Source organism: Salmo salar, chromosome 18, assembly GCF_965601325.2.
Source record: "Salmo salar chromosome 18, fSalSal1, whole genome shotgun sequence".
NCBI lineage: Eukaryota > Metazoa > Chordata > Actinopteri > Salmoniformes > Salmonidae > Salmo > Salmo salar.
This window is the reverse complement of record NC_138308.1, coordinates 21,439,194-21,688,213: the sequence shown is the minus strand read 5'-3', so window position 1 is coordinate 21,688,213 and position 249,020 is coordinate 21,439,194. Positions and strand designations below refer to the sequence as shown.

General features: G+C 42.0%; 4 protein-coding genes across 13 annotated transcripts; 3 read left to right on the top strand and 1 right to left on the bottom strand.

Annotated features, from left to right (window-relative positions):
• Positions 1-528: 528 nt before the first annotated feature.
• gnrh3 (gonadotropin-releasing hormone 3) lies at positions 529-2,005 on the top strand. 2 transcript variants are annotated; one of them, XM_014154459.3, is made up of 4 exons: positions 529-776; positions 966-1,108; positions 1,386-1,466; positions 1,774-2,005. In XM_014154459.3, exons 2-4 carry the CDS (start codon positions 971-973, stop codon positions 1,801-1,803), a joined length of 249 nt encoding a protein of 82 aa, XP_014009934.2. In that variant the 5' UTR covers positions 529-776; positions 966-970; the 3' UTR covers positions 1,804-2,005. The 2 variants fall into 2 exon arrangements, with proteins under 2 accessions (XP_014009934.2, NP_001117139.1); NM_001123667.1 differs by having other exon boundaries at positions 741-780; positions 1,774-1,995.
• Positions 2,006-95,873: 93,868 nt separating this feature from the next.
• mgmt (O-6-methylguanine-DNA methyltransferase) lies at positions 95,874-114,375 on the top strand. 3 transcript variants are annotated; one of them, XM_014154462.3, is made up of 6 exons: positions 95,874-96,075; positions 97,748-97,887; positions 105,436-105,602; positions 110,753-110,892; positions 113,195-113,342; positions 113,540-114,375. In XM_014154462.3, exons 1-5 carry the CDS (start codon positions 96,067-96,069, stop codon positions 113,321-113,323), a joined length of 585 nt encoding a protein of 194 aa, XP_014009937.2. In that variant the 5' UTR covers positions 95,874-96,066; the 3' UTR covers positions 113,324-113,342; positions 113,540-114,375.
• Positions 114,376-130,240: 15,865 nt separating this feature from the next.
• Positions 130,241-203,741, bottom strand: LOC106577027 (transcription factor COE3). Of its 6 annotated transcripts, none has more exons than XM_014154676.3 (16): positions 203,020-203,741; positions 202,608-202,764; positions 202,269-202,332; positions 201,946-202,001; positions 200,188-200,261; positions 198,452-198,520; positions 160,380-160,461; positions 158,246-158,387; positions 153,316-153,449; positions 152,988-153,114; positions 139,405-139,493; positions 134,469-134,534; positions 134,185-134,356; positions 133,876-134,061; positions 133,441-133,608; positions 130,241-131,981 (listed from the first exon to the last, which is right to left on the bottom strand). In XM_014154676.3, exons 1-16 carry the CDS (start codon positions 203,148-203,150, stop codon positions 131,950-131,952), a joined length of 1,749 nt encoding a protein of 582 aa, XP_014010151.1. In that variant the 5' UTR covers positions 203,151-203,741; the 3' UTR covers positions 130,241-131,949. The 6 variants fall into 6 exon arrangements, with proteins under 6 accessions (XP_014010151.1, XP_014010159.1, XP_045556812.1 ...); XM_014154684.3 differs by having other exon boundaries at positions 133,519-133,608; positions 203,020-203,740; XM_045700856.2 differs by having other exon boundaries at positions 153,316-153,446; positions 158,270-158,387; positions 203,020-203,740.
• A 39,220-nt stretch (positions 203,742-242,961) lies between these two features.
• LOC106577025 (serine/threonine-protein phosphatase 2A 55 kDa regulatory subunit B delta isoform) lies at positions 242,962-247,968 on the top strand. Of its 2 annotated transcripts, XM_014154673.3 has the most exons (10): positions 242,962-243,216; positions 243,367-243,441; positions 244,233-244,330; positions 244,502-244,667; positions 244,744-244,856; positions 244,974-245,151; positions 245,449-245,613; positions 245,744-245,913; positions 246,060-246,151; positions 246,293-247,968. In XM_014154673.3, the coding sequence occupies exons 1-10, from the start codon at positions 243,210-243,212 to the stop codon at positions 246,570-246,572; spliced, it is 1,344 nt and encodes a 447-aa protein (XP_014010148.1). In that variant the 5' UTR covers positions 242,962-243,209; the 3' UTR covers positions 246,573-247,968. The 2 variants fall into 2 exon arrangements, with proteins under 2 accessions (XP_014010148.1, XP_014010149.1); XM_014154674.3 differs by lacking the exons at positions 244,233-244,330; positions 244,502-244,667.
• Positions 247,969-249,020: the final 1,052 nt, after the last annotated feature.

Sequence of the window (249,020 nt, the reverse complement as noted above, 5' to 3'; positions counted from 1 at the left end):
TTCTTTTTATTGGCCAATTCTGAGATATGGCTTTTTCTTTGCAACTCTGTGTAGAAGGCCAGCATCCCGGAGTCGCCTCTTCACTGTTGACATTGAGACTGGTGTTTCTGGCCATTTTGAGCCTGTAATCGAACCCAGAAATACTGATGCTCCAGATACTCAACTAGTCTAAAGAAGGACAGTTTTATTGCTTTTTTCACTAGGACAACAGTTCTCAGCTGTGCTAACATAATTGCAAAAGGGTTTTCTAATGATCAATTAGCCTTTTAAAATGAAAAACTTGGATTAGCTAACACAATGTGCCATTGGAACACAGGTGTGATGGTTGCTGATAATGGGCCTTTTAACGCCTAAGTATGTAGATATTCCATAAAAAATGTGCAGTTTCCAGCTACGATAGTCATGTACAACATTAACAATGTCTACACTGTATTTCTGATCAATTTGATGTTATTTTAATGGACAAAAATGTGCTTTTCTTTCAAAAACTAGGACATTTCTAAGTGACCCCAAACTGTTGAACGGTAGTGTTCACTGACTTCACCTCTTAACACATTACAAATATGTTTGTTTCCATCAAATGCAGTTTGAAGCTTATGCACTAAGCAGGTGCCGTTAGTGACATTTAGTGTCCATTAGGCACTTAGTGTGTCACACCTGTGGAGAAGGGATTCTAATCCTGATGACACAGACTGTTCCATGTCTAACGACCCCTATAAAAGGGACTCATGATTATTCCCACCACAGTGTATGAAGGAATATACAGAACGGAGAAAGTATGTGATTCATATAACTATATTTAAAATTGTTAACTAATGTGCATTTGTGGGTAGTTCATATATACTGTACACTGTGCATATTCAATAGGTAATCATTGCAAGATGATCCCAAACTTATCTTTGATGTAAAAAATAAATATTTTTGACTATCACATGTAGCTTGTATTTCACTAGCTTTCTTTCCAGCTCCCATGGATCTTAGCAACAGAACGGTTGTGCAGGTGGTGGTGTTGGCGTTGGTAGCTCAGGTCACTCTCTCTCAGCACTGGTCGTATGGCTGGCTACCTGGAGGGAAGAGAAGTGTAGGGGAGCTGGAGGCCACCATCAAGGCAAGTACTATTTACCTCTACCTGTAACTACTGTAAGTAACTATGTCTACATGTACATACTGTGCATGTAATTGTCCTTTAAGGAAATCTACTGTGTCTTGAAAACCTGTGAACATTTAAATGTAGCATTTATAGGGATAGTTTGTGTGGAATATTTGTTCAAGAGGCCTTTTCAAGAGTACATAGGCAATGTATATTAATTAAACTCTGTAAGGGTGTTGCATAAAGGGTATATGGGTAATATTATTGCACATTCCTCCTACATATTGCTATCCAGATGATGGACACAGGAGGTGTAGTGGCTCTTCCTGAGGAGACAAGTGCCCATGTCTCAGAGAGGCTGAGACCATATGATGTAGTAAGTAGTCATATTCATTTATTAGGTTAGATATTGTATTCATTGTATTCCTAATGGTCAATTATTTATGTTTCATCTGAAGATGCTAAATTGTCTCCTTGTAAAATATGTTGTAAACGATATACCAAAGTATCTGAAATAAATGTTTAGATGAGAGTATTGGCTGACAAATGGAAATCTTCCCTGAATTTAGAGAAGTGATAGCTATAAATGTAGGGAGATAATGTTGCTCATGCCTGACACATCAGTATAATATAGATATACAACATAAAGCAGACTTCTGAAGTTAACACTTTGATTTCCCTAGATATTGAAGAAATGGATGCCCCATAAATAAAGAACTGTGAGACCATTATTCACAAAAGAAGCAAGAAGACAACATCAAGCAGACATTCAGCATCACTATCAACATCAATGATGGAGCAACTACAGTTCTGTCCATTTCCAACAAACATCACATTTAGATTGATGTTATTTACTTGAAGTATAACACTTTAACCTTCTGTAAAATTGTAATAAAGAGTGATTCAAAAAGAGAAGTATCTTTGTGTGTCTATTGAACGTCCTTACAATACAGGAGCTTAAGTGTCATTTCCAATCTTGGATTAATCAATTCGTGATCCGTCCACATTTTTAGGTGCAGTTGACAGACCATGAATTGATTATTACCATGCATTTCTTTTCTATGACCGACAAGCATGATCAACTTGTGATACAACAATCTTAGCATAACAACAGCTGGTAATTAAGTCAATTTATAGAACATCTATGGTGTTATTAGATTGAAACAGGGGTTTATGTCCCTTTTGTAATTAGATTATAGATTATTGCTTGTCAGTCATGCATCATTTCAAAGAGAAAATCCACAATACCAGGACATTTGTTTCACCTCAAATTTCTGTAAGAGTATATGTCACTTGTTGAATAATTTAATTTTGCATAGTTAAAAATAATTCTGAAATGTCATGAGGGTTGACATGTTTCTCATAGTTTTGCCAGGACCATAGGCATCACAAAAAGAAAATGTGTTAAAACGTTCATGTCGTTCAATAAATTGCTGTTAATTATAAAAATTGGAATTGCATATCAGGCAAGGAAAGGAATTAGCAGGGGCATATGTTTTAAAGAGAACTAATTTCTGGCAAAGCCCCACAGACAGGGTACCGTACTAATCACGTAGTGTATTAGGGGCCCATGATTCATGAACTGTACTGACACGAGGGACACCCTACACTGTTAGCGCGTGGTTGTGATGCACACCAATGAACCCAGACCACTGGTACTTTTGGGAAAAGGTGAACCGTAAAAGCATATAGAATTAGAAAGAAATGAAACCACTTTCCATTGCACTTTCAGAACAATGGTTCCTCATTTGTGATAGCTCACACTGTTAGTTTAATATTCATGGTTCAATTTGCATAATGCAATACTTTTCTTTGATGGGGAAAGACATGTATTTTACTTTAAAAGCGTACTTTACTCATTTTTGTTGCTGGAGAACATGCTCCAACTATTGCAACTAAACACATCTATGATTTTGATGGTTATAGTGTAGTTATGCCTCTTTTGCTAGTGTGATTCTTGGGTTATGTTTCTCCAGCTCATGTATTTTTGTTTTTTTCATACTTTTTCACTCAAGTAACACAGAATTGGTTCATGAGGCAGGTTAGTGGTATATATATATTTGGTTAAAATATGTTTGTCTACCCACACATTCATTGTATATTGTTCCAGTTGTAGCCACCAGCTTCTTAAATCCCCCTTGCAATCTCTTGTTTAAAAATATAACTTTCTTTTCCAGTTTAATTGCACATCTTTTAATGCATTTTTATTTCATTTTTTTAGCTGGTATCTATGTTTCCAAATTTGATTTAACCTCACTTTCTCCTTCCCAGACCCCCTGGTGGATATTCACTTTGTTTACCTCAAATTAAACTTCATATTGTTTACAACCTCTTAGTCCCTGAACATTTTACAGCATTTTGGATTTATTTATTAATTTATTTGTGGTAATGATTGGAGTGTTGGGATTCATTTCAATGTTGCCCTCATCTGCATGAAAATTATATAATTAACTTTTGATTAACCAGCTCGGCAGAGTTTGCTCCCCTATGCACACTGGTGAATGGTACCCACCGCATTCTAATGACTGTTTTCCAATTGAGTGGTGACCTTTTCATCAAAGACCTGCAACCGGAGTTAAACAACATTGGCAAATAATCATAGTGGAGACAATGGTAGAGGCCGGCAGGCTAGGATGTCATCTTTAAATATAACAACAGAGATGAAAGCAACCTTATTGGGCTTTAGTGATGGTGGCGGAAAGCCAAGTGCTTGTTGGTTGGCCATTGTTCAAGCTTTGGAGGTCACATCCATTGGCGCATTGAGAGGGAAAGGACAGGAAGGTAGAATGGTGCATTGTTACTTGTCCTCGCTCGGAGGGAATACTATTATGAAGGGCAATACATTTTGATTCTTTGTGCCATTTATTAATCTTCAAAACAATACTTTTTTTTGATAATAGCTTCAGGAAAAAAAGAGTCTGAAAACCCGTCCATCCAAGGCTAAAGCATTTCATTGAAGTGTATCCGTCAATCAAGTACATCCAACAAACATCCATAATTTCATAATCAGTTTAGATGATTATCTACAGTATAACATATTGTCTCAATATGCTATTTTCATACATTCATCATTTAGACCAGTTAAGATTGAGTGTATGATAAAGTTGTATTCCATAGTAAGTGACTTATTATTATGTCTCTTATTATTAACAGCTTGGTGAATTTCCCATGAGGTAACTGTGAGACGGAATATGAATTGAAGTTTCATGTGGGTAGTAGGCTACTATGTTCCCGCAGGCTATAGAGAGAAGCAAAGTCAGTCTTCAGAAAGAGTTTAAATGCCAGGGAGGTCTCGATACTTCAGAGGGTACTTAAAGGGATTTTAGCATCTCATAGTCAGGATATCCATCAAGGAACTTGGGATGACAAGGTTATGTGGGGGTATGAGGACTTTGTGAAATCATTAGCCTATTTAATGAGACAGTCTATATTATTTGGCATTTCAACTACGGTGCTGAAAAAATTAGAATAATGATTATGTTATTGTTATACTTTGGACTGTGAACAACGAAGCACCATTGCAATAACGTAGTTACTATGCCCCCCCAAAAAATTACTCACTGAATGAAAATGGTTTCATAATATGCCACATATTTATGTTAACGTTTTGTCATATCCACATTTCCCCACATGGTGACACTCTTGAGCTGTCCGATTATGAATCTGGTCTATACCTCATCCAGCACTTCAATCATACAAGTTGAACATTCCTCAAAATCAAACAAAGAATTAAATCAAACTGCTGTCACTTCAACCAATTGCAACATGCATGTTGTATATGTTGTTGAAAACATGAAGAATACACACTATATATACAAAAGTATGTGGGCACCACATCAAATTAGTGGATTCAGCCACTCCCATTGCTGACAGGTTTATAAAATCGAGCACAAAGCCAAAAATTGGCAGTAGAATGGCCTTACAGAAGAGCTTAGTGACTTTAAACATGGCAACGTCATAGGATACCACCTTTCCAATAAGTCATTTCGTCAAATTTCTGCCCTGCTAGAGCTGTCCCGGTCAACTGTAAGTGCTGTTATTGTGAAGTGAAAATGTCTGGGAGCAACAACTGCTCCGCTGCATAGTGGTAGACCACACAAGCTCACAGAACTGGACCGCCTAGTGCTGAAGCGCATAAAAAGTGTCTGTCCTCGGTAGCAACACTCACTACTGAGTTCCAAACTGCCTCTGGAAGCAACGTCAGTACAAGAACTATTCGTCAGGAGCTTCATGAAATGTGTTTCCATGGCCGAGCAGCCGCGGTTGGAGCGGTGTAAAGCTCTCCACCATTGGACTCTGGAGCAGTGGAAATGCGTTCTCTGGAGTGATGAATCACACTTCACCATCTGTCAGTCCGATGGACGATTCTGGGTTTGACAGATGCCACTAGAACGCTACCTGCCCCAATGCATAATGCCAACTGTAAAGTTTGGTGGAGGAGGAATGATGGTCTGGGGGCTGTTTCTCATGGTTCGGGCTAGGCCCCTTAGTTCCAGTGAAGGGAAATCTTAACGCTATTCTAGACGATTCTGTGCTTCCAACTTAGTGGCAACAGTTTGGGGAAGGCCCTTTCCTGTTTCAGCATGAAAATGCCCCCATGCACAAAGCGAGGTCCATACAGAAATGGTTTGTCGAGATCGGTATAGAAGAACTTGACTGGCCTGCACAGAGCCCTGACCTCAACCCCATCGAACACCTTTGGGATGAATTGGAACGCTGACTGCGAGCCATGCCTAATCACCCAACATCAGTGCCCGACCTCACTAATGCTCTTGTGGCTGAATGGAAACAAGTCCCCGCAGTAATGTTTCAACATCTAATGGAAAGCCTCCTTAGAAGGTGGAGGCTGTTAAGGCAGCAAAGGGGGGAGCAATTCCATATTAATGCCCATGATTTTGGAATGAGATGTTAAATGAGTAGCTGTCCACATACTTCTGGTTGTGTAGTGTATTTTTAATTGTTGAGGTAGGGTTGCGCTCCGCTTGCAATCCATTTGAGCGGCACATGCTGCTGTTTTCACAGAAGGATTTGCTAGGCTGAACAAAAGTACATAAAATACGTACTGTAAATACACATTTTCCTTTCTTAGTTACTGTAACGACAGACATTTGCTACAAGAGGAATTTGCTACGGTATGCGGCAGTTATTACACTAGACTAGGCTCCTTTATCCTTCTATGCTGGCAGGGAACCTTCCTGTTGAGAACCGAGTTCTATCCTTTGATCACAGAACAGTGTTAAAGCACTGGGAGAAGGAGTAGGTATGAAATATGAATGAATACAGCTGTGTTCTGATGGATATGTCTCAAAGTACCCCAGCAAGGCACTGCTAAAGGCAATGAAATCTGTGTTTTGGAAATATTATTTTACCAGTGAGATTCTTTCAACCATCCTAATGTGTGGTAGTTTTTCAATGTATGTTAGCATTGTTTTGTTTGCACATACAGTGCATTTGAAAAGTATTTAGACCCCTTGACTTTTTCCACATTTTGTTGTATTACAGCCTTATTCTAAAATTGATCAAATATTTTTTACCCCTCATCAACCTACACACAATACCCCATAATGACAACGTGAAAGAAGTTTTTAGAAATGTTTGCAAATGTATTACAAATAAAAAAACAAAAGTACCTTTCTCAGACCCTTTCCTACGAGACTTGAAATTGAGCTCAGGTGCATCCTGTTTCCATTAATAATCCTTGAGATTTTTCTTTGACTTGATTGGAGTCCACCTGTGGTAAATTCAATTGATTGGACATGATTTGGAAAGGCCCACACCTGTCTATATAAGGTCCCACAGCTGACAGTGCATGTCATGAGGTACAAATCTGGGGGAGGGTACCAAAACATTTATGCAGCACTGAAGAACACAGTGGCCCCAATATCACATTCTTAAATGGAAAAAGTTTGGAACCACCAAGACTCTTCCTAGATCTGGCCGCCCACCCAAACTGAGCAGTCAGTGGAGAAGGGCCTTGGTCAGGGAGGTGACCAAGAAACCCAATGGTCACGCTGATAGAGCAGGAGAACCTTCCAGAAGGACAACCATCTTTTTTTAACCTTAATTTAACTAGGCAAGTCAGTTGAGAACAAATTCTTATTTACAATGACAGCCTAGTGGGTTAACTGCCTTGTTCAGAAAGTCTGATTTTTACCTTGTCAGCTCAGGGATTCAATCTAGCAACCTTTCGGTTACTGGCCCAACGATCTAACCACTAGGCTACCTGCCGCCCCTGAAGCACTCCACCAACCAGACGGAAGCCACTCCTCAGTAAAAGGCACGCAAGCCCGCTTGCAAAAAGGCATGAAAAGGACTCTCAGACCATGAAAAACAAGATTCTCTGGTCTGATGAAACCAAGATGGAACTCTTTGGCCTGAATGCCAAGCGTCATGTCTGGAGGAAACCTAGCACCGTCCCTACAGTGAAGCATGGTGGTGGCAGCATCATTCTGTGGGGTTGTTTTTCAGTGGCAGTGACTGGGAGACTAGTCAGGATCGAGGGAAAGATGAACGAAGCAAAGTACAGAGAGATCCTTGATGAAAACCTGCTCCAGAGGGCTCAGGACCTCAGATTGGGGCAAAGTTTCACCTTACAAAAGGACAACGACCCTAAGCACACAGCCAAGACAACGCAGGAGTGGCTTCGGGACAAGTCTTTGAATGTCCTTGAGTGGTTTCAGCCAGAGCCCGGACTTGAACCCGATCGAACATCTCTGGAGAGACCTGAAAATAGCTGTGCAGCGAACGCTCCCCATCAAACCTGACAGAGCTTGAGAAGATCTGCATAGAAGAATGGGAGAAACTCCCCAAATACAGGTGTGCCAAGCTTCTAGCGTCATACCCAAGAAGACTCGAGGCTGTAATCGATGCCGAAGGTGCTTCAACAAATTACTGAGTAAAGGGTCTGAATACTTATATGTGATACATTTGCATATATTTTAAAAAACCTGTTTTTTGGGGTATTGTGTGTAGATTGATGAGATGTTTTTTTTAAATACATTTTAGAATAAGGCTGTAACAACAAAATGTGGAAAAAGTCAAGAGGTCTGAATACTTTCCAAATGCACTGTAGATCAGACATGAAACATGCAGAATGTGGAAGGAATTGACCCAAAACGATTGTGATGTACTGTATACTGTAAATAACAATACAATTCATTTTGTTTGATTTTGAAATCTCTTTTAGACAAATGGAATATGAGGTTTAAGAACAAGCTGTAGTGCCAGAGTTCCTATATATGGTATGAGATCACTTAACAGCGGATGAGGTGTTTGAGGTGTTTGAGGCATTGTTACCACCGTGTGCAGCTTTTCATTTCCTAATGCCCATTATAAGCTGTGACTCATTGGAGGGTATAAGTTAATAATGTACTGTAGAACTGATGATGTAATCTGAATTAAGGGGGATATCATCATCACATGAACTTTTTTGAATGAAACATTAGTATATTCTGGTGACCTCGTACTTTTGAGACATATCCTTCTCTTGTTGCCCACTCTTTCATCTTTTCATCTTGAAATGCCAGCCTTTGGACCAGAGATTAGATAATGTCCCTGTACTGTTAGAGGGAAGCTCTGTGCCTGGCTTGATTACCCTTACTGACTGTGTGGCTGCCCCCATGCCAGGGCCAAACCACGCTTAGATCCTTTCAGAGATGGGTCATAACAGTAACAGTACTTACGTGATAATTTGGGTACACCAATTCCCATGACCCACCACATCTAACACTGGGCCCATGCCATAAACCTTCCTCCCAAGACTCTTCCACCTACGCTGGCCTCTATGGCATGTCCCCTAAGTATGTTTTAGCCCGTCGCTACACAGCAATTAGCAGTATATTGCAAGCTGTGAGGGAAGACAGAATCCCTGTCCACGTTTCAACTCCAGATCACGAGTCTCCAACCCGACTTCAAGGCAAGCCATGCAATTAGCCACACAATGATAATGTGTTATAGTGGAACAAAGATGGGGGGGGGGAACCGTGCTGGGGTGAGGGCGAGGGGGATGCTAATAGGGGAGGGGGATATGGAGACAAAATGAATGGGATTATCAAACATACAGTATGCAGTGATGAATTACATTCTGGCCTCTAATTATCCATTCCTTTTATGTGTGGACCAACAGTGTGTTTTTTGTATACTAGCCATCTGTGGCCATTGGTCTTCAGATAGCACACTGGGGTTCTAGCTTTTATTTCTTGTAAGAAAGGAGTTCTAGAGGTAGCTCATGCAGCTAGGCTGCTGAGAAGAAAAGGCGAGATCCACTGACACGTTTCTCAGTTGACCTTGCACAGCTAATGAAACCCATTTGAATATATTTTGTATTAGTACAGAAATATGAGAGATGTGAACCATTTTTTTATTAATATTTCACCATTAGAGATGTTGTATGTTGATTCTATGTCCCAACGTGTTTCAAATTACCCAAACTGTTACCACTATACCAGAGGTTGCAACTTCAGCTTGCCAATAGAAAGAAAAACAGAATGCCTTGCTCAGAACACTAAACACAGCTCTATTCGCTGTGCTCTGAGAACAGACCATTCTTCCAGTCTAGCATTGGACTTTATGGATGATATTATTTCACTGGGTGTTGTGCAAAACGAGCCCATTCCCCAGAGTGGCTGCAACTTCACCTTGGTGGGTTAATGCTGTGATATTCTGTGTATTCTTCACTCACTTCATTTTACTCAGAGCAAAGCCCCTGGAGATGGCTTATCTTGGAGCTGGAACAGGTGCACTCCAATTTACTCCTATTGCTTGGGGAGCCCAGGGGCCCCTGTAAAGAAAAAAGTAGCGATGTAGCTAGTGCACTCCACTGTATGCCACAAACAGCCAGAGAAAGAGCATTTAATGGAAAACGAGCAAACTGCTGCTTTTAGAAAAGCTTTATCCTTAGAATGAGTAAGATTTTTTCAAAATGTTCTATCTAATCATTTTAGTGAGATACATTCACACAACACAGTCTGATTGTGTCCCCGTCCACCCATTTTTAAACAAATATCAACTCCCAGAACAACATAGAGAAAGTTCAGAGGAAACCATACATGGATATGTATATTTTGTATATATGTATATTTTACATTTTATCCTACATGAGCACATCTTGCATCAGCAAAACAAATTGGTGTGGTTTTGTTTCCCAGAAACCAAACTATTCCCAATATTTTGATCTGCTAAATTGTCTTGATGTGACATGTGACATTAGGAAGGCGACTTACAGTAATAGTGGAGCTTTCTATCCTATTGGCTTGTATCACAGTGTTGATCCTATTAGGCAACAGACAGTCTGGGTTATGGCCTATATGCTTTTCAGAGGGGGGGAAAGTTTGGATCACGTGATTATTCTCCAGTGCTTTCAGAATGAGCAAAGCTTTCAAGTTAGAATTTAGTTTCCAATTCCTTCTCTTTAGGAACCATGGATTCGAAGAGTAGAGCTGGTTTGTTATTTGTTCGGTATATTATAGGTCTGAATTCAGTCAGTATTTTTGTTTTGTGTTGTTCTTCTCTGGGGAATTATGCAATCAAAGCAGACGCTTCAAGCAGTCTGGAAAGTGCCCCTTGTGAATAAGAGAAAAGCTTGTACACAGCATTTTTTTGTGTGTGTGTGGGGGGGGGGGGGGGGGGGCAACAAAGCAAACATATATGTTATTGTTCCATGTACAATATAAGCCTACCTGTATACTGCTTGTTTTTCAAAGAGATACGCTATGCCAACTCACTACAATATGTGGAACAATCCATAACTGTTTGAGTATAAAAGGAATACACATTCATCAAATAAAAAAACACAATTTGCTTTTTAATTATTTGTATTAGAGTGCTTGTTTTCTCAAGGTTCTCACAGATGGCAAATGTAACTTCTTCAAGGATAGCTTGGTAACCTAGGATGTCAGTGTGAAAAAGTAGAGGACGTTCATTTTAAACAAGACAAATTAATTCAGGACAGAGAGAATGTGTATGGTGTGTGCGTACGTACGTGTTTGTGTGTGTGTGTGTATGTGATAGATGAAAGATTATATGCACTTTTAATGAGTGTATGTACTCTAAGCTCTTGTTTTTAATTACCTTGCATGACATAATTTGCTGGGAGTTTATATATGCCTGAAAGGTTTTCACTTTCGCTGTTGTCAACTCAAGAGCATTTGAACCAATCAATACCTGTCTGTCCTGTGGCACACTCATAGTTGGCCATTAGGAGAGAGCTGCTTATAGTAAGCTCAGCCAATACCATTAGCCCTAGCCTGAGGGCAGTTCCATGCCTTAGTCAGGGTAGGCACCTGCCTCGTCACCCCCACCGCACCCCCTTATCCACCCCTCACCCCTCCACCACCATTAAGCAGCTCCCACTGGACATCATTTGGACACATCGGCCAAAGAGCACTTCTTTATTCCCTCTCTTTTCTTTCCCTGGCTCCACCAAAAATCAATACATCTCCCCTTTTTCTTAGTTTCACAATTTTGCCTCAATATGATTCACCTCTCAGCTGAATACAGGATCAGCTTATTTTATCTACTACTTCCTGTGAGTAATAGGTCCACAGCTCTCAGTTAAAGAAAAATAAATAGAGAAATTAATACAAAACAGATCCTATAATCATTATTTTATAAAGCTACTAGGTAGTTCATTTTCTTCTTACTGGCACCTTGTGGACCGGTATCTCTGAACATTTGATGTTACCATTGGAAATACACAAATGACTGCCATTGTAACAATAATAATTCAAATCATCATGAAAAAATAATAATCTCCAATGATAATTTTACAAACACTTTGTTCATGGCATATGAAATCCATATATTCCCAGGGATTATTAGACTACTGTCCTGGGCACTCTCACTAGGGCCAGGATTCAATCCATATAACCCTGTCGACATGCATGGTAAACACTGCATATTTCAGCTCAATCGGAAATTACCTTTAATTGGCGCATTGTCCACAATGTGCGAACACATTAAATCTCAGCCTAGTTTTCTCTTTTCCTAACGATGTGACATACCAAGCCCATAAACAAGACAGGAGACCAGTACACCTACTTATTACTTCCATCTTTTATTGCAGGGTGCCAATACACTTTTGCAGACCATAACACACAAGAGTAGTGTATATATTCTCATTAAGGTAGCTACAGTCATTCACTTACTCAAGTCAACCTTCCTCATTTACAGCCCTAAGTCTTGGACACTCCTGTTTACAATAATAACTCTGAACAGTGATATAGCTGGCTGGTGGTTTCGCAGCGGTGGCGATCTCTTTGGTCGCCTCTATCGATCGGGGTCCTAATGAGCAGCAGTAGGGTTGTGGCTAATGGTGTTGTGTCTGGCGCCCGTAGTAAACGCCCACACTGAGATGATCATTCCCAGGGGGCTGTGGGAAAGGTTGGGCTGAGCCAAACCCTCAGGGTGGTGGCGACACACTTCATGGGTCAAGGTAAAGGATCAAAATGAACAGTCAGGGCTTCCCTCGCTGTCTTGAGGGGGAAAAAAGATCTGAGTACTGTGTACGCAGTTGTCTATCTCAATCCTAAAGTCCATATTCCCAGGATATAACTATGCTATTTGGTTTCACAGTAATAACAACAAAGCTTGGATTTTAGATTAATTCCCTCTATCACACAATTATGATGGTCACATTTTCTCCCTCTAAGCAGTTGAAACAAGTCTAATCTTTTATTAAACCATCATTTTCTTAGCATTGTGGTATTGTTTCGTGCACGCCAAAAACGACTTATCCACTGTTGCATTCCAGTTTTTGAAACTAGTACTGCACTAAAGTCAACGGGATTCCGCTAAACTTTCTAACTGGTATTAAGAGACCCTGAAAGAGACCTGTCTTGACAGACTGCTAATGGCTTATATGACTTCAGAGATTGTCCTGGCACAAACACAGTCATCCCCTTCAGATAGCAGGGGAGTCTTTGTGCTTTTCGATACATGGACATTCTGTCTTTGTTGTGAGACAGCCAAAAAGTTCAGTACAATCATTAATAAGTACACATTATACAACGGGTGGGTCTAATCCTGAATGCTGATTGGTTAAAACCATATTCCAGCATGTGTCGATTCCACAAGTTACCACCGGCTAAATCTATGATGTTAAAATGCCAAGAATAAAATATATTCTGTGTTTTTTCAATCAAACCTGCACTTTATAAGTAAAATAAGTTTTTATGTTTCTGGGCCCTGTCAAATAATTGTTATCATAATCAAAGTAACCTTTATTTTTTGTATTACTCTTCCTATGGTAACAACAACCTTTCCCCAGTGCAAGTTTGATTGAATTCAGCCCCATAGAGTATTAGTATGCCTCCATTGTAATGAAGTCAGTCTACCCCGTGCCCTGATGGAGCCAGTCATGCCCCATTCGGAGTCACACTGCCATGTCCTAGCAAATGCTGAGCATGTAAAACAGATCTGTCAATTATTCAACATGAACAGGAGGATGTGTGGAGTGACATGGGGGATGGACTGTGCCTCGGGCAGATGGGGGTACCGCTTTGATGTGAGCGTGAGCAAGGTGTGCTGGGTAATCTGGTTGCCCCCTCTGTTTCTCCAACAACTCTCTTGCTCACTCTTTATAATTTCTCCCCCCTCTCCCTCTCTCTCTCTTTCTCTCTCTCGCTCTTTCTGTCTCTCTCTCTCTCTCTCTCTCTCTCTCTCTCTCTCTATCAATTCAATTCAATTTGCTTTATTGGCATGACGTAACAATGTACATAGTATTGCCAAAGCTTACTTTGGATATTTACAATATTAAAATAATAAGAATGAAAATTGTCAACGGGAAAACAGTAACAACAATAACCAAGGGTCAAAATAACCATACATTGAACAATGAGCATAGAGGACATGTGCAGGTTGGTTGGTCTGTCAGACACTGTCCCTCATTTTATGGCAGGCAGCAATGCAGTGCGCTGCCAACACACAACTCTCTGCGTCCTCCCCCAACAGGACGGATAGCCTATTCTCATCAGAGAGGTCTTTGAAACCTTGAATAAGGGTTTCAAATTTGGGGAAAAGACACTCTCTAATTGTTTTATATTTTTGACATTTTGGCAGGAAATGCAGCTCTGTCTCAGGTGCTGCTGTTGTGCAGTGGTTGCACAGCCTTTCCTCTACAGGGAGCCAGGTTTTCCTGTGTCTACCCTTCTCAATGGCAAGGCTGTGCTCACTGAGCCTGTACTTTGTCAAGGTTTTTCTAAGGTTTTGATCAGTAATCATGGTCAAATAGTTTGCCACGGTGTACTGTCGATTTAGGGCCGGATAGCACTGCATTTTGCCTTGTGCTTGTGCTTGTGCTTGTGTTTCCCAATAAGTAATGTAGTTTTGTTTTGACTGTGTTGTAATTTGGTTTATTCTAATTGATTGGATGTTCTGGTCCTGAGGCTTCAGTGTGTTAGTAGAACAGGTTGGTGAACTCAGCCCCAGGACCAGCTGGATGAGGGGACTCTTTTCTTTGCTCAGCTTGGTAATGAAATGAGGGCATTACTGTATTTTAGATGTTTCCAAAACTTTATTGGTCTTTTTTGAGTTTTTATTGTTAGTGGATATTGGCCTAATTCTGTCCTGCATGCATTGTTTGTAGTTTTTCTCTGGAAATGTAAGAGAATCTTACAGAACTCTGCATGCAGGGTTTCAATGGGTGTTTGTCCCATTTGGTGAAATCTTGCTTTGCAAGTGGACCCCACACCTCGCTGCCATGAAGTGCAATTGGTTCAATGACACATTTAATTCATTTTAGCCAAATTTTAATAGGTATTTCAATTTGAATTAGTTTTTTAATGGCATAGAATGCCCTGCATGCTTTCTCTCTCAGTTCATTCACTGCCTCATTAAGGTGTCCAGTTGAGCTTATTTTTAAACCTAAGTAATTGTAGTGTGTGCAGTACTCTATATATTTTGTACCAGTTGAGAACTTTGGTCTAATTCCCTGAGATCTGGATCTTCTGGTCTTTCTAATTCCCTGAGATCTGAATTTTCTCTGGAAAATCATTATTTTAGTCATTTTGGGGTTTACTGCAAGGGCCCAGGTCTGGCAGTACTGCTCTAGCAGGTCCAGGCTCTTCTCGCTCCTCTCTCTCTCTCTCTCTCTCTCTCTCTCTCTCTCTCTCTCTCTCTCTCTCCTCTCTCTCTCTCTCTCTCTCTCTCTCTCTCTCTCTCTCTCTCTCTCTCTCTCTCTCCCACACACACACACTCTGACTCTCTCAATTTCAATTTAAGGGCTTTATTGGCATGGGAAACATATGTTAACATTGTCAAAGCAAGTGAACTAGATAATAAAAAAAGTGAAATAAACAATATAAATGATCATTAAACATTACACTCACAAAAGTTCCAAAAGAATAAAGACATTACAAATGTCATATTATGTGCAAATAGTAGGAGTACAAAAGGGAAAATAAATAAACATAAATATGGGTTGTATTTACAATGGTGTTTGTTTTTCACTGGTTGCCCTTTTCTTGTGGTATCAGGTCACAAATCTTGCTGCTGTGATGGCACACTGTGGTATTTCACCCAACAGATAAGAGAGTTTATCAAAAAAAATAATTAAATTCTGTGTCGATCTGTGTAATCTGAGGGAAATATGTGTCTCTAATATGGTCATACATTTGGCAGGAGGTTAGGAAGTGCAGCTCAATTTCCACCTCATTTTGTGGGCAGAGTGCACATAGCCTGTCTTCTCTTGAGAGCCAGGTCTGCCTACGGCGGCCTTTCTCAATAGTGAGGCTATACTCACTGAGTCTGTACATAGTCAAAGCTTTCCTTAAGTTTGGGTCAGTCATAGGGGTCAGGTATTCTGCCAGTGTGTACTTTCTGTTTAGGGCCAAATAGCCTTCTAGTTTGCGCAGTTTTTTTTGTTAATTCTTTCCAATTTGTCAAGTAATTATCTTCTGGTTTTCTCATGATTTGGTTGGGTCTAATTGTGTTGCTGTCCTGGGGCTCTGTAGGGTCTGTTTGTGTTTGTGAACAGAGCCCCATGACCAGCTTGCTTAGCAAACTCTTCTACAGGTTCATCTCTCTGTAGGTGGTGGCTTTTGTTATGGAAGGTTATTGTTTCCTTTTAGGTGGTTGTAGAATTTAACGTCTCTTTTCTAGATTTTGATAATTAGCTGGTATCGGCCTAATTCTGCTCTGCGTGCATTATTTGGTGTTTTACGTTGTACACAGAGAATATTTTTTGTAGAATTCTGTAGGTGCACAATTGGCCCAGCGTCGTCCGGGTTTAGCCGGGGTAGGCCGTCATGGTCAATAAGAATTTGTTCTTAACTGACTTGCCTAGTTACATAAACGTTATATAAAAAAGGAAAAAAAATTAATGCGGAGTCAAGTTGGTGTTTGTCCCATTTTGTGAATTATTGTTTGGTGAGTGGACCCCAGACCTCACAACCATAAAGGGCAATGGGTTCTCAAATCAAATCAAATTTTATTTGTCACATGCGGCGAATACAACAGGTGTAGACCCAACTGTAGACCTTACAGTGAAATGCTTACTTGCAAGCCCTTAACCAACAATGCAGTTTTAAGAAAAATAAGTGTTGAGTAAAATATAGTTAAGAATAAAAATACAAATAAAAGTAACAAATAATTCATTAAAGAGCAGCAGTAAAATAAAAATGCCGAGGCTGTATACAGGGGGTACCGGTACAGAGTCAATGTGTGGGGGCACCGGTTAGTCGAGGTAATTGAGGTAATATGTATATGTAGGTAGAATTAAAGTGACTATGCATAGATAATAAACAGAGAGTAGCAGCAGCGTGGTGGGGGGGTGCAAAAGTCTGGGTAGCCATTTGATTAGCTGTTCAGGAGTCATATGGTTTGGGGGTAGAAGCTGTTTAGAAGCCTCTTGTACATAGACTTGGCTCTCAGGTACCGCTTGCCGTGGTAGCGGAGAGAACAGTCTATGTGGCTGGAGTCTTTGCCAATTTTAGGAGCTTCCTCTGACACCGCCTGGTATAGAGGTCCTGGATGGATGGGAGCTTTGCCCCAGGCCAGACGCACCACCCTCTGTAGTGCCTTGTGGTCGGAGGCCAAGCAGTTGCCATACCAGGCAGTGATGCAACCAGTCAAGATTCGTTTTTTTGTTTTTTTTCACCTTTATTTAACCAGGTAGGCCAGTTGAGAACAAGTTCTCATTTACAACTGCGACCTGGCCAAGATAAAGCAAAGCAGTGCGACAAAAACAACAACACATAGTTACACATGGGATAAACAAATGTACAGTCAATAACACAATAGAAAAATCTGTATACAGTGTATGCAAATGAAGTAAGGAGGTAAGGCAATAAATAGGCCATAGTGGCAAAGTAATTACAATTTAGCAATTAGCACTGGAGTGATAGATGTGCAGGTAAAAATACTGGTGTGCAAAAGAGCAGAAAAACAAAAACAAATATGGGGATGAGGTAGGTTGTTGGTTGGATGAACTATTTACAGGTGGGCTGTGTACATCTGCAGCGATCGGTTAGCTGCTCTGACAGCTGATGCTTAAAGTTAGTGAGGGAGATATAAGTCTCCAACTTCAGTGATTTTTGCAATTCGTTACAGTCAATGGCAGCAGAGAACTGGAAGGAAAGGCGGCCAAAGGAAGTGTTGGCTTTGGGGATGACCAGTGAAATATACCTGCTGGAGTGTGTGCTACGGGTGGGTGTTGCTATGGTGACCAGTGAACTGAGATAAGGCGGAGCTTTACCTAGCAAAGACTTATAGATGACCTGGAGCCACTGGGTTTGGCAACAAATATGTAGTGAGGACCAGACAACAAAAGCATACAGGTTGCAGTGGTGGGTAGTGTATGGGGCTTTGGTGACAAAACAGATGGCACTGTGATAGACTGCATCCACGTTGCTGAGTAGAGTGTTGGAGGCTATTTTGTAAATGACATCGCCGAAGTCAAGGATCGGATGGATAGTCAGTTTTATGAGGGTATGTTTGGCAGCATGAGTGAAAGAGGCTTTGTTGTGAATTTGGATTAGAGATGCTTAATATGAGTCTGGAAGGAGAGTTTACAGTCTAACCAGACACCTAGGTATTTATAGTTGTCCACATATTCTAAGTCAGAACTGAAGGATGCTCTCGATGATGCAGCTGTTGAACATTTTGAGGATCTGAGAACCCATGCCAAATCTTTTCAGTCTCCTGAGTGGGAATAGGCTTTGTCGTGTCCTCTTCACAACTGTCTTGGTGTGTTTGGACCATGATAGTTTGTTGTTGATGTGGACACCAAGGAACTTGAATCTCTCAACCTGCTCCACTACAGCCCAGTCAATGAGAATGGGGGCGTGCTCGGTCCACAATCATCTCCTATTTCTTGATCACATTGAGGGAGAGGTTGTTGTCTTGGCACCACACGGCCAGGTCTCCTCCCTAGAGGCTGTCTCATCGTTGTCGGCCTACCAATGTTGTGTCATCGACAAACTTAATGATGGTGTTGGAGTCATGCCTGGCCATGCGGTCATGAGTGAACAGGGAGTACAGGAGGATCCAGTTGCGGAGGGAGGTGTTTTGTCCCAGTGTCCTTAGCTTAGTGATGAGCTTTGAGGTCACTATGATGTTGAACGCTGAGCTGTAGTCAATGAATAGCATTCTCACATAGGTGTTCCTTTTGTCCAGGTGGGAAAGGGCAGTGTGGAGTGCTGTCTATGGTTTATGGGATTATGGTGTTGATGTGAGCCATGACCAGCCTTTCAAAGCACTTCATGGCTACAGACATGAGTCGTACAGGTCAGTTTAGGCTGGTTACTTTTACTTTAATGTTCTTGGACACAGGGACTATGGCGGTCTGCTTGAAACATGTCGGTATCACAGACTCAGTCAGGGACAGGTTGAAAATATCAGTGAAGACACTTGCCAGTTGGTCAGTGCATGCTCGGAGTACACGTCCTGGTAATCCGTCTGGCCCTGCGACCTTGTGAATGTTGACCTGTTTAAAGGTCTTACTCTCATCTGCTACGGAGAGCGTGATCACACAGTCGTCCAAAACAGCTGATGCTCTCATGCATGTTTCAGTGTTGCTTGCCTCGAAGCGAGCATAGAAGTAATTTAGCTTGTCTGGTAGGCTTGTATAACTGATTCAAGTATTTTTAGCCAGATCCTAATTGGTATGTAAACTTTTATTTTCCTTTTGATGGCATAGAAGGCCCTTTTTGCCTTTTCTCTCAGCTCGTTCACAGCTTTGTGGAAGTTACCTGTGGCACTTACGGTATGTTTAGGCCGAGGTATGTATTGTTTTTTGTGTGCTCTGGGGCAGTGGTTCGCAAACTTTTTATAGTCCCGTACACCTTCAAACATTCAACTTACAGCTGCGTACCCCCTCTCAAATGTCGTTTTTTGCCATCATTGTAAGCCTGCCACACACACACTATATGATACATTTATTAAACAGAAGAATGAGTGTGAGTTTTTGTCACAACCCGGCTCGTGGTAAGTGACAAAGAGCTTTTATAGGACCAGGGCACAAGTAATAATATAATAATAATCAATAATTTTGCTCTTTATTTAACCATCTTACGTATAAAAAGCTCCGGTACCGCACAGCAAGCGGTACCGGAGCTCCAAATCTAGGTCCAACAGGCTTCTAAACAGCTTCTACCCCAAGCCATATGACTCCTGAACAGCTAATCAAATGGCTACCCAGACGTTTGCATTGCCCCCCCCCCCCCCCACACTGCTGCTACTCTCTGTTATTATCTATGCATAGCCACTTTAATAACTCTACCTACATGTACATAATTACCTCAATTACCTCGACACTGGTGACCCCCCGCACATTGACACATTGACTCTGTACCGGTACCCCCAGTATATAGCCCCACCATTTACTGCTGCTCTTTAATTATTTGTTATTCTTATCTCTTACTTTTTTTGTATTTTCTTAAAACTGCATTGTTGGTTAAGGGCTTGTAAGTAACAATTTCACTGTAAGGTCTACACCTGTTGTATTCGGGGCATATGACAAATACAATTTGATTTGATCTGATTTGATTTATTGGAGAGAGTCTCAGTCTTAAATCATTTTCCACACACAGTCTGTGCCTGTATTTAGTTGTCATGCTAGTGAGGGCTGAGAATTCACTCTCACATAGGTACGTGGTTGCAAAGGGCATCAGTGTCTTAACAGCGCGATTTGCCAAGGCAGGATACTCTGAGTGCAGCCCAATCCAGAAATCTGGTAGTGGCTTCTGATTTAATTCAATTTTCATAGAACATCTTGTTGCAATTTTGATGAAGCGCTCTTGTTCAAATATATTGGTAAGTGGACTGGAGACAGGGCATGAAAGGGATAACGAATCCAGTTGTTTGTGTCATCCATTTTGGGAAGTACCTGCGTAATTGCGCACCTAACTCACTCAGGTGCTTCACTATATCATATTTGACATTGTCCGTAAGCACACAAAAAAAATCATACAATGATGGAAAGACCTGTGTGTTGTCCATGTTAATGCAGACAGAGAAGAGCTCCAACTTCTTAATCATAGCCTCAATTTTGTACCGCACATTGAAAATAGTTGCGGAGAGTCCCTGTAATCCAAGGTTCAGATCATTCAGGCGAGAAGAAACATCACCCAGATAGGCCAGTCATGTGAGAAACTCGTCATCATGCAAGCAGTCAGACAAGTGAAAATTATGGTCAGTAAAGAAAACTTTAAACTCGTCTCTCAATTTAAAAAAACGTGCCCCTTGATAACCAGCGCACTTCTGTATGTTGTAAAAGCGTTACATGGTCGCCGCCCATATCATTGCATAGTGCAGAAAATACACGAGAGTTCAGGGGCCTTGCTTTAACAAAGTTAACCATTCTCACTGTGGTGTCCAAACGTCTTTCAAGCGGTCAGGCATTCCCTTGGCAGCAAGAGCCTCTCGGTGGATGCTGCAGTGTACCCAAGTGGCGTCGGGAGCAACTGCTTGCATGCGTGTTACCACTCCACTATGTCTCCCTGTCATGGCTTTTGTGCCATCAGTACAGATACCAACATGAGCAGTAGCTACATTTGGCTACATACGGACCGTTAGTGGAATTCCTGTGAGAGAGTAATGGTTAATGTGTTTGGATGTTAATTATTTGACTAGGCTACCTGTATTTGTGTTGTTGTTTTGCTGAACACTAGATGGTTTAATTTTATTTTTGGCAGTGAAACGAGGCTACTCAGGTGAGAAGAAAACCTCACCCAAATGTATAGCCCCGTTGGAAAATATAAATGAACTGTTTGAACATGTGAAGAAAAAAAAGCCAAAAGAAACATTATTTGCCGTGCCCCCGACGGCATTGCACGTACCCCAGTTTGGGAATACCTGCTCTAGAGCAACGGTGTCTAGATGGAATTAGTTTTTGTCGTCCTGGCAACTGGACCTTTTTTGGAACACCATTATTTTTGTCTTGCTGAGATTTACTGTCAGGGCCCAGGTCTGACAGAATCTGTGCATAAGATCTAGGTGCTGCTGTAGGCCCTCCTTGGTTGTGGACAGAAGCACCAGATCATCAGTAAACAGTAGACATTTGACTTCAGGTTCTAGTAGGGTGAGGCCGGGTGCTGCAGACTGTTCTAGTGCCCTCACCAATTCGTTGATATATATGTTGAAGAGGGTGGGGCTTAAGCTGCCTCCCTGTCTCACCCCACAGACCCGTGGAAAGAAATGTGTGTTTTTTTTATAAATTTGTATAGCAGACCCTCATACCAAATTGAGTCAAAAGCTTTTTAAAATCAACAAAGCATGAGAAGAATTTGTCTTTGTTTTGGTTCGTTTGTTTGTCAATTAGGGTGTGCAGGGTGAATATGTGGTCTGTCGTACGGTAATTTGATAAAAAGGCAATTTTTGATTTCCTCAGTGCATTGTTTTCAGTAAGGAAATGTACGATTCTGCTGTTAATTTTAATGCACAGGATTTTCCCAAGGTTGCTGCTGATGCATATCCCACGGTAGTTATTGGGGTCAAATTTGTCTCCACTTTTGTGGATTGGGTTGATCAGTCCTTGGTTCCAAATATTGGGGAAGATGCCAGAGCCAAGGATGATGTTAAAGAGTTTAAGTATAGCCAATTGGAATTTGTGGTCTGTATATTTTATCGTTTTACTCTCTCTCTCATTCTCTCTTTCCCTCTCTCTCATCTACTTCCTCTCACTCCGGGCCCCTCTCCCTCATACATAATGTTCTAGCTAGGCTTATATCGAAAATTTGACAGAAAAATTGCCAGCAGAGACATCAGAAGCAGAATTGTCAGAAGTTGACGTCTTGTTAAGTACATTAAAGTTGATTTGGAAGGGAAGCTGGCAGTTTTACAATAACAGGCTTAATTACATTAAGTTCATAGCAGAGAAAAAGTTGATGGTTGACATTTAGCTCCACCAAGAGTGCTCCTTTCAATAACAATAGAAACCCAAATAAGACTTAATTAATATGCATAACGGTGCCCATGAACTTAATTGTCAAGTTGCTTTTATCAACCTGTCAAAGGATTGACAATTAAAACAGCCCCCTTTAAAACTTTAATGAGAAGCAAGTAGGAGAGAGGGAGGATGGAGGACTAAAAAAACGCGAGCTTCATCCGTCATGAAAGACGCTACAAGACAACCACCCATTATTATTTCCTACCAGGAGTAAAACTATGCAAATCATATTATGCATTTTTAAATAGTGAGTCAATGAATAATATTTAATTTATTACCTATACTCTTAGAATTAATATTTAATGCTGTTTTTAAGTTGATGAATTCATTAGATAGTAAAGCTTTATCAGCAAGTTTCTTGTTTCGCTTCCATGTCCTTAACGTCTGCCCCACTTGCTACAATCCAGTTGTCGATAATAAAGTTAAACTGGCAAACTTCTGAACTCTATAGCATAGAGAAGGAATATCTCCCGCCAACACATACTGAAAGCTAGAAGAATGGTAAAATCTTACACCCTACGAGGAAGACAGAGGCACCATTTTGATTTAACTTCTTCCCACATTGACTCCAGCATGTCTCTTTTCCAGTGGGGAGTTGGAAGTGCTGACTCACTCCCAGTGTGCTGGTTGTTGTGCTCCCTTACAGATGTGACCGTTAATAGGCTTGCATCCATAATCATTAGTGTGTCTCAGTGCACAGGTAACGGATGGGGCCCAGTGCGTCTGCCATTTTGTCTCGGTTCACTGTGCTCCCCTGCAGATGTGAGCGAGACACACACCTGCTCAGGGGCTCTCAAACGGACCGGCGCCATCCGTCACAGCTCACGCAATGCTTGCTCTGTCAGAACAAGGCTCTGGTTCCAGTCCAACAGCCCTCAGACTGTAGGTCAATGGACGTCTCTGGTGGTAACCCTCCCACACCATGAATCAAATCCTATCCCTACACAAGCATACAGTCTCACACACGCACACAAGCACTCACACACACACACACACAAACACACAAAACATACACTAACACACACACACAGTCTTGAACAAATGACCTTGTGGGGACACACAATTCACTCCCATTCAAATTCCTATTTTCTCTAAACCCTAACGTAACCGTAACCGTAACCCTTACCATAACCTTAACCCTAACCCTAAACCTAGCTCCTAACCCTAAACCTAAAACTAACCCTAGCTCCTTAACCTAATTCTAACCCTAACACTAATTATAACCTTAACCCTAAACCCCATAGAAATAGCATCTGAAATTGTGGGGACTAACAAAATGTTCCCACATTTTGTTTGTTTACTATTCTTGTGGGGACATCTGGTCCCCTCTAGTAACAAACACACACACAAACATCTCTTTCCCCAACCAAGCTCTCAGGTGAAGCAGGGAAGACAGAATATAATCAAATTAATTCACAGAGTCAAGGATGTTCTCCTCCCTGCTTGAGTAACTCAAACTTTTCTTCAGGTCTTTCATGGACATGAATGACTTGCATTCACATTTGCTTACACACACATATGAATGCAGCATATCTCAAGCCCGCTAGCTCAGAACCCTAACCAAACCAAACTGGTGACAGCACAGGACTGGCCTGCTCCTCACTTCCAGATATCTTGGTGAACCATGTGTAACCGATGTGAAATGGCTAGTTAGTTAGCGGTGGTGCGCGCTAATAGCGTTTCAATCATTGACGTCACTCGCTCTGAGACCTGAAGTGGTTGTTTCCCCTTGCGTTGCAAGGGCCGTGGCTTTTGTGGCGCGATGGGTAACGATGCTTCGTGGGTGTCAGTTGTTGATGTGTGCAAGGGTCCCAGGTTGGGGCGAAGAGAGGGACGGAACCTACACTGTTACACATGGACCATTTGGAAATAGGCAGTGTTTGTCTAAATGTTTGTCTCCAGCTCTCACAGCCAACTATAAGAATGTCCAGAAAGACATAATATACTTTGCAGCCCATAGGTTACTGCCGCTCCAGGAGCAACTTATCAGGTTGGAAAGTGTTGTTGAACAGCAACAAGGGGAGAAATACCCTAAGGCGTAGCCAAGGGAATAGCTGTCTGTGAAGTCACAGAAGCACTATCAAAGGATGCTACTGTACAGTACATGCTTAGACCAACAAACAGAAATCAGTCAATGATGTGCCATGCTTTATTAGAAATACATTCATATCAAAATCCTGATAAAGGCATCAATGTCCTTTGAAAGGTCTTTTGTATCACTGTTTCAACAATAAGATAGATCTAAGAGAGAGTTTATAGAGCCTGTGAATTTAGTCACCGGTAATCATCGTTAGCTTTAATACACTTTAGCTCTCCATTTGACTCAACAGTAGGTTGGGGGGGGGGGGGGGGGGGGGGGGGGGTAGCACGCCTGGAGCAGGTAGACATCTTCAAATTCCTCGGTGTCCAAATTACTAAAGACTTAAAATGGTCCAAACACACACACACACAGTTGTGAAGAAGGTGCAGCAGTGCCTCTTTTTATAAAATGTTTTTATTTCACCTTTATTTAACCAGGTAGGCCAGTTGAAAACAAGTTCTCATTTACAACTGCGACCTGGCCAAGATAAAGCAAAGCAATGCTACAAAAACAACAACACAGAGTTACACATAAACAAACGTACAGTCAATAACACAATAGAAAAGAAAAATAGAAAAATCTATGTACAGTGTATGCAAATATAGAAGAGTGGGGAGGTATGCAATAAATAGGCCATAGAGGCGAAATAATTACAATTTAGCATTAATACTGGAGTGATATATGTGCAGATGATGATGTGCAATTAGCGATACTGGGGTGCAAAAGAGCAAGAGGGTAAGTAATAATATGGGGATGAGGTAGTCGGGTGTGCTATTTAAAGATTGGCTGTGTACAGGTACAGTGATCAGTAAGCTACTCTGACAGCTGATGCTTAAAGTTAGAGAGGGAGATATAAGACTCCAGCTTCAGTGATTTTTGCAATTCGTTCCAGTCAATGGCAGCGGAGAACTGTAAGGAAAGGCGGCCAAAGGAAGTGTTGGCTTTGGGGGTGACCAGTGAAATATACCTGCTGGAGTGCGTGCTACGGGTGGGTGTTGCTATGGTGACCAGTGAGCTGAGATAAGGTGAGGATTTACCTAGCATAGACTTGTCGATGACCTGGAGCCAGTTGGTTTGGCGACGAATATGAAGCGAGGGCCAGCCATATGGGGCAACAAAACGGATAGCACTGTGATAGACACCATCCAGTTTGCTGAGTAGTGTGTTGGGGGCTATTTTGTAAATGACAACGCCGAAGACAAGGATCGGTAGGATAGACAGTTTTACGAGGGTATGTTTGGCGGCATGAGTGAAAGAGGCTTTGTTGCGAAATAGGAAGCCGATTCTAGATTTAATTTTGGAATGGAGATGCTTAATGTGAGTCTGGAGGGAGAGTTTACAGTCTAACCAGACACCTAGGTACAGTTGAAGTCAGAAGTTTACATACACTTAGGTTGGAGTCATTAAAATTTGTTTTTCAACCACTTCACAAATTTCTTGTTAACAAACTATTGATTTGGCAAGTCGGTTAGGACATCTACTTTGTGCATGACACAAGTAAGGATACTGGAGGAAACAGGTAAAAAAAAGTATCTATATCAACAGTAAAACGAGTCCTATGTCGACATATCCTGAAAGGCCGCTCAGCAAGGAAGAAGCCACTGCTCCAAAATCGCCATAAAAATGCCAGACTACGGTTTGCAACTGCACATGGGGGCAAAGATTGTACTTTTTTGAAAAAATGTCCTCTGGTCTGATGAAACAAAACTAGAACTGTTTGGCCATAATGACCATCGTAATGTTTGGAGGAAAAAGGGGGAGGCTTGCACGCCGAAGAACACCATCCCAACCATGAAGCATGGGAGTGGCAGCATCATGTTGTGCGGTACTTTGCTGTAGGAGGGACTGGTGCACTTCACAAAATAGATGGCATCATGAGGACGGAAAATTATGTGGCTATATTGAAGCAACATCTCAAGACATCAGTCAGGAAGTAAAAGCTTGGTCGCAAATGGGTCTTCCAAATGGACAATGACCCCAAGCATACTTCCGAAGTTGTAGCAAAAATACTTAAGGACAACAAAGTCAAGGTATTGGAGTGGCCATCAGAAAGCCCTGACCTCAATCCTATACAAAATCTGTGGGTAGAACTGAAAAGGTGTGTGCGAGCAAGGAGGCCTACAAACCTGACTGTCAGGAGGAATGGGCCAAAATTCACCCAACTTATTTTGTGAAGCTTGTGGAATGCTACCCAAAACATTTGACCCAAGTTAAACAATTTAACGGCAATGCTACCAAATTCTAATTGAGTGTATGTATACTTCTGACCCACTGGGAATGTGATGAAAGAAATTAAAGCTGAAATAAATAATTTTCTCTGCTATTATTCTGACATTTCACATTCTTAAAATAAAGTGGTGATCCTAACTGACTTAAGACAGGGAATTTTTACTAACAGTAAATGTCAGGAATTGTGAAAAACTGAGTTTAAATGTATTTTGCTAAGGTGTATGTAAACTTCCGACTTCAACTGTATTTGTAGTTGTCCACATATTCTAGGTCAGAACCATCCAGAGTAGTGATGCTAGTCGGGCGGGAGGGTGCGGGCAGCAATTGGTTGAAGAGCATGCACTTAGTTTTACTAGCACTTAAAAGCAGTTGGAGGCAACGGAAGGAGTGTTGTATGGTGTTGAAGCTCATTTGAAGGTTTGTTAGCACAGTGTCAAAAGAAGGGCCAGATGTACACAGAATGGTGTCGTCTGTGTAGAGGTGGATCAGAGAATCACCAGCAGCAAGAGCGACATCATTGATATATATACAAAGAAAAGAGAGAATTGAACCCTGTGGCACCCCCATAGAGACTTCCAAAGGTCCGGACAACCGGCCCTCCGATTTGACACACTGAACTCTGTCTGAGAAATAGTTGGTGAACAGGCGAGACAGTCATTTGAGAAGCCAAGGCTGTTGAGTCTGCCAATAAGAATGTGGTGATTGACAGAGTCGAAAGCCTTGGCCAGGTCAATGAAGATGGCTGCACAGTACTGTCTTTTATCGATGGTGGTTATGATATAATTTATGACCTTGAGTGTGGCTGAGGTGCACCCATGACCAGCTTGGAAACCAGAGTTCATAGTTGGAAGGTACAGTGGGCTTCGAAATGGTCAGAGATCTGTTTATTAACTTGGCTTTCAAAGATTTTAGAAAGGCAGAGCAGGATGGATGTAGGTCTATAACAGTTTGGGTCTAGAGTGTCTCCCCCTTTGAAGAAGGGGATGACCGCGGCAGATTTCCAATCTTTGGGGATCTCAGACGATACAAAAGAGAGGTTGAATAAGGTAGTAATAGGGGTTGCAACAATTTCAGCAGATAATTTTAGAAAGAGAGGGTCCAGATTGTCTAGCCCAGCTGATTTGTAGGGATCCAGATTTTGCAGCTCTTTCAGAACATCAGCTGTCTGGATTTGGGTGAAGGAGAAGCGGGTGGTGCTGCAGGGGGTGCTGAGATGCTGGCCAGGGTAGGGGTAGCCAGGTGGAAAGCATGGCCAGTCCTAGAAAAATGTTTATTGAAATGATCGATTATCGTAGATTTATCGGTGATGACAGCGTTTCCGATCCTCAGTGCAGTGGGCAGCTGGGAGGAGGTGCTCTTATTCTCCATGGACTTTACAGTGTCCCAAAACGTTTTGGCATTAAAGCTACAGGAAGCACATTTCTGTTTGAAAAAGCTAGCCTTAGCTTTCCTAACTGACTGAGTATATTGGTTCCTGACTTCCCTGAAAAGTTGCATATCGCGGGGGCTATTCGATGCTAATGCAGAACGCCACAGAATGTTTTTGTGCTGGTCAAGGGCAATCAAGTCTGGGGTGAACCAAGGGCTATATTTGGTCTTAGTTCTACATTTTTTGAATGGGGCCTGCTTATTTAAGATGGAGAGGAAAGTACTTTTGAAGAGCAACCAGGCATCCTCTACTGACGGGATGAGGACAGTATCCTTCCAGGATACTCGGGAAGGGCGATTAGAAAGGCCTGCTCGCTGAAGTGTTTTAGGGAGAGTTTGACAGTGATGAGGGGTGGTCGTTTGACCGCGGACCCATTTCGCACACAGCCAATGAGGCAGTGATCGCTGAGATCCTGGTTGAAGACAGCAGAGGTGTATTTAGAGGGAAAGTTGGTCAGGATGATATATAAGAGGGTGCCCATGGTTACGGATATAAGGTTGTACCTGGTACGTTCCTTGATTATTTGTGTGAGATTGAGGGCATCTATCTTAGATTGTAGGACGGCCGGGGTGTTAAACATGTCCCAGTTTTTGGTCGCCAAACCGTACGAACTCTGAAGATAGATGGGGGGGCAATCAATTCACATATGGTGTCCAGGGCACAGCTGGGGGCTGTAGAGGGTCTATAACAAGCGGCAACTGTGAGAGACTTGTTTCTGGAAAGGTGGATTTTTAAAAGTAGAAGCTTGAATTGTTTGGGCACAGACCTGGATAGTATGACAGAACTCTGTAGGCTATCTCTGCAGTAAATTGCAACTGTGCCCCCTTTGGCAGTTCTATCTTGTCGGAAAATGTTATAGTTAGGGATGGACATTTCTGGATTTTTGGTGGCCTTCCTAAGCTAGGATTCAGACATGGCTAGCACATCCAGGTTGGTGGAGGGTACTAAAGCAGTGAATAAAACAAACTTAGGCTTCTTATATTAACATGCATGAAACCAATGCTTTTACGGTTACAGAAGTCAACAACTGAGAGCGCCTGGGGAATGGGAGTGATGCTGGGGGCTGCAGGGCCTGGGTTAACCTCTACATCACCAGAGGAACAGAGGAGGAGTAGGAGAAGAGTACGGCTAAAGGATAAAAGATCTGGTCGTCTAGTGCGTTCAGAACAGAGAGTAAAAGGAGCAGAGCCTAGGCATTGAGTGACGATGAGAGAGGTTTTGTCTCTAGAGGCACCATTTAAGCCAGGTGAAGTCACCGCATGTGTGGGGGTGGAACAAAAGGGCTAGCTAAGGAATATTGAGCAGGGCTGGAGGCTCTACAGTGAAATAAGACAAAAATCACTCACCAAAATAGCAATAGACAAGGCATATTGACATTAGGGAGAGGCATGTGTAGCCGAGTGATGATAGGGTCCAGTGAGTAGGTAGGCGAGCTGGAGGCACGGCGATTCAGACAGCTAGCAGGCCGAGGCTAGCAGGCCAGCAGATGGGCCTCAAGGGGACGTCGCAATGGGAGAGCCTGTTGAAACCCCTCGGACGGTTACGTCGGCAGACCAGTCGTGATGGATCGGCAGGGCTCCGTGTCGGCAGCAAAGTGTCCAGGCCAATTGGCAAAAGAGGTATTGAAGCCCAGAAATTGTCTGATGGATCTCTTCTTCAAGCCGGGAGATGGGCCTAGCTCGAGGCTAGCTCCAGGCTAACTGGTGCTTGCTTCGGGACAGAAACCCCCTCTGATGGTTACGTCGGCAGACCAATCGTGATGGATTGGCCGGGCTCCGTGTCGCCAGCAAAGTTTCCAGGCCAATTGGCAAAATATGTATTGATGCCCAGGAATTGTCTGATGGATCTCTTCGGCTAGCCTGGAGATGGGCCTAGTTCGAGGCTAGCTCCAGGCTAACTGGTGCTTGCTTCGGGACAGAGACGTTAGCCAGGAGTAGCCACTCAGATAGCAGCTAGCTAGCTGTGATGATCCGGAGTAAAGGTTCAGAGCTTGCTGTAGGAATCCGGAGATGTGGCAGAGAAAAGCAGTCCAATATGCTCTGGGTTGATATCGCGCTTTGCAGACTGGCAGGAATTGACCGGGCTGAGGCTGGCAGATGTCCGAGTTAACGGTGATGACAGCTAGCAGTGGCTAACTGACTACTAGCTAGTAGCTAGTTAGCTGGCTAGCTACTGAAGGGTGTTCCTGTTCTAAAGTATAAAAAATAGCAGATCCATACCACTTTGGGTGAGGCGGGTTGCAGGAGAGTATGTTCAGTCCGTAGATGGAAATTGAGATTAAAAATATAAAAAATATATACAAAATATATACAAAGAAAAACGATATATACACAGGATGGGACAAGACAAACAAAACAGACATCCGACTGCTATGCCATCTTGGATCTTCCCCCTTAGGAGGTTGAAACAGTTTGGCATGGGCCCTCAAATCCTGTAAAGGTTCTACAGCTGTACCATTGAGAGCATATTGACTGGCTGCATCGCTGTTCGGTATGGCAATAGCACCGACCTCGATCACATGGCGCTACAGAGGGTTTTGCGGACAGCCCAGTACATCACTTGGGCCGAGCTTCATGCCATCCAGGACCTCTATATTAGGCGGTGTGAAAAGAAGGTCCGGAAAATTGTCTAAGACCCCAACCACCCAAGCCATAGACTATGTTGTCTGCTGCCGCACGGCAAGGGGTACCAGTGCATCAAGTCTGACACCAACAGGCTCTTGAACAGCTTCTATCCCCAAACAATATAACTGATAAATAGCTAACAAAATAGCTACACGGACAGAGTTTATCTTGTGTATTTATTGACCTTTATTTCAGTATTTTGCACCGTCTGTGTGCACACTCACAGGGCCCTACACACTCACACACACACACACACACACACACACACACACACACACACACACACACACACACACACACACACACACACACACACACACACACACACACACACACACACACACACACACACACCCTCCATCATCTGCCCACTCACACATAATATGAACATACATTTATACTGACTCTACACACCGGCACACCCACTCACATATAAGCTGCTGCTACTCCGTTTATCTAATATCCTGTTGCCTAGTCCCCTTACCCCTATACATATCTACCTCCATCACTTCAGTATCCCTGCATATTGTAAATATGGTATTGGAACTGGCATTCTAAAATATTTCCTGTATATAGTATGCTTACTTACTTACTTTCTTACTTTATTGTGTATTTCATATTTCTTATTCTTATTTCTTGTGTTTTTTTCTAGTGATACATTGTTACTGATTATTGCATTGTTGAGTTTTGAGTTTGCAAGAAAGGCATTTCACTGTACTTGTGCATGAAACATTAAAACTTGAAACTTGAAACATCTCATCAACATCCAGGTCTCATTCAACACGCTCTGGAGACACCTGACGACATGTGAGGTTCTCGCCCAGAAAGAAAGACCAGACCAGGGGATCACCTTAAGAGGTAGCCTTGGGGTAATGACTGGGTCTGGGGCAGCCGGGGGAGAGAGGCTGTACAACTGTACCACCACGCTGACTGTGTTTGTCTGTGTGTCTCTGTGTCTGTGTGTCTGTCCAGTGATAATGAACAGGTCCCAGATGGGTGCCTTCAGGAACCCCCCAGGCTACTCACAGCCACCCTCTCCTCTGCTACGCAATCTGTCTAGGGATTTGACTGAAGTATGGAACGTAAAGAAGTGTATTGGAGACAGACGCAGAATTCTAAACAGGTAGCAACAGATGCAGGATCTTAATTTGAGACAGTTTGCTACAGCAGGAAAACAACAGGAAATGTGAAAAATTATGTGGATTAAAATTCATAGATTTTGTTTGTGGGGGTTGATACATTTTTGAGTAAGGCAAATGAAGTCTGATGTTTTAAAGTGGAAATTACAAACTTTAGAAGCCTTTTTAAACCTTCAATATACTACAAGTTTGCAAGTCAGCAATAAAAGAGTGATCAACTTAAGATCCTACATCTGTATATCAATACTTTTCTAGTCTTTTAGATAAATTCTTGATTATACATTAATAATATACATGAATATACATTATACATGAATCCCTATCTCCAATTCAGTAAATGTGCTATTTGTAATGTTTCGATTTTAAACAACAGTTGGACAACAATAACCCTTCACAGACTGGTAACATATCCAGCCTCACAGAGCCCTCTGGCTTAACAGTAGCATGCTCTATTTATTATAGAGTGTGAAAATCCAAGAAATCATAAGTAATGAGTCCATTTAGTGCCCAGCACCTGACTCTGGCCAGCGATCTGCAGGGGACATCACATGCAATTTTCCACAGACTTCAGGGCTCTGCTCCCAAACGTTATCAATGAGCTTGTCAGGTAAAGGCCTAACCTCCTTTTCTTCCCTCCACCTCTCCCCTGTCTTCCCCAGTCCCCGTGCCTGTTCCCCTGGCCCCCGAAGAGGAACCAGCGGCATGATGTCACACACCTGTTTGGCTGGAGGCAGGGGCCTGGAGACTCCAGGAGCTGTGGGGTGTCAAGTTGGCACCCCCGCTATGCCCTATGGATGTGTCAAAATGGCAGATGATGGTCGGGGTGTGTGCAGCTGCTGGGGAACAGGAGTGCCAAGAGCGCACGTTTCCTGCGGTGAGTTTTAATTTGCTCTACCCACGCCTTCTGAAGAGCCCTTCCACACACACACATGCATTACGCTCGCATACACCTTGCTGCCACCACTGAAGCTCTGGTGGGGGCCACCACCCAAGGACGCAGTTGTTCCATATGAACACATACAGCAGAGGATAACTTAGCAAATCTAAGATGAATCAAACTCAAAACAAACTTGCTGGCCCAAATCCATGTTCTTGTTTGTAAGATACTTTTTGTGTCATTCAGCTGAAGCAAAAAAAGAAAAAACATCCCGAAACTTGCTCATGGAATTTGTGGCTGGCGTTGCTGTTATACCAGTGGTGCATCTTTCCTGACTCCACTTATGCAGTTGTCGCTGGTAACTTAAATCCCCATTGATCAGACAGTGTGAGTGCATTTGTGTTGGTGTTTTTTTTCTAACTCCCACTTTGCGAACAAACCCATTTTCACACGGGACACACACAGATACCTGACAGTTACACCCAAACAAGCCGTGCTGTTTACTCGAGAACAAACATAGATGCCAACCAGCAAATCTATTCTCAATACACACATCACCCTAGACGTAAAGAGATTCCATTTCTGCCTTACTGGGAGTGTTCCATATTTGTATTTTTTTTAGACAGCTACCTTTGATGCTAGCATCTAATATACAGGGCTAAAAAACTATAGTTTCCTGTGAGCTGACAGATAAAACAGAGCAAGACGCCATTACCCTGCAAAGCTGAATGATGAGGAGACCTGAACACGCAGAAGACAGAAGCCCAGTTGAATTACCGTGGTCTCTCATCCAAGGTGGGAGCTTTTTGACAGCTTTCCAGGCAGCACAACACATTTCCATACTGACTCTGCTCTGAAGTGCCAAAGAAAAGCTTTGATGAAAACATAACTGGGAAACTGGGAAATCTTTTTTTCTTCCTGCGTGGAACAACAAAGACCGAACGACAATGGAAAACCAAGCAGTGTCAAGCTGCAGCTTTCTGTTCTCTAATTACAGTGTCGATATACACGTACACTTGAATGTTTTCCTAGTATTGTACTCACACACATAGTATACTGTTTAGCAATGTCTGACGTTTTTATGTATTAAAGTGTTTTTACACATCAGTTACATGAATAGAGACGCACCTAACAACCCATCTCTAGGCCTGTTTATACCTGGTGTTAACATGGGTCCTTTGTCCTGATTTTGTCTACATTCTGATTGTGCCCACATTTCCAGATATGTGTCTACACATGGTATTAAAATGTGTCTATCCATCCACTGTGTCTGCATTGTGACCAGATTTCCTGGTCCCTTCCTTTATGCAAATTATTTCACAGCTATTCTTTGAAAATAATATTGATTTATTCATTGTAAGATATGTATTGATGTAATCAGTCAATGGTGCCAAATGTCAATGATTTTAGAGGGGAGAATAAATGTGATTTAAATGGTTTCTCTGTCCAGATCTGTCTACACATATCCAGACACAATGTGTGTCCGACTACCTCCGGAGGTGGGCAGGATGATCTGATCACAATCAGATCACAATGTGTCTTTTGATTGTCCACACCTGTCTAAAAATGTGGGCACAATCAGAATGGGGACAAGATCAGGACAAAGGACGCAAGTTACAACTAGGTATAAACGGGGCTTATAAATCGTTGATTTCACTCCAATAGGAGACAGATATTAAACACTTAGTACATCACCATCGTATAGTGTAGTTAGCACCTATATTCTGTCTAACAGAATAGGTTAGGATATTCGATTTTTGGCAAGGACGTGGTGTACTGTCTTGTTGGCAGGGTGCTGTGCCGCAGTATGTTGCTGACTCTGGGTCTTAACGACAGGCTAAACGAAGCAGGCGTTACGGCCCCCTGGATAGGTCATTACCCGTCCGTGGCCAAGAGCTAAACTGGAGCAGGGCTCTTTAAAGAGGGGAGCAGGTGTGTTTCACCATAGGGGCTGGACCCGGCCCAAGACCAAACAGCCTTAACAGTCTTTATCTCCTTCATAATGAGGCAATGGTCTCCAGTCTCCACAAACCCACCCTAACTCAGCCCACATGGGCTAAGGAAGGAGGTGTGGACACCCCAACCCTCTCCCTGGTTAAATGGTGACGGCATCAAATTATCTGCCTCCCATGCAACTAAATGACAATAGAATGACATGAATACTATTATGCATGCTTACATAGAATGGCATGCACCAGTCAGTTAGAGTTGTTCAGCATATGAGTCATTATTCAAGGAAGGTTTCAGAAAAATGTCTATGGAGTATAACATCTCAACATGTTATCAGAAGGTAAAATCCAATAAACCAAGATTTTATGTTAAATAGCATCTGGGCAGTGGGGAGAATTTTCCAGTTTACCAGTGTGTGTGTGTGTGTGTGTGTGTGTGTGTGTGTGTGTGTGTGTGTGTGTGTGTGTGTGTGTGTGTGTGTGTGTGTGTGTGTGTGTGTGTGTGTGTGTGTGTGTGTGTGTGTGTGTGTGTGTGTGTGTGTGTGTGTGTGTGAGAGAGAGAGAGAGAGTGTGTTATTGTCGCTCTCTTCTTTCACCTGTCTGAGTGTGCTCTCTGGTATGGTCTCTCAGCTCCCCACAGTCTTCTCAGCCCTGTCAACCAAGTTGAACTTGATCAACATCAAACGGCATAGCATTCAAAAGTATTAGTGTTCCCTGTTGATGGGCGCTCTTGCTATCACAAATCAGTCCCTGAGCTACTTCATAATTTATGTCTAATTCATCAGTGCTGTCTACTTGTACGCATGCAGGAACACACGTACTGTACACACAGCCACACGCACACACATCCACCAATGCAACACAAACAAGCACCCCTACAATCTTAGACTTTGTTTCCATTTAGTATGATCTTGTTTTTTTTAAATTGTCAATGTGTTTAATTTACAAAAATATAACATGACTTCTGAATGCCTGAGATCCGTTACAGTACAAAGAGAAATATATTGAGGTCAATTGGGCCTATACACAATAGATCTAGATTAATTCATAGATCCAGCAGCTCTTGTGTTTTCCGAGTTTCCTGTGGTGTGAGTCCTTGGGTATGAGTCCTGGGGTATCCCCATGGTGCCTTGACCCCTGACCTAGTGTGGGCGATCCCACCAGATGTGGAGTGTGTGTTGGGACAGAGGAGAGGGGCCTCTCAGTCTCACACGGGGAGGCCCTGTCTCCCCATTCTGCCACAGAGAGCATGGCCAGAGGGCCTCTGTCAGCACCGTTATCAATCATACCTTCTCCCTCTCTCTTTCTCCCGCGTTCCCTCTCTCACTTTCTGTCCTTCTCTCTTTCTCACTCTCTTTCTTGCTTTCTCTCTGTTCCTATCTCGCTCTCTCTCTCTCGCTCTCTCTCGCTTTCATTCTCTCTATAATTCTCTCTATCATCTCTTTCTCTGGCTTACACACTCTTCCTTTTTCCTTTAACTGTCATTATTGTACTAGTATATGTTAAAGTGTCATAGTATATGCTGATGAAGCATACAATTATCAACCTCATTAGGAGATTTATAGAACATCTGAATAAAGTGCATCACTTGCAGAGGACTCTCTGTAACTGTGTGTGGAGGTCATGTGGGTTGAGGGACAGGTGCCAGTTGTCCCAGCCTACCAGTCTGGTGTGGTATGTTCTCTGACACATGGCTCTTTGAAGGCCCGGGGCCCCTCCTCACAAAAACCCCTCACATCTGCAATCAGAGCAAATGGGTTACAGCCAGAGGAACAGACAACAACAAAATAAACAACATACCTGGGGTGGATCCCCTCCAATTCCGGCCTGCCAGTCTGGCTTTGGTGCATTTTTAAAACATCACTAGGTAATTGAAGCCGAACACTCCGACTGACACATTTGCATGGGGGTGTAGGCCGCAAAGCAGCTGGTACGTACCAGTACGACTCCGGCTCAACCAGTCCCTCTGACTTCATGTGTAGCACTTAATTGGTTCCCAAGGCAAGAATGAAATATTTAGCTCGCACGTCCTTTAAAATGCGATTGATTTTGATCTGACAGCTGTGCCTGTCCCAAGCGAGGGGGAGAGCGAGAGAAGGCAAGGAGCTGTCTGGGCTCATTGCCTGCCTATAGCACGACGTTGTCGCCCGCTCAACGACACACAAACAACACCATGGCCGTAGCGTGTAAAGGATCATTCATAGATGCCATATGTTTTCAACTCAAACCTTTGTCTAATAGACTCTAAGGTGTAGACATGACCCATGCCCTTAGCTTAATACATAGTAAAGTATGCAATCAATCTACGTTAATCTATACATAAATTAATGCTTTCTCCAGATATTTGTTACCTTTTGTTACTGCCATGAATGTGCGCACTGAGCCAGAGCATGCAGACAAGAAAGTAAGATGTTACGTGAACTGCACATCACTTTAGCAGCACTTATCCAATGTGCACTTATCATGAATCCACTATGCTCACAGAACATACTATTTACAGTGAACCAGACATCTAGTCAAATTGGATTAATCCAATTAATTCTATGTGAGAAGTGAGCTACGCAAAGCAATGGCATGGCATGACATAATAGAAGTGCATTAAATAGGATCCCATGCACGGAATCCAAACCTGAGACCCTCCCCCCTGTCAAATGTACTAAGCTGCAAATGACTTAGAAACGGATATATCCTTAGTTTAACCGCAGCGATTTCCTCCACTTTATCCTACCTGTCAAGCTCCAAACATCACAGGCTAATTCTTTATTAAGTGAAAGGGCATTAGGGAGCGGATGATCCAATTTAAGTACATTGGGCAGAATAGAAGACTAATTAAAACCCATATTTTTACATTATTAATTTTGGAGCTTCACTTTTAATGAATGTGAAATGACAGGCCTTCCATTTTTACACACACACTGTTTGGGCTGTCCAACAAGGGAATAGAGGCCAGGGTAAAAAGATTTTCAAACTGCTTTATGTTTTTGGGGTAATTGTTTATTTTCTACCATGAATTGAATTACGCCCTAAATGAAATTGAGAGGATCGTCAGAATGATGCATGCTTATATCAGAGTGGTATAAAGACCATTGGTAGAGTGGTATAAAGACCATGGGTAGGCTACTGAGGTGATTGTGAGACAAAGTAATCAGGACATGTGTAGCCGCGAGTGCGACCTTGTCATCGGCACTCATTCTTCCTGTGTACCTGGAGAGGCACCTGCATAGTGTTTAATGATGTGCCCCATTTCCACTCACCTCCGTACAAACCCTCTGCTATTTTAGCAGCGTCATCCATAATGGTCCATCCTGCCCTCTAATGTGACCATTAGGAACATGACCCCATTTTAATGTTCTGCTTCATTATATGGCTGGTCGAGCATTGGAAAATCTGCATTGGATTTCAGCACATTTTCTTCTAATTCCTGTAGAGCTTACTGTATGCTAAAGTCAATTAAAAAGGGTGAAAGTAAGTAGTTATATGCTCACTGTAGGCATTCAAAGCCTTCAGTGTTAGTACTTATTGTTTAATGTCTAGACTAGAAACTGGAGGTAAAATTGTGAGCCGGAGTTGTTTTGAATGGGCGGCTGAAGCATTATTTCTGAATTGTATTGAACAGGAGGTGGGTGGATCTTGTAAACGCCCAATGTAGGAATAGTTCTTCTTGTGCAACTATGGTCCCTAAGGTTCCCGCATCCTCGTTTCCACAAATAGGAACGAGTCAGAGCGTAGTACTGTACAGCGTACATTTGTAACGTGTGTAAAACATTTTTAATGGTATTTCTTTTTTAACATAAGCTGACCCCTGAATGGAAACAGATATTTTTTTCTCGAGTTTCAGGAAACTCTTGGAAGGCAAAAGCAACATCCTGAGTTGGTGAGGAGACAGGAGAGGTGCTGACACGTCGACAGGCAGGGGATCCTGGGAAAAGCCACAGACAGGAAGAGCCTGACTGACTTTGACCCCTGGGGTCAAGGCTGGGGGTTCGGCAAATGAAAGATGTTTCCAAGCCACACTCTAACTATCGTATAGTTTTACAGGAGAGAGGCTGGGAATATGGGAGATATTTTATTGCTTGTTTCTTTTGTTTTGCTCTGTGCATCATAAAACATGTTTTGCCACAGAGCTGTATTTAATATAGCTGTGTATTGAATGTCCACTGGTGTATATTTGAGCAAATAGTATTAAGGTCAACTACACTTCTGTCCATTCACCAATGGGAATAAATACTGTAATACTTGATTATGCAAACTTTGATAAAAGACAAGAGACAATGTCAAAAGAAACGGCAAGGCACACTGTACCTTGCAATAACTACTTAGATAGACAAAAGCACATTGTGTTACCTTCTTGCTGTTGTTCACGTGTTTTGAATGGAGAAAGTGTCTCTACTTTTTCAGGGCTGTTGGATAATTCTCTATAGGCCTTTCACATTGAAACCAAATTGGGTGGGAACTTGTCCTTACCCCAGTCTGGCAGGGGAACCCATAAATCAAGGTCTGTCACCTCTCCGTCTCTCCGCTTCTCAGCTGAGGTCCACCACGATCCAACCCAGAGTTTTTTGGGGTACAAACGTATCCATCAAAACCAGTGAGTGGCCGCCAGGCTGCTACAGCCCCAGCGATCGATGGGTGTGATGTTCTCTCCCTCTCGGCTGGTGTGTGTGCTTGCGTGTGTGTGCGCCTCCCTCCATATGGGACGGGCACCTCATTTTAGCTGGTTTTAGCCCGGGGCCACTACAGTGATTTTACCCTGGCCTGACGTCATTAAAGATGCATGATGATGGATACCATGAAGTCAACCACTCCGAGGGGGTTGGAGGTGGGGAAAAACACATTTTTTCCCTTCTTGTTGTTTTTAAGATCACACTAATAATATATCAAGACTGTTTAGATGTAGAAATGGCAATGGAATACATGTGAGTAATCTTTAAGTGAATAGCATAAGAGGTAAAAGTCAGTTTGTTTGTAACTGTGAGACATCATTTGGCCAGTTGGTGGGGCTGCAGTTACAGTCATTGCATGGGTTGTTTTCAGAATCAGTGGAAGCTTGGCTGTAGAGAACTGCCTGACAAGATATGGAGTAACCATGCAAATTTAGATTTGAATTTGAAGGATTAAGAAGTTATTTCAAAGCAATGTTTTCCATGTACAATCCGAATATGTTTTGAAATCACCAACACAGGGCTTGTATGTCTAACATCTAATGTCCTCCTTCCCTTGTTCTCCTCCTCCAACTTTTTGAGTTGTGGGGTTATTCATGAAACTACATCCAATGTTTTCAAATAATTGTTGCTATCCACAGTATTCTGGGTTTTGTGGTCTAGTTTGGGGACTGTGTGTGCACGCTTGCCTGCGTCCGTGCATCTGGCATACGTGCGGGGATGCGTGTGTGTTTGGGTTGAGTGTGTGGGGGCCTGTGAGGAATCAGTGTGTCTCTGAAGGGAAAGGCGGGGGGAACAATTTGACAGCTGTGCTCCTCGGGTTCAAAGGTCATGTCAGATCCTCGATGAGCCCAAGGTAAAATGTTTCACAGGGGCAGAACCAGTCTGTGACTTTCAGTTGTCTCAATAGCTAACAGGGTGGCAGTAATAGGACCTCAGTCATGTGTCAGCACCTAAAAGGTAAGTATAAAACCATGAGACAAACCATACCCCTCGAAAACAAGAAGAAAAGTGAAATAAATTAAATGGTAAACTACCAATCTAATGTGTCATATGCATTGCAAACTCTCTCTCTCTCTGACCCCTTCTCTCACCCTCTCACACACTCTCTCTCGCCCTCTTTCTCGCTCTTTCTCTCTCTCTCTCTCTATCTGCCCTCTCTCCCGTTTCTAGTGTCAGCCTGCCTTAATGTCTGTCCGTGTCCCTTATGGGGAATGGGATACAGACTGACTGGAAGGCCCTGCAATAAGCCTTTATCAGCCAAGGCCACACAGTACCAGGGGGCCGCGGTCTCCTCCAGCAGCCCCTGATGTGGAAGGGAGATGGACAGAGCTCCGTGGTCCTCTGGTAGGGCAGCCCATTGTGCCATTCAAATTAAGCAGGCATCAAAAGGGAGAGCGGAAGCTGTTGTGCCTGTATTGTCTTGTGTTATTTTAACCAGCTTAACTCAAGCCTCTTCATGGTCGAGTGTGCATGGTGTTGGATGCCGACGATGATAACTGGTGGATTGTGTGTTAAGACTGCTAAGCTGTCGGATTGGCTGAACTGGGTTGCTGGCTCAAGTAGCTGTTGTTGTGCCTGATTTTGGCTGTAGTTGAACCGTTTCAGTAGGTTACCGTGGATTTTCCACTGGAAATCATTGACTTGGCTTTCCATGTATACTGTCCCTTCATGTGACCTTGGGGACTTCTGTTTATTTCATGATGAAGACATGTTTTATTTAATATCTGGTGAACAAAACAAAACAGATTTTCCCAGTAATTTCAAAATAAGCCCATGGCATGGATGCCTATAATGTCCTTTTTATTTTAAGACTAGTTAAACAATGAGTCAGAATGCTAAGATGGATATCTACAATGCCTGTTTTATTTTAAGTGTTCCATTAAATACAGTCTGCTCTGTTGGTAAAATATAAAAAAAATGAAAGCTGTCCCCACTTTAATACTGATACCAATAACATCTTAATACAATAAACATACACACAAAGATGAAATATGTTTCTTATTGTCCTGGTACAGAAAACGTGTTATCTCAGCTCAGGAAATAATCACCGTGTTAAACGAAACAGCTCTGTCACTGCAGAGTACTTGCGATAGCTCTCTCCATTTCCCTCTGAAAGCTGTCTATTTAATTTTACTCCTCAGTCCTCGGCGCTGTAGCTATTAACTGCCTTCATATGTCAAGTCAGTGACACCTCCTCCATTCTCCTCTGCTTGTTTAAGTGTAGCCCTGCATTGTTTGCTTCCGTACTTGACGTGTTAATAGCTTAATAACCTAATCTGGCGAATAATGGCACCTCGTCACAAAGGCTGGGGCCAAATGTTTACTAGGGAAGCGGCAATGTATGATGACAGTAATCGAAATAAAAAGGAATTTACTGGCGTCGTCTCATTTGCAGTAAATGTTCACTTCTCCTACAGACAACTGGTGTTCTGTGGACAGTCAGTCAGGCATCCTCCTTCCCTCACACAGCCTTCTCATTACACTGACTTTCAAGTAGAACAGAGAGGAGGGAGAGAAGGAGAGTGTGAAGAGGACGAAGTGGAGAGAAAGAAAGAGGGAAAGAAAGACATTGACAGGGGACAGATAAGCATTGATAACGCTTGCAACTTTCAAAGCCATTTCCTCCTCTGTTGTTCATGGAAAGAGAGGAGTAAGTAAGCAAGGGAAGTTGAGGTTCACACCGTTTTCAAAAAGTCTCACATCCTTTTTGACAGATGTGGTGTCAGCTTTGCTGTTTAATTAAAAGGAAATGGAGGTGATGATTGCGACACAGACGTGATCTGATATGATAATGTATTTACTATCATCAAGATGACTGTCATTAAGGATGTGTCAGGGACATATTCATTGTGGGATTCGAGGTCCTGAGCTGTCAAGTGTGTTTTGCTGCGGCTGTCAGAAAGGAGAATGTTGTGAGGATGATTTGACTATGCCAGTCACAATTAATAATTTGTTTTCCGAAAAGGAGAACGAGCCACAAATAGAGTTTTGTTGTTTCTTTGACAAAAGCACAGAGCAGTTAAGCCTTACACCAATGATGCTAACAAATAATGACTAGTTCATCTGAAGACCAGAGTACAATTCCAAAGAAGACAAAACATTGTGTATTTTCCATGGTTTTGTTAGAAATATCTCTGTGTCTATTACTAAGCCGCTGAAGTTAAGGAGAGACTAAAACATTATGAACAGTAATACAATATGAATATTTGAATACTGGAAATAACAAGTACATAACATTTTCAGCTCAAATGTAAGACATTTTGAAGAAATCCCACTCTCCTTTTTGCTGTACCTTTCTGAAAATGAATAATTTGTAGTCATTTTAATTGCTTATGTGACAGCTAATCATCAAGGCATTAATTTATTAATTTATTATTCATTTGAACAGCCTCTGTGATAACATATCCAGCCTTACTCTCTAGGGTCACAAGATACTGACTAAATCATAGTAGCCTCCTTCACTATCATAGAGACGGAGAGGAGCGCACATCAGGGCCAACCATAACATCCATTGGAAGCATTATCAACACAGCACTGAAAAGAAACAGACACAAATGGGTACTCAAAATATGACTTCTAATTCCTATCCACATTAGTAAGAAAGTTCTGGCTATTAAGATTACAATAACTTTATTTTTCTCACGAGGGAACGTCTTGTCCATGACACCTTTCAATATCAATCAAAGTATATTGTTGTTTTACATTAAATCAAACCATTCAAACAACACCAACACCAAAAGACATTTGGAGAAGCCATGGAGAAGACAGTGCAGTGAGCAACATCTGCCCTCAGCTCCTCTGAGAAGTGGAGCATTAGCTGGAATGGTCTAGCTGTTGGTGGCTCATCTGGAGAGGGTGGTGAGCTGGGATTGGTGTGCTGGCTTTAGGGAAATCAGCCACTGTTCTCTCTCTGCCTCCCAAGCTTGGCCATTAACTCACTGCCAGCAGCTCAGCTCTGGGATGAGGAACAACAGATGCCAGCCACTGAAAGGCCTCCAGCGCTCCAGCTAACCAATCCCAACTGAGTCGGGACGAGCCTCTGTAGATTTTTGGACATCCAGCGAACAAATGTGGACATGAAAAGGGGAAGAGGAGGGCTGTTCTGGAGGTAAAGATTTGTTAACCCTCTTGAACTTGACAAGAGACGAGGCTGGAGCTCAGATTAGCCCCTCAAAGCCCAGCTTTCACAAAAGGTTAGTGTGTGTGTGCGCATGCACGCATGCCTGTGTGTGTGACTGTGTCCAAGTAAGTTGGAATTGTCGAAACAATTCAAGGATATGTAATTGCAGGTAAGCAATGTAGTTACCTTGTACATTGGAAAGCCACAACTCCCACCTTGCCAATGACAAGTGTTTGATTTTTAGCCCCTGTTTTAGTCCCCTCATGTCCAGAGAGCTGAGGTGAATGGTGATGTATTTGGCTGATACGTCAAAATGGGGACACATATGAGATGATGACTACGCCAAGCAACACAAAAAAGTGAGGACGAGTGAACGGAGAAAGGGAAAGGGAGGAGGTGGGAGGCAATGCGAAATGCACAAAGGCTGGGTAAACACAGCTAGGCCTGCATCTGGAATCAACTAAAAAGATGCTTAATAATGCAGAGCCGAGCAGGCGGGCCCTCTACAGCTGTTCTGTGCGCAGGACCATGAAAGACTCTCCATCTGACAGCTGGCTCCATCTCCTCTATCGTCTCTTTCCATCTCTCTCTCTCTCTCTCTCTCTCTCTCTCTCTCTCTCTCTCTCTCTCTCTCTCTCTCTCCCCTCTTTCCCGCTCTCTTTTAGTGGTCCAGAGTGGCAAGGAGACAGCAGAATAGGGATTAGCCAATCCCTGCTATCCTCATCTGCCCCATCTGCCTGCTAGGCTGCGCGTACAAGCGGGAGGAGGGAGGAGGAGAAGAGGAGAAGTAAGGAAGGAAACAGGGATGGAGTTGGGTCGAGTGGTGTTAGTCTGTTCAGTGTATGTGACCTCATGGACAGAACGTGATGGTTCTTTAATCGGTCCGCGGTCGTCCACACAACTCAAGAACATGTTAGTCTGTAAGGCCTGCACTCTGCAGTTTTAGTGCTTGGCAGTTTGTTGTTTAATGATTCTTTGCTCCACTGACAACTGGTTCATTGGTTTTAAAGGGATTTAGGCATTTACAGCAGGCATTTTTATTCAGTCTGTAAAACTGAACTTCCGCGATGTGGATTGAATGGTAGCATATCGTTAGCTTAGAGCAATTTCTGGACGTCTCCAGGAACTACTAGCCAGCTCCTCTCAAAAACAGGGAAATAGACCTTCTAACCTTCTACTGCAAAGATGGGTGGTTGGTCATTTTTAGTATTACAAAGCTAGTAATCAATATTTTATATATCCATTCATTTTGACTGATAATTGAAAGAATCACGATTCCATCCACTTCCTCATTCTGTCCCGTTGTCGCCTAGAGATGTATAGAGATCGCAATGTTGTATCTGTCCCATTATGGCGTCTGTAAGCGAATGGGCAACGCTATTGAGACATATACAACATTGCAATCTATACTGAGTGTACAAAACATCAGGAACACCTGCTCTTTCGATGACATAGACTGACCAGGTGATTGTTAAATCAACTTCAATCAGTGTAGAGGAGGAGGAGACCGGGTAAGAAGGATTTTTAAGCCTTGAGACAGTTGAGACATAGATTGTGTATGTGTGCCATTCAGAGAGTGAATGGGCAAGACAATACATGTAAGTGCCTCTGAACGGGGTATGGTAGTAGGTGCCATGCGCACCGGTTTATGTCAAGAACTGCAATGCTGCTGGGTTTTTTATACTCAACAGATCCCTGTGTGTATAAAGTATGGTCCACCACCCAAAGGACATCCAGTCAACTTGACACAACTGCGGGAAGCATTGGAGTCAACATGGGCAAACATCCCTTTGGAACGCTTTTGACACTTTATAGAGTCCATTCCCCTATGAACTGAGGCTATTCTGAGGGCAAACTAAATATTAGGAAGGTGTTCCTGTCTCAATGGTGCTGCCCGTGCGCTCACAGACGCCATAATGGGACAGATACAACGTTGCAATCCCTATACATCTTTAGCCAACAACGGGATAGAATGAGGAAGTGGATAGAATCTTGTTTCTTATGATTATCAGTCAAATGAACACAGTTATAAAATATTGATTACTGTATAGCTTTGTAAGACTATAAATGACCAACCACCCAGCTTTAGAGTAGTTAGGTCTATTTCCCTGCTTCAACTTCCTTCAAACTGCACACAGAGACATAAAAATGTTATCCATGAGTTCATCTGATTCTGGCTAAGTAGGAAAAAAGGTTTCATATCCTAAATCCCGAAGTGCCCCTTTAACTTTCACATATGTAGCCATTTTAAAAAAAATCCATACAAAGGTAATTGTTTACAGTTTAAATTACAGTTCATCATTTGATATACTCTGTGTATTCAGTTTTAATTGAAATATTCAACCTGAACAAAGCTGGCAACTTATTATAGTTTATTAAAAAAATTCTCCCTTATATTTTGTCTGTGTATCAAAGAGAATTACTTGTCTTTTTGTAAACTGCCAACTTGCATTTGGCAGATTTACAACACACACTCACTGAAAAGAATCGCCGTTATCTGTTAAAGCTAGTAAAAGCCTCTAAAACATAGCCATTTGAATAAAAGAATATGCAGTCCACCATGTGTGACATTTACATAAGATGTGTTGGTTGTAAGCTCTTGATCAATCAAGCTACACAGAGTGTAAGTATTAGGTATTTTGTACATGTATTTTAAAATTCCACTAAACACACATTAGTATTGGAACTTAAGTCAATGACGTGTTACTTTGGCTAACCCTTGTAGGATTTCCAATACAGGGGTGTGGAATAAGTTCACTTCCTCCGAATTCCTTTCCTGACACAAGCCCAGTACCATACCGAGCCCACAGCTATAGCTTCAGTACCTAGCTAGCTCCCTGTGTGCACACCTTCAATCACTCAGTGGATAGTTTCCCTCTCAAAGCTCCCTGAGTGAGGCAAGAATCTGAAGAACATTAAAACACTTCCTCATGGAAGCCAGGCTCCCACAGGGCAGTAGCGAGCAGGAGCAAATCCACACTCTCCTTGGCCGTGTGCCGCCGAGGATACTGCACTGTACCAGGAGGAAAAGGCTCAGCTCGGACAGACAGCGGTGGTTAATATTTTAATAGCCTACGGCAGACATATTTCTCAATCCCAGTGTATCTTGTTGGTGGATGTAAAACACCACTCTTCTCACAGTTAAGATCCAGATTTGAGTTTTTAATTATTCTTTTTTTGAATTCCCCAACCAGCTCCCTCTGTTCTTTTCCATTTGTGCTGTACAGTTTTTCTGAGACTCGAGCCCTGGGAGCGTCTGACAGTGTCCTACTTAACTTTTCACTTTCTTTCCTGTGATTTTTCTTTTTCCAGTGTGAGGGACGATTACTGATCAATCCACAGCTTCTTTCCAAACAGCCACATTTATATTGATCAATGATCTCCTCTCTCCCTTTGTGCTGAAAGAAGGAACTTTTCAGAGCAGGTAAAACTGATCAAATCCCCTCATGACATTACTGCTCTGTAAAGTGAGATGTTTCACAGGGAAAACATGTTTGCCTGCCAGTAAGAACTCTTTGGAGTTCAATGAAAGCCACTTGTTTTTTTAGAGCTGAAGTGGTCTCTCAACGCAACTTTGCCACAACAACAACTTTGCCACTTTCAGTAATCAGTGTTTTAAACTCCTAAAACCTCTGAAAAGTGCCTCCTGCATTTCTCTGGTGACTAATTCCTGTATTCATCCGGTGAGTAACAGTAACTTGACTGAAAACAGAGTGAGAAGGAGAAATGGAGAGAATGAAAGTGTGTGTACACACACACACACACACACACACACACACACACACACACACACACACACACACACACACACACACACACACCTGGACATCACCACTGGCTCCATGGTAGAGAGTGGCTACCGGCCACTGTGGAACACTTTTATCTGGCTCCTCTTGGTTCTTGATTCTTGTAAGAAGCACTGTAACCGAGGCCTCATCCCTTGGGGGTGGTGTGTGTGTGTGTGTGTGTGTGTGTGTGTGTGTGTGTGTGTGTGTGTGTGTGTGTGTGGTGTGTGTGTGTGTGTGTGTGTGTGTGTGTGTGTGTGTGTGTGTGTGTGTGTGTGTGTGTGTGTGTGTGTGTGTGTGCGTGTGCGTGTGCGTGTGCCTGGTCCTAGTCTAAGCTAGCCTTCAGCACTGCCTGCAGGAAAGGAGCTGTGGTTAGAGCATCAGCTGCAATCAGGAATGAGAATGGGTGAGAGTCAGACAGACACTGCCCTGGGTTATTATGATGGAGTTAGACCACGCACTCAGGGGATCACTGCAAATATTTCTGTTACATTTATAACATTACCACAATTGGAAAAAGGGAGGGGGACACCCCAGGATAAAGTGAAAACAAGAATTCAAAACAAATCTGAAATGCGTAATTAGGCCTACAGATGTAGGATCTTAATTTGATCACTCTTTTGTTGCTGAGAATTTTCCTGCCCTACTTGAAATGCAGATGAGCTTCGTGATTTACTGAAATTCACAGTAAACCCACACTAACACATGGTTATATTAACAGTATTGTACTTCTCATTTAGACTACTTTTGATCAGCTAATAGCCTAACCACAGATCAAGCAACATATTGGACTAAATATAAAAATCCTGTTGCGGCAGGGTTATTTTTCTGTGACAATACAGGTCAAATTAAGATCCTACATTTGTTTATCAATTTCCACACACTAGCAAATACATTGGATGGCGCTAACAATGCTACATAACGAAGTAACTATGGTAATGCAAGCCTTCCTTTTGTTTTGAGAATGGGACAATCAGGACCCTCCCCACCATGACAAATTGACAAAGTAACACACAGAACCTCAAGCAATTAGAGGGTCTAAATTGTGGTGAACAAGCTGTGGCCTCCGCTACACTCCTGACCCCCAAAGCCCTGGTGCCCCATGGGAAATAAGGCCTTATTAAAAATGGAAGAATATTGTCATCCCAACTGAGGCCATGCTATCGTAAATCAGTTCTTTCCAGAAATGTATCATTCCAACAGTTTTGCCTGATTCTAGTGTTCTACTTGTATCATCATGTCATGTGTGCAAAAATGACTTAATTTGCTGACCAAGATTGAGAAATAACATTATGGATATTATCTAAATTAGATCTTTTTATGTTTTAAGTAGATATCTTCAGCTAAATCTGATTTAGTCAGTTTACCAAAAAAAATGAAATAATTCATAAAGTTGCTCTTTAAGGGATTATCCTCCTCATTAAGCAAAGACAGGCAAAAAAAATAAAATGTACTTTACTGCTCAATTTGATCCCTCCTTTCATAAAAGTCCTGGGAATATTGGTTGCACACTTTTTGAGAATAACTGAAATCCCTTGGCATAGATGCTCTTTCTTTGTGCTGTGTTGCATCACTGAGAATAAACATTCTGTCTTTGATTGTTTTCCCCATAGAACCCCAGAGTTTAAAAAGTATTTTATAATGTTTTTTTTACTTCAAAATGAAATGCAGGTCAGTGTCCTATATACTGTAGGTATGCTGTTTTGGATTAGTTCTCTTCCCTATGGCATTTCAGATGTGTTATACAGCACTTTACAAGCTAAATTCTGATTTGAGATCAGCGCTTGGAACTTACATTTTTGTGTAAATAGTAGACTGTATAAAAGCACATACTGCCCATCCATAAATATATGCCAGATGATTAAGCTGTTTGAATATGATTGTCTTAAACAGAGACATATGTGCTGGGGAGGAATATTTGGAACGTCTAATTTCCACCCTGAGTGTTGAGATGAAGAAACCTCTCCTCCTTGAGCATGCATGTGTGGTTGTGTTTGGTAGAGGGGCCATGCCCTGTGGACAGATAAAGGAGTGATAGGACACCAGGGGATAGGCCAAGGACACGTGGCAGCCCGCCCCTGGTCGTTGGTGACAAGAGCAGGGGGACAATAAACACACAGCGGGCTGACTCCACACTTTGATTTAGCGCCTTGCGTAATGTTGCAGAGGGGGGCTACAGAGGAGGGCTACAGAAGAGGGCTACAGAGGCCCACTAGAGATGGGATCAGCAGATCTCACTTGTCTGCTCCTCATCATGAAGAGGGGAGTCCTCATTTCTCGCCTCCCATCTGATCAACACAGGTCTGAGAGAGAGAGAGAGAGAGAGAGAGAGAGAGAATGAGAACGAGAGAAAGAAATTACACTCTTGTACATTAAATATAGAAAGTGGTACCATATCTACCAAAGAAACTATTTTTCATCTAATTGATATTCGTATATTCCATCATTGTCTTGATGAAATTGAAAAGGCAGACACAATAGCAGTAGATTGTCTCACTAAGAAGACTTAAAACATAAAATTAATATAGTCAAACAAACTCATGGTACAGTATATTCAATAAAATATGTATCTTCAAAATATCACATAAGTAAATATTCTAATGTATGCCTAACAGGAACAGGTAAATAGCATTTTATTTTTTCTCAGCCATGCTGTTCCCCTTGCTGTGGGCCGACGGCTGATCACTCCAGCAGACACTTTCAAGTCGACTTAATGTAGCCTACACGGCCTCTCAGGGTATTTCATGCTCTTATGGAAAACAGCCCTTTGAAATCCCTGAGCAGCCTAATCTTAATCTCATTTGTGAATATGAGCGAAGCTCCGACAGGACCAGGGACTAGTAGGAACATCCTCCTCCTCCTAAAGCACCGTTTCATTTGTCAGGAGACTTTTTCGGTTGACACCAGAGGAGTGATGTAATTGATTTTAATCACACACCTGAGATGAGGAGAATGAGGGGGCCCTAATGATTATTCAGAGCCCGTCAAAGATCATGTCTCTCTTTTTGGGGCCTCTGTTTTCATGTATTGGCGTCTAAAAGAATGATTCTTGCATTGCTAGTTTGGAAAGATCTGAGATGAAAAAGGTGGCCTTGAACTTGATGTTCCATTGTTATTTCACCACTGGAATCAAACTGTTTCACACAAGAAAAACCAGTATTATGAATTAACCTCCTAATACCGATAAGCAAAATATTGATTTTCACTTTTCAAATGGTGCTTCAGGGCTCTTGTCAAAAATGACTTTTCCGCAGTTGATTGTCTACTCAATGTTTAACGGACACACACTGTGAAAATGTTCCATCAGCAATGCTCGACTTTGTACCGCTTAAAGGGATACTTCGGGATTTTGTCAATGAAGCCCTTTATCTACTTCCCCAGAGTCAAATGAACTTGTGGACACCATTTTTATGTCTCTGCGTGCAGTTTGAAGGAAATTGCTAACTAACATTAACGCAATTGCTAACTAGCATTAGCGCAATGACTAGAAGTCTATAGTATCTGCTAGCATGCTAGTAGATACCATAGACTTCCAGTCATTGCACTAACGCTAGTTAGCATTGGCTCATGAAACTACCTCTAACTTCCTTCATACTGGCTGCAGAGAAATAAAAATGGTATCCATAAGTTCATCTGCCAAAATCCTGAAGTATCCCTTTAAAGACAGATTTTTCCCTCTTGCCTCTTCAGGAAGTCTGAGTATTCTCCCTCCCCTCAGAGTACCAGGGTAATTTGTTATGAAAATCTAGACCAAAATCAAGGGGAAAAGCAGGACCACGTTGTTGCAAGCCATTAGCTGGGAAACTGTTTGGTGAACATTATAATGCAAAAACCCAGAAAGAGAGGGAAAAACTGCCTGGGGAGAGAGATTTAAATATGTAATAAACTAATATTTCATTTATTTGGCTCACATGGGAACCTGACCATTTAGCAGCAGCATTCTCAGATCACAACTACACTGTAATGAGTAATACTAGAAAATATCAATGTCTTTTGGATCTAAAACTGCAATCAGTAACACAAGGAAATATTGCAATAAAAATGTAATATATTCACTTTATTATGGGCAACTAATATTGCTACTTATCTACCAGTATGTAATTGGTCCTTATATTTGTAAAATATGGATTTTGGAAAATGAGTTTTGGAACAACGATACCCATTTAATTGTTTATGTCTATCACTGAAAAGATATGAAGAAAAATATAAATTGTTTTTGTTATTCTGTTTTCAAGGATTTGTATGTGTCCTCAACGTTTCACTCAGATTGCCAAAGTATGTATTTCATTTCCTGATTTCCCCCATCATTATTGCTCTACGTAGAATACAATGGCATTCATTCTTGATGAGGCTGCTGTCACTTTTCATTTCTGTTAGTCCGGGCAAATTGATAGACAGCCAGCCTTGTAATAAATATAACATGCGCTGCATATATTTTTTACAGAACAAGAATGAAAAGGTCCCTTTACTAATTCCTTTTCAAATGTTTACATTTATAGCTTTCTCAATGGGCACATATTTTTCTAAGCTTGGGCCACAACAGAAATATATTTCCATCTCATTAATGAGCAAATTAGGGAAAGGTCTTTCATGAAAAAAAATAAGTAAATAACCATAATCTCCATACTAAAGGACCAGTCTTTGGTTGGTAAATCTCTCAGGTGTGTGTGTGTGTGTGTGTGTGTGTGTGTGTGTGTGTGTGTGTGTGTGTGTGTGTGTGTGTGTGTGTGTGTGTGTGTGTGTGTGTGTGTGTGTGTGTGTGTGTGTGTGTGTGTGTGTGTGTGTGTGTGTGCGTGTGTGTGTGCATGTGTGCGTGTGTGCGTATGTGTGTGTATATGTGCGTGTGTGTGTATATGTGCGTGTGTGTGTATGTTTGAAACTGGCACACTTTCCCATCCCCATATACAGTATAGGATAATTACTGATGACCCTCAGGACTGAAGTCCGAAATCCTTCCACACAGATATGATCAAATGTCAGGTTGACATAACATGATAGATTGAGCTCTAGCATTGCCTAATCACATATGACATTATAGTTTTAGATCTGTTATATTGGCTATGTTGTCAGTATCATGTTTATTGTATTCTGTATTACAGATGAATCATACAGAAAGACAGTTGAATAACACCTTAAACTCTTTTATCAACAATTTATATGGTGAATTTACCAACAACTTTTGTTGTGCATCAGAAGATTATCCTTGGTACATTATATTAGATTATGTTGAATTGGTCCATATATCAGATGGGAAAAGAAACATTTGGATATGCTCAAAAGAAACCCTCTCTCAAAAGAAGCGCATCATCAAAGAAGTCTGGGGAATCTGAAATTCTTTTTCATGTCTGGATATCCAGTGAAGTGATGAGCTATATGTCCTTATAGCAGCCTCCTCAGCATGCTAACAAATTACCTGGATCCACGTTAACGATTTGGTAATGCTGGCATCATCGAGACATAATGATTGGACTATACTGGGCTATACTGTAGATTGTGTTAGCAGGTCTCCGTTAACTGTTTTGTGCACGGTAGAAGGCTAAACATTGTACTCTAACCAGTTTTGCCAAATGCTGTAAATATGTGGGTCAGTCGAGTCAAGCCTATAAAATCTGAATGGTTTATATTAGTATGATGATCTGTGGATTAGCAGATCCAGATTTCCATCCATTAGATCTTCAGCTAGTGTCCATGGAGTCAGATTGGGATACTGGGATCATTAAGGAATTAATGACAGACCTTAGCGGCTGCCACACTGTGCAGTAACATGACAGTTGGCATAATTGAATGATATTGACAAGTAATGAGTGTGACGAAAACCATGACAAGCCAATCTCCTCTTACAACAAATGTCATTCATATGTTAGCCACATTACATTAGTACTGCATGTCTGTTTCCCGGCTTCGTAATGAAATCCCAAGATTTCTGGTCATCTTTAAAAACAAAACTCATTAGAATTCTAACGACGGGAGACATTGACAGGAGAGAGTGAGGAATGGGAAAAAAATCGAGAGATATTTCTTTTTCTTGTGGGATTGTTTTAATGAGCTAAAATCCCCTCGTCTTGCCATTTCCCCTACCTTAATTGATGATTATCATGTTACACAGTAGAAGCGCTTCACCTCCCAGTCATTACGCTATAGACAGGGAGCTCTTGAAGCTTCAAAGGCAGGATACTGTGATTTAAGGTGAATTCAGCGATCCTTTGGCCCACAGGTGAAACCCCTGCAAACAGGGCATTCTAACTGCTAATTAGCCCTCAGGCCAAATCAGGATATCTCTGTTTGAGCTGACCACTGTGATGGTCCTGCTTATGGCCATATTGTTTATCTACTGACTGCCCTATTAGAAATTCAGCTGTACACTCATAAGGCAACCCCATCATGAATATTTTAAAATGACTGACACCGAAAAAGCACGAAAGGGGCCATGAACTGTATGTCATGGACGGGATATCAATAATCTCTTGATCTTTTCTGTTTTAGCGTGATGCCTACTTTCTTACCTCTGCAATGTAGGGAGACTGAGGTTGGGGTGATGGTGAGGCTAAAGTAATAAGGGGTGGTGTAGTCTTACTCTTGTGAATTTCCAAATGATGTCCCAGGTGGGAATAATACAGTAACTGACTCATACCGGACTGACTCACACTCTAAGGTTCACTTCAGTCTGAAGGACTAGCATGTCTACGCTACTGCTGGTGGGCTGGTCGAAATCCACACCAAAAAATATTTGAATTAAAAATGAAAGATATATTGTGCGTAGGAATCCGAAGAGGGTGGCCAGTAGAGATGGGTGGGATGGGCTGAGGTAAGCTGAGGGTTGGGATGTGGAATTGGAGACAAGTGGGAGTGGAGTTGATGGGCACTGTGGGGCAACGTTGTTAAAGGCTAATGCCTGTTTGCCTGAGGCTGATGCCGAGCAGGTGTTTGTACACATGCATATACACACACTCTCATTCAAATGTACACACGTGCACATACATGGACACACACACATGTAAATAGTGCCATACATGCACTCAAACATATTCAGTTGGCCTTGTTGTTATGATTGTTGTTGTCCTTGAAGTCTTTGGTTTTTTGCATTGTTGTTTTCTTTCTCTTTTTTCTCTTTTGTTCATATACATTTTATGATTTCACCTTTATTTAACCAGGTAGGCGAGTTGAGAACAAGTTCTCATTTACATCTGTGACCTGGCCTAGATAAAGCAAAGCAGTGCAACAAAAACAACAACACAGAGTTACACATAAACAAACGTACAGTCAATAACACAATAGAAAAATACAGTGTGTGTACAGTGTGTGCAAATATAGAAGAGTAGGGAGGTTAGGCAATAAATAGGCCACAGAGGAGAAATAATTACAATTTAGCATTAACACTGGAGTGATAGATGTGCAGATGATGTGCAAGTAGAGATACTGGGGTGCAAAAGAGCAAGAGGATAAGTATCGATGGGGATGAGGTAGTTGGGTGTGGTATTTGCAGATTGGCTGTGTACAGGTACAGTGATCGGTAAGCTGCTCTGACAGCTGATGCGTAACGTTAGAGAGGGAGATATAAGACTCCAGCTTTAGTGATTTTTGCAATTCGTTCCAGTCAATGGCAGTGGAAAACTGGAAGGAAAGGCGGCCAAAGGAAGTGTTGGCTTTGGGGGTGACCAGTGAAATATACATGCTGGAGCGTGTGCTACGGGTGGGTGTTGCAATGGTGACCAGTGAGCTGAGATAAGGCAGGGCTTTACCTAGCATAGACTTGTAGATGACCTGGAGTCAGTGGGTTTGGCAACGAACTACAGGTCGTAGTGGTGGGTAGTATATGGGGCTTTGGTGACAAAATGGATGGCACTGTGATAGACTACATCCAATTGGCTGAGTAGAGTGTTGGAGGCTATTTTGTAATTGACATCGCCGAAGTCAAGGATCGGTAGGATAGTCAGTCAGATGTTTGCCAGCATGAGTGAAGGAGGCTTTGTTGCAAATCAAAATAGGAAGCCAATTCTAGATTTTATTTTAGATTGGAGATGCTTAATGTGAGTCTGGAAGGAGAGTTTACAGTCTAACCAGACACCTAGGTATTTGTAGTTGTCCACATATTCTAAGTCAGAACCGTCCAGAGTAGTGATGCTAGTCGGGCGGGAGGGTGTGGGCAGCAATCGGTTGAAGAGCATGCACTTAGTTTTACTTACATTTAAAAGCAGTTGGGGGCCTCGGAAGGAGTGTTGTATGGCATTGAAGCTCGATTGGAGGGGCCAGATGTGTACAGACTGGTGTCGTCTTTGTAGAGGTGGATCAGAGAATCACCAGCAGCAAGAGCGACATCATTGATATATACAGAGAAAAGAGTTAGCCCAAGAATTTAACCCTGTGGCACCCCCATAGAGACTTCCAGAGGTCCGGACAACAGGCCCTCCGATTTGACACACTGAACTCTATCTGAGAAGTAGTTGGTGAACCAGGCGAGGCAGTCATTTGAGAAGGCAAGGTTACTGAGTCTGCCAATAAGAATGCGGTGATTGACAGAGTCGAAAGCCTTGTCCTGGTCGATGAAGACAGCTGCACAGTACTGTCTTTTATTGATGGTGGTTCTGATATCGTTTATGACCTTGAGTGTGGCTGAGGTGCACCCATGACCAGCTCGAAAACCAGATTGCATAGTGGAGAAGGTACGGTGGGATTCGAAATGGTCGGGAATCTGTTTGTTAACTTGGCTTTCGAAGATTTTAGAAAGGCAGGGCAGGATGGATGTAGGTCTATAACAGTTTGGGTCTAGAGTGTCTCCCCCTTTGAAGAGGGGGACCAGTCTTTGGGGATCTCAGACGATACGAAAGAGAGGTTGAAAAGGCTGGTAACAGTGTTGCAACAATTTCGGCTGAACATTTTAGAAAGAGAGGGTCCAGATTATCTAGCCCAATTGATTTGTAGGGATCCAGATTTTACAGCTCTTTCAGAACATCAGCTCTCTGGATTTGGGTGAAGGAGAAGCGGAGGGGGGGGGGGGGGGGTGGAGTTGCTGCAGGGGGTGCTGAGATGTTGGCCGGGCAGCAAGGTGGAAAGCATGGCCAGTCCTAGAAAAATGCTTATTGAAATTATCGATTATCATAGATTTATTGGGGTTGACAATATTTCCTCTCCTCAGTGCAGTGGGCAGCTGGGAGGAGGTGCTCTTATTGTCCATGGACGTTACAGTGTCCCAAAACGTTTTGGAATTAGGGCTACAGGAAGCAAATTTCTGTTTGAAAAAGCTAGCCTTAGCTTTCCTAACTGACTGAGTATATTGGTTCCTGACTTCCCTGAAAAGTTGCATATCACAGGGGCTATTCGATGCTAATGCAGAATGCCACAGGATGGTTTTGAGCTGGTCAAGGGCAGTCAAGTCTGGGGTGAACCAAGGGCTATATCTGGTCTTAGTTCTATATTTTTTGAATGGGGCAGGCTTATTTAAGATGGAGAGGAAAGCACTTTTGAAGAGCAACCAGGCATCCTCTACTGACGGGATGAGGTCAGTATCCTTCCAGGATACCCGGGCCAGGTCGATTAAAAAGGCCTGCTCGCTGAAGTGTTTTAGGGAGCGTTTGACAGTGATGTGTGGTGGAGGACCCAATATGCATGCAGGCAATGAGGCAGTGATCGCTGAGTTGCTGGTTGAAGACAACAGAGGTGTATTTAGAGGGCAAGTTGGTCAGGATGATATCTAAGAGGGTGCCCATGGTTACGGATTTAGGGTTGTACCTGGTAGGTTCCTTGATAATTTGTGTGAGATTGAGGGCATCTATCTTAGATTGTAGGACGGCCGGGGTGTTAAACATGTCCCAGTTTTGGTCACCAAACAGTAAGAACTCTGAAGATAGATGGGGGGGCAATCAATTCACATATGGTGTCCAGGGCACAGCTGGGGGCTGAAGGGGGTCTATAACAAGCGGCAACGGTGAGAGACTTGTTTCTGGAAAGGTGGATTTTTAAAAGTAGAAGCTTGAATTGTTTGGGCACAGACCTGGATAGTATGACAGAACTCTGCAGGCTATCTCTGCAGGAGATTGCAACTCCGCCCCCTTTGGCAGTTCTACCTTGTCGGAAAATATTAAAGTTAGGGATGGAAATTTCTGGATTTTTGGTGGCCTTCCTAAGCCAGGATTCAGACATGGCTAGCACATCCAGGTTGGTGGAGGGTACTAAAGCAGTGAATAAAACAAACTTAGGCTTCTTATATTAACATGCATGAAACCAATGCTTTTACAGTTACAGAAGTCAACAAAGGAGAGTGCCTGGGGAATGGGAGTAGAGCTAGGCACTGCAGAGCCTGGGTTAACCTCTACATCCCAGAGGAACAGAGGAGGAGTAGGACAAGGGTACGGTTAAAGGCTATAAGAAATGGTCGTCTAGTGCGTTCGGAACAGAGAGTAAAAGGAGCAGATTTCTGGATGCGGAAGAATAGAGTCAAGCCATAATGTACAGACAAAGGTATGGTAGGATATGAATACAGTGGAGGTAAACCTAGGCATTGAGTGACGATGAGAGGGGTTTTGTCTCTAGAGGCACCATTTAAGCCAGATGAGGTCACCGCATGAGTGGGAGGTGGAACAAAAGGGCTAGCTAAGGCATATTGAGCAGGGCTGGAGGCTCTACAGTGAAATAAGACAATAATCACTAACCAAAACAGCAATGGACAAGGCCTATTGACATTAGAGAGAGGCATGTGTAGCCAAGTGATCATAGGGTCCAGTGAGTAGCTAGGCGAGCTGGAGGCACGGCGATTTAGACAGCTAGCGGGCCAGGGCTAGCAGGCTAGCAGAAGAGCCTTCGGGGGACGTCGCAACGGAGGAGCCTGTTGAAACCTCCTCAGACGGTTACGTCGGCAGACCAGTCATGATGGATCGGCGGCACTCCGTGTCGACAGTAAAATGGTCCAGGCCAATTGGCAAAATAGGTATTGTAGCCCAATAATTGGCTGATGGACATCTTCAGCTAGCCGGGAGATGGGCCTTGCTCGAGGCTAGCTTCAGGCTAACCGGTGCTTGCTTCGGGACAGAGATGTTAGCCAGGAGTAGCCACTCAGATAGCAGCTAGCTAGCTGCGATGATCCGGTGTAAAGGTTCAAAGCTTGTGGTAGGAATCCGGAGATGTGGTAGAGAAAAAGCAGTCCAATATGCTCTGGGTTGATATCCCACCTTGCAAACTGGAAGGAATTGACCGGGCTGAGGCTGGCTTATGTCCGAGTTAACGGTGATGACCGCTAGCAGTGGCTAACTGACTACTAGCAAGTAGCTAGTTAGCTGGCTTGTTATTGATGGGGGGGGATCCGGTTCTAAAGTGTAAAAAAAAATAGCAGATCCGTACCACATTAGGTGAGGCGGGTTGCAGGAGAGTATGTTCAGTCCGTAGATGGGAATTGAGATTTAAAAAAATAATAAAAAAATATATGCGAAGAAAAAGATACATACATGGGACGGGACAAGACAACAGACTGCTATGCCATCTTGGATTTTGTTGGTTGTTGGTGCATCGGGGGACGGGGCCTTGGGGTGACGGGGACAGGGCCTTGGGGGGGGATGGAATTATTTTATTATGATTATTTTTATTGAGGGAGACTGTGGGGGGGGGTCTCGGATGGTTGAGCAGCAGCTCTTGGGGAACTGTGAGGGAGATCTTGGAGGGCTGGTAGCCTGGCGTTTGGGAGCATGGGCCGTTGGCTGATAGTTAGCCGGTTCAGTTTCCCATTTTTGACCTTGTGGGAAATCTGTCGACATGCTCTTGAGCAGGGCATTGACCCTGGTTGCTTCTGTGGGTCACTCTGGATGGGAGTCTCTTAGATGACTGAATGTAATGCAAATGTTGAGCGGCTTCACTGCAGTTGCCATCGAAGGTGAGTATTTGCTCAGTGAAGTCGGTTACGACGCCGAACTGCAGTCAGGTCAAGACCCTCGTGAGGACGACGAGCACGCAGATGAGCTTCCCTGAGATGGTTTCTGACAGTTTGTGAAGAAATTTTTCGGTTGTGCAAACCCACAATTTCATCAGCTGTCTTCGTAGCTGGTCTCATTCATTAATTTCTCTGGCACCAGCTCTGGTCAACATTCCTGCAGTCAGCATGCCAATTGCACGCTCCCTCAAAACATCTGTGGCATTGTGTTGTGTGACAGAAGTGCACATTTTACAGCGCCTTGTTTTGTTGTTTTCCCCAGCACAAGGTGCACCTGTGGAATGATCATGCTGTTTAATCAGCTTCTTGATATGCCACACCTGTCAATTGGATGGATTATCCTGGCAAACGAGAAATGCTCACTAACCGAGATATAACCAAATTTGTGCATTTGGAAAATTTCTGGGATCTTTTATTTCAGCTCATGAAACATGGGACCAACACTTTGCATGTTGCGTTTATATTTTTGTTCAGTGTATAATGATCCTTTGCCTCCATCCCAAGATGGGCCAGCCCAGTTTTCTGATAACCTGATCTGAGGTCACAAAAACTCACATTCATTGACGGCGTGCACAGTAATATGAGCCTTTTATGGTGTGGATAAAATGCTAAGGCCAAATTCTTGTCCTAGTCTGCCCCTGTCTCACTACACTATAGTGCTGTATGGAACTCATCTACTCAGGTCAGGAAGGGATGAATATACTTTTAGCATGTTTTCAATATTGAATAAATCAATTGCGAGGTAAATGCATAGTTCCAGTACCAGTAAGTGTGTGATAAATGTGTGACATACAGTACATGTGTGGTGCTATATGCTAATGAATATTTTAATACTTAAACCCTTATCACCTTAAGTCAACTCTTCGTATCTAAGAATGCAGCATGCGATGTCATATACAGTAGTTATGCCAATGAAGATGACAAGTGTGTGTTTTAACCTTATCATCTATTCTTTACATTCCTGTTAAAGATCTCTTCCAGTAGGCTGTGAAGCTCCGGGGAATAATCCAGAGGAATTCTGAAATGATGTGAAATGTGACACCTTAGGCCATGTCACTATACCAGAGGGAGGTTTATATAAAATTCGAAAAAAATATATACAATTAAACAAGAATGTTATTTTGTCTTTTCCTTTTTTGACTGTTTATTCAATCCATTCATATTTAGTATAGCTAGTTTTCAGTCATCATCAGTCTGTTCAAAATTAATTTAGGGTCGACCTCTACATTTGGCTTCCGGTATCGAGGGGAATAATTGGGCGATTGAATGAAATATTTCCACACAAAAAAACAGGTTAATAGATGCAACTTCCAATAACTGGTCTCAAGATTGTCATTAATGCTCCTTATGAAGTCAACGTGTCCACTTATAACACCTTGATCAAAACTCACTGCATGTCTTTCTGCTTGTCGTTGAGGAGGAGGATCTGACGGACAGCCAGTGTACGCCCCTCACCCTCCACTCACTTACCCATATCACTCCAGGCAAATTGTTTTTCCTCTGAACCCCCTCAATAGCTACTAAGGACCCACCTGCTCATCCAAAACCATCAACACATACCACAGAGGCTTGCCTTGTTGCCTTGGGTTTCAAAGGGACATTCTCCAAGTTGATTCTTTTCATTTAATTTGTGTAAAGAGGATAGAATCCCCTTCCCCCTCACACATGGACACACACATATGCACACAGGCAAATGCATGCACGCGCACAGGCAACACGCACACACACAAACACACACACACACACACACACACACACACACACACACACACACACACACACACACACACACACACACACACACACACACACACACACACACACACACACCAGCCTGCCCTTTATCTGGTCGTGAAAGTGTGGGGACTGAAACAGCGGATTATCGATTTGCACTCCAACAGAGGGCCAACCTAAAAAGCCCCAATGAATTGTCACTCATTATTGAAATTATCAGGCTCTAATTAAACTGGCAACCCTAAGCCCCCTGGGCTGTGCTCATCTCCAACTGAATTTCAGCTCTTCACACGGTAATAGGAAGGCAGCTTTAGCCGCTACAGGATGCTAATGAGCCCTGGAAGCTGTCTCTCCCTCTTAGGGTTTTACAGGAGCAACCACAGTTGCTTGTGAACCACAGCTCGGCCTATAGAGTATAGTATGAGAAGCCTGAGTGGTAGGGATGGTGTTGTGCTTCGCTGTTTTTTGTGGACAACACTAAACATATACAGAACGTTGAAAGATGTGTCTTTTTCCCCTTTTCAAAGTATTTATTTTTCTTGATGTACGTACTTTGGTTCTATGTTTTTCATCCTCTCTTTCTGATGCGTTCACTCTGGCTGTTCTCTTTGTCTCTCGCTCTTTCTCTCTCTCTCTCTCTGACTCTCTCTCTCTCTCGATCTCTCCCCCCCACCCCCACCCCTTTTTCTCCCTTTCTCCATTTTTCCCTTTCTCCCGTTCGCTACCGTCTTGAAGTTGTTGACTTACACAGCGCTCTCCACTTCTCCTCTATGAAAATCAGCAGACACGGTACCAGTGAGAGTCTGACTGACTTTATCACATGGTACACAGCTTGTTAATAACTTCCTCTGACAATTCCTCCTCGTCTTTGCTGATGACCAGAGGGACAGCCATGATTGTCATGTTTGTAGGGGAAGAAAGACTCTAAACAATGATGTCACGTCAGCCCCTCTATTAAAAGACTTCATATTTTGAGCGGCATAATTAATACTCTTGGGCACGCCGCTTCCAAGTTGGCACTCCAGGCAAAGGGCTGCCACTCACCTGATAATTATTTTTGGAAACGAAGCCCAAATTACAGTGATTGACAAATGCAACAAAGCAGAGACTGCCTCGAGCGCTCATGGAGAAAGAAATGAGAAAATAGTTAACTAGATAATGTACTGGCAGAGTAGTGTTAAAGTTTGAGGTGGCTGGATTTATGTGTCCCTTTTATGACTCGATATTTAACTGTGGCTCGGTCAGACAAATTATCCACTGCTATCTTCTAATGGACAAGCAACTAAACCTACAGTATCTGCACTTAACACTCCTTACTGTCAGTCAACAATGGCACTTAAAGACGTCCTCCAGCAATTTTGGAACTTATACTTATGAAAAGCGATATCCCAAGTATTAATACAGTAAAGTACACACACTAAAGGGTAAAAAACATATGTTTTGAGCAAAATAGCATTTTTTAGACACAACCTCAAACTTTATGTAGTAGGACATTTAAGGAGTTGGTCTGATGGGAATATTTGATGTCATTGGCCTCTCTCTTGCTGGAGGAACAATAGAGGAGCAATAGAGAACAAAAGAGGAACCCCACCCCCTTGTGTGATGTTGTCATGACTTACCTGGACCACCTATTGAAATGTGCCTTTTGTTAAATAAATGAGGTGTTAAATAATGTGAAAGGAGACTGGAGTGTCACTTTAAACATAACTTTGGCCCTATACTGCAAATGCTAAAAATGAGAAAACATTTTAGGGGGGGTCATAGACTCCTTATGGACTATGTCCTGTGACTTTCAATATGCTCATAGACAGTCAATCAGCCAACTGTCAGTGTTTGTTATTGTGTGGTGCTTTAGAAGTCCCTCATCACTGTAAACAAAACTAAAGAATTGAAGAACATGTCTTTCCCTGTAGCTCCCCATAGTACAGTGTCAGACTCACTGGTTGTAGCTGCTAGCTAGCAGGTGAGTCTAGCTCATGTTACAAGTGTTGAATTTGATGTTGTAGAATTACACAAAATCGAGTAGTTCCATGCAATGTATTACTGTGCATTCATTTTGTTGTTGTGAGTGCCCTTTTTAATGCTGCACACTTCCTTCCCTTCCTGTATTCCCCCTCATAAACATCTCCTGCCCCCCTTACCTCTTCCCTGTCAACTGTACCCTTGTGGAAGAGGTAGGATACTGTAAAATCATCCCATGAAAATCAAGCCTAAAGCACAGTATGAGTTTATATGGTCACTGACCGTGTACTCTAATGGTCTCCCACGATTATGTTATGATATGTATGCATTTCAGTCATTTATTAACTTTTTATCTTGTAATGTGTAACTTACAAGTAGCTAGCATGTAACTTTACATGCCAGCTAGCTACTGTACATTTTATTGTACATGTCGTCATTGGGCTAGCATTGAGCCCTTTTGTTGTTAATTTGTACTTTGCAGAGGAACTGGCGGATAAGGTCAGGACAACATTTGTTTTATTGACGTTTTCCCTGTTATTATCAGATATGTTGTGTTTTTAATAAGATATTTTGATGATATTTTACTGCTCGCAGTTTGAAAGTGTACTTCACCTACTGTGCTGTACGTAATGCAATTGCATTTGCATTGTTATGTGAAACAACATTATTGTTAATGGCCCTGTCTGATGTAGCCATGTGGAAGGAAGGAGTTGGCATATACAGCAGAGCATTTGTTTATGGATGTTTTTCCTGTCATTATCAGAGAATAAAAGATCTACACCAACCCGGATCCTATGGTTATAGGTACGCCGATCAAAACACAATGCAGAGGCAATCTATACCAGTCACACTTGGTGCCGTGACCCAGATGCGCGGTTGGGCTCAGCTCGATGGCTGGGGTCGCTGTGTAGCGAATTTAAAGGGGGTGCTTGAAATGGAGTTAAGAACATACCGTAAGTTCAAATGTCGCGGTTGGACACTTCTAATTGCTACAATGTGAGGTGGCTCAACCCATTGGAATGTTGTCAAGGTGGTCGGTCAAGTGTGTTGCGAAGCAAAGGATCACTGGTTCGAGCCTAGTACGAGGCAGTTGACAGTGGAGTAAGCTAAGCTGTTAGCAGCACGCTGACCTCAGTGACATGCCTCTCCGCTTTTACACCTCTCCTCCCGTGTAAATCAGACACTCCGCCATTCCACACAGAAGAGAGAGGGATGAATTACAGTATGTCAAGTTATTTGTTTTGTACCAAAATGAAATATTTATCAGGAGTGAACACCTACCAGGAACAGACGATAGGCCAAGGTGCTTCATCTTCCGAGCCTCATATTTGTCTTCCACCTCTGCAAAGGCCAAGCCATGTCCTGAGGGTTTTCAGTGATTCAAGGAAGTCCACTAGCTTTGAATCCAGATTTCAAAGCCAGCGTTGAACTGGAGGACAGTGTTGGAACTGGAGAGAAGTACACACTGCAGCCAATTATTATGGTGATCTTCTAGACTTCTGCATATGTCCAAAGGGGTTAGAATACATATCTTCATGCTTCCTTATTTCTCCTGTTTCCATATTCATTCTGAAATGTTTCAATAAAACACGATCAGGAGTTGGGTCTTTGTGGTTAAAAAGTTTTCCACATTACTGTTTTGTTTTGAGGGAGATGTCACGTTACCATAAAGTCACCAGTTGTAATTTTTTTTTTTTTACAGAGCACCCTGAGCATACATCACATATTATAATTTAAGCCTAAAATATTAGTTTTTGAAGGAAAGATTGATGGAAATTGTGGGAGGAAAACATGGCAGAGGAAACATTAAATCCTATAAGTAAAGATATATTTTGGACCATTACACAGAGACAAACGCCGACCGGAAAACCATAACATAGTTTACCATTGAAATGGAATATTTCTACAGGGAGGCTTGCAGAAGGAAATGCATTCCATAGTAAGGGGCAGTTTGGTGGTAAATGTGAATGTATTATTACTTTATTCCTAGTGGACTACTAAACATTTACATTATTGGTTAGTAGAGATGCCTTGAACCTCTGCTCTGCGTCCTTTGGTACATCGTTAACCGTGTATCAACAACAGCTTCCATTCCTCTTCACTGGGAAAACCATTACCATATTTGAATGCTAAACACATTAGCAGAACGAGAGGGAAAGCAAAAACAATAGAATCATTGTACCTCTGTCCAAACCCACTACAACACTGACCCCTCTGACTTCAAAGTAATAATGATTGAGACAGCCATCCAGACTTCCCTGCCAGTAGGCCTACCTGGAAAAGTCCTTTCGGAGCGAGCTCTCGTTTGATCATGTGCGCAGGCGACGTATGTCACGCTGGGTTATTCCCACAGTTAATATTCTTTCATGGCCTGCCATGCGGGCTGAACCTGATTATTTTGGCACCTGGGCAAACAGCTATGGATTTCAGGTGCTGCATACTGTATCACAGGCCCTGGTCACCAGGGTGATCCTATTCGCTGAAAAGTCAGGCTTCTGGCAAAAGACTCAGCACCTTGGAGTAATGAACCAAGGCTTTCTCTGTGAGCATAGGCAGACCAGGTTACATTAGAAATGCATGAAGGGCAATAGGTGGTTACCCTAGGTCTGCTCAAACCCATTTATATTCCATCAAGTGATATCAAAGAAGGAAAACATTTGTTGAAGGGGGAAAAGGAGAGGTGTGAGGAGAGATGCGGTGGGATTTTCACTACATTTCCATAACATGCAAAAATGGTTTTGTCAAATGTTGTTTGTCGCATAAAAAGATGCAATGGACTTCAAGTAAAATTATCACCACATAGCACCACGAGTATTTGAAAGCCTCACCAGGCTTGGAAAAAGTACGTTTAATTTATTACTTTCCTGTCTCAACGCACGAGTCCAGTTGGCAGATGAGAGAAAGAGGGGGTGGGCCAACCAGTGCTGGCCAAAATGAAGACCTGGTTCTGGGCAACTTTCCTGCTGTCCACCGCCTCTCTCAAAGTATTGGTGCTTACTTAATCATGATTAATCGCTGCCTGGATAATCAGATACAACATCAAAAGGTTGGAGATGACAGTCCAAGGACGCTAGGGAGGAAACAAGGTATAGTACGCATTCATTAGCTGTGGCATGGCAGTCATACATTAGCCCATAACCCTTTATTGTCCTAATTAGGCTGGAGTTGAGACACTAGCATTAGCACTACCTATATTATGCACATACAATCAAAGGGATATTAGTTTACCTGAACCTTCAACCAATAAACACACTCCACTCTGAAAAATCCATGCAGCCTTCTGTATTCTAGCATATTCAGGATATGTTGGGTCCTGTTTTCATCAATTGAGACGTAGCGGTAGGCCTACTATTTTCTCCATACGGTATGTTGTGTTTGTTATTTTTTTGCTCAAAGTCGGTATCTTATATTGGCAGCCTTTTTGATTGACTACACCTACGTTGTTTGGGAAACACAAGACTCTTCCTTTCTTTCTCTCTGAAATGTTTACTCATCTCACCACAATGTGAGAGGTAAGAGTGACTGTATATTTCCTTTTCTCCTCCCTGCTTGTAAATCTCTGCGGATGAAGCCTGGCTTTCTGTGCGCCATTTTCCAGCTACAGTAGCATTGGTGCTGGCTGCTGGATCCTGTTCAAACCCATTATTTCTGGGAGCCAAATTCCCATGGTCCCATGAACAGGCGGGCCAGCTCTGCCTTCTTGGCCCTCTTCCCTGGTATTGTTTCCTTTGTTACATCCAAAGCTGCATTTCAGACCGTTAATGTTTTCACTGGGAGGTCCAAAATTCCCAACGTTCAACCCCAGAAAAGGTAACTCGAAGTTCAGAACGTAATCACTTTTTGATGTTGAGTTGCTTTTTTTTCTCACACAACCAGAAATTGTGTATTTTTGGCAAAAGCTATTGCTAGAATTCTACATTGTATGTAGCAGATACCATAACCAATCATAGGTACAGTTCAGTTGTGCACGTGGTTTGGAAACCAGTACCTAGAAACATCAAATTATTGTTTGATTTCATCGATGTACAATACTATCATTATAACATTCATCTAATCACTTTTTAGGTACCCTTTTGTCCTGTCATTTGCTCTGGCACACAAGCCACAACAGCCACTACAGCTACATCTCCACTCATTTTATTCTGACAATCCTAAGATTACTCCAGGGTGATCACATAAGACCTCAGACTGCCATCAAGGAATAACGTCTGAGCGTTCCTCCCCATTCAAATAGGATGGCATTTCCCCGTCATTAATCCACATTATCTCCAATCATACCACCCTTACCACCATAACTCCCTTTCTCTGATGTCAACTCATGTAACCATGGTGGCGGCTCACACAGGGGACTTAATGTAAGGTTTGCTGGCTCTGCGCAGCGTGGGGGGGGGGGGGGGGGGGTCGTCTCCGACTGATGTTGCTGTTCCACTCTGAGCCAGAGCACTTGTTTCCCAGAGCAGAGACAGGGAGACGCGGCGGTGTCAGGTAATTCTCAGAGGAAGATCCACACACTCCTGCAGAGAGCGGTGGGGGAGCCTGTATCACATCTCAGGAGTTGTAATAGCAGCTTTGAAGACGCCAGTCCATTAATCCCATCATGTGATCTGGTGTCTAATAGACCTGCATGTAATTCACAGCATTGTGGGGGTGTTTGCTGTCAGTCACACCAGGAGAGGCGGTGTACAGTGTTCTGTAGAATAAATAGAATGCGAGCAGTTGGGTGGCACAACTCTTTCACAAACACACACACAGAAACGCATGCACACACACCTGGAATAGAATGATCACGGATGACTGCCTGTGTGTGCATACAGTATAGCCACAACTCAGGCAAATGATTGTTTTGTACAGCATGCTTAAGAAACATCCAGACAAAGAAAAAAATACATTTACATACATTTATACAAATAAAAGCCTCTCCTTCATACCCAGAAAACACCAAATCATAGCAAAAGGAATGTGTAGCACAACATGGAGTCCCTCAGTATTGAGTGAATGAATCCCTCAGTAAATGTGTGTGATCATTCACAGGAAAGCTGCTCTGTCAAAAGTTGAATGGCAGATTCTTCTTCTGTCATGAGATTATCTAAAGTAGAAGTGTACACGTTAAAGGGCTGGCGTTAACTTTAACACATGTAAAACCATTACCGCTATTGCGGACATTAGGACATAATCCTGCTTTAAATTCAGATATTGACACACAATCAAAAGCTAAGCTCTGATAGCAGCTAGGTTGTTTCTCTCTAGGGGGCTGAAAGACAGACAAATGAAATAGCTCCAGATTGATTGAAGAGAAATACGCACCGTAATAACATTGTACGTGTGTGTGTGTGTGTGTGTGTGTGTGTGTGTGTGTGTGGTGTGTGTGTGTGTGTGTGTGTGTGTGTGTGTGTGTGTGTGTGTGTGTGTGTGTGTGTGTGTGTGTATTCTTTCTCATGTAAGAGGTGATTAAACTTACTCTCTTGCAAAGACAATCAATTAATTCTTAAGGTGGAACCAATTAATAGTGTTTCACTTCAGAACCTAGTGCTGGCTTTAGCCATTCATTTTAATAACCATGCCTGCATTTCTAATTATGAACCATGCAAATGGATTTTTAAACCATGCCAAATTAAATCTAAGTTCATTAGATATAAACTGTTGAAAGATTGAAGGGCAATATTATAATTTTTTTTAAATGTTTCAACGTTCATGTCCCATTTTTAATGAGGACGTTGCAATGTAGGCGGGGGGAAAGGAAGCGCGGATGAATAATCTTACCAATATGAAATATTAAGTCACTGTTTTACCCTGTGTTTCTTCTCAAGCTCGTATGTAAGGGTGGATAATAGAAGATTTTCCTTTTGTGAGGCTGCAGTTTTGAATAATACACTGAAGTGGATGAAGGGAAAGCTCAATTGTCTAGAGGCAACTGTGGCTCTGAATCACTTGTGAATATATTCATTATTCCTTAAAAAAGGCATTGTTGACAGACGTCAGTTTCATCATTAGTAGATAAGTATGGCAGACAGTAAATAAGTAAACTTTGTTTCCTCTGATTTTGTTTTCTAAGGAAAAGGGTTGAGGTTAGAAAACTTCAGCTTTCAATTTTTAACCATGTTTGTTTGCTAGATAAATCCGAGCTTTCGCTGTGCTTTCTAATCATAGTTATCACAGTGTAACTATTCTAGACTGTCACAACATGAGACATGATGTAGCTTTGCCCTTGAGATGAGAAGTCTGGTAATAAATGTTGCAGTGTGTTACAGTGAAGGTTATTGCTCGTAGTGCATCCTCCTCTTTTACCGCTAACAGAAAGAACATATGTTTGACATGGCACCAACCCTCCAAACTATCCTCCCTCTCTCTCATGCCACAGAACACATACAATTAATGGTGAATGTTCTAAAGATTAAAAAAAATAAAAAATAGTCTGAAGGTTTAAACATGAAGATGAGAAACTTTATTCACGGCTATGGTGGAAATGATTGACCTTGGCAACACCAGCAGACAATCAAGTGGCTGGATCTGAGTTCAACACCTAGCAAGTCTCCTCTATTAACTTCGGTGCCATCCTTCTCGTGCTCATCTGTCATAGCGGGACTCCGAGACAGATCTGGGTCTACAACAACAACCTCTAAGGCCTCCGCGTTGTGTGGGGTTAGCACTGTGTTCAATGTGTAGCATCTGTAAACCGCAGACCAGATTATTATTTACTCTGCATGAAGTTCGGCCTCCTCGGCTGGTGAAGTAGAATGCCAGAACAACCTTTGGATTTTGGCCATTAACCTTGGAGAGAGAGGTGGGGATTGAAAACTGGAGTATGAATCCAGGTCAGTCATTACGCCTTCAATTCTGAAACAATGAGACAAAATTAATCTGACTGCACTGAAGCAAATGTTCTGTTTTGAATGGAGTAATGACGGCAGGGAGCAAAAATGAATTTACAGGATTTAATCTTTATTACTGGAGGCAAGAAACTGATAATAACCAATTGAATAAACAGATGGATTAATGACAAGAGGAAGAATCTTCCTTTAGATTTTAGATCCTTTGACTAATTTGATAATTGCTTAGTTTTCCATTATAGCCCAGGGAGGTTTTTCCTTTACCTGTTGGAAAAATGAAAGTGTTGAACATAGCATCTTTCAGCCTGATGTGACACCCAAAACCCTAGAGTGATTGTGTCTCTTACCCTGCAGGAGAGACAGAGAAGACGATTTGTTGAGGGGCCCTAGGGATTGAGTTTCCTTTGAAAACAGGTAGTACCACAGCGTGCCTGGAGGGAATATTTGTAGATACTCAGGAAATGCACAAAAACAAAACATTTCCCTCCAACAAAACAAATGATACAGCACAGCATTACATTATGCAAGTGATTTAATCTGTGCCACACACTGTCAGATTTCACTTGATATATTAACCATATCTACAGACCTACTATTTAAAAAAAGCATTTCCAGGTATGTTCGTGATTGTTTTGTTATGACTTTTCGTATCGCCCATTCAACATGAGCTACAGAAGCTATATGTTGCTCTTGTTGTCAAGACTGGGCAATTGAGTCACTCGTGCCTCAGTGAGATGGGTCAGCAAGCACAATTTCCTCATTTTTGACAAATCACTCCAAAATATATTAGCAGAGAGGCCAGCTGTCAATCCAGTCGCCCAGTGGTCATTACAGGGCTTTTGGAGGTGCTGAAAAATGATGTAATCAGCCTGTCCTTCCCTCCTTCCCCGGCTCCATCCATCCTCTCTGTGGTCCCTCTCCCCTTGGCCTCGCTCTGGATCAAGTCCCCATGCAGCCTCCTGACCCCGTTAGAGTAGCATGATGGGCGGTCCTGTCACTACAAATGGCTGCCCAGGTCCGGTCTGCGGATCACCCCTCACTGTGAGTAAACCTCCGCGTTATTTCTGTTTTATAGGTTACGCTCGGATAACTGCTCTGGATGGATGTGGCCAACTTAGTCATTGTCACTCAGAGCGGGGGAGTGGACGTGTTTACTGGCTGGCAATAGAGTTGGCGTGAGAGCTATGAGAAGTTATGTGCTGTAGTTTCTCTCAGTGTGATAAAGAAAACCACATTTCTTATACCATGTTTAAAATGAAAAGAAGTGAAGGGGAGGGCTGCTATGTCTTTAAACATGCTGACATATACCGGGTAGTATGGTACCAAAGACGATGTTCAAAGAAGTTATTTACATTTCATGGAAGAGGTGTATTTTCACTTCTGGAGAGCTCTGTGCCTTTGATGGAAAGGAGGACAGACGTGGGTTTGTTATTGAAGTAAAGAATAATAAGGCCACTGCTAGTTGGCGGTCTCTGCCTGTACAAAGACCTTGAGATATGAATCCAATGCACTATGTATGGCCCTTAGAACAAGCAGGCATGCAGGAACGCATGTGGCTTTTGATCCTGCTTCCCCTCTCCGGTCTTTCATCTGACCCATCCTCCCAAAGTATTGTCACTGAGACCTGGTGCATAGGATGGAGCAGGAGTGTACCTCTGTAATCCTCAAGGACTGCAGTGTCTCCTTGTTTTCATGCCCAATTTCAATGAATGGGTTGCTAATGTCATTATTTGGCCAGTAAACATAGCTGCTTTCCCCATGCTCTATATACTGTAGGTCTAGAGTTACAGGCTACCCTAAAACTGCTCATGTCTGGCCCAAAACATAAAATAAGAGGTCATTTCACTTTACTTGTGTTTCAATATTTCACTTGATTTAAAGTATATGAACTTGGACTGGACAAAGATGCGATGTTAAGTATTGGTCAAAAAACATTTTTCTTTCATAAAGCAATGTGTTTTGTTAGAAGCTTCACCTCGAAGTCTCCAATATGTGTGAACATGCCAGAAAATGACACCCTGTGAACAACACATCAGAGCTATGAAGAGGAGGGCTTTAGGAAAGATAATATGTTTGGTTTGGAGCTGTTCTGCTGAGCATGTACATTTTTCTCCCACATACATTTCCCCGGTCCACCCTTCCACAGCAGTATATCCCCCAACACTGAAACAGCCCACTTTAATTCACTGGATTCAGCATTTAGAATATATTGACTTCATCCCCCTGACCTAAGGGTAGCATTTATAGTTGGAACTGTACATTTATATATACAGTAAATAACATATCTGAAAGTTTAAGTGTTGTTAAAGCACGACCCATGGTGAGTAGTTTAGATACATGGTTGGGGAGTAGTGACCTTAGGTTAGTTACAGCATAAGACCTAGCCTGGATGCCTCCATCGCTCCATTGAGAGGTGAAAAAAAGCATAAACTTTGTGAAATTGAACAACAATCATAAATGTCCCTAAGATGAATTGCAGGGGCGGGAAACATGTAATGCAAAAGTTTTGATACTTTTGATAAAAATGTTGCCCTCAACATGTCGACATCAAAAGTACTCACGTGATAACAATGTATCAAGCAAGTCAGAAAGCTTAGTCCCAGGTTAATGAAACAGGGTACCTGAAGACGATCCTAGACGTGTGTGTGGTACAAGCCCACAATTCTCATCTAGTGTGGGAGGTTAGGTTCTGGATTACTAATCACAGGGGAGAGCTGAGAGGTGGGAGAGGAAATCTGCTTCATTCATCACAACCGTCCTCTAGTGAGGAAACATGGCAAATGGCCAAATGAATGCACTTCATAAAGCCCCACTGACTCCTTTGATATGTATCTCAGTGAGTTTCTGTACAAGGGAAAGATATCTGCCGATATTACTGTCAGAGGACTGCTAAACTCAGCTTCCCCCCACCCAAGCCCAAGCGTTATGGACGACTTAGTGCACGAGATACAAGAAGAACAGTACAGTGGGACATACAATACGGCAGGAAGGTGGTATGGGCCTGCCTGCCCTGAGACGTACAGTACCTGTCCAAGGAGAAGGCAGTGACAACAAGAATGAACTCTCTCCATTACTCTCCACTCTAGTGCTTTCTTGCAGTATTGTGTTCCATTGCATGCTCCTTCGCCTTTTTTGATAACACGAGTGTTGGTATTATGGGGGAAGTCAGCACAGAAGAGTGGTTTTCATAACCGCAGATGACAAGCCATATAACACCATCTCAAAGCACAAAGAAATTCATTTAAATATTTTACTGAAATATCTCAACATTCAGAACAGTGTTGATACATGCTATAACACTACTATGACAACGTCATTACAATGGGAATGGTCAATATTGTCACCAGTAGTACCTTATTCTGTAGGAAATAGAGTCAAGAAGTTTGGCTTGTATAATTACACCTCTCAAGATGGCATATTTACTGAGACTGCCCTTGAGGTCATGCCTCCGTCCTGGTAATTGTAGGGAGGTGTGAAAGAACCAATTACAGCTCAACAGGGCAACCTTTTAACAACCATTACCACATCCTATCCACACATTATCGTTATAGGGCCGTAATTCCTAAGAATTACAACATTAGGGTGAGATGCATTCAACTCATGTGAGCATGTGTCTGAAGATAAAGCCAGCATATCCCTGAGAATCCGCACAATGAAAAAAGACAAGTGAAAGAATAGAAAGCGAGGGGAAAAGATGAGGGGGGGGTGCAACAATAGACCATACAGTACATTAGCTGAGGATGTCAAGCACTCCAGTCGTTCCCAATGAAAAGCACAACAAATAAGACGTTGCCCTGTTTGTATTCATTATCAGTCAGCACACGCCCCGGCTCCTGCATTAAACATTAGACAGCCTGTGATGTCTGCTTAACAGTTTAATTCCCTCCCCGCCGCTCAGCCTGTCATAATAAACCCGGCGAAGCACACAAAGTCAAATAAGAGTGTGAGGGGGCCGCCTCTGTGTGTGAGGGGGCTGTGTGTGCGTGTGTGTGTGTGTGTGTGTGTGTGTGTGTGTGTGTGTGTGTGTGTGTGTGTGTGTGTGTGTGTGTGTGTGTGTGTGTGTGTGTGTGTGTGTGTGTGTGTGTGTGTGTGTGTGTGTGTGAGAGAGAGAGAAAGAGAGAAAGAGAAGAGTCATTAAGCCACTCTCCTCAGTAGCCTCTTCTTTCATTACTGCAGCAGGGATCTTTACATAGAGTAAGACCCGCAGTGACACCCGATGTTTGTCTATACCCCATCCTGTATGTGCGTGTGGGTGGTTGGGTGCGTGTGAGTGTGTGCCTGCGTGAATGCTTTTTTTGTGTGAGCTCGCTATCTCCCTGGTACAGGGAGAGGTTGGCGCACACGCCACATGGCGATAGCAGGTCCTTGAGAAGGGGACCAGCCTCTTAGGTTGGCAGGCTGGCACCAAAAAGCCCAATCCTGTCAAGAAGGAGGAGATCAAATGGGCATAAAATCTCCATTCCAGAGCGATGATTAGATACATTATATAAATCCACTGTATCTCTTGTAATTCTGTGTGCTCAAGAAATATGACAATGGTATTGGTAAAGGTACAACCTTCCGCACAGTGACCCTGATAAAAGGACGACTATCTGGGACATAATCAGAGAGGGATGGCAATATGACATCTTTCACTTCTGACATCAAAATTGTTCGGATATATTTAGCCTTCATTGTCTGTTAGTCCCAGAAATGTGAGAAACGTACAGAAAATGCACTGCGTCAAAAGAAAATCCACAACCAAAACACTGACATGGTATAGAGATAACATTAGACATCCAAACTCATGAAGAAGAAAAAAGAACAGCCTATAGACATAACATTAGACATCCAAACTCATGAAGAAGAAAAAAGAACAGCCTACAGACATAACATTAGACATCCAAACTCATGAAGAAGAAAAAAGAACAGCCTATAGACATAACATTAGACATCCAAACCCATGAAGAAGAAAAAAGGACAGCCTATAGATTTTTACCCCTCCCTTCCCTGTCTTGTACATCCCCAACATAAGTACTCTGAATGTTTTACACATCCACTTTACAGTATGTTCCTGTGAGTAACAGTATGTTACTGTATGTTACAGTATTGTCTTCATCAATGTTTTCATTTATTTGGTTGTTGTCGTTTTAGTTCATGACTGACCATGGTGAGAAGATTAAGAAACAGGCAGCTGTCAAAGTGATAACGTCTCCTAGATTAATAAACCAAATTGTTGACCTAAACATATTTTTTTATAGATATCAATATCTGACTTGAAATATATATATATATACAGTACCAGTCAAAAGTTTGGACACACCTACTCATTCAAGGGGTTTTCTTTATTTTTTACTATTTTCTACATTGTAGAATAATAGTGAAGATATCAAAACTATGAAATAACACATGAAATCATTTAGTAACCAAAAAAGTGTTAAACAAATACAAATATATTTTATATTTGAAATTCTTCAAAGTAGCCACCCTTTGCCTTGATGACAGCTTTGCACACTCTTGGCATTCTCACAACCAGCTTCATGAGGTAGTCACCTGGAATGTATTTCAATTAATAGGTGTGCCTTGTTAAAAGATAATTTGTGGAATTTCTTTCCTTTTTAATGCATTTGAGCCAATCAGTTGTGTTGTGACATGGTAGGGGTAGTATACAGAAGACAGCCCTATTTTGTAAGACCAAGTCCATATTATGGCAAGAACAGCTCAAATAAGCAAAGAGAAACGACAGTCCATCATTACTTTAAGACATGAAGGTCAGTCAAAACGGAACATTTCAAGAACTTTGAACATTTCTTCAAGTGCAGTCGCAAAAACCCTCAAGCGCTAAAATGAAACTGGCTCTCATGAGGACCACCACAGGAAAGGAAGACCCAGAGTTACCTCTGCTGCAGAGGATACGTTCATTAGAGTTAACTGCACCTCAGATTGCAGCCCAAATAAATGCTTCACAGAGTTCAAGTAATAGACACATCTCAACATCAACTGTTCAGAGGAGACTGCGTGAATCAGGCCTTCATAGTCGAATCGCTGCAAAGAAACCACTACTAAAGGACACCAATAAGAAGAAGAGACTTTCTTGGGACAATAAACACGAACAATGGACATTAGACTGGTGGAAATCTGTCCTTTGGTCTGAGATTTTTGGTTGCAACCGCCGTGTCTTTGTGAGACGCAGAGTAGGTGAACGGATGATCTCCGCATGCGTGGTTCTCACCGTGAAGCATGGAGGAGGAGGTGTGATGTTGTGGGGGTGCTTTGCTGGTGACACTCTCAGTGATTTATTTAGAATTCAAGGCACACTTAACCAGCATGGCTACCACAGCATTCTGCAGCAATACACCATGCTTTCTGGTTTGCGCTTAGTGGGACTATCATTTGTATTTTAACAGGACAATCACCCAACACACCTCCAGGCTGTGTAAGGGCTATTTGACCAAGAAGGAGAATGATAGAGTGCTGCATCAAATGACATGGCCTCCACAATCACCTGACCTCAACCCAATTGAAATGGTTTGGGATGAGTTGGACAGCAGAGTGAAGGAAAAGCAGCCAACAAGTGCTCAGCATATGTGGGAACTCCTTCAAGACTGTTGAAAAAGCATTCCAGGTGAAGCTGGTTGAGAGAATGACAAGAGTGTGCAAAGATGTCATCAAGGCAAAGGATGGCTACTTTGAAGAATCTCAAATATAAAATATATTTTGATTTGTTTAACACTTTTTTATTTTTATTCCATAGGTTTGAAGTCTTCACTATTATTTTACAATGTAGAAAATAGTACAGTTAAGAAAAACCCATGAATGAGTAGGTGTGTCCAAACTTTTGATATACAGTATGTATACAGTATGTACTCACTTTCCCTTGCAGGAAAACACATACCACTCGGCACTGTAAGAAAACATTGCATTTACAGATATTCTTTCACAACATGCGAAAGGAGAGAAAAGTTCACATTTTCAATAATATAGATTATTAATCATGTACATGCACCATGAATAAAGACTCACATTAGTAATTTGATGTGCCTTTTCTGGGGAAAAATATGTATTTGTATTGAACAAGGAGAAAAATGGGGCCCAAAGAGAACTGCTATAGTGATACAATGTGTGTCTTTTAAAAGGCATGTTTAGCCAGCAGAATGTTAACTAAGGTAAGCAGTGTTGTTTTAGCCCCAGCAGTAACCACACCAATTATCTGTAAACTTATTTTTTCGACTTCCATGCATACTTAATGCATCCCCTGTTCCCCCCTCGCCATCTGCCCCCTCCCCTCCTTCTTCTCCTCCTCCTCCTCCCCCTCTCCAACATTCTGGAATTTTACGAGATAGGACAAAAATGGGCACTTCCCTTATTACCATCTCACAGTGGAAATCAAATATGCAAGGAAAGTAGTGTATCTACTAATTAGTGCTGAATTCATAATTACTGTGCTCATTGATGGAGATACATTTGAATACGTTCATTTCCTTTGGGAGAGGGGCAGGCTGTCCTGGATAGTCTGGGAGAAAAAAATCCCCTAGCCCCCCTTTTCTTTTGGAAATTAGGGATCCGTGGCACATGGCGATACTACCAGACTAAGATCCGAAATGCCCACAATTTTCTTCAGATATAATTAATCAAGTGAAGCTTGTAACCTAATGAATGTGTTTGATATGACACTCCTATTCAAATATGGGCTTTATCGCGATGTGCTCCAGAATTGCTTAGAGCGATGCATAGGCATTGACATTGCTTGGAAATGTTCTTCAACAGTTTCTCTTTGCATGTACACAATATCCATGCTTGTCAAAGCATGAAAACAAAACTGACAGTGAAACACATTTTAATTCCTCTAGATTAATAGCAATTAAACCGGAGAATGGTGGCGAGCTGACAGTACTGTGTCGTCGCCGTGGAGGTAAACTCATTGACTGTATCTTCATTCTGAAAAGCAGCTGAAAAGGCAATTTTTTAAAACTTGTTCCTAGTGATTATACAGTCACAAAAATATACATTGTACACAGCCATGATTTGCCAGACAGATAGATAAATAACAATCAGATGGACCGAGTCCAATACAGTAGCCAGACAAACAGATAAATAGACAGATGGGTGAACGAGCGAATGGACAGACAAACGGACACACCGCCAGATCTTTACGTCCTTACCCTGACCGCAGGTCGTCAGACCACTGAAGTCACATGGCACACGAAACGCTCTAATGAACAGAGAGGACTCTGGGAAGTCTGGTGTATAATGAGGCACCATGCCGGACGGGCTTCCAGTGCAGTGGGGGACTCTGGCCATATGCAGGCCCAGCATTGCATGCAGGAATTTACATAGTGTAGGTCAATGGAGCATATGCACACTCCAAACTGACTAATGACTTCCTGTAGCTCCTCTCTCTGGATGAGTATGTTAACCTAATGAGAGAAATGTATAGGAAGTTACTACTGTAATATATTTACTAATACATTAGGCAGATCTCTAACTACATCTTTGGAGTACAGAAAGAGAGAGAAGCTGCTATAGCACTGAGGTAGAGCAGCGGGGGGCTAAAGCCAAAATGTGGTGCAATTAGGGTTGAAAGATTCCTGGAACTTTTAATAAATTCCCTGGTTTTCCAGAATTCCTGGCTGGAGGATTCCGGATTTCCTGCTCATTCCAGGAACTCTCCAACTGGGATTTCAGGGAAACCAGGGAATTTATTGAACATTCCAGGAATTTGGCAACCCTAAGTATAGTTGCCATCCTTGTCCCACACATTGACACCCACGAACAGCAGATGCTACAGTACCCACACCAGTCTGAAAGTCTGCCACCAGCAGCCCACAGCATGCATGCATGTGTGTGCGTTCGTTTGTGCGTGTGTGTGTGCGTGCATTCGTACGTGTGTGTACATGCATGTGTGGTGGGGGTTGTATTGGAGGGGAGAATGGTGTTAAAAGTAGGGGCGGCATGGGGGGTGGCTCTTATTTGGCTGGGTGAGAGAAGAAATGCCCCCAGGTCTCCTGATGGAAGAGACAGGTATTAGCTCTGAGACCTCCGCAGTCCCAGCTTGCCATTAGTTTCCTCTCCAGCTGCACCAGGATCCGGACTATGAATCTGCCACGGCTGGTCATTCATCAGTGTCACAGTCCGCACCAGCACACACACACATTCCAATAACAACACAGTGAAATAGTGAGTGAGTGAGTGAGAAAAGGAGAGAGAAAAAGAAGAAGTGTGAGAAAAAAACATTGTCATAGAGACTTTACTTTAACGAGTGGTCTATGGCCACTATATAACTAGATGGCAGTTATCGGTCAATGAGAGACTGCGGTGTCGGTGTGTAAATGCGGGTGTTTGTGGCCGGTGATTTTAATGCAGGAAAACTGAAATCCATTCTACGTCATTTCTAAAAGCATGTCACCTGTGCAACTAGAGGTGAAAAAACTCTAGATCACCTTTAATCCACACAGAGATGCATACAAAGCTCTTCCTCGCCCTCCATTTGGTAAATCTGACCATAACTCTAAACTCCTGATTCCTGCTTACAAGCAAAAACTCAAAAAGGAAGTACCAGTGACGCGCTCAATACGTAAGTGGTCTGAATAATGTTAAGCTACAGGACTGTTTCGTAAGCACAGACTGGAATATGTTCCGGGATTCATCCGATGGCATTGAAGAGTTTACCACATCAGTCACGGGTTCATTAATAATAGCGCCAAAGACGTCGTCCCCACAGTGACCGTACGTACATACTGTATCCCAACCAAAAACCATGGATTACAGACAACATCTGCACTGAGCTAAAGGCTAGAGCTGCCGCTTTCAAGGAACGGGACACTAATCCGGACACTTATAAAATATTGCGGTACGGCCACCGACGAACCATCAAACAGACAAAACATCAATACAGGACCAAGATCGAATCCTACTACACTGGCTCTGATGCTCGTAGCATGTGGCAGGGCTTGCACACTATAACAGATAACAAAAAGGAATCCCAGCTGCAAACTGCCCAGTGAAGCGAGCCTACCAGAGGAGCTAAATGCTGTAGCCTTATATGCTCGCTTCGAGGCAAGCAACACTGAACCATGCATGAGAGCACCAGTTGTTCCGGACGAGTGTGAGTAAGATCTTTAAACAGGTTAACATTCACAAGGCCACAGGGCCAGACGGATTACCAGGATGCGAACTCAGAGCATGCACTGACCAGCTGGCAAGTGTTTTCACTGACATTTTCAACCTCTCCCTGACCCAGTCTGTAATACCTACATATTTCAAGCAGACCACCATAGTCCCTGTGACCAAGAACGCCAAGGTAACCTGTCTAAATGTCTATTGCCCAGTAGCACTCACATCTGTAGCAATGAAATGCTTTGAAAGGCTGGTCATGGCTCATCAAAACCATCAAAATAGACACCCTGGACCCACTCCAACTTGCATACCGCTCCAACAGATCCACAGATGACGCAATCTCAATTGCACTCCACACTGCCCTTTCCCACCTGAACAAAAGGTACACCTACGTATGTGAGAATGCTGTTCATTGACCAGAGCTAAGAGTTCAACACCATAGTGACCTCCAAGCTCGTCACTAAGCAAAGGATCCTGGGACTGAACACCTTCCTCTGCAACTGGATCCTGGACTTCCTGACAGAACGCCCCCAGGTGGTGATGGTGGGCAACAACCCGTCTGCCCCGCTGACCCTCAACATGGGGGCTCTTTAGGGGTGCGTGCTTAGTTCCCTGCTGTACTCACTGTTCACCCACGACTGCGTGACCATGCACGACTCCAACACCATTATTAAGATTGCTGACAACACCACGGTGATAGGCCTGACCACCGACGATGAAGGAGGTCAGGTGCCAGGAGAACAACCTCTCCCTCAATGTCAGCAAGACAAAGGAGATGATTGTAGACTACATGAAATGGAGGGCCGAGCACACCCCCATTCACATCGATGGGGCTGTAGTGGAGCGGGTCGAGAGCTTCACGTTTCTAGGTGTCCACATCACTAAGGAACTATCATTGTCCAAACACACCAACAAAATTGTGAAGAGGGATCGGCAATGCAAAAGTTCCACAGCTCCACCCTCAAAAAGTTCCACAGCTGCACCACTGAGATCATCTTGACTGGCTGCATCACCACTTGGTATGGCAACTGCTTGGCATCTGACCCTAAAGCGCTAAAGACGGTAGTGCGTACGGCCCAGTACATTCCTGGGGCCGAGCTCCCTGCCATCCAGGACCTATATCCTAGGCGGTGTCAGAGGTAAGGCCCTAAGCACTGACAAAGACTCCAGCACCCAAGTCATAGACTGTTCTCTCTGCTACCGCACAGCACAAAGTACCAGAGCACCAAGTCTGGGACCAAAAGGCTCAAGAACAGCTTCTACCCCCAAGCCATAAGAATGCTGAACAGTTAATCAAATGGCTATCCCAGACTATTTGCATTGACCCCCTTTTTTTCTCGCACTGACTCTCTTGCACTGGCTCTATGCACACTCACTGGACTCACACATACTACACTGACACTTCAACACAAACACACACACACATGGTGGTCGGTGCCATTTAAGATGAGGGAGGACGATTCTTTATTACACCAAATTGGATGACTGTCAATCATATTCCATTCACCCAGCTCAATGTAACATTGATAGGTTTAGGATACTACATGATACTCAAATGTTCCATATACCCATCATGAGGTTGCTACCACCTAGCCTATGAATGAAAGTTTACAACGTAGTCGAGAGAAATGTGAGTAATCAAGGTGACAGACATTGACATATTCAATACCGCCTTGCACACTCTTGCCTGCATCTAGCTGATCTAGTGTGTAATCATTAGTCCAACAGTTGCAAAGGAAAGTTTCTATTGGACAAATTCGTGTATGTTTATCCCCATTTCATTCCGTTTCCTTCCCTTTAAGAAACTTTTTTCAACAGAATCGGTGGAATGAATACACCCATGATTACACACAAACACAGTTCACTTTCATACCAGCCACATACAAACAGCATGATCCCTTTGATCGTTGTATAATTACTTCTCTCATCTACGCACTCTCCTCTCACCTTTTTCCTTCCCTTGTGGACTTCAGTGCACAACACATCAGCTGTCTGTGTCCAAGCCAAAAAAACTTTCCAAGCCAAACCTATCATAACCGCTAAATACAGCTTACATCGTTGTCACCATATTAGCTAACATCATAGTCAACATAACTACTAGAACTAACACATTAGTAAACACGCTACAATCATGCAGTACAGTGTACAGTCAGCAAGCAGTTTAGCAGTTACACTGGCGGGCCCCGGAGGCAACAATTTAATAAAACCAAAAGCTTACGTTGACTTGAAAGAAATCCAGTGTTGGATAGCCATAGCCAGCTAGCTTACATAGCATCCCTCTCTGTTTGAGCCAGGTGTTTGAGAAGACTAAACTAGCTAGCTGCATTTGCTAGCTAAGTGAAAGTGCTACCCTACAGAGTGCTGTTGAGGGTACTGTAGACCATTGCAAAACAATGGGTTTAAATAAATGATTTGGTGATGTGAATATATTTACTATCGTTTTATATAAAATGGATAACTTTAATGTTTCACTATTTTTATTGTTATGAAATTCACTGAGGAGGATGATCCTCCTCTTCCTCCTCCGAGGAGCCGCCACTGACACACACACACACACACACACCCACACACACACACACACACACACACACACACACACACACACACACACACACACACACACACACACACACACACACACACACACACACACACACACACACACAGCTACCATGTTTATTGTGTATCCTGATTGCTAAGTCATTTTTACCCCTACCTACATGTACTTAAACTCAGCAAAAAAAGAAACGTCTCTTTTTCAGGACCCTGTCTTTCCAAATAACTTCACAGATCCTCATTGTAACGGGTTTAAACACTGTTTCCCATGCTTGTTCAATGAACCATAAACAATTAATGAACATGCAGCGGTCGTTAAGACACTAACAGCTTACAGACGGTTGGCAATTAAGGTCACAGTTATGGAAACTTAGGACACTAAAGAGGCATTTCTACTGACCCTGAAGAACACCAAAAGAAAGATGCCCAGGGTCCCTGCTCATCTGTGTGAACGTGCCTTAGGCATGCTGCAAGCTGGCATGAGGACTGCAGATGTGGCCAGGGCAATAAATTGCAATGTCCGTACTGTGAGATGCCTAAGACAGCACTACAGGGAGACAGGACGGACAGCTGATCGTCCACACAGTGGCAGACCACGTGTAACAACACCTGCACAGGATCGATACATCCGAACATCACACCTGCGGGACAGGTACAGGATGGCAACAACAACTGCCCAAGTTACACCAGGAATGCACAATCACTCCATCAGTGATCAGACTGTCCGCAATAGGCTGGGAGAGGCTGGACTGAGGGCTTGTAGGCCTGTTGTAAGGCAGGTCCTCACCAGACATCACCGGCAACAACGTCACCTATGGGCACAAACCCACCGTTGCTGGACCAGACAGGACTGGCAAAAAGTGCTCTTCACTGACGAGTCGCGGTTTTGTCTCACCAAGGGTGATGGTCAGATTCGCGTTTATCGTCGAAGGAATGAGCGTTACACCGAGGCCTGTACTCTGGAGCGGGATAGATTTGGAGGTGGAGGATCCGTCATGGTCTGGGGCTTGTTGTCATTGCAGGCAATCTCAATGCAGTGCATTACAGGGAAGACATCCTCCTCCCTCATGTGGTACCCTTCCTGCAGGCTCATCCTGACATGACCCTCCAGCATAACAATGCCACCAGCCATACTGTTCGTTCTGTGCATGATTTCCTGCAAGACAGGAATGTCAGTGCTCTGCGATGGCCAGCGAAGAGCCCGGATCTCAATCCCATTGAGCACCTCTGGGACCTGTTTGTTCAGAGGGTGAGGGCTAGGGCCATTCCCCCAGAAATGTCTGGGAACTTGCAGGTGCTTTGGTGGAAGAGTGGGGTAACATCTCACAGCAAGAACTGGCAAATCTGGTGCAGTCCATGAGGAGGAGATGCACTACAGTACTTAATGCATCTGGTGGCCACACCAGATACTGACTATTACTTTTGATTTTGACCCCACCTTTGTTCAGGGACACATTATTCCATTTCTGTTAGTCACATATCTGTGGAACTTGTTCAGTTTATGTCAGTTGTTGAATCTTCTTATGTTAATACAAATATTTACACATGTTAAGTTTGCTGAAAATAAACGCAGTTGACAGTGAGAGGACGTTTCTTTTTTTGCTGAGTTTATTACCTCACCTCAACTACCTTATACCACTGCACATTTAAACGGTACCGTTACTCCTTGTATAGAGTAGGGCGTACGGGATGGCAGGTAGTCTAGTGGTTAGAGCATTGGGCCTGTAACCGAAAGGTTGCTAGATCGAATCCCTGAGTTGAAAAGTTAAAAAGCTGTCGTTCTGTCCCTGAACAAGGAAGTTAAACCCACTGTTTCTAGGCCGTCATTGTAAATAAGAATTTGTTCTTAACTGACTTGCCTAGTTAAATAAAAATGTAGCATTGTTATTGTGTTACTATTTATTTTTTATATTTAGCAAATTATACTTACTTTTTAGCTCTGCATTGTGGGGAAAGGGCTCGTAAGTAAGCATTTCATGGTAAAGTCTACACCTGTTGTATTTTGCACATATGACAAATACAAGTTCATTTTATTTGTGCGTTCATACATGTGTACGTATTTGTGAGCACATTTGTATGCACATGTGGACATGTTCGTGAGTGTATCCACATGGTATGTGAGAGATGAGGTGATGAGACGTGGTATAAATTATATCAGGTTCCTGCATACTGCCATTTGTTTCGCGCTGTTGAGCGCAGCTCCTGGTCCCACAGAGTGATGGGGAACTTCCTGTTAAACAGGAAGCCTTTAAATGTTGGCTGGAGAATTACGGAATTGCCTGTGGAAACATATTGGAGGAGGTCAGACAGAAAGGTCAGTCCCTAAGACTTTACATGTCAAAGTCCTCTTGAGTCAGGTCCTTTGAGTCATCCTTAGACTATTTGAATTTACATGTGCTTCTTGATATTTAGCATTTCCAAATGATGCAGCCTTTAAGCTACCATATTCATCCATAATATGAAATAAATGTAAGTATTTGGAGAACCAATAATGTCGCTATGGATCAATGTTGTAACAAGTACGAGCTACTCCAGTAAAACAATTCTATTGTGTCATTCTGCTGTTGAACTCGAAATGGACAATGCCTAGCGATTCAGTTGCTGGGTTGATAGGAACAGGACATGGGCACGGCAGTGAAAGTCCGGTTAGGCAACAGTGACACGTCGTCACCATCCATCTTCAGCCTGAAACATTTTAGGATGACTGACAGAGCGTGGAGCTTGCTTACACTCTTCCCAGAGGAAACAGTCCAGACTGGTGGCATCTTGACATGCACTAAACAGTGAGCCGTCCAGAGGTCCTAAGGGCCATTGTTTTCCAGCCACAGACTTAAGGTTATATCCTATGAAAATGCATAAATAGGAATACAAGAGAGAGATTTTTTTATTGAAGGACTGCTGTTGAAGTTCATAATAGGATTGATTGGATATTCAAATCAATTATCTTTTTCAAACTTTGTAATGCCATTGTTTGCTGATTTTTTCTGGATCCTACGCCTGTCTGTTATTCCTGTTACTAAGAGGACAAACCTGGTTAAATAAGTCAAATGAATGAATACTTAGAGTGTATAATTTACTTCATATCAAATGTAATATGTTACCACGAAGACAATGGGTGAAACAATTTACTTTCTCCTCCATTCATATATTTGCAATCTCTTTCACATTTTATAGAAAATCTACAGAATATGAATGTATACAAATGTATTACGTCTATATTCTATTGTCTTAATTTTTACTAAAATCATGCATCTTGGTCAGACACCCCAAAAAAATAAAACTGGGGATAGAAAGAGAATTGAGCAGTGGTTGTAGTAATAAATCACTGGATCGCTGGTGACATTCATACAACACAGATACAGTGTTAACTCAATGAGTCGGACAGCCCTAGCCTGTTCCTCCATCCTGACCTTGCCTCCCTGTCGTAATCAATCATGTTGGCACGGCACACACGTTCCTTATTTATTATTACTCTAGACCCACATGTACTGTAAACAATGAGTAGAATACATTGGAAAGAGTGAGAGGCTGGGGGGGAGGGTATTATAAGGAGGAGGTGAGGGTCCAGTGGAATAACCGCAGGGCATATGTGTCCGGCTGGATGGTTAAAGAGTGCTGAGTAGCTTGGTGAGCTGAGCACCCACCATGGCATTATGGGCTATAAGATGGAAGAATGAGCTATAGATGCTCCTGCTTGTGTCAAAGGTCACATCCCTGTATTGTCACTATGAGGTTTACTAGCATTGCAGGTGTGATGCTCTGCGTGTATTTGCTTCAATGTATTGCGTGATTATATGAAATCTCACTGCACTGACTCCTACAGAAAGGAGATTTCGAGAGAGGGTGTTTGGTAAAGGAGTGGAATTTATTGGAATTTGTTTCTGAAAATGGATTTAAGCACTGGGGTGTGTATAACTATGTTTTTTTGTCCTCCTGGAACAGAAGGTTGACCAGAGTGACTTGTTTACAATGTAGGGCTGACACCACCGTACACATAAATAGCAAAATAATGCAGCAATGGTAAATTGCCACAGTGTAACCCCTGATATTGCCTGTCGTAAAGCCAAAACAAAGACTGCCATAACGATCTATGAAAAGCAGCCAACCTGCACACACAGAGATCCATATGGAGCCTATGCAGGGGGCCTGGTCTGGCAACAAAGGGGGCCCCACGTAAGGCAGAATTCCCCTCAACTCTCCATGAAGGATGGCTTGCTACGAGGAGCGGCCAAGGGGGAGACAGTTTAAAACACATACCATATGGAGTTAGGGAGAGACTCATTTATCAGCCCCTCGTACCCCTCCATCCCCCTATCACTCCCCCAGAAGGAACTCACCTCCTCACCGGTCGGTGCAGATGACAGGTTGCCGAGGCCCTGGTTCTCACTGCTCTCTTTGTAAATGACATGAGAGAGGAGTGGATGTGAGAAATAGAGCTACTGTTTGATGATTTAATTAGATCAAAAAGTAGAAGTATGACATACAATGAAAAAATGTTATGTTTCCATATGTATTTTGAACAATTACCATTTTATGAATCTCTCCTACTTCTTTTGACTTGATGGTTTAACTCTTTCTGTTTTATTTGAACCTCGTAAAAGGCTATCTAAAATACCTCTCTTTTGCCCTTCTCTTAACCTTCCTGTCCCAGCTCTTCTTCACAGTAGGATATCATCTGGCCCGTGAAAGGCACATTGTTAAGCTCACTCTACAGCGGAGGTTAGAGCACATAAGACATGTGCAGTCGCCACACTCAGCGCAAGGTTGGAAGTTATAGCATTCAACACAAGGCTGTAAATTACATCTAGTGAACACACAAACACACTCTTCACTCAACTGCACTCCAGCAATTTAAAGCACCATTTGGAGAGCATGGCATATCCCATTTCTTTTTTTTTTACTTCAGTCTCAAGCAGCGGGGAAGTAGCCCCATGGTGAACGACCATGGCATATACGAGGAGATCACGGACAGACAGCTGGGCTTTGAACTTGTTACCCCGACGTTGCTGGGGTCAACAGCTTGGTGGCCGCAAAGGTCGACCTGCTGTAAGAGGCGGTCTTCAAGTGAACTGCTGGACTGTTTTCACAAAGTCCCTATAGCACAATTACCTCCTAGGGGCTGGATGTGAAGTATTGAGGAGGTATCTGGTGTAGTGGGATTTAGGAATAGATGCATAGATATAGCCAAGGCACACATACTGTAAAGGGCCCAATGAATGGTGCATGTAAGCTTGGATTTGAAACATATTGTACATGAAGATTGTTATCGTAACAATGTTTATTACTTAATTATTTTTTTACTTAATATTTTATGGTTTCCACATGCACCTTCAGGATAGAACTCTGATTTGAAGTTGAGACACAGTTGTAAATGGTTTGTAAATGTCTTAGGAGATATTTCATTCCAAATCAAACATTTCATCTGTCTGTTTGAAGAACAAGCATCCTTGTTGCTCCTCATTACAACCAATATTTACACGCTCAAATCCCACGTCTAGTCAAGGCAAGGAGCTCACTAAGATATATGGGTCACTTTATTCATAGCACTTCAATTACAAAATCATGCATTGAGGGAAGGAATAAATTAATAATAAACCCCCTATGTGAACTTCTAATATTTTGCTTGGCGAAGGGAAACGAATTACCCTTTTCAGAACTGATGATATATTACTAGCGTTAGATCCTTGGAGGTTTCACCGTGCTCACATTCATTACTTTCAAGTGCTGAGGTGTATCTGCAATTAGAAGCACCTTGCAGTGGATTCCTGACACTCCTGCAGACTTGAAACACCAGATCATAGAATTATCACAACATTATACTGCAGGAGTGAGGACGCTGAAGGTCTCCACCCCCTTATACGATGGGGGAGGGCTTAATTCAGCCATGTGCCCATAAGTGAGGGGAGCCGGTAAGCAAATGAGGACCTTTCATTAAATCAAAGGTGATTTTTGTTCTGCTAATGGGCGCCCCAAACTCTGATGCAGCAGCGAGACATGTGATCAGTCTCGGCGGAGCCTACTGTACCTCTGCAGAGCGGTCAGGGCTATTCTTATTACTGTATGCATAATGTAATGAGTGTGCTTGTTTAATTTAATCACACTGAGTGCATTCTGTATTAATGTGTCATTTACCGACCCAGTCGTATCGCCATGTGGTCTGATAAAGGGAAATAAATAATACAATTACTAAATCGGATGTGCATACGAATGATGTTAGTAGTTTAAGAATGGCAGTCCCATAGACCTATGCTGTTACTGGAAGTTATTTTTTACTGTGGAATGTTCTCTTATTCTGACTTTAGTCCCACTGGTTCCTTTAGATCTACTCCTAAAAGTTTTCAGAAAACTGTAGTTGTAGTATTGTCCTCAAGTTCCATGTCAATTGGTCAGGATGGGACAAAATGGATGTCATGTTGATGCATCTAAGAGAGGCAAAGTAGCTTCGGCCAAAGAACACACTGAGCCATTATGTTAAAGTAAACGACAGCACTTCCTAATGTCGTTTGGCAGTGGTAGCACTGGGCAATTAGACTCTCTCTTAATGTGACGCTGGGAACATTTCTCCTCAAGGTTAGCGCCTCATTTCCCCACGATGGGTCTGCCGGGCAGCAGCTGATGCATTCTGGGAGCTGGGGGGCGCAAGTTAGGACAGGTGTCTGCCACCTTGGAAACCTCCCCACGCAGCTGGCACCAGCTGGCACCCCTGATGCCCTATCCGGACGGTCTGCTCTCTCCTCTCTGCCGAAGGGGGGGGGGCATGTCAAGGGCAGCCCCGGTACAAGCTCACTCACAGGGCACCCATGCCATGACATGACCTGGCCACTAGGGGACCATGCAGGCCAACAGTGATGGGGAGGAGTAATGTGGTGCAGCAGAAGCATGCCCGTTTGGAGACCTACTCTAGCATCCCTAATGGACCGGCAATGATGAGACCCAGCAGTGCCAGAGGGTCAAAGGCAGCTTCAGCGGAGGACACTACACAGCACACGCTGGGATACAGACTATGCATTGTGTGAAGATGGTCTCTTTGGATGTAGAAGATATTTTGCCACTATTAGGGGTGAATGGAAGATGAATTAAAAGTGAACCATTATCAAAACATGGTATACCTGTACAATACTAGCTTAATGTAAAGAGAACGCTCTATTCCAAAATGAATACAATATAATAAACATAAGCATTGTGAATGCAAACAGTGTGTTTTCAGTCTGGAGAAATCACCTGACATTATAACCACATTACCTACCAGGCACTGCACCATAGTGATTCCCATTTCAGAATGTGGTCATTTTCTTAATACGTCTTTAATGGGGAAAGGGGTACAACTATTTAAAAGGGTTTCTATGCTGACCATTATCTGAAATCAACCGTAATGATTGCAAAGTTTTATGTTAATGACCGTTATCAAAGTGACTACCCTATCTGCCAAATTACCATGCATTTCTTACTTGCTACTATGTGACTTAATTTTTAGTCATGTGGTTGTGATGTTATCTAGATTTCTATGTTATCACTATTCAAACCTATAATACTGAACCTATGTTGGGTCTTTTGAAGTTGTTAGCACCATACAGTGTACAATCATTAGCCTCATAATGGATAATATCCATGCAGAGATTTCATAGTCTACATATTAAACAAAGTGTTCACCCTCAGCACAAAGGTAATTGTGAATCTGTAATAATAATTTGTTATAACACACGCTGACTCGCTGTGTCGGATGCCACATGGATCCTTTGAGGTGCAGACTGTTGATTACTGTAAATGAGAGCTGTTTCAGGGTGGATTGTGGGTAATTATATGCAGTGCACCCTGGGGACCGGTGGTAGGACTCAGGGGACAGTGACTCCACACAAGAGAGCGACTACGAAGAGAGCAACACATGCTAGGCTATCGACTCACACAGTGCATGTACAACTGTTCAACAGGGCTATCTTTTAATTGGAATATCAATGATGTCAAAGAATCCCTATAACACATTCACAAGAAAAGTGTGCATATTTTTATGTGATTGAACAGCATTATGTCTTAATGAACCTAAGATGCTTAAAGAAAACAGATGCAGCTGTAGTTTTCTTCCAAACTATTATTATAGCTGCTAAATCAAAGAAACATATAATCAAAGTTAGATATAAAATCAAAATGAGAATCAAAATTGACAACTGAATAGGCTTTAGAACAATATTCATGACAATAAGTAAACAAGGAATTGGGGTGATAGCACAATCAGGCCGACATTGTAATTGCAGGGATACAATTAAAATTGGTCACGTTAGCAACTGCAACACAAATTCATGGAGAACATGAACAGGGCTGTCAAGAGTTCAATATTACTGGCAAGGATAATAAAGACAATAAAAAATAGCATTGTATAGGCCTAAATATATGTTTCTATAATTGTCTTTATGACACACACATACTGTACATTGGGAATTAAATTCGAATTAGAATGCACTGTATGGTAAAGTTTCAAACCACGCTGGGAGCCCAGCAATCTCGTTCTCTTCACTTGAGCTCATTTCGCCACTAATGACTTTGCCCCCTGATGCAAGCCAAGGGATCGGCAAAGGTCCTTGAAACAAAAAAGGGAAATATAGCAATTACTGGGACTTTCAACGGCAAGAAAAGAGATTAAAAACCCTTGTGGTTGTATAAGCACCAGAGTTGCAAACCATGACTTTTTCCGTAATACGCATATATTCAAACTGCAGTTCTGTTTTCAATACATAAAATGTATTATTTCCACAACCGTAATTCATTCTCCTTAACATGATAATGGCATCAGATGTGTTATGTATTACTAATCACAATTATAGCCTTTGGTGGTAGCAATGCATGTTGATTTCAAAATGCTGTGCATGTACGGAAAGGAAAGCTATTGCTTTTTAACACGGGCCTAAGGGACTGAAATTGTCCCCTAGTCTCTATATACCCATTGACACAAAGGGTCTCTTAACAATTTCAAATTATTACTTTATTTTCTCTAATATAATCCACCCCCTTTATTAAATCTTTCACCTTCTGGGACTTTAGCGATATAATCATATTACAGTGCTAAGATGTTTACATTTGAGAGACAGGCAGCTTTACTTGTTATGAACATGTAGCCTATACCCTAAGGACTGTTAAAATACGTGTGCATGCTATTTGGTCTAAATGAGGCTCGGGTCACCCATTACCTCAGGGCATCAGTCTAAGGCTGACTGAGCAGAAAATGGCCCCTGATATCCATAGATGAAATCTATTATACATTAAACATGCTTGTAAATATTCACTAGTCAAACCATTTGAATGGAAAATATTGTTTTGTTCAGAGGTCGGTGGGAACGTTGTCTCTAGTGGAAGTCCCATTAGAATAGGACCAACAATGACAACAGGAAATACCTATGGGGGACTGGAGAGAACATTAAGACTTGTTTAACATGTTTGACTGCAGGACAGCAATGATACCAGAGCGATACATGATGGGTACTTATCATACTGGACTAATCCGGGTTTAGACACCACGACCATTGGAAAATGATAGTTATAAATTGACGCTCAAGTGAATTGGAACTGCATTGCTGCAGCATATTATACTGTTACTTGTGGTTAACTAAAAACAATGATGCATTGGACCCTCAAAGTAGCCAAACCTACAAAAATGTATAAGATTTGTTGGATTAGTGGTTTGTCTCTGTGACAGGCCTACATGGCCTAAAATGATTGTATCATGTTGAAGTCCAACTATGGTGTTACTGATTGTTTTTGTTTCTAGCCTCATATACAATTTGAAGAGCCAGGAACAATGTGCTCTGACAGATATATTCTTTATAAGAGAGTCGTGGTCTCTCTAATTTGACACAGTTGTCAGATATAAAGCTCCTTAGAGAGTGTGGCCATGCTCTGGGTAAGAATGGGGATTCCATTAACACCCCCACCTCTTGTGATCCCAATAGCGCAGAATAAAACATACACCATGACTGAATCAAAGACTACTTCATGCTTCAGACCTCATTTTATGGACTTGGTCTTCTAAAAAGATGGGGTTTTGTTTTGTTTTCTACATGTTGTAATATTTTTCTTTTATTTAACTAGGCAAGTCAGTTAAGAACAAATTCTTATTGAATGATACTAAACAATATCGTATAATATAACCGACTTATACTATGGCATTGTTGAATACTTGTTTCTGATTGAAGGGCATTCTAGAACGTGCGATATTTCCCTATCTGACATATTTGGATATGTCATCTTCAGACACATTTGAAACTTTACTGCAAAAAAACACCATGAAACAGTTGATATAACCATTCATTATGTACCACTCATAATGTTGTAAAATCAACACACATCTTTCATATAGGTACTGTAAATTAGTGGTAAAGTACACCCACTGCCACAAACTTTACATAATGCAGCAGTACTATTTAAAGGGACATTTCTAAAATCTTCATATTCTGCAGCCCAAACCCAACATCAATATATGTGAACATTGTGTTTCTATGTTTTATAGAAAAAAAGATAGGAAGATAAGTGTTTCCATTGATATCATCGGTGTGCATCGTGTGATTTTAACTAATTATGAGTAGGTATTACCTAATAACGGTCTACTAAGTGGTTAATGATGTCATTGGAAACACTTATCTTCCTATATATTTTTTACTACAAAACATAGAAACGCACCATTTTCACATATGTTGATGTTGACGGTGGTGCTGGAGATGTTGAACATTTTGGAAATGTCCTTTAAATTTCATATCAAATGGCCTGACACAGAAAATCTAATCAATTCAACAGTAAAATAGATCATATCACATTCTAATGAAAACATAACATTCTCTTAAAATGTCTGTTCCCCTGTGCAGCCAGTCAGTCTTCTCCAGATGACGTGATGAATAGGGAACACTGATGGAATATGCATCAAAGTCGAGCTCATGATTTATGTAATAGCAGTCACTTGGACAATGATTAGCTGCTCTGTCAAGCGTGTAATATGAGAGGTACAACCCCTGGTTTATCAGTCATTTATCTGAAGTGTCCTGATATTATCACTGGATCCTAATGCCATCATTATGCCGCGCAGCATGTGCGGACCAGTGTATCACAGCGCCGGCGACAGAGCCTGTCAGGAGTTCAAGCCTCTTCATTTGCAAAGTGCTCAGACATTGTTAACACTGTCAACAGTAAAATAGGAAAACCCACATCATACCAGAAAAAGGGGATAGCAGTACAGAGGCACTGAATATGTGTACACCAGTGGGTATGAAGAATTGTGTGTGTGTGTGTGTGGGGGGGGGGGGGGGGGGGGGGGGGTGTAATGTAGTTGTCAAGCTTATTTGGTAGAAGGATGTAAACAATAAATTAGAAATAAGCATACAACTAACAAAAAAATATATGTCTCTCATACAGTACTTCAACTATAATGGGTTTAATACAAACAGTTCACACGTACTGTAAATTACGAACAATACAGAGCCCAGGAACTCCAGTGTGAGGCCCGGGAAGCATTTCTTCCTGATGAAAATTCACTCACATACCTGTGAAAGAATGATGGTGTTCATATCTCCCAGGACTTTCCTCTACTCCTCAAGCATGCTGGGTATTATAAACGGCAGCTCCTCCCACGTCAATATCAGGAGAAGTCTGCGAACAAAGGAAAAGGGCGAGACAGAGACAGACAGTATAGGACGGAGCCATGACAATCATACGTACAGGAGTGGATGGAAGAAATTGCTCATAAACAATTTCTGTGTTCATGAAGAAGGTCCTGTTATTCTCACAAACATCTGGTGCCATAGGCTACACTAAAAGGAAGCTGTACTTTAAGTCCATCAACACCTCACACAAACAAATATAGTGAGGGAAACTGAACAGGAAAAGGAGCTCTTTGAGTTTCAAACAAAAGAGATCAGCCTTGCTGCCAACACAGACAGGGCACCACACCTTTACTCTGATGCTGCTCACAATCAAAGGAACAGCCGTCACCAGTGGAACTGTGTTTTTAAAGGATATCTTAAAAAGATTAAATTGTGTGCCACTGATGGAAAACAATTGGGACTGGAAGCTTTACTGTACAGGTCATTCACACACACACACACACACACACACACACACACACACACACACACACACACACACACACACACACACACACACACACACACACACACACACACACACACACACACACACACACACACACACACACACACATTATTCATTTGGTCCCACCATGGTCAGAGTTTTTCCTGTTTTGTTAAATATTTCCACTCATTTGACTTGAATGAATACCACTGCGGTGATGCTTAAACCAATACATAATGTATGTGACTTGGATGTTTCAATACAGCATTGAGCCAATACAATGGGTGAGGGCAAAAGCAGGAGTAAATATAACAGATAAAAAACAAAACTTCTTAAAGCTAATTTTAGTTACTACAACATCTTTGTTTGCTAAAAGTGGAAAACTCCAATGTAAACTACTGAAAGAGCAAGGTAGGCCTATATATTTGTTGGCACATTATCATTAAACCAGAAGTCATGGCATCATGGCCCAGCATTTCCAGCAGAGGGGGCTGCTTACTGCAATCATATGGTGATTAATTGAGCTTGATTCTCACCATGCTGTGAACATAAGCTGTCCTACATGAAGTTATGTGAATAAAGGTCGCAATGCCTCTAATAATCCCTAACTCACTTACTTATAGCCTACATCAGAATCACATGCAAAATTAAGAAAAGTGTAATTTATATTATCACTCATGCAAGCTAATATCAAACCAGGTTATGTTCATTTTTATTAGGTCTAATTGTGCATGTTCCTCTAATTAGCTAACGAGAGACAAAAAGCAGGTTTAGAGCAGCAAAATGCAAATGACTTAGAAATTGCACAAAAAAGTAAATGGCAAGGCTGAGAATCATCTTTCATTGAAATGTCAGAGATAAATGGCTCAAATGTCACATCAATTAAAACGGGGGACAGTTAGTAGTTCATTAGAGAGAGCCATATTGCACCGTCGGGTAGCGCTGCCAACCCTTGCTATCTGGGGCAGACTGGCAGAGGGTCCAGATGGCACGGAAATCCTCAAAGATTTGAAAATGTTCTCTGCAGGGGTGGCGTTTTCTCCCCGCTCCCACCCTTACCACTGAGTGGGGTGTGGGCCTTGCCTGGCTTGCCACCCACAGAAGCTCAATTGGAAACTTGCATGGAAATGTAGTACAGAGAAAGTGTAGAGAGTAGGCTACCTAGCTGCTGCAAGCTCATGAAGATACATGATTTATGAGTGGATCAAAGAAGCACCAGGAAAGTTGTGGGTGTTACAAATATTGTCATTGAAGTATTCTAGTGGGTGAGATTTGTTTAACTATATTTTTTCCTACCTGCTTTTAAAAGTTTGATTAGGCATACAGCCTTCATAAGGATGACAAATGGTATATTAACTGAATACTATAGTGCATGTGTGACTTTATAAGTATAGCTGCATTATTTGCTGTGGGGCATAGGGGGAAGCATGTCTGTCCAGATACGGAGTAAAGATAAAGTAGATGCAGCCGTTTGCCTCTTTTGATTGGCTGCCTCATACACGTTGTGGAAGAAACCAGGAAAAGAAACAACTACACATTGTTACATGGAGCAGGCAAGTATTTGGAAGCAGTTGGGCATTATATAAAGTTGTAGGCTACGTTCTTGTTTGTTATTTTCCTGACAATATTAGGCTACTGTCAATATTACTACACCAACACATGCCATACATGTTTGCAAATGTTTTTGTTGTTAGAAGATATCAACGTGTGCTGCGCGCCTCATTTACTCGCTAATATCTGCATGGTCCTTGTGACTTCCCTATCACATTGACGTTGAGATTTAAAATGGTTAGGGTCATGTTCTGGTTTGGGGCAGTATGCGCGCGAATTCATGAGTAGTTTGCGCATTATTTAGTCTCGCGAGGCCATCTATATCACGTCTCGCTGACCACTGACAGACTGTTAGAATAGTTGTATCGCTTTGTCTGTTCATTATGTGTACAAATAGGCTAAATAAACATAGTATACTGTAAGCTATACTTAAATGCATACACGGTTATTTGCACCAAATGTATAAAATGTCTATTAGGCCTAATCAGCACATCAAACAGCTGAACTCTATACTCCTCCTTATCGTTTGCATTTTTTGGTTACGATACCCTTATCTAGTTTGTTTAGGATTAAAATAGTGTACGTGTGTCATATGTGTAAAGTACCCCAGTGTCAAAGCTGTTTTATTGCTTGGTTTGCCATTGTAGGCGCTGCTCTGCAACATTGCAGCTTGATTGTCTTAGTTCATAGCCCACCCCACCCCTTCCCCCCACCACCCTCTCTCCTCCACCCCTTCCCCCCACCCCCCTCTCCCCTCCCCCCAACCTGGGAGTTGCTGGAATAGTTAGGGAGGAGTTTACGAGCTCTCCTTTTTCCTGGAAGCTATTATGTGGTTACTGTAGATAGAGAGGAAGGGAATTGAACTATAGGTCCAGTTAAACAGATCTAAATCACTTAAATTATTATGACAGCAACAAATTATTGTATCATGGTTGTGTTTTTGTCTGTACCTCCTGTTTACTTTAACAAGTGCATGATGATAATGGGGAAATGTAAACCCATTGTTATTTCTAGACTTTATAACTGATGTGCAGGCCTGTATAGAAAATAGAGATTTCTTGGAATCAATGTGACCTTTATGTATTATAACCCCCATACCTCAAAAAGTCGCAATATAACATAGTCAATCATCTCTCCTTCCCTCAAAGTAAAAATAAAGTGCTGTCTGGTTATTGCCAAAATCCATCTCAGTCGTCAGAAAAGCTGCACGTTTTCACTGTTGTTAAGGGCTGGAAACCGGAATCCCCTTGGAGTTGCACCCTAAGGAACACATTTAATGCTAGGAAAACATCCCGGCCATCAACCAAAAATGATGGATTGAAAATAATGTTGAGCTATCTAGGGAATCCCTCACCAGACAAGGGAACATACTGCATTGTTTTTCTCATTTATATGATATATAGAAAAGAAATGCGGGGGAAAAAACGAGCGATTTATTGGTTAGATGGGCAGATCGTTTTTTTTTCCTTCTCCATAAACAAAGAAATACAGGATTTTAATGTAAGGATCATGTCACATCATGACATTGTTTCAAGGGTAGGTGTACAAATCATTAACATTTGACTCTTACGTGGCTTGCTTGCTTTTCAACAATTCCTTCAATATAGAATGTGTGAAAAATTCTGAAATTTAGCCACCTACATGAATACAACATTGCATATGTTTCCCTACCAGGGCAATGACATGAAGAGTCCGAGTCAGTGCAGACAGAGGACCATCTCGTTGCAAAGTCCCCTGGGAAAGATCCAAGTCAGCGGATGTGAAAATGGTGTGCACACCATCCAGATCCTAATGGATGTTCCACCTGCAGTAAGGTACTGTACTGTACAGCCACCGACATTCTAAACAAAGGTGTGCAATTTACAGGCAGACAGCATCCACCCGTGTGATCGAGTGCTCCCTATTCCTCATTGGAAGCAGGGGCATTTTTGTTGATCCCCAAAGAAATATCCCAAAGAAAGTTGGGCAAAATATAGGAGACACTAGAAATATGAGGGGCACTAGAATACAGTTGAGCTTGAAATTTGATTTCTGATGGCACATTATTCCTGCAGTATATTTGAGATCTTCTGAAATCGAACTGTTTATTACCAACAGGGGTGAGTATTAGAGTGGAAGGCTAGGCTCCGCTAAGGGCATAGGGAACATGGCCTTTTCTGTACTGTATACCGGTATGTATTTTGCTTCCTAGTTAGAACTGATATTGGTCAGTTCTAGAAAACCATTTTACACTCCTCAAACAGGTACAGTGGGATTTCAGAGCAATCATTGCTCAATAATATTGACTATTTGCAATCTTGAATGATTGGAACTGATTAAAATCTTCATAAATAAGTATGTACTCTTTCATTTTCAAGAAATTCCAATTTTCAGGTCCATGCCCTACATTTCAAATTGGTTTTGATTAGATGGAAATTAAATATCCCTGTATCACAGATTCAAATTTGATCAACTTGATTGGTTTGGGAAATTAAAGCTTTTTCACATTCACCAAAAAGGGAGTCACCCTTTTAGTAATGTATGGAAAACTGTAATTTATGGAAACATTAATGCTCTAGTATATTTTAAAGCAATATGTCTGCTACCTAGCTGTCTCCCATCCCCTAAAATTCATCAAGCAGTAAAAACATTCTACTTTTTAATCAGCAGAAGTGTAGAAATTAATAATATGGAATGTGATTATCGAATTTGTCCTGTAACCATGCACAAGCACCTTTTCTGCCCCTCGTTCTGGATGTGGTTTAATTTGTGTGTTCAGGTTCAGTGAGAATATGCAAATGAATTTAATGATTTGCATCAGTAGATGCTGCGTTTAATATAATTTGCTATGTCGGTCATCAGAGTAGTTTCTATTAGGCTGCAATGTATCTTCCCAAATGTAAGAACAAGTAAGGATTTAATTTGGATAATGTTTGAATGTTATCACGATCAGTTAGATACTGGCATTGATCAATTATCTGAGTATGTCAGCAACAACTTCATTGTAAAGTAGCCTATACAATTAGCATCAAAATGGCAAAACAAAGCAACAAGAATCCAATTGCCTAAGCCAGTCTTCCTCAAGATTTATAATTCTCCAAAAAGTGTATCATTTTTTGGTTTTGGTCCAGGAGTGTTTTGCACTAGAACAGTTGGCAGCCAATGATGTGTGCTTGGTTGAAGCCTAGGGTAGCATTGTTCAGTGCAAAACAACAGCAGTGGTAACAAAGCATTTGCCATATTGAAAAAGTGTGATTGATAAATGACATTATAGTTACACAAATGCACTTGAAGCATTGCTTACACACCATGACCGTCAGCTTTTCTAATAGAAACGTCTCAAGCCCCTTTTGCTTCCTAACTGATATGGCTAGGCAACATTTGCTGAAATAAACCTCCACCAGTCTAACGACAGCCCTGAAGGCAGCGTCAGATGTACAAATTCATTATATCTCAACAACCCCTGTTGGGGACTAAGCCACCCAACACACTGTTAACCAGCATTGCCTTTTTAACATGGCCATAACATTGTTCACTGAAAAATGATACACATTTTGTTTACAGGAGATTACTATTATCTGAAATATGATGCTTCTCACCCCAAACAGAGACATGTTATACAGAGGAAAAACACAAACTACTTTTTTTATTAGGGTGAAAAATGGAAAAAGGCTGGACTTTTGGCCCCAAGACATTTTGTGGGCATATTATTTTACAATGCTTTGATCAATTTTTCTGTCAACCTTACTGAGATGTGGGAGAGCTGGAAAAAGCAATTTAGCTTGTGAGGTCCTCAATAGAAATGTAGTGCAGATGCCTGTGTGTGACATGTTGCATTAGTTCTTGAGTAGTCTTTATTGCCTGATAATGTTGCAAGGCGATACTGATATCAATCATTCTTTAACAGCTACCAGTATGCTGCAATTTTGTAACAAAAATAATGCATACAATAATTGATTTAATTCAAAGGTAAAGTATTAAAGTGATATATTCCTGCTTTAACAAAAAAAAAACATACAGTAGGACAAACAGAAAATGTGGTGCTCTAACAGAAACTGTTAGAAATACTGTCAGCCGGCCCGCGTATGGTTCCATAGATATTCTCATTAATAGTACACGGATAAACAATGAACACTCGGTCTCATTTGCATATAGATATAAACAATATATTTGTGCATCTGAATTCCCATCACACATGGATCATGTGATGCGCCGGAAATCCTAAGTGGCTCAAACCAAAATTGTCATTATACTTCCCTATGCCATAAATCCAGCTTTTTTTCCTCTCTCACAAAGCTGTATAAATCTTTGTCTGATTTTTCAACAGTGCACATTGTTTTTAGTTAATTGTTTTCATCTGTTTGTGTTGCCTCTGATAGCAGGGAAATCTACCATATGCTCTTCCAAAAGACAAATGATTAGCAAATGAAATTCTGGACAGCTGTCTGACTGAAAGCATTTGGTTGATAGCATTCTGCTACCATAATTAGCTTAAGCTTTGGGTTAATTAACTTTCTACCTGGATATGCATAATAATAGCAGCACTCTGCAAAAAACCAAGGAGCTTGTGGTATATCAGCAGGAAAGGCTGTCTAGATTTTATATTTCAACAGCATATTTCAATTTCAAGAGGCAATATAACTCGGGAATATCATCAAAAAAATTTGATTTTCCTTTCCGAGCCAGATAATTCTGAAACAATAGGGGTGTATTATGTGGCAGAAATGCCATTTCTGAATGTAATTAAAATGGATGAAAGCAATCACTGATTTTTAAATGCTTTTGTTCAGCATCAGGCCTGCTTGTAAAAGAAATACCCATTGAGAGGAGAAAGAGACAAGAAAACCTTACAGTACACGAGTAATTAGTATTTTGTACGAATGTGCTCACCATACTTGTTATAGTAAGGCATAAGAGAGGAAGACTGTGTTACACACAAGAGGAATGGATATTGTCAGTGTTTTAGTCTATTTAGCCCCAGTTAGTATAACCTATACTCTCCATTGTCATTGACCACATGAGGCCGAGTGTTTGATTCGTAACTGTTCTCCCTCAATTTTCACTGTCAAACTGTCTAAGCATGCCTGCTATATTCTGTCTAATACCCCAGCTGTCACAGCAGTTTTAACACACTACTAACACTAGTTCCCAAACTCGGTCCTCGGGACCTCAAGGGGTGCATGTTTTGGTTTTTGCCCTAGCGCTACACAGCTGATTTAAATAATCAACTAATCATCAAGCTTTTGAATCAGCTGTGTAGTGTTAGGGCAAAAAACAAAACTTCCACCCCTTGGGGTCCCGAGGACCGAGTTTGGGAAACGCTGGTTAAACTATGTCATCATTTTGCATTTAGATTTTATAATGGCCTTAGGTACTGTAGATGTATTTTGTTTATCTGGCCTAGTGCTCAGCTGCAGGTTCATTAAGGTGCAGTTCCCCGTGGCCCTTGGACCCATCTGTGCTCTGTGCCTATAGCTCTGTCTCCTGGGACTCTTTCCCCAATCAGGCTGCCTGTGTCATTTCCTGTGGAAACCAACACCTGTGTTGACACACTACCTGTAAACAACCCAATACAGCCATTCATTTGTGAATGTAGATTCACCCAGGGCTGAATCCTAACTTGAGATCTGTGTGAAAATGGGAGCAGAGATCTCAAGTTAGGCCGGTTTGGATTCATATTGGATTTATTTCACCCAGGGAGTCAGTATTTTTTTAAAGCGTTCTAGATCAGAATGTTGTATTATTATCTGAAAACTTTTGATGGTAGCATGATGCCATGTGGCTTGTTTTTGAGACTGAACGTATTCTACATTTGTGCTATTTAACAGTGTATGGTGTACTGAGGCAGGAAGATGGTTGTGTTCTGACATCTTGAAGAGAAGTACGAGTCAATTATGGCCAAGTGTTGTTCTTGCTTATCTTACTGCGGCACCAAACAAGGATTTAGTCAAGGATTTAGGGGTGAGGGGGGCGGTGGTGGGGATCATGGTAAGCGGTTCACAACAAAACACTCAAAACTCCTGGGAACGGGCACTGATTTAAAAATAAATTACAGAAGACGAAGCGCTAACACTCAAGGGCCCTCAGCAGGGCTGGCATACACAGGTGAAGATTACCCTCCTCACTAATCAGAGGAACAAGGCAGTCATTTGCTCTGAACACAGACGGCAATTAGGACTTGGTGACACTGGATTCCCATAATGCCTTTGTGCTTGACATGGTCAAATTTCGACAGAGGCTATCCATGCAGGGTCACTGTCCCTCTCTCTCAGCCCAGGATAGACAGTTGTGGCTCCAGAGGTCCTCATTCCAGGGGATCCTTAATACATTTACTCCCTCACTGCCTTGTTACTGTACCACTCTGGTAATTAGAATCTCCTTGGAAGACACTGGAGACTAGAGCCTGAAAACACTATTTAAAACTGCTCACTAGTCCCATGTAGATACATATTGCTGAGTGGGTTGTATATGGATGATAGAGTAAGAAATAAGCCACTGGTAATGTGTGTCTACTTAGAGTCCATGGTTACTAAGCCGTGTGCTACAGCCAGCTTGAAGTACCTCACTGTCTCTGTGGCTATTGTAGCTAGATACTGTAGTGGGCTACCAGCGGAATTTCAACTGCTTGAGTAAGCTTCATTGAGCAAGTGGCATACAATTGTAACACACCCTTTGCCTTGAAGCCTATCAAGATCTTCCTATTTTAGATAGTCATTTCAGGCTGTTTTCATGCTCTATCGAGTCCTAACATCTCAAGAGTTAAGTATCTGCTACTGTAAGGCTAAGGAAAATATGGACCGGTCTTGCCCTTTTCTGTTTCATCCTCTGGCCCGCCATGTTAGCCATGATTGGTGAAGGAGAACTCTGGTAAGTGGTGCCAAACGTGGCTGCCAATCGAGACAGGATGAGCAAGATCACACTTCACAGGATGGAGGAATGAAAGCTGAAGGTTTTTCCTCCTTCTAAAATACTCTGACAACAATGTCGACAATTAGATGAAAGCAATTCCTTTTAATGACGGTAGATACTCCCACCAAAGTATGTCCCTGATACACACTGTGCAGTAGATGGCATAAGTCATACTGTAGAAGACCTATAACAAGTTTTGACAAAACATGGCAACAATATTTCTGTTGATGCGGTATCGCTCCCTGATTTATTTTTTTAACGTTCATCCTAGGGTAAATTAAATAGCCATCCTAATAACTATATACATGCTCAATTCATTATTTGTATTAGCTCAAATAAAATAGGTAGAGTGCTAAACGACTCTCACACTGCACAGCAATGATTTATGGTAATTGCAAATCGATTGTGACAGGAGCACAATATTAGAAATTCTTTCAACTCACAATCCACTATCAAGGGAAATATGTTGTCCTCTGACGGAAACCCTGGAAACGAATAACCGATGGAAAACACAGGTCACAGGATGTAAAAAATATTCCGTTCTAAACTATGGAAAAGTAACATTAAAATTGTGCGATTTCTAAAGGGCCTTCAGGAATTGAACACTTCATTTGTGGGTTGGTCGGTATACAAAAGCTGTATGCAATTTGGCTTTCTTTTTGTTTATCTCAAGACACAAGTATTTCTCCTGGGAGAGTGTTATTGTAATTGGAAGAACATTGAAGACATTGATTGGATATCTCTGATCTCACATTTCAAGGTCATGGTTTCTAATCTTCCTCTCATAAAGTTTCTAAAAAATAAATGATTTGCTTTTTTTCTGGTGAAAGAGATGCTCTCGTGCTTAATCTGAGTTTACAAATTGCATATGACGATAGAGTACAAACGCCCAGCCTCTCTCAATATGTCTTCAGCTAAACTAACTTTGTAACATTTACACAATAACATGTATGTTTGCTGACTGTATTATATTGACTTGTACTAAATGTAAATTTCAATGTAGGATCACTCATACACCCTCATTGTGAGGGTCTATAGCAGAGACCTGTGGGATAACAGCCATAGTGACAGGTCTAAAGTGTGAGTGGAGGTTAAAGGTCCCATGCCTTAAGCAAAGGTGCTCTAGCCTCTGTCCAGTAGATTGTAAGGCCTGCGGGTCCAACAGGAACATTTCCACAAACAATATCCCTGAGCTGTCAGTGTGCAGTGGCTGGAACATCCTCACTGAGAGAAAGAGAGGGATGGGGATGGGGGGGATCTGGAGAGGGAATAGAGAAATTCAGAGAAGGGAGAAATGAGGAGAGAAGGAGGGAGCGGCGATTGGGGAGGGGGAGAAGGGGGTGAGGGAGAGACAATGAAAAGTAGGGGCTGGCTGGGCGCTCACCCATGCCGAAAGAGATTGCTATGAGCCAGAGCCATTGTTTGACTGGGTTTCGGCTTGGGCTAGGTGTCTGAGTTGTCAGCACTTGACTATAAACTCAACTGTGGTTTGGTGTATTTTGATATGAGTATTTACACCTTTTACAGTGTTCACACCTACTGTAAAATAGCGCCCCTGAGAGTTTCATTACAACCACAAACACCTAGGCTATGCTGCTTTCTGAAAACTGAACTGCACCATAACACACTACCTAGTAAACCTCAGCCAAGAATGTTGAAATTGTTTTTTTTTTTTTTTTTTTTTTTTTTTTGCACAAACTGTTTCCTGCAGCAGTGTTAAAAAGTACACCATGTTGACTTACGTATTGTGGGTTCAAAAAAATATGCTCTTTGTGTTTAACAAACTAAATGTGTATTATTAATACTATACAGGATAAACCAATCTTCCAAAAAGGCACTTAAATGGTGTCATTATTTATTTACACGTCCGTACACCAGTTAATGGAATTGGCGGTGTTGAGCTGCAACACAGCTTGGGGTCTACTTTACCGAAATGCACATGTTAAGAAATGGCTATCCCAGTAGGGTCTTTACATGTCCAATATGGGTCAGTCCACTTGCACGGACCTAGAGGCTGGTCAGCATCACAGAGCAACCTCATCTTCGTTAAGTGATGCTAGCTCAACCATAGGCAAAGTGCTTTCCCAGATGCAAGTCCAAGTTTTGTCTGTTGCTTGTAGGCACCCCTTTATATTGATATGTTGCCTTTTTTTTACTGGGACTAAACTAGTTTTAGAGCCTTGCTGCCATAAGAATAATTGTAAATCCTGTTATTTTCGACAACTGACATGCAATAACACTGTTGCATGAAATACTTAGCTTTTGATGTAATGCCAAACTATTCAGCTGTTTCCTTCACATCAACAACCTCTGTCAGTTTGCATACAATGAAACACTTTTGTCATTACTCTATCATTCATGCCCTTTCATTCAGGACTTTTATTACACAGATGACATGCTATGCTATGATACTGTCTAACCGAGAATGGTCTCTTATTAATCTTCTTTGTTTTTGCTTTTCATATCTCTCACAGAAGTGACGACGCCTCCCTAAGCTGTGTGGTCACTGCTAGCAATAGCCAAGAGGAAATGGGCCCAGAGTTGCAGCACTGCGTGGAATGGCTTCGGGCCTACTTCAGCGAGCCGTGGGCCGTGGGGAGGCTCCCACTCCCAGTCTTTCACCACCCCACCCTGCATGGAGGTCTGTCGCCATGGATAAATACTTTTTCAGAGCCATGACTGGAATCAGGCTTTCACTCTTAATTGTCAGTTACCTCACTTACACTCTCTGGCTCACTGTGTTATAATGAAGTATTTTATGGCAGAGAGAGAGAACAGAACCCGGAGCTGTAACTTGGTTCAGTAATCTGTGGCAGCCCTTACCATGCGTGTTAGTCTTGGCCGCTGTTCCCATGATTCTTGGCACATTCTTGAAAACTGATCAAATTCCACTCTTGACATGTTCAGACAGGAAGCTTTTTTTAATGAGAACATGTGAATGTTAGTAAAGTTTCAATGAGGGCATTGTTGGCTTGACCAGTCACCCACAGCAGGAGACAAGAGAGCCTTCACAATGGACAGTTAGTGTGCTTTCAAGAAATCGCTGTGATTTCATAGTTTATAGGCAGCAGTACATTTCACCGAAGATAGGTAGGCAATTATTAGAGCATTTTCTGCAAGAATAAATGAGTGTCATAATGTCATAATTGTTAAAATGATACACTTTGGAGGCGAAAATCATTACCAAGAAAATTTAAATCTAAGTCAGTTATACTTTCAAGTCTGAATGCTTATTGTATTGAAGCTGATAATTTTCCAAAGAGGTTTAATTTAGGAGGAAATAAAGCGCACCTACACCCAAAAAATATGACAGCACTCAAATCCACTCCATTGCATGTACTCAACAACCGTGCTACTCTTCCCCTGCTATTAGGTTTTAGTTGCAGTCTAATTTCATGCAGATCCACACAGTGCTTGAGTGATGGCATTTTCAATGAGTAGGTACTCCATTGAGACTCTGTACACTGCAACGAGTCCCACGCTCCCGCAAAGGCAATGCAGAAATACATCAGGAGCAATTACGATATCAACTTCCAGCGTGATTCCCTCCACCACCAAGTGCTTGTGTACCCGCCCCGGGCTCTTTCAAATCGCATCTCATCTGAAGTCTTTGGGGTTTTAATTAAATTTCTGGATAGATGGAATTCTTCATTAGTACCTGATCTGAATAAATGATTGTGCTCTGTTAACCCCCCCCCCCCCCACACACACACACACATCTCTGTTGTTCTGAGGTTGGGTAAATAGATGGTAGCCTAGGAGTGAATTGCTCTCAGTGGTCCAATAGCTGTAACGGTTGTCAGTGAAGACATGTTAAATGCAGGCAGCATGAGTATTTGTCTATTGAGGGAAGAAAATGCACTTTCTATATTTTTGATGATCATCAGAATTTTTACATTTTCTTCTGGTTATGAGGATGTGTTTACAGTTTGAATGAATTGCTAGTTATACTAACCTGTTAAGTGCCCTCCAGGAGATTAATGAAATGCATAGAGTAATTAGAACAATTCATGTCCAACATAAAGGCTTTGTTTTTTTGGGGTGAGAAAAGCTGAATGTCACAGAACTTACAGCTTCACATAGGAATCATTGCCTCTACTTTTTCAATGTTGTCACATTCATTTGCTCTGTTCGTATAAAATGGAACCACTTTTAATATTAAGCTTCTTTGCGTAAAGTAGCAACCCGGTTGAGGTGACATGAAACAAGATGTGGAACTTGTTTTCCTTCACTCGCTGTCATGTACCACATCACACACAAACTTTGGTTGGTCGAGAAGAGATGGAGAAAGTGAGTGTGTCTCCTCAAACACAGACACCACAGGTTCTCAGAATGATGCATATTCTTTCATTAATTATACATCCATATGTAAAAGACGAGAGGATCTTAGTCTGGGTAAGCGGCACGGGGAACGTGTGGGGAGGGGGGAAGGGCGCTCTTCAAAGCCCATATGACTGGGTTCCTGCAGGAGTCTGAACCTCCCTCTGTGCACAGCGCAGTGCGAGATGAGACTCTCCAGGACCCGCCCCTGTGATGTGGAGAGGAATTAGGGAAATGAACGTTTTCAGAATATCGAATAATCAGAGAATCATGAACACCCCGTCAGCCTTCAAAAGTATGGATCCCCTAAGACTCAGGAGACACTTTGACTAGGAGCCAAATTCTCTCCTCCCTGCCATTAGACACAAAGGATAATGAGGGGGCCGCATTTCCACTATTATACTTTATTCTCACAACTACAGAGGGTTGGGTAGCAACTGGAAAATGATCTCTCCAAATCTCATTGTTAGTTAGCTAGGCTCATGTAGTGTGCAAATGTTCCACACAGCCACCTACACAACATTATGAACGGCTAATAAACTACTGGATTTATTATTTTATGTACAGTATTACATCTAAAAAGAACAATTACGTCAATAGATTTAAAATCATTTAATCCATTCCTACCCATCGATTTTAGTCCCAGCCAATCTGGCCTCTCCAATGTCCCTGTCACCTGTGCTTATGGTAGGTAATGACCTGTGACATCATTATGGGAAGTCTGTAAAGGTGTAAGTGGTGCCCCTCAACTTTTATTTAAACAATTGACATCGGTGTGACCCTATCTAAACAGGGTCTTGACCCCAGACACACCATATTAAGCCCTTTATGAAGTATGGGGCTAAGGGACCGCTCTCAAATCATTGCTGGTCACCTGAGGTGACCCTCATGAAACTCTCTCTCCAACACTGTTGAGGCCGGAGTTGTTTAACCTCTAGATGTGTAGGTTTATGTCTGTGGAACCAGTATAAACCTTTTCTTGTTTGACCAAGAAACTGGGGGGTAGACTCACTTAAGACATATAGTGCAAGTTAACATAGCCTTGGTCATGATGTAGTCTGTCAATTTGACATTGATTAGTTGTTTGTCGATAATGTGTACATAAACACTGATTTGTATCTGTAGTCAGGAAGTAGTGCTGTTTAGCCACCAGAGTCACAGCGGTATCAATATGTAACACACACGCCATGCACGCGAATCCATAATTTACAAGCAAGAGTAATCTATTTAAAAATTGAGGATAAAGCTTCCTCTCTCCTCTTTACATGAAGTCTGCCTTCGTAAGAACCCATCAGCTCGTTGACAGCGTGATTATTACCTGAAAAATTATTAAACAGTACCTACGGGCCTCGTTGAAGACAAAGAACTCACATGGGTACGCATCAATCAAATATATCCCCTTCAGGTGTTACACTTATTCCCCCCAGTTTAGGCAAATTGCCTTGTTGGCGTGGCTTTGTGTAGCGGAGAGTGACTATAAGGTGAGAGCCTAGGGAGTGAAGGATGTTCGCTCTGTAGAAGAGATACTGGGGGGTTACATGTTTTCACACAATGCCAATTTAGAGTGATTTCACATACTGTAGATCACTTGTCATGTGCTCTCTTAGACCAGAATGAGATGGAATGCTAGATGGCTAATTGACTGTGTAGGATGCATGAATTAAAAGACCAACAAGCTTAAGCTGTTCACTATTTCACTTTACAAAGGTACGGTTCAATTGTACATAGCTAGTCAATGTTCAGAGTAAAAATAGATCAGATTTGAATATATTGCATTTCTACTGTAAGTAATCAGAGTAGTCTGGTAGTACAGCTAAAGATAATGCTACCGCTAAAGCGTTAATGAAATCAAAGCTGTTAATGTGGCTTCTTAAACTGCAAATAATTTCTGAATTCCACCATTTAAGAGAGCCTGATATAATGAATCTACTCTCAATAGAAAGCAATTAAAAGGACAAATTAGTCTTATTAACCTCGAAGTCATCCCACTGCCACAAATGGTGTGCAACATTCAAATTATTTTTATTCCAAAAATTAGAACAGATTTGGTGTCTATTTGGCCTCTCTTAATCCTTTTAAATGGAAGAGCGACCTTATAATTGTAGCTGTGACCTTATCTAATATAACCTAGATTGTCCTTCTTCAGAAATAATTTCCTTCATGTAAAACTCTTTCTCTATTGTAGCTGTTATTGGCAGAGAGGTTTGGAAAGCTCTTTCTTAGCTGTCTATTAAAGATGCACCATTCAGAAATCGCTCTGCCATTTGCTGGTTGCTAAAATCTATTAGTTTGCATAATTCAGTTTGTTACAAAACAAGCAAAAATAGTGTAGAGAATCATTGTACCATCTAAACCTCTGAAGTATTTTTTTCCATACCCCAAAATAAAGTAATTTTAGCTGTTTGAAGCTGGTGTACAAAACTGAAAGTAAAAGACACAAAAACAAAACTTAAGCACAGGAAGCATAGACATTGAGCACATGGAACAGATCTACTGCTTAGACTTGCTTTCATTGAGAATGACAGATCTGTAAATCACATTTCTGGTTGAATTTGGTCAGGTCACCCAAAAAGTTGCATAAAACCACATTTTATTTGTCACATGTGTGGAATACAACATGCGTAGACCTTACAGTGACTTGTGTACCTACAAGCCCTTAACCAACAACACTTATTTTAAGAAAAATAAGTGTTAAGAAAGTATTTACTAAAATAAACTGAAGTAAAAAATAAATAAATCAAGTAGAAAAAAAATACAAAAATTAAGAGCAAAAATAAAATAACAGTAGTGAGGCTATATATAAGGGGTATCGGAACAGAGTCAATGTGCGGGGCCACAGGTTAGTCGAGGGAATTGAGGTAATATGTACGTGTAGGTAGAGGTAAAGTGACTATGCATAGATAATAAACAGAGAGTACCAGCAGCTTAAAAGGGAGGGGCGATGCAAATAGTCTGGGTAGCCATTTGATTAGCTGTTCAGGAGTCACATGGCTTGTGGATAGACGCTGTTAAGAAGTCTTTTGGACACAGACATGGCGCTCCGGTACCGCTTGCCGTGCGGTAGCAGAGAGAACAGTCTATGACTAGGGTGGATGGAGTCTTTTTGACACATTTTAGGGCCTTCCTCTGACACCACCTGGTATAGATGTCCTGGATGGCAGGAAGCTTGGCCCCAGTGATGGACTGGGCTGTACTCACTACCATATTGCAGTTTTAACTAATTTACTGCTTGGTGATGTCACCAAAACAGGCTGAAATTTCAGGTGTTCTTTTCAATCAGCTAAAAGGGCATTATTATAATTTTCACAATTTCACTGTATTATTCCAACATCATAGTGTGAAATATTCTGTATATAAAATACAGGAAAATCACTTTATTTTACTGCACTGTGACTGATTAGGCGTCAGTCTCTACCTTTATGCCTCCGACTCACTCCCTCTATTTTTCTCTCTTTCTCTTTTATCTTGCAGATGCCTTCACCAGCCGGGTTCTGCAGACTCTTGTGCGGGACGTGAAGGTGGGAGAGACGGTGTCGTATAAGCGGCTGGCTGAGATGGCAGGAAACCCCAGGGCCGTGAGAGCTGTGGGAGGGGCCATGAGGAGGAACCCGGTCAGTTGGGCTCTCTTTGATTGACACGTACACTCCTCTGAGATTAGCCATACGTAGTCAGGACACCACAGTTGGCTTTAGTTTTACCAAAGGTATACCTCTTTTAGTAGTGGGTATCAAGTGCATGGGTATGAAGTACAAGTACATACCTGTTACAACTTCAGTAAGGCACAGACAGCTTTAGCATCCGGCCGTGATTGGGAGTCCCATGGGGCGGCTCACAATTGGCCCAGCGTCGTTTGGCCGGTGTAGGCCGTCATTGTAAATAAGAATTTGTTATTTTTGTTCTTAACGGACTTGCCTAGTTAAATAAAGGTTACATTAAAAAATATATATGATTTATTCAAAATAATAATTTAACTCAATCATGCATTATTGTAAAGGCTATGTTCAAATGTATGGCTCTTGTAGGAAACCAGTCATATCCTCTATCTTTTTTACTGGTGATTTTATTCAGTCTGTACAAAATGAAAAGCTGGAGGGAAAACGCTGTGTCTGCTTTTGATCAGAACCTTTGATCAAAGCCCGTTTAGCTCTGCCCATGTAGTGCTGTGGGCTAGTCGACTAAACTAAACTCCACAATTTGCGATGGAGTTGGGCGGAGACTAGTGTAGGCCGACTGGTGCTCCGACTTCACATAAGATAACTTTTTTTAATCAAAAACTACTGATTTCAACACCCAAAGAATAGCCGCAATTACACAGAACAATGTCGTTCATTTTATGTGACATCGGAGCTCCAGTCGGCCCACACTAGTCGCCAGTCAACTCCATCGTAAATCGTGGAGTTGAGTTTAATCGGCTAGCTGTGGGCATGTGTTGGAGGCACTGCACAGCAGTCGTAGTAATAGTAGTTTTGTGAAGACACACACATTGTGTTTTTACAAAGTAACCAATGTATGTTTTAAAGTCTAAATGTATGGAAAAATAAGTACAATATTATGTGTTATGTCACTCTGTAATATGCACTAAAAGTACTCTTACTCACGATTACATTCTAGAGTAATACCTTCCAGTTAAACAATAAAGAGTCTAGCCTTTTGGCTCATGATCTAGAATCAGATCCTCTCAATGTCAATTACTTGTCAGTACTGCTGATACACTTGGGCTTCAGCTGTGAAAAGCTCTGCAAAGTATTGATTTTTGCCTCTCTGTGGCACTTCTTTACCAGGATTTGAGTATTGATAAGCTTTAGTGTTCTTTCCCCGAGTGAAGAGGCTGATATCCAAAGGCCTTGAGAGTACCCTACCTAGACTGCTCTTCAAACCTGGGGAACCCAGTATCGATCCACATAGCGTTGAAGCTTCCCTCTGTCAGTAAGGTTAATCTGGGGTCTGAAAGTTTTATTGCTGTTGACATAAGAGTGGTTTTAATGATCGATTTAAAACACATAGGATTTCCTACAGTAAGAGAAGGGCTGAAGGTACAGCCATCAAACCGTGACAACCAACCCTGAACTAGTGAAATCTAGTTAAATTACAGGGCTATGCCAGCTAATATGTAATTACTAATAACATGCTTTTAATATTTGATCATGACAGCAAAATCCAGATAATATGCAGGCAATATACAGGCGGAGTAAGAGCAACTCGATGTAAGCTAGGCTAACGTTTGAAAATGCAAACAACTGTTATAAAGTTCCCGCCCTATTGCCACTATTCTTGTTGGGATTCCACAATGAATGAACTTGTGTAATCTCGCTTGTTTTATCCTTCACCAGTCATTTAGTTTACAAAGAACTCCAGACCCCCTGGCAGTCATCTGCAACAAGAGTAAACGCACCATCGACTTCCTCTTTTTAATGATCACAGGGTTATCAGATCTTAATGTTGACACCCTCTCCATTGAATATTCATCCTGCTGGTGTTTTTGCCCATTAATTTTTGATTGCTGCTTTGCTTTATACTATTAAAGAGTCAAAAATCATTTATAACCAAAGACGGAGAGTTCACGTTCAATGTGGATCCGTTCAGGATCAAACCAGACACTTTTGACGTGGCTTTTTTACATGATCAAATGAAGGGAAAATGATGTAGATTCATGTTTTCATATATAGCAAATCAGGGATGCTTCAGTGGTTCTGTGTTATCAAAGCATCAACAATTATGCTACATTCACAGTGTCTGTCTGTGTCAACATGAGAATGCAGTCCCTGAATTGTCACGTCACTTGACTAAACATTGTTATGACGTGGATATATTATCTTCATAACTAGTGGTGTGAAACATAAGGAGAGGCTTGTTCAACCAATTGTACCCCCAATATTGCCAAAACATGCAATTTTATTCATCTCTCCACCTCAGGTGCCTCTTCTCATCCCCTGCCACCGCGTCATCTCCAGCAGTGGTCAGAGTGGGATGTACATGGGCGGCAAAGGTAACCATCTCAAACAATGGCTGCTCACCCACGAGAAGGTCAAAGAGGAAGACTGAAGCACAATGAAGTGATATAGTAAGACCAGTGTGGGATTATATTTTACAAAGCAGGGTTGACGTGTTATCCAGACAACTTCTATAACCATTCTGAAACCACTGTACTTCCTGAAACAGCTTTCTTTGTGTTATATGAGAGAACACCAACTGTTATTTCTGACTGTTTATCACCGTAAGCAAGCTAACTCCTTTATCCTGCTTTGTGAAATACAACAGGAAGCGAGATGCGATGTCAACAATGAACCACAGCTGAGGAAACCTGTGCATAGTTGCGTGACATGTGCACATGGGGCGGCTTCACAATTGAAATGTGTGTCAGCTGTGCCTTATTTAGAAAATGCTGTCTATAACCCAAGGGAGAGCTTTCATGTTTTCATTTTATATCTGCTTCTGTTCTGCTTTGTCCGACTGTCCAGTCTGTGTTCTAATTGAATTCATGTGAAAGAATAAAGTGGAGGTTTAAGGGAGTGGCGGTGTTCGGGGGGTTAGTTTAGAGGCCTCAGTCTACCCCCCCTAGTGGGCCCTCAGTTTTAGAACGGCGGTAACAACGCTTTCTGCATTCCGGCAGCACAGTGAAATAGATTCTAACTATACTGCAGCGGGACAAGATAAGACAATCACACCCATAAAGAACAACTATGTTTATGCCAATACTACTGCTCTTATGTTCTACTAATCATACTGTATAGTTAATGTTGGTCTGAAATTAGAAGGCACTAAAATAACTTTAACATTGAACATTAGGAATTACAAACATATGTTCCCATGGGTGCCAGTTTGGGTTGCCAGTTATTGTTGGAATGGTTTCTCTAAATAATTATTTCCCCAAAAATATGTCACTTGAATCGTTTTCCTCCCTATGCTAAATCACTCTTTGTACCTTTTCATTGGTTATTGTATTTCCTGCCAAGCGAATGCTTTGTTCAACATCCAGGAAAAAGGCTTGAAATTGTTTGTGATTCATTAGTTTTTCTTTATTTAAGATTCACCTACAACGACAGTGTTGAAATTTATTTTTATTTTTCATAAATACATTTGTTTCAAAAGCTTCATCTTGCATAACCAATTATTTGAAATGTTGTAGTTATACCGGAACAAACTGGAGATAGAGTTTGCAATAGATGTTATTGTGTTCAGTTAGCCATCTCAAATATGGCTGAAATTTGAAGCACCATTCAGAGAATAATATTAGAGCTTCTTTCTTGTAAAAATGATGATTTCCATTAGAGGGCAGTGTAGAACGGGAAACAGGCATACAAATTCAGCTTTCAATTCTTCAGTTGAACAATGGGATCAATTTCCAATTTGATGCCATTGAGATAAATTATATATTTTTCCTGACAGCGAGGTATATGAAAGCAGCCTGGTAAAGAGTGCATGGACATTTTTCTGTGAGGATTAGATTGACAGTCATTTTAGTCTATGCATAATATCATTTCTGCTTTTCTATTTTTGAAAACCAGTATCTCACTGACTTTTACTGATTAATCAATGTCTACTGAACTGTAGTACATTTTGAAGTAGCTTTGAATGCATCTCTGCCGTACTGTTGGACTCACTTACAGCACTCTGCCATCAGAGCACAATTCCAGCCTCGATGTTGAAGCAGGCAGGCAGAAGGCTGTAGACCGGCAGATGAAGAATGAGTTTCAGTGTGTGGTTTCACACAGGACTAATGATGCCTGTGGTGGCTACAGGCTACAGTCAGCCCGTAACCAAGGCTGCTGTGACACAGCCACCAGGGGATCATATTTAAAAGGAGCACACTCTGAAGTGCACTGTAAGCGCCCTCTTTGCTTGTGGCTAAGTCAAGTCTATGTAACAGGCTACACCACACAACAGAGGGGAGTAAAAGGTAAACGATACGTTCTATGTATTTAGTCAGAGAGACAGGCTGACAGATTAGCAGATGTGTGAGTAGTTTGGCCGATACAGTTCAGGGATCAGAGAAAAATGCAGTATGCACTTTGATAACTTATTAGTATCATGCATGTGCTAGTACTCTGTTTTAGTATCATCCTAGCCATGTGATTCAATGGAATTATAATGGAATTATGGACACCATTAAAAGCGTTTGAGACTAGTATTTTATTATCCGATCTGTTAATCTCTGTGAAACCGCACATTTTGTCCTAATATTTGCTTGTGTGTGTGTGTGTGCGTGTGTGCAGGCATGTGTGTGGGGGTAAAGTGGATGATATTGAGTCTGACTTCATAAATCACCCAGACACTGATAAACTCCCCATACACCCACACACCGCTAATGGGCAACCCTTAAGGAGTGTGGGTGTCTCGTGCAGCGTTTGATTCAACATTTATTAACGCCCTCACACACACACGTGCACACACACACACACTCAAAAGAGCTTCTGGAGGACCGAGGAAAGGGTCGGTGGCATTCACATCGTTATTACAAGGATGTGACCAAGTCAGGCTGAATTAATCATTGCTGATACTGTTAAGATGTATTTTGGCTTCTGTAACAATATTTCGCACCATTTCCATTTCATAAGTTATATGCTGTCTCTAATGTAACTCCCTACTTCCCATCTCATATCCTGCCATCCCTCCTCATAACACAGTAATTGTCTGCCCCCACATCAAATACAGACACTCTGTGCTCCAACCTCACACAGTCGACCATAGTTACTCCCTATACTAATCCATCACATACCAGTGCAGTCACAACTCACGTCGGCAATTTCTATTAAAGTCCTTCTCTGCTTACCTATCATGCAATATGTACATCAGTCCAGCAGCCTCATTTTATACGGTAATGTAGGCTTACACATATCGTTTGGTTGTGTATTCTAGTGCCTCAACATGTTAGTAGAACTAGAACCCAGCACCCAGCAAGAGGCAGTATAATGCCTTTGTGATTCCAGAGTATTACACATGCAGATAAGCATTGACCAACAGACCGATATTATACTGGGCTCCACTGCCCTATCATGTTCCCTCCCCCTCTGTCATAATGCTTCTCTGAGGCCCTGACACCAAGGCACCATGCAGCCAGACCAGCTTCCACAGCTGCTGCTACAGCAGTCTAATACACTGCGGACGTAGCTAGGCTGGGGCAAGGCCATGCAGATGTGGTCTGAGTTTGGCAGTGGGCACATTGTATCATCTGCAATGTCACACATAATGTTAACCCTTACGGAACAACCACATGATTTCACATGTGAAAATGTCCATGTTTTGCACATGTAAAGTTTTACTTCGCATGTGAAATCATGTGGTTTTGGAACACTTAACATGTGATGATATTTCACGAGATTTCACAGGTGATGCCCTCTTCATCTGTATTCCTACACTGTACACTGTTAAAGTAAATCTCAGCTTTGTTAAAAAATACACTCAAGAAAAACAATTATATTTATCATAGTGATTCAGGAGTAACATTAAAACAAAACAATATGCCCCACCAACATTAGACAACTTTACAGAAAACCCTCACATTACTGAAATAAGTAAATTAAAGCAATGATGGGAGAATAGTTAGATTAGCTGATAACTGAAATTGCAGTGCAGAGGGCAACCTGTTGCTAAGGGCAGATATGTATTATAGGTATTGAATCTGTAGGGGACTTCAGTGAGCGCTACATACTTTGTGGCGCAGCAGAAAGATCAGCATACCTTAAATCCAGAGGTTGTGAGTTCAAGTCCCAGGTCGGATCATATTGAAAAGTCAGCACTAAGTGATCATGTTGAATAAAGATATTTACACTATTTTAGCTTAACAGTGTACCACTTACCTTAAAACACCCGTACCATTTACTTACTTCCCTTACAAAAGTTTCATGAGAACAACTGACCTCACGTGTCTCTTGTTTGTGAAAACAGCTATTTCACATGTGAAAATGTGATTTTCGCATTTTCACATATTATGTGAAATAGCTGTTTTCACATGTTGTGCTGAAATGTTCATGTGAAAACAAGAGACACATGTGAGGTCAGTTGTTCTCATGTGAAACCATATGTTCACATGTATGAAATGTTGAGCTCACAACCTGTTCACATGTGAGTAGGATAAAAGGTTTTTACCTCTCATGTGAATTGCAGATTTACATGTGAAAAACTTTCATGTGAAAACCTAACTCACGTGGAATTGCAGTTTCACATGTGAAAACACTCAAATATTGTCACGTGTAGTATATGGACACCTGCTCGTCGAACATCTCATTCCAAAATCATGGATATTAAAATGGAGTTGGTCCGCCTTTGCTGCTATAACAGCCTCCACTCTTCTGGGAAGGCTTTCCATTAGATGTTGGAACATTGCTGTGGTGACATGCTTCCTTTCAGCCGCAAGAGCATTAGTAAGGTTGGGCGATTAGGCCTGGTTCGCAGTCGGTGTTACAATTAGGGCTGTGGCGGTCACGAAATTTCGTCAGCCGGTGATTGTGAAGCAAATAACTGCCGTTCTCACGGTATTTGACCGTTAATTAACATAAACACATTTAGCATGTCCTGGCTTCCACAGCCTACAAGCCACTGATGCAGACCTTTGTAACATCTACATTTTAAAAAGTCTAATATATCTATGTTGTATAGCCTACACATTCACAATAAATCCATTATTTATTTTAGACAAGTCTAAAGAAGCATGATATGAAGAAAATGTAGTCTATTTCAGAAGAAATATGTTAGCTCCTGAAGTGGCTATATCAAATGGCTGTGGGCTACACTAGTTCATTTAGCAGACAAGATTTGCTTAGTATTCCGTGGCATTATTCTATATTATTTTATAGTATGAAGAAAACAATTGAACAAAGCTGAATAAAATATAAACATTTTCTCCAAACGATTTGCACATTCTATTCTGTGTTGAGCGGTTAACAAAGACATAGGTACCCCCTATAAAGTTAATTTAGAGTTATTAATGTAACTTTAGTTGTTCTACAAACTTTGGACTATGTTTTGTTTTGATTTTTAATAGATTGTAAGGCTGCATGATGAGACTCTGATGATGATTTTAAAATAGTTGCTTAAAAGGCATGAGCTCTGCTTTGTTTTTTTTGCGCAGGCTGTACACATTTCAATAGTCTCTCATTCACAATTTGACAAGCACTTGATAATTGCTCGAATTTCACAGCAGCATCCCATTTGTGTCGATAATGCACCCTAAAAAAATGCATGCCTTTTGCGGCCCGAAGCGCCTCTCACTCACCTGGCTCTCCATCACATGATCGGGTCTTTCTCACAGGCTACAAGTGAAGACAGACACATCAGGGAAACAACTGCATGCGTCCTTATCCAATTTTGAGGTGCATATCGAAGATATTGGAAGAGCTGTCCACATTTACTTTTTGTCAGCCAACAAGATGAGTAGGCCTAACGAACAGCAAAAGCACTAGCCTATGTAAATCTATTATCACCATAGTACAAAGGTCTATCTATTCTATTCTCTGCAGTAAATAAATATTCCAAACATAGTCTGGGACAGTTGTGGGATGCAATAGATCCCAAGTTAATACAGCCACTAGCATCAAAAAAACACTTTTTTGCACAATGTGGCTGACAACCTATCTGAACGTTTAGCTTAAAATGTTGACAAACTGTTAGGCTATTTCTTCACATTATAAGCGCAGCAATACACACATGGCAGTAGGCTATAATCGCAAATGTTGCATTAGCTGGAAAACACCATTATCAAAAGTGACCGCAAATGTGATTACTCATGTAATGCTTTTATTATAAAGGTGCATTTTATGGTGAAAGTTATCTTCCCCAAACTTGAACCTCACATGCTGCTTATGTATGTCAGTTAGGCTCTACACCCGTTATAAAGTGGATTAATGTCCTTAATTTTAAGTAGTTATTTGGCCACTTTAGTTGTGATACAAACCTTATCAAAACCTATAGGCCCATGGGCTAGACTACATGAGGTGTGCCACTATGATTTGAAAAAGTCGAAGGGAAAAAAAGCAGTTTCTTAAGCTGGACATTATTCACAAGTAATAATACATCATTCACAAGTGATAGGCTACTATTGTCACCCATCAGACTATTCTTGATTTAATCTTGTCTTTACATATACTAAATAATATATGTGTGACATTTGTTTTGATTTAGAATGGACCATTATCATGCACCTGTCTCGATACGAGGCAGCGGAAAACATACATGTCATCTATGTACTTAAGTAACGAATGGAGGACGCTTTTCCTGTCATGCCAGCCAGGTAGGCTATACTCCTGTTGTAAAGATAAACAATGTACTTAATATTATGAAAGTTGAGAAATAAATATAGTAGGCCTAGTCTATAGAAAGCTGATGGGATCCTCTTTTTAGTGGAGACCATCACTCTGTTTTCTCGCGCAATTCCATAGCCTATAGAAATGTTGCGCAACATGAGCTCCTGGGCACTCATGAAGTGTTTGATTAGATATTCGAAACATTTGCATTGATGTCAGAGTGATTAGAGGGACAATAGAGTGCTGAGTACCAGGCAGTTAGCAAGTTTGGTAGGCCACTAATGACCATCTGCATCATCAGAACTTGGAGAAGCGTAATTACATGACTAAACGGTCACGTGGAATTTGACTGCCTTCATGACTCGTAACCACCGGTGTGGTGGTAATACGCAGCAGACCTAGTTCCAATTCATCCCAAAGGTGTTCGATGGGGTTGAGGTCAGGGCTCTGTGCAGGCCAGTCAAGTTCTTCCACACTGATCTCGGCCATTGAAACCCATTTAATGACACTCCCGACAAACAGTTCTTGTGCGGACGTTGCTTGCAGAGGCAGTTTGGAACTCGGTAATGAGTATTGCGACCGAGGACAGACAATTTTTACGCGCTTCAGCACTCGGTTGTTCCGATCTGTGAGCTTGCGTGACCTACCACTTCGCGGCTGAGCCGTTGTTGCTCCTAAACTTTTGCCACTTCACAATAACAGCACTTACAGTTGACCGGGGCAGCTCTAGCAGGGCCAGAATTTTACGAACTGAGTTGTTGGAAAGGTGGCATCCAATGACGGTGCCACGTTGAAAATCACTGACTTCTTCAATAAGGCTATTCTACTGCCAATGTATGTCTATGGAGATTACATGGCTGTGTGCTGCCAGCAACGGGTGTGGCTGAAATAGCCAAATCCACTAATTTGAAGGGGTGTCCACATACTTTTGTATATATAGTGTATCACATGCTGAAATGTTGCATCCCCATGTTGTCACATTTATTTCACAGGAGATCATGTTGTCACATGGGCTCAAATGTTTTCACGTGTAGTTTCATGTTATCATTAACTTCACATAAGATCACAAAAAAATGTCCATAAGGGAATCTCCAAAAGGTAGCATATAGTCCAGAACACTCAGACTTGTGTTTGTGTGTGAGTGTCCGTGTGAACTTGTGAACGTGTGTGGTGCTGTATGCACTGCAGGGAGAGACATGGGCTGAGTGTGACTGAGTGTGTGTATTCCTTCACGTATTATTAACCTATGACTACAGCCTAGTTTTTAGAGAGTGGGAACCAGAGTGTCTTAGAAAGTGCAGGTCTAGCCTTGTTCTGTTGACGAAGGGGCGCACTTCAGAGGCTCCAGGACCCCCTGGCACCAGTCTCCCCAGTCCCCCAGACAGACTGGGAGCATCTGGGCTCCGTCAGCACCTCTGGCCCCCGCAGACTTTCGATCTATATGACGAGTCTGGGACAGGAGTGGACTGGATCAGGGGGAGGGAAAATAAGAGCCTTGGTGCCAAATACTGTCTGCAGTCTTGTGAGAAATACACTTTACCTATTAGAAGTTCTGTATGACTCAAGAAGATGCACTGTAGATATTGACCAATGTCTAGTGTCTTGTTTTTCTGTAATTCTATCAGTTTAATTATATTTTAAATTGGAGTGGGGGTATCTATGGCGTCTGGATGTAGTATACACGTCTGTCTGAATGTAGAGGTAGTCAATAACATTAGTGTATACAGTATTTATACTGTGTTGTAAAGTGTGTTACAAATTGGATTCCATGTTCATACAAATACTCATGCAGGTCTACTGTATGTCTCAAGCTCTGGACTCATCCAGAGATAATTGTTGATCAGTTATATGTGTTTGATTGGTGGAGCTGGTGTTTCCTCTTCCAGGAAAGCTTTCACTGACTAGTCATGATTAATTATTATCCATTGATAAGAAATACACCGGGCCCAATCAAACATGACAGCATGTGACAACTCAGTATCTTGAAAATGTTTGAGATATTTTATTTAAAATAATATAGATGTGATTATTTTATTATGATTGATGATTTATAATTAAGTCAACCTGCCATGGCACTACAAAAGCCTGTGGGTTGGAATTGGATCTGACACATACACAGCTCTGCGTGTTAGGTCATTTGTTGACGAAGGGCCAAATTCATTTATGGAACAGCAGTATTGGCAGGCCTGGACACTCTGCTAAAAAGCAACGATAATCACAGAGGTTTGGCGCGGTGTTGACGTTTATTGTCATGAATCTTGTCCTGGAGGCAAAACTGAGGAATTTCTCCTTAGATAGGCCAGCTGCGAAGGGAAAATTGGCTATAGTGTAAAAATGTATGGATTTTTTTTGTTGCTGCTTTTTTCAGGTTAGGTTTAAAATCAGATTTTACGCTAGCTGGTGACCACGAAAGCCTCCAGAACAAGATTCATGATGAAAAACGCTAACCTGCATGTGACAAGGACTCTTCAGGAAAGGCCCTTACAACGCAGGCTTTTGTTGGCCATCGCTCCGTTAGGTGGAGGCTAGAGGGAGACGTCTTCATAAGGCCATGAAGGATCGTTTTTTCTGTAGCGTGTAGACAATTTATGAGACATGTTCTTTTAGAGGATGTAAATTATAATGTTTTTACAGTGCCCTAGTTTTCTTGGGTGAATGGGGGGGGGGGGGGGGGGGGATTACATACTGGGTGCTGAGAAAGGTTTTAAGGCTGAACAGTACGATACAGGTAAGGGTCCAGGCACATCCTCTGGGGAGTTCAGGGATATAGGGTAAGAGTATTTTAACAATTTTGGAACTTCATATCGGTTGATAGAGGACCCTGTCTCAAGCTTCCTAATCACTGTTCAGGTTTCTTTAAAACACACTGTTAATGATCCTCATTGACAGTCAAACTGGTGCTGTCACCCCCCTAGGATGTACAGCTCTCAGACCCTGCCTGTTTATCACAGTGTCTCCCACTCAGTGTCGACTGTAAGACCATGGCTGGCAGACAGTTAGTGGTTTGTACAGCGGTTCTGACTGAAAATGGCACGCTTCCTGTTGCTTTGCAGCTGCCAGTTCTGCTACTTCCATTACTTTCTATAATATGCAGATGTTGTAACAACATTCCCAGACAAGGGGACTACAAGAACTGTGTGATTCATACAATGTTTCAGAGGCACGTCAATTTCTGAAGTGGCACAATTAAAGGGAGAAATACTGTACCAGGTTTTTCACAGGCGCTGAAATGTGGTTTTTTTTTTCTATGAGTGCTGTTTCATAAGGGTTCAGAAATCCACCCAATTTTTACAGCTCTTTTCCTGAGTTGAGCTGTTCTGTGAGTCTTTGTGTGGCAAACCTGTCGCGACCCTCAGCGGATATGGAAATGGGGGTAAGGTTTTATGGGCCAAAAGGAATGGACACAGTCAAGCTCAGGGGGCATGAATATTGGATGTTATTTCTGGTCTCTTTTTATGTAATCCATTGCCAATACATTATTAATAGATGATATCATATCCAGAACTAGTGGACAAAGCACTACTGAGGGGTACTATGAAGGGAGTTCTATGTGTCAGAGTATGGCATAAAAATGCAGTTGAAGTGATATTATTTTATCACTGTCGTCTCTCACTTTCTGACCTGGGTTTCTGTACTATGACTGTTCTTGGTTGAGTGTGCTTTATGGAAGACAAATATAGTAAATCCTGCATATGTGGGTCTGTAATACACTAGATCATTAATATAGTATCAAATGACACCCAAATACAAGTTTAATGGATTTTTTACCATTAGGATACTTTGCTATTCCACACTGAATTAAGTAGATATATTTCTGCTGACCTAACTTTATCTATTTTTTCAAGTAGACTGGATTGCAGATAGACAGACCAATGGTCACCCATGTGAACACATGATTTTATGTAAAGTTAATGTGATAACATGACAACATGTGAAGCAACATGTAAAAACAACATGTGAAAACATGATCTTGTGAATTTTTTTACACCATGGGGATGCAACATTTCAACGTTTCTCAGAATGTTGTGCCATGGTACACTGGAGGTTTGTGTCTAGTTGCGGTGAAAATACAATAAATCTACAACCAGTTACTGTGTTTTAACACCTAAATGAAGGTGTTAATGTTAAAGGAGAGTATGCTGCTGTATGTTGATTAGTCGCGACTCAGCCTCACTTAGGATTTTAACTCACAATCTCTTGGTTGTTAGCTACCTGAAGTTCCTCCTGCGCCCCCATGTCTGTACATTTATTGCCAAGAATATGTTTCTGCACTTTGCCCGAAAGCTACAGTAAAAATAAAGTAAATATATACGATAACTTGAAGGTGTTATTTTTATAGAATGACAGTATGCTGCTGTATTCTGATTTCAATTACTGTACAATCTTCTAAAATGTTGCGCTGTGACCACACTTGGGACTCAGCCTTACCTGGGATTTGAACTCACAACCTCTTATCAACCTGAAATTCCCTGCTATAGTAACAGATTGTAAAAGAGATATGGCCACAGAGTTATTGGCAAGAATGCATTTCTGCACTATGCTGAAAGCTGCCCAGAATCAAGTAAATAATTGTACAATTATCACCACCAGCGTAACACCAACGTAAAACTAACAGTGCTCAAAGACACTTGATGAGCAGTGGTATTCAAACTTTTTCAGCGGGGACCTGTCACGTCTACTCCCACTCCCGCTCTCCGGCTCTCGACATCGCCGGTCTACTAACCACCGGTCCTGGCAACCCATCATTACGCATACCTGGCAAACTTCACAGAGAGCTCCAAGGTTGCCACGGTCATTTCCCTGCTGACCGGACGGGCATCGGAGTGGGGTACAACCACCTGGGAGAGAAGAGAAGAGGAGCTGGGTTTGTATGAGAGGTTCCTGGCATTGTTCAGGACAGTCTTCGATCATCCTCCAGAGGGTAGAAAGGGAGGAGAGCTACTTTTCCAGCTCCGGCAGGATGGCCAAACTGCTGCTCAGTGCGCCCTCACCTTTCACACTGGCAGCCTGAGGTGGATGGATTGAGCCGGCGCTCTGTACTCTATTCCACAGTGGTGTGCGCGAGGAGGTCCAGATGGAGTTGGCATGACGGGATGACAACGTATCCTTGGAGGCTCTCATCTCGATGACCATCCATCTGGATAACCTTCTTTGGGAGCGCCGGTGTCCACCTCGCCACTCGCCTCCCTCCTTTGGCTGTCCCGAGGCAGAGCCTGAACCCATGGAGGTAGGGGCCACACACCTCTCCGTGACAGAGCAACGTCGCCAGAGACAGCTGGGGCTCTGTCTCTATTGCGGCCAGGAGGAGCACCAGCTTCAGCGGTGTCCGGTGCGCCCTAACCCAGGGTCCACTAGAGCAGAGGGACAGCCCAGTGACCTTACATCTCCAAGGGTAGGCGTGAGTATTCCATTATCATCGTTTTCCGCCAAACCCTTTATGGTTCCTATTTCACTGGCTGGCTGTCCCTCAAGTGTGGTCTCTACAGCTCTAGTGGACTCTGGTGCCGCTGGGAACTTAATCGACCAGGCCCTCGCCTCCTCCTTGAACTTAACTTCATACCCTGCTCTTCTCTCCTTTTCCTGTCCATGACTTAGATATGCGACCATTGGCACAATTACGAGCATCACCGCACCACTCACCCTCACTGTGGGACCCATACACCAGGAAAGCCTCCCCTTCATCACCACCATACCCGTACACAAGGTAATCCTCCAACTTCCATGGCTCCAGCGTCACAACGCCACCATATCATGGTCGAGCATGAAAATCACCACCTGGAACTGGGCTTTCGGAGGACCTGCTTCCCCATACCCTGTGGTTCCACGCCGGTTGAGAGTCCTGTAAGTGCCCACCAGCCCATCAATCGGTCCTCCCGTATCGTTGGCCCCGTGTTTTGGGACATAGATATGGACATCCACCAGGCTCTGGAGATTGAACCCGCTCCTGCCACCTGCCCTCCAGAACGCATCTACGTCCCCACGGGGGTGAGAGATCGGCTGTTGACCTGGGCACATACATCCCTTGCCGCTGGACACCCAGGTATCACCCGCACCATCCAATCCCTCTCCAAGAATTACTGGTGGCCCAGCTTGGCGCAGCACGTCGCCCACTATGTCAACTCATGCTCCATATGTACCTAATCCAAATCTCCCCGGCATGCTCCAGCAGGGAAACTCCTTCCCGTGCCTCAGCAGCCTCGGTCCCATCTGTCCATAGATTTTGTTACTGATCTTCCCCTGTCTGATGGTTTCACCACTGTTATGGTTGTTGTGGACAGATTTTCCGAATTTTATCCCCCTCTCTGGTCTCCCTACCGTTCTCCAGGTCGCTGAGGCACTGTTACAGCAGGTCTTCCGACAGTGACTAGACAACAGAATCGATAATAGACAGAAGCAGCAGCCTATGTGGCATTGTGGTGTGTGCGTAGGTGTGTGTTGGGATGTCAGTGAAAGTACTGCATGTGTGTATGCAGGGTCAGTGGAAGAGACTTAATGCAAAAAAGGGTCAACTCAGGTAGTAATTTGATTAGCTATTTAGCAGTCTTGTTTAGTAGTCATGGCTTGAGGGTAGAAGCTGTTCAGGGTTCTGTTGGTTCCAGACTTGGTGCACTGGTACCGCTTGCCTTGCGGTAGCAGAGAGAATAGTCTATGGCTTGGGTAGCTGGAGTCTTTGACAATATCGTCTGACACTGCCTGGTATAGAGGTCTTGGATGGCAGGGAGCTTGGCTCCAGTGATGTACTGGGCCGTACTCACCGCCCTCTGTAACACCTTGCAGTCGCATGCTTTGCAGTTGCTGTACCAAGTGGTGATGCAACCAGTCAATATGCTCTCAATGGTGCAGCTGTACAACTTTTTGAGGCTCTGAGGGCCAATGCCAAATCTTTTCAGCCTCCTGAGGGGGAAGAGGCACTGATGTGCCCTCTTCACAACTGTATGTGTGGGCCATGTTAATCCCTTAGTGATGTGGACACCGACGAACTTGAAGCTCTCAATCCGCTCCGCTGTGGCCCCATCGACGTGGATGGGAGGCGTGCTCGCCACACTCTGTTTCCTGTAGTCCACAATCAGCTCCTTTGAATACCACTGACATAGGGTATAGAGTACCAGTCCACACACACCAACACAGTCATGAAAAAGGTACGACAATGCCTTAGGAGGCTGAAAATATTTGGCTGCACCATTGAGAGCATCTTGACTGGCTGCATCAATGGTTGGTATGGCAACTGCTTGGCATCTGACCACAAGACGCTACAGAGGGTAGTGCGTATGGCCCGGTACATCACTGGGGCCGAGCTCCCTGCCATCCAAGACCTCTATACCAGGCGGTGTAAAAGAAAAATTGTCTAAAGACTCCAGCCACCCAAGTCATAGACTGTTCTCTCTGCTGTTGAATGGCAAGCAGTACCGATGCACCAAGTCTGGAACCAACAGGACCTTTAACAGCTTCTACCCTCAAGCCATAAACTGCTAAATAGTTAACCAAATAGCTACCCAGACTATCTGCATTGACCCTTTTTGCTCATTACATACGCTGCTGCTGTTTATTATCTATCATGTTGCCTAGTCACTTTACCCCGACCTAAATGTACATATCTACCTCAATTACCTAGTACCCCTGCACATGGACTCGGTACTGGTACCCTGTGTATATAGCCAAGGTACTGTTACTCATTGTGTATTTATTCCTCATGTTATTATCTTTCAAGAATTTTTCAATTGTTCTCTGCGTTTTTGGGAAGAGCCTGTAAGTAAGCATTTCACTGTTAGTCTACACCTGTTGTTTACGAAGCATGTGACAAATACAATTTAATTGATTGATTGATAGAATAATACTGTGAACTTGTGAAAATGATGATAATGCCCTTTTAGTGTAAGAGCTGTTTGAAAAGACCGCCTGAAATTTCAGCCTGTTTTGGTATGATGGAGTTTTTTGGCCTGCCTGGTGACATCACCAGGTGGTAAATTAATGAATAGACCAATAACAGTTTTCCCCGCCCAACTCCAACCACTCCCAGGAAAATTCTTGCTTGAGAAATGTATCTTTGCTAAGAAGCTGTTTTTGTTTCTTTTTGACCATATTAATTGAAAACAATCACAGTAAGATAAAAACAGCTGCATTGGACCTTTTAATTTTACTTCTGAATCACAATGATAAATACTAGTTTTTCTTGAGTGTATTTTTTTTACAAAACTGAGATTTAGTTTGAAATCAAAGTGTAGGAATACAGGTGAAATCAGTCATTGACATATACATGGTGGCGTAGCAGGAAGAATGCTGGAATTCCGTGAACCAAGAGGTTGTGAGTTCAAATCCCAGGTTGAATAATAATTACTGTATAAATGAACATCTTGATATTGTACACATGAGGCTACAAAGCCATTACATCAGTACCCCTGAAAGTGAACATATAAGCACCTGAATATGTGTAAGGTAATATTCTCTTTTAAGGTCAGTTTGAATTGTTTTTCCTCATGGGAAACTGTGGATTGATAAAGACCGAACAAAACCCCTTTTCTGAATGCTTGTCCTCCATGGCCTCAATGAAGGTTTCATTCCTTTATATCATCCAGCCCAATTCCCAGCATGCACAGCCATTGTGACTCTTTCAACTGGATCTCTCCATTGACTGGCTCATTGTCCAGGCAGGCTTTTGTGTGGCACTATCACTGGAGTGCAATCTTTCACCTGAACACTATAGGAACATTGCAGTGATATGGCCAGGTATAGCATCTGAGGCAACCGCATCTGAGAGGAATGGTAGAGACAAAATATCTTGAACAACAGGAGCTGTGTCAGTAGTAGCAAATAAAATAGTCAGTTCATAAACATTGGATAGATATATTCAACGTTACCTTCTTATTTGTGTAATGAAGAGGGGGTATTTTAAAAGGTAACAATATGTGAGCTGTTAAGATTTCTCTCCTTTGACAGATAACCACTACTGAGGAAAGTCTTGATAAGAGTAGCAACATACTGTATGGATGTGGTGAGCCTTGGCCTCCTTTGATTGCATGACCTCTTGACCCCAGCCTGTGTTGGAGAGTGTGGGTGTCTGTCAGGCCCTGGTTATAGGGCGTTATTGACTCAGGATTTATAAATATTGAATGCACACATTAAGAGCATGGTGGAGGGCGGCCAGGCCATTAGAGTTCTCCAATAAAAAGGCTCTCACTATGATTGAGTGTTGTGGCTATGGACTGGCTTTTGGTACAGAGAGAGCCTGGTTTAATTTCCAAGCATTAGTATATTCCTGCTTGGCATTACTGGGCATGCACCAAAATGCTTGCTTACTATGTTTGTTATCCTACTATTAAAGGTCTCAGATGCACATTAAATCAATGTTCATTGATAGACATAGGTAAGGGATGGGCAACTGGCAGCCCGCGGCCCCCCTTTTGTAGGCCAGTCGGGGTCTCAACTTACTGTTGAGACTTAGAATAATAGAATACACAAGGTGCAATTTTGACCCATGAGCTACTGCGGCCCCTATGATGAGTTCCGTTTTTTTGAGGCCCCACCCCCATCAAAGTTGCCCATCCCAGACATACTGTAAATATAACACTTAATGTATGCTAAGACTAGAAATGAAAGCAAATGTTTATATGGAATAGATGGATTCAGTTTTTCCTTTAACTAGGTTTTTACATTTTTGAAGGGAAAAAAAAGGCCAGAAACAGATAATACTACATCAGGAAGCAGGTATGTGACTATTGTTATCAGACACGTCAGATTAACAAGGGAATCTTTTGACGCACACAGCGATTGCAGTTGAAAATTGTATCATTCTCTGGCGTATCTGACCTCATACTATCAGCATCACCTGCATTATCTTATGTGCCATGACATCTATGCATTCCGCTGGCATAATAAGCTGTGATTCGCTGATTCCTGCTCAACTTGCATTCACTTAAACGTGATTATAGGGTGAGATGGTCATGGACACTGTTGCCTTGATGAGAAATTGACATTTTGTGACCTGGTCTCCAGGACCACTCAGAAAACCAGATAAGATGTTTAGTTGTTTTACAGGAGAGGCGCTATTCTTCCCCGTCGCTTCTCTATCTCTGTTTGACCCACTTGATGAGTATAGATTTCACAGGGCCCCCTTTCAGCGTTCAAACTATGAGTTTCAAAACAATACCAACCCCTTATAGACAAAGGATAACCTTGCTCTTTCAATGTATTGATTCTTTATTAACTAGGCGGCCTAATGCAATGAAATGAGGGATTTTAATGGAGCTCTTTAGGGTGCTTTGAATAAAAAAGCTCACGCCATTTATGAAAGGCTACAATGCATTTAACAGGCTATTTTAAAGCATGGCAGTAGAGAGCGATGCCGATATAAAGATCAATATGAATGTGCCTCAAAGTCAAATTGCTGTGTCAATAGAATAAAACAGAACTGCACAGAGATTTGTTGTTGACTATTTAGGGAAGATTAGAAATACGTTTTAAGTTTCTTATAAAACGTATTTCTAATCTTTCCCAAAAATGGTCAAAACAAATCTGTGTGCAGTTCTGTTCTATTGGCCCAGCTTCCTGTTACAACCTGTTTCTGAATCTAAAAGGCTAGAAACTACCATGGAGAGAGTGGACATCCCTGGTTCTTACAGGGGCAATCCAAGCTTTCATGTACAAAAGTGTTCTGTATTATTTTATCATTGTCTTTTGCTGTCGTATTTCAGGTAAAGATAACAACTGAAGAAATCCACAGGCATTAGCAATTTTTTTTTTTTTACTGAAAATTTTAATAAAACATGACTTGTTCATTTCTGTTTCCATTCCAAATTTTGACATTTTGAATTTTTGTTCCCTGTAAACACATTTAAGCTATGTGGCAGAGTCATAAGTGGTGAGTAAAAGTGACTTGTATACATTCTACAAAACAGAAAGAAAATACTACCACAAATGGAGTCCCTTCCTCCAAGGTTGTCCCTCATGCACATTGTTTCTATTGTATCTTAACAACTATCATATGGGTCACAAACTATTTATTTGACAATACAACCAACAAAGTTTTCTCCAAAAATGGTCTGTATAGATAATTTAAAATCAATATAAAAATAAACAATGAAGTTTGACTTCCCTTTTAAAAAATGGACAGAGAGTCTTGACAGAGTAACAAAACTTTGAAGATACATGTGAAATATATGGACATTGCATTTTATCAAATACAAAAAAAACATGAAGGCAACAGTTCTTGGCTGAAATTCTGTGCTGCATCACTATTAAGGGCATGACAATTAATACATACATAATGAAAAGCAATATACAAAATATCAGAGATAAATACAATATTTATAGTTGATATGTTACAAAATTTCCCTCAAGTGAGCGCAAGTGTGTATTGGAACGGAAATATGACAATGAACTACTTTCCATTTTAGATGGAGTTTAATGTTGCTTTAAATGTTGTTGATCTAAAATAACATGGAAAAAAAGACAGATGCATAAATATTTAGCACAATTTTGGCAATATCACAATAGTCTACAAGTTTATAACCACATATAAAACACATAAGGGGATTTGGAGCTAGAAGGAAGAGGATGGCCCTCTTCAACAAGAAACAGACTTCACAGTAGCCTAGGAATGCATTAATATACAGTGCTAGCAAAAAGTCAAAATAAACGTGGCAAAACACACTTGCTTAAAAGGAAGCTCTAGCCAGGCGTTCTACGTACGCCAGTGTACTTGTTGAATCCAAGATCATTTTCACTTTCGAAGATGAATTTCTAGCTACAATAAATTACTCATTTAATTTAAGATGTATGAATGAAACATGACACAATCTTACCCACCCACCCAGCCCCACCCATTTACTTGCATTTGCTGTATTTTATGATTGATTTCTACATTATATATCTCATATATTTTCCAGTTGAAAATCTTAAACCTTCTTGGCCCCACTGTATTTTTTCACACATAAAAATACAAAAAAGTCACATTATAAAGACACACAATTGTGAATCTATTGAAAGAGAGTTAAAACAAAAAAACATTTTCTGAGGCAAACAAGTTCATAGGTAAATGTACATCAGTGTTTACATTAAAACCAAATGATGAGTCCACAGAGTTTCTTCCAGTATATGGTTCACTGGACAAAGCCCAAGTTCAACGCGATAGGTATGCAAAACGTACACTCCATCGTCCTTCGTCTTCTTCCAGGTTGATCAAATGGAAAAGAAATGAGCAAAAAAAAAGCTACAATTGTTGAGTTCCTAATGAAATGCTTTGTCCAAATGTCCAAATCTTAACTCTTGAAATAGTCTTTTAAAAGAAAATCCTGTTTTTATCTTCATTAAAAACAGAATAAGATGTTGACTATATCCTCAGTATTTTAGATTACGCCAGTGTCTTTGCTGTGTGATAAAGGTGTGTCCTGTATCGTGGTGAGAAGATTGGTGTTTGAGACGATGAAAGTGCATTTACATTGGAGGTACAACCAGACCGGACATAGCTGGAAAAGAGAGAGAGAGAAATTGTATTTAGCAAATTCACCCTTTCCAATGTATTCAATTGGATAAGCAAAACATTTAGCTATTTACATCTTGGAACTTTAAAACAGATGTTAATTTATGATGTTGTAAGTGAGACTGTGTGTATGTGTGCCTGTGTGATGCGTGCGTATGTCTGAGTGCACACCTCTCTAACAGGACAGTTTTAAAAGCCTCCCTCTTGCTCTGACATTTCAGGCCCCAGCAGGGCAGCGTGGCTACGTGTGATATTCCTCCTGGTGTTGAGGTAATGGCAAACAGTGAACCAGACTCCTAGGAGAGACGGCCCTGCCGACCATGGAATAACAACACGGCCACTACCCACAATGCTGTGCTACAACCCCCACCCTCGTCACTTAAGGACTCAACTGACTCCCCTCAGGCTGATCTGACTCCCCTCAGACTCAGCTGACTCCCCTCAAATTCAGCTGACTCCCCTCAGACAGATCTGACTCCCCTCAGACTCAGCTGACTCCCCTCAGACTCAGCTGACTCCCCTCAGACTGATCTGACTCAGGTGACTCCCCTCAGACTGATCTCTCCCCTCAGACTCAGCTGACTCCGCTCAAATTCAGCTGACTCCCCTCAGACTGATCTGACTCCCCTCAGACTCAGCTGACTCCCCTCAGATTCAACTGACTCCCCTCAGACTCAGCTGACTCCCCTCAGACTGATCTGACTCCCCTAAGACTGATCTGACTCCCCTCAGACTCAACCATTCTCCATACTGAAGATGGAGCCACTGCATTACACTCCTATTTCCACAGTCTCTACACTACTCCTATTTCAAAATCATTATCCACAAGCTTAGACAGAGATCAAAGGTAGTTTCCATTATTTTACCCAGACCATCTGCTAGGATATCATTAGCAACTCTAGCTTATACAGAGAGTTAATATACTCAGTATTTCACACATTTTGAACAATTAGGGGGCTAGTAAAGTGCCAGGATGAAAAATCATTGAGTATTTGTAGTGTCATGGTTGGAATGCTTTTAAGTTTGCCAGCACAGATGATGGCAAGGCATTGCTCATTAATTTCTGCACAACATGTATTAATAAGTATGATCGTGTAGCAAGATGAACTTTAATTTCCCACTTCATTAAGCTCAATGTTATTCATCTTGGGGCGCACACTACGGCTAAGCTTGTTTTCAAAGCAATCATGTTGGTCATGACACACACAAAACCTAATAAACATAATTACTAAAACAATTCTGGGAAGGTGTTGTCCTTAGACCTTGGAATATATAATTTGCTATACTGGATGGGTTGTGTGTGTGGTGTGTTTGCATGTCTGCTTATGTGCGTGTGTGTGTGTGTGTGCCCTCATGCTTGCTTGTGTATTTGAATGTAACCTCAAAGGTGTAAATAATAAATTGTAGCCTGTTAAAATGCATATTTGTAATGATTAGTCCCTCACCAAACCGGACAGAGGCATGAGCCGCGGTATCTGCCCAGTAGTCCGAAGGGAAGGGATGAGGGGGTGAGGGGGGCTCACCTTGCAGTCCGTTGCCATTTGCGCTGGTGCAGGAAGGGGGTGGGGAGGCCTGGGGTCGGACCACAGGGGCGAAGGCGCTCTTTTGTTTAACTGCACACAAGATATGGGGGGCGGGGTGTGTGGGGAGGGGGGGGGGGGGGGGGGGGGTAAGAACATGCTATCGGACTAAACTGGGCTGTATTCAGTGAGGTGAAACGTTCAGAACATTGCCTATAGAAATGTAAACAATAGAGTCTAACATGATTCTGATTCGCTACCTGACAGACAAGTATAACTGCCCTACACAATACATTTCCATCTGAACATTGTGTAACTTTGCTCCCTCCTGAACAGGTCTGAGATGGCAGCTCTACTCACTTCCATATGGAGAGTTGGCAGAGGATCCGTTGAGGAACCCAGGGGAGCTGGAAACTCCCAGGTTGGACATGCCAGAGTTCCCGTAGCCATTCATACTGTTACTGACGGTGTTGTAGCTGGACTGCTGTGGGGTGCTGCTGGTGATGTACCCTCGTGGAGACACACTGCTAGTGTTCCGGCTGTAGCCTACCGACGAAGAAGAGGAGGATGGGGTGGTTCGAGGTCTATAGGATTCATTTATTCTTTAATTCATTACTTACTTCGCTGACTGTGAAGGATTCTTGACCACTAAGCATAAGTTCCACTTACCCTGGTCGTTTCCCTGGGACTCGGACACGTTGACGGCTAGCTGGCTGCTGAAGGAGTTGACTCCCATCATGCCGTGGGAGGCTGTGTTGGCGAGGGAGGGGATCTGGTTGTGGTTACGGGGAACGCTGTACAGGGCCTCCGCTATGTCTGCTGCCCTCTTCAGAATGATCTCCTGTGAAACATGGAGGGAGAAGTTAAGAGTTATTGAGCTGCTCTCCCTCAGTCATCCATTATGGTAGCTTTGTTTGTTTGTAAGACGTGTGTGTCTCTGTCAGTCTGCATACCTGGTTATTGTGGGGCATCCCATACAATGCTTCAACAAGGTCAGCTGCTCTCTTCAGCAATACCTCCTGATTAAAAAAATAGGAAAGACAGATATTATTGAAATGCTGATGGCAGACTATGTTCAATGGCACTGTTCAACAAACACCATGACATGGAATGTAACAATAAGAGTCATTTTTTTTACACATACAATAGGAGGTATTTGTTAGGTGGGTAAATAAAAGTGACCCTGTATTGAGAGGCACCAACACTGCATTAGGCCACCAACTCTTCATAGAACCACTGGGAACAATGAATAATGTCCCATCTCTTAATTAAACCAGCGTAGGCCTTAAAAACAACACCTCACCCTCAAATTCTGGGCTCGCGTTTGCACAAGAGTTCAGCACTGGAGTCTCCTTTCTTCAGAACAATAAAGTGAATTAGCTTGGGTTAATCTAGTTCTGCCGTAATGACATTAAGACATTTTTCAATTAACCTCTTTGACTGGCTGTTGTAAAGGACTTCACAAATGACTTCCCATCCAGCGAGAGTCTGGGTGCTTGTGCCTCGGGGACATGGATGCATGGGATGTATTCTTATCCATGTCTGCATGCTTGTCCCTGCTTCACCAATAAGGATTAGCCATGTTGCTTTGGGTCTTAACACTGAGAAGGAGTTGGCCCTGGATCCTGTTCCCTGCTCTACTTCAGAATAGAGCGTGTTAGTGTGCTTTTATCTGCTCTTTGAATTGAGCACTTAATGAAATCATTCATGGAGCACGGCACTGCTTTGTTTAGTGTGATGCTCCAAGCAATATGTTAGGAAAAGCATCTCCTCCACTTAGGAGCATTTATTCTCACAAAGACACGCTTGAGCTATTGCTGTGGTGTTTTATTTGAATGCTTCTTTACTGTCACCTGCTGTATTGCAGCAGTGTGTTGACTTTCCGTCAGAACCCCGGTTAAAAGCGATGCAAATCTGTCACTAGAAACATCTCAGATGGCGCTTGTTTTCTTCCCACATTGCGTGTTTTCCTTCACGGGCCTCAGTAATTTGTGTGAAGTGTTCCATCACTTGGCAATAGAAATCTGGGATTAAGACGGCAGCTGCCATAAATGAATGTAAACACAGCCATCGCGCCTTCAAACAGCGGCCTCCAAGACTTGGCCTGCGTTTCCAAGGAAGCGCGTATGGAGCGTGTATGGAGTGTGTATGGGCCTCCTTTCATCCTGAAGAGCCATATCTTCCTAAATTCCTTGATTTATCAAGATGAAATGCTGTAGAAGCCACTTTTAGCATGTGCCATGCTCTTATAGAAACATAGAGCTTAATCCACCAAGTTACCGGATGGGTGGCTCTCTTTAAAATGAGCATTTACCTCTGAAATTGGTGTGTATGCTCAACGTTGCATGCATCTAGTTTGCATACAAATAAAGAATTATGGTTGTCATGAAGCAGGTTCACTAAATGAGAGGACCAGCTGTCTTGCTGTGTTCTCATCAGGCAGAACAGATTCCTCTCTTGCTCGATGAGTGAGACAAAGTGTTTTTTCTTTCCTTTTTCCTGCAGTTAATAATTACCAATAATCTATTCTATCATATTTGAAGATCTTCTACATGCCTCTCAATTTCAAACAACAATTATAGCAATTAAGACTGTCACGTTCGCAAGCCATGTTTCATTCTCTGAAAACCTCCTCTCCATCCTTGTCCATATGGTACTTTGCAGCAGCAACATAAGGACAGCTTGGAAAAAAGAGAGAAAACGATATTGCCTCTCATCCTTAATCTGTCGTTTACCGCGTGGCGTCTTAACTAACCAAGCTCACTCGCAGGGCTATGCTTAAGTGGTAGCCTAGTCATATCCGAGGATGATGGGAAGTGTGATACCCAATCAACCAAGGAGTTTGTTTTGTTTCCGACGAGACACTTTCACGCGTATCGGCTCACGCTGTGAATACGATTAGCACCGAATGGCGTTCTGAGGGCATTTCCATGTAAATCTGGATACTGCTTCAGCATAAAATGTAATTGGCTTTCTTGTCATGGAGACAGACATATCAGAACACCATGTTAAATTGAAAACAATTAAAGCCGTAGATGATCTCTTGTTTTGTGACAAAGGCATGACAGCTTTTCTGGTATTCCTTGTTCTACACGTTTTACACATGCTCAACAACTGATCACAGATCAGCCAAGAACTAGACACCATTAAAACCACCAAATGAACTCTGTTGTTAACTGACAAAGGCTTGAGAAATGTTGAGGTATTGCATGTTTTACACGGTAGCCTAAAACCCGTCTAAATGTGATTCTCCACATGGTAGATTAGCTAGGATTGTGTATTTATGTTATCACAGTTAATAAAAGGGGGCCCAGGTTATGTAGCTTGGAGTGGTAATGCCATTATAAAACTGTAAGGCAATTACTGTGTTAGCTCTAGCCTGAGGTAATGAATACATTCAGAAGGATAGGGCCATTAGATGTAGGTACTTCAAAGAGCACAAGAATAGACATTCATTTAAATACATGGATAATTGCTTGACATGAACACATTTGTAATATTTATTTTCTCCTTGTGGATTTCACAAAGAATTGGAAAAGAATAGGTTTGTGTTCATTTTGGGAAAAAAAGAGAGAAGCGAATGCAATCAATGTAATAATAAAACAATATTGGGTTTCTGCTTTTAATTTTGTAATGAATCTAATTTGTTACAGAAGAAAGGAGAAATTGAGTGTGTTATAATGCGATATCCAGTCTATTTGTCCATTACTGCCACAGGGCACAAAATGGTATTATAAATTGTATTTTTTTATGGGAGGAATCTAAAATTGTTTTATAACAAGATCTTAAAAAGGAGGGTGAATTCCTAAGTCGCTGTTCACTTAACGCCATGCCCACAAACTAATCTCCTTTCACATCGCTTGACTGTTCACACTTGTTACTTTCATATTCACTCTGGACTCTGCATTGGATTTTTATATCGCTGCTTGTCCCTTAGGGTCAGTCTGTCATCTGCAATGTTGTCTTAAAATTACAAGGTAAACTTCAATCAGAGCACACTTCCCCCCTTTTTTCTCGGTGTAGCAACAATATTAGCGTGCATCCCTTGCAATCCATGAGCACTCCCATATTGGCTTTCTGTCTCCTCACAATTACCACGTGTCTTACTGGTCCTGGGGAAAAGGCTGGTGGAAATCAATAGCGCCATAATATTATCAACTGGAGGGTGAAGTCATTGAGGGAGGGGGGCCGGTGTCGATTTGCCTTTCTGCTAATGCATACTTCACCTCCTCCAGCTTTATCTCCTTTTTATAGAGTCTCTTCGCTTCACCTGCAGCCCATAATGGCTGTTCTCTTCATGCCGTATCTCTTCTCGTTCACAATGTACATGCTAGCTAGCCTGAGGCTCTTATATTGAGAATTTGCTGTTGAACCCGAGAGGCGACCCTCAGATGGCAAGCTTAACAATGATGAATCACTCTGTAGGATCATTTACTTGGCCCCCTGAACCCCATACTTGGGTCCATTAGAGAGCAAATCAAATATGTATATTGTTTATTAGAAGTGCAGGGTTTCATTTCACTCTGAGCTTGGGCCATGTGAGGGCTGGGGGGAGACCCTGCTATATTAAGTAAGTAAGCACACTGAGGAAACTCATCTCAGATTCAGAGTGAAAGATTGTTTTATCGCCAAAAGGCATTTTGTTCTCCAAGAAGAAAAAATGGATGCTGTAAAACAAGTATACATCACTGTATTCCTTGTTATATTCAAATTGTAGATTATACAGAAATGTACTGACTAAATTGAGTGTGCAGACAGATACCCAGGGCAGGGAGACTTGGAGAGAAACTCACAGCCATAAAAACTAAGTGAACCTTTCCTTTGGTCTTACAAATGTTCTGTTGAAATTAGAGTTGCATTTCATGTCCAGGTGTTGTTTTTCCACGGGGACCAAAGTCTAATTGAAACACTTCATATTGTGCACCAGAGACTGCTGGCTGCGATGTCGTATATCTTCCCATTGACTTAGCCCAGTGTCCATACTACACCACACAGCCTGGTCTTTATTAAATTGTCTGTTGGACGTTAATGATATTGCAGTGTTGCATGCTGGGCTTTAATAGATAAGGTCTTAAAAGGCTTTATGGTAATATTAAAACTCTGAGGTGGTCACCACTTTACTACATGCCAAGGGAGTCTGTGCAAACTAATCAGTCATAATATTACACTTGACGCAACTGGAATGCCAGTTATACCCAATGGGAATTAGAAGGGTCACAATCAGATGAGCCCAGTAATAGATTTATCAGAGTAAATCGAAATGCTAAGGAATCAAAGAATGTCTGAAATATGTAGTTTTGTTTTCATTTTGAAATATGCCAAAAAGTGTCACGAGCGTTTGGAAATAAAGAGTCTTTCAACACCTTTACTGAGTTCTAAAGAAAGCAGTGAGACCTAACGCATTATAATGTGTCCCTGGCCTTATTAGCCACACTAAGACGGGGACGGGGGACGGGACGGGGGACGGGGGGGGGGGGGGGTTTACGAGCGTAGTCATGTAAACAACAGATTAAACCAAATGGAGCTGTGTAGAATGAAAGGAAAACATGAGTGGGGTAATGATGGCCCAGACGACCAGTTGATTATCATCTCCACAGACTACTGGAGAGGAAAGATGTCTGATTGAGCTATTTTACCACACGCATGCCTCCCTCTCTCGCTTCTCACTAAACCAATACGATCCCAAATCAATGCTAGATGGAGGCACCAGAGTGTTTGTGTATTGTATTTCTATTTGGTTAAAAGGTTTGAACTTCTTTTGATGTTGTTTTGTTTCTTGGTCTTTGATGATGTTGTTGGGTTAGCAGCTTTGGTGTGTGTATGGTGTGGTTTGTTGTGTCTGTGGTGTTGTTTTGTCTGTTTTTTGTGAAGATGAGATGTAACACTGACCTTTGGTAACCTCTCAGGGTCACCCGGGTGCCTGGGGATGACCTTCTGCAGCCTCTGGAATCCATAGTCGATGGTTGGCTCATTGAGGGCTAAAAAAAAAATTACATCCAATGGTTAGACAATGTGTAGTGAAGTAAATAACTACTCTGTAAACCAATGTCTGCAATGCACAGCAACTAGTAGGAATACTCTGTCACAAGTGTCACAAATCCCCTGCATCCAGTTACATTTTAATTTAGCAAAATAGCCATGATGACATGATGCAGTACATCAGTCTAGAGCAGGTCTCATATCTCTCACAGGGCGCTCTTCTTTTTATCTTCTAGGGAATATTGAGTGCAAACGACATAGTGGGGTGTGTTAATCAAACCAAGCTTTAATAATCTGTGAAAGGCATGTCCACAAATTGATCTAGCGTGAGTTGCTGTCACTCCAACGCTGCACCTACTGTACCACCCCGCTGCTCTACTGAAATACTACAGCAGATCACACAGAGCGATCAATCTCACCCACCTCTCAAATAGTAATCTGGAGCAGCGAGCCGTATTGGGCTATGAATCAGAGGCACAAAGTAAATGAATCATAAGCCAGACTTTGGTAAGACTAAGGCGTTTTATGTCTGACAGTCATAATGGGAAATTTAAGGCTTCCTTACAGCGCTCGCTGATTCTAAACAATCATGTACACCCGTAGGCCAGGGGGGAGGAAGGAGAGAGGAGGGAGAGAGGGAAGGGGGAGGAGGGGTAACGGGGGAAGGAACAACTTAATAGAGAACATCACTTCTCAATGTAGATATAATTTTCGGCAGAGTAACTCAGACGAGTGCGGCGGTGCATCATAAATCAATGGCTTTCTGTGGAGACTAATAAGAGCTGCCTGCCTCTATTCATTGTTCAGCCTGTAATTTGGCCCATCACTCATTACTCAGCATGTAATTTCAGCATTAACGGAATAATGCTCGCAGAACCTGCTGAACACGAGAGAACATAAACGCAAACGCCAAGCGTACAGCCAGGGCCACTGACACACAGACCAGGGAGCCACACACACACACGCACACACAACCTACCAAATCGTTGCTAGACAGGTACAGGGCTGTTCACCACATAAAGTGAGCTCCCAACAACCAAACGCACCACACACCGCACGTCACAACATACACTCCTGGAAATCTGATTTGACATCTCATCATGCAGATGAACAACAAAGGTCCGCTTTAGAACGTGAGGGAACGCCATTTTCTCCCTGATAAAGGATTGATCCGTGGTATTGATCTCACATGACAAGGCCCTAGCTGGGATTTTGCCCTCTTTCTTTTGTTATTTTTCTACACACCGCAAGGCGCATGCATGTGTGTGTGTGTGTGTGTGTGTTGTAGCCCTGCCAGACCCCGCTGCCCAGTGTGATGTAAATTGTGTATCTGTAAAAAACACTCCATAATCAGGCCATCAATCATCCCCGGCTGTCAGTAGGCTCTCGCTGGGTGATGCATCATGCTCTCCTGTCCTCTGCCTCAGCTGGGGCCTACACTGCACAACACACTACACTCAACACTGCAGCCGGGCATGCTGGGTACAGATACAGTAGCTAGCTACACCACAAGACCTGGGTAATAAAGGAGAAGTATGCGTATTTTGGAAGTATTTACAATTACAGTAATCCTGAAGTAATGCAGCCTGATGTAGTTTGAAAAACCTTTTTGAACATCTTGATATGTCATACACATTTAAACATAGTTAACGTTTAATTCTCTATCATTTCTGTTTGAAAACACTAAATTACTTGAACTACTATGGCGTCTAGGGGGAAAGGGGGCCTAGAACATGAGCATCACGTACCACAGATAGTAAACAAGATGTCTCTTCTCTCTTGCTCTTTAAGATATGGATTAAAGCATGTCTCAAGGTTCTGTGATTGGGGTGCAACTCTGGGCCATGAGCAGCGCATGTCGACGTGTCGCAATCTCATCTATCATGGAGATGATCTTTGTAACAACCCCGCGTAATGAAATTGGTGACACAGACCCCCATCTGCTATCGATTTCATGCAAATGACGTTGACAGCTGATGGAGACTTGCATTAGCGCTAAACGGTGCTGTCAGTTGATGAGTTGACAGTTCTGTAGTCGACCGTGTACACACAGAGACAAAAACTGTCAATAATCCTATAAGGACTGATGACGACATATACTGAGCACTTGTATTCATTCTGTACATTAAATATATTGTATTATAGTATGTATCATATTTGAGCTGAATAAATTCCATCTAATTTAGGTTGATTTCTTAACAATCAAACTTGAGTTCCATTTTACTATACATACACCACTATACTCTCTCAAACACCCCCAACTTACCTACTTCCTACCACCTTCTTCTAACCCTTTTGTATATTGTAGCTCTGAACTCTAGGATGCCCTTGGACCGCCAGCATGCATGCCAGCATGAGCTTCATCTCCATCATTCTACCAGCCCAGTGCAGTGTTGTGAGAGGTAAGCTAAGGAGGCGAAGAGCGCTGGAGTAGACTAGGGAGGGGAGCAGGCCCCCCTGCGAGGGTTCTCAGCCATGGTGAGGAAACATGAAACCCTCCACACACATCCCATAAATCCTGCTCTGGGTGGAAGTCTGGCTGGGGAGTGTGTGGTGGTGGTGGGGGTGGGGGGGCTGGCACGTTCCAGTCACGACCGCTTCCCGGCCCGCGGCCAATCAATACCACTTTCCTGTTTTAGAGGCGGGTAATTATGAGGTGGAGAGATTGTCTGACCTCTCACCCCTGCTGCATTACTCGGCTGATATTAAGATAAATTGCCTGATTTTGGGTAAACATATGCTGCAATTCAAACTGTCAGCACTGGTTTGCTCAGGGATAATTTGTATTGATCTCCTGGCTTCTTCCCCATTTTGCCTACTGACCTCACGGATAATTAGAGAGAAAGAGACACAGCGAGGTAAGGCAAGGGCTGCATTTCAATACTTTGCCAGTTATAAAGAGCGAGAATAAAGAAAGAGTGTGAAAAAAAGAGTGAATGAAATAGACTGATAAAATGTTCTCGTCTTCTGTACTAGCAATTCAGCTTGAAACACCTTGTTTAGTTCAACTTAATCTTTTCCTCATCACTTATGAGAAGCTATAATTGTTTTGTGTTCATAATAAAATGTTTAGCACTTAACAATAAAGTCATGCCAATCATTTTAGCGTTTTATTTGATTACAGCTGAAGAAGCAAAATTACTGTCACTTTTGAATAGGATGCACATGATTAAAAAGAGAAATGCCCAGCAGAGTTCATTCTTTGGATGCGAAAGCTGAGTGGAAACTTTATGAATATTTCAGTCATTTCCTCACTCTAGTGAGTGAATGGTCATGTTTCAGAATGAAAAAAATGGAATGCATGAGTTGGTGTGCAGCTGTGACCATATCAAATCTAATTTCAAGCACTACACACACACACACATACACAATCTATGGCAGGATTTCAATGGAATTCCTCTCCCTGGCATGTGTACTTCCCGATCTTATTTTGATCTAATGCCCTTAATCTACTCTGTCATCCGTTCATGCTCCTAACACATTCACTCCAGAAGGCTCCGAGCCCAGTGTCTTTGCTTAAAATGCAGAGTGGATGGCCAAACATGCGTCTGAGCACGGTCTACTGCTCCTTCTCCATGTACTCTAGAAATAGGACATGAGTAACCGCTCTAGAGGAGCAATGTAACATGGCCGTCGTTGGCAGATGAAAATGCTTATATGGCAATACGCCTGCATGCTCTCAGTATGTGGCAGTGTACTGAAGTCATGTACTGTATTGGCTTGCAGTAACAGTCAGTAACAGGGGAAAATGTTTGAGCAAAGCAGTACATTTAATGGAAATGGTTCCTTGTTAAGTCTGTGCTCTTGGAATGGAAGTTTGCAAAGAGCGCTAGCATTCTTGCCAGCCATTATTGGTTATTACGACAACTCTATCTTTCCCGGAGATAAATACTAGCCTTGTTGCCATTTGCCAGCTATTACTAATTATACTTAACTGCTTGGAGCCTATCTCCACTCGTCCTACACGTCTTTATTTTCTTTCCCTCTATCACAGATTATACTGAGGTGGAGAGAGAGTTGGAAGGGGAGCAGATAAACAGAACGAGGTGAACGAAGTGTTAGTGAGTTTGTAACTTGTGATAGTGTCCACCTGAAGCCTCATGGGCACCTGAGATCATCTTAAAGCTGCAACACAGATATGGGTCACAGATAGTATCACAATCACAACAGGAAATTACCTAATTTTACTGACATGAATAGGATCAAACAGGGATGAAAAAGGCCAATATCACTCAGTGTTATTGAAGGTAAATAGGTGAACTTAAACAGGTGATACAGCTGCAGGGATAACATGAGACATTTAGAGGTCATGCTGTTCAGAATTATACTGTAGATTTCCACTGTGGAGAGAGATCTAAAAGAAGCATACAGTCAGAACCCAACTTCAAACCAAACCAACCAATCTTAACTCATGGCAAACCCAAGCAAACCAAACCAGTGCATTTAACACTGACCATTATGCTCTCCATCCAAGCCAAGCTAACAGGGAGTTATTCCATCTCCAGGAGTCTCAGGTTGAGCAGGAAATTAACATTTCAAAGATCTGCCGGTAAGATGAATCAATAGAGAGAAATCAATGTTCATTGAAATTTCATGAACTTTGAGCTGATACATACAGCGAGATAAAACGACAGTTACAATTCCACCAGATATTGCTTCTGCAACAGATCAAATGTAATTAACACAGGTTAAATGGAGGGGATGTACTGTATCAGTTCACAATTCCATACTCTCAAAATTCCCTTAATCTCTGTATTGGAAATTAGTGGAGACACCTGATGGCTCCCCTTCGATGACATCTAAAGTGAGTGGTACCCTCCTCAAAGGACATAGAGGGGGACTTTCACACATTCCCGTCCAACAGAAATCAAATGGCCTCCCTTCACAGCTGATTGCAGCCGCAAATTAATATTGTAAAATGAAGATCAATACATGGACGGGGCCAAATCGATGACGGCTAAATTACCGCTGCGTTTTCCCCCTCATTCAAGATGAGTTGTGTTTTCCTCTCAAAGTCAATACCGTGCAGCATCTCTCATTCATTTCTCAATAAACTTGAGATGAATTTCAATCAAAGGCAGTGGTGGAGGTGGGTGTGGGGGGGATGGGGAATAGGGGGATGGGGATGGAGTTCTTTTAAAGCCCGTTGGGTGTGGAACATAGTGAAAATGGACACAGAGGGGAGAGAGGAGAGAAACCTCATCTATCTTGCTGCACAGGACTAATACTGTGCATTGAGGAATATCAAAATGGAGAACAGTTACCAAACAGACATCATCTAAGATTAACATCACTTTATTCATCAATTGTACACAAGGTCCAACTGGTGTTTGACTTCTGCTTTTATTCCAACCCCCTCTACATATACAGGCTGGAGCAGAGGGTTGCCACACTGGGCACGCGTGGAGTAGTTGTTCTGTAGAGTAAAGTGCCTTGCTCAAGGACACGCAATGGCATCTAGGATTTGATACCAGCTCACTTCCCACCAGATTTTTCCCGTCAGACCCAGGATTGGAACTGGTAACCCTCCAGTTACTGGCTCGCCTCTCTGACCGCTAATCTACCTGCCAACCTTGTATCTAACAATGCAGTACAATTTATAGAGGTGCCAATTAAATCCAAATCAATGAATAGGCCTATCATCCTTATAGAGAAACACCCCTGTACCGATACTATCCTTTAAACTGTAAAGCCACTCCTTGCAATACACTCTACAGAGGGATGCAATGCGGTAAAAGACATGCTCATCTGCCGCCACTTATTTCGATACATTTTCCAGCGCAGGATTTCCCAGGACTGTTAATGATTCCACTGTGTGAAATAATGTCACAGTGTGCTCCTCAAAGTCTACCTGACAAACTGCTTGAAAACGAAGGAGTGGGAGAGTATGTGTCAAGTCAGCCCTCTAATTGGACGAAAGGACCTTCCTCTCCTGAAACATTGCACACGTTCACAAAGGCTCTCTGGCTGAGACTGTGTAACTAGGTGACGAGTGTCTCAGTCACTCACGAGGAGCTACAGCTAAATACCAGGCTTGTAATGAGACAGACAGGGAAACTGAGTAACAGTGATGGCAACATCAGCTATCTATACATTGCTCATATTACTACACTACACTCGTAGGTTAAAAGAGATGCCATTGAAAGCCCCTCTTACACAGATCTGTTTACATTGTTTACATACCTCTGTGAATGCCTTTGATTACAGTGTATCTTACAGTGTGTCTAGGCCACACCCCATCCCTGACTAGCTGCTACCAAACCCTGCCCTGCAGGGGAGGAAACCGTGAGGAGGCTCTGTATCTGATCTGCTCCAAATCCGGGACTTCAAAGAGAGTCTGGGCTGAAGGGCGGAGGGGAGCTGTAGGGTTAGACCCGATACACAGACTGAACAGCACAAGGCCCGGACTGATGTGCTTTGATAAAGGAGTCCATGTTTACTGAACTGCAGTTTTTTTGTCAAGAGCCAACCATTTCTGCTTGGAGTGCGGCAAAGGGCTTAATTTTAGATTTGAAGACTATATCACTTTGGATCTCTGTCCAACTGAGTGAGGATAAAGAGGTCAGTCAAGGTACACATCAATATTCATTGCATTACATGTGCAATGCATAGCATCTTGATCTGCATTGCTTTCTGTGTGGGGTTTTAGGCTGGGTTTCTGTACAGCACTTTGTGACATCGGCTGATGTAAAAAGGGCTTTATAAATACATTTGATTGATTGACGAGCAGTACAGTAAATATGAACACAACATAAATGTTCATAATTGTGAGTTTTGCGGTGTAGGATAGCATTACTTTTAACAATATACAGTGCCTTCAGAAAGTATTCACACCCCTTGATTTTTTCCACATATAGTTGTGTTACAGCCTGGATTTAACATGGATTACATAAATTATTTTGGTCAGTTGCCTACACACAATACCCCATAATGTCAAAGTGGAATTACGTTTTTAGACATTTTTACAAATTAATAAAAAATGAAAAGCTGAAAGGTTGAGTCAATAAGTATTCAACCCCATTTTAATGGCAAGCCTAAATAAGTTCAGGAGTAAAACTTGTTTAACAAGTAACATAATAAGTTTCATGGACTCACTCTGTGCGCAATAATAGTGTTTAACGTCATTTTTCTATGACTACCACATCTTTGTACCCCACACATACAATTATCTGTAAAGTAAACACAGATTCAACCACAAAGACCATATCCCTTTGAGCATGGTGAAGTTATTAATTACACTTTGGATGGTGTATCAATACACCCAGTCACTACAAAGATACAGGCGTCCTTCCTAACTCAGTTGCCGAAGTGGAAGGAAACTGCTCAGGGATTTAACCATGAGGCCAATGGTGACTTTAAAACAGTTACAAAGTTTAATGGCTGTGATAGGAGAAAACTGAGGCTGGAGCAACAACACTGTGGTTACTCCACAAAACCTAATTGACAGAGTGAAAAGAAAGAAGCCTTTACAGAATAACAATATTCCAACACATGCATCCTGCAACAAGGCACTAAAGTAATACTGCAAAAAATGTGGCAAAGCAATTAACTTTTTGTCTTGAATACAAAGTGTTATGTTTGGGACAAATCCAATACAACACATTACTGAGTACCATTCTCCATATTTTCAAGCATAGTGGTGGCTGCATCATGTTATGGGTATGCTTGAAATCATTAAGGACTGGGGAGTTTTTCAGGATAAAAAAATAAACGGAATGGAGCTAAGCATAGGCAAAATTCTAGAAGAAAACCTGGTTCAGTCTGCTTTCCACTAGACACTGGGAGATGAATTCACCTTTCAGCAGGACAATAACCTAAAACACAAGACCCTACACTGGAGTTGGTCACCAAGAAAACAGTGAATGTTCCTGAGTGGCTGAGTTACAGATCTACTTGGAAATCTATTGCAAGACCTGAAAATGGTTGTCTAGCAATGCTCAACCAATCAACCAATTTAACAGAGCTTGAAGAATTTTGAAAAGAATAAAGGGCAAATGTTGCACAATCCAGATGTGGAAAGCTCTTAGAGACGTACCCAGAAAGACTCACAGCTGTAATTGCTGCCAAAGGTGCTTCTGCAAAGTATTGACTCAGGAGTGTGAATACTTATGTAAATTAGATATTTCTGTATTTCATTTTCAATAAATTAGCAGAAATGTCTAAAAACATGTTTTCACATTGTCATGATGGGGTATTACAGTGGCAAGAACAAGTATGTGAACCCTTTGGAATTACCTGGATTTCTGCATACATTTGACATAATATTTGATCTGATCTTCATCTAAGTCACAACAATAAACAAACACAATGTGCATAAACTAATAACATAAATTATTGTATTTTTCTTGTCTATATTGAATACATCATTTAAACATTCACAGTGTAGGTTGGAAAAAGTATGTGAACCCCTAGGCTGATGACTTCTCCAAAAGCTAATTAGAGTCAGGAGTCAACTAACCTGGAGTCGAATCAATGAGACGAGATTGGAGATTTGGGTTAGAGCTGTCCTGCCCCATAAAAAAACTCACAAAATTTGAGTTTGCTATTCACAAGAAGCATTGCCTGATGTGAACCATGCCTTGAACAAAAGAGATCTCAGAAAGACCTAAGATTAAGAGTTGTTGCCTTGCATAAAGCTGGAAAGGGTTACAAAAGTATCTCTAAAAGTCCTTTCTTGGTAAGACAATTTGTCTATAAATGTAGACATTTCAGCACTGTTGCTACTCTCCCTAGGAGTGGCCATTCTGCAAAGATGACTGCAAGAGCACAGCACAGAATGCTCAATGAGGTTAAGAAGAAACCTCTGTCAGCTAAAGATGCTAACATCTCTGTCGACGAGTCTACAATACGTAAAACACTAAACAAGAATGGTGTTCATGGGAGGACACCATTGAAGAAGCCAATGCTGTCCAAAAAAACATTCCTGCACATCTGGAGTTCCCTTAAAAAGCACCTGGATGTTCCACAGCGCTTCTGGCAAAATATTCTGTGGACAGATTAAACTTAAGTTGTGTTGTTTGGAAGGAACATACAACACTATGTGTGGAGAAAAAAAGGCACAGCACACCAACATCAAAACCTCATCCCAACTGTAAACTATGGTGGAGGGAGCATCATGGTTTGGGGCTGCTTTGTTGCCTCAGGGCCTGGACAGCTTGCTATCATCGCCGGAAAAATTAATTCCCAAGTTTATCAAGACATTTTGCTGGAGAATGTAGGGCTATCTGTCCTCCAATTGAAGCTCAACAGAAGTTAGGTGATGCAACAGGACAACAACCCAAAAGACAGAAGTAAATCAACAACAGAATGACTTTAACAGAAGAAAATATGCCTTCTGGAGTGGCCCAGTCAGTCCTGACCTCAACATGATTGAGATGCTGTGGCATGATCTCAAGAGAGCGGTTCACACCAGACATCACAAGAATACTGTGGAACTGAAACTGTTTTGTATAGAGGAATGGTCCAAAATTCCTCCTGACCGTTGTGCAGGTCTGATCCGCAACTACAGAAAACGTTTGGTTGAGGTTATTGCTGCCAAAGGAGGGTCAACCAGTTATTAAATACAAGGGTACACATACTTTTTCCAACCTGCACTGTGAATGTTTACATGGTGTGTTCAATAAAGACATGAACAATTATAATTGTTTGTGTGTTATTAGTTTAAGCAGGCAGTGTTTGTCTATTGTTGTGACTGAGATTAAGATCAGATAACATTTTATGACCAAGTTATGCAGAAATCTAGGTAATTCTAAAGGGTTCACATACTTTTTCTTCCCACTGTATGTGTAGTTGGTGAGAATTATATATGTTTTTATTAATTTTGTGTTCAGGCTATAACACAACAAAATGTGGAAAAAGTCAAGGGGTATGAATACTTTTTGAAGGTACATACAGTATTAACGCCTTTATTTTCCATCCCCTACCAGACTGACATGTCTTGATCTCCAACAGTATTCAGTGAATCACCCATGACCCCTTTGTCCTTATGTTGATGAATGACTGCCGTATAGCCATTTTGTCAGATTCTGGTGCAGTGGAGTCGATACTGTCACCTTGACAAGAAAACTTTGTGATTCATCAGCCTTCAAGGCTGTCTAGCCTCAACTCATACCTGGCAAGAGATGCTCACTGTATGGGGCATCATCAGCATCATCCAAAACCCTTCACCCAGACCCAGTGTGTTGCATAGCAGCCTTCTGTGAGATCAGATAAATGGCACTCGTTACAGTCAGCCTTATAGGGAGAAAAAAATAAAACACTTGACTTGTACTAATAACACAGAAACCAAACTGCTCACCAAAGGTCTGAAAACGAAGCACTCTGTCATATCCCAGCTTGGGAAATTAGCAAATAATGTTCCTTTCCCGCTGACAAATGTATGACAGCTACCCTTCATCTATCATTCTCTCCTAACGTTATGATGCATGTCCCGGATCCCCAATAGAATATACAGGCGACGTTTACTGACCCTCAATTTACCCATGACAAATGGGGTCTCGGTTAATGTGCTATTTCTGGGGCGAGCTAGGGGTTCATTTGAACACAATTCCCGGGTATAGGGATGTCACTGATTAGGATAAATAGTAGCTGAGTGTGTTAGCAGCAGTGCCAGCACTTCATATTACTAAGGGTCTCCATAGGGAGTGGTCCTGGGAGGGTAGCTCTTATAGAAATCAAGTCTAGCTAGAAACCAAAAGCTCTCATGCAATTAGGGTTTCAAAGTCAATGTTTTTACTGATAGTTTACTCTTTTGCACTGGTGTCGGCCTATAGTAACTTTATGGTAAAAAGCAATCACATAAGTTTTACCCAATTGAAGTCACATATGGCCCTTTATAAAAGCCCTTTAAGAACAAACACAGATCCTCTATGCAGTAGTTAATAAAGTGTGAAGTATTGACTAGAGGACAGCTGGACCTGTCCCTTTTTGCTAACCTTGCTAACCTAGTTTGATCCTCCAGTCACCCTGATCAATTGATAACCAATACATGGATCAGATACAGGACAAACCACAACAACCCACTGGGAACAGATGGCACTTCAACGTCTAGTTTTGATTTACATTTGGTTCAGTTGTCAACTAATGTGAATTCAACGTGAAATCAACAAAAACTGTCACCGTGTCATTCGAGTTCAGTTAAAGGTTGGGTGCAACAAAAAAACCCCGAAATGCCATTATGTTGATGACTTTTTGCAAATCCAATCAGTTTTCCGCGTTGATTCATCCTCATCACATAGATTTTTGGGGTTGAAATTTTGTGGAAACAACATTGATTAAACCCGTTTTTGGGGTACACTATGTACTTTTCCTAAAGTAGAACAATTCGGTAAACATTGATACAATAATTAAGCATGTGTGGATTATGAAGCAATTGTTGTATTACTGATAATAAGCCTGTGGCCACAGTGAAATATACATTGCTAACTAGAGTACATAGCTTAATAAAGCACACTCTCAAATTTTGCAGAATTATGTGTCTCTGTAGCTGGTGTTTCCATGATTGAACATACTCAATGCATACAGGATTATTGATGTACATTACAGGGTGCTCACATCCTCTGACTGAATTGTTAGTTTTGGAGGTGGTCCAGAATACTAATCCAACAAGACACCACTCTCTGCCGTTAGAATTGACTGCAGTCTACTCTATGTTGACTCTTGGTAATTTGTGATCATTTATTAAATTGAGCGAGCTAAATCTCCACAATTAGGGCCTGTCGGGCGAGAAGAGTCAACATGAAAAGGTCTAAAAGTGCTTCTCTCAACGACATGATGCAAAGTCACGCTTGAAGGGTAGCTTTGATAAATGGACCTTTGATATGCACACGTTGCCTGGCCACTGAAATGACAAGAGAATGTCCTCTTTTTGTTGCCAGTCCACGTTGTACTTAACTGTCCGAGAGGTAATGTCCCCCTATCAACTCACAATTACTGTACATCTGGAGTCCGTGTTAATTCTGTCGTTAAGTTCCCGGAGCTCGTTAACAGTTTCATGTCGACCCTGGTACAATCAGGGTGATCCAATCTGGGAATAGCAGTAGTCTGAGGAGCTAGACTTGTCTTATTGGTGGGCCCTCTCTTTTAATTCACCACACTAATCAATTGTACTGCCGTTGCCTCCCAGGTTAATTGTATCTTTCTACTAACTGGAACAGAGCAGGAACCAGAGAAGGAAAAAGGAACGAAATCAACATAGATCGAGAAGGGGACAGGTTCCCCCAGTAAAACCTGATGGTAATCATCCCAATCCGCTTAGTCCGTGTGACTAATGGGGTCTGTTCTTAAGAGACCTGGCACATTTACCGGGGTGCTATAGAAGCCAATAATGTCTCTTAACTTATACACCTTCCCAGGCTTCACACATATGCACATACGCTCACACACTCAGCACACTGCACTTTTGTTTCATTATCCCAGTGCCTTGTTGGCCTCTGCTCTGCTTCTGCTAGGGAGGTTAAACGCAGGAGTGCTAGGCCAGACTGCACGGTTGGAGGGGAAGGGAACGGGTGGCTTGGGGGGGGGGGGCTTGATGAGAAACAGCTGCCCAGGATGGAAGGGGTCTGGGTAGGGGGGGGGGGGGGGGGGGTTAAGGGGGTCCACCCCCCCCCCCTTCACCCACACCCTCCACTTTTTTGAGGGAGAGTGCTTTGACGCGCCTCGTCTCATTCTAGCCATCGGTGTTAGAACAGACGGAGGCTTCCAGGTCAGACAGCCCCTGACCCTCATGACCTCTGCCTCCTCACCAATGATGACAGATAAGACCACCACATCCCTCTGTTAGCCAAGATAATCCACCTATACTTATGGTGTGACACTCACACAAGACTCACACACACACACACACACACACACACACACACACACACACACACACACACACACACATACGCTCACAAATACCCTTAACTGCATCCTTCTATTTCTCTCTAGTTCAGTCACTACTTTCATTAAAATTACAATATATTGAAAAAATCTGCAAATTATTAGATGCATATCTGACAAGCGAGGAGAGAAATATAATTGGCAGAGTGAATTATCCTGACAGATTGAATTTAACAGAGCTTGGCAGCGCCGACTTCTAATGGCAGTTCAGGGAGAGATCAGGTTGCACTCATAGAAGTCCTTCCACCAAACACCTTTAGCTAGCGGTGCAGTTCTCACACATTGAACATTCCAGACCCAGAAAGCAGGGGTCTGGTTAGTCCATCATTACTGCCTTGATACTGGGACCCTGTTCCAATACTGTGAAAATGCATCCTCACTTCCAGTCTAACCATAGATGCAAAATGACTGGAGGGGTAAAAGTTATGTATGTCAGGGAACCCTTGTTTTTTTTATCCAAATGTATCAGATCAGTGACTACTTTAAGGGAGTGAGGAAGTAAGTGTGCACGATTTTGAACAGAGTTTGTGTTTCATCCAGAGAGGATGCATAGTCAGGGCACTAAACCCAGGGATGTGAGACTGAAAGAAGCATTAAGCATCCTGACTCACCGGTGTAGACAAATCTTCCAGGAGCCCCTTTGCAGAACTGCTTGGACTTGTAGGACAGCGTGACCTCCACCACACCAGGAATGTGCCTGGGAGGGGTCTGGACGCGGATGGCGTGGGGGGTGATGAGCTGGATGACAGGGCACAGGAACCATTGAGTCTGACCATACCTACTAAGGTCTCGTACAAACATACAAAAGAATGGCTATCGTTACTAGTTTTTATAGTAAAGGCTTCAGTTTCTAATAGGATATGTTTAGTAAAAACGGTAAGATACTTAAACCTAGGCTGGAATTCAATCAAATCAATGGTGTGACAAAAAATACTGTACCTCACTCCAGACAAGCATGGTCCCGAAGACGACCTGCAGGCCGTCAAAGAAGTTGTCCCCAATGATGATGACAGTGGCCCCTCCTGTGGTCCATCCCTCACTGGGGCTGATGGCCTTGATGCAAGGGGTGGCTGCTTAACATAGAGGAAAGAAGAGCCTATTCAGTACCTACACTTCGACATAGCCTGATGTCTTTATCCCAATAGAAAGACATATCATGGAAATAAGCCTGGAGAGAGAAAGAATGATGGATTTGTCCTTTTAGGCACGAGAATAAAAATCATTCATCAGCATGTTGGAGTGATGTAAGCAGACCCTTCAAATGGTCCGCTTCACAAAGGCTAAGCGCTGGGCTCGTGAGGGGAAATGATTTGGTGTTGCAAATTATGTGTCACTGCATATGTAGCTATCAAAATTGATTAGGCGTAGCCCTGCATGTACAGTAGAATTTGAAAGTTAAACACATATGAGACATGAAACCAACAACATATGAGTCCAGAATAAAGCTGTAGAATGTAAATGACAAGCCAAAGCTATGTTGTTGGTTTCATGTCATTCCATTGTCTTTGTTCCCTGCGTTCTGGCATGTTGTTCAGAATGCAGTTTCACAACATGAATAAATTCATGAATTATTCAGGCTCAGTTTTGCTTTTTGTGATCGATTCAATCCATTTCACATTGTTTATTACAATGCTTTTCATCTGCCATGACTTTTGCTACATAGCTTTGCCATTCATCAGAGGGCTGTGAGTTATTATAATCTAATCAAACTCTTCCTGTCATTTGATGCATTACCTTAATATGGTGCTCCCTCTGACACCACGTTTACATCAGGCATAGCATGAAAGCTAACCATAAAACAGCAATATTACATGCAATCTTTTTACATCTATATTTTGAGAATACAATGTGACCTGCACACATTCTTGTTCTTTTAACGTGTTCAACTATTTATATGAGCACATTGCTGAACTTCTATTATCACTCCAGTTCAGTAAGTAAATCCCCATCTGCCTTTGTTGTATGGATCACTACAGACAAGACATCTCCCTTTGTTTGCTTTGCTGTTGGGGCTGTGCAGGTTATGTTTGCTTTCTCCCCATGAAGCGCACATGCACACACGCATAAGCGCGCACACACACACACACACAAACACTACGGGAAATCGGACTTTAACAGGCGCTGTTGACTTCATGCTAATCACCCCTTACAGAATTTCATCTCTGAGGTCTGGACGAGTGACATTTGCTTTGCTTAATTGCTAAGCAGAGCATCTGAAAGAAGACCATCTCTCTGTGGGATCGCCGTGTCCCCTCAAAGGAGGTGACCTTCATCAGTGCCGATTACGGCAAATAATTCCCCCTTCAAAATGACTGTACACAAATTGACTTTGGACCTGGGAGAGAGGGAGAGGGCGAGAGAGAGAGAGAGAGAGAGAGAGAGAGAGAGAGAGAGAGAGAGAGAGAGAGAGGGGGATTGTTTATGGTGGTTGTTGGGGGGCAGCTGCAGCCAGAAACCTACACACACACACACACACCACCTCGGAAATCCCAACGCCCCCCTCCCACACACAGAAAGGACCCATGGAGAGGGAGCGACCGGGGCCCTAAGCCGTCCACCCTTCTGCCTGAAAATTTGCATATGTCTCAATGCACAGACAGAGAGGGGAGCATGTGCTGAATGGGAACCGTGGCCAAGTGGATTACACAGGCAGCGCAGGCGATCTGATGATAGACACTCACAATTCCCCGCAGCAGATGATAGACATTGCAGGGAGGGAATGAGGATGGCTAAAACAAGGCCTGTCTGTGCATCACTAAACTTTGTACTTTTAAAGCTGCAATATGTAACTTTTTGGGTGACCTGACCACATTCACATAGAAATGTGTGTTATAGATCTGTCATTGTCATTGAAAGCAAGTCTAAGAAGCGGTAGATCTGTTCTATGTGCACTATTTCGATACTTCCCGTTCTTTAGTCAAATTTTTGCTTATTTTACTTTTGGTTTATTACACCAGCTTCAAACAGCTAAAAATACAATATTTTTGGTTATGGAAAATATTTTTCACAGCGGTTTTTATATGGTACAATAATTCTCTACACTATACTTTCTTGTTTTGTCACATAAACTGAAATTAGGCGAACTGTTAGAACTTTAGCAATCAGGAAATGGCAGAGCGATTTCTACATAATGCATCTTTAAGTAGTTTAAAACAATATTGGTTTATCTGTGAGCATTCTTTTAAATAATGTTACTGTTGTCAAATGGCTTTAAGTGCAGATTCAACATACATTTCGGTTCCTTTACTTCCTAATGGTTCAAGTTAGCACTGGAGTACAGAAAACTGATCTTAGATCTGAGCTAAAAGCCAACTTCCGTCTGAAGCTCTAGTAGGCCTACTGAGCCACTCAAACAGGTCTGATGTGTCCGTCGATGTTGCGTCCTTTGTTCTGCCTGCTGAAATGCGTTGTAATTGTGCTGTGGGATGTCCAGATGGTCGGATGATAGTGCAGCTGATGGGATTATACCTTTTAACTCTCCCTGGGCCATCTGTTACCCCTCTCTCTCTCTCTCTCTCCCTCTTTCTCTCTCTCTCTCTCCCTCTTTCTCTCTCTCCCTCTCCCTCCATCTCTCTCTCTCTCCCTCTCCCTCCATCTCTCTCCCTCTTTCTCTCTCTCCCTCTCCCTCTTTCTCTCTCTCCCTCCATCTCTCTCCATCTCTTTCCTCTCTCTCCTCTCTCTCTCTCTCTCTCTCTCTCTCTCTCTCTCTCTCTCTCTCTCTCTCTCTCTCTCTCTCTCTCTCTCTCTCTCACACTCTCTCACACTCTCTCCCACTCAATCTTTCAGATGGAGCAGACTGGATTCACTTGTCTTTATTGCATAAACCATAACAGCATTACAGCCACGTACAGCATGCAAATGACTGGGGCGTTGCAGGCTCTATGTTGAGTCTTCCATATTCTCCAAGTCTCTATGGTGGAGGTGGAACATGGCTAAGGAACAGATGGAGTGAGTGTGTATGGGGGAGTGTGTGTGAGTCTGAAAGTGTGTGTGTATTAGTGAAGGATTTTCTTTATATTCATGTCTAAATGCATATGCTTGTTTGACTGTTCAAACATGCACAGTTCAGTTGTGTCAGTAAAATAAATTCCCATTCAGCACCAATAGGGGGCAGCACCTGTTGAGCAGCCTGACACTGTCACCCCAGCGTTGAGACAATGAACTGAGCGTATGCCTTGCTTTCGCAGACACAGACAGACAGTCAAGCCATGTCTGAGGCTCTCACCCAGTGAACACCTATTGAAGAATGTGTTTCTAATTTAAAGCGTGCTGTCAGTCTGCCTGCCTGGTGTCAGAACTCTATGGAAGACATGGATGCGAATACGTTTTACGACCAAGTATCCTGTTCTCATGTGTCACGTGTATGAGTGTCGGGGGTGGGGAAGGCAAACAAGCAACATTTTAGCTAAAGAGCTACGGTACATTGCTAATACACACAAAGTGTTTGTTTTCTACACTCAAGTACAATAGGTTGGGATGAAAAATAGATTGAGATATATTGGAAAGTGAAATTTGGTGTATTATAGTTAGGTGCCATTTCCTCAAACTCCATAATTAGAAGTTATCTGGTGATTTGGGCACTCAAAAGATACTAAGATAGATTGTGTTATTGAAAGAAGATGGCTATGCGAGGCAAGCCTACTGCTCTTGCGCTTTGAAGAATGAGTAGGAGAAGAAAGGGGTGGGCAGGGGAAATCTGTGTGGAACCCTCATAACACACGCACATACACACACACACACACACACACACACACACACACACACACACACACACACACACACACACACACACACACACACACACACACACACACTATCCCGTGGGATGGGGGGAACATGGAGGAGAGGGCTCAACCTCTTTAATTGCTCGCCTCATTAAGACGCAGGTTGCTAGGCGATCCACACCTACCGTGTCATAAACGTGAGACACAGACACCAACACAACAGAACGTCACTGAGCATAATGACTTCGATGCTTGAGGCAGGACTTTAATTATTTGATTTTGTCCTCTAGTAGAGGAGTCATTAATAAAGACTAAAACAAATAGATTAGCTTATCCCCCACTAGGACTGGACTACATAAGATATATTAATTGTCTTGTCAGTTTTTTTTTTAGAACTGTTGTTGTGTTAAACGTTACATTTGCTTTTGGTGATAGGACCATTAATGGTTATTAAAGTGGAGAGAAGGCCGTTTCAGGCAGTGGTGTGTGTATATAGACTGTTTGCCTAGCCATAATTGCCTCTTGAAATCTGAAGATAAGCAATTTGCACAATTGGTCTGCTCTGTTTTTTCCATAATCTCTGAGCTGTGTGTGCTCTCATCTGCGAGAGGAGGCCAGGAGGGGTCAGAAGGTTATGTTCAGTGCATTTTACTTTTTGGATTTCCCATGGTTTGGAGGTCCTGCTTGCCTCTCTTTTGGCCGAGCAGGCAATCAGTCTATCATATGGAATCAGTTGGAAGAAAAACAGTAAGTTCCTTTTTTCTCCTAGTTCCCCCCCCCTCCCTCCTCCTGCCCTCTTCTTCATCCCCTCATTTCTCCTCTCAGCTGAAACTGTAGTGCCCAGCAACAGGAAATCGACCTCACTGTGACTTATTTGCCAATTTGATCCTGTTTCGCATAGGTTAAAAACTTTTATGTGCAATTAAACACTTGGACAAGATTGGAAATAGTATATCGTTTTAAAATCATTCAAATTACCAGAATTACTAGCATTCTTAGAATGATTATTGTATACTATTTCCAATCCACTTCAAATAGTATGCATGAGAGAGGCAAATAGTGACTTACAGCACAGACTTAGAAGAGTGTATGAACAGAGGGCAAATGGAAGGAATGACAAAGAACAGGATGTAAAATGTGCCTACCATTCTCCAGATAAGGAGGCGTACCTTCTGAAGGGTCGAGTCTGCGAGCCCTTCGCCCATGCTTGGAGTTGTTGTGGACAAACATGTTGTCTGAGACAGCCAAGACATGGCCATCCACATTGACGGTCGTCGAGACAACAACCTGCAACAAGAGTGAAGGTAGAGCGTGTCATTTAGCAATCTGTAAGAAAGGGGCACAATCACGTACAAAACATCAGCGTAATCACACTTGGCTATTTTCAGATTTCCACATCAACATTTAGCTCTCTCTGTAATCACTTTTGTTGACTCCACTCTGACGATTGTTGTCTTGACTTCATCGATTCACAGAACACATTGATCGACTCATCTATCTAGTTCCGCATGGTGGACAAACTAGACGAACTCACAAACAACTGGAACGAACCTCTTCTTTGTTCAACAAACATTTCCCCTGGATCAAAGTCTAACTCAGGCCGAGATTCAATCCGATTGTGGGTTGAAGGCATTGCGGCTCTTAAAGCCTCAATATATCATAGAGCTTGTTTTTGTTGTTCTGCTTTCTCTTGGCCACATCTCCAAACAGTGGACTAGGCCATGAATGGAGAAAGTGTTTCCGAGCAGGAAATAGAGAGCCCCTCTCAGGTTCTCTTTGCCGGTGAGTGACCTCGGTGTAGCTGTGGAATTTGGGGGGTGCTTTTTTGGTTCGTTTTGGGGGGAAAGAGGGGGAGTTGGGAAAGAGGTAGGGGGGCAGAGTAGGGAGGTGAAAGAGCTCCATTCTTGCTCACAGGTTCAGAGCTGGGCCAAGCTGCACATGATGGATGTGGCCCTCTCTGGCCTCAAGCTGGTTTTGGGAGGGGGGGCGGGGTAATAAGAGTGAAAGGCAGAATACACAACCTTGGCTGGAGAAACACCTACAGTGGAGCATCTGGTAAATCTATCTGGGAAAAACGGCATTTTGGCCACCAGAACGGAGACCAGAAAAGATAGCCAAAATATTGTAAGCCTTGGCCTACAATACCCATTTCCCATCCCAAAATACTCCAACAATAATTGCCAGTTGATTCCCTATAAATACAGTGAATCTAGATTTGTTTAAAGATACAAATGGGGTAGAAGTTTTATATAACACTAACTCATACACCTCCTGTTACATATGCCTGGGGGAGATGGTTTTTAAAGATAGCTCAGTAGCTGTCATAGCTGGGGCAGTATGTCCCAGTCTCTTGTGAATCTAGGAGTAATGCAATGGTAGAGTGAACACCTGAGCTGTTTGTGAAGACATTGACTCTGTTAAGTCCAGTTACCCCCCTGAGGGAAAAGGAGAACAGGGAGGTCTAGTGGTGACATCAGAAACAGTCTGTCTGTTTCATGTCTGAGGGTTGCTGGAGGAAGCTAGGTTGGTGTGTCTGTCATGGCCCATGATTGGCAGTGACTGATGGCCCCTGGAGTTTGTGGCAAGGCAGATAGGATACCTCCACTTTATTCAGGCCTGACCTCCTTCCTGAGGTATATGGGTCTGTGGTTGGTGGATATGTCGATCACTAACTTCAATGGCACTCCTCCACATTTAATAGAGCATGTATTTTAGCTTTAGTAGCCTCTTAGACATGGGAGTATTCCAGACCTCCAGATAGACGTTTCTTTGCTCATACTGGCCGCAGTGTAATGGAAAACACCTCTCAGCTGGTTCTTGTTGGCTGCACAGTGAATAATCGTGGTATCGTGACAACCCTAGTGTGTGTGTGTGTGTGTGTGGTGTGTGTGGTGTGTGTGTGTGTGTGTGTGTGTGTGTGTGTGTGTGTGTGTGTGTGTGTGTGTGTGTGTGTGTGTGTGTGTGTGTGTGTGTGTGTGTGTGTGTGTGTGTGTGTGTGTGTGCATGTGTGTGTGTGGGCTAACCCTGAGTTAACAGTGTTGTTACATGTGGTGGGATCATCCTCCCTTCTGTGCTGTGGTTCAGAAAGCTGTCAGGTCTGAAATCCCATATCCTTATTTGTATCAGATGGTGTTCTCCAATAAATATTCCTTACATGTGTTCAGCAGCACACTGACACCCTCTGCAAGGGTATGTGCGTGTAAATGTGCATGAAACCTGGGAGTGTGTGTGTGTGCGTGTGTGTGCGCGTGTGTGTCATTTTGTGTAAATTTCAGTTACCTGGAACCTGCGCATGTCTCTTGGATTCCCTGCATTCTTCAGGCAGTTCTGATTGCACTTCAAGAAAAACTTCAGGAAAAATCTGAAAAAGAGCACAAAATAAAAATTGAATTTAAGTACACAGTACTAGAATGGAACGGAATAGAATTAAATAGACTAGAACGGAACAGAAGTATTGCCAGTCTTGCATGGGGGACAGTACAATCAGTCGGTAAGTAAAGTCAGTCAGTCAGTGTAGTCAGTCAGTCAGTCAGTCAGTCAGTCAGTCAGTACAGTCAGTCAGTCACTACAGCCAGTCAGTCACTACAGTCAGTCAGTACAGTCAGTCAGTCACTACAGTCAGTCAGTACAGTCAGTCAGTCACTACAGTCAGTCAGTCAGTCAGTCAGTCAGTACAGTCAGTCAGTCAGTGTAGTCAGTCAGTGTAGTCAGTACAGTCAGTCAGTCAGTCAGTCAGTACAGTCAGTCAGTCAGTACAGTCAGTCAGTCAGTCAGTACAGTACATTCAACACCATAGACAGAAAAGGAGGAAAGAGAAAGGAAGATTTAGAGGAAGTGAGCAGGAGAGATGTGACGAGAAATGGCAAGCGGAGGTAGAAAGGTGTGATTTTATGTTTTACAAAATAGTAAAACAAATAATAATACTTGAAGCATAGTGCCATTCAAGAATTCATATGGAATGTAATTCCAAAAAAGCCAATACAGGTCCATGCCATTCAACCTGTTAACTACAACTCTATTACACCAGTATCAAACCAATAGATATTACTCATCTGTTTCAAATAATGTAGATATCTTCTGTTGCTTCTAATATCCCTTATCCCTTAGCAACATACCATCCTCTCACCTGAGTTCACAGCCTGTTCCTACTCCCATCTGCTACTAGAATACAGGAAGTCACTTGATATTCCACCCACCTATTTAATCCCAGAACACCCCCTGTGCAATTAAAGTTGTGCTGTTCAATAGGGAGGCAAATGAGGCCCACCTGTGACCAGGTCTTGTTTGATGAGCATCAGGGATAAAGGACCTAACAAGGTGAGAGCGTGCCACAAAACTTATAGTCCTGTCAGACAATTAGGCGGCCACTCCTGGGACCTTCGCTTCACGCCACACACACAAGCACACACACGCGCATGCACACATGCACACACACATTCATGGGTGGGTGAGGCAATTATGCCACAAATTACAACCTGGCTAATTGTCTCCGAACAAATGTCATGTGTGAGAGAGAGATCTAGGGTTGTTCAGTCTTTGAGTCTCTGTCTCTCTCTCTCTTTCTCTGTCTGTCTCTCTCTCTCTCGCTCTCTCTCTCTCTCTCTCTCTCTCTCTCTCTCGCTGCGCTTCAGCTGCCAAGTGTTTGCCTGTGAACGTCAAATGAACGTCAGGTCCCTGTGATTTTATTGAAAAAGCCTCCTATCGTGAGCTCTCCTTTTAAACATAACCTTTCCGTGTTCCAGTAGATAACATGACAAAGGAGACAGGTGGAGGACGCTTAACGGTCCCTGACTTGGTTTACTGTCTCCTACTACAAATGTCTTCCCTATTACCACTGCAAGTGATGACAACAACATGTCCTAAACCTGACAGTGGGATCAATGATTATATCAGCAGAATGTACTGCAACACACCTTAATTGACTTCCTTATCATGTACAGTATATACATAATCATACAGATTCCTGCTACTGGGCTCCCGCCAAGTTTGATGTTAACAGTAATGCTAATATGTCACCACCATTCATTGGTTTTATGTACAACTTCATGGTTTCCATTGAAAAGCAAAATTGGCACTTTTGCCAGTTATTTTATTACCATGTATTGAATGCTTCGTGTAGAGCTTGCTGCTTAAGAGGGTCCTTTCTCAACACTTAGCCTCCTCCTTCTCACTCCACAGTGGGATCTGGGCCAATGCAATAAATCAGTGGCTTGAAACGCCCCCCCTAACCCTGGCCACATTAATACATGCACTGGTCATTTAGAAGCGTTCTCCAATAGACTCCAATAACCCTCAGCACCACTGCCAGCCCCAAAGAACATGAGAGGTGAGAAAATATTTTCACTCACCATCCAAGGAGCTTTGGCCCCGACATCAATAAACAAAACGTTTTAAGCCACGCCAAAATGCTGATTGCCTGTTGGTGTGCGGCGAGACCATTAAAAACCTGACTTGTCGTTAGTGCATTTTGCCTGATTGTGTTCAGTGTGTTTTTGGTTGCATCTGTTGGCCAATCATCAAAATGACCATTATCTACTCTAATTCCCTGACCCTGTTTTTATTTCCCCAAAGAGTCGTAATGTAGAGCAGTAGACATCTGCGGAAAGCAGACCTGAAATACGACTTTTATTTGTCTGTCGCCTCTCATATAGATTGGGTTAGACTAGTGAGTGTGTGAGTGTGTATGTGGGTAAGCGCCTGTGTGTGTGTGTGTGTGTGTGTGTGTGTGTGTGTGTGTGTGTGTGTGTGTGTGTGTGTGTGTGTGTGTGTGTGTGTGTGTGTGTGTGTGTGTGTGTGTGGTGTGTGTGTGTGTGTGTGTGTGTGTGTGTGTGTGTCCAAGATTGATGTGCTCTGAATGTTTAGCACCTTGTGCGAAAAAAAATAAATATATAAATATACATTTTCTTGCCCAAAACGTAGAAGTTATTGAAGCCACATGTTATTTTTAACATGGGGGCTTTCCTGTACTTTCTTCTGTTGTGTTGTAGTACAATTACAAACTGTAAAACTGCAGTAAAACAAAAAGTAAGCAATAAACAGAAAAGGGTACTTGGGAATAGATATCAGCCGTACTATCGTGAACTACCTATGTTTACTGTTATGAAGACGATTAACCACAATTTCCCAGCTAACAGATAAGCTTCATTTTAACAGTAGTCCATGTTAGTGGCAACAGTATAGCATCATTACATTAGAGTTGGTTAACATTCTACATGAGCACACTGTAAATTGGTCCTTGGTGAAAAGGCAAGCAATTAAGACCAGCCTCTCTCTTTTACTTCTTAAATATCTACAGAACTTTGTGCTGGTGTTTTGGCACGCTCAGAGACCAAAACGAGGTTGTTTAATTGTTTTTTAATGGGAAATCAAGGCGACGACGCCATTAGATGTTGGCAACGGAGGGCAAAGGGGGGATCGAGAGAAAGAATGAACTGCAATTAGGTTTGATTAAAGCTATCCTTCTCAATAATCAGAGCTAGAGACAGGACAGGAGGACCCTGGTGGCCGTGGAGATGGAGGAAGGTGTAGAGTGATATTAAGGCCAATGAAGGGGATATTAACGTGGCTAATTAAAGCAACTCCTCCAAAGCCGAGAGACGAGCGAGGCTCTCAGCGGACCGCCATGGAGGAAATCATTGGCCCAGCCAGCTATCAGTTGGAGGAGGGAGAGAGAGAGAAAAGAGAGAGAGTGGTGGTGGGAGAGGGAGAGAAAAGAGAGAGAGTGGTGGTGGGAGAGGGAGAGAAAAGAGAGAAAGTGGTGGTGGGAGAGGGAGAGAAAAGAGAGAGAGTGGTGGTGGGAGAGAGAGAAAAGAGAGAGAGTGGTGGTGGGAGAGGGAGAAAAGAGAGAGAGTGGTGGTGGGAGAGGGAGAGAAAAGAGAGAGAGTGGTGGTGGGAGAGAGAGAAAAGAGAGAGAGTGGTGGTGGGAGAGAGAGAAAAGAGAGAGAGTGGTGGTGGGAGAGGGAGAAAAGAGAGAGAGTGGTGGTGGGAGAGGGAGAGAAAAGAGAGAGAGTGGCAGTGGGAGAGGGAGAGAAAAGAGAGAGAGTGGAGGAGGGAGAGGGAGAGAAATGGGCTGTAGTTCATCAGAGAAAGGGAGAGAGAGAAAAGAGAGAGAGTGGCGGTGGGAGAGGGAGAGAAAAGAGAGAGAGTGGTGGTGGGAGAGGGAGAGAAAGGGGCTGTAGTTCATCAGAGAGAGGGAGAGAGAGAAAAGAGAGAGAGTGGTGGTGGGAGAGGGAGAGAAAGGGGCTGTAGTTCATCAGAGAAAGGGAGAGAGAGAAAAGAGAGAGAGTGGCGGTGGGAGAGGGAGAGAAAGGGGCTGTAGTTCATCAGAGAGAGGGAGAGAGAGAAAAGAGAGAGAGTGGTGGTGGGAGAGGGAGAGAAAGGGGCTGTAGTTCATCAGAGAACGGGAGAGAGAGAAAAGAGAGAGAGTGGTGGTGGGAGAGGGAGAGAAAAGAGTAGGAGAGAGGAAGGGAGGAGAAAACTATGAAGTGGGAAGAAAGCCTAAAGAGATAGACTGGAGAGAAATGCTCATTTTGACACAACCCTCTCCCTGTCTGATTTCTGCCAGTATAACCACGACCTGACATCAGCTTTAATCTTCCGACACCCCGAGTTGGAGCCCACAAATCAACGTTAAAACAATCCCCTTCTAACAGAGACTAGGGCAATTAATAGGATTCTTCTGTAGCCTGTACCTCCATGCTCGCCACACTGCCGAGGCTAGCTACTAATCATGCCATAATGGCTTCTCTCCCTCTGGTCAAATAGGAAATAGATTGTCTCTTTAGTAATGCAGCGGGCTCGGCAGGTTTCCACTCTGTGTGCTTCACATGCCTGGTAATTGAAGAGAAAAAGGCAGACTTTGGTACTTTGACTGTGATCATTTTAGGATGACACTCAAAGGGAGACCTAATTCGGCCTAATTCTAGCTCGCCCCTCTCCCACCATCAAATAGAGGAGAAATGGAGAAAACAAGCAGACGAAGTGAGGAGAGGCTTCCTGATTTAAGGAGCTAAGCTTATTGGGAGGGGGGAGATGTCACCCACTCCTTGACATCTCTGCCTTTGATTCAGGGACAAATGGGAAGTATTGACTCCATTGTATTATTACAGCACTTTTACAATATTAACAGGGTATCATACAGTATTTATTTCACAGTGTTTTATACACCACCTATTTCAGAAATTCACCACTGAGAGATAGACTGAAACATCCATGTGTGTCAGGTATTGACAGTCCGTAGATCCCGATTGGCGCCCCAGCAATAATGACTACCAAGGAGTGTCCACGGCCGGCGGCCATGACAGTGAAGTCATTGTTGCAGGGAGGTGCGTATCGACCACCACCCAGCCACAGCCAATCAGACCCCAGTATGAGCCTCGCGATGGGCCTCAGTGAGGACGGAGGAGACCTGGAACCAGCATCTCACAATGCCCCACAACGATCTGCTGACAGCTGCTCCTCACTGAGATGGTAGTACACAGGTCAATAACGTATTGGCTTTCCAAAACGCCAGGCTCTTAATGTCAAGCCTTCTGCATCCCTTCCAGCTCCAGTATGTAAGGCACTCTACTATGAAGTGTACTCACTCAAGTCCCTGTTCGGACAGGCCAGGCTCCATTACACTGGCTTGTTATTATACAAATATTCCTGTATAAAAAGGGAGAAAGCTTTTTGGTCTACCTGTGGGTTGTTCTGTACTGACACATCTTCATTTACCCTGCTGATGAGAGAGACTCTAAAATTCCAGAGTGATTTTGAGTAATCTGTACATTGCTGTCGTACGCTGGTTGCTTGCTGTCTTCTCTCATCAGCTACAGCTGTTTATCCTCCCCTTCCCCACATGAACAATATTTGCCCTACCCCTGTACAACAATAAGTGCCCAGGGACCAGCTCCACATATCCTATCACTTCTTTATCATGGAACAAGTTCCTTACGATCTAATGTTATGGGGTTGGCGAAAATTAACCCTTTCCACTCTCGGGGCTGTTCCTCCGAGACTGCTATTGCTGCAACATTTCACAATCATTGTTTTCCTGTTCAACATATACAATTCCCCATAACTGGGGAGGTGGGCTGTTGAGACATACAAACAATAAAACCACCCCATTCATCCCTTTATCAACTAGACCATTTCCTCCACCATCCCCCTGTTCTCTAATGGCCAGAGTGGCATTGACAATATTTTACTTGAGGATCCCCAGATCTGTCAATCCCTCTTCATTTAGTTCATGGCTGCAGGACTCATTACAGAAGAGAACTCTTTCTCTTTCTCTCGCTCTCCCTCTTCTTTCCTACCTCTCCGTCTATCCCTCTCTGAACTCTGTCAGTTTCTTGTTCAAGCAAGAGAAATGCTTGTCTCACAAATGGTTCACATCAAACACACCCCTAACCATCTTCAGCTGATTCCCTTCAGGTTCCAGTCCCGGGTCTACTGTAACAAGTTAGATAGAGATTCAGTGGCCCTGCTAACTATCCATCACTGGGTATCGGTGGACTAGGGCTATTCTTTAGGTCTAACTCAGCAAACACTACATGATTAGCCCAAAGCTCTCTGCCGTCACCACACAACAAGCTATTGAAGCTGTATAGTGGGTCTGCTACTCTTTGTTTTACAGTGAATCTGGGAAATCTGTATAAACGGATAAAAGAAAAAGTACAAATAATAATCATTTCTGTCAAGTGTGGCTTTACTTTTAAAATGAATCAACAGCAAGTTTGAGTGATACAACCAGTACTATTTCTACACTTACTGGGATTTCGATACATTCCAGTTCTATTGATCTATATGTATAACTATTATGAATAGATTACTGTTACTTACACCTTTTCCACAATAGAGGTGAGGATGGTGCTGACATTATAAAATAATCACGCACATCAACAATAGAGTTTCTATTTATCCTAAATGTGTAAACTGCTAGCCAGCTGGTCTAGCAGCGTGAAAAGGGGTATTTCTAGGGGGAATATTGTGCTTTGATTACTGCTTAGCATTCAGGGCTTGGGGCCTGAGGAAATACCAGTCAACACCTCCCTGCACTGGCGAGATGGAAGATAAGCAGATGCTGGAGTGAATAGCAGTATTTAGGGTGTTGGACGTACTGTTGGGGTGCCTGGAAGGGCCTGGAAGGCTCCCCCTGCCCTCTCCTCCACAGGCACCTTGGAGTGATCAGGCTGCAGAAAGACGCAGTAGAACCCAGAAGCTGTACAGAGGGGCCAAGCGTGGGCAGCTTTGACCGTGTGTGTGTGTGTGTGTGTGTGTGTGTGTGTGTGTGTGTGTGTGTGTGTGTGTGTGTGTGTGTGTGTGTGTGTGTCTTCGTGCACGCATTGCCTTTGTTCTGTTCGTATGCATATTTCTGTGTGTATACTTCTACATGGTATTATTACTAATGTATAATACATGTATCTAAAGTGACTGTCAGGACTGGTCAGTCATCATAAAGCATGAGGCAGACACTCTGCTACTGCTGCCACATTAAGTCTGTCTCAAAACACAGCCACAGTGGACTGTCATGTAGGCAAGGCACAGAGAGAGAGAGAGAGAGAGAGAGAGAGAGAGAGAGAGAGAGAGAGAGAGAGAGAGAGAGAGAGAGAGAGAGAGAGAGAGAGAGAGAGAGAGATGGAGGAAGAGAGGGAGCAGGTTGGTGTGCTTAAAGTTAACAGGTAACCTTTCTGTGCTCCGAGGAAAAAAGCAGGGGGGAAAGAAAATGTCAAATTAAGACGGGCCAGGCTGAGAGACGTAGCTGCCATATTTGTGTGCAAGCCTAGTGCTGTTGGCAGCAGAGATGACTGCTTTCTGATTCATCTGGGGCCGTATGGCAAAGCTTTGTCAGTCTGTGCGAGGTATAAATAATTCAGGGTGAGAGATGGCAATTACAGGGCCCTGCACAACCAAAATGAATATTTTATAAGGACTAAAACCGCCCTGGAATGAATCACACACATGGAGTCACACACACACAGTTAGTACATAAGAACACTTCACACAGCTGTTGTACTGTTGACAATATGACTATAAACCCAGAAAATAATAAAGGGAAAATATTTGCTCCTACTTACATGTGTGATTTATAATATTCTTTGGTTAAATCTGGAATCCTTAATGGTGAAACAGCCACGTCCGTTTGCGATATTACAACAACAAAGCAGTCACTGAAAACAACCAACCCGGTTTTTCCCCTCAGACATCATGGCACACGCAATAGAAGAGCACAATATGTACTGCAATTTTTTTGACCATGCAGCTCATCATCTCAACAACAAAAGCAATATCAACGGTGGTGGGGCGGCCAGTGGCGCTGTTCCCCCCACCGCGTACTCCATATTTAAGGGTGTTTCAGGTCATGCTTGAAATATGTTCATTTTCTACCATTCTGCACAATAGAAGCTTCTATAGAACAACATTAAAAGATCTGTAGGCGTTTGTGATTGTCCTCTTTTCACATCTCCCAGTGTACATTTCATAGTATCAAATCTGGATATTGAGGAGTCAACTATGGGAAATAAAATAATTAGCCTCTATACCAATTCACATAGTCAATGGCTCCTGAGACACAAAGTCTTTACTTTGAACCAAAGTCTTTACTTTTGAACATGTATTATGGTCTTTGTGTCCAAGAGAAAGAAGCTAATACTAATGGAACGAGATTAAACCCCACAAGCCGCCCGAAGCATTTACCTCTAAAGGGTTTTGCCTGTCGGGTTTCCTGCAAAACCCTGTCTTTATAATTCTGAGACAAATAATAACATTGTTCAGGGGTCCTGAGGAGTGCAGTGAGCTGCTTGAATGGCCATTGTATGGAGCAAGCTAATGATACCTTAACCTTTGTGAGAGAGAGGCCAGCTAGCTCTGCGACATCAGTGCTACACAAGTGCTTCTCTGTCGGGATGTTTAGGAGAGGATTTTGTCCGTGGTGGGAAAATAGTATAGAGGATAAACAAACCTTTTTCATTTATTTTCTTTTTTACATCCATTTGTCCTCAGTGCATGGTGAGAGGGCTAATCATAAAATCTGGATTCCTTTTATGGATGTTTCTACATTATTAATTTAGCTCCCATTTGGAGTATGATTTCTTGGGGGAGTTTATGTCGTTGTAAGATTCTGATTCCTTCAGTCCAAAGGGGGATGAGAAGTCTCTGAGGGAGGAGAGATGCCTCCCAGAGTAGTAGGCTAGCTGAGCCCAGCATGAACAAGACGCATCGTGTGTGTTGGGAAAGTGACAGCGAGGCAAATGCTAAGAGAAAGCTGCTTCCTACTGAACCGCACACTGTTAGCGATCACTAGCTGTTGTGAAGGCAGCTGACAAACTCCTAGCGTTCCACGTCTAACCCGTTTGTGTGAGTTTCAAAAGAGTGTGATTTGCAAATAACATGAAGCTGGGCATAGAGTGGGCATGTAAGTGTGCAGAAGCCCCCCTCCCACCTTCTCCACAGAGGGAAACCCTGACTTGTCAGCTCAGTTCTTTGTCAGGAACACTGACAGATAAACAGATCATGTTTTGCCTCTCACTCTTCCTGGCTTGTGTACTAGTCTGCTTCCCTATACAGGTTGACTTGCTTAAGGGGAGGAATCGGTTGAAAGACACCCTGCTGCTTCTAGGGGCAATGACTGAAAACATCTCAGGGCGCTTCAGACAGCCGAGACAACCAACAATGGGGGTTGATGTGGAACTAAAACACTGTTCTGGCCTCCGTCTAGAAGCACCAATACAGCGCTTATTTCTCATGCAAATTACTACTAATGAGCTTCCTGAAACCTGACTAATTATATCGAAGTGATTTCTTTAATTAGTTTGTAATAATGTATCATATAAACATCATAGTTAACAGATTAAGCCATATAAAAATATCAATTTGTCACACTTTAGAAGAGATGTTGAGAGAGTTTGAGTTAATCTTGCTTACACCGAGTGCCAGGGCAAGTATTGAATAAACTAAAACTAAATATGTATTTAGAAGCTGTTTAGTAGCATTTAGAGAGAGAGTCATGCATGACTAGAAATGATGTCAAGTCCAAATGCCTATTTGAGAAATAACAGACACCCTTAGAAACGATAAGAAATTACACTTATCTGCCACATGGCACTTCTAGCTATGCCAAGACATTCCAAAAGCCCCTAAAGAGCTGAAATGTCAAAAAAAAAATATCTAATGTACCAGCAGTCACTGGAAAACTCACAGCAGCTACGCACCAGTCTGTTGAGATCCTCAATCTGCCCTGAGATGGATTAAACATTCAATTTGTTACTTGCTAGACCACCACAAGGTTCACCACTTACCATGCAAATGGAAAATGCCAGTAATCTATTAGGATGCTTGATCTGACTCTGTGTTATGTTGTATTTGTATTATATTTACTTCAGGGAAATTACAATTCAAGTCATATTTATCTTCATGAGGAAATGTGCGTCTAAATGGAAATCACCTTTAGAACGCGGGTGGATGTACTGTAGCGCCATACTAATGTGCTCCCTGAACCGTGAGATTTAGTCACCCTGTATGGATGCACAATGGGCTGCCTCTACACATCAAACATGCTTTCCCACTGTTAAGCCCATACTCTGAGCCCCCGATGCTGTTTGATAATTATTACGCCTACATTACAGTACAAGTCTCTGCCCGCGGAGCTGACACACACACACACCGCCTTACATAGCAGACAGCGTCCCAGTAAGCTGTTTGCACTTCAGTGGCCACTCTAGGAAATAAAAACAAGGAGCAAATTGGAAGGTTTTGCGTAAATATGGCTGTTTTACACCAGGACCCCATTCTTTTTTCAAACATAATGCTTCTCACGCTTTGAGCATTTCAACTAAAGCTGTAAATAATGGACAAAGGAAGAAACTTTGAGATAGTGGTATATTATTTAAATGAAGGTTACATGGTAGGTTGCATTACTTATAATCCCCATGCTTTAATTCTACAAACCATTTTAAATGTGCCAATAAGCCCAGATGAAACCAGGTAAGATTATTTATTTATACAGCACACTTCAATTATGCTATTAGATTAATTTATAGTGATACAGCTGTTGACTAATCCCAAGATTCAATTAATCTCTCTCAGTGCCATTTACATCCAGATGTTTAGAGTTTGGGGTAATCAATAAAGAGGGAATAAAGATTGGCATTCACAATAATCCCCTTGACAAGCTCCAGCCCAATGTTTGTCAAGCAAATTAAACACACTTAGACTTTTCACCTGCTCCTACAACGACACCACATATGGCCGTGAAGTTAAAAATAAGAAACTGTGCATACATTACCATACATAATGCACTACTCCCTCCATTTAATATGCAAATTTTGTAAAATATTACTGAATACCTTCTGTTCGGAATGAATAAATTTGAATTGCAATTAGAATAATCTTGTATAATTAATGAAAACTGTCAATTTTGGTTCCGAAGTAATTTGATTAGCATGTTGACAGGACACTTATCAAATTCAGTAAACTGTTAGATTAGGAAGATGAAAAAGGAAAAAAGAAAAGAGTCTAAGAATATTTTTTCAACATCTCTGACATTTTCCCTTGGCATTGTAAACAAAGACACTTGCTGGCAAACTTCCTGAATAGAGGGGTGAGAAAGAGAGGGAAGAGAAAAGGAGAGAGAGACGACAGAGATAGAGAGGGGTGAGAGAGGGAGGGAAGAGAAAAGGAGAGAGAGAGGACAGAGATAGAGAGCCTCTTGAGATTCTCTGTGAATTCCAGTCGACAGATGAAAAGAAGTGTATCGTCCAAGCTCTTGAGTGAGCCACTCAACTCTGCTCTGTGCACTTCAACTAAGCCAGAGTTTAAGGACCTTATTTCTCAAAGCGTTTGTAGCTTTAAGATCACATGGCCATAATGATCTAACAACAATCTAGCTGTACCTCTTTCAACTGATCAGGTTCAAGAAACCACTGTTGTTTGTGTCAGTGTTGAAAATATATTTAGAATTAATATATTTCATTGTTGCATTGTATGAAAAAGTACCATCTGTACAATCTACAGATGAACAGAGCCTGTGACCTCCTTTTCCCCTCTCTTTCTCTGCTCATTAGCTACCCTGAACCTTCCCTTCTCCCCTTCTCAGTTTTGAAACCCCCAAACGAGACCTAAATTGCTTGTGATACAGGTTAGCTTGGGGGGGGGGGGGGGGGGGGGGGGGGGGGGGCAAACATCTGTCGCACTAGGTACCCACACTCATCCCCGGGTATCTCCAGCGAGGAACTTTGGGATGTTTAATTCATAAACGCTATCATCCATGTAAACCTCCTGATTTCATAATGACTAACTCTTGGTACTTTAATTAATTTAATAATGCCTTTCAGAAGCCATAAATGAAAGGGGCTCTGGAGTGGTGCATTAATTAGCTAATGCCGATGCTACCACTGTCAGGCTGCTGGTGGCTGTCAGACACAGGGCACGGAGGAGGATGGACACAGCTGAGAGGGGTCAAAGGTCATGCCAATCATGCTCGTCCCCACACTTAACGAGTCCTAATTTGTCTCCGGTATACACATGTTCTAGGGTCATTCTTCGGTCATGTAGAGATTCTATGTGATTCTCTACTTGCTAGATTATACTAGGCAGGTGGTTGATCGGTAGGCAATTTGTTTCTCTATTGTTTTCATGTTGAAACTATTATCTGATTTTGGCAGTTTCCTGTAAAATGTGCTTTACCCACCCAACCCAAATCACTCTACCAGTTAGATTATATTCCCAAATCACTGCATCTCTTCCAGAAGATGTTTTCCTTTCCATATTGAGTAAACATGAACTAGGGGAGGCTTGTGTCTGTGTCTGTCCATTTATTACCATCAAATCAGCTGACTGAAGTTTCTCAGTATCTGTGGAGGCAATTATCTGTTTTGAGAGAATGCGTAATATGGGACTTTGTAATGGTATCATTTGGAGTCAAGGCACAGATGTGCCGTGCGGAGCCATACTGTAATTAGAGAGAAACGCTGTACAGGTTTTCCACTAATTAGCAAATTATGCTGAAAATAGCATCAAGCTAATTAACAGTTATTATGGCATTTTTGAAAGTATGACTTTAATTAGCAAAGTCCTGACGCAGGCAATTTCCAACTCATCTCCAAGAAGATGGGGGGATAAAAGAATAAAAAATACCGGGCATGATCAAGAAGATACCCAGATTATTATGATGCTGTCAAAACTGAAAGAGAAAAAGAAACTGAGGGAGACAGGGAGTGAGGGGTGCAGGGGGCAAGGGGGGGATGGAGCAAAGCTTTTGTGTGCTGTGCGTCTGAATCTTCATCCAAATGAGGGGACATGTGTGCTGTGCCACGTTGCCAAGAGGAGCCCTGAGCGGGGTGCCCAGTGTCAGGTGGCAGCAGTTCGCCCCACTGCGACCAGGCAGAGACGAGGCTGAGCTCAGCTGGTGCCCACAACCACTCACTTATTCTACTCCGCTGCACATTAAAGTAGTCTGTGAGTGGAGCCAAGCAGCGGCAGCCAACCTGACAACACTGTGCCTCCTTGAACAAGTCCACCCCCTGCCAGCCTGCCTGCCTCTCTGCCTGCCTGCGCTCACTGAGAATATGCCCTATAGGGGATAGCAGACCAAGCTGAAGAGTTCAGCTCCTTGGTGATTGACAGAATTATATGGGGGGGGGGGGGGACTAGGTTATGTTATGGGGGTTGGGGGTTGTGGAAAGGAGAGCAGTGCTCGTCAATACCCCCACACATCATCGTGGCAATACCATGTAGGTGTTTGTGGGTATTTTAAAATAGGTGTGTGTTCAAGGAACCAACATGGGATCTTTGGGGTGCATCACCTGAGGAGAGGAGAGGAGAGGAGAGGAGAGGAGAGGAGAGGAGAGGAGAGGAGAGGAGAGGAGAGGAGAGGAGAGGAGAGGAGAGGAGAGGAGAGGAGAGGAGGAGAGGAGTAGACTTGGGGGTGTTTGAAGGCCTGATGTGGTGTGGGAGAGAGAACAGAAGTGTGCCTCGCCCCAGGCAGCCTACAGCTCAGGCCCATTAGCTGGGCTGACCTTGCCTGCGCCTTTGTCTTTGTGCTCTCCTCCCGCTGCTTCCCCCTTCTCAAGCATTCTCTTTTTGTTGTCTCCGAGCCAGACTGGGAAGGAGGCCATGGCTTTCGGCTCTCTCCACTTCTCCACCACCAACCCCACTCCCCCCTCTAGCCTGCAGCTCGCACACCAGAGGGGTCGTCCAGTGACAGTGACACCCCCAACCAGTTTCCACCTCTGGCCCTTACTGGAACTTGGCCGGACAGTACAGCGGCCATTAGGCCAACAGAGAAAGGCCCCAGAGAGGGGGCCCACATCACGGCGCTGTCGGCCCACATACGTGCAGCATCCCTGGGCAGCCTGCCTCTTTATTGCCAGCCTCTCATTTGGGAGGATGGAGCCTGGCTGCCAAGTTTTGACTCTACCACATATGGCCTCCTCCATCAATCGGACTAATCAAGCATCAAGGGGAGGCAGGGCCAGCTTAATTGCCAGCCAGATATAGCTGCTCTCACTTGACACGCCACCTGAAATAAATACAGGTCTGAAATAGATACACGTCTGAAATAGATACACGTCTGAAATAGATACAGGTCTGAAATAGATACACGTCTGAAATAAATACAGGTCTGAAATAGATACAGGTCTGAAATAGATACACGTCTGAAAGAGATACAGGTATGAAATAGATACACGTCTGAAATAGATACAGGTCTGAAAGAGATACAGGTCTGAAAGAGATACAGATCTGAAAGAGATACAGGTCTGAAAGAGATACAGATCTGAAAGAGATACAGATCTGAAAGAGATACAGATCTGAAAGAGATACAGGTCTGAAAGAGATACAGGTCTGAAATAGATACAGATCTGAAAGAGATACAGGTCTGAAAGAGATACAGATCTGAAAGAGATACAGGTCTGAAAGAGATACAGATCTGAAATAGATACAGATCTGAAAGAGATACAGATCTGAAAGAGATACAGGTCTGAAAGAGATACAGATATGAAAGAGATACAGGTCTGAAAGAGATACAGATCTGAAAGAGATACAGATCTGAAATAGATACAGATCTGAAAGAGATACAGGTCTGAAAGAGATACAGATCTGAAAGAGATACAGGTCTGAAAGAGATACAGATCTGAAAGAGATACAGGTCTGAAAGAGATACAGATCTGAAATAGATACAGATCTGAAAGAGATACAGGTCTGAAAGAGATACAGATCTGAAAGAGATACAGGTCTGAAAGAGATACAGATCTGAAATAGATACAGATCTGAAAGAGATACAGGTCTGAAAGAGATACAGGTCTGAAAGAGATACAGATCTGAAAGAGATACAGGTCTGAAATAGATACAGGTCTGAAATAGATACAGGTCTGAGGAGCGCTGACAGAAGATACATGACTATGGCCACTCCTCTGACAATGATATCAAAATACACTGTTAAACAACCACCGCTACAGTGTAACTCCTATCCTTACTATTGCTGCCACTGCTATACTACTAAACAACTACAGAGAATCATAATTACTGGCAATCACTGTTAATGTTGTCATCCACTCATTTGCATGATATTACTTCACGCTGCTACATACAGGCAGAAGTTATGTATAGGCGGGGACAAGCCCAAATTCTCTGTGCATACTATAGTGTTCATATGGAGTCTATCAGGGGCTGTCTGTCTGCTGCCTGGATAGCACTTCCTGATCCCCTGCACCCCACTGGGGGAGCAGCTAAGGAATAACTTAACACACAGGATGAGGACTGGAGATCAACCCCAGTCATCCATTCATCTCTGGTTTCTGCTGTCACTCTCTCTTCCGTTTGTAAACACCTGAGACGTCGTGGACTGAATGGGCTGGTGTCCAGTGTGTTTTTCAGCGGCCGACTCACATTCACTTCAAACACAACAAGTGACAGATGTCTGTCTGCCTTCTCTGTGTTCTTAAATACTAAAGCTACGTGATAGCATCTGCGCTGAATGTCAAAGTGGGGATATTCGCCCCCCATTTTACCACAAATGCACTCAACGTAGAGAGAGATAAGACAGAAAGAAAAAGAGACAGAATGTTAATTCAATTTCCCTTTACTCATTTCTTCTCCTACAGATACATCTCAGATCTCCTGGTGAGCTCCAACTCTGCGTGCATCAACCCTGCCACAGTAGGAGTCCATAATTAACCAATCATGTTTCAAAGACCTAACAACAACAACAAAAAGATGACAATGTCAACAGGATTGTGATTCTCATTCATGATTTAAAGTTTTTCATCGAGGGAGGTCTGTTCCAGTAGGAGACTGTTAGTTCTGCCCTGAAACAATAATCTGTTTCATTACCTTAAGGATGGGGAACTAAGGCTGGGTTAAGGATGGGGAACTAAGTCTGGGTTAAGGATGGGAACTAAGGCTGGGTTAAGGATGGGGAACTAAGGCTGGGTTAAGGATGGGGAACTAAGGCTGGGTTAAGGATGGGGAACTAAGGCTGGGTTAAGGATGGATAACTAAGGCTGGGTTAAGGATGGATAACTAAGGCTGGGTTAAGGATGGGAACTAAGGCTGGGTTAAGGATGGATAACTAAGGCTGGGTTAAGGATGGATAACTAAGGCTGGGTTAAGGATGGATAACTAAGGCTGGGTTAAGGATGGGGAACTAAGGCTGGGTTAAGGATGGATAACTAAGGCTGGGTTAAGGATGGATAACTAAGGCTGGGTTAAGGATGGATAACTAAGGCTGGGTTAAGGATGGATAACTAAGGCTGGGTTAAGGATGGATAACTAAGGCTGGGTTAAGGATGGATAACTAAGGCTGGGTAACTAAGGCTGGGTTAAGGATGGATAACTAAGGCTGGGTTAAGGATGGATAACTAAGGCTGGGTTAAAGATGGATAACTAAGGCTGGGTTAAGGATGGGGAACTAAGGCTGGGTTAAGGATGGATAACTAAGGCTGGGTTAAGGATGGATAACTAAGGCTGGGTTAAGGATGGGTAACTAAGGCTGGGTTAAGGATGGGGAACTAAGGCTGGGTTAAGGATGGATAACTAAGGCTGGGTTAAGGATGGATAACTAAGGCTGGGTTAAGGATGGGGAACTAAGGCTGGGTTAAGGATGGGGAACTAAGGCTAGGTTAAGGATGGGGAACTAAGGCTGGGTTAAGGATGGATAACTAAGGCTGGGTTAAGGATGGATAACTAAGGCTGGGTTAAGGATGGGGAACTAAGGCTGGGTTAAGGATGGATAACTAAGGCTAGGTTAAGGATGGATAACTAAGGCTGGGTTAAGGATGGGGAACTAAGGCTGGGTTAAGGATGGATAACTAAGGCTGGGTTAAGGATGGATAACTAAGGCTGGGTTAAGGATGGATAACTAAGGCTGGGTTAAGGATGGATAACTAGGGCTGGGTTAAGGATGGATAACTAAGGCTGGGTTAACTAAACAAGCCTTTAGGCCAAGTCCAATGGCTTCATCTTGAAGGCATAGAGAGAGGAGACAGTTTAAAATGGTGGCGTTTTCAGAGTGTACCGTAATTCCAGTGTGGTGTAATGTTTATTTAACTGTCTCTGTCTCTGCCTGCTTTCGCTGTTTACATGTTTAATTGATAAGTGTGCTCCCGGTTTCTTCTGCCCATCTGCCAAGTCGTTCCCTTCCTCTTATCCTACTCATTCCTCAAACTGACAGCTCTCTCTTTCTCTCTCTCTCTTTCTCTCTCTCTCTCTCTCTCTCTCTCTCTCTCTCTCTCTCTCTCTCTGAGACACTGCTCTCAGTCCTCTCTATCCCTCTTCGTCTCCTCCTCATCTTGCTTATACTACATTGTACAGCACAGTAGGTACATATGACAAGCATTTTTTTGTTTGAGCCCAGAGTTTAATGCCCAAATATATATCTGTAGAATCTACATATACACGTAGCTTCGTTGATACTATGGCGATGCTATGCTATTGCGCTAAATGGGGGCTCGTAGAGAAACTGTGTTCCCGGCCCAGCTATTCCCCCACGTCTAAATCACCGGCTGTCAGACGCAACATGTGTGTCATTGTATTCCCATCACCCCATCGTCTTTCATTGTAACCGCCATCACCTCTGAAGAGCTGCCTCTTATCAGCAGAGTGTCAGAAAGCCCCCCCCCCAGCCCCCCTCCCCTCTCCCTGTTAAATGCTTTTCTATTAAGAGCAGTGTTGTGTTCCTCTGATAGTGGCTGGCCCTGCACTTCATCATTCATAAATCCCTATGGGCATCAATGGACCTGCCTCTCCAGCGCAACCAAAGGCTCTGTCATTCACCGCCACTGAAAACATCCTAAACGAGAATGTTAATCTGAGGAGGCATTCATTCAAAGGGACTAGGAAGTGGTCTATTGGTCGAAAGCACTCTCCTCCAGAATGGTCCACTGGAAGGCAGTAGCCAAGACACCTGCAGATGGTTTGGTTATAAGGTTTTAGGGGCTTATAGATTTCAGGATTTCTGCCCTACAGCAAGCTGAACAAATACAATAAGCTGCTGTGTATCAGGAAATCTCCAGATATCTCAGGAGGATTGTCAAATTGGGTTTTCATTTTCCACAAGCAGCATATGTAAGATGGTGGAAGTGAAACACATTTCCTCCTCTGTTTTTCCTTGTAAACATCCCTTCATATGTTGCATACTGTTGGAAGGTGTCAGAATAATTCCCCTGAGGTATACAAGCACCTTGTCTGCACTCAATGCCTTGTAGGGTACATAGGATAAACAGAGAAAAAACAAACCTCTCTTCCATGTGATGGTTACTGTAGAAGCTAACTGTCAGTAGCCCAAAAAGTCCAAAACGGAGTTCCCTCCCCAGAGTGGTGAGATCCCGCTGTGGGCCTCGGTGTGATCAGCAGCATCCTCACCACGTCTCCTCTTTATTCAGTAAATAGGTCTGGGCATGTCCTCAGTAAACAAAGCACTGACTGACAGTTGAGGGAGAGAGGGAAGTGGGAGCCTGCCTCGTTCCCAATTAGAGTCGCCTCAGGCCAAACTTTAAAGAGGAGATCAATCCAACACATCGCTAAACTGATCCTGTCACAGTGCTGGGGATATTTAAACCGCCGTGAAGAGTGGGGCAGGGCAGTTCCCAGTACAGTTTGGCAGCGCTGGCTAATGACTGGCGCTAGGCTATCTCACCAGGATACACACCCCACAGCGAGGCTGCGGTGATTGACGGCTGAAACCAGACCTCAGCTGCTGCTCCCTGCACACTAGGGGCCAGATGGAGAAATAGTACTCAGTGTGTTTTAGTATGCAGCTCCTTCTCTGGCGGAAATGCACTAATTGTCTTTCTCTTGCTCACCTGTGAGGCTGTTTTCAATCACGGATGCAAGAGTACATTTTAAATTAGCCCTGGATGTGTTTTTCTTCTTAACCCAAACTTCTGAAGCTAGCAGACTGATTAAAACATGCGGGTGAATCTCATCCCTGTCCACTTGAGGTAAAAAGTTAGTAATGCTAAAAAGTTACTAATGCTCAGCCAAAAGGATTAACATAAGGACGGTGAAAGTGGAGAGAGGGGTAAGAAGTAACTATAACTGCATTGTCAATTTATGACATCCTGCAACTCCAGCAGATATCTTTGTCTCCAAGTGAGTAACATACTCTTCCAAACACGCAGAGGTAAAGAGTAATGAGAAACTACTACAAAAACAGAGGAACTGAACATTTAAATGAGCGTGTGATGCATTATGTATATCAATGAGGTTCCTGTGTAGGAATTAATTATGAGCATAAAAGACAAAACATCATGCTGGATTTGTTGCTAAAATGCCATTATCTAATGCAAAGCCAATTCCTTTTCCATGCTCTGGAAGACAATGAAAATCTCTAAAAGGTTTGGTTTTGCTTGTCTGTGTCTCTTATTGAGAGTCTTTCACTTTCAACTTTATTTGGGGATTATTGTCAATCCCCGGTACAAATCATATCATGAAATCATGTAGCTGGGACATTGGATGTGTTCTGCTAATGCTCAAGGAAGATCCCCTGAGGGAACCATTGAGTGGAGAGAGAGAGCGAGAGAGCAAGAAAGAGAGAGATAGTGAGGGAGTGGGAGAGAGGTACGGGCGGAGAGAGGGAGCGAGACAGAGTGGAGGAGGGGTGGAAGAGAGACAGAGAGGGAGGGTGGCAGCAGTCAAGCTGCACTTCATCCTGACAGATCTCCTTTACACACTAAGTTCCTTGTTAAAGAAGAGAAAATGGCACTCAATCTGGAGAAATCCTTTTCTCCTGCTGCAGGCCTGTCAGCTAGAGGATGAGTTGATACAAGCAGAGCTCTGTCTCTCCCAGCTCTGCCTGGCACACAGCTACACTGCTGAACACAAACCTCTCTATCTTCAATTAACACACCGTACTCTACACATACTGTAAAATGAACCATACCATGGCATGCTGATTTCACTATCTGTCACTTACAATGTTAATTTATCTGGCCATTGAACATTTAATATGATATCAGTTGAATTTGATCATGGCATCTCCATCACTGATATGACGCAAATGGTAAACAAACTGTGACACAACCGTTTCATGTTCTGTTGTTGTTGGTATTGTTGTTGCGTATGAACAATTCCAATGATGGAGGGCATGGCTTCCTTCTGTCTAACAGCAAGCAAGGGTTAAACTTGACACCTTATTAGCAGTGCTGTTGATATACTTTATATGTATATCCTGTAGTACAACACATTAATCAATGAAATGTGCAATCCTACAAAGTGCATTAAGTTAGATTTGAAAGGCGAGAAGAAAAGCCCTTTTATTTGAAGGCTGAAGTGTTAGCTGTTCAGTCTGCATGTTCTCATCTCCCAAGATTACCATTTGCACGGTGTGTGTCAAGACTACTTTTCAGAAATCTCAGTAACAATTCAGATGCAATCGATAAGGAGTGACAGTTTATTTTAAAGGCTTAAGACAGGCCAAGAAAGGAACGACTCAAGCATCAAGTGGAGAGGAATGAATTTGTTTTGTATTTGATTTTTCCATTAAATTTATCACCACTTTAACCCACCCCTTCTCTCTCTCTCTCTCTCTCTCTCTCTCGCGCCCCCCTCCCGCTCTCTCTCTCTCTCTCTCACGCCCCCCCACGCTCTCTCTCCTCTCTCTCCCCTCTCGCTCTCCTCTCCCCACTCTCTCTCTCACTCTCTCTCTCACTCCCCCACTCTCTCGTCCTCTCTCTCTCTCTCTCTCTCTCTCTCTCTCTGTCGCTCGAATCAACAACAAGGCTGTAAACTAGCTGTCGATTTCTCCTCGCTGCTTTCCATGTCATCACTTTCATCCATTTTGGATCGTTTCACATCTTATACCCATAGTGCTTTTAGTGCTCATATGTGACCTCATGAAACAATTGGGTAAAGATGTCAAGAGGCAGAGTCCTGGTGCCCTTTAAAACACTTCCTCATATCTGGAGATTTTTGCGAAACATCCTCTTACGAAATCATTCAATATGTTTAGTTTAAAATCAGATGGTTAAACCATTACCACATTGTCAGGGGAAACCACCAGAGGTTCCCAGCAGTAGCGCACTTAACACACTACTAGAGAATTGCACTGAGACTACCGACCCATCTCTCTTATTACAACAGATCTCAGAATCCTCCCCTTCTTAAATCCAGGGGTCACTGAGGCAGCCAGTCAGCAGGACAGACCAGTCAGGGAGCCAGTGGCGTGAACGGGACAGAAACCAGCTGATGAAATTCATCCATACTTCTCACTTATGATGACATGATTGATTTTCCTTCAGAGTGCTCAAATGTAGGATTGTCTTCCAGCCCTGTGTCCTCCATCCCACCTCAATCTGTCCAGTCGTCCGCCCTGCTACCATCTAATGGATAAAGCCTCTGTCTGTCTCAGACACGGAGGAGAGAGTTGATGTGTGGAAGAACAACTGCAGCGAATGAAGGGTGAAATTTGAAAGAGCAATTTTTCTTCTGTCAATCTACCGTCAAGAGAGCAACTTGACCACCAATCAGTGGAGTCGATTCAGGGTTCATAGTTCTTGAGGGAGTTTTGAGAGACAGCGCCATATCATAGCATTAAACAGCCAAAAGGGGTGTTTGAAGCGGGTGAGATAATAGTTGTTTTTTTTCTTATGATTTTTAGGCAATGACATACCTTCTCTGCCTTACTGAATAAATAAATTCACACACTAATGCATAACATATCATCATCTATAATTAATGATTCTGAATATGGAAAGTGCTATCATCTAGGTGCTTCAAAATACAACCAATTAAACTTGACTTAATTATTAAAGGTAGAAAGTGAGGGAATGAAACATGCTTTATAAACTCCTGCTTCCAGTCAATTACGATAAAAATTTAATGAGCCTGGATAGAGAGCCATAAAAACTGATAGCCCCTCTGTCATGAATTATATATCCACATCGATTTTTTTTGTTTCTTTGCCATACGAATCACAGGTAATCGTATGTTACCACATGTAAAGTGCACTTCCCTAGCGAGGATAAATATTAACTATCAAATATATATGAGGTGTATGTGCATTTACGACCGGGCTCCCGTGGAAAATGAAGCAGAAGATATGTGGAGGCGAGGCCCTTGGGAAATGGAATAGAGGGTACCATATCAGACAGAGAGAGACCATTAGCAGCAGCAGCCGCTTGATATGTTGCCTAGTTAGCGTCACATATAGAGGAATAAATATGTATTTTATTATTTGTGGTTGCCATCATGTCTCTCCTAATAGACAGGCGACGTGGAGTTTAAACCACATTATCCTCCAGTAGACCATCGCAATTACTCATGAGAGAAAGGGCTGATGTGTGTATAAGGCAGGTCACTGCTGTCTAAATGAACACAAGCAATGTGGAATGGAGGAAGTAACAGTGGGGGGGATGGGACGTAGTTGCGGGTGGGGGGGTGGGGGGGGGCACCCCTAAGTTGTGTGTTATGATGTACACTGTGCATGTGTGCTGATTCTATAGATGAACAACCACATAGGCAGTTTTTTTCATCTCCTTTCATGATCCTCTTTCCAATTCAGTCAACGTCCTTCCTCTTCTATCTGCTTCTTTTATAGGATTACAACAATGCCCACCGATCCTGTTTAGTGGATCTCCCGTTGGAAGCTTGTGTGTCCCGCTGTCGTTGTCAAAGTCGCTGTCTCGTTGGACACTCGCTGGAGGTGAAAGGGGCACCATCCTGATCACTGTGACGCCTGGTAAAAGGGTTCCCCCCCCCGACACAAGCGGCTCACCTCTGGGTGAATTGATAAACTGCTGCTCCACTTCATTAGGCCGACAGAGCAGGCTTAACGAACAACACAGAGTGACTGTCACTCTGAATATGTTAATCACGCCTGGGCATGAAGGACCACTGCAGCATTCCTCGCTGTTTCTGCTTCCTAGCCTACTTTATCACACGTCCAACCATTACACCACAGTAAAACTACAGTAAAACTACAGTTAAAATGCTTTCTCTTTGTATCAATGTCTAGAGGAAGGAGAGACAGAGTGGTCTTGGGTGTTACTGAATATAAATATATCATGACAAGTGTAAAGAAAATCCACCATTTGGCCTATTCATAAAGGCAGCGTTGTAATGCAGCGCTAGGTGAGCGCTGTCCTTGACGTACACACTGGAGGTGGAGGTGTCAGGGGAGAGCTCACTGGAGCAAGAGGAGGTTTTTATTGTTGCCCAGCCCTTCCGCTTAAGTGCACATGACTGGGAGGAAGCGGGGACCTGCAGATCTGACCCCTGCCCATGTATATTTAATAGGCCATCGGTTGGCCATGGTAGCGCTCTGATCAGGATTCAGGAAGAAGCTTTGAACCCCGCTGTGTATACCTGTGCGTAGAGCCTCAAGCTGCTCTCCCCAGCTGTGTCAATCCCACTGCACTGTTAATACAGGCTTACAGACAAACCAACGGCTACTACACTACTACCGTCTAATGACTACAGAAAAAAACACAACAATAACAGATGGTCCAAGGTGAACTGTCTATGACCATGCAATGAGTGAAACAAGAACAATAAAATGATACATACTGTAACCCTTGCTTTGTGAAGTAAAATCACACCAACCTAATTGTACACTACGTTTTCTTTATGAATTACAAAAAAGCCATCTCACGGTCACTGGACTGTGCACAGCTACAAAAATGGTGAAAATAAAAACAAGGTGTCAAACAGAAGAGTATCTCTTGTCCTCTAACAAGGTGCGCTTAGAGTCAAAGTGTGTGTGGGCAGCTTTGGGCATGGTTAATTTAACAGGCAATTAGTTTGCGGAGGTGCTATTGACAGGCTGGGCTGGTGTTTGTTCAACAGCTCTGGGTGAGTTCCACGCAACTCTGCTACGTGACAAAGCACCGCTGAGGAAGAGCGCTCTGTGAGGGGGTGAATGTGTGACAGCCTTGTGGAGAGAGGAAAGGGAGAGAAAGAGATATGGAAGCCAAAAGGATCTATAAGGCCGTCGTTATCAGACAATGTTGTTACCACCAGTTTTGTATGCCTTCATCTGAATAGTTTGAGGAAGATGTCGCTGTTTGATTGTGGGAAGAGGTGTGTAATCTCATGAGACCCATACATTTCACGTACACATATATGGACAGATAAAGTTCTTCTATACAGACCAGTTTGACTACTCGGAAACGCACACATACTCCGATAGCCCCTAACTATATTATTACTGTATCAACAAGTAATCCTTCCTTTGTGGAAGCCATTGCCAAAACCAACCCAATCCATATCATTATTTCCAAGCGCCTTCACGGAGTTAACGGAGGATTGAGGCGGTAAACGTTTACCCTCTCCCTGTCAGCAGAGCACTGGTCCGTGTTGCAGCCCAGACGACTGAGCATGTCCCCCCACTGTGGACACACTGTATGAAAGGTGGCATGCAGGTAGATGGACAGGCATTGTCTCAACCTGCCAGCCATGGTCCTAGCCTTAACATTAGCCATTCAGATTCAGATCCAGAGATTCAGATTCAGTGTTGATTAGTCACATGTACAGGGTTGCAGGAGTGATTGCAGGGTACAGTGAAATAAATAATAAAAATTGTATTGTTTAATTTATTTTTATATATATATTTAAAAAAATCTATGGAGTTATTACAAAGTCGAATAGGATGTGTTTTCTTCTAAAGCAACAAAGATACAAAAATTGTTATTCACGTAGCCAACTTTGGATTGTACTGCATCTATCAGAGTTTCCATGGGGCTTTAGGAAATAAGCACTAATCTATGACTGGCAATGTGGAAGCACATTCTCCGGTATAGCAGCATATGCTAAATATCTCTTCAGCCACACAGATGCCTAGCTGTAAAATAGCTCCTCTGTCTGGGTATCTGCACCACCCAGATGGGTCCCAAGCTGTGCCAAACCGCTCCTCGTCAACAGCTATGAACTATAGTGTCACATGACCAACGGAGAGAGATACTGGGTCCTTTTCTGTATCGCCTTGGCACAATGGAGCCTCGCTGCCCCATGCATCATCTGAACCTTGTCTGCCTAATCTGCTCCCAGTGTTGAGAGTTCCATTCAGCCAAGGGAATACTGAACAAGGCTTTTCTCTGGTTTAGTTTGAAAAGCTCTAATCTGAGAGAGCTGATTTGGACGTGCATGTGGGTGTGACTGAGTGAGGCAGACTTCATGGGACAAATGGTCATGATTCATTGAGTTATTGGTTTCCACCCTGTTTTAATCGCTCCGGGCCCGAGCCAAAAAATCGTGGAGGTTTCCCGAAAAAGCTATTTTCCTCCACCGTTCAGCAGATTGGAATTTGTGTGTGAGTGCCTCACGTCATTCGAGGCGTCCTTCACAGCTTCAGGGGCCCTAATTCAAACCACATGGAGGGCAGTGTCCGGTTACGGACCTCTGCAGGAGGGCCACGCTCCCATAGGCTGATGCAGGATGGGAAATGGTGTGTCTCGATAGAGGAGACAACAAACAGATCTAAGCAGGAGTCACAACATGGCCTGCACACACTCATTCACATGAAGATAAATATACATACATTTGTACACATTCAAATACATTATGCACATACACACACAAACACACACCGCTACACAAGTTTACACTATGGGCCTGCAATGGCTGATTGCTTGACATGATGGAAGAGGAAGCGTTAGTCTCTTTAATATTGCTCCTATTCTTCATTGACGCACATATATATATATTTTGCTGTTCCCTACTGACTTCAGAGTGCTGAACTCCATTTATGAATGATCTGACATATTTTTTGCAATTTTTCTGACAGGAGTACTCAGAGGAAATTTCAAGGCACCTTTCTCCTGACAAGTAGAAATATCAATATTTGAATAAATTGCAGATTTGGATCTCTTCACATGGATGCACTCAAGCAAGTGTGTGTGTGTGTGTGTGTGTGTGTGTGTGTGTGTGTGTGTGTGTGTGTGTGTGTGTGTGTGTGTGTGTGTGTGTGTGTGTGTGTGTGTGTGTGTGTGTGTGTGTGTGTGTGTGTGTGTGTGTGTGTGTGTGTGTGTGTGTGTGTGTGAGTGAGTGAGTGAGTGAGAATGTGGAAAGGGGCTCTTTTCATTCTGTTTCCACGGTCTTATCCCCCTGAGCCCGCAGGCAAAAATCTGTATGCAGCATTTCATTAGGGGAAAGCTCCACTGAGTGACATGAGAAGCACACCTCAATGTCGACCTGATGAAGTTTACTTCCCTCAAACGACAAAAAGCCACTTTGTAAACAGGAAGAGAGGGTGATGGCAGAGCAACAATAAAACATCAGGAATGTTGTTTCACAAAGTGACAGGCCAATCTGTACACAAATAGACTATCTTTGAGAAAAAATGCAGCTTTAGAGACATTGGGGGACTACGTTATGTTTGGTAGAACTGACACAAGAAAAATAATAGCCAATTGTTATGTATGACAAGAAGAAAACACTTTGGTTAGAAAAAAGCATTTTCATTGGATGATTATACAGTTGTTCTACATACTCTTTATTTGTATGAGAGGTCAAAGTTCAACAACCACTGTACTCAGTCTTTCTGACTCCTTCTACTCCTGGTGTTATGCATCTTAACTGAGAAAGTCCTGTCAATCTGTCTTACGCTGATTAGCTGCAGTAGCTGCCATCCTATCTGTGTTTCTGCTGCTGATGATAGATCACTGCGGAACCTACCCTTCAACCAAACACACACACACACAAACACACACCCACACACATCTTTCAACCCCGTTTTAGAGGAGCCTGAGAAAAGGCTAAGCCATATGAGGTTGCTCAGGTACCAAAGAGGTTGCGACCTCTTAACCCCAACACTGACCTTCCTGAACTGCATGTCATACTTTCCCCTTTCCCAACAGAAAACAAAAACAAATCTTGTCATGCACCTCTGTGACTGAAAAAAAGAGCCCTTTTTGCAATGCTGTTCTTTGACTATTGTAGACCACGTGACCTGAGACTTTCCCGACAGTGTCTATTTGGCACTTGCACAAGAGAGGTGAAGCCATGTGGATTGTCCATTTCACTCCACATAATCTCCTCTACCCCTATCTCTCTCTCTCTCTCTCTCTCTCTCTCTCTCTGCTCATTCCACGTTGTTTGCACAACTGAATAGGCGAGCCTGGGTAGATTCCTATTATGGAATCTCTGGAAAAGGGTTGTTATCCTGGATCTCCATCTGGAGGAGCCATTCACTCTGCCCCCCTCCTTCAATCTCACTGTGTGTTCTGGTGAAACTACACTACTGCTATGTCTTTCACTCTCCACTGGATACAATGAGATTGTATTGTCAGGCCAGGTTGACCCTATTCGAATCGGCAAGCCATTTCAATAACAAAACACAACAGTGGCATTTGAATAAAACATTCTCGGTAGCAGACGTGGCACAACAGGTCTCAGAGTGGTGTGGCGGGAAAACAATTCGGAGTCCCATAGTTTTTCCTGATCTGGTAACCTAACCAGGTAAAACTTTGTACCTAATAGAGTATTACGTGGTTCATCTGTTGTAAAAAAAAGTTATAACATAGGCTGTGATGGGACCAGAGTTTTTCTAATCATGGTCACATCCTTTAAAAACAAATATTGGAAAAACTCCTGAACTTGGGATGAAAAGCCTGTCAAACTGCAGCAACCTTGTACTTGTTCATATGAATTCTATTTTAATAAAGAAGGACTAGGGGGGTTCCTATACACAGACACAGAGAAAGCAACATGATTGGACAATGAAACTCACAGGGCTGAGCTTGCTTTATCCAGGTTTACATTGTGTAGTCCTTCCCTATGCAACTGTAGGTCTAATAAAACATTTCCTCACAGTCTGTCAGCTATTGTGTTTATTGATTAATTCCAGTTAATCATTTTGGATTGAAAAAGTCTAAGTTGCCTAGTCAGCCCAAGTTTGAATTTAAACCAAATGTGATCCCATTCACATTTTCTCACAATCAAATGGACTATAAATACACAGCGTTACCGCTTCGTTTACCCTGGCCAGAGGGACAGGGCGCATAGTAGGCTAGACTATGCAGCTGCTGTTGATAGCAGCCTACAGATGATCAGAATTAAATATTTGTCTCATTTCCATGCAATACAGCATGTCAGATCTCTAGTGTTTAGATGTATAGGCTGCTACATTTATGGAAGAGTTCTTGCTTGTGTCTGTCGGGAGTGATGTGTTATCACGCTTGCTAAATAAATACTGGAGGAAAGTGGAGAGCGGGGTGCCCGGCATGCACGATCTGTGATTTCCATTAATCTGATTGGTCAAGACATGCAAAGAGCCTGCAGCAGCACTCCGATGTGAAGAACAGAGAACGTGTGTATGAGTTGACAAATCATGAGGCCAATTGGTCTAAGAAACAGCACTTTGCCCCTCTTTTTAATGCTTTGTCTCAATATATTTTATTTTATGTAGATATATGTTATTAAACTAAATCAAAAGTGGTGTGGCACTGCCACACCTGGTTGAAAAGTGCTGTGGCAAATGCCGTCTCACCACACGTTTTCCGGCGGCCCCGCTCGGTAGTCTAAAACAATAGGGAGGTCTCAAGAACACTTGTTCTTATATTGAATAGGTTTAGATCTTACAAGTATCATCTGAAAATGGTCAGGTTTCCTCTGTCTGTCAGGGTCTATCAGTTCACGTATGAAGGCGCCAAAAGCGGAGGAAATGGTCATTTAGACTGATAAAGATTACACTCAGGTCAGCCAGTCAGTAATCCCCACAATGATTTGTGAAGACAAAGCCCACAGGTCTATAGCATATACCTCATCCCATCAGAGTGATCTGCACGTGCATAAGGGCCGAACATAATACGATGTGACTTAAACCATACAATGAGCAGAGAAAATAAATATGCTAAGAGCACGACGGTGGACTGGCAATGCCTCTTGGACTATGTCATCACTCCCTCCGGTCTGTGCAACGCTCCCCATCCAAAGGAAGGGCCAGTGATTATGAGGGCTCAGCTTCCCTCTAAGAAAGCAAACCGGAGCTGCAGTCCAAACAAGGCCAGCGGTGAGGGAGCCGAGCAATGCCAAGCAGCTCGGGTTTAGCGTCGCCTCCAACCTGGCTGGCCCGGTCCCTGCATTAACCCTCAGGCAGCCTCTCCAGGACAAACAAACAACCAGCACATACACAGGGACAACCAGACGAGAGACGGTGCCACAATCACTGAGGAGGGAACTCTATTGAATTTGCTTTATCACACAATGTAATGAGTTCCAGACTGGCTGGACCAGGGCTGGTAAAATGTGCCATGCTGTCCTGTTGGTCCGGCCTGAGTTTAGACCCAAACAGATGGGGAGGTATCCCAAAAATGTGCGTTCCCTCCAGGGACATGTGGTTTTCCCCGTCATTATAAAACTGTAAACTCCTGGATGTCAGAGATTGGGGATAATTTATTTCAGATGTCCATGGGCCTGCGCCGGGACGCGGAGCCGCTGGATGGGAACAGTTATTTTACAGAGGGTCGAGGGTCGCGGGGAGGACTAAGACATGATCAGGAGCTACTGAGGCTGCTCTATACTCAACACTGGGCTCTAATAGTGAGGGTGTGGGAGGGAGCATGTCTGTGTGTGAGGGTGGGATAACGAGAGGCCAATTCATATCAAGCCACAGGAAGTCTTGTCATTGTATTAACATGTAGAAATCAATCTGAAGTGCACATGGCTGAACCCACGTTTAAAGCCTTCCATTTCAATTTCACACAGATTTGACATGACAGTTATACTTCCCCACTGCAATAGAGATGTATGCTAATTCAGAAACAGGGCAGGACTTCTTCAATACATGACTCCTAATAGAAGTGTTGTCCCATTAAACAATTGTTATTGGTTTGTTTCACATGACTAGAGTGGATCGTCGTTTCACATGACTGGAATGGATTGTCGTTTCACATGACTGGAGTGAAACATTGTTTCTGTTGTAGCACTTGATGGTGTACACTAACCATGTTGTCATGGTTTCAAACCAAGAATACATTTTCCTCACATATTTATATTGCTCTGGTCCCTGCATGGTAAAGGCACAATGCTGTTTTTTCTTCCACCGCATCGAATGTGGTGCTGAACAAGCATAGGAGTGTTTTTTATTGTAAATCAATAGTGATTGATCGGCAGCTTGGGTGTTGAATATGGATCAATATTACACCGGGCTGTAGAGGAGATCTGATTTCAATTGGCAAGAGGAGCCAGCAGCAGGTTTCCATCAAGCGGTAATTCAAGACATGGGGACATAAGACAGATGGATTGATATAGACTAGCCAGGACCTTTCTTGCCACTGAACCAGCACAAGGAAATTTCTGTCATATATCATTAACGCAGTTGGGGCCGGCTGTAATGGGGGAGGGGGAGGGGGTCAAAAGGACCACACCACTCCACAGAGGAAAGGAGGCTCATTGTAGCATACAATAATATCGTTTAAGAAAATCTAATGTTACGCTTTACAGTAATATAAGAATGATGAGAATCTGACGACGCCACCAAAATAGATGTGGAAGTGGATTGTTTTAAACGCAACAAGATGGTTTACATTTACAAAGACAAACGTTTTACAACAAACTTTTGAACGCACATTGAAATGTTTTCATAGCTGTGGTCAAATCATTCCTGGATTGTTTCCTTTCAAACAATAAGAACTAGCTCCTTAAACAGAATACAAATGTTCCCAGACTGAATGGAAGATGTGTATATGTAAAAAGAGGGGGTCATCCTTACATTTATCATATCTACGTGATTTGTGGACAGAGGGCAAAAGAAAAAGAGCCATACTTAGAAATAACTTGTCACTTTTAATAAATGACACTGGTTCAGGACTTTCTCTGGGGCTTTCCCTCGGATCCATCCCAGGCACCCCTGGGGGCCATCGGAGCGACCAGAAGACCCGCTCGTTTCCTCGAGGTAACTGATGACCCCATCCCACAATTCCCCATCTTTGTCATGTGACCCCACGCCATGGGAGCAGGACCATGTCCAATGCAATCCTCCTCTGACTGCATCCCATCCTAATCTCAGCCATGTCACACTACAAAATTGCTACATTCAGAAAATGGAAATAGATTGAGGTGGAGATGGAGGGAGGGATGGAGAGAGAGAGAGAGAGAGAGAGAGATGGATGGGAGGGGTGGGTGGAATGAGTGTGCATCGACAACCGGTCCCATAAGAAAAGTAGTGGAGGAAAGAACGACTCGGGAGATCCCGGCGAGGAATCACATCACGGCAAACATATTGATCTGATTTACAAAACCTCCAGCCTAATGCGGAACAAATGGCGTGGGCGTGAACTGGTACTTAACCATAAAACCCCAGCATTACTCCGTCTCCGATGAAATACCACATATATCCCTCACCAGGGCCTAATGTGCTGTTTTACAGCCAGATACGACTGAGGTTGACCCAACAGTTAGTTTGACAATTAGGGGGAACCTAATAAGGATTTAATGGGAGTGAGAACATGCCAAAAGAAAGAAAGGAAATATTTTTTCAAAAGGGAAAAAAGCATGTAAAAACAGAGCGACGGGTGACCTAAATTTGATTCATAGGATCCGAGGATATTTGAAAAAGCATTAACGCATTAAGAAACCAAACAAATACTAAACAGCTACAGAGTCTAATTATAAAGGACGGCTGTTACATATTGGAGCTAGAGCGACATTTTATTTAGGTTTGATTTCATTTTCAATAAAGTACAATTTTCATTGTGTACTGTATTACACTTAGAAATTATATTTCTACAGCATCACAATATTTAGTCATTTCCAAATATTATGCTTGATTGTAATCGTCTTTTAGGGCAATTTAATGTGCAGTGTTACCACGATACACAGAGTTATTGGATGTAATAGGAGATAATGAAACTTGACCGAAGCTGGAAAATATAAACTATCAAAATTGTTACAAAACATATCACTCATTTTATAAATCAAAAATATGTGTGTGCGTGCACAGGGGTGCATATGTACACATGCATGTGTGTGTGTGAGTGAGGTCCAGTGTTGCTCTTTGCCCATGTCTTCATCCCATCGTCCCAGCTCTGGCCTTTTTTTCTGTCAACGCAGTGAACCAAGGGAGTAAAATGGGGGAAGAGAGGGGGAGAGAAGGAGAGGGGGAGAGGGCTTGTCTCCATGGACAGATGGACTGCTCTTTCTCAACACATGTGGAACCATGTTTCGTCTTTCAGTGCAGTCAAGCTGGAGCCGAATCCCTCATTTTGTTGGTCCAGACTTATTTCTTGTATAGCACACACCTCTCTCTCTCTCTCTCTCGCTCTCTCTTTAACAAACACACACATCTCCTGCTCTCTCTGCACACATGTTAAAGTCATCACCCCTGCTCAGCACTAGTAAAACACAACATCCCCATCTTCTGTGCTGATGTCAAGTCTTGCCATTAGCTGATGCCCCTGGGGAATCCTACACAAGTGAGGTGGGTCTCCCCCGTGTACACCAGGCACCATGTTACCTTCAGACGCCACTCATGTGAACCCAAACATGAGAGCGTCATTTGGAAAATATAATTTATACTGTGCGTCTTTGTACATGTCTTGACATTTACAAACTGTGATAAAACCGACATGAGGGAGGAGGGAATAAAAAACAGAACAGAATAATTTGAGGTCATGTTTTGCTTAGTGAACAGTATTACCCAATCCTGGATGTTGGAACAGTGGGAAGGAGTTTCTGGCTCCAAGGCAGCAAAGAGGGTCTGGGTTTCATTTTTCGGCAAGTGCAAGCCAACAGAGAGCTGCCAAGTACAGGTTTCACTCTCAACACTTCCTGCATTTCCTAATCTGGCTCAAGAGGAGACACTTTCACTCAAGCATCACTCCAGTCCAGGGTGCAGTGGCCAGTTTCTTCTCTCCTTTCTCACAGGGTGTGAAAAAACTCACATCTGTCAAATAAATTAAACTGAAAACAGCCGTAAATAAAACATGGAGATGGAAATATTGTTGAGGCATGAACATGAAAAGTTTGTGTGTGTGTGTGTGTGTGTGTGTGTGTGTGTGTGTGTGTGTGTGTGTGTGTGTGTGTGTGTGCGTGCGTGCGTGCGTGCGTGCGTGCGTGCGTGCGTGTGTTTCCCCAAAGGCAGCTACTTTAATCGACTGCACTGTTTAGTAAGTCTAAACTGTATGTTCACCATCCCCGAATCAAATCCAATTCCTGTACTGAATTATACAAAGAGTCCATGAGAAACACCTCCAGTATTGAACACAACAACACAACCTGTGCATTGCTCTGCACCTCTGCATTGCATAATTCTCACTTGTGGATGGATGGTGAATTAACACTACATACAGTTTATGGTGCAATAAACTTTGGCAGATGCAGTGAAGACATGTAATTTACTGTAGGTGGTTCATCAATCAATCAATCAATCATAAACAGACCTCTCTTTACAGGTTATCAAAACACTGCCTCTATGAGAACACCCCCCTTTTTTTCATGTGTAATTAAAATGGTCTCTGAAATCCTCTTTGACAGTCCAGGGCTTAGCCAAAAATTTAAATGACATTAAAGGAGACAATGAATTTAATTTTGCTTAATGTCCCCTTTCGCTGATTCTCATTTACATAGCATTTCCAACGCAAAAAGCTGACCTTATAAATACTGGCATTTGTTCAGCTTGGGAGTTAATCACGGTTTTGCAAAACCCAGATGGGAACACACCACCACACCAATTTTCGTATTTGTTGGTAGAGAGAAGAGAAACCACATATGAGATGGTCCGACCCGGGAGTCTTTTGTTGCTGACAAACAACTCCACAAAAGTGCACTGCACTCTGGGATATGACCTCGTAGGTGTTCCACAAATGAACAATAACGCACAGTAATTTAGAAAATACAGCGCACTAATGAGCGACATAGTGCAAAATTTGCATTAGGCCAAAAAAGTAATTGCATTAACATGTGAACAGGTGTGGAGGCCTTTATAAATGAGCTAAATTAATAAAACCCTTCCACAGCACAACCATGTGTGCTGATGACTGAAAAAATAAAAATAATAAGTCAATGTCATGAATTATTCAGTGGCTGAGCGGCCTCCAGAGGTCAGCGCTCTTTGACCTTTGTGACAGGAAGTGAAAGGGAGTGCGGTTGAAGCTGGAATAAGCGGAGCTGACATGATTTGGTCTGGTCCACAGTCCTCCTTTCTGGATGGGAGCGTAAATTGACACGGATGTTAAGCTGTGTGAACATACATTAGATTCAAAATTCATGTATGGGCAGCCAGAGCTCTGAAAACACACTCCCTCCTCTGCTATCCTCACCTAATCTGCTGCATCTCCTCTGTGATACACACAACCTTTGAACTTTGACAGAGAGAATGAGTCATTTTCTCTCTTTTTTTCCAACAGCATGTTCCTCTTTCTTATTACAAAATCCGCGCGTAAGCCTGGACCATGTACATAATCTTTCACACAGGAGAAGACAAAGTCAATATGCAGGAGAGTGAAGACCGATACCAGGGCAGGAGAGTCATCACAAATTGAGTTATGTTTGGCACACGCAGCTCTACACATACTTTAAATGGGGAAACCAGCTAATCAGATATTGGGCACCTCATCACTATAACTCTCGATACTCAAATTACTGCCTGGATGAGCCCACCCCCTCACTCACTTTAAGGCGCCACTAGCTTATAGATGTGACATCCGTTCCACCACTGACTTCCTAACGGGAAGATATGGATTATCACCAACTGCGAAGTACTGTAGTCATAGCAATAGTGATACAATTATTGACCAAATTCAGTCAGCGTCTTTTTGTTTCTGCAAGGGCCAACATAGTTTGCAACATTCTCATTTCCTGATTAGAAGAGAGAAAAATTATGTATGCAAAGACACACAGAACACAATAGACTTTGAATGTACAGTCTGAGCAGAAAACGGCCAGCCTTTACCCAGCAGTTTAGAGTTTCCCTTCACACACACACAATAGTTACTTTCTTTCCCCATAAAACAAATATGAATAATGCAATGACATCAAAAGTCACTTGAAATATATTTTCCAAAACCAAAAATATTGTATTTTCAGCTGTTTGAAGCTGGTGTAAAAACCGAAACAAAAAAAACGGGATGCATTGAAACAGCGCACATAGAACCGATCTACTGCTTCTTAGACTTGCTTTCAATGAAAATGACAGATCTATACCACACATTTCTATGTGAATTTGGTCAGGTCGCCCAAAAAGTTACATATTGCAGCTTTAAAGATCCACCAGCATTGAAACTCTGTGACAGCTGTTAGGCTTAAATCTAACAAACTTTTTTTAAAGAATTCTTTCCTTTCAAAAAAATTACTGAAAATCTGCATCGAACTGGGAGAGAAAATGGGGTAAACAGATGTCTGGCTTGACCACAGGAAAATAGGACACATTTGGAATGATAAGTTTCCCAAACTCAGTCGGATATGCCAGATCCATGGGAACGCCAGTTAATATCTTGCTACATGCCAGCTAGCTGTGTATGCTTTCCCCTCTTACCATCTGGGAAAATGTAACAGCAAGGCAACACCGTCCATGATTCACTCCAAATCTGTTTCTTAACGGTTGGGCAATGCTACTGTTTCTCTAGGAAATGTGTCTGAGCTGAACTAGATGTTTTATACTGTAACGTAGGCAGACACCTAAGACATGACTGATTTAACAATCAGACCTCTCTCCTGATTTTCACACACTAAACTCTCAGGTCTCTTCAATTGAAAGTAATCACTTTTAGCCAGAAGCAACTGCAGCACAGGTGCTACTCACAATTTGCATGAGAAACTAAGAGATGTAACAAGAGAGTTTAACACAATGAGGCGTCATAAAATCTCACTTATATGTTCACTGAAAATTACTATGTCAGGATGGTAAACTGGGTGACGTGCATGCAGCACAGTACACTTCAGTAATTTTGTGTAAACATCCAAAACTCCAGAACTAGCCTTTCTGCCTCCCCCCTTTAGTCAGTGTGAAGTCAATGGGAAGTAGTGTGGGTCCGGGAGGGTGAACTGATCTGCTCATAGTTATGGAATGGAGACAATGGGAGGGTCTAATGAGGAACATATGCTTTTGTGATTCAACAGACCGGCTCATTGTGTGAGGAAAAGGATACTCTAGTCCCATTCACTCCTGCCACAATGAAAATCTGAGCCTTTTTTCTGAGCTGGTTGAGTTTACAATATCCATCCGCTTCTCCTTTTTTCCTCTTTGACGGTAATTCTCCATGCTTTCATTTTGGCTATTGTACTTATGTTACATGTTTTATTGCACAGAATTAAGAATAATAGAGTGTGAAACTCAACGCAATGAAAGTGGCGAGCAGGGTTGGAAAGGTTTCTTTCGAAATGTAATCCGTTACAGGTACTAGTTACTTGTCCAAAATTTTCATGCGTAACATAACTTTTGGATTAGCCAAACTCAGTAACGTAATCTGATTACTTTCAGTTACTTTTGGATTACATTCTCCTTAAGAGGCATTAGAAGAAGACAAAAAGGATCCATCAGACGCATTTGGTGTGTCATCATAGTGGTCTCTGACTTGTGGTCAGACTCAATCAGGGAGAATAAACTTAAACTTGTACCTTGTTTCAGTGCTAAATTGAATGTCGTTAAAAAAACAAAAAGTTGTTTTAATGTATTTTGTTCAGCAAACATCCTTTCTGAATTTAAAATGAATCCTAGAAGTAATCATCTAGTTTTTCAAAAGTATCTGTAATCTGATTACAATATTTTTGATGGTAACGTAACTGATTACAGTCAACAAAGAAATTGTAATCAGACTACATGTAACTGGTTTCATCTAATCAGTTACTCGCCAACCCTGGCGGCGAGGCAGTACTACAAAGCAAACTTAAAAGAAGTGGAAATAAGTGAGATGTTTATCTGTCATACTTTAGGTTTTTGTGTGAATATTTCATCCAATAAATACTAATAGATTACACAATCAGCTTCATAAAGGACATGATGAGAGCCCTTTATATATTTATTTGAATTATAAGTGTTGCCTTGAGCTGCTCGATATAAATCACATACATAATGGCCGCAACGTAATGTTACATCCAGTCCTACATAATAGAGGAACACCAGCTCTCCTAGTAGAGAGAGAGAGGTGTCTAGAGAAGCAGTAGCTGTGGTAATCCAGCCAGGCAGGCATCCTGGGCAGCCCCTACTTCCTGATACATGAGAAGCTTCTGGAGTGGCGGCAACAGCTGCTCAGCCCTATTTGATTACTAATAAGAGAGTTGTCCCCTCTGTCAGATACCAGGCATTCTCCGCTAAACAAACAGTGATTCCGGCTAGTCAAACATTAGCATTGCTGTCTCTCCGCACTCCATGGTGAGAGTTACACGGGCTCAATGCTGAGGACATTCCCTCCTAAAGACACCGGGGCACGCACATACGCACGCATATTCCTTTTTCAGCCGTGAGATAGAGGATTCTGAATAACAGAAATACTTGATGGAAGGAATGTAAGTAGCCAACATGCAGTTTATGTTCACTGAATATGTTATCTGAATATCCAAAATCGGTAATATATTTTGACATACTGTAAACCTAAAGGTTACGATAAAAATCACTGCCACAAACTCCTATTATATCACAACAGAGCCATAACCACCTTTACTCACAACTGTAGCACTGGATAATGGCCACTTCAATAGACAAGAAAATGGATGAGATTCAAAAATTATGATAAACCCCTCGCTAATTAGACGAATACCAGGCGTGATGCACCTGTGATTGAACGCCCCTCTCCAGGTGGTGACCGCCCCTCTGAACGCAAAGGAAAGACCTCCCTCACCTGCTCACAGAGCAATCAGCCACAGTTCCCGTAGAGTTGACCAGAAGGTTAGAGTCAACCCACCTGGGCACCCAAACACTGGGGAGTTCTCACTCACTTCCCAACAGAGCTGAATCTAACACAGATCACAATCACAGCAGTATGAAGGAGACATGGAGCAGGGCCTACCTGTCGATGATCACAGGGTCTGACGGAGTCTCGTTCCTGTTGCCACAGCTCTTCTTATCACAACACCGACTAGGGGAAGAAAGAGTGTGTTTGAGATCACCACAGTGGTTGTTACTGTTTATAAGACCATAGAGTAAATATTAGATCCTTCAAAATGTATGCCGCCTTCTGAGGCAAAACGTCATTGTGTTAAATTCAAACACAAAAAAAAGAATAGAGGAGTAGAGTACACTAAATCTATCCTGTCATGGATTCTGATGGATAATTAAAATGGCAAAAAAACACATTTTGTGGTACAGCGTTTGACTTAGCGCTGGAAAAGAGGGAAAGGAAAGTAGAAGGGGGATTGGGCCAGGAGGCAGGGGAGTCACTTTTCACAGCTTCAGCTTTTGTTTACCTCTAATTGCCAAGCTGCTATTTCTGGGGGAGATGCAAGATGCCACCCTCAACCAATATTTCTGCGGGGCATTTATCAATTATGGACTCAAAAGCACTAATCTATCCTCCACCACATGTTTCCACCATCTTTTCTCTAAACCTATAGTATACCTCCAGTTCTTTGATTGGAGATTTAATTAAACCTGAAATCAAACACAAATATACTGCTGCTTACCATTTGAAATGAAAATGTATACTTGCATAATGGCCACAGGTCTAAATGAGATTGATTAACACCATATGGCAAGGGAAGAAAGATAATGCATTTTAAAAGCTACTGTGAGTCCATTGAGTCCATTCTATCATTCAAATCACATGATGTGTATTTTCCACAACATGCAGACAGGGATGGGTTGAGTGTATTTCACTCTAATACTGCATATTAGTGCAACAATCTACTTAATGTTTTACCAGAGCAAAAAAGATCAGAAGAATAGTCTCATGGAGCAGGCCTATAGGCTACTTATAACCTCATGGCCTCTTTAATGATGATAGCCTTCAGTAAGTCTTATTACGTTTTACAGACACACTTATGCACAGCGAATTACAGGAGCAATTAGGGTTAAGTGCCTTGCTCAAGGGCACATCCACAGATGTTTCACCTAGTCGTCTCCGGGATTTGAACCAGCGACCTTTCGGTTATTGGCTCAACGCTGTGGGCTACCTGCGTCCCACTACAGAATGCACTTTCTCTTTGACACTGACAGTAAAATGATATCTAGAGCGCACCACGCGTCACAAATAAGTGATAGATGCGTGTATAAAATGTTGTATGAGTGACGAGTTTAAAAAAGTAAAATGTTTTAAGGATAACCATTCTCAGTTCTCGGTCCGTGCACTTGCTGTCAAAAAAATTTAACAATGCGCCGGTGCAACAAAAGAAAGGTTAACCGAGAGTATCCGAATTCAGTAACTTCTCACAAAGCTCACGCTGAGCTCAACAATAACAACAAAATACGTTTTTCCTTTTAGTATCAATGACACCGTTGAATAGCAGAGGAACATGACACGTGAGACCTTGAGATTTGCGTGGTTAAATGACGCTAAAAAGCTCGCTGGTCACTGATGATAGGTGGGATCAACCAAGATTTGACTCCATGTTTTGAGGCGCAGACTCACTGGCATCAGACTAATAGATTCACTAAGAGGCCCTGTAGGCTACAACTAGCCGGGTACCAGTCTGTTTGTATTCCACTCCTTGTAGGCCTACTCCGTGTCATATGCCAATACAATAAACAAGTATGGGAATAAAATATATAAATGTATAACTGTTTGTGGAGAACAAAAGCAACACTTACCTGCACATAATTTCGTGTGTAAGAAGACATCTGCACATTTCAGGGTTTTTGTCTTGACCCTCATATATAATCGCCTTTGGAAAAAAATTAAGACACAAATGTGTAGTCTACATTAAATATCTGAATACATGAGCCACTGTATATAATCAACTTTACAGTAGCCTAAATATAAACGGCATTATGTTTAATAAAACGGAATAATAATAAAAAATGGAGTCCAAAAAACAACTAGGCTATATTGTTATTGGTGGGAAAAAAACAAGTGTAATGTTGCAAAGGCACGAAAATGATAACATGTTACAATGTCTGTCAAATGATAATAGCAGATAATAATACGTATTATTATTGTAAGTATTATATTATTATATTTTTCTAATAACACATTAGCCTATGTGAATAAGCTTTTTATGGGAAGTTTCAATGAAGTGTCATCAATATGGTTATAATCTGTGGATATTTGGGGGAAAGTGTTAATGGGCAATCTGTTGTTTATTTTGAGCTGCTAACAATGATCTTTCCGTGGATAAAAAGCGGTGTCTGGCGGTGCGGTTGAGTAATTTTTAAGCATTGGCTGAAACAGATGGTGTGCAGCTATCAGTTGAGCCGCTCTCGCTCCCTCGCTTCCTCCCTCGGTTCCTCCCTCCCTCTATTCTGAAGAGAGGCACTTTGCTCCCCTTTAGTGAACTAGGCTACCTGGCATATTATACGGCACTGTAACTTGCCATATTTTCAGTATAGCACTTACTTATTAAATGAAGACATTTTTAATTAAAAGTGGGGCCTATATGATTAGGAGGAAAAAAATACACAATTACACTCTGAAATGTTAACGTCATATTCTTACTGGGATTGAACCCCACTTTACTTTTTTGATGGCTCTGTTTTTATTTGTTGAGCACTGTGCGATTATCTATATTGATTTGATTTATGTCGCTATTTGCAGCTGCAGAAACAGAGAAATCCATAAACTGCTTGTTCGGCGTCATTGATTCGGATCATTCGCAGAGGAATTTTCCCTCTGAGTGGTGGAAGCTTTAACGGCTCTATTCAGATGATCTGCTGTAACCCTCGGTAAATTAGTAGTAATAACAACCATCATGGTTGAAAAATATCAGATAAGGCCTCTTACAGATGTGTAGTTACCTTAATGTAAGGAGATTAGGGGTGTAATTTCGAGAATTCTTATAAGAATGGAAATGCTTTAGCTATACGAGCTATTTCAGAATCTCTTTCCAAACATTAGGCCTAGTTATGTTTAGCCTAATATGGGTCAAGCCTAGCAACATGCCTAAAGGTCACAGATTAGAATAAGGGACTCAACAAGTAAACATGACTTGGGCACTACTTGTAACTCCAAAACAATAAAATAGCCTACTTTATTACACAATAGCCTATGATATCTCATATGTAAACATAAAACGTTTATGTATTATTCAATTGATACACTTTATCCGTATAGGCAGAAAGCACCTGCATTACAAACCATCAATTTATATTGTATAGGCACACAATTGTAGGCTAAGCTTATGGTAACTTAGTGCTTGATTAATTCTTACTTAAGAGTTGCGCAAAAACATGCTATATGTCTACACGCTGTCTATAATGCAATTTCAGTCAATGCATGATTGCATAAAGAAAACGCTCTCGTGAATAGGCCTAGCCTATAGTATGCATGCGTGAAGAATGCAGGTGAAGTTTAGAAGCAATGTCTCTAGCGTAAGCAAGCTGTATGAATATATGAGTAACAGTAGCTTATACCTGCTTCGTCATGGAATCGATTAACCGTATGAAAATATCCTGTTCTGTTCTGACGCCTGGGGGAACAAATATACCAAGTTAAGACAGAGGTAGGGCTGTATAGGCTATGAGATGTACATTTGATGACCAAAAAAAATATTTGTTTGTTTTTAACCGAGACAATTTCTAAAACTATAATTTTCATAATATATAATTTTACTGTAAATATAAATAATTATTTAGCAAATACATTAATTGTAAATTATTATTATGCTTATTGTTATTATTTATAGCCTTGATCTTTTGGGTGATACTGAATTGATGAAAATAATTGTTTCACTCACCATTGCTGTACAACAACTGTACTTTGTAAATGATCCCATTGTTCGTTTTTTCACCGTTTGGTTCCTGAAAACAATCAACAATGAGATGATGGTGAGTTGAAAATAAAGCATCTATCTATATATCTAACTGTCTGATATTTCATCATTTAAAATGTATAATTTGTCAAAAACAAGATTTAGCTCTGACAACCACTCTTCTGTCATCGACGAATGGGGTTAAAAACGTCGATATTGCACGTGACCTGCCTTACTGACCCACACACATCTCTAAATACATCAAGTTAATTTCAAAGTACAGATTATGAAATTCAATAAATTATATTCTCATGAAGCGCTTACTTTATCTTTCTCCACAAAGTCCACATAAGCTGTCCTTTCAATCTCAACGGGTTGACCCTGTCTGTCGTACAGTGCCAGGACGAAATGGAAAAAATTGGATTTTCTGAGGTTGGAAGGCGGCTGCTTTTCATAGTGTGCCCGCGCCAAGCCAACACCGCTGCGGGGAGAAAACAAGAGACCATATCGGTTAAGTATCACACACGGGGGATAGATGATGGAGCTGATGAAAACAGTGAATACGTAGAAGCACGTTAGAGTACGAGAGATTTCTTGATTTGTTACAATAAGGGTAATATGATGTAATGAAAGAGAGGAGAGTCGAAGGGGGGCATTGGGAGACCGTAATTGATACAGGGTAGTGAGGGTCGATATGAAAAATGCGTGAGAAAATCAGATGATTTGGCATGCGTACCTTTGGGCGGCTGTGTTCGCATCAACCACCCCAGCTGTGTGCATCCATGAGCGGACTGAATTCAGCCCACCCAGCGGTTCCTCCTTCATCGTTGTCCCACCCCGCGATATAGTTTCCTGAATCCCGAACATTTAGAACAATTTACGTGCAATGAGCCTCCTGTGAAATTGGGTAAATAAACGTCCAAAAGTGTTATCCTTGAGGGTTTACGGGATGTCGTAAGTGCGGTATCAGCCTTGCAAGGTGAAAAAACCCGGTCCTCAGGTCTCGCCTCCCTCTTCAGTCCGTCCTGGGTTGCAGCGATGTGAACAATTCTCAAAGTACTCTACTTAGTTGGTGTGGTATCCACAGACCGGAAAAGTGACTTGTTCAACAGACTATGATTTTTTTAGGCTATTGTTCCTTCTTTTTGTTATGCTTATTGACAAAAAAATCGATAGTTGTTGTTTGTGTGTGGATGATGCTCTCAAAGTAGCGACATCCCTGAAGCACCACATCCAAAACCTTCAGGACACTTGAATAAACCACTCCTGAAATGGAAAGGTGCTGCTTCACCAAAAGACAAACACACGCAGAAGCTGATCACCGTGGAGGTGTTCCCGGTACGCAGGAGAGGTGGATAAGGGGCCTTTCGCGTCGTGCAGGATGGATGGGAACATGCAAAACTAAGCCCTCTTTCCCCGAGGACTGAAATCTTTCCCGGGAGCCAAAACTCTAAACCCACGGGAGAGGCTCAGTCAGAATATGACGCTCATGGGGCGTAGCTTTTACCATATATGGAGCTCTGACGGTTCCTGTCATGCTTTGGCGCTATACTATACGAGTATAGCCTAGAAGCAACCTGAGAACACTCGCTCTACTTTCCTCTTGCAATGTGGTGAGTTGATTTTTTTTTCCAATGATATGAATCCAACGAGGTGTGACCGTCACACAACATCCATTCACTATATTAAAAAGCTATTCCTGTAATGGTCATTTGTCTATTGTGAACGCTTGCTTAAATTATGGTACATTATATTTTTCAGAAGATTTGTAATTAAGCATTTTCATGTTTTAATTAGGTTATTTAATTGGGAGTATTATGACACATACGATTGACATGGCCGGCAGTGAATTCACTAATGTGTGCTAAGCTAACGAAAATATTTAATAGGCCCATATGTTAGGCCTACATAAGTCATGTTTTAGATTAAAATATTGAAATTCGTGTCATATCTTTGTTTAATCTCAAATGTAGCCTATATTTAATCGAAAACGACATCGACTAAGAATCTCGAATAAGGCCGAGTAGGTAAACTGACTGTGTTTTAATTAATCTACTGCGACGCAGATATTAAAAGTTTTTATCAAACAAAATGACAAGAATAATGAAAGTGGATAATGAGTTTTGGAAATTACCAGCACTCATTTAGGGTATGTTCCAAATTATATTATGAATCAGGAAAACATAATGAGTGCAATTTCATTCCATTTATATTCCCTGACCTCTAATGTAAACAAGATCCGGATTGCCTTGTATTAAACACTATCGGGAACAATAAGGTATCGTGTCTTATTTTCATCTCGTGACAGGCGTCATAAGAAGTATAATGTTTTGATTAATTGGGGGAGAGCCAATGTCCGAGCCATGGCTTCAGAAACCCCTTCACCTTATTGAGGGTGAATATGTGAAGGAGGGGGGAGGGAATGGGGGAGGAGAGAGGAAGAGATGTATCCTCAGCAATCTATCTGGTGTTGAGGGTTAATAGCTGCTGCCAAAGATAAGTGAATAATAAGCTGTTGCTTTCACCTCTTTCAAGATCTATTGCCTTATTGCCACTCCGCAAAAGAAGATATATATCCTTATACATGCGTTAAAATGAAATGTTTTAAAATGTATGGACAGTACATATTTTGATCAGACAAGCAAGTAAATGCCCATTTAGCAGTACATTTTTTATATATTTTTTACTGTCATTCTTCTATGTACACAAATATAAAACAGGCTGGGGAGCAGAACGGAGCAAATTTGTCTGTTCATTTGAGATTGCCAACCCATCTTTCTTTACAGAACTTTGGCCTAGCCATACTGTTTTTTTTAACATGGCTTCAGTCGTTTATTAGAACTTAACCCCTAATTACACGCACCAATTCGATTTAAATCTGATTATCAAATTAGGAGACTTTGAGACAAATCCTCTTAGATCTGATACTGTTGACTTGAGAGGGAAAATGGATCTCCACACCCGTCACGTAGGTAACGATGCTGTCCTGAAAGGGGGCTTTAAACCGTATTTGACAACAAATGCAGCTGCCCCGCTATTTCAGAAGATATTAGAGGAAAATGAATGCAAATCTGTGTTCAGAAGCCATCTGGACGTGGCGAGAGGCAGTCAGCTGCTCCACACACAGGCGAGGAGCCTGAATCCGTCTCGGCTCATTCTCCGGGATCATCTGCATGGTGGGCATACAGCGTGGAAAATGCGCTCGCCATCATTAGGAGAATATTACAATCACACGTTCCAAATAAAATTGTTGTTTGTTGATCTCCCATTTGATAACACTGCACGTTTACGGATGAAGAATCTGATATGTATTGTTGATCTATTATTTATATCAATCAATTGGTCTTAATCAACTTGCCACATAGGCTACAACTATTTTCTGCATCGAAAAAAGTTAATTGTAGCATATATGGGCCTACCACATTGAACGTAAGTGAAAACAAGATTCCTGGAAGTTGTTTGCTCCAAGCATCTTCATCATGACCTATATTTTTGATCATATTGAAATGATCATTTAAAGAAATATATATTATTAGATTACCAAAAGCTAACATGGTGATGAGGCTGAATTTCTTCAGATCATTGGCGCGTGGCTCTTTTGTGCCTTGTTACTAAGACCTCCCGTCTCGAAGGAAAGAGTCTCCACAGTATTGATGGTGACGTCTTCTTTTTTGTACGAATATACGGGGCCAGGCCCTCATGATCTCCGTAAATTTGCATGTAAATGGCGACATCAGCCGATGCGCATGCCACAGGCCAGAGGGCCTCCCAGATGTCAAGGCAAAGTCAATCAGACGCCCGCTGCCCAGCTGTCCTGAAGACTATGGACTTTAGGAAAACTATTATAATCACATTCATTGATTAGCCATCATGTTTTAACTTTATTGATTCACGGATAAGCCACTTTTGTGAACTTTCAGCGTTTTTATTATAAAAAATGAATATAGGCCTAATGCACATTTACAAAAGCCATGCATTATTTTGTGATCAAAAAGCCTAGTGTCAAATATAGTAAACAACCCACGTATGAATTTGATTCGAAAGATAAATATAGTCTATGAATAATACGCATTAATTTTACAAAAAAATGGTGTCTTTATCAACTGGTTTCTGAATGTGAAATAGAACATTCGTTTCAGAGTTGCAAGGAGTTCACACATCGGCCTGTTCTTTATTGCTGTATTGGCTAAATAGGTCATAAGAATCAAACTCTTTATATAAATGTCACTTGTAACATAATTATTTGCCTTAGATTGTGTAGACTTCATGTAGCCTATAGAGCATCTGTTTAAAAGTCAATCTGATATGACACAAATGAGTAACATAGGCAGATATCATAATAAAAACATAAGTACAATATTATGAAAGACAAGGAAAAATGTACTCATAACAAAATACACTCAATGGCATAACGAAAAACGCATTGGGTCTACATCTAGGCATACATTTCAGACATTTGAAAACCACATTCTGAGCCGTTTCCCCAAATGTTTTAAATAATTAGTTTAGCATAACAACAACAAGTATTGGCTATGCAGCATTTTACAGAGAAATTAGAGGAACATAGACTGAGTGTACAACAAATTAGGAACATCTTCCTAATATTGAGTTGCACCCAATTTTGCCCTAAGAACAGCCTCAATTCGTCGGTGCATGGACTCCACAAGGTGTCGAAAGCGTTCCACAGGGATGCTGGCCCATGTTGACTCCAATGCTTCCCACAGTTTTCTCAAGTTTGCTGGATGTCCTTTGGGTGCTGGACTATTGTTGATACACACGGGAAACTGTTGAGCGTGAAAACCCCAGCAGCGTTGCAGTTCTTGACACACTCAAACCAGTGCGCCTGACACCTCTGAATCAAATCAAATCAAATCCCACTACCATACCCGTTTAAAGGCACTTCAATCTTTTGTCTTGCTCATCGGCCCTCTGAATGGCACACACAATCAATGTCTCAAATTTCTCAAAGCTTAAAAAAACCTTATTTAATCCGTTTCCTCTGCTTCATATACACTGAATGAAGTGGATTTAACAAGTGACCTCAATAAATGATCATAGCTTTCACCTGGATTCACCTGGTCAGTCATTGTCATGTTCCTAATGTTTTGTACTCAGTGTATCTGAAGTCACATGTGGAGACGCAAAAGGAGTTGATAGACAGCGCCCCTCGTTGGTTAAAATAGAGACATTCTGTCGATTGGGGGCATCTGTTCTCCTCAGTGATGAAATTAATCGAATATTCATTTTTTTTCACGCCAACAGAATGAAGAGTTTGAACCTATGGTCCCGGGCAATTGTATGCAAAAGAAGATGGATTCGATTACATTATTTGTAGGCCTAATAGTCTTTCTTTGAGTAGTCTACAAACTATTGCCCGTACCTGTTTACTACTGAAAATGGAGGCATCTATAAGGGGAGTTTATTTCAACACCCCAAAATATTTGACAATTTATTTTACAACGCGAAAACATGGGCTTTATTCATGAGCGTAAAAGTGCACTGCGATTTTGATTGAATCTAACATGTGAGCAATTTATTGAGACGATTTAAGTGTAAAATGAATTATTATTATTATTATTGTTATTATTATTAAATAGCATTATTATAGTAGCATACAGCGACTTCACATTTTCGTCACCAACTTGAGTGAGAGTTGTCTTGTTAATTGTATGCAATGGTGAGTTCTGTCAAGGGCATTGGCCGCGCACACAATTTGCATTTCCATTCTGCTGGAAATGATGAGAGTTGCTGCGGTTAGAGCCTCGCGGCGCAGTCTGCGGACAATTCACATTTTAAAACGGCGAGATAAATTAAATAAGAAACCGAGACCACTTCAGGGCTATTAACATCTAAAATATCCCCTGGAAATTGAGGCAAAAAACCCCAGCATGACCATTCCCCATTTACACCGTTCTAAAATGTCTTGTAAAATTCCCATCACTAGAAGTATATGCCTAGGCCCTACATCTGAAATTGTCACACAACAAAGTTGTCCTTTCAGTTATTTCGATTTCTTTATAAAGAGTAATGAATATGTTATAGGTACCAGCCTCCTTCAAATATGTTTTTAATCATCTGCAATAAACAATGAAAAACTCAGACTTAACCATTTTACATGGCAATAGTAACTGCCATTGCCAATCGAGAACACGGAAAAAAATGCATGCCAGCAAAAATATTACAGCCCTCACGCCAAAGAGATGCTGCCATGTATTGATAGTGTTCCCTCTTTGAATCTAGAGATCTTTGTTTCGCTCATTGAGCCACTTGATTGACTAGCTGTTCTACGGTGATATTGCCCCACCTACAGGAGTCAGCGAAATTGTCAAGGATTTTAGGAAGGAATTGAGAGTTTTCAGGGAAGATTCTTACGGCACTCTATGAACGCTCATAATAGGAGTCTATACGGGTACTCTCTTTATCACCAGACCAGGGCCTCCTTTCCTAGTTGCGATGTAACTTAAACATTACGATGCTTGTACTAGTTGCATCGTTATTTACGAGACAACTTTTTAAGTGTTTCCCAAACTTTCGCTATGTGCGTTGTTCGACCATGTACTGATAGGATCGAAAGAAAACCAACGTTGCTCTCGGATCAGCCTCTCCACTCAAATCTTACCTTAACATCATAATTATTTCACAATACTGACGATGGGTCAGCTCCTAGAGAGATTTTACCACATATGGCTGGAGATATTATTATAACGCGTACCCAATGAATGCACTAAATCACCGATTTGGCACATCATTGAGCACGTTAGGCTACACATCATTACCTATATTGAGACAAATTACAGACAGTAGCCTACAAGAAGCAAAATAGAACTCAATTGATTGAACAAGAGAAATATTTCAATATGATTGAAATTGGCCAATAGCCGAGGCCTGCTGTTTATATTTTAATGCAGCCATCTCGGTTTTTATTTTTACACGTCGCTTGTTTGTTTTATTTGCAAAGACATCGACAACTTTGTATATTTGTAGTCAACTTTGTTCTGAAGTTATCAGCAGTTACATTGAGATGGATAAACTATGTGTTTCTGTGTATAAAGTGACGCGGGAGGGTAAGAAGCGTCTAACAACGCCCTTAGTTGTTCTACAAGTGGTATGAGGCAGGCGTTAGGAGCGTTTTCAAGAGCAACGTTAAATTCAAGGGTTTTGGGAAACAGCTCAGAGATTTAAAGATGCTCCTATGAAGATTTTAAGGATTAATTTAGCCTTAAGATGCTTTTGGGGAACCATACCCTATAGACTAGACTTAACATAGTATCTTAAAGTAAATCTGGGACTGTCACGCCCTGTTTAGGTCAGAGCGTGACTAGGGGTGTTCTAGTCATTGTATGTCTATGTTGGTGTGTTGTATGGTTCCCAATTAGAGGCAGCTGGTAATCGTTGCCTCTAATTGGGGATCATATTTAGGTAGCCTTTTTCCCCACCTGTGTTTTGTGGGATATTGTTTGTTAGTGTGTTTGAGCACTACGTCGTCACGGTCTTTGTAAGTTTTGTTATTTTGTTTCTAGTTTCACTTTGTAATTAAAGATGTGGAACTCAATTCATGCTGCGCCTTGGTGCGCTCATTTCCAAGATCGTGACAGGGACACTCAAATTAGTATATGTCACATAAAATAGGTTACTTAAGGCAAAACAATTTTGGGGTGGGTGTATCCTGCAAACATCTAGCAACCCAAAGGTTGCTGTTCAAATCTCATTATGGACAACTTTAACATTTAAGCTAATTAACAGCTTTGCAACTACTTACTACTTTGCAACTACTTAGCATGTTAGCTAACCTTAAGAGTGTTTCCCAAACAAGCATGAATAGCATCCTGGACTCAGGGGTAGAGGTAACATAGTGAACGTAAATCCGGGACACTCCAGTTAGTATGGTATGTATTAATTTGTGGATTCCATCATCCATTTCGTATGATATGTTACGAATTGCAATTCGTACAAAATATGTTCCAAATTTGCAAAACAAGTTATGAACTCATGTGTTGCAGCTAGTGTTATCTAGGTGGCTAACTTTAGCTAGGCTAGGGTTTAGTGTTAAGGTTAGGAGTTAGTTTAAAGGGGTTAAAACGTTAGCATATAAATAAAGATGCAACTGGTACAATCATCGTAATGCTTAAGTTAAATTGCAATTGGGAAACGAGACCCTGGATCACTCAAATGTGCAAAGGTTTTTAAGAGCAAAGTTACTAAGGCTCTGGGAAACAGATCAGATACTAAAGATGCATCTTAAAATTGTTCTAGTGATCTTAACGTTACGATGGCTGTGGGAAACAAGGCCCAGGGTCATGTCGATACTGATAAGAAGAAAGAAAAGCAGTGCTGCTCTCGGATCAGCTTGCTCCATTCAAATCTTACCTTAACATTATAATTATTCCACAATACTGACAATGAATCAGCTCCTAGAGAGATATTGCCACCTATGGCTGCAAATGGGCTATTGAGTCAGCTTATTATACTTACCCAATAATGCACTAACTCACAGATGGGGAACATCATTGTGTGTGTGTGGGGGGATCCTCTCCCGTAAAAATACAATTTTAATTTCAACAGCTAAGTACATCAATCTGGTGCACTTCATGATGAAAACAGAGATTAGATCTAAGAATTTTGTAAAATTAAAAAATTCCTTGATTCATGTGGGTGAACTATCCTTTTAAAACAAGGCTTGTGTAACGCCCTGGCCATAGAGAGGGGTTTTTGTTCTTTATTTTTGTTCGCCAGGGTGTTACATTGGGTGGGCGTTCTATGTTCTGTTTCTATGTTTTTGTATTTCTTTGTTTTGGGCCGTGTGTGTGGCTCCCAATCAGGCACAGCTGAAGTTCGTTGTTGTTGATTGGGAGTCACACATAAGTGCATGTTTTTCCGTTGGGGTTTTGTGGGTAATTGTTTCTGTCATTGTGTTTCACCTGACAGGACTGTTTGGCTGTCCGTTTCTTATTTTTGTAGTTGTATAGTGTTCCGTTTAATAATTAAATATGATGAACACTAACTCCGCTGCGTTTTGGTCCACTCTCTCTCACGACAGCCGTTACAGCTTGAAGAAAATCATGCAGCCATCCTGTATTCTTCTCAAGTGCAGGGGGTTTGAAAATGTTCATTCTATGACAATTCGTTTCTCGAAGTCACCCCACCTTCAAGAAAAATATAAAGGTTGTTGAGTCTGACTAGTTGCAGATACTTGTCATCTTACAATACATTGGCAAGATCTTTTCTGTTTATATTATCATATCATATACAGCATGCAATTTCAAAATTCGACCATCAAAAGGTTCAAGGCTGAACCAAAACAATTCTGGACTGTGGCCCCGGAAGACCAGGCCTAATTAAGCCACTGGCAGCCTAGTCATAAAATAGAACGCAATTCAATTAACATGAAATTGTATTCAATATGTATGCATGTATCTTTTAATGCAGTCATCTCAGTTTTCATTTGAAGCATAATTTTTCCTTCACTTGTTTGTAACAATTGCAAATACTTTGGCAACTTTATATTTGTAGTCAACTTCTTCCTGAAGTTTTTGGCAGTCAGTCAGACAGATAGAATCAATATATTGATTCTATGTTTAGCGATATCTTCTGTGAATAAAGTGACTCGGAAGGGCAAAAAAGCAGCTAACTACACACTTTGTCTGCTCTACAAGTGGTCTGGATCACTCATAGATGTGCAAAGCTTTTTAAGAACCAGTTTTATTTTATTTATTTATTTCACCTTTATTTAACCAGGTAGGCAAGTTGAGAACAAGTTGTCATTTACAATTGCGACCTGGCCAAGATAAAGCAAGCAGTTTGACACATACAACAACACAGAGTTACACATGGAGTAAAACAAACATACAGTCAATAATATAGTAGAAAAATAAGTCTATATACAAAGTGAGCAAATGAGGTGAGATAAGGGAGGTAAAGGCAAAAAGGCTATGGTGGCGAAGTAAATACAATATAGCAAGTAAAACACTGGAATGGTAGATTTGCAGTGGAAGAAAGTGTAAAGTAGAAATAGAAATAATGGGGTGCAAAGGAGCAAAATAAATAAATACAGTAGGGGAAGAGGTAGTTGTTTGGGCTAAATTATAGATGGGCTATGTACAGGTGCAGTAATCTGTGAGCTGCTCTGACATCTGGTGCTTAAAGCTAGTGAGGGAGATAAGTGTTTCCAGTTTTAGAAATTTGTGTAGTTTGTTCCAGTCATTGGCAGCAGAGAACTGGAAGGAGAGGCGGCCAAAGGAGGAATTGGCTTTGGGGGTGAGAGATATGCCTGCTGGAGCGCGTGCTACAGGTGGGTGCTGCTATGGTGATCAGCGAGCTGAGATAAGGGGGAACTTTACCTAGCAGGGTCTTGTAGATGACCTGGAGCCAGTGGGTTTGGCGACGAGTATGAAGCGAGGGTCAGCCAACGAGAGCGTACAGGTCGCAGTGGTGGGTAGTATATTGGGCTTTGGTGACAAAACGGATGGCACTGTGATGGACTGCATCCAATTTATTGAGTAGGCTATTGGAGGCTATTTTGTAAATGACATCGCCGAAGTCGAGGATCGGTAGGATGGTCAGTTTTACGAGGGTATGTTTGGCAGCATGAGTGAAAGATGCTTTGTTGCGAAATAGGAAGCCGATTCTAGATTTAACTTTGGATTGGAGATCTTTGATGTGAGTCTGGAAGGAGAGTTTACAGTCTAACCAGACACCTAGGTATTTGTAGTTGTCCACATATTCTAAGTCAGAACCTTCCAGAGTAGTGATGCTGGACGGGCGGGCAGGTGCAGGCAGTGATCGGTTGAAGAGCATGCATTTAGTTTTACTTGTATTTAGGAGCAGTTGGAGGCCACGGAAGGAGAGTTGTATGGCATTGAAGCTCGTCTGGAGGGTAGTTAACACAGTGTCCAAAGAAGGGCCAGAAGTATACAGAATGGTGTCGTCTGCATAGAGGTGGATCAGAGACTCACCAGCAGCAAGAGCGACATCATTGATGTATACAGAGAAAAGAGTCGGCCCAAGAATTGAACCCTGTGGCACCCCCATAGAGACTGCCAGAGGCCCGGACAACAGGCCCTCCGATTTGACACACTTGACTCTATCAGAGAAGTAGTTGGTGAACCAGGCGAGGCAATCATTTGAGAAACCAAGGCTATTGAGTCTGCCGATGAGGATGTGGTGATTGACAGAGTCGAAAGCCTTGGCCAGGTGAATGAATACGGCTGCACAGTATTGTTTCTTATCGATGGCGGTTAAGATATCGTTTAGGACCTTGAGCGTGGCTGAGGTGCACCCATGACCAGCTCTGAAACCAGATTGCATAGCGGAGAAGGTGCGGTGGGATTCGAAATGGTCGGTAATCTGTTTGTTGACTTGGCTTTCGAAGACTTTAGAAAGGCAGGGTAGGTCTGTAGCAGTTTGGGTAAAGAGTGTCCCCCCCTTGGAAGAGGGGGATGACCGCAGCTGCTTTCCAATCTTTGGGAATCTCAGACGACACGAAAGAGAGGTTGAACAGGCTAGTAATAGGGGTTGCAACAATTTCGGCAGATAATTTTAGAAAGAAAGGGGCCAGATTGTCTAGCCCGGCTGATTTGTAGGGGTCCAGATTTTGCAGCTCTTTCAGAACATCAGCTGACTCGATTTGGGAGAAGGAGAAATGGGGAAGGCTTGGGCGAGTTGCTGTGGGGGGTGCAATGCTGTTGACCGGGGTAGGGGTAGCCAGGTGGAAAGCATGGCCAGCCGTAGAAAAATGCTTCTTGAAATTCTCAATTATAATGGATTTATCGGTGGTGACAGAGTTTCCTATCCTCAGTGCAGTGGGCAGCTGAGAGGAGGTGCTCTTATTCACTAACAACTTTACAGTGTCCCAGAACCTTTTTGAGTTTGTGTTGCAGGAAGCAAATTTCTGCTTGAAAAAGCTAGCCTTGGCTTTTCTAACTGCCTGTGTATATTGGTTTCTAACTTCCCTGAAAAGTTGCATATCACGGGGGCTGTTCGATGCTAATGCAGAACGCCACAGGATGTTTTTGTGTTGGTTAAGGGCAGTCAGGTCTGGAGAGAACCAAGGGCTATATCTGTTACTGGTTCTAAATTTCTTGAATGGGGCATGCTTATTTAAGATGGTGAGGAAGGCATTTAAAAAAAAAAAACAGGCATCTTCTACTGAAGGGATGAGGTCATTATCCTTCCAGGATACCCGGGCCAGGTCAATTAGAAAGGCCTGCTCGCTGAAGTCTTTCAGGGAGCGTTTGACAGTGATGAGTGGAGGTCGTTTGACCGCTGACCCATTACGGATGCAGGCAATGAGGCAGTGATCGCTGAGATCTTGGTTGAAAACAGCAGAGGTGTATTTAGAGGGCATGTTGGTTAGGATGATATCTATGAGGGTGCCCGTGTTTACGGCTTTGGGGTGGTACCTGGTAGGTTCATTGATAATTTGTGTGAGATTGAGGGCATCAAGCTTAGATTGTAGGATGACCGGGGTGTTAAGCATGTCCCAGTTTAGGTCACCTAGTAGCACGAACTCAGAAGATAGATGGGGGGCAATCAGTTCACATATGGTGTCCAGAGCACAGCTGGGGGCAGAGGGTGGTCTATAGCAGGCGGCAACTGTGAGAGACTTGTTTTTAGAGAGGTGGATTTTTAAAAGTAGAAGTTCAAATTGTTTGGGTACAGACCTGGATAGTAGGACAGAACTCTGCAGGCTATCTCTGCAGTAGATTGCAACACCGCCCCCTTTGGCCGTTCTATCTTGTCTGAAAATGTTGTAGTTAGGGATGGAGATTTCAGAGTTTTTGGTGGTCTTCCTAAGCCAGGATTCAGACACGGCTAGGACATCCGGGTTGGCAGAGTGTGATAAAGCAGTGAATAAAACAAACTTAGGGAGGAGGCTTCTAACGTTAACATGCATGAAACCAAGGCTATTACGGTTACAGAAGTCATCAAAAGAGAGCGCCTGGGGAATAGGAGTGGAACTAGGCACTGCAGGGCCTGGATTCACCTCTACATCGCCAGAGGAACAGAGGAGGAGTAGGCTAAGGGTACGGCTAAAAGCTATGAGAATTGTAGTCTAGTACGTCCGGAACAGAGAGTAAAAGGAGCAGGTTTCTGGGGCCGATAAAATAGCTTCAAGGTATAATGTACAGACAAAGGTATGGTAGGATGTGAATGCAGTGGAGGTAAACCTAGGCATTGAGTGATTATGAGAGAGATATTGTCTCTAGAAACATCATTGAAACCAGGTGATGTCATCGCATGTGTGGGTGGTGGAACTGAGAGGTTGGATAAGGTATAATGAGCAGGGCTAGAGGCTCTACAGTGAAATAAGCCAATAAACACTAACCAGAACAGCAATGGACAAGGCATATTGACATTAAGGAGAGGCATGCTTAGCCAAGTGATCAAAAGGGTCCAGTTAGTAGTGAGGTCGGTTGCGGTCACGGCGATTCAGACAGCTAGCCGGGCCATGGGTAGCAAGTTGGCAGAAGATGGTCTGTTTTTAGCCACCTCGTGCATTTTCGTCGGTAGATTAGTGGGGTTCCATGTGGTAGAGGGGACCAATCCAATTGGCAAAATAGTTATAGTTATAGTGGCCCAAGAAAATTGGCTGATAGACCTATTCAGATAGCAGCCGATAAGGCAGCTAACGACTAGCTGGCCGCAGATGGCCGTTCAGGTTATGTCGCAACGGAGTTGGATGACTCCCTCGGGCAGATAATGTCGGTAGTCCAGTTGTGAAGGCCCGATGGGGCTCCGCATCGGCAGTAAAACGGGTCCGGATTGGTGATTGTAGCCCAGGAGTGGCTGATGGAACTCTTTAGCTTGCTAGCTCCGGAATAATTGATGTTAGCTCCGGGACCGATGTTAGCCAATAGTCACTCGGATAGCAGCTAGCTAGCTGCAAGATCCAGGTTTAAAATGTCCAGAGCTTGCGGTAGAAATCTGGGGATTTGGAGAGAAAATAGGTCCGGTATGCTCTGGTCTGAGTGGCGTTGTACAAAACTGGTGATAGCTTTTCGAGCTAAGGGATAGCTGATGACCACCAACCGTGGTTAGCTGAATTCTAACGTTAGCTAGTGAACAGGCTAACTTCTGGCTAACTTCTGTTGTGGATTTCAGATTTGAGGTAAATAATACCAATTAAAAAAAAAAAAGTGAGGCGGGTTGCAGGAGAGTGTTTTGAAGTTGAGTTTTTAGAAGAAAAAAAGATATGTGAAGAAAATATGTAAATATATATATACACGGGACACGACAAGACAAGGACAAAGGACGTCTGACTGCTATGCCATCTTGGATTAAAACAAAATTATTTAAAAAAATTACCCTTGGCATCATGGGTGGAATATTATTAATATCTTCCATAATTTCATAATTAATAAAGATTATTATTATTTTTTAACTATGAAAAGACGTATTTTCTATGTCAAACAGTTTTGTTTATTTCAGTCTTCAGTCTTCAGTCTGTGATGTATATACAGTGTAATATTGGGATGCAAAAACAAAATTGAATACATTCCAACTCTATATCTGAAATGGTACAGGTGTCTTCTTTTTTTAAGCCCATAACAATGTGAGTGAGGTGTATACTTTAGTTTATCCTCAGTCTAAGTGTAATTTCGACCTCATAGTGTGGAAAAATCACCAAAAACAAAACAGGAAAATCACGTTTTTAACTTCACTGGCCCTTTATCGCTATGAAGGCTCTGGGAAAAGAGGCTACAATTACCACGTGACATACACAGGCCCAGTGACATACACAGGCCCATCATTCAGGGCAGCTGTTTTGAGCCCCACCTGTTTAGCCAAAAAAAAATATATACAGTACCAGTCAAAGGTTTGGACACATCATCCATTTCCAGCAGATCTAAAAAGGATGATGGAACAGAATGGGGAGAGGGGTGCAGGTTAAAGTTTCACGAATCTTCCCTCTAATAAGATGGGACGTTTCAACATTAGTTGTTTTTTTTGAATGATCTTCAAAGCGCAGAATGCACGAAAACAAAAACACAATCGTAAAACTTAACAAAAGGCATAAAGTAGAAGTAGATGAATCAACAAATACTGTACATACAGTACCAGTCAAAATTTTGGATACACCTACTCATTCCAGGGATTTTCTTTATTTTTACTGTTTTCTACATTGTAGAAAAATAGTGAAGACATCAACACTATGAAATAACACATATGGAATCATGTAGTAACCAAAAAGTGTTAAACAAATCAAAACATATGTTATATTTGAGATTCTTCAAAGTAGCCACCCTTTGCCTTGATGACAACTTTGCACACTCTTGGCATTCTCTCAACCATCTTCATGGGGTAGTCACCTGGATTGCATTTCAATTAACAGGTGTGCCTTGTTAAATGTTAATTTGTGGAATTTCTTTCTTCTTAATGCGTTTGAGCCAATCAATTGTGTTATGACAGGGTAGGGGTGGTATACAGAAGATAGCCCTATTTGGTAAAAAGACCATGTCCATATTATGGCAAGAACAGGTCAAATAAGCAAAGACAAACAACAGTCCATCATTACTTTAAGACATTGTCTTCAAGTGTTGTCGCAAAAACCATCAAGCGCTATGATGAAACTGGCTCTTATGTGACCGCCAGGGGCTCCCAGTGGCGCAGCGGTCTAAGGCACTGCATCTCAGTGTTAGATGTGTCACTACAGACCCTGGTTCAATTTCAGGCTGTATCACAACTGGCCATGATTGGGAGTCCCATAGGGTGGCGCACAATTGGCCCAGCGTCGTCCGGATTAGTGTTTGGCCAGGGTAGGCCGTCATTGTGAATAAGAATTTGTTCTTAACTAACTTGCCTGGTTAAATAAACATTTAAAAAAGAAAAGTAAGACCCAGAGTTACCTCTACTGCAGAGGATAAGTTCATTAGAGTTACCAGCCTCAGAAATTGCAGCCCAAATAAATGCTTCACAGAGTTCAAGTAACACACACATCTCAACATCAACTGTTCAGAGAAGACTGCGTGAATCAGGCCTTCATGGTCAAATTTCTGCAAAGAAACCCTTACTAAAGGACACCAATAAGAAGAATAGACTTTCTTGGGCCAAGAAACATGAGCAATGGACATTAGACCGGTGGAAATCAGTCCTTGGTCTGATGAGTCCAAATTTGAGATTTTGGGTTCCAACCGCTGTGTCTTTGTGAGACTCAGAGTAGGTAAACGGATGATCTCCGCATGTGTGGTTCCCACCGTGAAGCTTGGAGGAGGAGGTGTGATAGTGTGGGGGTGCTTGGCTGGTGACACTGTCAGTTATTTATTTAGAATTCAAGGCACACTTAACCAGCATGGTATCACAGCATTCAGCAGCAATAAGCCATCCCATCTGGTTTGCGCTTAGTGGAACTATAATTTGTTTTTCAACAGGACAATCACCCAAAACACACCTCCAGGCTGTGTAAGGGCTATTTGACCAAGAAGGAGAGTGATGGAGTGCTGCATCAGATGACCTGGCCTCCACAAGTGCTCAGCATATATGGGAACTCCTTCAAGACTGTTGGAAAAGCATTCCAGGTTAGCTGGTTGAGAGAATGACAAGAGTGTGCAAAGCTGTCATCAAGGCAAAGGGTACTTTGAAGAATCTGATGATACTTTGAAGAATCTCAAATATATATATATTTTTATTTTATTTTTTATTTCATAGTTTTGATGTCCACTATTATTCTACAATGTAGAAAAGAGTAAAAAATTAAGAAAAACCCTGGAATGAGTAGGTATGTCCAAACTTTTGACTGGTACTGTATATATGAGTTATTTTTTTGTTGCCTGTTTTGCATGGTACTTTGGCATTAATACTTGTCACATACCAGTTTGCAAACAATGTAAAAAAGATTGTATTGAGTTAATAAAGCTGCATACAAACATGGTCTCTTTTTTGCTTTGTTGAGTAAGTCAGCTCCTAAATGTAGGTGTTCAGGCTAGCTCAGTGCTATCTGAGGTGAAGGGGCAGCCAGCGGAAAATACAGAGCATAGGGGTTGGTAATCTTCTCTAGTTGCGCTGTGATTGGCTCAGTGTTCTGTTTCTCATGGGGACACTATATTACTGCAAAATCTAGAGGGAAAGCTAGAAAGTTCAAACGCCCTTGGGTGCTTTACACTAGAAGTGCCCATCCAAGAAAGATCAAGGTCATTGGCCACAGATAAAATGACGTCAAATCACGTTATATCTACAGCTTTGATTGGACTGATCATGTCAACATCATACTTTCAAAATCTTAGCTAGCAATCTACACAAGCAGTCATCATAAATCAAGTCCACAATCTACTGGAAAATCCTTTTCAATCCTTGTCATATGAAGATAAATGATAGATAAAACGTACAGTATCTGTGCTTATCGGCCATTGGACATAAACATTACACAACAAGTTGGAAATCGCAAATTCAATAATGAGTGGTTTGGAAGGAATCAGTGGCTAACTGCAAGCGTTGAAAAGCAATCACTATTTTGCTTCCCCTGCCTGCTATTCGGTGGAGAGGGTGTGTGGTCCAAGGGCTTAAGGGTCTCTTTTCCAAGCTTAAAAGGATAAACATTCCATGGGCCAGAAAAGGTTGAATACATTGGCCATGCTGTCAATCCAGCATGACTTCAGACACGTTCAAAACAATTGGAAACTCGGAACTGGGTAATCTCAGATGTCAGTGAGTTCAAGGCAACTGGGAACTCGGGAAAAAATTTGCTCCGACTAGGAAAATATGTTTTGAAAGATCATCCAACTCAGAATTCCAAGTCGGGAATTAGGGCCTCTTTCTAGAGCCCCGACCTGAAGATCACTGACGTCATGATTCAATGTTGTTTTTTTTTTCAGAGTTCCCAGTTGTCTTGAAAGCACCATAAATCTAGTGAATGCTAGACTTTGATGATAAAGTTTCATGACAAAATGTGCCCACAAGAGGGACCGCCAGGCCACCTTCCTGTTCAAGTGGCTACAGCACAAAGTTGAGTTAAAAAATGTATTGTATGCTGCTGCATACATTATGTAATAGGCCAGGGAGTTATGTATTCTGTAGCTAAGAAAGTAATGCTAAGTGTATGTTGTGTAGTAAGCTGTTAGTAGCCCATGTGCCTCACTCTAATAATTGAGTCCCTTTCCCCCTCATAACTTAGCCTACTATTCTGACTTTGTGGTGCACATGTAGCCTATAGCCTGTTTTATAGAAATGTCATTCAATTCTGTAAGAGCTTTCATTTTCTGCTTCTATGCCCACTTTATTCATCCTACGGTTCTAACTTGGTATACATGGAGAAAACTGTAAGAACGGTCCATGTTCTGAATTCTAGCGCTGTACATTTCAAAAGTGCTGAACAAATAGTTATATTGACTACGTCTGTCTTAGCTCGCTCATTAATGTCTTAATCAAAATTACGGATTGCCTCTTATCCGCTCATCGTTCCCTTATGCCATAGTTTGTACATCTCAATTGTCAGTAGAAACCACATTTGTCACTCGTTTCAGGAAACTAGGCATATGTCACACGTAACTACTTTACAGGAGAGCCATTTGAACATAAAAAAAAAGTTTATCAAAATGCATTTTTCGGCAGAAATGCCTTCTGGAAGATGTGAATTTCATGTGACTTAATAACAAACTTGCATGCCATTTGTAAATGCAAATACAATGGTTAAATTACGGGCCTAGTTGGTTTAGCCACGGAAAAAGTCAGGAACCTTCCCACTAGCCATGAATGGCTGAGATAATAGTGGGCTGGACATGCCGAGAGACGAGTTCCGATCAGTCTGCCATGTAGCACGCTTCTGCCTATAACATGAGCTTTCTAATGCGGCTTCTTTGAAAGATATCACATAGTAGAACTACGAAAGTGTTGCTCTCCACTTTCTGGAGGACAGAGTTTTGAAATCAGTGGAATTAGAGTATGATAGCTAAGGAGATGGAGAAAATTCTGGTGTTTGATTGCAAATATGCAGAGAGAGTCGGAAAGAGAACACACAGAAGGCTGTTGTTGTATAAAACACCAGTCTCCAGATTACATCTTCAAACTATGGGCAACCATGGCATCTGTGACAAAGAGGGAGAAGCATCCATCCATGTATGTAAGATAGTCTAGCTAGCTACATTTTCAGATATTGCACGTTTCTAATTTTGTCAGGAAGTGACATTCATTTCAAGTTAAAGCTAGCTAGCTGACGTTACCTGGCTGGCTCGCTAGCTAACGTTACGTGTATGATCTGTGTAGTAATATTAATAGCAAGCTAGCTAACATTGATCCTGGTTGGTTAGTTACCTGCAGATTCAAGCAGCATAGTAATGTTATGAGTTTGTTTAGCTAGCTAACTACATGTCTAAACAAGAGACTCCACTATGCAAGTAACTATTTCAATAGAATGTTCAAGATTTCACTGCAACAACTGTTGATAGACGTAGCTGGTAAATTTGCTCTGGCTATCTACTCCGATTTCATCTGAATATGCCAGAGCGCAGAATAACTGACAAATTTAAGAACGCTCAACACGTTGAATATAGCCGGTGTCAGTAAATGTTGGCAAAAAAATTGGAATTAAATTGTTGCCAGCAACACAGTCACAGTCACCAACGCTCAGGATAACATAAAAACAGCCTAACCAGCTCTGCTAGGGTGAGTAAAACGGTCAGAGTGAGCTGTTCTCTGATTTGTGTCTGGAAGTAGCTAGCAAGCTAGCCAATGTTAGCAAGTTAGCTTGGGTGCTTGACTGCTGTTGTTAGGTCAGAATGCTTGGGTGTGAACGATGCTGAAGTTTTACCAAAACATTCAACGGACATTTTCTCAAAAGTGAGGTTACAAGTTAATCAACTTTCAAAGCAGAATTATTTTCCCATTGTTCCTCAACTAGTCTAAACAGAATTGTTGTCTGAAAAGCTTCTGATGGGAAATAAAGGTTTTCACAAGTTTATTCCTCAATTTCACCTTTTATAGCAAACTTCATCATCCAAGCATCACACGGAACATATCCACAGACAAACTCATTCCATAAACCAGTCTAAATAACAGGTTGTGCTGACAAAACACAAAACGTAAGTTAGCGACCTAACAGTTAGAGTTGTTTACAATGTATCACATCTTGGTAAGCGTAAGAGAGAAATGTAACATTGTTTAGAAAAGAGATGCGTGTCAGTTAAGGTAACAACAGCTAAATTCTTTATTATGTCAGCCATCTTTGTTTATTATTGACAAGCGAAAATTCCCTAATCCCAGAATGCCATTCATTAAAACACAAATAAACAAAGTCAAATTCAAAGATGGCTGCGCCCATTGCCCGAAAAATATGAACTTAGTTTGGCCACTTTTCAGCATTTTACAAATCTTCTATATACTTGTTAGAGTGTATACAAGAACCGGAGCACATGACTTGACAAGTCGTTTACAGTTTTTGACAAATCACAAAGCAAAAAAAATGTTATCACCCCACAGATCATCACCCCAAATACAAGCCTATTGCCTAGCCTAACCATAGCGTGAACGCTAAACAGGGTTGCCATATTTAGACAAAACCATTTAGGGGGGTTTGTGGGGGGTTCATTTCATTTGTGGGTGATTTCAAGTCCATGCGGGGTAGAAATGGGGGAAGGTATTGTGGGGGGATATGATGCAGGGAATATTACTATGATGGGGGATTTATCAATAGATGGGGGGCAAACACAGGAGTAGTTTACGAGTTTAAAAAAATATAATCCCTGGGAAGGGGGGTCTGAGCTGGCAATCCTGAGTAACGATAGTCAAGTGAACCATCCTTTCATGTCGTTTTGTTATGATATCTTTGGTCTGACAGACATTTACGTGACAACCAGAATGCATTGTATGATGTCAACAAACAGGCACCACACATAGCTGGCATTTAGCTTAGCATTAGCTCATCATAATCAATACAACATTCCAAAAAGTATTTTACACGCATCATATGTGTCAATTACAATCTATACAAGAATGAGAATGCATGATTTGTCACCAGAACTTGAAAACGTGAATAAAACAGTAAATACATTATGCTCCATACATACATACAGTAGAAACAGTAGAAACGACAACACAATATACAGAAACTATAATAATAACATAATAAGTTATTTACTTTGATAGGAAGGCACACATGTCCAAAGTTATTATTAGTAAGGAAAACAACAATGAAGGCAAAGCGGGTGCCAGCCGAAAAATGTTCTGTTCTGTTCTGACTGGAGATGCGCAAATGTCTGCATACTTGATCTGGGGAAACACTGGGGAAGTGCTTAGGCTCTCGTCAAAGAGAGAAGTTTGACCGGCTCAGTAAAGCAGTAAAGCCTCAAACATAAATTGTGACTCACCGGCTCGATTTGGGATTATGTAGCAAAATTTGAAATTGTGTTTTTTACATTGGATAAAAGTAGAGACTCAGAGCTAGAAAATCGTATATCACACATTACAGTTGAGGAACTGAATACAAGCCAATTTTTTATTGGATCATCCATGTGCAATACCTATTGTCCAACCTCTTCCTTTCCCTTGCTATTGGAAGTGGTGCAAATTGTATAATGCTTCTCTTTGTTCTACAGAGTCAAGTCACATGAATAGCCGTCCTGAGCACACACACACGAAAACACACTGACAAACTGATCATCTTAAAAAAACAACACCCTGGTGTTCACTTGGCCTACTTTCGACGGCAGCAGTAGTAGAAGAGGAATATGGGAAGAGGAGGAATAGCATTCAGGAGAGCATGCTCTACACTGCCCTATTTTTGATACATTAGATACATGCTTTATCACGTGGACAAATATCCTGCCTCCATTGTGGAGAAAATGGGAGGTCACGTTTGGAGTGACTGCAAAAAGTTACGGTGAAACAAAGGAAAAAAATCAGTAACTGCCATTCCTCACGTCACTTACTGCCTTTTACCTTGGTTTCACCAAGCTTTGGGCTGCAATGTCTATGCTTTACCATAGTATTATTTAGGTTTAGGGTTACAATTAGGGTTACAATTAAGGTTAGGGTTAGGGTTAGGGATTACGGTTAGGGTTAGGAGTTAGTTATAGTTTAGAGTTTAGGTATAGTTTTAGGGTTAGGGATTTGGGGTTAAGGTTAGGTTTAGGGATAAGGCTAAGGTTATGGTTAGGTTAAGTTTAGGGTTAGATTTAGGGTTAGGGGTTAGGGAAAATAGTATTTGGGATGGGAATCAATTCATTGGTCCCCACAAGGATAGCAATACAAGTGTGTGTGTGTGTGTGTGTGTGTGTGTGTGTGTGTGTGTGTGTGTGTGTGTGTGTGTGTAAGTGAGTGAATGTTGGACATGTTCGCTCAATCAGAGTCACAGTTGTGACAGTGGTATGGTAGTTCTGGGGTACAGGCTTGGTGGGCCAATAATTTCCATTCCCAGAATTGTATCCAGACTTCCTTAGGCTTGTTACAACTAACCCGGACCCTTGTAGCCATTAGCTAGCTTCAATTTTAGCCACATATTACAACTTTAGCATTGCTAACTTACATCAAATACACTGTATCTACACACACTGGTTATAAACCTGATATAAGTTTGGTGAATCTAACTACAAAGCAGGTGATGCATCACAAAAAATAAATTGATCAAAAAAAGAACTTTCTCACCTCAAAATCGGATTTTTGTCAATAAAATCTGCAGTCTATCACAAGGTCTTGCTTCTTCGCATGACGGTTGAGGACTAAACTGAGCATGTGTACAGTCGTGGCCAAAAGTTTTGAGAATTACACAAATATTAATTTTCACAAAGTCTGCTGCCTCAGTTTGTATGATGGCAATTTGCATATACTCCAGAATGTTATGAAGAGTGATCAGATGAATTGCAATTCATTGCAAAGTCCCTCTTTGAACTGAATCCCCAAAAAACATTTCCACTGCATTTCAGCCCTGCCACAAAAGGACCAGCTGACACCATGTCAGTGATTCTCTCGTTAACACAGGAGTGAGTGTTGACGACGACAAGGCTGGAAATCACTCTTTCACGCTGATTGAGTTTGAATAACAGACTGGAAGCCTCAAAAGGAGGGTGGTGCCTGGAATCATTGTTCTTCCTCTGTCAGCCATGGTTACCTGCAAGGAAACATGTGCCGTCACCATTGCTTTGCACAAAAAAGGGCTTTACAGGCAAGTCTATTGCTGCCAGTAAGATTGCACCTAAATCAACCATTTATCAGATCATCAAGAACTTCAAGGAGACGGGTTAAATTGTTGTGAAGAAGGCTTCAGGGCGCCCATGAAAGTCCAGCAAGCGCCAGGACCGTCTCCTAAAGTTGATTCAGCTGCGGGATCGGGGCACCACCAGTACAGAGCTTGCTCAGGAATGGCAGCAGGCAGGTGTGAGTGCATCTGCACGCACAGTGAGGCAAAGACTTTTGGAGGATGGTCTGGTGTCAAGAAGGGCAGCAAAGAAGCCACTTCTCTCCAGGAAAAACATCAGGGACAGACTGATATTCTACAAAAGGTACAGGGTGAAAGGTACAGGTTCTCTGATGAATCCCCTTTCCGATTGTTTGGGGCATCCGGAAAAAAGCTTGTCCGGAGAAGACAAGGTGAGCGCTACCATCAGTCCTGTGTCATGCCAACAGTAAAGCATCCTGAGACCATTCATGTGTGGGGTTGCTTCTCAGCCAAGGCAGTGGGCTCACTCACACTTTTGCCTAAGAACACAGCCATGAATAAAGAATGGTGCCAACACATCCTCCGAGAGCAACTTCTCCCAACAATCCAGGAACAGTTTAGAGATGAACAATGCCTTTTCCAGCATCATGGAGCACCTTGCCATAAGGCAAAAGTGATAACTAAGTGGCTCGGGGAACAAAACATCGATATTTTGGGTCCATGACCAGGAAACTCCCCAGACCTTAATCCCATTGAGAACTTGTGGTCAATCCTCAAGAGGCGGGTGGACAAACAAAAACCCACAAATTCTGACAAACTCCAAGCATTGATTATGCAAGAATGGGCTGCCATCAGTCAGGATGTGGCCCAGAGGATAATTGACAGCATGCCAGGGCGGATTGCAGAGGTCTTGAAAAAGAAGGGTCAACATATTAACTCTTTGCATCAACTTCATGTAATTGTCAATAAAAGCATTTAACACTTATGAAATGCTTGTAATTATACTTCAGTATTCCATAGTAACATCTGACAAAAATATCTAAAGACACTGAAGCAGCAAACTTTGTGGAAATTAATATTTGTGTTATTCTCAAAACTTTTGGCCACGACTGTACATTGAGTCACATGATTCTAGCTTGTTCCTGATTGGAGATATAGAGTACCACAGTATGAGACATTCATAATACTTATAAAACCTAGTGGTCAAACAAGGAAATGGTTTCAATTGTTTTTCCACCATTTATTTTTCCAATAGGGGATTTTAGAAACACTTAAAATTAGGGCTGTGTTTTGCATAGGCTTACCCTGGCGTGATGTTTTGATAACCATGTAAATCTCTTTAGGACAGGGTGAATTTTATCGATATATTTGCCTGTATAAAGTTGCAAAGAAAAAGCCATATCTCAGACTGGCCAATAAAAATAAAAGATTAAGATGGCAAAAAGAACACAGACAATAGACAGAGGAACTCTGCCTAGAAGGCCAGCATCCTGGAGTCGCCTCTTCATTGTTGACGTTGAGACTGGTGTTTTGCGGGTACTATTTAATGAAGCTGCCATTTGAAGACTTGTGAGCCATCTATTTCTCAAACTAGACACTCTAATGTACTTGTCCTCTTGCTCAGTTGTGCACCAGGGCCTCCCACTCCTCTTTCTATTCTGGTTAGAGCCAGTTTGCGCTGTTCTGTGAAGGGAGTTGTACACAGCGTTGTATGAGATCTTCAGTTTCTTGGAAATTTCTTGCATGGAATAGCCTTCATTTCTCAGAACAAGAATAGACTGATGAGTTTTAGAAGAAAGTTCTTTGTATCTGGCCATTTTGAGCCCGTAATCAAACCCACAAATGCTGATACTCAACTAGTCTAAAGAAGGACAGTTGTATTTCTTTTTTAATCAGTACAACAGTTTTCAGCTGTGCTAACATAATTGCGAAAGGGTTTTCTAATGATCAATTAGCCTTTTAAAATGATACACTTGGATTAGCAAACACAACATGCCATTGGAACACAGGAGTGATGGTTGCTGATAATGGGCCTCTGTACGCCTATGTAGATATTCCATAAAAAAATCTGCTGTTTCCAGCTACAATAGTCATTTACAACATTAACAATGTCTACACTGTATTTATGATCAATTTGATGTTATTTTAATGGACAAAAAATGTGCTTTTCTTTCAAAAACAAGGACATTTCTAAATGACCCCAAACTTTTGAACGTTAGTGTATACAGTTGTTGGAGTACAATTGGAGTATAACTCATGAGCCCACCTCCTGCACTGCTCACACCTAATTCAGTCCCCGTCTGTGACTGAAAAGAGGGGGAGAGATATCAATTGAAAAGCTCTCTCTTAAAAACGCAGCTAGCTATTTAGCTACAGTTGAAGTCGGAAGTTCACATACACCTTAGCCAAATACATTTAAACTCAGTTTTTCACAATTCCTGACATTTAATCCTAGTAAAAATTCACTGTCTTAGTTCAGTTAGGATCACCACTTTATTTTAAGAATGAGAAATGTCAGAATAATAGTAGAGAGAAGGATTTATTTCAGATTTTATTTCTTTCATCACATTCCCAGTGGGTCAGAAGTTAACATGCACTCAATTAGTATTTGGTAGCGTTGCCTTTAAATTGTTTAACTTGGGTCAAACATTTCAGGTAGCCTTCCACAAGCTTCCCACAATAAGTTGGGTGAATTTTGGCCCATTCCTCCTGACAGAGCTGATGAAACTGAGTCAGATTTGTAGGCCTCCTTGCTCGCTCACGCTGAGGTCAGGGCTTTGTGATGGCCACTCCAATACCTTGACTTTGTTGTCCTTAAGCCATCTTGCCACAACTTTGGAAGTATGCTTGGGGTCATTGTCCATTTGGAATACCCATTTGTGACCAAGCTTTAACTTCCTGACTGAGGTCTTGAGATGTTGCTTCAATATATCCACATAATTTTTCTTCCTCATGATGCCATCTATTTTGTGAAGTGCACCTGTCCCTCCTGCAGCAAAACACCCCCACAACATGATGCTGCCACCCCCGTGCTTCACAGTTGGGATGGTGTTCTTCAGCTTGCAAGCCTCCCCCTTTTTCTTCCAAACATAAGATGGTCATTATGGCCAAACAGTTCTATTTTTGTTTCATCAGACCAGAGGACATTTCTCCAAAAAGTACGATATTTGTCCCCATGTGCAGTTGCAAACCGTAGTCTGGCTTTTTTATGGCAGTTTTGGAGCAGTGGCTTCTTCCTTGCAGTGCGGCCTTTCAGGTTATGTCCATATAGGACTTGTTTTACTGTGGATATAGATACTTTTGTACCTGTTTCCTCCAGCATCTTCACAAGGTCCTTTGCTGTTGTTCTGGGATTGATTTACACTTTTCGCACCACAGTACGTTCATCTCTAGGAGACAGAACGCGTCTCCTTCCTGAGCGGTATGACATCTTATGGTGTTTATACTTGCGTACTATTGATTGTACAGATGAACATGGCACCTTCAGGCATTTGGAAATTGCTCCCAATGATGAACCCGACGTGTGGAGGTCTACAATTTTTTTCTGAGGTCTTGGCTAATTTCTTTTGATTTTCCCAAGATGTCAAGCAAAGAGGCACCGAGTTTGAAGGTAGGCCTTGAAATACATCCACAGGCACACCTCCATTTGATGTCAATTAGCCTATCAGAAGCTTCTAAAGCCATGACATCATTTTCTGTCAATTTCCAAGCTGTTTAAAGGCACAGTCAACTTATTGTATGTAAAGTTCTGACCCACTGGAATTGTGATACAGTGAATTATTAGTGAAATAATGTGTCTGTAAACAATTGTTGGAAAAATGACTTGTGTCATGCACAAAGTAGATGTCCTAACCGACTTGCCAAAACTATAGTTTGTTAACAAGAAATTTGTGGAGTGGTTGAAAAACGAGTTTTAAGGACTCCAACCTAAGTGTATGTAAACTTCTGACTTCAACTGTATATATATCCATTGATTCTTGAAGAATGTAACTTAGAAATGCCCCATGAGCTTAGTTCAACTCATGAGCTTAGTTCAACTGTTTCACTCCATGTTAATATAAGCTTGTTTTTCACCAATGTTTGTAAACATTGTAAATGTAAACAAACACTGTAATGCCTCATAACATGGTTAAAACAATAATGTTGATATCATGGATGGTCAGGCTTTGCATCCATAGCTCTGTCTATTGATCTGAGAGTGGTTACAATTCTCCAGGCCCATCCCTCAGCTTTTTACTAAAACAGAGGCGTGGCACCCGTTTGTTATTGTTTCATCTCTGGATTTGCCCTTTAAACAGCTGCATATTATCAAGATATCAAAGTGTCACCAACAAAAAGTTTAACAGTAGGCCTATAGCAAATGCATCATCTGGCATACATTTTTCACATGTAAATAGCACTTTTCAGGAGTGCTCAAAGCATGCTATTCCATAAGCGCAGCATTTATTTTTCAACTCAAATCAATGAGCCCAATCAGTCCTCCATAAAAACAAAATCATAGACAACAGAGTATGGCTGGCTAATAAGTCCTTGGTTTTGGGGTTATGCTCAGGTAAAACAATTTGGCTAATCTATACCATATTTCCAAGTCCTATTCTTGAAGATCAAGGTGTATAACATTTATTGGAAGGACTGAAATTCTGATAGACTTTGGGTTTTAATGTAAAGATAATTTAATCGTATTATTATATGTAGTATAAAGTGATAGGTTAGAAAAAGCCTACATAACCAACTCATAAAGTAAAATGTAACATCCAGATATGGCCAGCTATGTAAACTTCAACATTGATTTATCCTGCAATAGATGTGGTTCAACTGGTAACATAAATTTTTGTCTTCTTCTAAATGCCTCTTAAGGGGAAAGTAATCTAAAAGTAACTGAATGTAATCAGATTATGTTACTGAGTTTGGGTAATCCAAAAGTTACGTTACTGATTACAATTTTGGATAGGTAACTAGTCACTGTAGCGGATTACATTTAGAAAGTAACCTCCCCAACCCTGATTGTGGCCTGTGGAATGTTGTTCCACTCCTCATCAATGGCTATGCGAAGTTGCTGGATATTGGCGGGAACTGGAACACGTTGTCGTACACGTCAATCCAGAGCATCCCAAACATGCTCAATGGGTGACAAGTCTGGTGAGTATGCAGGCCATGGAAGAACTGGGACTTTTTCAGCTTCCTGAAATTGTGTACAGATCCTTCTGACATGGGGCCGTGCATTATCATGCTGAAACATGAGGTGATGGTGGCGCGACAATGGGCCTCAGGATCTCGTCACGGTATCTCTGTGACTTCAATTTCCTCTATAAAATGCAGACTTGCAGACTTGTCACCCATTGAGCATGTTTGGGATGCTCTGGATTGACGTGTACGACAACGTGTTCCAGTTCCCGCCAATATCCAGAAACTTCGCACAAGAGAAATAAGCTTTTTAAGAGTATGGACATTTTCAGGGATATTTTATTTCAGCGCATGAAACATGGGACCAACACTTTACATGTTACGTTTATATTTTTGTTCAGTATAACTTGACATCGGAACTGCAACATAGAGGCAAAGGGTGCATTATGTGGGTCCATTACTTCGTTTTCAAATATTTTGGATGTAAACATTCAAAGTGTCCACCTGGGGGCGGCCCGTCAGGAAGTCCAGGATCCAGTTGCAGAGGGAGGTGTTTAGTCCCAGGATCCTTAGCATAGTGATGATGTGAGCCATTACCAGCCTTTCAAAGCACTTCATGGCTACGGACGTGAGTGCTACGGGTCTGTAGTCATTTAGGCAGGTTGCCTTAGTGTTCTTGGTCACAGAGACTTTGGTGGTCTTGAAACATGTTGGTATTACAGACTCACTCAGGGACATGTTGAAAATGTCAGTGAAGACACCTGCCATTTGGTCAGCACATGCCCGGAGAACACGTCCTGGTAATCCATCTGGCCCCGCGGCCTTGTGAATGTTGGCCTGTTTAAAGGTCTTACTCACATTGGCTACGGAGAGCGTGATCACACAGTTGTCCGGAACAGCTGATGCTCTCATGCATGCCTCAGTGTTGCTTGCCTCAAAGCGAGCATAGAAGTTATTTAGCTCGTCTGGTAGGCTCGTGTCACTGGGCAGCTCGCGGCTGTGCTTCCCTTTGTAGTCTGTAATAGTTTGCAAGCCCTGCCTCATAAGACGAGTGTCGGAGCCGGTGTAGTACGATTCAATCTTAGCCCTGTATTGGCGCTTTTCCTGTTTGATGGTTCATCAGCGGGCATAGCAGGATTTCTTATCAGCTTCCGGGTTAGAGTCCCGCACCTTTAAAGCGGCAGCTCTACCCTTTAGCTCAGTGCGAATGTTGCCTGTAATCCATGGCTTCTGTTTGGAGTATGTACGTACAGTCACTGTGGGGACGACGTCCTCGATGCACTTATTGACTGATGTGGTGTACTCCTCAATGCAATCGGAAGAATCCCGGAACATGTTCCAGTCTGTGATAGCAAAACAGTCCTGTAGTTTAGCATCTGCTTCATCTGACCACTTTTTATAGACCGAATCACTGGTGCTTCCTGCTATAGTTTTTGCTTGTAAGCAGGAATCGGGAGGATAGAATTGTGGTCAGATTTACCAAATGGAGGGCGAGGGAGAGCTTTGCACACGTCTCTGTGTGTGGAGTACAGGTGATCTAGAATATGTTTCCCTTTGGTTGCGCATTTGACATGTTGATAGAAATGAGGTAAAACTGATTTAAGTTTCCCTGCATTAAAGTCTCCGGCCACTAGGAGCGTCGCCTCTGGGTGAGCGGTTTCCTGTTTGCTTATTTCCTTATACAGCTGACTGAGTGAGTGTGGTCTTAGTTCCAGCATCCGTCTGTGGTGGTAAATAAACAGCCACGAAAAGTATAGCTGAAAACTCTCTTGGCAAATAGTGTGGTCTACAGTTTATCATTAGATACTTTACTTCAGGTGAGCAAAATCTAGAGACTTTCTTAGATTTTGTGCACCAGCTGTTGTTTACAAATATGCACAGAGCAAACCCCACATAATAACACAATTGGTTAGGCGCCCGTAAAACTTCTGCCATTTCTTCTGGCGCCATTTTCCTCATTAATAACCATAAAGGGGTAGTTTGGGGGCGAGTTGCCCCCAACACACTCATCCAACATATTACTACTTTCCAAAAAAATTATCTCAATTTATCTCTCTAAACAAGTGGATTATTTATCTTAAGGCTTTCCTACTTGTATATTAAAAAAAATATTATAGATCTAACTTCATTGGAATATATATCACTTTTTCAAAATGTCAAAGAATTTGGTCAACTTACCACAAAATCGTTTTGTTGAAATATCTCCAAAAGTTGTGACGACACAGAGGACATTTTTTGTTGAGTAAGAGCTGTGGCAGCCATGAAATGTGTTGGAGAAATAATTTGGTGACATCTTGTGGTTTTAATGTGAATTACGGGAGGGGGGGGCTAGTTACACCCTAGTACCTTATAGTACATAATGTTCAAAATGTTGGCTGGATATTTCAACTCTGTATTGCAAGCGTGAATGTCTGACTGAAAACCTTTATGAGGTTGAGCCACAGCTCGTTCTAGCTAGGTTAACCATATAATCATATAATCACATCATTGTTTCCGCGAGACAGCGTGTTGTCGAGAATCTTCACGATCAATTGAAGAATCTTGTAGCTTGTGACCCCCCCTGTGATAAATCGTTTAGTGTGCGCACCACTACGTTGACAAGACAAAAAACTACAGGAAAAACGGTGCCCATTTCAAGCGTATCTTTCTAAAACATGTAAAGTTATTTCAGAATATTTACGCAAATTAGCGGGCTAACTCATTAGTCCTGCTTTGTACGCCTCATGTCTGTGAGTTTTATCTCGAACCACGCGCACAAGCACGCACACACAATCACAGGTTGTTTTGGATTACTATTTTTCTATTATAATATTCATAGTGTATGAAGTACTTCTCAGGCTGCTGTAGCTGTTTCATGTCACAATACAAATAATGTGAGTGCTGTGACATTACATCTTGGATTAAATGGACAGATCTATGTAACATGTTGGGAGAAAGAAACGGTTTCATCACTAAGATCATAACATGTTGTCGTGAGTAGTTTTTTGCCCCGCACCATAGGAGAGTTCTGCCGCTAAAGGGAAGGATAAGAGCACAAGGCGCCACGGGTATAAGGTTCCCCTGAGCAACGATGAAACTTTCAACCTGCGGCACATGGGTGTAACTAACTGGAATAATGTGGATCAAAGACTGACAAACAAAGTGGGTGGAAATGCTGGAGTAGTGTCTGTGTTCGAGTGAAGGACGTTCACCAGAGAGGGACAGCGTTTATGAAACGCAGACAGAGAAACTGTAATTCATTACTGAGATAGTGTGTTTGTGCTCCTGAAGCTACTGAATTCAATTAGCAACATTATTAACACTGTATAACATCTGTGAAATATTTACATTGGTGTTATTTACATTATTTATCTAAGTAAATCGGTGGCAAATTAACAGTGCAACTTATTGTACTTTATAGAAAATATTCAAGTTCAAACACCTGCAGCCTCAGATTTATCAAAGCTGCATTTATTCAATAAACAACAATTAAAAATAAGTGTTTGTTCCCTGAAATCCTGTCAGAAATGTGGTCTTGAAATCTGTGGCATACATGAACTCATCAGAGTGGACCAGTTCAATGTGGAAGTGTAACCTTTACACTGCAATTGAACTTCCACATACACATGTTATGAAAGGTGCCAGTGGCCCCCAGATCTTCTGACATTGATTTGAAGACTTGCTACTTTATTAGGTACTAAGCCCTTTAAACGTGTCCTATACTGTGGCATGTTATGAGCCAATGCTTCATTGTCCAGCTTTATTGAGAGTCAGGGTACGCACAGTCTCCACCATTTCCCCAGAGTGAGGTCATGGTTGTAGGAAGAAGAGAAGATCCAAGTGCAATTTAACCCCTCTCTCTTATCTGTTGTTATAACAGAAGGATTCCAATAAGCCAGGGAATGGCCTAGTCAGGTGTTATTCATAAAAAATGTAAGCAAAGACATATTTGTTTTATTTTCACTTCATATATATGAATTTTGATTGTGAAACAAAAAAGAGGTAACTATCCTATTGAATAATTGTTAACACTAGAAACAAGTTTGCATTTTCCCTGTAAAAAAAATTGTCTTGTAAGTGAGATGAAACCAAATGTATAGGTTGCTCAATTGCATGTGTGGAATCTGTTCATCTGAACATTTCATAGAAATAATGGGTTTGTAAAGATTAACGAGTGTCTTGATTGGTCCTCCCTGTTTTGGCAAAGTTCCTCAATGAGTCAATACAGGTACACAAGCAGATGATGCTTAGAATACATACTGACCCAGCCACATGTGAATTAAGACAGTAAGTTGTTCACATTGTTTTAGACTGATCTTTCAAAATGGCCTGTATGCTATAGGAGGGCTGCTATGGCTATAAGGACTATGAATAGAGCTCGCCAACTTGTAGTCCTAAAATCCAGAAATAACTTACCTCTGGTTTGTTCAGCCACCTCTATGGGAAAATGAATGGGGAAATAAACACCGAAAATAAGGTATGAGGTTAACACAGGTTTAGGAGATATTCTATGACATAATAGCAGTCAGCATGACCTTTATGAAATATGAAGCCTTAATGTGATTTTTTTTTTACGACATAAATTCTTCAAAATTCCCAAAAATGTACGTTAGTTGATGAATACTATCGCATAGAACAACACGTAAAAGGTCGCCTAAGCCTGTGTCTATCACATACCTCATTTTCGGAGTTTATCCAAAACGGCATTCATTTTCCTCATAGGCTTTGTCCAGTGAACCATGGCGGAATTATTGCCTACCTATAGACGCCATTACTATTTCTCTCTATAGTCAGTGACATAACGCCATCTAGTGGAATTCAATATACTAAAGACAATGACATTCCTTTGTATCTTATTGAAACTACAGAGTATGAATCAGTGAGGTAAAGTAGTCAAGTAAAAATGCTTTAAAGTACTACTTAAGTAGTATTTTGGGGTATCTGTACTTTACTTTACTATTCATATTTTTGAAAACTTTTACCTCACGACATTCCAAAATAATGTAATTTTTACTCCATACATTTTACCTGACACCCAGAAGCACTCGTTACATTTTGAATGCTTAGCAGGACAAGAAAATTGTCCAATTCACACACTTATCAAGACAACACATGGTCAACCATTCTGCCTCTGATCTGGGGGACTCACTAAACACAAACACATCTTTTGTAAATTATTTCTGAGTGTTGGGAGTGTGCCCCTGGCTATCCATACATTTTAAAAACAAGAAAAGGGTTCTGCCTGCTTTGCATTAGGAATTTGAAATGATTTATACTTTCACTTTTAATTATTAAGTATATTTTAGCAACCATGTTTACTTTTGATACTTAAGTATATTTAGAACAAAATACTTTTAGACTTTTACTCAAGTAGTATTTTACTGGGTGACTTTCACTTTTACATGAGAAACTTTTTTTAAGGTATCTATAATTTTACTCAAGTATGACAATTGGGTACTTTTTCCACCACTGATGACTATTGTGCCTTGTGTGTGATTTAAGAAAGCAAAAGAAGAGTAAATAAAGTAGCCACAAGTACAGGTAATTATATACCCTACACATACTCTATGTAGCACTTGTGCAACTTTACTAATTGACTGTTAGGTATTGTTAAATAATAAAGAAACAAAAAAACAGAATATTATCTTATGAGCTGTTATATAGACCCATAGGGCTCTTTAGTAGGTCTGCAGTGAGACAGTTTTGAAGGCCAGTTTAACAAGCCAGACCAAGACCAAACCCTCAGGCCTCATATATCTCTCAGTTTCTCCTCTCTGCTTGCAAGAGGAGAGTAGAAAAAACAACAACAGAGAAATAATGAGAAAAGCACAGAAGCCAAGCAAGAGTCAGTACTGAATAATTGATTGTGTTTGTCTTTTCTGTTGTGTGTGAAGACCGAGGGTTGGGCAGAGCTCATGCCCCTGAGCTGACCAGATAGGTCCAGTGTATTGTGTCTGAGACTGACCAGGGAAGAGGGGGAGGGGTGAGTGGAATGGAGGAATGGGGCAACAGCGAATCCAGAAGGTTTAATTTATCTCTGTGATACTGTATTGTGTGTTATATACGTGAGTTTGAGTGTAGCTGCTCAAGTGACAAGAGGCTTCTTTACTGGGGCAAAACACACTGAATATCGTATACGGTAGCCTCCTCAAGTATACTATTAGTCTCTCTCGACAGACATTCATACACACAATATCTAGCTTGAGATTTTGATGGCTCATGAAAATAGTATACCATAGGTCAAGGTGGCTTACTTGATGGTTCAAATATGCATGATACTGATATCACATGCTATTTTCTGATTGCACAACTGTATGGTTTGGTCAAAAAATAAAAGCATGCAATGATGCACGGTTGCATTAACAGATATTATAAACTGGGTGGTTCGGGCCCTGAATGCTGATTGGCTGACAGCTGTGGTATATCAGACCGTATACCACGGGTATGACAAAACATTTATTTTTACTGCTGATCTAATTACGTTGGTAACCAGTTTATGATAGCAATAAGGCACCTCTGGGGTTTGTGGTATATGGCCAATATAAGAGCTGTATCCAGGCACTCCGTGTTGCATTGTGCACAAGAACAGTCATGGTATATTGGCCATATACCACACCCCCTCGTGCCTTATTGCTTAAATATGAACACCTAAGTGGATCTTATCTTTATGTAGTCATATAATATGAAAAGATGCCCACTGACGACTTTTATGAGTGAGACAAGGTTGTTGCTGAGGGGCCTAAGTAACCCTACACAGTATGCAGTGTTCTAAGAGAGAAACAATGTCAATCACAGGAGGTTGGTGGCACGTTAATTGGGGAGGGCAGGCTCGTGGTAATGGCTGGAGCGGAATAGTATTAAATACATGTGTTTGATGACATTCCATTCGCTCTGTTCCAGCCATTATTATGATCTGTCCTCCCCTCAGCAGCCTCCTGTGATGTCAGCATACCTTTATTGTGAGTGTGCCAGTAATAAGGCATATTTTTTCTGGGGGAAATGGCAACTTCTCCTGAGGCACCGTGTCTACTGAATGTGATCCTTGATAAAACAGGAGGCTCACCAATCAATCTCTCTATGTGGCCCACAGCCAGAGAAAGCCACTGCACCAAATGTTTGCCTTGCGTCATAGTGACAAGTTAACATACAGGCAGCAGAGTAACCATCCACAAGCAGCCTCTAGCTGTCTTATAATGAATTCCCAAAGGAATGGGGAACTATCGAAGTCAGTGGTGTTACTGGAGGCTCGGAATAAAGTCAACAAATCTCCTTTAACCCACTGTTCCCCGGGCGCCGATGACGTTGATGTCGATTAAGGCAGCCCCCCGCACCTCTCTGATTCAGAGGGGTTGGGTTAAATGCGGAAGACACATTTCAGTTGAATGCATTCAGTTGCGCAACTGACTAGGTATCCCCCTTTCCCTTTCCTTTCACTTAGACCTTACAGAGGTGAAAGAACCCCATTTGCACACACACCCCATGTACACACACACCCCATGTACACACACACCCCATGTACACACACACACACACACACGCACACACACACACACACACACACACACACACACGCACACACACACACACACACACACACCACACACACACACACACACACACACACACACACACACACACACACACACACACACACACAATAAAGGCTTAGGAAAAAGAAAACATGAAAAATACAATGCACACTGATTATGTACACCAATTCAATAGAACTATTATAGAAAATCACAGTAAACATTATTTATATGATGGTGCGAAATTGGGTCTTTTCAGTTAAGTAACTTAAAATACGGGGAGATTTTTGACTGAAGAATTTAAATTCTAAGAACTTAGAATAATGTATCCAAATGTCCACTAGATGTCCCTTGTGCATCATCTATCACAGTAGGCACTTTCAGAAAGTATTTACACCCCTTGACCTTGTTCACATTTTGTTGTGTTACAGCCTGAATTTAAAATGGATTAAATTGATATTTTGAGTCATTGGTCTACACAGATTACCCCATAATGTCAAAGTGGAATTATGTTTTAAAAATTTGTACAAATTAATTAAATATGAAAATCTGAAATGGCTTGAGTCGGTAAGTATTCAACCTCTGTTCAGGAGTAAAAATGTGCTTAACAATTCACATAATAAGTTGCATGGACTCACTCTGTGTGCAATAATAGTACTTAACATGATTTTTGAATGACTACCTCATCTCTGTACAGAGGAGATTGGTGTCACTTTAATTGGGGAGAACGGGCTCATGTTAATGACTGGAGCGGGATCAGTGGAATGGTATCAAATACATCAAACACATGGTTTCCAGGTGTTTGATGCCATTCCATTTGCGCCGTTCCAGCCATTATTACGAGCTGTTCTCCCCTCAGCAGCCTCCACTGTCTCTGTACCTCACACATGCAATTACAATATCTGTAAGGTCCCTCAGTCGAGCAGTGAATTTCAAACACAGATTTAACCACAAAGACCAGGGAGGTTTTCCAATGGTTCGCAAAGAAGGGCACGTATTGATAGATGGGTAAAAATAGAAAAGCAGACATTGATATCCTTTTGAGCATGCTGAAGTTATTCTTTACACTTTGGATGGTGTATCAATACACCCAGTCACTACAAAGATACAGGCATCCTTCCTAACTCAGTTGCCAGAGAGGAAGGAAACCGCTCAGGGATATCACCATGAGGCCAATGGTGACTTTAAAACAGTTACAGATTGTAATGGCTGTGATAGGAGAAAACTGAGGATGGATCAACAACATTCTAGTTACTCCACAATACTAACCTAATTGACAGAGTGAAAAGAAGGAAGTCTGTACAGAATAAAAATATTCAAAAACATGCATCCTGGTTGCAACAAGGCACTAAAGTAAAACTGCAAAAACTGTGGAAAAGAAATTAAATGTATGTCCTGAATACAAAGCGTTATGTTTGGGGCAAATCCAACACTACACATCACTGAGTACCACTCTTAATATTTTTAAGCATGGTGGTGGCTGCATCATGTTATGGGTATGCTTGTCATCGGCAAGGGAGTTTTTTTTAAGATAAAAGACACGAAATAGAGCTAAGCACAGGCAAAATCCTAGAGGAAAACCTGGTTCAGTCTGCTTTCCAACAGACACTGGGAGACAACTTTACCTTTCAGCAGGACAATAACCTAAAACACAAGGCCAAATATATACTGTAGTTGCTTACCAAGACGACATTGAATGTTCCTGAGTGGCCTCGTTACAGTTTTGACTTACATCGGCTTGAAAATCTATTACAAAACTTGAAAATGTCTAGCAACTTGATAGAGCTTTAATTATTGAAAATAATAATGTGCAAATATTGTACAATCTAGGTGTGCAAAGCTCTTAGAGACTTACCCAGAAAGACTCAAAGCTGTAATAACTGCTAAAGGTGATTCTAACATGTATTGACTCAGGGGGTTGAATACTTACAGTACCAGTCAAACGTTTGGAGACACCTACTCATTCTAGGGTTTTTCTTTATTTTTTTTACTATTTTCTACATTGTAGAATAATAGTGAAGACATCAAAACTATGAATAACACATATGGAATCTTGTAGTAACCAAAATAGTGTTCAACAAATCCAAATATATTTTATATTCTTCAAAGGATGTACTGTACCCTTAGCCTTGATGACAGCTTTGCACACTCTGCATGTAATCAATATATATTAGTGTTTATTTTTCATTCTTTTTTAAATTTTGAAATGTTTAAATCAATTTTAATCCCACTTTGTAAGACAACATTTTGAAAAAGTCAAGGGACGTGAATACTTTCTGAAGGTCCTGTATCTCTTCAAAGTGTGACTCAAGTTGCTAAAATGATCTGTTTTGGTAGGCTTAAAGTACACTATATATATACAAAAGTATGTGGACACCACTTCAAATTAGTGGTCTCGGCTATTTCAGCTACACCCATCGCTAACAGGTGTATAAAATCAAGCACACCGCCATGTAATCTCCATAGACAAACATTAGCAGTAGAATGGCATTACAGAAGAGCTCAGTGACTTTCAACGTGGCACCGTCATAGGATGCCACCTTTCCAAATAGTCAGTTTGTAAAATGTCTGCCCTGCTAGAGCTGACCAGGTCTACTGTAAGTGCTGTTATTGTGAAGTGGAAATGTCTAGGAGAAACAACGGCTCAGCCATGAAGTGGTAGGCCACACAAGCTCACAGAACAGAACCATAGAGTGCTGAAGCAGGTAGCGTGTAAAAATTGTTAGTCCTAAATTGTAACACTCACTACCAAGTTCCAAACTTCCTCTGGAAGCAATGTCAGCACAATAACTGTTTGTCGGGAGCTTCATGAAATGGGTTTCCATGGCCGAGAAGCTGCACACAAGCCTAAGATCACCAAGCGCAATGCCAAGTGTTGGCTGGAATGGTGTAAAACTCGCCGCCAATGGACTCTGGAGTAGTGGAAACGCGTTCTCTGGAGTGATGAATCAAGCTTCACCATCTGGCCGTCTGATGGACAAATCAGGGTTTGGCGGATGCCAGGAGCACAATTGCATAGTGCCAACTGTAAAATTTGGTGGGGGAGGAATAATGATCTGGGGCTGTTTTTCATGATTCGGGCTAGGCCCATTAGTTCCAGTGAAGGGAAATCTTAACACTACAGCATACAATTACATTCTAGACGATTTGGTGCTTCCAACTTTGTGCCAACAGTTTGGGGAAGGCCCTTTCCTGTTTCAGCATGACAATGCCCCTGTGCACAAAGTGAGGTCCTGACAGAAATGGTTTGTCGAGATCAGTGTGGAAGAACTTGACTGGCCTGCACAGAGCCCTGAATTAAACTCCATCGAACACATTTGGGATGAATTGGAACGCTGACTGTGAGCCAGCCCTATTTGCCCAACATTAGTACCTGAACTCACTAATGCTCTTGTGGCTGAATGGAAGCAAGTCCCCGCAGCAATGTTACAACATCTAGTGGAAAGCCTACCCAGAAGAGTGGAGGCTGTTATAGCAGCAAAGGGGGGACCAACTCCATATTAATGTCCATGATATTAGAATGAGATGTTCGAAGCACAGGTGTCCACATACCCCAAAACTGATAATCTGGTAACTCATACCCAAATAATGTTGTTCACTCATCCTATATTTGAATTTTCAGCCAGAGCATAAATTTGATTTGGGAAAAATTCTAAAACCTGACCTCAAACTTGTATCTGAAACAGACTGGGCGAGTTTGTTTTGCATGGCCTGGTGCCCCTGGTGGGTGGAGATTTCACTTAAGGACCATGCAATGGAATGGTCTAAAATGTACCAACTCCACACCTCCGGGGCACCGGTTCATGCAAAACAAACTGGCCCAGTGTTTAAAAAATGCTAGCTATTTCCTCATAGAAGATGTTGTCATGTTTTTGGCCGAGACATCTCATTGGCTGCGCTGGCAAATAAGCTGTTTACTTTCATGAATATTTTTATTGCCCAGTGTTATGATACTGATGTATAGTTTATTGTTCACTGCTCGGTGACGCAAACCACCATTAAAATACTGATTGCTTGTCGCAACAGATGGTTTGTTTACATAGCAGGTTAGGATAATTAATGTGGCAGGTTAGGTGAACTAAGGCAGCAGGTTAGGTGTATTAGCATAGAAGGTTAGGAGAATGAGGTTAAGGTTAGAAAATGGTTAGGTTTAGCTATAAATCTACGACGCGAAGATTAGGCTTAGCTATAATGCCACTAGACGAAGCTTTAGGCCTACTCCATCTAGCCACAAAGGTAAAACTTAAACACACCATCTGTGGCAACAAACCATCAGAATCATAATACCCCTTCAAAGTAGGATTATACATATGCAAATAAATGATGACTGGTCATTGGTCAGAATATTCCAAATCATATTGTGATGTCATGCTGTGGGCCAAGAACTCCATCCCACCAGAACAAGCACAAATTCCAGGTGTATTTTTTTTTCTCAAAAAGCTCTTACACTAAAGGGGCATTATCATATTTATTTATTTTTACAATTTCAGTGTTATTTCAACCTCAATAGGGTGGAAATATCTTCTTTCTTTTTTTTACGGAAAATCTAGTTTTTGACTGCACTGACTGGTGCCATGTTGACACTACCGGTGCAATACAGGTAACCACCAGGTGTCACAATAAACAAATAAAAGGTTGTTTCTTACAAACATATTTATTTTTCCCGCAAATAATATATGGTACATTTCATACACATTTCTTACATTTCATAATATTATTTCAACACAAATGATTGTTTATCAAAATGGCTCTAACAGTAGTAGCCAATCACTTGAATTGCTTTAGAGACTCTTTGAACAGGTAGGCTTCTTAGGTTACATTTACAACCATACATGCTGTAACTTGAACTTCAGTGATTAACACGAGGGGTGAGGAGCCATTCGAATTTATCCAGTTTTTCCTGTTGTCTCAATTAAGTTTTAAGGAGTAGGGCCAACTGACTCAAACAAAACTGCCTACAGCTGGGGATGGATGGATGGGTAGATGGATTGTAGATGATAGATAACCGAAAGATGCTTGGAAGCGTGTCGAAATGACGTCATTGTGTTATGCAATGTGCGCCATTTTGGATGGAAAAATCACGGACGATTTCCGTGATCCCTGACTCCTCACTTTGCATGTGAATGTTGACTATTTTTACCTCACGCAAGTTGCACTGGTTGAATAAGCAGTGCAATCCGTGTTCAGTAATAGCTAACTCTGCTAAATTAAACAATGGCAGGTAAGCTACTTATGTAGCCGGGAAAGGGTCCCAATACCACTTACTGCTGTGTGGCCTGAATGCAAGTTTTAAATTACACAGCATTTGACTCTAAATGGGTTGGTGAACTGACGCTAGCGAAGTAATGATTCCAATATTATTGTTATGCAGGAGTTGCCGGTGGAAATGATTTGCAGTGGTGTTTCTCACAAGTGAAGGGGGCGATAGATGAAGATGTTGCAGAAGGTGAGTACAGTAACGTTAGGTTAACGAATGAGTTAGCGTTTGAGCTCAAATGTGATCAAAGATGTGATGCTGTTATCTTATTTCGTTAACTACGCCTTTGACTTACTGTCTTTCACGAACAAAGTCATGACACTGTTCATGTATATGAGTACCACTGCTGGGCAATGCTGAGTTTGTTTTTCTTACTTGCTAACGTTAGCATGGTAGCTAGCTCCTCTTGCTTGCAAATCAAGTTGGCTAGCATTATTAGCAAGCTAACGTTATACCCAAACAACTGTACCCAGTAACTTATGTCCCGCACATGTATGTAACATATAATAAGAATTAGGCAGTCAGAGTACGTCTTAATTATTGTCATGTAGGCTAGGTAGTAAGATACACGCACTGTCGTAAACTAGCGCGTCATCTTGCTAACTACTCTAGCTAGTTATTTGTGGGCGATTTAGTCAGTGACGTCGAAGGTCTGCGTCGGCAATATGGCAACTGAACGCTCTGATGCAGTAGGGAGGAAGTCAGGGTGTTTGATTCATTCAAAGTCATAGTCATTTTTCTTGGGTTGACTGATATATCAATTATTTTCAGGGAAGTAGAAATCCTACTATGCATAGTGTATGCACCCATGAAAGTTGCACCAGGATAGTTTTTTTTTCTTCATATATTGCTTTTGATGTTATTATTTACTAGGTGCTGTTCTTTTGCTGATGTGTATCTATTTGATTAGAATAGCCCTTATACATTACACATAATACTATTCCAGAATCCAGCTTTAATGGGACATGTCCTCCTTTCAGCTGATATCATCTCAACGGTTGAATTCAACCATTCTGGAGAGTTGCTAGCAACTGGAGACAAGGGAGGCAGAGTTGTCATATTTCAACATGAACAGGAGGTGCATTTTATAATTACCAGCGAAATGTATTTTCATGAACAATGACATACATTTTTGGAGTTAGATATGATAGGTTGTTATGGAAAGAAAGGCACTGGATTAAATTCTAAACATAATACATGCTTAATATCCAAGTTTGTCACACAGTGCACATCTACTTTTCTCTTTCAGTGTAAAAATCGACCACACCTGCGAGGGGAATACAATGTTTATAGCACTTTTCAGAGTCATGAACCTGAATTTGACTACTTGAAAAGTTTAGAAATTGAGGAAAAAATTAACAAAATAAGATGGTTACCCCAACAAAACTCTGCTCACTTTCTACTCTCAACAAATGGTAAGAACATTTTGCTTTAACCTACTAACCTTTTTGTTAAGTTCTCTTCACCCTCAATTTCTTTTTTTTTGTACAGATAAAACTATCAAATTGTGGAAAATCGGTGAACGAGACAAGCGAGCTGAGGGTTATAACTTGAAAGACGAAGACGGACGTCTCAGGGATCCCTTTAGAATTACCTCCCTACGGGTTGGTTTAAAGTTGCTTTACCTTTTAAGATTTCAACCGACACTGTACAAGAAAAAACACAAAGTCTATGCATGCTTATAGCTTCCTCCCCTAAATAAATCTGTCCTGTGTTTACAGGTACCAGTGCTGATGCCCATGGATCTCATGGTAGAAGCAAGTCCTCGTAGGGTGTTTGCCAACGCTCACACGTATCATATTAATTCAATTTCTGTAAATAGCGATCATCAAACATACCTCTCTGCTGATGATCTAAGAATTAATCTATGGCACTTGGAAATCACGGACCGAAGTTTTAGTATCCTCTTCTGAAAACGTATCAGTCCTCATCCTCATGACTTTTAGATGCAAATGTTTGCTTCATCCAAACTGTCCTCTATTAGTGTATACAGTTCTCAATTTCAGTTGAGATTTTTTTCTTATTGGTCCTGTGCAGTTATAAGTCAAACAAATACATGTGTGAACACCAAAAGTTTCTTACATTTCAACTTATTTCAGAAGAGATAGGCTCCCTTGCACGATTCACTATGTTTGACCACATCGGTATGAGCCTTTAGTCCTATTTCAGTTAATTTCCTTAACAGTGTCTTCTCAGACATTGTAGACATCAAGCCTGCCAACATGGAGGAACTGACAGAGGTGATCACAGCGGCTGAGTGCCATCCAAACCAATGCAATGTATTTGTGTACAGCAGTAGCAAAGGCACCATACGCCTCTGTGACATGCGAACAGCAGCACTCTGCGATAGGCACACCAAGTGTGAGTATTCATAGAGCCTAGTTCTCTGCATTCCAAATGATGTTCATTCACAGATAAATTAGTTTAAATTAATCTATTTTCAGGGGTTTTGTCTGTCATTTTGAATATCTCTCCATGTTTGTGATTGCAGTCTTTGAGGAGCCTGAGGATCCAAGCAGCAGGTCATTTTTCTCTGAGATCATCTCGTCCATCTCTGACGTGAAGTTCAGTCACAGCGGGCGCTACATGATGACCCGGGACTACCTCTCCGTCAAGGTGTGGGACCTCAACATGGAGAACAGGCCAGTCGAGACATATCAGGTACCTGCCTTGCTCTGCCTAGTGATAACACTACCAACAATGGCATCATTTTCAGTGTGGTCCACAATTGTCCTGTTAGGTGTATGGAAATAGTTGGATAGATGCAATTATTTTCCAAATACACTAATCAACATTCTCCTGCTCAGGTTCACGAATACCTTCGCAGCAAGCTTTGCTCGTTATATGAAAATGATTGCATCTTCGACAAGTTTGAGTGCTGCTGGAACGGTAGCGACAGGTAAGAAACTCTAGCGCTTTCTCTGTTTAAGGCAATCTGCACCAACAATGTTGTTCTTTGGACAACTTTTCTGCCAATATGTAAGTTTAAGGAGTATCTTTGTAGAATTATAAATGACCCACTGTTTCCTTCCTTTCTCAGTGCCATCATGACCGGCTCCTACAACAACTTTTTCCGGATGTTTGACCGCAACACCAGGAAGGACATCACACTGGAGGCCTCTAGGGAGAGCAGCAAACCGCGGGCTACACTCAAACCCCGCAAAGTCTCCACCGGTGGCAAGAGGAAGAAAGACGAAATTAGCGTGGACAGCCTGGACTTCAACAAGAAGATCCTGCACACCGCCTGGCACCCCAAAGAAAACGTAATCGCTGTGGCGGCAACCAACAACCTGTACATTTTCCAGGACAAGATCAACTAAAAAAAAATAATTGGGCTCCATCCTGAGGCCAAGGCTTTACTGTTCCTGCGTAGTTAAGCCTAGTGGTTTATCTGTAACAGAAACAAACAGCCCTCTTGTCCTCCTGGTGAAGTTTAATGCACTTGTCTCCTTTTTTTGTGGCAGGAGGTTGATTGGTCGGCCTGTTTTCTTTTGAGTCTGAGGTTGATTTAGCCTTGGGTAAATCAGTGCCAGGGCCAAGATCGGACCCTGAGAGCCCACCTTGTGTTGAATCAATGGAACGGCACTCATAAGATGTCAAACTCTTGAACATTGGTGTTTGTGTTGACATTTTCAGCCTTCATTTCATAATCTTATCAACCAAACTATGGAAAGCCCTGAAAATGAGCTCTTGTCATTGTTGTAACATCCTCATTACGATTTTTGGGCCTTTCTGAAACATGGATATTTCATGGGTTATAGGCCTACCTGTTAACATTCCCCATTGACCATGCATTCAGGCTAAAGCACTTGCAACAGGTCGTGAATTTGGAAACTGGACTTCTTTTCTCCACCCACTCCCTCCTATCCAAAATGTATCCCCCAGACATGGTAACGTTATATCACAGACTGTATCTATTCAAATACACTTTTATGGTGTCATCCACTTAATAAAAGTAAATCGAACTACATATGTGTTTTAGGATTTAAATCATGTTTTTAATTGCTTTGCATGTTTTTATGTTGTAGTGAGGTGGAAAAAATGTAAAGTCGCACTACAGTCTTTTAAGTAGTTCTTTCAAGCTATCTCTAAAATAACTACTCTTAAGTTTCAGAATCGCCATTTGAGACTGACCATGTGCAAGTGTCAATATATGTGTTGCTCTCATTTAAGATACAGGCTGGAAACTTAATGTGAAGAGACGCAAGACAAAGGGAATCTGCAGCCTTAATACCTACGTCTATCAATGACAGCTACCGGTTATGTCCCCAAATGTTTTACAAACCTTATGTGCATTATTTTTTTATTCTATTTTATAGATGTATGTCTCATATTACTGCTGCTATTTGTGGCTGTCTGTGAAAACAAGGTATATAATAGTCAAAGAGTACTGCACACCATACAGATAGATCTAGTGATATACAGAGTTCCTCCAAAACATGGAAAGTTCTTTGTGTAGTAAGAGGAGATTCAGACAAACTTCTTCTTACATGTGCCCTTTAAATCATTCATTGGTATGCCACTAAAGTCAAAACTGCATACTTTGTTTTCCAAGTTATATCAATGCAAAAATGAAGGTTGAATAGACCTGTACTGATTTTAAAAACAGGAACATTGGTAAAAAAGCCTTTCTGTTTAATCATTCTGAACATGGTGGCAGTGTATTCACTTGTTTGATTATGTTGACCAAAGTTAAATAAAATCTAATTGTGTTCATCTGCTTTATGCCTCCATTACTTTAAATGGGTGAGAATAGTCCTGGAGCTACAGTTGAAGTCGGAAGTTTACATACACTTAGGTTGGTGTCATTAAAACACGTTTTTCAACCACTCCACAAATTTCTTGTTAACAAACTATAGTTTTGGTAAGTCGCTTAGGACATCTACTTTGTGCATGACACAAGTCATTTTTCCAACAATTGTTTACAGACATATTATTTCACGTATAATTCACTGTATCACAATTCCAGTGGGTCAGAACTTTACATACAATAAGTTGACTGTGCCTTTAAACAGCTTGGAAAATACCAGAAAAAATGTCATGGCTTTAGAAGCTTCTGATAGGCTAATTGACATCATTTGAGTCAATTGGAGGTGTACCTGTGGATGTATTTAAAGGCCTACCTTCAAACTCAGTGCCTCTTTGCTTGACATCATAGGAAAATCAAAAGAAATCAGCCAAGACCTCAGAAAACAAATTGTAGACCACAAGTCTGGTTCATCATTGGGAGCAATTTCCAAACATCTGAAGGTACCATGTTCATCTGGTACGCAGGTATAAACACCATGGGACCACGCAGCCATCATACCGCTCAGGAAGGAGACGCGTTCTGTCTCTTAGAGATTAACGTACTTTGGTGCGAAAAGTGCAAATCAACCCCAGAACAACAGCAAAGGATCTTGTGAAGATGCTGGAGGAAACAGGTACAAAAGTATCTATATCCACAGTAAAACAAGTCCAATATCAACATAACCTGAAAGGCTGCTCAGCAAGGAAGAAGCCACTGCTCCAAAACCGTCATAAAAAAGGCAGACTACAGTTTGCAACTGCACATGGGGACAAAGATCGTACTTTTCTGAGAAATGTCCTCTGGTCTGATGAAACAAAAATAGAACAGTTTGGCCATAATGACCATCGTTATGTTTAAAGGAAAAAGGGGGAGGCTAGCAAGCCGAAGAACACCATCCCAACCGTGAAGTACGGGGGTGGCAGCATCATGTTGTGAGGGTGCTTTGCTGCAGGAGGGACTGGTGCACTTCACAAAATAG

Excerpts from the sequence above, each read along its gene's own strand:
- gnrh3 (XM_014154459.3), top strand. The coding sequence starts at position 971 with ATGGATCTTAGCAACAGAACGGTTGTGCAGGTGGTGGTGTTGGCGTTG. Across the intron at positions 1,109-1,385 it reads AGCTGGAGGCCACCATCAAG|ATGATGGACACAGGAGGTGT; the intron begins GCAAGTACTATT and ends ATTGCTATCCAG. Across the intron at positions 1,467-1,773 it reads GGCTGAGACCATATGATGTA|ATATTGAAGAAATGGATGCC; the intron begins GTAAGTAGTCAT and ends TGATTTCCCTAG.
- mgmt (XM_014154462.3), top strand. Across the intron at positions 97,888-105,435 it reads GATGTTCCACCTGCAGTAAG|AAGTGACGACGCCTCCCTAA; the intron begins GTACTGTACTGT and ends TATCTCTCACAG. Across the intron at positions 110,893-113,194 it reads GGGCCATGAGGAGGAACCCG|GTGCCTCTTCTCATCCCCTG; the intron begins GTCAGTTGGGCT and ends TCTCCACCTCAG.
- LOC106577027 (XM_014154676.3), bottom strand. The coding sequence starts at position 203,150 with ATGTTCGGGATTCAGGAAACTATATCGCGGGGTGGGACAACGATGAAG. Across the intron at positions 198,521-200,187 it reads ACACACGAAATTATGTGCAG|TCGGTGTTGTGATAAGAAGA; the intron begins GTAAGTGTTGCT and ends TTCTTCCCCTAG. Across the intron at positions 134,062-134,184 it reads GTCCCAGGGAAACGACCAGG|GCTACAGCCGGAACACTAGC; the intron begins GTAAGTGGAACT and ends CTTCGTCGGTAG.
- LOC106577025 (XM_014154673.3), top strand. Across the intron at positions 244,668-244,743 it reads CTTTCTACTCTCAACAAATG|ATAAAACTATCAAATTGTGG; the intron begins GTAAGAACATTT and ends TTTTTTGTACAG. Across the intron at positions 245,614-245,743 it reads CTGCGATAGGCACACCAAGT|TCTTTGAGGAGCCTGAGGAT; the intron begins GTGAGTATTCAT and ends TTGTGATTGCAG.